The sequence below is a fragment of the Carcharhinus amblyrhynchos genome, chromosome X (assembly GCF_965287045.1).
Source record: "Carcharhinus amblyrhynchos chromosome X, sCarAmb.v2.hapA, whole genome shotgun sequence".
Lineage (NCBI taxonomy): Eukaryota > Metazoa > Chordata > Chondrichthyes > Carcharhiniformes > Carcharhinidae > Carcharhinus > Carcharhinus amblyrhynchos.
Genome location: NC_137359.1, coordinates 8,493,724 through 8,782,081, shown reverse-complemented (window position 1 = coordinate 8,782,081; position 288,358 = coordinate 8,493,724). Strand labels below are relative to the sequence as shown.

The 288,358-nt window shown below is 47.2% G+C and overlaps 3 protein-coding genes across 9 annotated transcripts; 2 read left to right on the top strand and 1 right to left on the bottom strand.

Annotated features, from left to right (window-relative positions):
- Positions 1-54,803: 54,803 nt before the first annotated feature.
- On the top strand, positions 54,804-199,865 carry smarcc2 (SWI/SNF related BAF chromatin remodeling complex subunit C2). Of its 5 annotated transcripts, none has more exons than XM_080218061.1 (28): positions 54,804-54,915; positions 76,244-76,363; positions 81,089-81,174; positions 83,678-83,759; positions 83,868-83,960; positions 85,704-85,773; positions 98,446-98,515; positions 108,202-108,277; positions 113,496-113,627; positions 114,715-114,830; positions 132,833-132,957; positions 141,589-141,648; positions 145,352-145,389; positions 146,824-146,954; positions 148,352-148,423; positions 154,614-154,727; positions 159,812-159,965; positions 160,241-160,357; positions 161,135-161,197; positions 171,606-171,864; positions 174,925-175,086; positions 175,651-175,712; positions 176,200-176,326; positions 179,929-180,095; positions 189,831-189,965; positions 190,088-190,427; positions 192,321-192,740; positions 197,483-199,865. In XM_080218061.1, the coding sequence occupies exons 1-28, from the start codon at positions 54,805-54,807 to the stop codon at positions 197,548-197,550; spliced, it is 3,570 nt and encodes a 1,189-aa protein (XP_080074187.1). In that variant the 5' UTR covers position 54,804; the 3' UTR covers positions 197,551-199,865. The 5 variants fall into 5 exon arrangements, with proteins under 5 accessions (XP_080074187.1, XP_080074186.1, XP_080074185.1 ...); XM_080218060.1 differs by having other exon boundaries at positions 132,827-132,957; positions 176,203-176,326; XM_080218059.1 differs by having other exon boundaries at positions 132,827-132,957; positions 179,932-180,095.
- Positions 199,866-215,768: 15,903 nt separating this feature from the next.
- On the bottom strand, positions 215,769-228,355 carry LOC145361960 (myosin light polypeptide 6-like). 2 transcript variants are annotated; one of them, XM_080217960.1, is made up of 6 exons: positions 228,275-228,354; positions 227,459-227,486; positions 222,545-222,688; positions 221,832-222,005; positions 219,926-220,003; positions 215,769-216,230 (listed from the first exon to the last, which is right to left on the bottom strand). In XM_080217960.1, the coding sequence occupies exons 1-6, from the start codon at positions 228,275-228,277 to the stop codon at positions 216,202-216,204; spliced, it is 456 nt and encodes a 151-aa protein (XP_080074086.1). In that variant the 5' UTR covers positions 228,278-228,354; the 3' UTR covers positions 215,769-216,201. The 2 variants fall into 2 exon arrangements, with proteins under 2 accessions (XP_080074086.1, XP_080074087.1); XM_080217961.1 differs by lacking the exon at positions 215,769-216,230 and adding an exon at positions 217,139-217,258 and having other exon boundaries at positions 228,275-228,355.
- A 187-nt stretch (positions 228,356-228,542) lies between these two features.
- Positions 228,543-264,090, top strand: hat1 (histone acetyltransferase 1). 2 transcript variants are annotated; one of them, XM_080217958.1, is made up of 11 exons: positions 228,543-228,826; positions 235,732-235,803; positions 235,977-236,052; positions 240,132-240,252; positions 241,259-241,438; positions 248,143-248,264; positions 249,043-249,147; positions 249,541-249,647; positions 251,561-251,712; positions 261,149-261,265; positions 263,289-264,090. In XM_080217958.1, exons 1-11 carry the CDS (start codon positions 228,772-228,774, stop codon positions 263,451-263,453), a joined length of 1,272 nt encoding a protein of 423 aa, XP_080074084.1. In that variant the 5' UTR covers positions 228,543-228,771; the 3' UTR covers positions 263,454-264,090. The 2 variants fall into 2 exon arrangements, with proteins under 2 accessions (XP_080074084.1, XP_080074085.1); XM_080217959.1 differs by lacking the exon at positions 228,543-228,826 and adding an exon at positions 231,579-231,605.
- Positions 264,091-288,358: the final 24,268 nt, after the last annotated feature.

Here is a 288,358-nt window from a genome sequence, read left to right as displayed (position 1 = left end):
GACAACAAGTGCTGTCCTTGCCAGCAACACATACAGAAAGGGAAATGGAACGAGCAGCATCATGGCCGCCTTAATATCAATGTTTGAGCCTCCGGGCTAAAGCTTTACACACCAGCAGTACCTGCTTCCCCAGCTCAGTACATCCACTCCCATAGAGAGTGTGAGAGAGAGTGTGTGTGTGTGTGTGAGTGAGTGAGTGAGCGAGTGATTGTGAGAGTGAGTGCGTGAGTGAGCGAGTATTTGAGTGTGAGTGAGTGTGTGAGCAAATGAGTGAGTGAGTGAGTGTGTGAGTGAATGAGCAAGTGTGTGAGAGTGAGTGAGTGTGTGAGCGAGCAAGTGTGTGTGTGAGTCAGCGAGTGTGTGAGCGAGTGAGTGAACGAGTGAGTGTGTGAGCAAGTGTGTGAGTGAGTGAGTGAGCGAATGAGTGAGTGACGAGTGAGTGACGAGTGAGTGACGAGTGAGTGACGAGTGAGTGACGAGTGAGTGTGTGAGCGAGTGACGAGTGAGTGTGTGAGCGAGTGACGAGTGAGTGTGTGAGCGAGTGACGAGTGAGTGTGTGAGCGAGTGACGAGTGAGTGTGTGAGTGACGAGTGAGTGTGTGAGCGAGTGACGAGTGAGTGTGTGAGCGAGTGTGTGTGAATGATGAGTGAGTGACGAGTGAGTGTGTGAGCGAGTGAGTGTGTGAGTGAGTGTGTGAGTGAGTGTGTGAGTGAATGATGAGTGACGAGTGAGTGTGTGAGCGAGTGAGTGTGTGAGTGAATGATGAGTGAGTGACGGGTGAGTGTGTGAGCGAGTGAGTGTGTGTGTGTGAGTGAATGATGAGTGAATGACGAGTGAGTGTGTGAGCGAGTGAGTGTGTGAGTGATGAGTGAGTGATGAGTGAGTGTGTGAGCAAGTGAGTATGTGAGTGATGAGTGACGAGTGTGTGAGTGAATGATGAGTGAGTGACGAGTGAGTGTGTGAGTGAGTGAGTGTGTGTGATGAGTGAGTGTGCGAGTGATGAGTGAGTGATGAGTGAGTGAGGGGGTGTCAGTTCAGTGGGTGACTCACGGGGAATGATTAGGAGCAGGAGGAATGTTTGGTGTTACTGTGTGAGGAGCTCCGGGCTCTCACTGCCTGTCCCTCCCTGCCAGGCCCTGGCTGCCAAGCTGCCACGCTGAGAACAATAGAGCTTCCTGTCCTCGCTGAAAGCAGCCAGTGACTATCAGTCTAAGCTGCACCCTCCAGCCGTCACTATCTCCATTTCCCACTGACTGTGCTGGCATCAAAGTGTTTAATTCCCCAAAGTGCAGCCATCTCAGCTCCAACATAACGTCAGGAGAAACTCTCAAATCTGTCTGTGTCACACCCATCGTCAATATCTGCGACTGAAGAAGAAACACTCAAAGTCAAGATTTAGCATCATTTAATCTGCCATGCTCTCAACTCCCTAACAGCCGAGACAAGAACTTCAACCTCCCCTCATTCTCCTGAACTCCAGTGAATACATCCTAACCTAATCAAACTCACCTCATACATCAGTCCCGCCATCCCCAGAATCAGCCTGGTAAACCTTCGCTCCCTCGAGAGCAAGAATATCCTTCCTCAGAAAAGGAGACCAAAACTGCAGACAATACTCTAGGTGTGGCCTCACCAACACCCTGTATAATTACAACAACACATCCCTGCTCCTGTACTCGAAACCTCTCACAATGAAGGCCAATATTAAGAGAGAAATCAGGGGGGTCAAAAAGGGGATATGAGATTGGTTTGGCAGATAAGGCAAAGGAGAATCCAAAGAGCTTCTACAAATACATAAACAGCAAAAGAGTAACAAGGGAGAGAGTAGGGTCTCTTAAGGATCAACAAGGTCATCTATGTGCAGATCCACAAGAGATGGGTGAGATCCTAAATGAATATTTCTCATCAGTATTTACTGTTGAGAAAAGCATGGATGTTAGGGAACTTGGGGAAATAAATAGTGATGTCTTGAGGAGGGTACATATTACAGAGAAGGAGGTGCTGGAAGTCTTGAAGTGCATCAAGGTAGATAAATCCCTGGGACCTGATGAAGTGTATCCCAGAACATTGTGGGAGGTGAGGGAGGAAATTCCGGGTCCCTAGCCGAGATATTTGAATCATTGATAGTCACAGATGAGGTGCCTGAAGATTGGAGAGCGGCAAATGTTATGCCTTGTTTAAGAAGGGCTGCAGGGAAAAGCCTGGGAACTACAGGCCAGTGAGCCTCATCTGCGGTGGGTAAATTGTTGGAAGGTATTTCGAGAGACAGGATCTACAGGACCGATTAGGGACAGTCAGCATGGCTTTGTGAGTGGAAAATCATGTCTCTCAAATTTGATTGAGTTTTTTGAAGGGGTAACCAAGAAGGTAGATGAGGACAGTGCAGTTGATGTTGTCTACATGAACTTTAGCAAGGCCTTTGACAAGGTACCACATGGTAAGTTGTTGCATAAGGTTAAATCTCACAGGATCCAGGATGAGGTATCTAAATAGATACAAAATTGGCTGCTTGACAGAAGGTGGTTAGTCGTAGAGAGTTGTTTTTCAAACTGGAGGCCTGTGACCAGCGGTGTGCTTCAGGGATCAGTGCTCAGCCCACTGTTATTTGTCATTTATATTAATGATTTGGATGAGAATATAGGGGGCATGGTTAGTTTGCAGATGACACCAAGATTGGTGACACAGTGGACAGTGAAGAAAGTTATCTCCAATTGCAATGGGATCTTGATCAATTGGGCCAGTGGGCTGACGAATGGCAGATGGAGTTTAATTTAGATAAATGTGCGGTGATGCATTTTGGTAGATTGAACCAGGGCAGGACTTACTCAGTTAATGGTAGGGTGTTGGGGAGAATTACAGAACAAAGAGATCTAGGGATACACGTTCATAGCTCCTTGAAAGTGGAGTCACAGGTGGACAGTGTGGAGAAGAAGGCATTCAGCATGCTTGGTTTCATTAGTCAGAACACTGAATACAGGAGTTAAGATGTCTTGTTAAAGTTGTACAAGACATTGGTAAGGACACACTTGGAATACTGTGTATGGTTCTGGTCACCCTATTTTCGAAAGAATATTGTTAAACTAGAAATAGTGCAGAAAACATTTACTTGGACACTACCCGGACTTAATGGATTGAGTTATAAGGAGAGGCTGGATAGACTGGGACTTTTTTCTCTGGAGCGTAGGAGGCTGAGGGGTGACCTTATAGAGGTCTATAAAATAATGAGGGGCACAGATCAGATAGATAGTCAATATCTTCTCCCAAACGTGGGGGCTCTGGAGGGCATAGGTTTAAGGTGAGAGGGAAGAGATACAAAAGTGTCCACAGGGGTGTTTGTTTTTACACAGAGGGTGGTGAATGTCTGGAACAAGCTGCCAGAGGTAGTAGTAGAGGCAGGTACAATTTTGTCTTTTAAAAAGCATTTAGACAGTTACATGGGTAAGATGGGTATAGAGGGATATGGGCCAAATGTGGGCAATTGGGATTAACTTAAAAAAGGGGGTGGCATGGACAAGTTGGGCCGAAGGGCCTGTTTTCATGCTGTAAACCTCTATGACTCTATGACATATCATTTGCCCTCTTTACCGCTTGCTGCACCAGCACACTTACCTTCAGCGACTGATACACGAGGACACCCAGGTCTCATTCCACATTCCTCTCTCCATTCAGACAATAATAGAACCCTACAGTGCAGAAAGAGGCCCTTCGACCCATCGAGTCTGCACCAAACACAATCCCACCAAGGCCCTACCCCTACATATTATATCCACTAATCCCTCTAACCCACACATCCCTGGATACTAAGGGGCATTTTTTTTAGCATGGCCAATGAACCTAACCCGCACATCTTTGGGGTGTGCGAGGAAATCGGAGCACCCGGAGGAAACCCACGCAGACACGAAGAGAATGTGCAAACTCCACACAGACAGTGACCCGAGCCGGGAATCGAACCCAGGTCCCTGGAGCTGTGAAGCAGCAGTGCTAACCCACTGTGCTACCGTGCAGCCCAAATCTGCCTTCCTATTATTGCTACTATGTAAGAAGCCTCACAACACCAGATTAAAGTCCAACAGGTTTATTTGGTAGCACAAGCTTTCGGAGCGCTGACCCTTCAGGTCAGAGACTGGTATCACTCAGCTGAGCAGTGCTCTGAAAGCTCGTGGTCCAAATAAACCTGTGGGACTGTAACCTGGTGTTGTGAGATGTCTCACTGTGCCCACCCCAGTCCAATACTGGCATCTCTACATCATGCTGTAGATATGGATAACGTCACATTGATCCACCTGATACTGTATCTGCCACACACAGCCTGAAGCATTACTGCTTCCTCCTGACAGCTCACCCTCCCACCCAGCTTTCTGACTGAATCTCACGCCTGATGATTTTGATCAGCTCGTGATTGAAGAGCAAAGGGAGAACGCCTTCCATTCCCAACTCTCATCAAAGTCACTGAAGGAAAGCAGCTGTTTGCGCAGACAACCAGCCTGAGAGGAAACATCATGTTCAGTCCCTTGAGAAAACCTCTCTGTGTTTCCACACAATCCCTTCAAAAAATAACTCAGCTCCCACAGGAATGGAGCTCAGGATCAGACAATGAATCCTCCTGAGATTTCTGCCCTTGAACAAGCCGCCCGATAAAAATAGCTTCTATTCAATTCTAATTTAAGAATCCCATTTCAAATGTAAAAGCTGAAGCCTATCTCCGGCACAGGGCCAGCTTAGCTTCTTACTGGGGTTTCTCTCCATGCCACTATTAACACCTCCTACAGTCCTTAACACTGCCATCAGCACTTGCATTGCCTGGGATTTACCACCCCACCACCAGTAACTGAGTGAGTGAGTGACTGAGTTAGCGAGTTAATAAGTGAGTGAGTGAGTTAGTGAGTGAGTGAACGAGCGAGCAAGTGAGTGAGTGACTGACTGACTGAGTTAGTGAGTGAGGGAGTGTGAGTGAGTGAGTAAACAAGTGAGTGAGTTAGTGAACGAATGAGTGAGCGAGTGACTGAATTAGTGAGTGGGTGACTGAGTTAGTGAGTGAGTGAACGAGTGAGTGACTGAGTTAGTGAGTGACTGTTACTGAGTGGGTGAGTGAGTGAGTGAGTGACTGAGTTAGTGAGTGAGTGAATGAGTGAGTGCCTGAGTTAGTGAGTGAGTGAGTGAATCAGTGAGTGAGTGACTGACTGAGTTAGTGAGTGAATGAGTGACTGAGTTAGTGAGTGAGTGAGTGAATCAGTGAGTGAGTGACTGACTGAGTTAGTGAGTGAGTTTGTGAGTGAGTGTGTTAGTTAGTGAGTGAGTTAGTTAGTGAGTGAATTTGTGAGTTCATGAGTGAGTGAACGATTGAGTGAGTGAGTGAATTTGTGAGTTAATGAACGATTGAGTGAGTGAGTGATGTGAGTGAGTGATGAGTGAGTGAGTGATGAGTGAGTTACTGAGTGAGTGAGTGAGTGAACGAGTGAGTGAGTGAGTGGCAGTGGGTTTTTCAGTATTGGAGGTGGGTTTCCATTGGCTGCTGTGTTCCCCAAGGTGCGGCCATGGAACGACTCAAATGGCCATTGATTTGGGCGGGACTGGAAGATTCTGCTGGTAGCCGATGGCGATCACAGAAGATCCCGGCCTTTCCCTTGACCCAGAAACATCTCTCCCTCCCAGCACACACCCTCCTACTTTGCTCCGGCCATTCACGCCACAGCACCACTGCCGGCGAGAACGGAGAATTTGACGCTCAGTCAGATCTTCATTTGCTGCAGCGGGGCTGGAGAATCCCAGTCCCGGGCAAGGTCGGAGAATCCCAGTCCCGGGGCGAGGTCGGAGAATCCCAGTCCCGGGCGATGTCGGAGAATCCCAGTCCCGGGGCGATGTCGGAGAATCCCAGTCCCGGGGCAAGGTCGGAGAATCCCAGTCCCGGGGCGAGGTCGGAGAATCCCAGTCCCGGGCGATGTCGGAGAATCCCAGTCCCGGGGCGATGTCGGAGAATCCCAGTCCCGGGGCAAGGTCGGAGAATCCCAGTCCCGGGGCAAGGTCGGAGAATCCCAGTCCCGGGGCAAGGTCGGAGAATCCCAGTCCCGGGGCAAGGTCGGAGAATCCCAGTCCCGGGGCAAGGTCGGAGAATCCCAGTCCCGGGCGATGTCGGAGAATCCCAGTCCCGGGGCAAGGTCGGAGAATCCCAGTCCCGGGGCGAGGTCGGAGAATCCCAGTCCCGGGCGATGTCGGAGAATCCCAGTCCCGGGGCAAGGTCGGAGAATCCCAGTCCCGGGCGAGGTCGGAGAATCCCAGTCCCGGGCGATGTCGGAGAATCCCAGTCCCGGGGCAAGGTCGGAGAATCCCAGTCCCGGGGCGAGGTCGGAGAATCCCAGTCCCGGGCAAGGTCGGAGAAACGATGGCTGCCAGAGGCTGACCACCCAAAACCTCTTGGAAATACAGAATGGGTGAAGGATTTCAAGGCTTGGTCTCTCTGCTATAAGCGACATTGTCGGTGACACAGACAATGTCAAGAACATGTTCAACAGAGGAAACAAATTCTCTCCATCTCTCACTGTTGGAGGAAGTGTATCACCAGGTTTGGAACACTGACTCTGCTGGAACCCTCCCAGTGAGCTGAGGATCTCACATCAATCACGTCTTCAACACCAGACCACATCCAAAAAACTAACAAACCCAAATCAGCTTTTGATGGTTAAATAACTCAGTGTTCAGACAAAAACACACACAGATCCCTCGCTTTCTCACAGATCCCTCACATTCTCTCTCACTCTCTCTCTCGCACACACACACACTCTCTCTCTCGCACACACACACACTCTCTCTCTCGCACACACACACACTCTCTCTCTCGCACACACACACACTCTCTCTCTCTCGCACACACACACACTCTCTCTCTCTCGCACACACACACACTCTCTCTCTCTCGCACACACACACACTCTCTCTCTCTCGCACACACACACACTCTCTCTCTCTCGCACACACACACACTCTCTCTCTCTCGCACACACACACACTCTCTCTCTCGCACACACACACTCTCTCTCTCGCACACACACACTCTCTCTCTCGCACACACACACTCTCTCTCGCACACACACACTCTCTCTCTCGCACACACACACTCTCTCTCTCGCACACACACACTCTCTCTCTCTCGCACACACACACTCTCTCTCTCGCACACACACACTCTCTCTCTCGCACACACACACTCTCTCTCTCGCACACACACACTCTCTCTCTCGCACACACACACTCTCTCTCTCGCACACACACACTCTCTCTCTCGCACACACACACTCTCTCGCACACACACACTCTCTCGCACACACACACTCTCTCGCACACACACACTCTCTCGCACACACACACTCTCTCTCTCGCACACACACACACACTCTCTCTCTCGCACACACACACACACTCTCTCTCGCACACACACACACACTCTCTCTCGCACACACACACACTCTCTCTCGCACACACACACTCTCTCTCTCGCACACACACACTCTCTCTCTCGCACACACACACTCTCTCTCTCGCACACACACACTCTCTCTCTCGCACACACACACTCTCTCTCTCGCACACACACACTCTCTCTCTCGCACACACACACTCTCTCGCACACTCTCTCTCGCACACACTCTCTCTCTCTCGCACACACTCTCTCTCTCGCACACACTCTCTCTCTCACACACACTCTTTCTCACACTCTCTCTCACACGCTCTCTCTCTCACACACTCTCTGTCTCTCACTTTCCCTCTCTGTGTCTCTCACACTCTCTCTCTGTGTCTCTCACACTCTCTCTCTCTCTGTGTCTCTCACACTCTCTCTCTCTCTGTGTCTCTCACACTCTCTCTCTCTGTGTCTCTCACACTCTCTCTCTCTGTGTCTCTCACACTCTCTCTCTCTGTGTCTCTCACACTCTCTCTCTCTGTGTCTCTCACACTCTCTCTCTCTGTGTCTCTCACACTCTCTCTCTGTGTCTCTCACACTCTCTCTGTGTCTCTCACACTCTCTCTGTCTCTCACACACACTCTCTTTCTCTCTCTCTCAGAGACTCTCACACACACACTTCCTGCAGTTATAACAGTGTCTATATGAAATTGCCAGTGCTGTGCCTTTGCTCACTGGAAGGTAATGAGCAGTGCTGTATCAGCGCCAGTCTGTTTTCACTGCTTTTGGAATTGCTTTCCATGTCAATAAATGTCATCATGTTTGAAATACATTGTTAATAATCAACAGCTCCCAGCAATATCCTCCCGAAACACTGTGAGAAGTCAAAATGGAACTGTCTGTTCATGTCACAATATTTACTCAATGTTTGTTCCTGTTTATTTGCTGCTCCATATATCAAAATATCAGTGGCAGGGAGGTGGATTGAGGCACACAGCAGGGTTTTAGTGAATGTTTAAACGGTTTTCTCCCAGGGAGCGGTGAGGAGACGTTACTGTCAGGTAGATTTCAACCAGCTGGATTTTGCAAAGGAATAATATTCTGAGAATGGAGCTGGATTTGGTCACCAGATACACGTTCTGCTTCCTCACGAGCAGACTTCCTGAATAATCTGGCATATTCAGAACAGACAGGGTGATTTGACACCGAACCCAGTTCCATTCTCAGCTTTGACAAAGGGTCATCTGGACTCAAATCATCAGCTCTTCCCCCTCCTTACAAATGAGAGCTTCCAGCATTTTCTCTTTTGGTTTCAAATTCCAATATCTGCAGTAATTTGCTTTTATCCATTCTCAGGCCTGCTTTCCAGATTGCCCCTTGTCAAACATGAGTGCCATTGATAAAAGACAAAGGCTGTTAAAGTTTTTCATCTCAGACTCATCAGGCCAAACACAAGAATACCAAATTTCAAAGAATCACAACAATTTATATGACAAGAGAAAACGTTGCTTTTGGTTAGTATGTTGACTCTAATTGGTGTTGCCATGGAGATAACAACAAAAGGAATATATTTGAGCTTTGCATCTTTGTATTTTGAATTAGCGGGAGCTTAGGGGCCTACTGTGCCCTGGCACCTCAGATTTTGCTTGCCAACCAATCCATACCATAATTTGTTGGGATAGTTTGAAATTAGGCATTTAGCCTAATAAGTGGCCAATGAAAAGCTTCAGTAACTTGTCCCTCTTTCCACTGATAAATTTTCAAGGTGTCACATGGTACACAAAAAGTGCTTCCTGGGTGCAAAAGAAAGGCCCTCAACAACACCCACTGATCGAGAAACATCCCGACATTTCCCCGGGGAGATCTCATCACAAAACATAGGGGGGGGCAAGGTGAGGGGGAGAAAGGGGAGGGGAAGGATAATGAGTGGGAGGAGAGCGAGTGGAGGAGGGTGAGGGGGAGGCAGGTGAGGAGGGTGAGCAGACTCCACACTCCTGCTGACCCTGCACCCAACCCTGGAACACCAAGATAACAAGGACACCTATGTCAGGCTACTATTTACAGCTCAGCCTTCAACACAAAACTCATCTCCAAACTCCGTGGCCTGGGTCTTGGCTCCTCCCTCTGTGACTGGATCCTGAACTTCGTAACTCACAGACCACAGTCAGTAAGGATAGGCAACAACACCTCCTCCACAATCATCCTCAACACCGGTGCCCCACAAGGCTGTGTTCCCAGCCCCCTACTATACTCCTTATACACCTCTGACTGTGCGGCCAAATTCCCCTCTAACTCGATTTTCAAGTTTGCTCACGACATCACCGTAATGGGTCGGATCTCAAACACTGACGAGACAGAATACAGGAATGAGATAGAGAATCTGAACTGGTGCAGCAACAATAATCTCTCCCTCAATGTCAACAAAACAAAAGAGATTGTCATCGATTTCAGGAAACGTAAAGGAGAATGTGTCCCTGTCTACATTAATGGGGACACTCAAGTTTCTAGATGCCCAGATCGCCAACAACCTGTCCTGGTCCCTCCCATGCCCACACTATGGTTAAGAAAGCCCCACCAATGCCTCTACTTCAAAAATAAAAGCAAATTACTGTGGATGCTGGAATCTGAAACCAAGAGAGAAAATGCTGGAAAATCTCAGCAGGTCTGGCAGCATCTGTAAGGAGAGAAAAGAGCTGATGTTTCGAGTCCAGAAGACTCTTTGCCTCTACTTTCAATATGTCAGCTACGACTCTCACCAACTTTTACAGATGCACCACAGAAAGCATTCTTCCTGGTTGTATCACAGCTTGGTATGGGCTCCTGCTCTGCCCGAGACCGCAAGGAGCAACAAAAGGTCGTGAATGTAGCCCAATCCATCACGCAAACCAGCCTCCCATCCACTGACACTGTCAACACTCCCGCTGCCTCGGGAAAAGCAGCCGGCATAATCAAGGACCCTCCACACCCCGGACGTTCTCTCTTCCACCTTCTTCCATCGGGAAAAAGATGTAAAAGTCTGAGATCACGTACCAACTGACTCAATAACAGCTTCTTCCCTGCTGCTGTCAGACTGTTGAATGGACTTACCTTGCATTAAGTTGATCTTTCTCTGCACCCTAGCTATGACTGTAACAGTACATTCTGCGCTCTCTCCTTTCCTTCTCTATGAATGGTATGCTTTGTCTGTACAGCACGCAAGAAACAATACTTTTTACTGTATCCCAATACATGTGACAATAATCAAATCAAATGCGGAGTGAGGTGAGGGGGAGGAGGTGAGAACATGAGGGGGTGAGGGAGGTGAGGGGGTGAGGTGAAGAGGGTGAGGGGAAGGGAAGGGGGTAAGGGTGAGGGAATGAGAGGGGACGGGTGAGGGGGAGGGGGTGCAGGGGAGGAGGGTAAGGGGGAAGAGGTGGAGGAAGATGAGGGGAAGTTGAGGGGGAGGAAGGGGAGTAGGGGTGAGGGGGAGGTGGTGAGGGGAAGGGGATGAGGGGAGGAGGATGGGGGAGGGGATGAGGAGAAAGAAGGTGATGGTGAAGAGAGGGAAGGAGAGGAAGGGAGGGTTGACGTGAGGGGGAGAGGGTGAGGAGGTGGAGGGGAGGAGTATGAGGAAGGTGAGGGGGTGGAGGAGAGGGGGGATGGATGGGTGATCAGTAACGGAATCAAGGGTTCTGGGGAAAGGGCTGGAAAATGGATGTGAGGAATGTCAGATCAGCCATTAGATAATCCTATTGAATGGTGGAGCAGACTCGAGGGGCTGAATGACCTACTCCTGTTCTTATTTCTTATTGTCCAATGGTTTAAGTCCCCTTGAAACCTTCTGCACCTCACTTTAAGATTCTGTCCCTCACTTTTGACATTTCAGCCAAAGGGACCAGTTGGTTCCTATCCACCCTCTCCATACCCATTATCATCTTATAAAATGGGGAAGAAGGCATGTGTAATAGTATACAGTGTAAAGAAGGCATGTGTAATAGTATACAGTGAAAAGAAGGCATGTGTAATAGTATACAGTGAAAAGAAGGCATGTGTAATAGTATACAGTGAAAAGAAGGCATGTGTAATAGTATACAGTGTAAAGAAGGCATGTGTAATAGTATACAGTGTAAAGAAGGCATGTGTAATAGTATACAGTGAAAAGAAGGCATGTGTAATAGTATACAGTGAAAAGAAGGCATGTGTAATAGTATACAGTGAAAAGAAGGCATGTGTAATAGTATACAGTGAAAAGAAGGCATGTGTAATAGTATACAGTGTAAAGAAGGCATGTATAATAGTATACAGTGAAAAGAAGGCATGTGTAATAGTATACAGTGTAAAGAAGGCATGTGTAATAGTATACAGTGAAAAGAAGGCATGTGTAATAGTATACAGTGAAAAGAAGGCATGTGTAATAGTATACAGTGTAAAGAAGGCATGTGTAATAGTATACAGTGAAAAGAAGGCATGTGTAATAATATACAGTGAAAAGAAGGCATGTGTAATAGTATACAGTGTAAAGAAGGTATGTGTAATAGTATACAGTGAAAAGAAGGCATGTGTAATAATATACAGTGTAAAGAAGGCATGTGTAATAGTATACAGTGAAAAGAAGGCATGTGTAATAGTATACAGTGAAAAGAAGGCATGTGTAATAGTATACAGTGAAAAGAAAGCATGTATAATAGTATACAGTGTAAAGAAGCCATGTATAATAGTATACAATGTAAAGAAGGCATGTGTAATAGTATACAGTGTAAAGAAGCCATGTATAATAGTATACAGTGTAAAGAAGCCATGTATAATAGTATACAGTGAAAAGAAGGCATGTGTAATAGTATACAGTGTAAAGAAGCCATGTATAATAGTATACAGTGTAAAGAAGCCATGTGTAATAGTATACAGTGTAAAGAAGCCATGTATAATAGTATACAGTGTAAAGAAGCCATGTGTAATAAAATACAGTGTAAAGAAGCCATGTATAATAGTATACAGTGAAAAGAAGGCATGTGTAATAGTATACAGTGTAAAGAAGGCATGTGTAATAGTATACAGTGTAAAGAAGGCATGTATAATAGTATACAGTGTAAAGAAGCCATGTATAATAGTATACAGTGAAAAGAAGGCATGTGTAATAGTATACAGTGTAAAGAAGCCATGTATAATAGTATACAGTGAAAAGAAGCCATGTGTAATAGTATACAGTGTAAAGAAGCCATGTATAATAGTATACAGTGTAAAGAAGCCATGTGTAATAATATACAGTGTAAAGAAGCCATGTATAATAGTATACAGTGAAAAGAAGGCATGTGTAATAGTATACAGTGTAAAGAAGGCATGTGTAATAGTATACAGTGTAAAGAAGGCATGTATAATAGTATACAGTGAAAAGAAGGCATGTGTAATAGTATACAGTGTAAAGAAGGCATGTGTAATAGTATACAGTGTAAAGAAGGCATGTGTAATAGTATGCATGTGTAATAGTATACAGTGTAAAGAAGGCATGTGTAATAGTATACAGTGTAAAGAAGGCATGTGTCTACTTTATATCGGAGAGACTGGACGATTGCTTTGCTGAGCACCTTTGGTCTGTGCACAATCAGGACCCTGACCTTCTGGTTCCTTGCCATTTTAACACACGATCCTGCTCCCATGCCCACATGTCTGTCCTTGGCCTGCTGCAATGTTCCAGTGAAATGCAACGCAAACTGGAGGAACAGCATCTCATCTTCCAACTGGGCACTTTACAGCCTTCCGCTCTCAACACTGAATTCAACAACTTCAGATGATTAACTCCACCCCACCTCCACATCTTTGTTTTCATTTTATTTCATTGTTTACTGTTCTCTATCTTTTATTTCCTTCTTGTCTTTATTCATTTTTCTTTCCCCCCACTCTTTTCCCCTACTTTATCCCCCCTTTCCTTCCCTTTGCTTCCCCTTTTACTCAATTTTACCTCTCTCCCATCCATCTCCCCCCTCCCCCCACACACCTTCATCTCTCACAGTTTACCCTCCGATTCCAGCTTCTCTGCCCTTTGGCCATTCACACTTTCTATTCTCTCTCTGGACTGCCATTAGCAGCCTTTCTCCCTTGTTTCTGTAGGTATGACTCATCTTTCATTCCCTCCCCCTGCACTGTAAATATCTCCCACTTTCAGCTATGACATCTGGACTCGAAACGTCAGCTCTTTTCTCTCCTTCCAGATGCTGCCAGACCTGCTGAGATTTTTGCTTTTGGTAGCATATTGTATACTTGTCTTTATTAGCTGAAGCATAGGGTTTAAAAGCAGCAAGGTTATGCTGTAACTATCTAATACATTGGTTTGGCCACAGCTAGAGTACGGTGTGCAGTTCTGGAATCCACATTATAGGAGGGAGATGACAGCACTGGAAAGGGTGCTGAGGACATTTACCAGGGTGTTTCCTGGGCTGGAGAGTTCTAGTTATGAAGAAATATTAGATACTCTGCGGTTGTTTTCCTTGGAGCAGAGGGAACTGAGGGGGGATATAATTAAGATGGAGAAAATGATAAGAAAGATTGGATAGACTGGGGTTGTGTTCCTTGGAGCAGAGGCGACTGAGGGGGGGATATGATTAAGATGGAGTAAATGATGAGGGGGATAGACAGACAGAAAGAAACTTATCCCCTTGGTGGAGGGATCAGTGACCAGGAGGCAGAGATTTAAGGTCAGGAGCAGGAGGTTCAGAGGGATTGTGAGGAAACCTTACAGCTTGTTACCATTGGTCACATCACAGCAGACCCAATGTTATCACCTTCTAAGAATGCCCAGGCACACAAGGCTACGGGCCAAGTGCTAGGAAATGGGATTCAAAGAGTTAGGTGGTTTGTCTTTGACTGGTGCAGACATGATGGGCTGGAGGGCCTTTCTCTGTGCTGCAATCAGGTTCCCCCCTTAGCCTTCTCTACTCAAAAGAAAACAGCCCCAGCCTAAGCAGCCTCTCTTCAGAGCACAGTTGTGGGTGGGATGGACACAAAGTGAAGTTAAAATTTCTGTTATGGTGGAAATTGAATTCTTGTGTCTGCAGCAACAAGGTATTAAATTATCTCTCCTGTTGAGCCTGTCTCCCAAGCTCAGTGAGGAGTAACGAAATCTGCATCACAGCGACAAGCACAGTGTGAATCCCACCCACAGGAACATATCGAATCGGTGGGGGGGGGGCTCTGCAATGTTCGAGAAGAAGTTATTTACAGGACAGGAAGTGAATGTGTCTGTGAACTGAGTTCAGCCTAGTCTCCTGCAGTGCAACACTTGCCAGACAAATAAACACAGTGGTGTCAGCAGCATTACCCAGTCGACTCTGCACAGAGGTGACTGTTCCCATCAGCTAACCACAGCATCGGGAAGTACAACCACCAGAATGGGGAACTCACCCACACTGAGGAAGTTCTCCGGGGTAGAGTCGTCCTGGCATTATCTCCCAAAGGTTAGAGGTGGCTCTAAATGAGACAAAATAAAGAGCGCCGTACCCTCCTGACTCCAGGCTGCATTTGCTGCCCAGACAATATACAGCAGCCCGGGGCCAGATGTGGATCGTCTGGGTTCTGAGTGTGGCCCCACCAGACATTGTGTGTTGACTGTTGCCCCATGTGCAGGGTTACCCCATTCCGCTGATTCCCGTCCGTGTAGTTTTTTCCCCTACCGGTGTGACTGAAGTGATTCGCACGTAAAGCAAGGACAAGTGTTGACGTGTGTGCTGATTACACACAACATTGAGTGTGAGGGCCGCGCACTCCCTCCGTGTCCAAAGTATCAATATTTCTGTTGTTAGAAACAGGCTATTTGGCCCAATGAGCCTGCACTGCCTCTCCAAAAGAGTATGCCACTCAGATCCTCCCCTCTGCCCTATCCCCATAAACCCACATCTTTGGACACTAAGGGACAATTTAGTATGGCCAATCCACCTAACCTACACATCTTTGACCCCTAAGGGGCACTTTAGCATGGCCAATCCACCCATCCTGCTCATCTTTGGATGCTAATCCACTTAACCTGGACAGCTTTGGACACACAGGGACAATTTAACATGGCCAATCTGCCTAACCATTGTACTATTTGAAGTTGATGACAGTTCCAACAGTACATCATAAAATCACAGAAGGAGACCATTTGACCCATCGAGTCTGCACCGAAACCAATCCCACCCTATCCCTGTAACCTCACATATTTACCCTGCTAATCCCCCTGACACTAAGGGGAAATTTATCATGGCCAATCCCCCTGACCTGCACATCTTTGGACTGTGGGAGGAAACCGGAGCGCCCGGAGGAAACCCACGCAGATACGGGGAGAATGTACAAACTCCACACAGACAGTGACCCGAGCTGGGTATCGAACCCGGGTCTCTGGCGCTGTGAGGCAGCAGTGCTAACCAGTGTACCACTGTGCCACCCATTAAAGATTAAGCATTTTCTATAACTAGTCATAAAATATTTGGCATGTATTAAATAAATATCTTATTTATGGGACGATGGTTGATGGAGAAGCCTGATTTTAATCCTCAGGTCCATGGAAACCATTCAACGGCTGGGGGCATCTGTCACTGAGGAAAAGGCAGACGGGGAGAGGCAGCTTCGTTGTGGGGCATTGACCGCAATTTCCGACGGCCCTCACAAAGCCTGGAGCCATCTCTTTTCTCATCCTTAACCAACCAAAAGGCCACATGTGGTTGGAAGGAATTATCCCAGCAGCGGGAATTATGAAACCTCTGTGTGGGGCGGAGAAAACTGATCGCACAGGCACTGAGAGGAAGCTCCACTGTCCTTTACCACTCGGATTGTTTGAGGTCTAGGCTGAATCTCCAGTGGCGAACTTCAGCTTTTTAAATACTCTGGTTCAGCAGGGTGTCACAAGGCATTCCCCGATAGCCAACTTCAGGTACTGGCTCCACCTGGCACTGGGCCCGTGCACCCCCATATGGGCGGGAATTGGGGGGGGGGGGGGGGGGGGGGACAGCGATCAGATCGCAGAAAGGTTACACCCCACAAGGAGGCTGCTCAGCCCATCTAACCCAGGCCCTCAGTAAGAGCCACTCACCTGCTACCCCTCGCAACCAAGCCCATCCTTCATTTGAAAGGTGGTCTTGTTTGCACCTCGGCCTGGATGTTGCCAGGAGAGGAGCAGAGATGCCACTGGGGTAAACAGTCCAACGCCGAGAGGAGCAACCAGAGCCAGATTGGATACGGAACTTTCCGGAAGACCAGTGCTTCCTGGAAAGGCTGGTGGCCTTGTTGGAACGCGATGGAAGTTTGTTTGGAATGTATAATACAATTTCAAGTTTAAAATGTATTTATTAGTGTCACAAGTATGCTGACATTGACACTGCAATGAAGTTACTGTGAAACTCCCCTAGTCGCCACACTCCTGTTCAGGTACACCGAGGGAGAATTTAGTACGGCCAACCCACCTAACCTGCACATCTTTGAACTGTGGGAGGAAACCGGAGCACCCGGAGGAAACCCACGCAGACATGGGGAGAACGTACAGTCTCCACACAGACAGTGACCCGAGCTGGGAACCGAACCCGGGTCCCTGACGCTGTGAGGTGGCAATGCTAACCACAGTGCCAATTTCTTTTACAGAATGTATTGAGGGGATGTGTGTGTCACTGGCTGGACCCTGCATGTGCTGCTCATCCCGACTTGTCTCTTGAGGGGATGGTGTTGAGCTGTGGCTTTGATTGGCTGCAGTTCACAAAGCCATGACTGATTCTCAGCGAAGCCACTTTCGATTTAATCGAATGATGCAGGCACAGACGATGCTCGGACGGAGAGAGTTGGAATGGATTTGAGTGAGAGAATTCCTGGGTTAAGCCAACATCCGGGCCTAGTACAGGACACGTGTCGGACTGGTCACCAGCACACTCGGAAAGACAGGAAGACAGTGGGGAGTTCCTCTCTCCATCTTTCGTTGCACATTCAGTTCACTAAAGGAGATTCTTCGTGTGGGGCTAACAGCCGGGAAGTGGGGGTGTGGGGGGAGAGGGGGGGCAGCTGCTGGAGATCATCAATCAGACAGCAACGCTCTTCCTGTTTACTTAACTTACTCCAGTCCCTGGGGCTATCCCGACTCCAGATGGAGCAGATCGTGCTGGGAATGTGGAGAGCAGTCAGACAGAATTCGAATCGCTTACATTTTAAAACGTTCAAGATGGCAGAATATGATGAACTGGAGCGGGGGCGGAGGGGCAATAAAATCAGACGATGCCGGAATGACAAAGCAAAGTGAGACAGAGTGGGAACGGCGGTTCCCAGGAACTCTGCTAGTCCAACAACCCCCGGCGTGTGAAAGAGTGGAATATTTTCACTCACACGGCAACAAACCGTCAGTCCAGCCCTCCAGCAGTGAGAGACGCGGACTTGGACATTTAACAGAGTATAATTGGTTGGAGCAAGTAATTAAAAAGCAACATCATCACCAACATCTTGTCGTCTTTTCTCTGGGCAGATATTCTATTAACTGGTGAGCTCTCTCTGCTGCTCATTTTACACCAATTCCAATCTGAATTCCGCATGAGAGTGGAGCAGTGTGCTGACTCCGAAAAGGTATCAGCAACCTTTAACAACAGGGCAAGAGACTGTGGCAGGGGAGTGGGGGGCGGATTTTCCCTGGGAATTGCCACAGGATCGGGGCAGACCGTACAGAGATCCGTTGAGCTCAGGCGGGATTTTCTAGTTTTGGGCCTAGCGTTCTAGTTTTGGTTGGTTTGATATTGGTTGTGATATTTTGGAATTCCTGGAATTCTGGCAAGCTCCCAGTGGATTGGAAACACACTAATGTGACGATCCTATTCAAAAAGGGATTGAGCCAAAAATAGGAAACTATAGATCTTGGGGAAGTTGCTGGAATGAATCATGAAGGAGGAGATGGCTGAGCCTTTGGAAAGGCAAAACTAATCCACCCATTGTCAGCACGGTTTTATGAAGGGTAAGTCATGCTTGACAAACTTGCTTCAGCTTTTTCAGGACATAACTAGCAAGGTGGATAGTGGGGAACCTATGGATGTGGTATATCTAGACATCTAGTAGGCGTTTGACAAGGTGCAACATAGAACATCGAACAGTACGGCACAGTACAGGCCCTTCGACCCTCGATGTTGTGCTGAGCTATATCCAAACCCAATATCAAGCTATCCCACTCCCTATCATTCTGGTGTGCTCCATGTGCCTATCCAATAACCGCTTGAAAGTTCCTAAAGTGTCCGACTCCACTATCACAGCAGGCAGTGCATTCCACACCCCAACCACTCTGAGTAAAGAACCTACCTCGGACATCCTTCCTATATCTCCCACCATGAACCTTAAAGTTATGCCCCCTAATAACAGCTACATCCACCCAAGGAAATAGTTTCTGCACGTCCACTCTATCAATCCCCCTCATCATCTTATAAACCTCTATTAAGTTGCCTCTCATCCTCCTCCACTCTAAAGAGAAAAGCCCCAGCTCCCTCAACCCTTCCTTATAAGACCTACCCTCCAAACCAGGCAGCATCATGGTAAATCTCCTCTGCACTCTTTTCAATACTTCCACATCCTTCTTATAGTGAGGTGACCAGAACTGAACATAATATTCCAAATGTGATCTCACCAACGTCCTATACAGTTGCAGCATAACCCCACAGGTCTTAAACTCAAAGCCCCTGTTAAAAAGGTGCTGCATAAAAGACTGATCCAGAATGTGAGATTGCGTGGGATTCGGGGTGGAGTACTAGATTGGATTGAGGATTGGCTGACTGACAGAAAGCAGAGGGTCAGGATAAATAGGTCCTGCTCTGTCTGGCGAACTGCAACTAGCGGGATGCCGCAGGGGTCAGTCCTCCGACCTCATTTACAATCTGTATAAATGATCTGCCAACAGGAACAGAGTGTAACATCGCAACATTTGTGGATGAAACTAAATAGGTGGGAAAGCAGGTAGTGAGGAGGATATGAAGATTTTGCAGACGGATAATAGATAGGCTCGGAGAAAGGGCCAAAATCTGGCAGATGGAGTTTAATGTGGATTGGTGTGAGGTTATCCATTTAGGCCCAGAAGGCAAATTATTACCTAAATGGAAAGCAGGTTCAAAATGCATCGGGGCAGAGGGATCTGGGTGTCTGTGTTCATGATTCGCAGGAAGTTGGTATGCAGGTGCAGCATGTAATAGAAAAGATCAATGGGATGTTGGCACTTAGGGACCAGAGTATAAAAGTAGAGGAGTGTTGCTGTAATTGTATAGGGTGTCAGTGAGACCACATCTGGACTATTGTGCCCAGTTTTGGTCTCTTTATTTGAGGAAGGATGTGGTGGCATCGGAGGTAGTTCCGAGGAAATTCATCAGATTGATTCCCGGGAACAAAGGGTTGAAGAATGAGGGCAGATTAAGCAGTTTGGGCTCGTACTGGCTGGAGTTTCGAAGGATGAGAGGGGATCTGATTGAGGGATATAAAATTATTGATAAATTACATGTGGACCGAGCGTGGGATTTTCCAGCTGAGCTTGTCCCAAAACTGGAAAACCCCGCCCAAAGTCAATGGGCTTTTGTATGGTCCACGTCTCCCCATCCGCTACAATTCCTGTGGCGGGCAGGATGGGGAAAATCCCCCCCCAAATATTTCCTCTTATGGGGCAATCTAGAACAAGAGGTCACAGATATAGGCTGAGAGGCAGTAGATTTAAGACTGAGATCAGGAAGAACTACTTCTCACACAGGGTGGTGAACTTGTGGATCTCGCTGCCCCATCGCGCGGTGGAATCTGCATCAATGAATGGTTTCAAGAAGGAGATAGATAAATTTCTAACGAGATCGGGATAGGGGGATATGGGGAGCAAGTGGGGAGGTGGATTTGAAACCAGGAAGAGATCAGCCATGATCTAATTGAATGACGGAGCAGGCTCGAAGGGCTGAATGGCCTACTTCTACTCCCAATTCCTATGTTCCTCTTCAATTCCATTTGGTTCAGAATGTTTGCTTACCTGCCTGTTGTGCTGACCACGAAGATCATCAATAGATTTCCGTGTGGCCTTTGTGGAGTCTGTGCTGCCTCATTGAGCGACTGGAGGCTCACCCAATGGTGAGCCATTAAACCTCTTACTCAACCTGGACTGGTGTTGTAGGTCCCAAGGTGACAACTACCTGACTGTAATATGTGGGAGCAACCCTTTCCTTTGGTGCAGAATAAAGGGTGTTGGTGATGAGAAACAGTTGGCTGAATTACAACAACTATCTTGGGCTTTATTAATGGGGCACAGAGTACAAGAGCAAGGAGGGTATGTCGAACTTGTATAAGTCACTCAGCTTTAACTGTTCGATTTGATTTGATTTATTATTGTCACGTACAGGGATACAGTGAAAAATATTGTTTCTTGCGCACTATACAGACAAAGCATACCGTCCATAGAGTACCTAGGGAGAAGGAAATGAGAGAGTGCAGAATGTATTATTACAGTTATAGCTATGGTGTAGAGAAAAAAAGCTAAATATATGTTTTGATTTATTATTGTCACATGTATTGGGATACAGTGAAAAGTATTGTTTCTTGCTTGCTATACAGACAAAGCATACTGTTCATAGCACACATAGGGGAGAAGGAAAGGAGAGAGTGCAGAATGTAGTGTTACAGTTATAGCGAGGGTGTAGAGAAAGATCAACTTAATGTGAGGTAGGTCCATTCAAAAGTCTGACAGCAGCAGGGAAGAAGCTGTTCTTGAGTCGGTTGGTACGTGATCTCAGACTTTTGTATCTTTTCTCTGATGAAGAAGGTGGAAGACAGAATGTCCGGGGTGAGTGTGTCCTTAATTATGGAGAAGATGGAAGAGTGTAGAGCTTTGTTTCCAGTTCCGGGCACCACACCTTAGGAAGGAAATGAAGGAATTGGAGATGGTGCAGAAAAGATTTACAAGAATGTTTCCAAGGATAAGAACTTCTGTTATGAAGATAGATTGTCGGCATTATGACAATGTTCCTTGGAGAAAAGGAGGTTAAGAGGAGAATTGATCGAGATATTGAAAATCATGAAGTCTGGACAGAGCAGATTGGGAAAATGTTCCTATTGGTGAAATGGTTAAGAACAAGAGGGCACAGATCTAAATTAATTAATAAAAGGAGTAACAGTGATATGAGGAGAAATATTTTGATGCAGCAACTGGGTTAGGGTCTGGAATGCACAACCTGAGTGTAGTGGAGACAGTTTCAATTGAAGCTTTTAAAAGGGAATTAGGCTGTTTTCTGAACAGGAGAATGTGCAGGGCTATGGGGAGGTGGTGGGGGAATTGGCACTCAGTGCCCATTTGGAGAACCAGTGCAGACACATGAAACAAATGGCTGTCTCCTGCGCTGTAACAATTCTGTGAACTGCTGCCCCCTGGCTACATATGTCTATATAATTCTGCAGACACTCTTCTGGAAATCTCTCTTTTTGAAAAATCAGTTTTGATAAACTTCCAATGGACTGGAAATGTACAAAATGAGACAGCAGCCTGTTATTAAGACTCCTGGCCAGCTTCCAAGCTGAAGGTTGAGAAAAGCAAAGGCGAATCCTCTCTGAAAGGCAGTATGAAAATGGAGAGATAGGGAGTGGCACAGTGGTTAGCACTGCTGCTGCACAGCACCAGGGACCTGGGTTCAATTCCTGGCTCGGGTCACTCTGTGTGTGCATGGGTTTCCTCTGGGTGTTCCAGTTTCCACCCACAGATCAAAGATGTGAGGGTTATGTTCATTGGCTGTGCTAAATTAACTCAAATGGCAGAGGGATTAGTGAGGTAAGTATGAGGGGTTAGGGAAATAGGGCTGGGTGGGGTTGTGTTCAGGAAGGCTGAATGGCCTCTTCTGCACTATGGGGACTCTGTGAGATTTCAACAGATGTATACAAACATCGAAACTCTTTCAAAAAAGCAAGAGATTAAAAATCAACGTGCTTAACTTTAATTAATGGTAAAGACTGCTAACCAGTCAACAGACTCTCAACTGGGGAACCTGCGAGAATCTATTATTAAGGATTCACAATTCGGCATTTGGAAGGCAGTGGTGTAATCACATGAAGTCAGCATGGATTTACAAAAGGGAAATCATGCCTGGCAAATCTATTGGAATCTTTTGAGGATGTGACTCGGCAGGGTTGACTGAGGAGAACCTGTGGATGTGGTTTATTTAGACTTTCAGAAGGCTTTCGATAAGGTCTCACATACAGCACACTATGTAAAGGTAAAGCACATGCAATTGCAGGTAATGTCTTGAGAAGGATAGAAAGTTGGTTAGCAGATAGGAAGCAAAGAGTTGGCATAAATGGGTCTTTTACTGACTGACAGCCAGTGACTAGTGGGGTTCCACAGGGATCTGTGTTAGGATCCCAATTGTTCGCATTATATATTAATGATTTGGAAGAGGGAACTGAATGTATTATCTCCAAATTTGCAGATGATACAAAGTTGGGTGGGAGGGTGAGCTGTGAGGAGGATACAGAGATGCTTCAGTGATTTGGACAGGCTGAGTGAGTGGGTATCTGTATGACAGATGCAGTATCATGTGGATAAATACAAGGTTATCCACTTTGGTAGCAACAATAAGAAGATAGATTATTATTTGAATGGGTGTAAGTTGAGAGAGGTGGATAGTCAGCGAGACCTTGGAGTCCTTGTGCATCAGTTGCTGAAAGTAAGCGCGCAGGTACAGCAGGCAGTAAAGACGGCAATGGTATGTTGGCCTTCATAGCGAGAGGATTGAGTATAGGGATAGGAATGTTTTACTGCAATTGTATAGGGCGTTGCTGTGGCCACTCCTGGAATGTACAGTTTAGGTCATATGAGGAGAGACTAAGTCGGTTAGGATTATATTCACTGGAGTTTAGAAAAGTGAGAGGGGATCTGATAGAAACTTATAAAATTCTATCAGGGTTAGACAGGGTAGATTCAGAAAGAATGTTCCCGATGGTGGGGGGAGTCCAGAACTAGGGGTCATAGTTTAGGGATAAGGGGTAAACCTTTTAGGACTGAGGTGAGGGGAAATTTCTTCACCCAGAGGGTGGGGAATGTGTGGAATTCACTCCCACAGAAAGTAGTTGAGGCCAAAACGTTGTGTGATTTCAAGAAGAAATTAGATATCGCTCTTGGGGTTTTCTGAATGGCGAAGCAGACTTAAATGGCTGAATGGCCTATTCCTGCTTCTAGTTACTATGTTTCATGGTTATTTTTTTCTGGTGTCAACCACAAAACATCAGATTTAATGAATTCAATTTGCCACAGAAGGATCTGAACTCACCACCTCTGGGTTGTTTGTTCAATGACATAACCAATCCTGGAACCCTCTCCCTAACAGCACTGTGGGTGTACCTACACCACATGGACTGACTGATGTCCAATAACAATCCTGGAACTCACTCCCTAACAGCACTGTGGGTGTACCTACACCACACTGACTGACTGACTGATGTCCAATAACAATCCAGGAACTCCCTCCCTAACAGCACTGTGGGTGTACCTACACCACATGGACTGACTGATGTCCAATAACAATCCAGGAATTCCCTCCCTAACAGCACTGTGGGTGTACCTACACCACATGGACTGACTGATGTCCAATAACAATCCAGGAACTCCCTCCCTAACAGCACTGTGGGTGTACCTACACCACATGGACTGACTGATGTCCGATAACAATCCACGAATTCCCTCCCTAACAGCACTGTGGGTGTACCTACACCACATGGACTGACTGATGTCCAATAACAATCCAGGAACTCTCTCCCTAACAGCACTGTGGGTGTACCTACACCACATGGACTGTCTGATGTCCAATAACAATCCAGGAACTCCCTCCCTAACAGCACTGTGGGTGTACCTACACCACACGGACTGACTGATGTCCAATAACAATCCAGGAATTCCCTCCCTAACAGCACTGTGGGTGTACCTACACCACATGGACTGACTGATGTCCAATAACAATCCTGGAACTCCCTCCCTAACAGCACTGTGGGTGTACCTACACCACATGGACTGCAGCAGTTCACCACCACCTGTTCAAGAGGTAATTCGGGATGGGAAGTCGATAGTGAGCTACACCCACGTCCGGTAAATGAATAAAAGAAGCGTAATTGTTGACGTTGCACTCCGATGATCTGTACACCAGCATTCTTGCCATCCCAATGCATGGGAACCCACTTTCCTTCCTTACTAACATTGTCTTGGATGTGAGCACCTTCTAGAGTATAAATTTGAGGAATTTTGTAGCATCCAACATATTAATGTTGACCTGCAGAGGAACCTTAAGTAAAACTGGTCAGATATCTCTTGTATGTATGGTCATGCCATGCACATGAAGTATCCTGAGTCTCCCACATAACCCAATTCCACTGCATTCTCTCAGCCTCTCAGGCTGTCCCATATTGCTCTGGAGATGTCTGACTGATCGTTGGAGCAGTATTGAGTACAGGAGCTGGGGCGTTACCTTATAACAGTACAAGACATTGGTAAGGCCACATTTGGAGTACTGTGTACCATTCTGGTCACCCTCTGACAGGATGTTATTAAACTGGGAAGGGTGCAGAAAAGATTTACAAGGATGTTACCCAGACTGGAAGGTTTGAAGTATAGGGAAAGGCTGGATCGGATGGGAAATTTTTCCCTGGAGTGTAGGAGGATGAGGGGTGACCTTATAGAGGTTTATAAAACCATGAGGGGCACAGATAAGGTGAATAGCCAAGATCTTTTTCCCAGGGGAGATGAGTCCAAAACTAGAGGCTGTGGGTTTAAGATGAGAGGCGAAAGGTTTAAAAGGGATCTGAGGGGCAATGTTTTCACACAGAGGGTGGTGTGTGTATGTAATGAGCTGCCAGAGGAGGTGGGAGAGGTGGGTACAGTGACAACATTTAAAAGATATTTGGACAGGTACATGGATGGGAAAGGGATATGAACTAAACGTAGGCAAATGGGACTAGTTTAGCTTAGGAACTATAGTCAGCATGGACGGGCTGAATCGAAGGGCCTGTTTCTGTGCTGTATGATTCTATGTCTAACTGGTCACCGAAGATATCTGATTGGTAACTGGAGATGTGAAGCATTTGACTTGTCCTCGGTAACAGTACCTGTTAGAAAGCACTTAAATAATTCAGATATAGAAAGAAAGAAAGATGCCAACAGCGCTATCAAGCAGCACCTGCTCAGCAATAACCTGCTCAGTGACGCTCAGTTTGGGTTTCACCAGGGTCACTCAGCTCCTGACCTCATTACAGCCTTGGTACAAACATGGACAAAAGAGCTGAATTCCAGAGGTGAGGTGAGAGTTGACAGCCCTTAACATCAAGACAGAGTGTGGCATCAAGGAGCCTGAGCCAAACTGGAATCAATGGGTATCGGGGGCAAACTCTCTGCTGGTTGGAGTCATACCTGGTACATAGGGAGATGGTTATGGTGGGTGGAGGTCACTCATCACAACTCCAGGACATCTCTACAGGAGTTCCTCAGGGTTAGTGTCCGAGACCCAACCATCTTCAGCTGCTTCATCAATGACCAGCCCTCCATCATGAGGTCAGAAGTGAGGATGTTCACCAATGATTCGCGATTCCTCAGATACTGAAACAGTCCATGTTCAAATTCAGCAAGACCTGGACAATTTCCAGGCTTGGGCTGACTAGTGGCAAGTAACATTTGCGCCACAAATGCCAGGCAATGACCATCACCAATAAGAGACACTCTAACCACCAGCCTTTGACATTCAAAGGTGTTACCATCACTGAATCCCTCACTGTTAACATTCTTGGGGTTACCATTGAGCAGAAACTCAACTGGACTCACCACATTAACACAGTGGCTACAAGAGTCGGTCAGAGGCTAGGAATCCTGCAATGAGTAACTCACTTCCTGATTCCCCAAAGCCTGTCCACCATCTACAAGGCGTAAGTCAGCAGTGAGCTGGAATACTCTCCACTTGCCTGGACGGGTGTAGCTCCAACAACACTCAAGAAGTGTAGAGAATCAGAAGGACCTTGGGGTCCGAGTCCATAGGGCACTTAAATCGGCCTCGCAGGTGGAGGATGTGGTCAAGAAGGCGTATGGTGTGCTAGCCTTCATTAATCGAGGGATTGAGTTTAGGAGTCGGGAGGTAGTGCTGCAACTTTATAAGACCCTTGTCAGACCCCACTTGGAGTACTGTGCGCAGTTCTGGTCGCCTCACTACAGAAAGGATGTGGAAGCTATTGAAAGGGTGCAGAGAAGATTTATAAGGATGTTACCTGGATTGGGAGGCATGCCTTATGAGGATAGGTTGAGGGAGCTTGGTCTCTTCTCCCTGGAGAGATGAAGATTGAGAGGTGACCTGATAGAGGTTTATAAGATGTTGAGAGGTATAGATAGGGTGGATTCTCAGAGGCTATTTCCCAGGGCTGAAACGGTCACTACGAGAGGACACAGGTTTAAGGTGCTGGGGAACAGGTACAGAGGAGATGTCAGGGGTAAGTTTTTCACTCAGAGGGTGGTGAGTGAGTGGAATCGGCTGCCGTCGGTGGTGATGGAGGCAAACTCGTTGGGGTTTTTTAAGAGACTTCTGGATGAGTACATGGGATTTAATGGGATTGAGGGTTATAGATAGGCCTAGTAAGTAGGGATATGATCGGTGCAACTTGTGGGCCAAAGGGCCTGTTTGTGCTGTAGTGTTCTATGTTAAGAAGCTTGACACCATCCAGGACAAAGCAGCCCCACTTGATTGGCACCCCATCCACAAACATTCACTCCCTCCACCACCGACGCTCAGTAGCAGCAGTGTGTACTATCTACAAGATGCACTGCAGGAACGCACCAAACATCCTTAGACAGTACCTTCCAAACCATTTCCATCTAGAAGGACAAGGGCAGCAGATACCTGGGAACACCCCCACCTGCAGGTTCCTCTCTGAGCCACTCACCATCCTGACTTGGAAATATATTGTTTCTTCACAGTCACTGGGTCAAAATCCTGAAATTCCCTCCCTAACGACATTGTGGGTCAACACACAGCATGTGGACTGCAGCGATTCAAGAAGGCAGCTCACCACCGCCTTCTCAAGGGGCAACTAGGGATGGGCAATAAATGCTGGCCTTAGCCAGCGACGCCCATGTCCCACAAATGAATTGAAATAGACAGAAAATGCTGGATAAACTCAGCAGCACAACCAAGATAATGGGCGGAATTTTACTGGCATATCTGCCCAAGGTTCATACGATTGTACCCGAGGCTAGAGGGGAATGCCATTCTCCGAGCCTCACCCGTCCCCAGAATCGAGGCAAGCGTGCTGGTAAAATTCAGGCCAATGCTTCAGGTTTAAATGATCCTTCTACACAACTGTAAAAGTACATAAATGATTTGTCTACACATAAGAACATAAGAAATAGGAGCAGGAGTCGGCCATCTAGCCCTTCGAGCCTGCCCCGCCATTCAATAAGATCATGGCTGATCTGTCGTGGCTCAGTTCCATTTTCCTGCTTTCTCCCCATAACCCTTAATTCCCCTGTCTATCAGAAACCTATCTACCCGTGACTTAAATATATTTAGTGACTTCAACAGGCAGAGAATTTCAGAGATTCACCACCCTTTGAGTGAAGAAGTTCTTCCTCAACTCTGATCTAAATTGCCCTCCCACCCCTGTTCTTGTTTCCTTTCTGAGCGGGAAGAATCTCTCTACCTCTACCCTATCCATCCCCTTCTTTATCTTATACGTCTCTATAAGATCCCCCCTCATCCTTCTAAACTCAACTGTAGAAGGGTCATTTCGACTCGAAACATTAACTGTGTTTCCCTCTCCACAGACGCTGCCAGACCTGCTGCTGTGTTTATCCAACATGTTCCGTTTTTATTTTGGATTTCCAGCATCTGCAATATTTTGCTTTTATTTACCAATAGATAAAATGTGGGTTAATAAACACAACACTGGGGCACAGAGAGAGCAAAATCTCCCTGCAGTGAAACGTGGCCAGACACATGTTGACAAAGACAGCACACTGTTCCTTCAATGGAACGGTAGAAGAAAAGTTTCCAGCCAGGATTCTCAGGGTGATGAGCTGACCCAAAGCAAGGCCCGTTATTGGAAGAAGGAAAGAGCAATCAGTTGAGGTCACCCAGGAGAACTAACAGCTTTAGCCATCCCTTAGACTTTTCAATACTAGTGTATGACTCTGATAACATTACTGTCACCTTGAGTCTTCCCAATCTCCACCAGATTCCTTCAATAAAACAAATATCTCACCGATATCTCTGTTCCTGAACCGCTGCTGGCTCAACATTCTGGCATTTCCTGGTGGAAGCTCGAAGAAGGCCCACCATCATCACCACTGCTAACTCGGGACAACTGTGGGCAGGTAGTCAATACTGGCGTTGCCAAATGAGGTGAGGGCAAATGGAAAAAACCTCCAGTTTTATAAACCTTCTGATACTTTTCTCTGACTATAGGGTGTGATTTTGAGTCCGCGTTTGCCGTCTGCGGGGATGGTGGCGGACACTCAACACGCGGAAAGCGCCATTCGTGCTGCCGATGTTCTGGTCTCCGACCTTCCCTCACTGGCGGAGTGGCGGGAAGCGCACTGCCGGACCGCACCACACCCGTTTTAGCGGGCACTCTCTCCGGTTCCCCCTCCCCCCTCCTCTCCCCCCCTCCCCTCTCTCCCCCCCCTCCCCCCCCCCTCCCCTCTCTCCCCCCCAGACATGATCTTACTACCTCACTGCACCAGTCAATCGGTGTGGCGAGTGAAGAAACTAGCGTCAGGGGCTAAACATTGCTATCCTCCAAAGCCTGTTTTCCCAGCGAGAATTGCACGCTGGCAAGAAATGACTTTAATTCTTTACACAGATCAGGTACTATGGCCACATCAGGAGGGATCCATTGAAGACCCTGGGGCATGGACGGGCAATGCCTATTGGGCAGTGCCAGCCTGGTACTCTGACAATGTCCATCTGGTGTTCTGGCACTGCCCACATGGCACCTTGGCAGTGCCAAGGGTTTACAATTGCTCCCTATTAAGGGATACAGGCATCCTCAGCCTGCTGGTGGGGATATAGGCCATTGAGGGTCCCCCTGCAAGCTTGGGGGAAAGTTGGGGGGGGGGGTGCCCCTTGAGCATTGCCAGCTTGGCACCCTGCAGTGTCTGCCTGGAGTTCTGGCACTGCCCACATGGCACCTTGGTAGTGCCCAGTTAGGGAACCATAAGTGTGCCAGTGGCAGTGCCACAGGGATGGAGCCTAAGTGGGAGTGGGGCTATGACAGGCAATGACAGAAGGTATGCAGGGGTAGTCTACACAAGGGGTGAGCTCTGCGGGGGGTGGGTGTGGATGGAGCAGTGGGAGGGTCATGCTGGGGGGGGTGGGGCGTGCAGGGGTGGGTTGTGGACTGAATTTTGGTGAGGGAGATGGGGGTGTTGGCAAGGAACTTGTCGGATGTCCCAATGCCGGTGGCCCATGTTGGTGTAGGGGGCTAGCAATGCCATTGATGATGGTGGGGGTGGTCTGATGTCCATGATTGTGAGGGTGGGCGATGGTCTCCTGGCTCACTGTTATATTGGAGCACCCAGCACAATGATACCCAAGTGTTTGGAAGCTGGCTTCACCGGTGTATGAGGCTCAGCCCCAATGCCAGTACAAAGCTCCCAGCTGTCAAAAAGAGTGCGGGAAGATTGCAATGCCCAGCTCACCCAAAAGACTAGGATGGAGGAATCCCGCTTCCACACTGTTCTGACACTTGGAAATCTTTTGGGAAAATCACACCCCTAACTTTGTCCTGCGATTTTAGATGCAGAGTTTTGATAAAATTGATTGGCAGGCACAGAATCATGTGGTTGCTGGGAGGAGCTAGGCTTACAGGAAAAATCAGTTTCATTTGCACTTTTAAAAAAAGTGTAGTTTCTGTCTGGAGCAGGCAGAATAAAGAAGTGCCTCTATGTCTGTCTGCCACACTCTCTCTCTTGCGCTCCCTCTCCAGGGGCTTTACAAAAGATCCAAGGCTGTTAACTTAAGTCAAAGCACGTGTGTATGAGTTTGCTGACTAATTTTAAAGACGGGTTTAATTCTATAAGAGAAGTCTATAAGAGCTTGATTGGAACTCATAGCACTACGTTAGCAGCTAAGAATTGTATCTTGTCATGTTTAAGCATTATTCAAATGTTAAAAATTATGCTAATTCATTTGTTATAGTTCAATTGTATCGTTAAATAACGTTTGCTTTGATAAACGCTCCCTAAATTGTGAGTAAACTCACACCTGGAATGAAACACGTTAATGCCACAATAGAGAATTGTTCGGGTTTAGTCTGGCGTCATAATATACCTCAGCGTTTCTGATCTGGGATCCTGACAAAATGGACGTTCAGCTCTGAATCATTGTGGACACAACAAAGTTCAATTTAAAGGTGCTTGCCTGAAGTGAGAGACAACTTTGCCCCACCCCCAAACGCGCCCCACCCCCAAACGTGCCCCACCCCCATCCGCTGCCCCTCCCCTGGCAACCAGGTTGCTAAGTAGATGGGGTTGTGATGTCACAAGGGGGTAGTTGCTGTGGTGACCCTGCACTGCTCTCTTCACCCTCAGTCAGTGCGTGAGTGTGGGAAGAGCAGCAGCAAAGTCCTCAGTACACATCTCCCCCCAGAGATATGAGAGCCAAGGTAAGACTGAGTGCAGGAAGGCCAGTCCCCAATCACTGCGGCGAAAATAACATCACAACTTTGTTCCATTAGCTCCCACTGCATTTCATTCACTGAGCACCGCGATTAAAGAGAGATCAATGTGATTAGCCATGCTGAGTTGCCCCTTAGTGTCCAAAGATGTGTAGGTTAGGTGGATTGGCCATGCTGAGTTGCCCCTTAGTGTCCAAAGATGTGCAGGTTAGGTGGATTGGCCATGCTAAATTGCCCCTTAGTGTCCAAAGATGTGTAGGTTAGGGTGGATTGGCCATGTTAAATTGCCCCTTAGTGTCCAAAGATGTGCAGGTTAGGGTGGATTGGCCATGCTAAATTGCCCCTTAGTGTCCAAAGATGTGCAGGTTAGGGTGGATTGGCCATGCTAAATTGCCCCTTAGTGTCCAAAGATGTGCAGGTTAGGGTGGATTGGCCATGCTAAATTGCCCCTTAGTGTCCAAAGATGTGCAGGTTAGGGTGGATTGGCCATGCTAAATTGTCCCTTAGTGTCCAAAGATGTGTAGGTTAGGGTGGATTGGCCATGCTAAATTGTCCCTTAGTGTCCAAAGATGTGCAGGTTAGGGTGGATTGGCCGTGCTAAATTGCCCCTTAGTGTCCAAAGATGTGCAGGTTAGGGTGGATTGGCCATGCTAAATTGTCCCTTAGTGTCCAAAGATGTGTAGGTTAGGTGGATTGGCCATGCTAAATTGCCCCTTAGTGTCCAAAGATGTGCAGGTTAGGTGGATTGGCCATGTTAAATTGCCCCTTAGTGTCCAAAGATGTGTAGGTTAGATGGATTGGCTGTGGTAAATTACCCCTTAGTGTCAGGGGGATTATCAGGGCAAATACATGGGGTTGTGGGGATAGGGCCTTGGTGGGATTGTGGTCAGTGCAGACTTGATGGGCCAAATGGCCTCCTTCTGCACTGTAGGGATTCTATGGTTCTATGAATAGCAAGTAGCTAACGTAGCCCTGGGTACTGAGCCCTGGGTACGCAGCTCTGGGTACTGAGCCCTGGGTACTGAGCCCGGGGTACTCAGCTCGGGGTACTGAGCCCAGGGTACTCAGCTCTGGGTACTGAGCCCAGGGTACTGAGCCCTGGGTACTGAGCCCAGGGTACTCAGCTCTGGGTACTGAGCTCAGGGTACTGAGCCCTGGGTACTGAGCCCAGGGTACTCAGCTCTGGGTACTCAGCCCTGGGTACTGAGCCCAGGGTACTGAGCCCAGGGTACTCAGCTCTGGTTACTCAGCCCTGGGTATTCAGCTCTGGGTACTCAGCCCTGGGTACTGAGCCTGGGGTACTCAGCTCTGGGTACTCAGCCCTGGGTACTCAGCTCTGGGTACTGAGCCTGGGGTACTCAGCTCTGGGTACTAAGCTCTGGGTACTCAGCCCTGGGTACTGAGCCTGGGGTACTCAGCTCTGGGTACTGAGCCTGGGGTACTCAGCTCTGGGTACTAAGCTCTGGGTACTCAGCGCTGGGTACTCAGCCCTGGGTACTGAGCCTGGGGTACTCAGCCCTGGGTACTGAGCCCTGGGTATTCAGCTCTGGGTACTCAGCCCTGGGTACTCAGCCCTGGGTACTCAGCTCTGGGTACTGAGCGCTGGGTACTCAGCCCTGGGTACTCAGCCCTGGGTACTAAGCTCTGGGTACTCAGCGCTGGGTACTGAGCCCTGGGTACTCAGCCCTGGGTACTGAGCGCTGGGTACTCAGCCCTGGGTACTCAGCCCTGGGTACTGAGTGCTGGGTACTGAGCCCAGGGTACTCAGCTCTGGGTACTGAGTGCTGGGTACTGAGCCCAGGGTACTCAGCTCTGGGTACTCAGCTCTGGGTACTGATCGCTGGGTACTGAGCCCAGGGTACTCAGCCCGAGGTACTCAGCCCTGGGTACTGAGCGCTGGGTACTCAGCCCTGGGTACTGAGCGCTGGGTACTCAGCCCTGGGTACTGAGCGCTGGGTACTCAGCCCTGGGTACTGCGCGCTGGGTACTCAGCTCTGGGTACTCAGCCCTGGGTACTGAGCCCTGGGTACTCAGCCCTGGGTACTGAGCCCTGGGTACTCAGCTCTGGGTACTCAGCCCTGGGTACTGAGCCCAGGGTACTCAGCTCTGGATATTGAGCCCTTGGTACTGAGCCCTGGGTACTCAGCCCTAGGTACTCAGCCCTGGGCACTCAGCCCTGGGTACCGAGCCCTGGGTACTCAGCCCAGGGTACTCAGTACTGGGTCCTCAGCTCTGGGTACTGAGCGCTGGGTACTCAGCTCTGGGTACTGAGCGCTGGGTACTCAGCTCTGGGTACTCAGCCCTGGGTACTCAGCTCTGGGTACTGAGCGCTGGGTACTCAGCTCTGGGTACTGAGCGCTGGGTACTCAGCTCTGGGTACTCAGCTCTGGGTACTCAGCCCTGGGTACTCAGCTCTGGGTACTGAGCGCTGGGTACTCAGCCCTGGGTACTCAGCCCTGGGTACTCAGCTCTGGGTACTCAGCCCTGGGTACTCAGCTCTGGGTACTCAGCCCTAGGTACTCAGCCCTGGGTACTCAACTCTGGGTACTCAGCCCTGGGTACTCAGCCCTGGGTACTCAGCTCTGGGTACTCAGCCCTGGGTACTCAGCCCTGGGTACTCAGCCCTAGGTACTCAGCCCTGGGTACTCAACTCTGGGTACTCAGCCCTGGGTACTCAGCCCTGGGTACTCAGCCCTGGATACTCAGCCCTAGGTACTCAGCTCTGGGTACTCAGCCCTGGGTACTCAGCTCTGGGTACTCAGCCCTGGGTCCTCAGCCCTGGGTACTGAGCGCTGGGTACTCAGCTCTGGGTACTCAGCCCTGGGTACTCAGCCCTGGGTACTCAGCTCTGGGTACTCAGCCCTGGGTACTCAGCTCTGGGTACTCAGCGCTGGGTACTGAGCCCTGGGTACTGAGCCCTGGGTACTCAGGCCTGGGTACTGAGCCCTGGGTCCTCAGCTCTGGGTACTGAGCGCTGGGTACTCAGCCCTGGGTACTCAGCCAGTGCCAGTAGCTTTGGAAGGGGGTGTATTTATTCTTCTTGATGAACACTGGGATATGAATGATACCCTGGGTGTTATGGTCCTGATAACACTTCTTTCACAAAAGCATGGCCATGCAAAGCTTTTGAGTTACAGAACAGCTGCTTAGCAGAGCTGGGATGGTGATGATAGGGAAGGGATGCTTTCAATGCACAGTTAGCTAACCTCTTCTTTTCCTTACAGTGGCGGAAGAAGCGAATGCGCAGGTACGTCTCGACCAAACTGACTATGCAGAGCACATCCCCTGAATCAGCATCAGGTTAAAGCCAGAAAGCAAAACATCATTGAACCTTCCTGTTGTAGCCTTTGGCATTGGAATCTTTTTCCAAAATTCCCGGGAATCTGGAACAATTCCGGCAGACGGGTGGTACACTGGTTAGCACTGCTGCCTCACAGTGCCAGGGACCTGGGTTCGATTCCCGGCACGGGTCATTGTGTGGAGGCTGCACATTCTCCTCGTGTCTGCGTGGGTTTCCTCCGGGTGCTCCAGTTTCCTCCCACAATCCAAAGATGTGCGGGTTAGGTGGATTGGCCATGCTAAATTGCCTCTTAGTGTCGGGGAACTATCTCGGGTAAATGCATGGGGTTACGGGGATAGGGGCTGGGTGGGATTGTGGTTGGTGCAGACTCGATGGGCCGAACAGCCTATTTCTGCACTGTAGGGATTCTACCATTCTATGACTGGAAGTTTGCAAATTTAACACTGCTATAGAGGGAGAGAGAAAATAGGGAACAATGGGCCAGTTAGTCTGACATCAGGAAAAATGCTGAAATCTATGATTATGGAAGTCTTAACAATGCATTTGGAAAAGCAAAGTACAGTTAGAACAAGTTAGCATGGTGTTCCTAAAGGGAAATCCTGTTTGACAAATCTATTGACTCACTTGATGAAGGAGCAGTGCTCTGAAAGCTCGTGCTAGCAATTAAACCTGTTGGACTTTAACCTGATATTGTGAGATTTCTTACTGTGCTTACCCCAGTCCAAAGCCAGCATCTCCACATCATGACAAGTTTAAGCGAGTGTTTTAAGGATGTAATTTGTTTGAGTAAATAAAGGAGAAGGAGTAGATGTAGTGTACCTGGATTTCGAACAGGCAGTCAATAAGGTGCCACAAAAAAGGTTCACACACAAGATAAAGCTTGGTGGGGGCTAATTAATATGAATAGCGGATTGGTTAATGGACAGGAAACAAAAAGTTGGGATAAATGGGGCTTTTTCAACCTGGTAAGCTGTAATTCGTAGAGTCCTGCAAAGATCAATGTTTGGGTCTCACCTATTTACAGTCTATATTCCTGGCTTAGGTGAAGAGACAGAGGGTGATGTGGCAAAATTTAACCAACAATCCATAGAATCCTACAGTGCAGAAGGAGGAGGCCATTCGGCCCATCAAGTCTGTAGCGACCACAATCCCACCCAGGCCCTATTCCCCCAACCCCACACATTTACCCTCTAATCCCCCTGCAACAAAGGGGCAATTTAGCATGGCCAATCAACCTAACCTGCACATCTTTGGACTGTGGGAGGAAACCCCCGGAGGAAACCCACGCAGAGAGCATGCAGGCTCCACACAGACAGTCACCCGAGGCCAGAATCGAACCCGGGTCCCTGGCACTGCGAGGCAGCAGTGCTATAACCACTGTGCCAGCCACTGTGCCATGATGCTGCCCAAAGGTGAGAATGTAAGCATGAGCTGAACACAAGGAGATTGCAGACAGATTTTGACAGGTTCAGTGAGTACGCAGGAAGGTGGCAGATGGAGTATAATGTGGGAAAGTGTGAGGTTATTCACTTTGGTTGGAAAAAGAATATTTTTCAAAAGATGGGAAGTGTTTAAGTATTGATGTTCAGAGAGATTTGGGTGTATTTGCACCAGGAATACAGAAAGTTAGCACACAGATACAGCAGGCAGTGAGACAAGTAGCATGCTGAACTTTATTACAAGGGGATTGGAATAGAAAGAGTAAAGAAATCTTGTTACAATTATACAGGGTTTACATCTGGAATAGTGTGTGCAGTTTTGGTCTCCATATTTAAGGAAGGATATAGATGTGACCCCCAACCACCATCACTGGCCCCATGCCGATCATTGGCCCCCATCAGATCACCGAACCCCCCTCCCCATCACTGACCCTCCTCCCGAACACTGAACCCCCTCCTGATCACTGACCCCCAAATCACTGACCCCACCTTGATCACTGACCCCCCCTCCTCCCGATCACTGATCCCCCCATCCCCATGACTTAACCCCCCTCCCAATCACTGACCCTCCACCCGAACACTAAACCCCCTCCTGATCACTGACCCCCAAATCACTGACCCTCCCGATCAGAGCCCCCCCTCGATCACTGACCACCCCCTCGATCACTGACCTCCCCCTCGATCACTGACCCCCCCCTCGATCACTGACCCATCACTGACCCCCCCCCGATCACTGACCCCCCCCCTCGATCACTGACCACCCCTTGGTCACTGACCCATCACTGACCCCCCCCGGATCACTGACCCCCCCCTCGATCACTGACCCATCACTGACCCCCCCTCGATCACTGACCCATCACTGACCCCCCCCTCGATCACTGACCCCCCCTCGATCACTGACCCATCACTGACCCCCCCTCGATCACTGACCACCCCCGATCACTGACCCATCACTGACCCCCCCCTCGATCACTGACCCATCACTGACCCCCCCCTCGATCACTGACCACCCCCGATCACTGACCCCCCCCTCGATCACTGACCCATCACTGACCCCCCCCCTCGATCACTGACCACCCCCGATCACTGACCCATCACTGACACCCCCCCTCGATCACTGACCCCCCCCTCGATCACTGACCACCCCTTGGTCACTGACCCATCACTGACCCCCCCCTCGATCACTGACCCCCCCCCGATCACTGACCCCCCCCCTCGATCACTGACCCATCACTGACCCTCCCCTCGATCACTGACCCATCACTGACCCCCCCCTCGATCACTGACCCATCACTGACCCCCCCCTCGATCACTGACCCTCCCCTCGATCACTGACCCATCACTGACCCCCGCTCGATCACTGACCACCCCCTCGATCACTGACCCATCACTGACCCCCCCCTCGATCACTGACCCCCCCCTCGATCACTGACCCCCCCCGATCACTGACCCTCCCCTCGATCACTGACCCATCACTGACCCCCCCCTCGATCACTGACCCCCCCTCGATCACTGACCCATCACTGACCCCCGCTCGATCACTGACCACCCCCTCGATCACTGACCCATCACTGACCCCCCCCTCGATCACTGACCACCCCCGATCACTGACCCATCACTGACCCCCCCCTCGATCACTGACCCCCCCCTCGATCACTGACCCCCCCCGATCACTGACCCTCCCCTCGATCACTGACCCATCACTGACCCTCCCCTCGATCACTGACCCATCACTGACCCCCCCCTCGATCACTGACCCCCCCCTCGATCACTGACCCCCCCTCGATCACTGACCCATCACTGACCACCCCCTCGATCACTGACCCATCACTGACCCCCCCCTCGATCACTGACCCATCACTGACCCTCCCCTCGATCACTGACCCATCACTGACCCTCCCCTCGATCACTGACCCATCACTGACCCCCCCCTCGATCACTGACCCCCCCTCGATCACTGACCCATCACTGACCACCCCCTCGATCACTGACCCATCACTGACCCCCCCCTCGATCACTGACCACCCCCGATCACTGACCCATCACTGACCCTCCCCTCGATCACTGACCCATCACTGACCCTCCCCTCGATCACTGACCCATCACTGACCCCCCCCTCGATCACTGACCCCCCCCTCGATCACTGACCCATCACTGACCCCCCCCTCGATCACTGACCCCCCCTCGATCACTGACCACCCCCGATCACTGACCCCACATTAGTCACTGACCCCCCCCTCGATCACTGACCCCCCCCTCGATCACTGACCCATCACTGACCCCCCCCTCGATCACTGACCCCCCCCTCGATCACTGACCCATCACTGACCCCCCCCTCGATCACTGACCCCCCCCTCGATCACTGACCACCCCCGATCACTGACCCCACCTTGGTCACTGACCCCCCCCTCGATCACTGACCCCCCCCTCGATCACTGACCCCCCCCCCGATCACTGACCCATCACTGACCCCCCCCTTCATCACTGACCCCCCCCTCGATCACTGACCCATCACTGACCCCCCCCCCGATCACTGACCCCCCCCCCGATCACTGACCCATCACTGACCCCCCCCTCGATCACTGACCCATCACTGACCCCCCCTCGATCACTGACCCATCACTGACCCCCCCCTCGATCACTGACCACCCCCTCGATCACTGACCCATCACTGACCCCCCCCATCGATCACTGACCCATCACTGACCCCCCCTCGATCACTGACCCATCACTGACCCCCCCTCGATCACTGACCCATCACTGACCCCCCCTCGATCACTGACCCCCCCCTCGATCACTGACCCCCCCCCGATCACTGACCCATCACTGACCCTCCCCTCGATCACTGACCCATCACTGACCCCCCCTCGATCACTGACCACCCCCGATCACTGACCCATCACTGACCCCCCCCTCGATCACTGACCCATCACTGACCCCCCCTCGATCACTGACCCATCACTGACCCTCCCCTCGATCACTGACCCATCACTGACCCCCCCTCGATCACTGACCCATCACTGACCCTCCCCTCGATCACTGACCCATCACTGACCCCCCCCTCGATCACTGACCACCCCCTCGATCACTGACCCATCACTGACCCTCCCCTCGATCACTGACCCATCACTGACCCCCCCCTCGATCACTGACCCCCCCCATCGATCACTGACCCATCACTGACCCCCCCTCGATCACTGACCCATCACTGACCCCCCCTCGATCACTGACCCATCACTGACCCCCCCTCGATCACTGACCCCCCCCTCGATCACTGACCCCCCCCCGATCACTGACCCATCACTGACCCTCCCCTCGATCACTGACCCATCACTGACCCCCCCTCGATCACTGACCACCCCCGATCACTGACCCATCACTGACCCCCCCCTCGATCACTGACCCATCACTGACCCCCCCTCGATCACTGACCCATCACTGACCCTCCCCTCGATCACTGACCCATCACTGACCCCCCCTCGATCACTGACCCATCACTGACCCTCCCCTCGATCACTGACCCATCACTGACCCCCCCCTCGATCACTGACCCATCACTGACCCCCCCCTCGATCACTGACCACCCCCGATCACTGACCCCACCTTAGTCACTGACCCCCCCCTCGATCACTGACCCCCCCCCTCGATCACTGACCCATCACTGACCCCCCCCGATCACTGACCCCCCCCGATCACTGACCCATCACTAACCCCCCCCTCGATCACTGACCCCCCCCTCGATCACTGACCCATCACTAACCCCCCCCTCGATCACTGACCCCCCCTCGATCACTGACCCATCACTGACCCTCCCCTCGATCACTGACCCATCACTGACCCCCCCCCTCGATCACTGACCACCCCCGATCACTGACCCCACCTTGGTCACTGACCCCCCCCTCGATCACTGACCCCCCCCTCGATCACTGACCCATCACTGACCTCCCCCGATCACTGACCCCCCCCCGATCACTGACCCATCACTGACCCCCCCCTCGATCACTGACCCCCCCTCGATCACTGACCGATCACTGACCCCCCCCGATCACTGACCCCCCCGATCACTGACCCATCACTGACCCCCCCTCGATCACTGACCCATCACTGACCCCCCCCTCGATCACTGACCACCCCCTCGATCACTGACCCATCACTGACCCCCCCCTCGATCACTGACCCATCACTGACCCCCCCCTCGATCAGTGACCCATTACTGACCCCCCCTCGATCACTGACCCATCACTGATCCCCCCTCGATCACTGACCCATCACTGACCCCCCCTCGATCACTGACCCCCCCCTCGATCACTGACCCATCACTGACCCCCCCCGATCACTGCCCCCCCCCCCGATCACTGACCCATCACTGATCCCCCCTCGATCACTGACCCATCACTGACCCCCCCCTCGATCACTGACCACCCCCTCGATCACTGACCCATCACTGACCCCCCCTCGATCACTAACCCCCCCCCCTCGATCACTGACCCATCACTGACCCCCCCCTCGATCACTGACCCCCCCCCCCGATCACTGACCCATCACTGACCCCCCCTCGATCACTGGCCCATCACTGACCCCCCCTCGATCACTGACCCATCACTGACCCCCCCCTCGATCACTGACCACCCCCGATCACTGACCCCCCCCCCCGATCACTGACCCATCACTGACCCCCCCTCGATCACTGGCCCATCACTGACCCCCCCCTCGATCACTGACCCATCACTGACCCCCCCCTCGATCACTGACCCCCCCCTCGATCACTGACCCATCACTGACCCCCCCCTCGATCACTGACCACCCCCGATCACTGACCCCACCTTGGTCACTGACCCCCCCCTCGATCACTGACCCCCCCCCCGATCACTGACCCATCACTGACCCCCCCTCGATCACTGACCCATCACTGACCCCCCCCTCGATCACTGACCACCCCCTCGATCACTGACCCATCACTGACCCCCCCCTCGATCACTGACCACCCCCCCTCGATCACTGACCCATCACTGACCCCCCCCTCGATCACTGACCCCCCCCTCGATCACTGACCCATCACTGACCCCCCCCTCGATCACTGACCACCCCCGATCACTGACCCCACCTTGGTCACTGACCCCCCCCTCGATCACTGACCCCCCCCCGATCACTGACCCATCACTGACCCCCCCTCGATCACTGACCCATCACTGACCCCCCCCTCGATCACTGACCACCCCCTCGATCACTGACCCATCACTGACCCCCCCCTCGATCACTGACCACCCCCCCTCGATCACTGACCCATCACTGACCCTCCCCTCGATCACTGACCACCCCCGATCACTGACCCTACCTTGGTCACTGACCCCCCCCTCGATCACTGACCCCCCCCTCGATCACTGACCCCCCCTCGATCACTGACCCATCACTGACCCTCCCCTCGATCACTGACCCCACCCCCCCCCGATCACTGACCCATCACTGACCCCCCCCCAATCACTGACCCCCCCCCCCCTCGATCACTGACCACCCCTTGGTCACTGACCCATTACTGACCCCCCCCTCGATCACTGACCCCCCCCTCGATCACTGACCCATCACTGACCCTCCCCTCGATCACTGACCCATCACTGACCACCCCCTCGATCACTGACCCATCACTGACCCCCCCTCGATCACTGACCCATCACTGACCCTCCCCTCGATCACTGACCCATCACTGACCCCCCCTCGATCACTGACCCCCCCCTCGATCACTGAACCCCCCTCGATCACTGACCCATCACTGACCCCCCCTCAATCACTGACCCCCCCCTCGATCACTGACCCATCACTGACCCCCCCTCGATCACTGACCCATCACTGACCCCCCCCTCGATCACTGACCCATCACTGACCCCCCCCCGATCACTGACCCTCCCGATCACTGACCCCCCCCCGATCACTGACCCCCCCCCGATCACTGACCCCCCCGATCACTGACCCCCCCCCCGATCACTGACCCTCCCGATCACTGACCCCCCCCGATCACTGACCCCCCCCCCCCCCGATCACTGACCCTCCCGATCACTGACCCCCCCTGATCACTGACCCCCCCCCGATCACTGACCCCCCCCCCGATCACTGACCCTCCCCATATCACTGACCCTCCCGATCACTGACCCCCCCGATCACTGACCCCCCCCGATCACTGACCCCCCCGATCACTGACCCCCCCGATCACTGACCATCCCCGATCACTGACCCCCCCCCCGATCACTGACCCTCCCCATATCACTGACCCCCCGATCACTGACCCCCCCGATCACTGACCCCCCCCCCCCGATCACTGACCCCCCCCCGATCACTGACCCCCCCCGATCACTGACCCTCCCGATCACTGACCCCCCCCGATCACTGACCCCCCCCGATCACTGACCCCTCCCCGATCACTGACTCCCCCCTGATCACTGACCACCCCCCGATCACTGACCCCCCCCCGATCACTGACCCTCCCCATATCACTGACCCTCCCGATCACTGACCCCCCCGATCACTGACCCCCCCCGATCACTGACCCCCCCGATCACTGACCCCCCCCCGATCACTGACCCCCCCGATCACTGACCATCCCCGATCACTGACCCCCCCGATCACTGACCCCACCCCCGATCACTGACCCCACCCCCGATCACTGACCCCACCCCCGATCACTGACCCCACCCCCGATCACTGACCCCCCCGATCACTGACCCCACCCCCGATCACTGACCCCCCCGATCACTGTCCCCCCCGATCACTGTCCCCCCCGATCACTGACCCCCCCCCGATCACTGACCCCCCCGATCACTGACCATCCCCGATCACTGACCCCCCCGATCACTGACCCCACCCCCGATCACTGACCATCCCCGATTACTGACCCCCTCCCGATCACTGACCCCACCCCCGATCACTGACCCCCCCGATCACTGTCCCCCCCGATCACTGTCCCCCCCGATCACTGACCCCCCCGATCACTGACCCCCCCGATCACTGACCATCCCCGATCACTGACCCCCTCCCGATCACTGACCCCACCCCCGATCACTGACCCCCCCGATCACTGACCCCCCCCGATCACTGACCCCCCCCGATCACTGTCTCCTGCCCGATCACTGACCGTCCCCGATCACTGACCCCACCCCCGATCACTGACCCCCTCCTGATCACTGACCCCCTCCGAATCGCTGACCACCCCCCGATCACTGATCCCCCTGATCACTGACCCCCCCCCCCCCCGATTACTGACCCTCCCGATCACTGAGCCCCCCCCTCCAACTCCCAGTCACTGACTTCCCCCTTCTGAATGGTGGCCCAATAGCGTCCCGGCCACCTCCCACTCCAATCAACACCTTGCTCCCTCCCCCACTTGTCCCACTTGAAGAGTGGCGTCAGGTCCCCTCAATCACCAATCGCCTCTCCAATAGATCCTGCCCCCACTATGCCCCACCCCCTCTTATTGCACGCACTTGAGAATGCCCAGTGCCTGGTGGGCAGTGCCAGGGTGCTAATTGGGACTTGTATGTAGAGTGGAATTTTATCCAGATGTTACCCAACTGTCCAGCTAGACGGAGAATTGGGAGCGTTGTAGATCCATTCTTTGGGTGAGTTTTCACAGCCGATCGTACGCACTCTGTCTCTGAAAGGATGATCTTGATAGTTTCTAACCAGGGAGGCTGTGGATGAGGCTTTACTCAGAGACAGCCTGGAAGAGACAGACTGTGAGTGTGGTGGAGACAGATTCACACAACAAGTGGTTAGGGTCTGGAATGTACTGTCTGAGAGTGTGGTGGAGACAGATTCACACAGTGAATGGTTAGGGTCTGGAATGTACTGTCTGAGAGTGTGGTGGAGACAGATTCACACAGTGAATGGTTAGGATCTGGAATGTACTGTCTGAGAGTGTGGTGGAGACAGATTCACACAGTGAATGGTTAGGGTCTGGAATGTACTGTCTGAGAGTGTGGTGGAGACAGATTCACACAGCGAGTGGGTAGGATCTGGATGTACTGTCTGAGAGTGTGGTGGAGACAGATTCACACAGCGAGTGGGTAGGATCTGGGATGTACTGTCTGAGAGTGTGGTGGAGACAGATTCACACAGCGAGTGGGTAGGATCTGGGATGTACTGTCTGAGAGTGTGGTGGAGACAGATTCACACAGCGAGTGGGTAGGATCTGGGATGTACTGTCTGAGAGTGTGGTGGAGACAGATTCACACAGCGAGTGGGTAGGATCTGGGATGTACTGTCTGAGAGTGTGGTGGAGACAGATTCACACAGCGAGTGGGTAGGATCTGGGATGTACTGTTTGAGAGTGTGGTGGAGACAGATTCACACAGCGAGTGGGTAGGATCTGGAATGTACTGTCTGAGAGTGTGGTGGAGACAGATTCACACAGCGAGTGGGTAGGATCTGGGATGTACTGTCTGAGAGCGTGGTGGAGACAGATTCACACAGCGAGTGGGTAGGATCTGGAATGTACTGTTTGAGAGTGTGGTGGAGACAGATTCACACAGCGAGTGGGTAGGATCTGGAATGTACTGTCTGAGAGTGTGGTGGAGACAGATTCACACAGCGAGTGGGTAGGATCTGGGATGTACTGTCTGAGAGCGTGGTGGAGACAGATTCACACAGCGAGTGGGTAGGATCTGGAATGTACTGTCTGAGAGTGTGGTGGAGACAGATTCACACAGCGAGTGGGTAGGATCTGGGATGTACTGTCTGAGAGTGTGGTGGAGACAGATTGTTAGTGGTGATTTGGTGTATTCTTCATATGTATGTCATATAGGCTTTTTTATGTTTGAGGAAAGTTATTGTAATGATGTAATCATGTTTGTGTTACAGATTGAAACGCAAGAGGAGAAAAATGAGGCAGAGGTCCCAATAAATGATTGAAATTTGACCTGTACAATGTTACAGTGGAACCGCTCCAGCCTTTGAACACAGTCTTATTGATTACTGTATTCCTGGCCTAATTTCTTATCCCAGACATTGCTTGAAGATGTTTTCATAACATTTGATTTATGTTCTGCAACTCCACAATGAAGCTGCATTGGATTGAAAATTGTGTGCTCAGACATTAGTTCTTGAGTAATAAAATGTTTCTATCTGTTGTTTAATCTCTGATCACTGATATAATGACCATGGTGAACAGCTAAGGGCCCAAACCACATTTCTGTGAAAGAGGCAAGACACTGGAAGCAGTTCAGAGAAGGCTGTCTGGTGTAAATGTTCTTTTTCTCCACACAGCCTGGTCTTGGAGGCCCCTGATAACTGTGGGTGTCTCTCTCCTGTCAATGGCCAAACCACAACTCGGAAGTGTCACGCTTCCTAAAAGAGAGGGAGAAAGACTCACTGTTTATCCCTGGCCAGTGAGCTCGCCCTCGTGCCACACGAGTTACCCTGGCTGCCATCGACAACCGTGTATCTCTCTTGCCTGTAGGTAGTAAAATACAACCCAGAAGACAGCCACAATGGGAAAGGAGAGAGGGACCACTGTTTATTGCTGACCAGTAGATCCCCTCAAGTGAGCGGTTTCGGTCTGTACCTCGGAATAATTACGCTCTGGCTTTTTTCGTGACTCACCAAGATGGGTGGTGAGAGAGTGAGACTAGTCAAGGTTAATTTAAAAATAATTTCATAGAATCATAGAAACCCTACAGTGCAGAAAGAGGCCCTTCGGCCCATCGAGTCTGCACCGAACACAATCCCACCCAGGCCCTACCCCCGTATCCCTACATATTATATCCACTAATCCCCCTAACCTATACATCCCTGGTTCACTAAGGGGCAATTTAGCACGGCCAATCAACCTAACCCACACATCTTTGGACTGTGGGAGGAAACCGGAGCGCCCGGAGGAAACCCACACAGACACGGGGAGAATGTGCAAACTCCACACAGACAGTGACCCGAGGCCGGGAATCGAACCCGGGTCTCTGGCGCTGTGAAGCAGCAGTGATCAACACTGTGCTACCGTGCCACCCGTGCAATTTATTCAGGAAGAACTCCAACCAAGCTCAGTCAATAAAACACAGACACAACAATACTGTGCCATGGAAAGAAAACTCTTACGGCACACCGTGAATTCTTAACATTACACGATTTACACAAAACCAAGAAGAATCTTAGATCCCTCCTCAACCTTACCTAATTGGGGGATTTCTGAAGACTGATAGAATATACTCACCACTCCTTGGATCGTTTGAAAACCAAGAGATCCTTGCTGCTGCTGAGAAAAGATTTGACGTCTTGCCTTGCTGCTGGATCTTAATCACCTTGGCTACCTGTGTTGTCACTTTTCGGAAATTGTGGACCTGCACAGATCCCTCTGTATGTTAAAGGGATCTCAACATGCAGGGTCCACAGAGGGAGGCCAACAAATTTGACTTTTTATTTAGGTGACCAGGCATGTAGGGGATGGTAATGCAGTTGATGGAGTTTATATGGATTTCAGCGAAGGCTTTTGCAGTAACTTCAGTGAGATGCATGAGCTTGGCCCCTTGGAGTATGAGATCCCTGATTGAGGCAATAATTGCCTGCTCAGTCAGGGAGCCTCAGCTGTGTATAAAATGGAAGTGTCAGGACTTTGGGCACTCTGGGTTCTGACAGTGTAACAGAAGCACTCTATGAGTAAAATGAAGTTTGTAAATACAGGGACTCTGGTGAAGGAATATGGACTCTGAGGAGTTATTTCAGTGTTGATAAGGAAGAAGAATAACGCTCAGGAACTTGCTTGCTACCAGCTGGCTTTGCTTGGTTGGGGTTGACCATTTTCATGCCTCTGTCTGGGCAACTGGACCCAGCTGTGGAGGACTGGGCCCAATATATGGAACACACGTGTTACTTTTTGAGAGCTAATGACCTTGTGGCAGATGAAAAGCAATGGGTCATTTTTCTAACCACTTGTAGACCAGCGGCATTTGCTGTTATTCAGAGTTTAACCTTCCTGGAGGCCCAGATCCCAAAACCTTCCAGGAATTGGCGGACCGAGCGAGGGGATATTGTGACCCGAGCCACCTTTGATCCTGAGAAGGTGTTGGTTTTACTTAGCAATCCTGGAGGTGGGGGAGTCTGTTATGGGTTGGACTTAAACCTGGTGTTGTCAGACTTCTCACTGTGTTTACCCCAGTCCAACGCCAGCATCTCCACATCATGGGTTTGCTCACCAGGTTGAGATGACTATTTGGAAACATAGGAATTCGGGGTGATGCTGAATGAGATTTGAAGAGACAGATTGGTGTGTGGGATAAATAATGGAACTCTCCAAAAACAGCTGAAACCCAGATGGACCACAAACACGTGCTACAGCTGGCCTTATCGCTGGAAGAGCAGGCTGGTGGGGGGTGTAGGAGTTGCATGTTATCGCAATTGATGTGGACACCCATGCCAGCTTAAGGACTTGAGTGCGCGCAGCCAGTCTTGGGAAGAATCCGATTACAAGTAAACCCAGGTCCAGCAACATTACAGCCCAAAGCAACGCCAAACATTAACATAAGAACATAAGAAATAGGAGCAGGAGTAGGCCATCCAGCCCTTCGAGCCTGCCCCGCCATTCAATAAGATCATGGCTGATCTGTCGTGTCTCAGTTCCACTTTCCCGCCCTCTCCCCATAACCCTTAATCCCCTCTCTTATCAAAAACCCATCAACCCGCTTCTTAAAAATATTTAGCGAGGCAGCCTCCACCACTTCAACGGGCAGAGAATTCCAGAGATTCACCACCCTTTGAGTGAAGAAGTTCCTCCTCAACTCCGTTCTAAACCGCCTCCCCTTTATCTTGAGGCTGTGCCCCCTAGTCCTACTGTCTTTTTTGAGCGGGAAGAGTCTCTCCACCTCTATCCTATCCATCCCATTCATCATCTTATACGTCTCAATGAGATCTCCCCTCATTCTTCTAAACTGTAACGAGTACAAGCCTAGTTTATTCAGCCTCTCCTCATAGCTCAACCCCCTCAACTCCGGCATCAGCCTAGTAAACCTCCTCTGCACTCCCTCCAAGGCCAAAATATCTTTGTGCAGGTGCGGCGCCCAAAACTGCACACAGTACTCCAGCTGCGGCCTCACCAACGCCCTATACAGCTGCAGCAAGACCTCCCTACTTTTATATTCAATCCCCCTCGCTATGAAGGCCAGCATCCCATTCGCCTTCCTGACCACCTGCTGCACCTGCAAGCTGGGTTTTTGCGACTCATGCACAAGGACCCCCAGGTCCCTCTGCACCGTCGCCTGCTGCAGTTTTTCGCCACGTAAGTAATAGTCCTTCCTACCATTATTCCTACCAGTTAACAGTCCCTTCAGAATCTCAAGGTAGTGGAAGTGCTGTCACTTTGCGGAACAGGAACAGACCGAGTTTCTCGCATGGGGGTGCAGACTTGAGGCTGAACGGCTGGTACTACAAGATGGATCTATCATTCGCAAAGACAGCCCAGGGTTAGAATGCAAAGGCAGGAAAGTGGACCTGAGGAATATAGAAGCAGCCATTCTGCTGCTGAAAGGCACAGGAGGTTCAAGGAGCCGAGTGGCCAACGGCACTTCCAAGTTCGACTCATCAAATTGGCCGAGAACTGGAGGGAGAAAACATGGGGGGGGGGGGTGTTCACACTGAGCATGGGGGGGGGGTGTTTATACTGAGCACGGGGGGGGGGTGTTTATACTGAGCACGGGGGGGGGGGGTGTTCACACTGAGCATGGGGGGGGGGTGTTTATACTGAGCACGGGGGGGGGGGTGTTCACACTGAGCATGGGGGGGGGGTGTTTATACTGAGCACGGGGGGGGGGTTTATACTGAGCACGGGGGGAGGTTTATACTGAGCACGGGGGGGGGGTTTATACTGAGCACGGGGGGGGGGTTTATACTGAGCACGGGGGGGGGGGTTTATACTGAGCACGGGGGGGTGTTCACACTGAGCACGGGGGGGGGGGTTTATACTGAGCACGGGGGGGTGTTCACACTGAGCACGGGGGGGGGGGTTTATACTGAGCACGGGGGGGTGTTCACACTGAGCACGGGGGGGGGGTTTATACTGAGCACGGGGGGGTGTTTATACTGAGCACGGGGGGGGGTGTTCACACTGAGCACGGGGGGGGGGTGTTTATACTGAGCACGGGGGGGGGTTTATACTGAGCACGGGGGGGGGGGTTTATACTGAGCACGGGGGGGGGTTTATACTGAGCACGGGGGGGGGGGTTTATACTGAGCACGGGGGGGGGGGGGTTTATACTGAGCACGGGGGGGGGGGTGTTCACACTGAGCACGGGGGGGGGGGTTTATACTGAGCACGGGGGGGGGGGGTTTATACTGAGCACGGGGGGGGGTTTATACTGAGCACGGGGGGGGGGGGGGTTTATACTGAGCACGGGGGGGGGGGTTTATACTGAGCACGGGGGGGGGGTGTTCACACTGAGCACGGGGGGGGGTTTATACTGAGCACGGGGGGGGGGGTTTATACTGAGCACGGGGGGGGGTTTATACTGAGCACGGGGGGGGGGGTTTATACTGAGCACGGGGGGGGGGTTTATACTGAGCACGGGGGGGGGGGGTTTATACTGAGCACGGGGGGGGGTTTATACTGAGCACGGGGGGGGGGTTTATACTGAGCACGGGGGGGGGGGTTTATACTGAGCACGGGGGGGGGGGGGGTTTATACTGAGCATGGGGGGGGGGGTTTATACTGAGCACGGGGGGGGGGGTTTATACTGAGCACGGGGGGGGGGTTTATACTGAGCACGGGGGGGGGGGGTTTATACTGAGCACGGGGGGGGGTTTATACTGAGCACGGGGGGGGGTTTATACTGAGCACGGGGGGGGGGGGTTTATACTGAGCACGGGGGGGGGGTTTATACTGAGCACGGGGGGGGGTTTATACTGAGCACGGGGGGGGGTTTATACTGAGCACGGGGGGGGGGTTTATACTGAGCACGGGGGGGGGGGGGGGGTTTATACTGAGCACGGGGGGGGGGGTTTATACTGAGCACGGGGGGGGGGGGGTTTATACTGAGCACGGGGGGGGGTTTATACTGAGCACGGGGGGGGGTTTATACTGAGCACGGGGGGGGGGGTTTATACTGAGCACGGGGGGGGGGTTTATACTGAGCACGGGGGGGGGGTTTATACTGAGCACGGGGGGGGGGTTTATACTGAGCACGGGGGGGGGTTTATACTGAGCACGGGGGGGGGGTTTATACTGAGCACGGGGGGGGGTTTATACTGAGCACGGGGGGGGGGGTTTATACTGAGCACGGGGGGGGGGGTTTATACTGAGCACGGGGTGGGGGGGTTTATACTGAGCACGGGGGGGGGGGTTTATACTGAGCACGGGGGGGGGGTTTATACTGAGCACGGGGGGGGGGGTTTATACTGAGCACGGGGGGGGGGTTTATACTGAGCACGGGGGGGGGGTTTATACTGAGCACGGGGGGGGGGTTTATACTGAGCACGGGGGGGGGTTTATACTGAGCACGGGGGGGGGTTTATACTGAGCACGGGGGGGGGGGTTTATACTGAGCACGGGGGGGGGTTTATACTGAGCACGGGGGGGGGGTTTATACTGAGCACGGGGGGGGGGGTTTATACTGAGCACGGGGGGGGGTTTATACTGAGCACGGGGGGGGGTTTATACTGAGCACGGGGGGGGGGGTTTATACTGAGCACGGGGGGGGGGTTTATACTGAGCACGGGGGGGGGGGTTTATACTGAGCACGGGGGGGGGGGGTTTATACTGAGCACGGGGGGGGGGTTTATACTGAGCACGGGGGGGGGGGTTTATACTGAGCACGGGGGGGGGTTTATACTGAGCACGGGGGGGGGTTTATACTGAGCACGGGGGGGGGGTTTATACTGAGCACGGGGGGGGGTTTATACTGAGCACGGGGGGGGGGGTTTATACTGAGCACGGGGGGGGGGTTTATACTGAGCACGGGGGGGGGTTTATACTGAGCACGGGGGGGGGTTTATACTGAGCACGGGGGGGGGGGTTTATACTGAGCACGGGGGGGGGTTTATACTGAGCACGGGGGGGGGGTTTATACTGAGCACGGGGGGGGGGGTTTATACTGAGCACGGGGGGGGGGGGGGTTTATACTGAGCACGGGGGGGGGGGTTTATACTGAGCACGGGGGGGGGTTTATACTGAGCACGGGGGGGGGGTTTATACTGAGCACGGGGGGGGGGGGTTTATACTGAGCACGGGGGGGGGGGGGGGTTTATACTGAGCACGGGGGGGGGGGGTTTATACTGAGCACGGGGGGGTGTTCACACTGAGCACGGGGGGGGGGTTTATACTGAGCACGGGGGGGGGGGTTTATACTGAGCACGGGGGGGGGGTGTTCACACTGAGCACGGGGGGGGGGTGTTCACACTGAGCACGGGGGGGGGGTTTATACTGAGCACGGGGGGGGGTTTATACTGAGCACGGGGGGGGGGGTTTATACTGAGCACGGGGGGGGGTTTATACTGAGCACGGGGGGGGGGTTTATACTGAGCACGGGGGGGGGGGGGGTTTATACTGAGCACGGGGGGGGGGTGTTCACACTGAGCACGGGGGGGGGGTTTATACTGAGCACGGGGGGGGGGGGTTTATACTGAGCACGGGGGGGGGGTGTTCACACTGAGCACGGGGGGGGGGTTTATACTGAGCACGGGGGGGGGGGTTTATACTGAGCACGGGGGGGGGTTTATACTGAGCACGGGGGGGGGGGTTTATACTGAGCACGGGGGGGGGGTTTATACTGAGCACGGGGGGGGGGGGGTTTATACTGAGCACGGGGGGGGGGGTTTATACTGAGCACGGGGGGGGGGGGTTTATACTGAGCATGGGGGGGGGGGTTTATACTGAGCACGGGGGGGGGGGTTTATACTGAGCACGGGGGGGGGGTTTATACTGAGCACGGGGGGGGGGGGTTTATACTGAGCACGGGGGGGGGTTTATACTGAGCACGGGGGGGGGGTTTATACTGAGCACGGGGGGGGGGGGTTTATACTGAGCACGGGGGGGGGTTTATACTGAGCACGGGGGGGGGTTTATACTGAGCACGGGGGGGGGTTTATACTGAGCACGGGGGGGGGGGGTTTATACTGAGCACGGGGGGGGGGGGGGTTTATACTGAGCACGGGGGGGGGGGTTTATACTGAGCACGGGGGGGGGTTTATACTGAGCACGGGGGGGGGGTTTATACTGAGCACGGGGGGGGGGGGGGTTTATACTGAGCACGGGGGGGGGGTGTTCACACTGAGCACGGGGGGGGGTTTATACTGAGCACGGGGGGGGGGGTTTATACTGAGCACGGGGGGGGGGGGGGTTTATACTGAGCACGGGGGGGGTGTTTATACTGAGCACGGGGGGGGGGGGTTTATACTGAGCACGGGGGGGGGGTTTATACTGAGCACGGGGGGGGGGTTTATACTGAGCACGGGGGGGTGTTTATACTGAGCACGGGGGGGGGGGGGGGTTTATACTGAGCACGGGGGGGGGTGTTTATACTGAGCACGGGGGGGGGGGTTTATACTGAGCACGGGGGGGGGTGTTTATACTGAGCACGGGGGACGGGGGGGGGTTTATACTGAGCACGGGGGGGGTGTTTATACTGAGCACGGGGGGGGGGGGTTTATACTGAGCACGGGGGGGGGGTTTATACTGAGCACGGGGGGGGGGGGTTTATACTGAGCACGGGGGGGGGTGTTTATACTGAGCACGGGGGGGGGGGTTTATACTGAGCACGGGGGGGGTGTTTATACTGAGCACGGGGGGGGGGGGGGGGGGGGTTTATACTGAGCACGGGGGGGGGGGGGGGGGGGGGGGGGTTTATACTGAGCACGGGGGGGGGGGGGGGGGGGGGTTTATACTGAGCACGGGGGGGGGGGGGGGTTTATACTGAGCACGGGGGGGGTGGTTTACAATTACTGCAAAGAAACGTACCGACAACTGAACAACGAGGAACACTACAGGCAGTTACCCACACATCCGACCAAACACTCTGATCAAGACTTTTGATCCGGACCTTCAGAGCACCCTCCGTGCTCTCATCCCATGTACTCCCCGCATTGGAGATCTCTACTGCCTCTCAAAGATACACAGGGCAAACACACCCGGCCGTCCCATCGTATCGGGCAATGGGACCGCGTGCGAGAACCTCTCCGGCTACGTCAAGGGCATCCTGAAACCCATTGTATAAAAACCCCAGCTTTTGTCGCGACACTACGGACTTCCTACAGAAACGCATGAGGCAGTTGGACCAGGAGCACTCCTCGTCACAATGGATGTCTCGGCGCTCTGCACCAGCATCCCCCACGACGATGGCATTGCTGAAACTGCCTCACTACTCAACGCCGACAACTGCCAGTTTCCAGATGCAATTTTACAACTCATCCGCTTCATCCTGGACCACAATGTCTTCACCTTCAACAACTAGTTCTTCATCCAGACACACGGAACAGTCATGGGGACCAAATTCACACCTCAATATGCCAACATCTTCATGCACAGGCTCGAACAAGACTTCTTCATCGCACAGGACCTTCAACCGATGCTATACACTAGATACATCGATGACATTTTCTTCCTTTGGATCCATGGTGAACAATCACTGAAACAACTATATGATAACATCAACAAGTTCCATCCCACCATCAGACTCACCATGAACTATTCTCCGAAATCGGTTACATTCTTGGACACACATCTCCATCAAGGACGGTCACCTCAGCACCTCACTGTACAGCAAGCCCACGGATAACCTCACGATGCTTCACTTCTCCAGCTTCCACCCTAAACACATTAAAGAAGCCATCCCATACGGACAAGCTCTCCGTATACACAGGATCTGCTCAGATGAGGAGGATCGCAACAGACACCTCCAGACACTGAAAGATGCCCTCATAAGAACAGGATATGGCACTCACATTGGCTGTACCTTTAAGACTTGATTAGCTGAAAAGACTCGCATTCTAATCAGTATTCTGTGAACTGTGTGTGCCTTTATCGGCCCTGTTTGTGATCTGAACTCCCCACTCACCTGACGAAGGAGCAGTGGTGTGTGGAGGTGCCGCAGGGCGGCGCTGTCGGTGTGGGTTTGGGGTGCAGTGTGGGGAGGTGCCGCGGGGCGGCGCTGTCGGTGTGGGTTTGGGGTGCAGTGTGGGGAGGTGCCGCGGGGCGGCTCTGTCGATGTGGGTTTGGGGTGCAGTGTGGGGAGGTGCCGCGGGGCGGCGCTGTCGGTGTGGGTTTGGGGTGCAGTGTGGGGAGGTGCCGCGGGGCGGCTCTGTCGGTGTGGGTTGGGGTGCAGTGTGGGGAGGTGCCGCGGGGCGGCTCTGTCGGTGTGGGTTTGGGGTGCAGTGTGGGGGAGGTGCCGCGGGGCGGCTCTGTCGGTGTGGGTTTGGGGGTGCAGTGTGGGGAGGTGCCGCGGGGCGGCGCTGTCGGTGTGGGTTTGGGGGTGCAGTGTGGGGAGGTGCCGCGGGGCGGCGCTGTCGGTGTGGGTTTGGGGGTGCAGTGTGGGGAGGTGCCGCGGGGCGGCGCTGTCGGTGTGGGTTTGGGGGTGCAGTGTGGGGAGGTGCCGCGGGGCGGCGCTGTCGGTGTGGGTTTGGGGTGCAGTGTGGGGAGGTGCCGCGGGGCGGCGCTGTCGGTGTGGGTTTGGGGTGCAGTGTGGGGAGGTGCCGCGGGGCGGCTCTGTCGGTGTGGGTTTGGGGTGCAGTGTGGGGAGGTGCCGCGGGGCGGCTCTGTCGGTGTGGGTTTGGGGTGCAGTGTGGAGAGGTGCCGCGGGGCGGCGCTGTCGGTGTGGGTTTGGGGTGCAGTGTGGGGAGGTGCCGCGGGGCGGCGCTGTCGGTGTGGGTTTGGGGGTGCAGTGTGGGGAGGTGCCGCGGGGCGGCGCTGTCGGTGTGGGTTTGGGGGTGCAGTGTGGGGAGGTGCCGCGGGGCGGCGCTGTCGGTGTGGGTTTGGGGTGCAGTGTGGGGAGGTGCCGCGGGGCGGCGCTGTCGGTGTGGGTTTGGGGTGCAGTGTGGGGAGGTGCCGCGGGGCGGCGCTGTCGGTGTGGGTCTCGCGGGCGGGCCGTTGTGCGGGATTTTCGGGGAAGATGGCGGTGCGGAAGAAGGACGGTGGGCCGAATGTGAAATATTTCGAGGCCTCGGATACGGTTTCGCAGTTTGATAATGTGCGCTTGTGGCTGGGGAAGAATTATAAAAAGGTGAGAGGCCGGAGCGTGGGGCAGGGAGCGGGGCTGAGAGTGAGAGCGGATTGTCCCGGGCCTAAACCGCCCCACACAGAGAGAGGGATTCAGCCCTCTCCCCTTCCCCCGCCTCATCCTCCCAATTCTAGCACCCCATCAGCTCCTTCCTCAACCCCTGCTCCAATCCCCCCCCCCGTCATTTTCCATCCCTTCTCCTATTCCAATTCCCACCCACTCCATCATCCTCCTCCCATCTTCAGCCTCACTTTCTCCCTCTCTATTCCCCCTCCACTTCTCCCAGCCCCATCATCATCATCCTCCCCAATCAGACCCACCCCCCCGTCCCGATCTCCCACCCCCCCGTCCCGATCTCCCTCCCCCCCCGTCCCGATCTCCCACCCCCCCGTCCCGATCTCCCACCCCCCCCGTCCCGATCTCCCACCCCCCCCGTCCCGATCTCCCTCCCCCCCGTCCCGATCTCCCACCCCCCCCGTCCCGATCTCCCACCCCCCCCGTCCCGATCTCCACCCCCCCCCGTCCCGATCTCCCACCCCCCCGTCCCGATCTCCCTCCCCCCCCGTCCCGATCTCCCACCCCCCCGTCCCGATCTCCCACCCCCCCCGTCCCGATCTCCCACCCCCCCGTCCCGATCTCCCACCCCCCCCGTCCCGATCTCCCACCCCCCCCGTCCCGATCTCCCACCCCCCCGTCCCGATCTCCCACCCCCCCGTCCCGATCTCCCACCCCCCCGTCCCGATCTCCCACCCCCCCGTCCCGATCTCCCACCCCCCGTCCCGATCTCCCACCCCCCCCGTCCCGATCTCCCACCCCCCCCGTCCCGATTTCCTCCCCGTCCCGATCTCCCACCCCCCTGTCCCGATTCTCCCACCCCCCGTCCCGATCTCCCACCCCCCCGTCCCGATTTCCCCCCCGTCCCGATTCTCCCCCCCCGCCGTCCCGATTCTCCCCCCCCGCCGTCCCGATTCTCCCCCCCGCCGTCCCGATTCTCCCCCCCGCCGTCCCGATTCTCCCCCCCCGCCGTCCCGATTCACCCCCCCGCCATCCCGATTCTCCCCCCCCCCGCCGTCCCAATTCCCCCGTCCCAATTCCACCCCCCAGTCCCCATTCCCTGATCATCTTCCCCAACACCCTCTTAACCCCATCAGCATCCCCCCTGCCCTATTCCCACTGCACCCATTCCTCCATCAGCTTTTGTATCTACCCTGGCCATCAAACACCCTGTCCCAATTCTGCTATCGCCCTTTGGGAGCTTGACTTACATTAGAGTGTCTAATACTCAGCTGGACATTCAAACCATGTCACAAGTCTGAGGTCAGTATGTCAGGCCTTCAGAAACCTGAATGCTGGTCCCAGCAGCCACATTCGCTCTCACTCATGCATGTTCTGAAGAGTCGTATCGGACTGAAATTGTTCACTGTGTTTCTCTCTCACAGATACTGCCAGCATTTATCCAACGTGTTTCTATCTCTGATTTCACTCATTCTCTCTTTTCATGACAACCCACACAATTCTGCATCATTTAATAACATAAAATGTTCAAATACAACTCTATATGTGGATATTTTAATTTTATTAGCCTTCAATATCTGAGCTGGCTCCCGGTAATTATTTCCCTCTTACAGTCATAGAGTTTTACAGCACATTAAGAGGCCCTTCAGGTCATCGTGTCTGTGCTGGCCATCAAACACCCATCTATTCAAATCCCATTTGTTCTGCAATGACGTTTCGAGTCCTCATCTAAATACTACTTAAATGGTGTGAGGGTTCCTGCCTCTACCAGCCTTTCAGGCAGTGAGTTCCAGATTCCTACCACTCTCTGGGTGAAAATGTTGTTCCTCAAATCCTCTCCTGCCCCTTAAATCTATGCCCTTGGTTATTGACCCCACTACTTTTGGGAGAAGTTCCTTCCTATCTACCCTGTTTTATGTCCCTCATAACTTTGTACACCTCAAATCAGGTCCCCCCCTCATCCTTCTCTGCTTGAAGGTAAATAACCCCAGCCTAACCAGCCTCTATTGCTAGCTGAAACACTCCAGCCCAGGCAGCATCCTGGTGAATCTCCTCTGCATCCTTTCAAGTGCAATCATGTCCTTCCTATTATATTACCATACAGTTGCTATTCTACTAAGTGAAACCTTTAATTATAAATCCATCTTTGTTTCTGTGCTGTTGGCATCCATTTAAAAAGAATGATCTCGGTCGAGGTGTTAACGTTGGCAGAACAAACTGTTTTTCCATTCTCAAATGATTATATAGTTGTGAACAACCATCCATTGAACCTCAGTACTGCATTCTGAAAATGACCATTCCTGCAGGATCACTCCCAGCCTAATCAAGCAGTGGTATTTTAAATAGACTTTCATTTCCCTGCTTGGACCAGCTAAGGCTAATATTCCTATGATGTGAGATGGGATGAGTTTAAAGTTTGTTTATTATTGTCACAAGTGGGCTTACATTTTAACACTTCAATGAAGCTACTGTGAAAATTCCTTAGTCGTTATACTCTGGCGCCTTTTCGGGTACACAGAAGAAAAATTTAGCATGGATTGGACTGTGGGAGGAAACCCACACAGACACAGGAAGAATGTGCAGACTCAGTTACCTGAGATGGGAATTGAACCCGGGCCCCTGGCGCTGTGAAGCGGCCACCGTGCACATTGTGTAACATTAGTAGATTATGGGCTCTTTCCTTACAGCTCTTTCACTGGCCACGTGTAGCTGATAGTTCATGCTTTTGGTAGCTCGGCTAACTTGGGTAATTATGTTAAGAACTAAGTTTGGTGTGTGTCGATCATAAATCCACCCATATGCTGAAACTCTCTGGAAGTTTGGTGGTTGACTAACTGTATTTAATGTGTTGTTGAAGTAACTGTCAGGCAATATATTAACTGGCTGAATTCTTGAATATTGTTTAAAAAAAAAGAGACACACTGAGGCTTTTTCGTGACACCCATCAGGATAGCTATGCAAGACAAACCAACAAAGTGTGGGCATGCTCTTGTCTGCAAAGGATAGGGCCCTGGGTGTGTAAATATATGGAGCTTCCAGTAGGTATGAGAGTCAGACTGTGAGCCTAACTGATCTTAAATTGTGTGTGTAATTCTGAACACAAGTGCTGTCCAATCGCGGGATTACATCCAATGTCGGACGCTGTTTTGAGCTTTGCAAGAATGGATTGATTGGGTACAGTCTGTACCTTGCCTGCCATGAACAGCGGAAGGGATATGCGGATTGATACAATCTGCCAGTTTTTAGGACATATAGCCCACATAACTGGTATCACACCAGCACTGCAACTGATCTCCCATATTATTCATCTGTGTGATAGGCAGATCACCTTTTTCAACGACACCATATTGGCTCCCCTCTCGGTCCAGCTGTCGCTGACATCTTTGTTGGTTTCCATGGGAAACGTGTCTTTGATGGGCTGACACCTGTCGTGTCCCTTTCATATTTCTGACACGAAGATGATATATTTGCTATATTAGAATCCACAGCTGGATGTAAGAACTTCTTTACACGCATTAATGGACTCCATCCAGCGTTCAAATTCACTTTTGTAATGGGGTATGTCAGATGAGCTTGCATTCCTTGATGTATTAATTGAGAAATTTGTCAATGGATTCTCTCTCCTGCTGCGTACCCGAATCCTATCTCATCAGTATACATGTTGGAATTTCTATAGTTCCGTGTGTTATGAGATTGGCCTGATCAGTAACCTCATAAATGGGGCTCAAACCGTTTGCTTGAACCCTTACAGTGCAGAAGGAGATCACTCTTATTGGGCCCACTGTTATTTGTCATTTATATTAATGATTTGGTTGAGAATATAGGGGGCATGGTTACTAAGTTTGCAGATGACACCAAGATTGGTGGCACAGTGGACAGTGAAGAAAGTTATCTCCAATTGCAACGGGATCTTGATCAATTGGGCCAGTGGGCTGACGAATGGCAGATGGAGTTTAATTTAGACAAATGTGAGGTGATGCATTTTGGTAGATTGAACCAGGGCAGGACTTACTCAGTTAATAGTAAGGCATTGGAGAGAGTTACAGAACAAAGAGATCTAGGGATACATGTTCATAGCTCCTTGAAAGTGGAGTCACAGGTGGACAGAGTGATGAAGAAGGCATTTGGCATGCTTGGTTTCATCAGTCAGAACATTGAATACAGGAGTTGGAATGTCTTGTTGAAGTTGTACAAGACATTGGTAAGGCCACACTTGGAATACTGTGTACAGTTCTGGTCACCGTATTATAGGAAGGATATTATTAAACTAGAAAGAGTGCAGAAAAGATTTACTAGGATGCTACTGGGACTTGATGGATTGCGTTATAAGGAGAGGCTGGACAGACTGGAACTTTTTTCTCTGGAGCATAGGAGGCTGAGGGGTGACCTTACAGAGGTCTATAAAATAATGAGGGGCACAGATCAGCCAGATAGTCAATATCTTTTCCCAAAGGTAGGGAAGTCTAGAACTAGAGGACATAGGTTTAAGGTGAGAAGGGAGAAATACAAAAGTGTCCAGAGGGGCAATTTTTTCACACAGAGGGCGGAGGGTGGTGTGTGTCTGGAACGAGCGGCCAGAGGTAGTAGTAGAGGCAGGTACAATTTTGTCTTTTTTAAAGCATTTAGATAGTTACATGGGTACGATGGGTATAGAGGGATATGGGCCAAATGCAGGCAATTGGGATTAGCTTAGGGATTTTAATTTAAAAAAGGGCAGCATAGACAAGTTGGGCTGAAGGGCCTGTTTCCATGCTGTAAACCTCTATGACACTCAGCCCATCGAGCCTGCACCAAAATTGCGAAAGAGCATCTTACCCAGGTCCACAACCCCTGTCCTATCCCCAACACCCCATGCATTTAGCATGGCCAATCCACCTACCCTACACGTCTTTGGACACTAAGCGGTAATTTAGCATGGCCAATCCACCTAACCTGCAATTCTTTGGACACTAAGGGACAATTTAGAATGACCAATCCACCTAACCTGCAATTCTTTGGACACTAAGGGACAATTTAGAATGACCAATCCACCTAACCTGCAATTCTTTGGACACTAAGGGACAATTTAGAATGACCAATCCACCTAACCTACAATTCTTTGGACACTAAGGGACAATTTAGCATGGCCAATCCCCCTAACCTACACATCTTTGGACACTAAGGGGCAATTTAGCATGGCCAATTCACCTAACCTGCACATCTTTGGACTGTGGGAGGAAACAGGAACAAGTCCCTGCTGCTGTTTGTAGTGGGCAAGGTACTGATTGTACCCAACCAGCCTGTGCATGCAAAGCTGACAACATCGTGTTTAAATTAGAAGTGATTCTGTGATTGAACGGCACTTGCTAAACAATGCTAATTGTAGAAACGTAGAACAGTACAGCACAGTATAGGTCCTTCAGCCCTCAATGTTGTGCCGAGCAATGTCCAAACCCAAGATCAAGCTATCCCACTCCCTATCATTCTGGTGTGCTCCATGTGCCTATCCAATAACAGCTTGAAAGTTCCTAAAGTGTCCGACTCCACTATCACAGCAGGCAGTGTATTCCACACTCCAACCACTCTCTGAGTAAAGAATCTACCTCGGACATCCCTCCTACATCTCCCACCTACATCTCCCACCATGAACCTTACAGTTATGCCCCCTAGTAACAGCTACATCCACCCAAGGAAATAGTCTCTGCACGTCCACTCTATCAATCCCCCTCATCATCTTATAAACCTCTATTAAGTAGCCTCTCATCCTCCCCCGCTCTAAAGAGAAAAGCCCCAGCTCCCTCAACCTTTCCTCATAAGACCTACCCTCCAAACCAGGCAGCATCCTGGTAAATCTCCTCTGCACTCTCTCCAATGCTTCCACATCCTTCTTAGTGAGGTGACCAGAACTGAACACAATATTCCAAATGTGGTCTCACCAAGGTCCTGTATAGTTGCAACCTAACCCCACGGCTCTTAACTCAAACCCCCTGTTAATAAACGCTAAACTCTGAATTAGTTTGTAGCGTGCTTCCATTGTTAATTGGCAGTAAACATCTTTCTACCATACGCGACTGTTAATTTATCCCAACCGCTCACCCTCAGAATTTAATTCTCAGAATTACACTGAAAATGAATTTAAGATTATCAGACGGGCTTGCAGCATGGCTCGTTTTTCTGTGCTGGAAGCTACGTATATTCACACACACACACACACACACACAGAGGACCCTGTTCTTTACAGCCAGAAGGAACATACCCACACGTTATCCCTGAACAACAGCTTGGGGGACAGCCATTTCCAAGTTCATTCCCTATGCCAATGTCTTGACCAATCAGCAACCTGCCTGGTTTGAATTTAAAATAAAAGTTTGGCAGTTAAGTTAAATGTTCTCTGCTGTATTCTCCATGGCAAGGCCTGTTCACTTGGCAGCCAACCAGCACTCTCTTCTCATATGATATTAATTATTGCTGCCTTTATTGTTGGTTTATCTTGCGTAGTTTCCCTGATAAGCGCGAGACAAAAAGCTTCAACATGTCTCTCAAGTTCTGCACCATCAAATGACTGTTTCTCTGAATTCTATATGCATTTCCTGTCTATGAATGTGTTCTTTGTGACATCTTTATAGCAGTCATTTCCACTATAAATTTCTCACGTGTGCCATTACAAGTGTAGAGTTTTGTCGTGGATTCTTCCAGGTGGTGCTGGTCCCTGCTGAGTATCTTGGGTTCAGGGTGTGCCTGGACTGGATAATAGCTAATTGTACAATCGTTAACTTTGGGATGTAACAATAGGGCAGCCTCATGATCCAAATTGGATATCTGTGTTGTTGAAGACAAACCAAGATTGTTAAGATTGGGCTGATAAATCATGAAGCTGCTATATTTCATAGCGGCTGTGTTAATTGTCTATGCATTGTGTTTAATTGAATGCAAGCCAAAAGAAGATTCATTTGTGCCAGTATAAATAGACACAGACTAAAACTGGTTGTTGGATTTGGAGGTGCGTGCTTGTAAGCTGATAACTCTTGTGCAGATTTGTCTCAGTTATGTCCATCACCAACAGACTTTCTGGAACATGATAGCAGAGGATAGTTGCCTAAAAGGTGAATGTTGGGAGGGTTAACCACAGGCAGAATGAGGGTGAGAGCACCTACAGCAGGACAGGCTAGAGTAGCACAAGTGACAGTACTAGAATGAATCCTAGGAGTGCACAAGGAACAGTTTGTAGGTGCTCCAGGTATGACTTGACCTATCATAATATGATGAAGTTGATAATGATGCAGAGAATTTTGAAGAAGTGAAAGAAAATATCAGTGAGTCCAGATAAATTAGACTTCTCAACCCGAACTTCTGTTTAAAATGGGCAAAGTTTGACATCTCAGTTACCCACTTGGAGAAAAAGCCACAAGGCTCCACAGTTTTGAAGAGTGTCAGAAAAGTAGAACAATTTACACTATCTGTTATGTTGATTCTGGATTTTAGAGCATGAGACAAATAAAAATTCCCAAGCCAACAGCTGAAGCACACAATACTGTGCGTTAAATGGCGATGTGACCATGACACAACCCACAGATTTCTTAGTAACCCATCCAGCTATAAGTGATCACTGTGAAAATCTGGCCAAAAACAAGAAGTGCCCACCCCCTCCTACCCGAGGTGACAGTGCTGAGTAGAATGTAGGCTGGATAGTGATAGGCTGACTGATCAGGCTGCACCCAATGGGTCAATCACATCCAAAGGCCAATTGCCTGAAGTGGGTCAACCAAAAACTGAAAATGCTGGAAAATCTCAGCTGGTCAGGCAGTGTCTGTGGAGAGAGAGAACAGAGTGAATGTTTTGTGTCCCTATAACTCTTCAATTTTGCCAGTATTTCATGTTTTTGTTTGAGATTCCAGCATCCGCAATATTTTTTACTGCCTGAAGTGGGCACTCAACTGACATATGGTCCGGGGGAGTCCAGTGAGTGGAGCAATGTGACTGTTGTGGGGTGTGCAGGAAGAGCTACTGACAAGTTTAAATATTGGCCATCATCTTGAACATTTAACCAATGGAATGTGATGAATGAATGGAAAGAAATGAACTGCAATGAGGGTTCTAATTGTGGTTCTGATAGTGAATCTTGCATTCAAAAAAGATCATGTGCTAGAGAAAGGGTATTTGAGCCAGAGACATCTTCCAGTAATGACCCTGAAAGACATTGATTTGATTGGATTTATTATTGTCACATGTATTAGTATACAGTGAAAAGTATTGTTTCTTGCGCACTATACAGACAAAACGTATCATTCAGAGAGAAGGAAAGGAGAGAGCGCAGAATGTAGTGTTACAGTCATAGCTAGGGTGTAGAGAAAGATCAACTTAATGCAAGGTAGGTCCATTCAAAAGTCTGATAGCAGCAGGGAGGAAGCTGTTCTTGAGTCAGACTTTTTGGATCTTTTTCCTGAAGGAAGAAGGTGGAAGAGAGAATGTCTGAGGGTTGTGGGGTCCTTGATTATGCTGGCTGTTTTGCCGAGGCAGTGGGAAGTGTAGACAGAGTCACAGAGGCTGGTTTGCATGATGGACTGAGCTACATTCACAACCTTTTGTAGTTTCTTGTGGTCTTGGACAGAGCAGCAAGTAGATGAAAAGAGGACAGTCTCACTATGAGGACTAGAAGCAGAGGTCCTCATGACTGTGACATTTTGAAGTTGCCAATAAGCTAGAGAGCAAACTAATGAGAGACAGAACAAAAGGAATAAGATGATCGGAAGGAATCTGGAGTTTATTCTGAAGTTTCAGATGGGATAGCCGGCTTTGTTACATAGATCTGTGTGGAAAAGATCCTTACAGGTGGGACTCAAATTTACAGTGACACTAGGTCCTCGGGATTTTAAAGAGCGATTAGGCAATATAATTGGAATGGACTGGCCCACAGCGGGAAAAGTAATTGTGAAATTCTTCTTCACTCTTGTTTTGGCTGGGTATTTGTGGGAGTGTAGATGAATTGATGTCAAAGCTGTGTTTCTGCAGGCTGTAAAACGTCTGAGGTGTTTCTGAAACCATCTAAAGAGGCAAGCAAGACAGGAGGGAAACTAAAACTAAACTGTATGGTCTGAATGATCAGACCAAATAGGAGGCAGAGAGTGGGGGTCAACGGGTGCTATTCGGATTGGCGGATGGTGACTAGTGGAATGCCCCAGGGGTCGGTGCTGGGGCCTCAGCTTTTTACCATTTATATAGATGATCTGGAGGAGGGAACCGAGTGTAGGGTGTCGAAATTTGCTGATGACACCAAGGTTGGGGGAACGGCAAATTGTGCGGAGGGTGTGGAGAGTCTGCAGAAGGATCTAGATAGGCTGGGCGAATGGGCCAGGAAATGGCAAATGGAATTTAATGTTGGCAAGTGTGAGGTGGTCCACTTTGGTAGGAAGAATGGTAGGAAGGACTATTACTTACGGGGCGAAAAACTGCAGTAGGTGACGGTGCAGAGGGACCTCGGGGTCCTTGTGCATGAGTCGCAAAAACCCAGCTTGCAGGTGCAGCAGGTGGTCAGGAAGGCAAATGGGATGCTGGCCTTCATAGCGAGGGGGATTGAATATAAAAGTAGGGAGGTCTTGCTGCGGCTGTATAGGGCATTGGTGAGGCCGCAGCTGGAGTACTGTGTGCAGTTTTGGGCGCCGCACCTGCGCAAAGATATTTTGGCCTTGGAGGGAGTGCAGAGGAGGTTTACTAGGCTGATGCCGGAGTTGAGGGGGTTGAGCTATGAGGAGAGGCTGAATAAACTAGGCTTGTACTCGTTAGAGTTTAGAAGAATGAGGGGAGATCTCATTGAGACGTATAAGATGATGAATGGGATGGATAGGATAGAGGTGGAGAGACTCTTCCCGCTCAAAAAGGATAGTAGGACTAAGGGGCACAGCCTCAAGATAAAGGGGGGGCGTTTTAGAACGGAGTTGAGGAGGAACTTCTTCACTCAAAGGGTGGTGAATCTCTGGAATTCTCTGCCCGTTGAAGTGGTGGAGGCTGCCTCGCTAAATATTTTTAAGACGCGGGTTGATGGGTTTTTGATAAGCGAGGGGATTAAGGGTTATGGGGAGAGGGCGGGAAAGTGGAACTGAGCAGCGACAGATCAGCCATGATCTTATTGAATGGCGGGGCAGGCTCGAAGGGCTAGATGGCCTACTCCTGCTCCTATTTCTTATGTTCTTATGTTCTTATGATGCCTCAGGGGTCTGGTAATTATCAATGAGATGTGTTTCACTGAAAGCAGGCTGTGTGCAACTGAAAAACACTCTGCAATATTTTATCGGAAAGGGACGATTTCAGGCATCTGAAATAAACCACTGGAGAATGGGACGAGCTGGATAGCTCTTTCAGGAGCCAGTGCTGACACAGTGGACTGAATGGCCTCCTTCTGTGCAGTAAAATTCTAAGACCTTCATGGTGCCTGTTGATGATTTCTTCTGGGATGGTGCAGTAGAATTTAAGAAATTCAACTGAATCAATATGATTCGAGTGGACTTTAAGATGGGAAGTCAGGCTCCAGTAACGTTTAAATTTATTAGTTTAAATATATTACTAAATATGTTAGTAACTAGAATCAGCCTGGAGTAACTTTGAGCAATTCTATTTGAAGAACATTACTCCTATCCCAGGTAAACATGTTAGTTTATCACAAAAAGGTGATGTCTCATCTAAAGAAGAAACTGAGCAGTTGTGAAGCTTGATTGGTCAGTTGAATTGGTTCTGTATTTAGACAAGACCAGATGTTAGTTTTGATGGACTAAGTCCTACAGTGAAGCATTTTTAAAAACAAATGAAAAACTTTAAAACAATTAAGTATGGAGAAATGTGCATTCAAGCTTCCATCCTTGGGTGGCCCAAATTACCTGAAATTAGTCATGTTTAGTGACGTTTCTTATGCTAAATTTCCTGGCGGGTATTTGACTGCGGTGGGTTTCAGAATATGAAGTTACCCTTTAGCCTGAGAAACCAAAAAATAAAAAGGATTGTTCAAAGCACTTTAGCTGAAGGAACACTGACTCCTGTGAAAGCAGTGGGTGTGGGATTCTATATGTCTAATATTAGGGGAAATTCTGTACAAGGGGCATAAAGTTTGCTCATTGAATGTTAGGTAGGTAATTGATATGGGTGGGAGGGTGAGCTATGAGGAGGACGCAGAGATGCTTCAGTGTGATTTGGACAGGATGAGTGTGTGGGTATGTGCATGGCTGATGCAGTATAATGTGGACAAATGTGAGGTTATCCACTTGGGCAGCAATAGTAGGGAAGGCAGATTATTATTTGAATGGGTGTAAATATATGGGGTTACGGGGATAGGGCCTGGGTAGGATTGTTGTCAGTGCAGGCTCGATGGGCTAAATGGCCTCCTCCTGTACTGTTAGGGATTCTATGCTTCACCAACTGGTTGTCAGGAGTTTAACCATTTCATCCTTACATTCAGGTGTGAGCTTTGCTGGTAAGGCCAGCACTTGTTGTGTAACTCTCATTGCCCCTGTCAAGATAGTGGTGAGCTGCCTGACACACAGGACAGAGCTGTCAAACCATCAGTTGCCCAGAGTGGGCACTTGGGTGGTATATTCCTGAGGAGGCCAAGTGAATTATGGGATGTGCAAGACAAGCCACTTACACGTTTAAATATTGGTTAAATGTTCAAGGTGACGGCCAAGAAACCAAGTCCATAGACAGGCAGAACGGATGTAACAGCACAGAACATGAAAGCACAGTGCAAGGTAGGTGTGTGCGTGTAGGTGTCTTGTTCCTTGCTAGTTCTATGGTAATGTCCCTTGCAGATTGCCTGGACTCATCGGACAGAACAGCAGAATGATTTGTGAATACATAGAACCCTACAGTGCAGAAATAGGCCCTTCAGCCCATCAAGTCTGCACTGACCACAATTCCACCCAGGCCTTATGCCCATATCCCTACACATTTACCCGCTAATCCCTCTAATCTACATATCCCAGGACACTAAGGGGCAATTTTAGCATGGCCAATCAACCTAACCCGCACATCTTTGGACTGTGGGAGGAAACCGGAGTACCCAGAGAAAACCCACGCAGACACAAGGAGAATGTGCAAACTCCACACAGACAGTGACCTGAGCCGGGAATCAAAGTAAAAAGTCTGACAACACCAGGTTTTAGTCCAACCGATTTATTTGATATATACTCTGTCCGAGGCTAGAACTCTCCATTCACCTGATGAAGAGGGAGTCCCCTCGAAAGCTTGTGAGTTTACTATCAAATAAATCGGTTGGACTAAAACCTGGTGTTGTCAGACTTTTTACTGTGTTTACCCCAGTCCAACACTGGCACATCCACACCGGGAATCGAACCCAGGTCCCTGGAACTGTGAAGCAGCAGTGCTAACCACTGTGCTACCATGCCACCCTAAACCAAACGAAATGCCCTTCAGCAAATCAAACATCAGCATCAATGAAGACAACCGAAGTCGGATCGCTGGATTCAAAGTCCAGAGTGCTCACCGTTTCACCACAGAACCTTCCTCTTTGCCATCCCTTTTGCAAGAGCCTGCTTCCAAGGATGCCTCGCCGAGTTGTTCATGGGTTCTGCGTACAAACAGTTCAAAACTAAATGGTTGCTATCCCAAAATGTGGAATCATGCTTTGATATCCACTATTGGGTTAGCCCAGGTCTAGACATAATCCCATCCATTATCCTTCCACCAAAGTAGTTAGCCTTTTAAATATCCTAGCCACTAATCTGAATGGTCCAGTTCTTCCAGGTTTGATGAGATAGGAAAGAGCTATTTAAACTGCCAGGGAAACCATTATTGATGAGTTTCTCTCGACACTTGTGAGAATATGCGTTAATTTTCAAATGTCTTCACGTGTCTGGGTATGTCTATTTGCAATCCACTTGGAGCCTTCTAGAAGCTTGATAGTACTTTTTCCTTTATTCTTTCATGGGCTGGGGGGATTTGCTGGCAAGGCCAACATTTGTTGCCCATCCCTAATTACCCTTCAACTAGTTTTTTGCTCGGCCATTTCAGAGGGGCATTTGAGAGTCAACCGCATTGCTGTGGGTCTGGAGTCATACGTAGGCCAGACCAGGTAAGGATGGCAGATTTCCTTCCCGTAAGGATATTAGTGAACTAGATGGGTTTTTCCAACAATCGATGATAGCTTCTTGGTCATTGTTACTGTGATAAACATCCGATTCCTGATTTTACTAATTGAATTTAAACTCCACAAGCTGTCATGGTGGGATTTTGTGATATTTAAATTAAATTACTAAAATTGAGAATGAGCAACATTGCAGTTGTAAAAGGACCTTTGGCAGTCACTTTTAAGGCTCTTTGTGTCCATTTTAAAGAAAGAATAGGGCCAAAATTCTCCCATCTCACCCACCGCGGGAATCATAGTGCACAAGACAGAAAATTTGGTGGACCACTTAAAGGTCTGTTGAGCTCAGTCTTGGGATGCACGCGGCCAGAGAATCCCACCCTAGGTCTTTTACAAAATCTATAATATCACAATGACACATTTGTGACACATAAAATGATCACGTACCAGAGAAAGAACCTCCAGTAGTGCAAGAGGGATATCTTACAGTCACGGACCCAAAATGCAATAGACGCCCTGACTGAATAGATAACACAACCAAATAAAGGCTGCAGAACAGTCAGAGCAGAAAGCAAAGCAGAAATCCTCATGATCGTGAAGTTTTATTAATGCCATTAAACTCAAAGATACTCTGATGAGAAGCAAAATGAAATGTTATTGGATAGTTTGTGAGAGTTTGGAGTTTATTTTGAGTTATAAGGAGTACCAGATCAAGGTGAACCAGCTTTTCAACACAGATGGATCTGTGTTGAAAAGGTTCTTACCAATGGGACTTGAAAGGCTTTATAAAACAAGGCTAGTTGCTTAGGGTTTTGAAAGGAATTGAATGTTAGACTGGACTGTCCCACAGATGGCAAAATAATAACAAAAATCCTTTTTGCTCTTTTGCCCACTTTTTCACGAGAGTGTAGATGAATCAACACAAGTCACACTTCTGCAGGGTGATAACTTTCAGAGAGAAGTGTTTCTGAAACTGCCCAAGAAGCAGCAGATGCAGAAGGAAAACTGTGGGAACTAAACAAATGTGTCCATAACCTGAATGATGCTTCCAGGGTGTGTGTATTTTTCTGTGAGATCTGTTTTGCTGAAAATTAGTTGTATTTACTGAAGACAATGTTATATTAGAATCAGAAAGGAATATTTTTGAGCATCTTCATGATGCATGTTGATGATTTCTACGAGAGGTCTTGCTTTAAAACTGGAGAAATGTTATTAATAAGATTAAAGAATTTAAAATTGGTAGTAAAGTTTTTGAGCTTTTAAATATATTAGTTTAGTTATTAAGCAGCTTAGATATGGAATAATTCAATTAATAGTCTTATTGAGAGCGTGTTACTCCCATCCTGGTTAATGATATGAGGCCATTGCAGGATAGTGATACTTTATTGAAAGAAAAGGCAGTTATTGTGGAGTTGAACTGTTTGGGTATTCAGACCAGATCAGATATTAATTTTAATGTGTTGGAGGAGTTAGATACGTTGATGAAATGCTCTGAAGTCAAGAATGCTTTTAAGATTTATTGATTTGATTTATTATTGTCATAGTCATAGCTAGGATACAGAGATAGATCAGCTTAATATTTGATTTGATTTATTATTGTCACGTATTGGAATACAGTGAAAAGTATTGTTTCTTGCATGCTATACAGACAAAGCATACTGTTCATAGAGTACAGAAGGGAGAAGGAAAGGAGAGGATGCAGAATATAATGTTACAGCCATAGCTATGGTGTAGAGAGAAATCAGCTTAATATTTGATTTATTATTGTCACATGTTTTGCGATACAGTGGAAAGAATTGTTTCTTGCATGCTATACAGACAAGGCATACCATTCATTGAGTACATGGGGAGAAGGAAAGGAGAGAGTGCAGAATATAGTGTTACAGTCATAACCAAAGTGCAGAGAAAGATCAGCTTAATATTTGATTTGCTCTATTCTTGTCACATGTATTGGGATACAGTGAAAATTATTCATTCTTGTGTGCTTTACAGACAAAAATATACTGTTCATAGAGTACATGGAGAAGGAAAGGAGAGGATGCAGAATATAGTGTTACAGTCATAACCAAGGTGTAGAGAAAGATCAACTTAATGTGAGGTAGGTCCATTCAAAAGTCTGACAGCAGCAGGGAAGAAGCTGTTCTTGAAACTTGGAATATAGTGTTCAGTTCTGGTTGCCATACTACTAGAGGGATGTAAAGGCTTTGGAGAGGGTACAGAAAAGATTTACCAGGATGTTGCCTGGTGCAGAGGGTGCTGGCTGTGAGGAGGGGTTGGAGTAACTTGGTTTGTTCTCACTGGAGCGATGGGGTTGAGGGGAGACCTGATGGAGGTCTGCAGGCATGGACAGAGTGGATAGTGAGAGGCTTTTTCCCCAGGGTGGAAGAGTCAGTTATTAGGGGGCATAGGTTTAGGGTGCAAGGGGCAAGGTTTAAGGGAGATGTACAAGGCAGATGTTTTACACAGAGGATGATGGGTGCCTGGAACTCATTGCTGGGGGAGTTTGTGGAAGTGAATACAGTAATGACTTTAAAGGGAAAATCCACTGAGGCTAGAGGAGAAAAAAAACAGAAGGCATAGGTTAAGGATGAAAGGAAAAACGTTTAAAGGGAATATTAGGGAGGGATTCTTCACACAGAGTGGTGGGAGTGTGGAATGAGCTGCCGGATAAAGTGGTAAATGCGGGGTCACTTTTAACATTTAGGAAAAACTTGGATGGGTTCGTGGATGAGAGGGATGTGGAGGGATATGGTTCAAGTGTAGGTCAATGGACTAGGCAAAAAATGGTTCGGTACAGACAAGAAGGGCCAAAAGGCCTGTTTCTGAGCTGTAATTTTCTATGGTTCTATGGATGTCTTGACAAGTACATGAATGGGATGGGAGTGGAGGGATCTGGTCCCCCGATGCGTAGGGGTTTTTGGTTCAGTCGGGCAGCATGGTCGGTGCAGGCTTGGAGGGCTGAAGGGCCTGTTCCTGTGCTGTAATCTTCTTTGTTCTTTGAGTCAGTTGGTACGTGTCCTCAGACTTGTATCTTTTTTCCGACGGAATGTCTGGGTTGCGTGGGGTCCTTGATTATGCTGCTTGCTTTCCCGAGGCAACCAGAAGTGTAGACGGAGTCAATGGACAAAAGGGCAAATAAAAGATTAAAAAATTGAATCTGGAAATGTGCAGATCCATCCTTAGGTGATGAAGAACCTGAAACTAGTCATTTCTCGTGATGCTTCATGTGCTAATTTTCCTGACGGATAAAAAAGTTTTCTTTCAAGTTTATTTATTAGTCACAAGTAGGCTTACAGTAACACTGCAATGGAATTACACCTAGTCACCACACTCCAGCGCCTGTTCGGGTACACTGAGGGAGAATTTATCATGGCCAATCCACCTAACTTGCACATCTTTGGAGTGTGGGAGGAAACAGAGCACCTGGAAGAAACCCATGCAGACACGGGGAAAATGTGCAAACTCCACACAGACAGTGACTCGAGCCGGGAATCGAACCTGGGTCCCAGGCACTGCATAGCAGCAGTGCTAACCACTGTGCCACCGTGCCGCTTAGATATTTGCATGCAGCGGTCTTTATAATATTTCTGATGGGTCAAAATTAGACAAGTCCTTTCATATTGGAAAGCTGAGAAAATAAGAAAGCTTGTTAGAAGCATTTTGTTGAAACCCTGGCACTTATGGAGGCAGTGGATATGTGATTCTATTTGTCAAACATTGGTAATGAAATTCCCTACATTGGACATCAAAGGTGGTATATCCATTGTGGAAAAATGTACACACTTTCAAAAGTGAGAAAAGGTTATAGATTGACCTTGCTGACTTGGAGAGGTGGTGTAGCAGGAGCCTCACAATATAATGCTTTGTACAATAAATGGAGAATTGTGATTTCCTTTGTTCTGAAATTTTGGTTACACATTCTAATTTGTAACTTGAGGGATAGAAGAGGTCTGTTAATTGTACATGCATTGTGTTTAATTGTATGCAGGTGCTGGACAGTAACTGGAGGTTCATTTGTGTCTATTAAGTGAAACTGGTTGCTGGATTAGTTTGGAATATGTAGCTCTAAATAAATGCTTCTAACATTATGTAAGGATTAGCTCCAGTTTTATCCTTCACGAACTGGCTTTCTGGACTCAGACAACATGAACAAAGAACAGTTATTCTGTCATAAATCAATTGGTACAACCTACCTTCACATAATACAGAATAATGATGACCCCATGTCCTGCAGAGAGGCAATCTGTCAGATTGTCCTTCTCGGCAGACTTACCCCCACTCTAGTTGCACAGCTTGTGTCTTTCCCAACCTCTCTCACTCAGGCTGTGCAGCATGCCCCCGACTGAATCAGTGCAGAATAACTGGGGTTAGGGTGCAGAGAGCTGAGGAACACCACCTTTATACAGCAGTAGCTGCTATAAAGAGGATGTTTGAGGGGACAAGGGAGCAGGTAAATTTCACTGGTGAGTGGTTTACTGGGGGAGGAGAGGCGGCCGGAAAAGGGGGCCCCTGCGAGGCTGGGTCTGGGTGTTCAGGCAGCCAGTGTCAGCAGTTGGGTTTAAAATAGTTGCTGCATACATGTCTCCTGTGGTTCTTTTGCCATTCACCTTTTAATCTCTGTTCGCTGGTTATTGCCTCCTTTACACGAAACAGTTTCTCCATACTCTATCAGAACCATTCATAATTTTGAATATTTTATCAAATATCCTCTTAACCTTCTGCGAACTGAAGAGTTTAATTGTCTCTGCTCATTCTATATAACTGAAGCCCATCATTGCTGAAACCATTCTCAAAATCCTTTCTACAGCCTCTCTAAAGTTAAGATACGCTTCCTAAAGTGTGGTGCCCATTGTATCTGTGCTGACTCTCTACTCAGTTCTACTCCCCTGCTCTTTCCCTGAAAGTCCTGCTTTTTGTTTCTTTCTAGGTGCTTATCCAAATCACAATTCAGCCACAATTAAATCTGTCTCCACCACACCCTCAGACAGTATATTCCAGATCCTAACCACTTGCTGTGTGAATCTGTCTCCATCACACTCTGTGTCCTCTGGTTTGTGATACTTCTGCCAATGGTAACAGTTTCTCAGTGTCTACTTTGTTTAGGTTCTTCATGAACCTTTTATAATTGTCTTAAACCTCGTTTTACCGTCTTATTATAATCTATATCTTCAGTCATCCACGGAGCTCCTATTTGGGCACCCTTGTTTTCCCTCAAATGGGAGTGTGTCTGCACCTGAACTGTCTCCTCTTTAAAGGCCTCCCATTTTTAGTTAGATTCCAATCTGCCTGGGCCAGATCTCTTCTCAACTCACGGTCGTTAAACCGCCTCCAGTTAAATGGTTTTCGCTCAAGTGTTCTGTGCTTTTGTAACCAACACCCAATGATGTTATAATCACTGTTTCCCATGTGCTCTCTCACTAAAACAAACTTAATTTTGTGTTCAGAATGAGGTCCAGCAATGTTTCCTTCCTCACTGGGCTAGAAATAGTGAACAGGGAAGTTCTCTTGTACACATTTCAGGAATTGTTCTCTCGCTGTCATTTATACTTTTACCATCCTAGTCTGTTTTAAGATAAGTGGAGTCTCCTATTATCACTACTCCATAGTTCTTGACTCTTTCAGTAATTTGCCTGCAAATTTGTTCTTCCAACTCTGTCCCACTATTTGATGACCTACAGCATAATAAGGGCGATTCTCCTAAAGTGCCCAATGAGCTGGAATATGGCAGTTTTTTCGCTCATTTCTTTGGGGAACTGAGTGGATAATTCTTTGGGACTCTGTGCATCAGAGTCTGTAACACGATTCTTGCCGGTCAGGGGACAGTAGGGTCTAATTCCACCTGAGAGGCTGGCATCAGCGTGCTAAGTGGGCCACTGTGCATGTGCCAATCTGTCAGTGGGGTGATCATATGTGCACTGTAGGTCCTTCTTTCTGCACAACCTCCCCCCCCCCATCATCAGCCTTCCGATTACTTACCAGTGACCCCTCCCCATGGCCATCACCTGTCTGTCCCAACCCCAGAGATCCCTAATGCATACTGTGCAGCGGGTCCCCACCATCACTGATTTTCCCTGCCGTTTGCTACTGCCAGTGGTGCCCCCCTCAGCCACCACCCTTGACTGCCTTAATTAGGACCAAATAGATTCTGTCTTTGAGCCCTCAACGACATCATCCTTGTCCAGTGTTATTCTCGTTTACTTGATTGATACTGCTACTGCTCCTGGCTTTTTTTTGCTACCCTAAAATCCCTGAGTACCTTGCACTCAGGGTTAAATTCCCAATCCTTCCTTTCTCTATTCTTGTCACTATCTGACTTGTGCCTCCAGTTCATTACCTTATTCATCTTTTTCCTATGCATTCATATACATGCACTCCAACCCTATCTGGACTGCTTCACACCTCGTCTGATCCCACCTATTTCTGAACTGTTTGTTACTCTCGCACTATTTGTCTCTCCTAGTTTTCTGTGGCCCCTATTTCTCCATTCTGTCCTTTCATACTGGTGCCCGTGCACCCCACTCCCCTGCAAAGTTTAAACCTTCCCATACTCATTAACCTCCCTGCCACACTATTGGTCCTAGGCCTTGTTGAGATGCAAACTCCCTTCTGAGGAACACAATTTTTATGCTCTTTTGTCACCACTGTTACAAACATCTAGTTCACAATCTGTATGTTTCAGGATAAATCTTTAATTTTTGGAATTGAAGTTTTAAGTGTAGATAAATGAGGGTATCTGATTAGCAACCTGAAGTAAATGCAACTGAAGCAGTTAAAAGCAAGTCTCAAGGTCATGAGTAGAATTGTGAAAGCAATAAACAGCAGGGCCTCTGGTTATCCTGGTATAGTAGGGCCAGCAGCTTTGCCTTTAATAAAAGATTTAAATTATGTACAGATGTTCCCAGATCAAATGGAAGTAAAAATATGTTATAATTAAGAGTTCCTTAACAGGGCCAACAATTCTGCGAGAGAGGGTCGTAAAACTCCATTAGCAAAATTATTCACATGGGTTGCAGAATCAAAGTAGTATGAAAGTTAAAATAATTCATTTTGATTTCTGTTTGAGAGGATCTAAGAATGTGCCGCATTATCATGGACATGGGATGTTGCGGGGGGTTGGTGTGGTGAAAGATTTTTTAATTTGATGTGTCTGTGTTTGCTGACAGAAACAAGCAGTACAGTTCAGTTTGGGCTTCATTAGGGAAGAATATTTGCTCTAATGGAAGTGGTTCTCACAGGGCCTGGTAACAGAAAGCATTCAGCTTGAATGGTTAACTTAGAGAGAGCTCCGCAGAAGCTGAGAGAGCAGACTGCGGAAAGAAAACACAGTCTATGTACATTCAAAGACAGGACATGGAGCTGAAGAGTCCACAATCATGTGAGATCTTTAAAGAGACTTGATGGATCACTTGGCCAAAAGCTATTGGAAGGATCCCATGTAATTGGTACCTTGAGGAATAGCTGGGAAACTAAGGGGAATTAACTTAAATGCCAGAGGGCTGTTGCATACCGTCTCGATTGGTCCCAGGAAAAGTGAATGCAGCTTCAAGATAAGGAAACTATTGGTGGCAGTGTGGGGGGAGCTTTGGGGTGGGGGCAGTGGGGGGTAATGGTGTGGTTGAGGGGAAAGAAGTAAGAAGTCAAACTGAGTTGGTAACATTCGTTTTTATAACCTATAGTGTGAGGTTAGTGTTGCCTGTTTCATTTCATTTCTCTTTATATAAATAATAAAGTGTTTCTTAAATAAGTGAAATTGGTCAGTTAATTGCTAGTGTTCAGATTTCTTCTTTAAATGTTAATAGTCCTTAACAGAATTGTAACACCATGATAAGAATGTCAAATTAGATCTTTTTTGTGAAATTCTTTCAAGTTTTCTACAAGCTACAAGCATTTTGGCCAAATCCAAATGCATGTGTTTAAGTCAGGAAAAACTTGAGTGTTTTTTTTGCCGGTAATGTGACAGTTTATTTCCGGAGAATGGCATTTAATGTAAAATCGGAGAATTGTAAAGGTCTGGATCCAGAGGGGTGATTTTTTTTTTCTCTCTCAAATGCAGTTTCCCTGCATAGAGCCTCGTTCTCCAGAAATGCAAGTGGCAGTTGCTCCATCTTTAATTTCCTTGCATTACCACCTGAAGGCTGAGGCTGTACACTGGGTCAGCGATTCAGAAAATCATGGTACTGACATTTTTTTCCGTGAGACCACATTAAATGTTTCTGAAATGTTGTCTGACGGTGGATTTCTTTCTTACAGTACATTCAAGCTGAGCCACCAACCAACAAGTCTCTTTCCAGTCTGGTTGTCCAGTTGCTGCAGTTCCAAGAGGAGGTGTTTGGAAAGCACGTAAGCAATGCACCTCTTACCAAATTGCCAGTAAGTAGCACCACTCATTTCTGTCACAAACATGTGCAGCCTTTAGCGCTGGTTTGACATAGGAACAGAGGAGGCCATTTATCTCGGGCCTGTTCTGCCAGTCAGTTGGATCATGATATTAATTCCGTCTGCCCACCTTGGTTAACACTCAGAACCAACAAAAATCTATCAATCTCACTTTTGTAATCTTCAGTTGAGCCCCAGTCTCTCCAGCATTTAAGAGGAGGGAGTTCCAGATTTCCATTTCCCTTTGTGTGAAAAAGTGTTTCCTGACATCACCCCTGACTGGCCTAGCTCTAAATTTAAGATTATGCCCCTGTTCTGAAACCCCCTCCCCCAACCAGAGGAAATAGTTTTTATTAATCTACTTTGTTAAATTCTGTAATCATCTTAACGCTCCCAATTAGATCACCTCTTAATCTTCTATATTCAAGAGAATACAAGCCTATCTGGTTGCAAGCCGAGATATGGGGGACCTGTCAGAGAATTAGAAAGTTGCAAATGTGACACTCTTATTCAGAGGACGTAAGATAGTCCAAGTAGCTTTTTTAAAGTTTATTTATTAGTGTCACAAGTAGTCTTACATTAACACAGCAATGAAGTTACTGTGAAAATCCCCAAGCCACCATGCTCCAGCGCCTGTTCGGGTACACTGAGGGAGAATTTAGCATGGGCAATACACCTAACCAGTGCGTCTTTCGGACCGTGGGAGGAAACCTATGCTAACATAAGGAGAATGTGCAAACTCCACACTGACAGTGACCGAAGCCAGGAATTGAACCTGGGTCCCTGGCGCTGTGAGGTGGCCACTCTAGTTACAGGCTGATTAGTCTGACACAAGTAGCAGGTGAGATTTTCGAATCCTTAGTTCAGGAAAAATATCAACAGGCACTCTGAGATAATTAAGGAGAGTCAGTATGGATCTGTGATTTTGCTTAACTAATCCAGTTGAATTTTTTGATGGAGTAACAGTGAAGGTCGATGAAGGGAGTGCAGTGGATGTTGTCTCTGTGAAGGAGGTATTTGACAAATGATCACGTAAAAGACTGGATAACAACATTAAAGCTGATGGAATCAGGGATAGTGTCAACTTGGATATAAAATTAGCTAAAGGACAGAAAACAGTGAGTTGTGCTAAAAGGTTATTCCTCAGACTGGAGGATGGTAGACAGTGGTGTTCACCAGGGATCAGTGCTATGATCACTGCTTCTGATATATAGTATATATATATATGAGACTTGGATATTGGAAGGCAAGGTAAAGTTTCATAATTTGCTGATGATACCAAACTCGGAAGAATGGCAAACAGTGAGGATGACCCTATTCAAATACAAGACGTGGGCAGACGAGTGGCAGATAGAGTTTAATACAGAAGTGTGAGGTGATACATTTTGGCAGAAGGGTTAGGGAGAGGCAATACAGACTTAATGACACTGTTCTAAAGAGTGTGCAGGGACAGAGGGCCCTGTGGGTACGTGTGAATAGATTTTTGAAGGTGACAAGACACAGTAACTAGCAAACCATCTGGGATCTTGGGCTTCAGAAATCGAGACATTGACTACAAAAATAGGGAGATTATGCTGAACCTTTATAAACCTCTGGAGTATTGTGTCCAGTTTTGGCTCACACACTTTTTAGGAAGGATGGTTCCAGGGATGAGGGGATTCTAGCTCCAAGGTTAGGGTTGGAGAAGCTGGCATTGTTCCCCTTGGAGCGAAAGAAGATTGAAGGGGAGATTTGATTGAGAAATACAAGATTGTGATAGGTTTAGATAAGATAGACAAGAAAATCTATTCTCATTGGCCGAAGGTACTAGGACTAGGGGGGACACAGTTCAAGATTTTGGGAAAGAGATACAGATTGGAATGTGAGGAGGAACTTTAGCCAGTGGTAATGATCTGGAATTTGCTGCCCTTGAGGGTGGTGGAAGTGGAAACACTCAATGATTTCAAAAGGAAATTGGATGGGCTCGTGGAGGAAATAAACTAACAGGCGCTCCGGGAACAGAGCAGGGGAATGGGACTGACTGGATAGCTCCACATGGAGACATCATAGACTAAATGGGCCAAATGACTCATAAAGGACTCTGTTGTTTATGCAAGCTGTCTGCAGAATTTGAACCTGCCAGCTCAATGGAAACCATGCCATGATTCCAAATCAAGCTAAGCTCCTTTACACGGAATGCTTTTGTAATAACGAGCATCCCTAGATGTTTAGGACAGAAGTGAGGTTTTGGCAGAAGGGTTAGGGAATCACTTGTTGCAGAATCATGGAATCTGAATTGAAATCTAACAATATATCTTGGATGACATTGCCCAGCGGCACCTAGAGCACAAATTCTGGTATTTACCAGAGGTTTCTTCCAACAATGTTTTTACAATAAATGACAGTTGCCGTGGTCACCATGACTGAGACCAGCTTTATATTTCAGATTTTATTCATTGAATTTAAATTCCACAAGTCATCCTGGTGGGAATTGATCCCCTGTCTCCAGAACATTAGCCTGGGCCTCTGGATTGCTAGTCCAGTGACATTACTGCTAAGCCACTGTCTCCCGATTGTTCTAATGGAGTAACTTGAACTGAAATAGTAGATGAATTATTTGACAATGGAATATTAATTGATAGAATTTTACAGCACAGGTGTAAGGCTTCCAGCCTGTTGTGCCTGCCACCTCCCAAAGCACAATCAGCTTAACCCAGAATGCCATCACCCTTTTGAACTTTGTTTTTGAAATATTTACCCAGGGCAGTTTAAAAAGTGAGTTTGCATCCCGCTCGCAGCTCTTTTGCTGCCATAAGAAGCAAGGAGAGGTGTGAAATCTGATTAACGACATATTGCATCGTGTGGAGGAGACTGGAATTATGCTGGGTGGGATATTAAAGGGTGTGGGGAGTGAGGGGGAGAGTGGGATTAGACTGGGTGGGATATTAAAGGGTGTGGGGAGTGAGGGGGAGAGTGGGATTAGACTGGGTGGGATATTAAAGGGTGTGGGGAGTGAGGGGGAGAGTGGGATTAGACTGGGTGGGATTAAAAGGGTGCGGGGAGTGAGGGGGAGAGTGGGATTAGACTGGGTGGGATTAAAAGGGTGCGGGGAGTGAGGGGGAGAGTGGGATTAGACTGGGTGGGATATTAAAGGGTGCGGGGAGTGAGGGGGAGAGTGGGATTAGACTGGGTGGGATATTAAAGGGTGCGGGGAGTGAGGAGGGGAGAGTGGGATTAGACTGGGTGGGATATTAAAGGGTGCGGGGAGTGAGGGGGAGAGTGGGATTAGACTGGGTGGGATATTAAAGGGTGCGGGGAGTGAGGGGGAGAGTGGGATTAGACTGGGTGGGATATTAAAGGGTGTGGGGAGTGAGGGGGAGAGTGGGATTAGACTGGGTGGGATATTAAAGGGTGCGGGGAGTGAGGGGGAGAGTGGGATTAGACTGGGTGGGATATTAAAGGGTGCGGGGAGTGAGGGGGAGAGTGGGATTAGACTGGGTGGGATATTAAAGGGTGCGGGGAGTGAGGGGGAGAGTGGGATTAGACTGGGTGGGATATTAAAGGGTGTGGGGAGTGAGGGGGAGAGTGGGATTAGACTGGGTGGGATATTAAAGGGTGCGGGGAGTGAGGGGGAGAGTGGGATTAGACTGGGTGGGATATTAAAGGGTGCGGGGAGTGAGGGGGATTAGACTGGGTGGGATATTAAAGGGTGCGGGGAGTGAGGGGGAGAGTGGGATTAGACTGGGTGGGATATTAAAGGGTGCGGGGAGTGAGGGGGAGAGTGGGATTAGACTGGGTGGGATATTAAAGGGTGTGGGGAGTGAGGGGGAGAGTGGGATTAGACTGGGTGGGATATTAAAGGGTGCGGGGAGTGAGGGGGAGAGTGGGATTAGACTGGGTAGGATATTAAAGGGTGTGGGTAGTGAGGGGGGGAGGGTCTGAGATTGACTCTGTAAAATTCCACAATTTGATGGAGGGGAAAAGAGTAGACAAGTGCATAGTGATGACCAGCACTAACTCGTCTTGTTTTCTGCTCCTTTGCTGTAACCTGATTACAGGAGGAGTCACTGTTTGCAGATTCTGCTGAAGAAAGGACTGGTTTCTTTTGAAACAGTGCAATGTTAACACATACATTTGCAGCATTTGTAGATGGGAGATTTGGGGACTCTCCCTCATCTTCACAAATCCATTACCGACCAGATAAACCAGTACACAGTGGAGGGATAAAACAGCAAGGAATAGAAGTTCTCCCGAAGAAAATCCAAAGGGGTGTAGATTCGCTGTAGCCAAGAGAAGTTGTCTGTTCACTCCCATCCACCTCCAACTGAAATCTTGTCTTTGATACTTTGTAATAATCCTTTCATACAAACTGGGTAGACTGTCCTTGCAGTCTGTAATAAACATCCTCAGGGTCCTGTGTCCCAACTACACTCACACCACCTTGCAGGAGGGCAAACAAAAGATCTTTCAATTTGAAGTTGCACAACGGCAGAGGTAAAGTCGACAGTTAAACTGGCCAGAACCATATTGCCACAACACTATGCCAAGACCAGCTGAAAGCCCCCTCTGATCCCACATTGCTCCAACATTTGCTCCTGTACTATTATATGCTTCCTGCAAACTCGAGCCCCTCAGTGCCTGTATCTTTGTTGAAGCTGTTGCAGGCAGAAGCACCATTACTTTCTGCTGAAATCAACTGCTATTCACTGCTAATATTAAGATGTTGCCTGTCTTTTCCAGATGAAATGCTTTTTGGACTTCAAAGCTGGTGGAGCTCTGTGCCATATTCTAGCTGCGGCTTACAAATTCAAGAGTGACCAAGGATGGTAAGTTGATTTCCCTGGGCAGTGTCATTCTTCAAACAGGCCTTACTGCAAGGCTTTCTTCAGATCTCACTGGCAGGCTGAGCCACACCTGTGATTCTGTGCCAGCAGCATTCTATATGCACACAACGAAAGTGTAACAAAGTTCAATAACACATTTCCCAAATTAAGAACAAAATTGCTGAGCAATCTGTTAATATGAAGCAGCTCTCAGTGCTTGCAACATGGGCGGAACTTTACCAAGGGATGGGAATGTTCTGAGTGGTGGAATTGTTGTACCCATGGTGTGACCTCCTCTCACAGTTTTTAATGGGATAGTGTATAGGCACTTCTGCTCTTTATTTAACCAATGTTTTACCCTATGTGGAAGTGTTTGGTAGAAAATTAAAGGAGATTTGTTCCCTTTCTAACCCCATACTACATCTCCCAATATTTGTTGATGGGTCAATGCAGGTGGACCTCTGCATTGAACAGGAACTGTATTTCCCCTTAAATGTTTGATGGGGCACAGTGTAGAGGGAGCTTTACTCTGTATCTAACCCCGTGCTGTACCTGTCCTGGGAGTGTTTGATGGGGCACAGTGTAGAGGGAGCTTTACTCTGTATCTAACCCCGTGCTGTACCTGTCCTGGGAGTGTTTAATGGGGGACAGCGTAGAGGGAGCTTTACTCTGTACCTAACCCCGTGCTGTACCTGTCCTGGGAGTGTTTGATGGGGGGACAGTGTAGAGGGAGCTTTACTCTGTACCTAACCCCGTGCTGTACCTGTCCTGGGAGTGTTTGATGGGGCCAGTGCAGAGGGAGCTTTACTCTGTATCTAACCCCGTGCTGTACCTGTCCTGGGAGTGTTTGATGGGGGGACAGTGTAGAGGGAGTATTACTCTGTGTCTAACCCCCAAATGGAGTAGCAATGAGAGCAGCACGTGCTAAGTGTGCACTTAGATGATTTATCAGATTACTGCAGTTTTGATTTGCTTTTTTGTTTTGCAAGTTGTGTATGTTATTATTTCAAAACTTAGAGCAGCAGGAGGCCATTTGGCCCATCAAGTCTGCACTGACCTTCTAGTTATAAGAACATAAGAAATAGGAGCAGGAGTAGGCCATCTGGCCCTTCGAGCCTGCCCCGCCATTCAATAAGATCATGGCTGATCTGTCGTGGCTCAGTTCCACATTCCTGCCCTCTCCCCATAACCCTTAATCCCCTCTCTTATCAAAAACCCATCAACCTGCGTCTTAAAAATATTTAGCGAGGTAGCCTCCACCACTTCAACGGGCAGAGATTCCAGAGATTCACCACCCTTTGAGTGAAGAAGTTCCTCCTCAACTCCGTTCTAAACCGCCCCCCCCTTTATCTTGAGGCTGTGCCCCCTAGTCCTACTGTCCTTTCTGAGCGGGAAGAGTCTCTGCACCTCTATCCTATCCATCCCATTCATCGTCTTATACGTCTCAATGAGATCTCCCCTCATTCTTCTGAACTCTAACGAGTACAAGCCTAGTTTATTCAGCCTCTCCTCATAGGTCAACCCCCTCAACTCTGGCATCAGCCTAGTAAACCTCCTCTGCACTCCCTCCAAGGCCAAAATATCCTTGCGTAAGTACGGCGCCCAAAACTGCACACAGTACTCCAGCTGCGGCCTCACCAATGCCCTATACAGCCGCAGCAAGACCTCCCTACTTTTATATTCAATCCCCCTCGCTATGAAGGCCATATTTTACACTTGTGTTTTAATCTTTTTTCGGTAAAGTCAAGTTAACTGGTTTGTCTAATAACTAAAGGGACTGAGTCTAGCTGAGGTCTGGTACATGTGATTTGGTACTCTTCCAGCGTGGGTTTCCTTGGGTGCTCCAGTTTCCCCCCACAGTTCAAAGATGTGTAGGTTAGGGTGGATTGGCCATGCTAAATTGCCCCTTAGTGTCAGAGGGACCTGGGTGGGATTGTTGTCGGTGCAGGCTCGATGGGCCAAATGCCCTCCTTCTGCGTTGTGGGGATTCTATAATTTTATAGCAGGCCACATAGTTGTGTTTTTCTGCAATTTTTCCCATTTATTTTGCCACATTTTCATTACATTCCTTTCTGCACCTAGCAATGTAACAATTGCCTCATAGGAATCTTCTCTAACCACTAGCCTGCAGTTTTGTGTAGCTGTTCACCTCAAGCTTGTACCAGAATGTACTGTATTGGCAATGATGCCAGAGTGTTCAATCATTAAATAGATTTATGGTCAAGGAAGAAGCTGGTCTCAGCCTGTCTTTAACACAGGTTTATTCACAAAACTCAGTATAAGTGCAGACTACTTTTCCCTTCCATTCAACCCCCACCCATTACAGATGGAAACTGAGTCTTATAGATGTGCCCTAATCTTTCCTCAGCTCGTATCAGCTGCTCTTAATTGCAACTAGAGCATGCGCTCAATTGTTGCAACGTTACCAGATAGATTTGTTCTCCAAACATGCTCATCGCATCCATTGTTGATTTGACTTAATTAAACTTGATCATTTTGTTTTTAGGCGACGCTTTGATTTCCAAAACCCTTCCCGCATGGACCGCAATGTGGAAATGTTTATGACTATCGAAAAGACACTCGTTCAGGTGAAGTGAATATTGCGAGAAGTAGAATCGATCATCTGCAAGAAGTGAATTGTACATGTATGGCTTATCTCTTCAAATAATCTTGAAACAATGTTCTGTCTTTTGCAGAACAACTGTTTGTCTCGACCGAACATCTATCTCAACTCCGATATTGAGCCCAAGTTGCTGAGTAAACTAAAAGACATCATTAAAAGGCACCAGGTAAGATTGTGTTTGTTTAGTAACGGCTGTGTCGGGATTAGCCTGGTTGGAATGTTGCAGCACAAGCCTTCAAGCTCAGTATTTACAGGATAACACTAACTTTCCTAGCTTCATCCATATTATAAAATGGTAACACCCATTACTAATTGTAAGTGGGCATGTGCCTCCTTTGTATTTCAACAGTAAATATTTTAGAAATCATAAAATCCCTACAGTGCAGGATGAGGCCATTCGACCCATCAAACCTGCACCAACAACAATCCCACCCAGGCCCTTTCTCCATTATCCCACGTATTTACCCTGCTAATTCCCTGACACTTAGGGGCAATTTACCATGGCCAGTCCACCTAACCTACACATCTTTGGAAGGAAATCGGAGCACCCGGATGAAAACCCACACAGACAAGGGGAGAATGTGTAAACACCACACGGACAGTGACCCGAGGCCGGAATCTGGCGCTGTGAGGCAGCAAACTGACCACTGTGCCACCGTGCTGCCCTTAGAGCACCAGGTTCTAACGTGGCCCATTAGCTTTTTCTGCTTTTAGCTAACTTGTCCTATGTTACTTAATCACATCTTGCATTGCATCCTGTCTTGTTGGAAATGCTACGTATTGATTAGCCAAGCAGAATAGATGCTTTTAAGGCCCCTTTCCCATTCGAGCACAAACATTTGCCTTATCCCAGCTTATTTCAGTATAATTAAAGTCCCTCGTTATTGCAAGTCTAATTCTATCGCACCGTTGATCTCTTCCCCACTATTAAGTGATGTTCAGTGCACCCCCAATGTGGTAATGGACCCTTCCTTTCTTAGTCCAATCCAGACAGGCTTCCCATGAGCCTCGCTATTAAGAATTCATGTTTAAATTTATAGTATGTGAAAAAGAGAAAAGTATCAGAAGGTTTATAAAACTGGAGGTTTTTTCCATTTGCCCTCACCTCATTTGGCAACGCCAGTATTGACTACCTGCCCACAGTTGTCCCGAGTTAGCAGTGGTGATGATGGTGGGCCTTCTTCGAGCTTCCACCAGGAAATGCCAGAATGTTGAGCCAGCAGCGGTTCAGGAACAGAGATATCGGTGAGATATTTGTTTTATTGAAGGAATCTGGTGGAGATTGGGAAGACTCAAGGTGACAGTAATGTTATCAGAGTCATACACTAGTATTGAAAAGTCTAAGGGATGGCTAAAGCTGTTAGTTCTCCTGGGTGACCTCAACTGATTGCTCTTTCCTTCTTCCAATAACGGGCCTTGCTTTGGGTCAGCTCATCACCCTGAGAATCCTGGCTGGAAACTTTTCTTCTACCGTTCCATTGAAGGAACAGTGTGCTGTCTTTGTCAACATGTGTCTGGCCACGTTTCACTGCAGGGAGATTTTGCTCTCTCTGTGCCCCAGTGTTGTGTTTATTAACCCACATTTTATCTATTGGTAAATAAAAGCAAAATATTGCAGATGCTGGAAATCCAAAATAAAAACGGAACATGTTGGATAAACACAGCAGCAGGTCTGGCAGCGTCTGTGGAGAGGGAAACACAGTTAATGTTTCGAGTCGAAATGACCCTTCTACAGTTGTGTAGACAGATCATTTATGTACTTTTACAGTTGTGCAGAAGGATCATTTAGACCCAAAATATTATCTCTGTTGTGCTGCCAGACCTGCTGAGTTAATCCAGCATTTTCTGGTTGAATTACCTGTTGGTGTCTGTCTTTCTGTATGTTAATTATGTAAGTGCTTTCTAACAGGGTACTGTTACGGAGGACAAGTCAAATGCTTCACATGTTGTTTACCCTATTCCTGGCAGTACTGAAGACGGTGAGTTTCATGGTTGTCCATTTTTTTAATCCTATGTGTTGTCCCAGCTGAGCAATTTGATTTTGTGGTTCTAAGACGAATGACTGTTCATACTTTAACTTTTGGTTTTTACGTCAGTGAGTTTGTTCTTGGTGTCAGTTTGGAGCTGTGTTTTGTCTTGATTCGCCTGAATGTAGGATTTCCAGTGAACTTGAAATGAATCTGTTTCCATTTTCCCACTCAAAGGCATGATGTATCCAAGGGAAATTGTTTCACGTTAGCAATTGTCTGAATGAGTAAGATTGCGGAGCATTGTTGGTGAAAGGTACAGGCCTCATGCTGACTACTTGTTCCTCTGTTTATAATGCAACCTTTAGTTCCCTTATATTTCAGGCAGACATCATTGAAATGTTATAGTTCTGTTGCGGTCTGGTGTGTGATATGTGGAATCTGGTAACCAGAGATTTTTTCAATAGACCTGGAGTTAGTTTTGAATCCTCCAGTGACCAGTTGGTCATGAATCACAAAAATAGAAACTTAGAACAGTACAGTACAGTACAGCACAGTACAGGCCCTTCGGCCCTCAATGTTGTGCTGAGCAATGTCCAAACCCAAGATCAAGCTATCCCACTCCCTGTCATTCTGGTGTGCTCCATGTGCCTATCCAGTAACTGCTTGAAAGTTCCTAAAGTGTCTGACTCTACTATCACAGCAGGCAGCGTATTCCACACCCCAACTACTCTCTGAGTAAAGAACCTACCTTGGACATCCCTCCTATATCTCCCACCATGAACCTTATAGTTATGCCCCCTAGTAACAGCTACATCCACCCGAGGAAATAGCCTCTGAACGTCCACTCTATCTATTCCCCCTCTCATCATCTTATAAACTTCTATTAAGTTGCCTCTCATCCTCCTCCGCTCTAAAGAGAAAAGCCCCAGCTCCCTCAACCTGTCCTCATAAGACCTACCCTCCAAACCAGGCAGCATCCTGGTAAATCTCCTCTGCACTCTCTCCAATGCTTCCACGTCCTTCTTATAATGAGGTGACCAGAACTGCACACAATATTCCAAATGTGGTCTCACCAAGGTCCTGTATAGTTGCAGCGTAACCCCACGGCTCTTAAACTCAAACCCCCTGTGAATAAAAAATGTGTATATGTGAGGAGCAAATACTGGGTCGACAATTGAGCAAACATAAAATGTGAGATTTAAAGTTTTTTGTGGCCAGCCGAGAGTTATGGTGAAGCTTGCATTGGGACTGCATGGCTCTGATAATTCTATTGAATGAGACCAGAAGTCAGGATGGAATTGAGAAAACCTTCATAATGTAGAGCAAAAGGTTTGCCAAAGAGGGGATGAAGTGGAGTGCAAAAAGCGAGTATCAGGAGATTCCATAGTGGGTTAGAGAGGTGCGTCTGTAGTTATTGGTGAGTGTATGGTCGTATGGTGGTTATGTCATTGAACAAACAACCCCGAGGTGGTGAGTTCATATCCTTCTGTGGCAAGTTGAATTCATTAAATCTGATGTTTTGTGGTTGACACCAGAAAAAAAAACCATGAAACATAGTAACTAGAAGCAGGAATAGGCCATTCAGCCATTCAAGTCTGCTTCGCCATTCAGTAAATCCCAAGAGCGATATCTAATTTCTTCTTGAAATCAGACAACGTTTTGGCCTCAACTACTTTCTGTGGTAATGAATTCTACAGATTCACCACCCTCTGGGTGAAGAAATTGTTCCTTGCCTCAATTCAAAAAGGTATATCCTCAATTTATGGCCCCTTGTTCTGGATTCCCCACCATCAGGACCCTGCTGAATTATTGTAAAAACCCAAATGGTTGATTAACATTCCCGGAAGACAGTCAGCCACACTGACCTGACCTGGTCTGTCTGTGATTCTTATTGGTACAGTGTCAGGCACAGCTCAGTTAGTAGCGCTGTTGCATCAGCTATGAGGAGAGGCTGAATAAACTAGGCTTGTACTCGTTAGAGTTTAGAAGAATGAGGGGAGATCTCATTGAGACGTATAAGATGATGAATGGGATGGATAGGATAGAGGTGGAAAGACTCTTCCCGCTCAAAAAAGACAGTAGGACTAGGGGGCACAGCCTCAAGATAAAGGGGGGGAGGTTCAGAACGGAGTTGAGGAGGAACTTCTTCACTCAAAGGGTGGTGAATCTCTGGAATTCTCTGCCCGTTGAAGTGGTGGAGGCTGCCTCGCTAAATATTTTTAAGAAGCGGGTTGATGGGTTTTTGATAAGAGAGGGGATTAAGGGTTATGGGGAGAGGGCGGGAAAGTGGAACTGAGCCACGACAGATCAGCCATGATCTTATTGAATGGCGGGGCAGGCTCGAAGGGCCAGATGGCCTACTCCTGCTCCTATTTCTTATGTTCTTATGTTCTTATTAGTCCGAAGATTGTGGGTTTAAGTCCCACTCCAGGATTAAAATGAAAGCTGACACTCAGTGCAGGACTGGGGGATGTGCTGCTCTGTCTCTGAGACACTAAATTGAAGCCCTGTCTGCCCTCCCAGGTGGAGGTTAAAGACCCCATGGCACTGTTTCAAGCAGGGGAACTCTCCTACGAGCTTGGCCAATACTTACCTTTCAATCAAAATCACAACAGATTATCTTGTCGTCATTTCATTGCTGTTTGTGGGTGCTTGCTGTGCATAGATTGGCAGCTGAGTTCCATCAGTGATGACATTTAAAAAAAACACTTAGTTGGCTGTAAAATGCTTTGGGAGGTTCTCTGGTTGTGTCAATTAATATGTTTTAGTTTAGAATAGAACTTTTAGTTTTAGGGATTAAAATATTAACTAGATAAGTGGGGCATCTGTTAAGAAATTGGTGGGCATCTCAAATGAATGCGCTTTAAACAATCTTGAAGTTCATTACAATTAAAAGCCAACCTCTGTATATCCTGCAAGTTCAGACATTGAAGTGTGAAACTTGAAAAGTGAATGACCTATCTCTGGGCATTGTAATGGAGCCAGAAAGTCTACACTTATTTCAATAAAAAACTAAAATACGTACGGAGTTCCCAAATCAAAAGAAGATTTGGTGGTAACAAAGAATTCCTTCATTCAGCAATTCTGTAGGAAGAGGTCAGAAAGCACCATTCGCAATATAAATTATTTGTGTGGGTTAGAATCAAAGAGTTGTGTTGAAGGTAAACTCATTTATTTACATTTTTATATAAGACTATCCCAAAGCATCCCACATTTTCATAAGTGATGGGCTGTGGGGGGTAGAAGGTTCTTTTGTGTAGCAAATTGAGAGAGTGTCTTTATTGGTGCTGGTCGTGGAATGAACTGAGCTGATGTCAGGCTGTCAGATAAAAGGTGGGTCATGTCACTCAGCAGAGAAGACTTCAGAGATGATCCTTGCAGCAGTCACCGAGACCTGCTCTCAATGGTGGTGATTGTGATGATCTGTTTGTCTGCCATGTCAAAGCCCACTCTATCAGAAGTATAACGTTGTGAAAGGTACAGCAGACTCTAATGATTCTGAACAGATATCTGGAGGGTGCTGCAATATCCAGCCTGACCTGTCCATGCACTGGAAGTCTGCTTTGAACACTCCAGTGGCTTCTTCAATGATCAACGTCACTGTAACATGCAAACACATGAACTAGGAGCAGGAGTAGGCCACTTGGCCCTTCCAGCCTGTTTTCCCATTCAATAAGATCATGGTTGATCTGATTGTAACCTCAACCCCACATTCCCACCTTCCCCTGATGACCTTTCACCCCCTTGTTAATCAAAAATCTATCTACCTCCGCCTTAAAAATAGTCAAAGACTCTGCCTTCACCACTTTTGAGAGAGTTCCAGAGACTCACCACCCTTGGAGAAAAATATTTCTTCTCATCTCTGTTTTAAATGGGTGCCCCCTTGTATTTAAACAATGATCCCCTGTTCTAGATTCTCCAGCAAGAGGAAACATCTTCTCCACATCCACCCTCAGTACCCCTCAGGATCTTGTGTTTCGGTCGAGTTGCCTCTTACCCTTCTAAACTCCAGTAGATACAAACCTAGCCTGTCCAACCTTTTCTCATAAGACAACCCACCCGTTAGTCTGGCAAGTCTTCTCTGAACTGCTTCTATAGCACACTTGGATCTTTCCTTAAGTAATGAGACCAATACTGTACACAATACTCCAGATATAGAGTCGGCCCTGTATAACTGAAACATAACCTCTCTACTTTTGTCATCAATTCCCCCTCAATAAATCAACATTCTGTATGCTGGATTTTCTGTTCATGCACACGAGCCTGCCCATGGGAGGAGGGAATAGGCTTTGTCAGCCAGAGGTCATCTGTTGACATTCTTTTCTGTGGAGCTCGGAGAGCTAAAATATGAAGCATGAGCTGCAGGAAGCTTGGGTTGTTCAGAAGTGGAAGGCTTTCCTTTTGGCAGAGCTGTGTGGGTGTTCTGTGGGCACCTTTGATGCATTGTGGATTCAATCGTTTGGATCCTGGACCTTGAGAAAGCGGGAAACACCATCAGTTGTTTGGCCAACTCACTGCTGCCTTGCTCTCATTCCGAGTGTTGTGAATTGTGCGGTTGCTCAGTGTGTTAATGAACTGCAACCTGATACGACAATCCCTGTGGCTGCCTAATGTGACCTTGTGTCACAGAAACCAAGGATAGAGATCACCCTCGTAATCAGAGAGGATACAGTGCAGCCAGATAGCTGAGCCTGAGGATATTTTGTCGCTGGTTTAGATAATTACCCTGCGTGCACAATGTCAGAAAGGTCCACGTTACACAGTCTGTGGAGAGGTGTTATACCTGATATAACTGCATTCGGTGTCACATGTGGGAGTTTCTGGGGACAACTCGTTTCCCCAAAGTCCACATCTGCGCTAAGTGTTGGGAGCTTCAGCATCTGAGAGACCGGGTCAGGGAGTTAGAGCTGAGGCTTGAGGATGTATTTCTAGTAAGGGAGAACGAGGCAATGATGGATATGAACCATAGTCAAGTGGAGATACCAGAGCCTGAGGAGGAGGAGGAGGGCAGGGTAACAGTTAGGAAGGGGAAAAAGAAGAAAAGCCATGGTCCAAAGGCTACCCCAGTGGCAGTCCCCCAAGACATCAAGGGAAGGGTATCAAATGGGGGAGGTGATCTTCCAGAGGGAAGACAGGAGGACTGGAACGCCTTACAGGGAAGGAAGGGGATTAGAAGTGAGATAGTGGTAGGGGATGGAAGGGTTAAAGGAATAGATAGGCGGTTCTGTGGGCAAAAGCGAGACTCCAGGATGGTAGTCTGCCTCCCTGGAGCAGGGGTACAGGATGTTTCTGAAAGGGTAGAAGGGATATTGAAGGGTGAAGGGAATCAAGCTGACGTAATTGTGCATATAGGCGAGAAGGACGTAGGAAGGAAGAGCAGGGGGGAAATACGTAGACAGTTTAGGGAATTGGGTGCCAGGCTGAAGAGCAGGGCCTCCAGGGTGGCAATGTCTGGGCTGCTACCAGTGCCTGGTGATGGTGGGGCTAGGAATACTGAGATCCTTCAACTAAATGCGTGGCTGTAGGATTGGTGTAAGACGGAGGGTTTTACGTTTGTTAGTCATTGGGAAGTGTTCTTGAGAGAAGGGCACCTGTATAGGAGGGATGGGGAACACTTAAATGGGAAGGGCACGAATATCTTAGCTGGGAGGTTAGCTGGAGTGTTTCGGCAGGGTTTAAACTAATGTGGAGGGGGGGTGGGGATGAAACCGACAGCTCAGTAGGCACTGGGATTGGGAGCGAGTTGGGTGACAGGGTAAGATTAGGAGAGGGAGGATCCGAGTGGCCCTGGAGGTCTGGAGTGCATCTGTTTTAACACGAGGAGCGTAACGGGTAAAGCGGATGAACTTAAGGCCTTAACGTTTGCAAGGAATTTAGATGTGGTTGCAGTGACAGAGATGTGGTGAAAAGAAGGGCAGGACTGGCAGCTAAATATTCCTGGGTATAAGTGTTTCAGGCGTGACAGAGGAGGGGGAGTGGCGTTGTTAGTTAGGGAGCACATTACAGCGGTGCAGAGGGAGGATAATTTAGAGAAGTCGGGAAATGAGTCGCCGTGGGTGGAGTTCAGGAATAGGAAGGGAGCAATCGCTTTGCTAGGGGTATACAATCGGCCACCCAATAGCCCACAGGAAGTGGAAGAAAGGATGTATAAAGAAATTCTGGATAGGTGTAGAAAAAATAGGGTTGTTGTAGTGGGAGACTTTAATTTCCCTGGGGTGGATTGGAAGGTGCCTAGGGCTGGGGGTCCGGACAGGGAGGAATTTGTAAAATGTGTACTGGAAGGGTCTTTGGAGCAGTATGTAGCTAGCCCGACTAGAGGGGGGCCTATACTGGATTTAGTTCTGGGAAATGAGCCTGGTCAGGTGATCGAGGTTGCAGTAGGGGAACATGTGGCTAATAGTGACCACAATTCTGTCTACTTCAGGATACTAATGGAAAAAGATGAGAGCTGTCCGAAGGAGAGGGTGCTAAATTGGGGGAAGGCTAGCTACAGCCGGATTAGGCAGGAACTTATAGATACTGATTGGGAAAGGTTGCTTGAGGGTAAGTTCACATTCGGCACGTGGGAGTCGTTTAAGGGACAGTTGAAAAGGTTGCAAGAAAGACGTGTGCCTGTTAAGAGGAAGGATGTGAAAGGTAGGATCAGGGAGCCGTGGATAACTAGGGAGATTGAGGACTTGGTCAGGAAGAAAAGAGAGGCGTATGTTAGGTCTAAGCAACTGGGAACAGAGAGAGCGTTGGAGGAATATAAAGAGAGTAGGAAGGAGCTCAAACGGGGAGTTAGATGGGCAAAAAGGGGGCATGAAATGGTCTTGGCAGACAGGATTAAGGAAAATCCAAAGGCATTTTACCCCTATGTTAGGAATAAAAGGGTGGTTAGAGGAAAAATTGGTCCTCTTAGGGACAGAGGAGGGAAACTATGCGTAGAGTCTGAGGGAATGGGGGAGATCCTGAATGAATACTTTGCGTCAGTATTCACGAAGGAGAAGGGACCTGATGTCCGGTACTGTCTTGGAGGGAGTTGTAGACCCGTTAGAGGAAATATCTATTACGAGGGAGGAAGTGTTACGGTTTTTAGGTCATATTAAAACTGATAAATCTCCGGGGCCTGATAGCATTTATCCTAGGCTGCTTAGGGAGACGAGGGATGAAATTGCTGGACCTCTGACGCAAATCTTTGTCTCTTCTTTGGACACAGGTGAGGCCCCAGAGGACTGGAGAATAGTGAACGTGGTACCGTTGTTTAAAAAGGGTAGGAGGGATAACCCGGGTAATTATAGGCCGGTGAGTTTGATGTCAGTGGTAGGGAAGTTGTTGGAAAGGATTCTTAGGGATAGGATGTATAAGCATTTAGAGTGTGGCAATTTGATTAGTGATAGGCAGCATGGATTTGTTAAGGGGAGGTCGTGCCTTACGAATCTGGTAGAATGTTTTGAGGAGGTGACAAAAACGGTCGACAAAGGACGAGCCATGGATGTCGTCTACATGGATTTCAGTAAGGCGTTTGACAAAGTCCCTCATGGTAGGTTGGTGGAAAAGGTTAAGGCTCATGGGATACAAGGACAGGTATCTAGATGGATTGAGAACTGGCTTGGTAATAGGAGACAGAGTAGTAGTGGAAGGGTCCTTTTCTAGCTGGAGGTCTGTGACTAGTGGTGTGCTGCAGGGCTCAGTACTGGGGCCTTTGCTATTTGCAATATACATAAAAGAGGGAGTAAGTGGTCTGATCGGCAAGTTTGCAGATGATACGAAGATGCCTGGACTTGCTGATAGTGAGGAGCAGTGTCAGGCAATACAGCGGGATATAGATAGGCTATATATATTGGGCAGAGAAATGGCATCTGGATTTTAATCCAGATAAATGCAAGGTGATGCATTTTGGAAGAAATAATGTAGGGGGGAGTTACACGATAAATGGTAGGCCTATTAAGAGTATAGAAATGCAGAGGGACCTGGGGGTGCAAGTACACAAGTCCTTGAAGGTGGCAGTACAGGTGGAGAAGGTGACGAAGAAGGCCTATGGTATGCTTGCCTTTATAGGGAGAGTTATAGAGTATAAAAGCTGGTGTTTAATGTTGCAGTCGTATAGAACGTTGGTTCGCCCGCGTTTAGAGTACTGCGTCCAGTTCTGGTCGCCTTACTACCGGAAGGACGTGGAGACCCTGGAGAGAGTGCAGAGGAGGTTTACCAGGATGTTGCCTGGTATGGAAGGACTGAGCTACGAGGAAAGATTGGGCAAATTGGGGCTGTTCTCCTTAGAAAGGCGGAGGATGAGGGGAGATCTAATAGAGGTGTATAAGATTATGAAGGGTATAGATAAAGTGAACAGTGGTAAGCTTTTTCCTAGGTTGGATACAATAATTACGAGGGGCTTAGGGTGAGGGGGGCGAGGTATAACTCGGATGTTAAAGGGAGGTTTTTCACACAGAGGGTGGTGGGGGCCTGGAATGCCCTGCCAAGTAGGGCGGTGGAGGCAGGCACGCTAGGGTTGTTTAAGGCTTACTTAGGCACATGAGCGGACTAGAGATAGAAGGATACAGGAGACTTTTCTAAATAAAGATCAAGAGCTTTGGGATGTCCCTGGGAATCAGTTGATTCCTATGGACCTTCCAAACTATTTCATGGCTCACTTGCTTTATTTCTGCGCTTCTGGGGATTCCGTAAATGTCTGTCGAAGTTTTACATGTTTATTGGTGTCTTTTCTTTTACTTCACAGGTGATTCGGTCCGCCTTGTTGACCAACAAGGGGCATACATGTGGTGGGTCGTGCGAGGGCTGCTCTTGGATGTTGCTTCGAGAGTTGCCTAGTGCTTCACGTCGTTAGTGTACGCTTAAACTGGACCATCTGATGGGCAATACGACAGCTCAGTGACTATCACTGTTTGCTGTGCAGATACATGGATTTGGGCCGGTGTCTGTGGGAGTTTGCACATTCTCCCCGTGATTGCGTGGGTTTTCTCCGGGTGCTCCGGTTTCCTCCCACATCCCAAAAACGTGCTCTTAGGCTGATTGGTGTAACAAATTGTCCCTAAATTAGTCTCCCCTCAATCTTCGCCAATAGGTGTAGACGTAGGTCATGGGTAGAGGAGGGCACTCATAATGTTAAAATGGCAGCATGGGGCTCGTTGGGCCAAAGGGCCTGTTTTCCATGCTGTGTTGTTCTTTATCACCTGTATCATGTTTAAATGGTCGCTGACTCTACTGCACCTCATGAGGCTCCATCCCCTCCCCTCCAAGGTAATTGTCATAACTTCTAAGGCGACTTGTTGTGGCCCCAAGTTATAATTGGTTTATTACCAAAAATATTACCCTGTTTACAGCAATGGGGATGAAGTGGAAATGGCAGAGAGCTTCAAGTTTCTAGGTGTTCAGATCACCAACAACCTGCCCTGGTCCTCCAAGCCATGCTATAGTTAAGAAAACCCACCAACGCCTCTACTTTCTCAGGAGGTGAAGGAAGTTCGGCATGTCCACTACTACTCTTACCAATTTTTACAGATGCACCATAGACAGTATCCTTCCTGGATGTATCACAGCTTGGTATGGGCTCCTGCTCTGACCAACACTGCAAGAAACTACAAAGGGTTGTGAACAAAGGCCAGTCCATCATGCAAACCAACCTTCCATCCGTTGACTCTGTCTACACTTCCCTCTGCCTCGAAAAAGCAGCCGTCATAATAAAGGGCTCCACACACTCAAGACATTCTCTCTTCCACTTTCTTCCATTGAGAAAAAGATACAAAAGTCTGAGATCACATACCAACCGGCTCAAGGACAGCTTCTTCCTTGCTGCTGTCAGACTTCTGAATGGTCCTTCCTTGCATGAAGTTGATCTTTCTCTACACCCAAGCTATGACTGTAACACTATATATTCTGCAGCCCGTCCTTTCCTTCTCCCCTGTGTACTCTATGAACGGTATGCTTTGTCTGCATAATACGCAAGAAACAATACTTTTCACTGTGTACTGATATATGTGACAATAATAACTCAAATCAAAATCTTTCAGGATGTTCATGGAAGATATCTGTTATTTGAAGACCCTTTCAAAATCAAATCAAAATATTGATGTGTATATATAGGCAAACAAGGATCTGACAGAACTTCATATCTACTCTCTTTTCCTCATTGGCTCCAACTGAGGTTCCAACCTGACCCAGGACGTGCACCGACGTGCACCCTCGCGCACGATTGACTTGGCTTCCAATGCTGCCTCTTCATAGGGTCCAGCCTGATCACATGGCCCTCAGGAATCACCCCTTAAATGGGGCCACGCTACCCATAGTAATGGTGCAAAATAATTTCTTAAGGGAAGCTTCCAAAATCCATGGTGACTGCTTGTGTTCAATAATCTTCCAGTGAGTTGGTGCCATCACTAGCAGATACAGGTATTTTCAGTCCAAATAAAAGCTCTTTGAGAAATGTTTTGGAGCTGTACGTAGAAAGCATTATGTATACTGTTCAGACTGACAGCTCATCACTGCCATCTTGAGGGCATGTATCTCAGTCTAGCTTATCCAGATTGCATGAACAGTGCAGACCCTGGTAACTTGTAGCTGCATCACAGGTTGACAGACACAAATGAAGTTAATGGGAAGTAGGTGGAAGGCTCAAAAAGCGAAGGGAACTTGGGAAAGATGTTTAAGTGGTGCACCACTGGTGAATATTATGTCTACCCAATCCTGTTCTCAAGAAGAATTTTTCTGTCATTCACGTATGAGCTAAAAATATTGAAAAAAGTCCACCCTTTGCATTTACCTGAAGAGCTTTGAATATTAATTTTGTTTTTAATGAGGTCTTAATAACCTCAAATTGGATGAAGAAAGACAGTAGCTCTTCTCTTTATTTCCCTGTTACGGACTTGTGATCTTGGAGCTAAATATTTCAACAGCTCACATTGTGAAACGTTTTGTGAAAAAACAATAATTCTACAGCTTGTTTTCAGATGATTTGGAAAAATTCTAAAGGAAATTCAAAACTCCTTTTCCGCCGTAGGGGTTGCTCTGCTCTTGCAGTTTTAAATTTGCCTGCCACTGGCACTCCTGACAAGATCTGATTGATGTGTGATGAGGAATTCTACACACACACGCACACAAAATCTACACCACCTTACTGACATTGAGCAAAGGCACAGGGTCAAAATATCAACCTGAAGAATTTTGGGCAAGATAGCGGTACTTTTTAAAAATAATTCTACAAAGACTACAGAAACACACGTTGATAAGTTTAACGATGTTATTGTAAATATGTGTTTCTTTATGTTAAGCTTATTTCTGGGCATGATAAATTTCAGAATGTGGAGCTGAGTTGGTTGAAAAGCCAGCAGCCAGTGTTAAGGCCAGAGGCAGAGAAATTGAGATTTAATGGGTTTAATGAGGTTACAGAGATGGGGTGGGACAACAACATGAATGCTAGGATTTGATTTGATTTATTATTGTCATATGTATTAGTGTACAGTGAAACGTATTGTTTCTTGCTTGCTATACAGACAAAGCATACTATTTATAAGGTACGTACGGAAGAAGGTAAGGAGAGAGAGCAGAATGTAGTGTTACAGATTGGCTTAATATATGGTAAGTCTATTCAAAAGTCTGACGGCAGCAGGGAAGAAGCTGTCAATTGGTACATGACCTCAGACTTTTGTATCTTTTTCTGGCGGAAGAAGGTGGAAGAGAATATATCCGGGGTCTGTGGGGTCCTTAATTAAGCTGGCTGCTTTGCTAGTGTAGACAGAGTCAATGGATGGAAGGCTGGTTTGTGTGATGGACTGGGCTACATTCGCAATCCTTTGTAGTTTCTTGCGGTCTTGGTCAGAGCAGGAACCATACCAAGCTGTGATGCATCTGGAAAGGATGCTTTCCATGCTGCATCTGTAAAAATTGATGAGAATTGTAGCGGACATGGCAAATTTCCTTAGCCTCCTGAGAAAGAGATGTTGGTGGGCTTTCTTAACTGTAGCATTGGCGTGGGGGGGCCAGGACAGGTTGGTGATCTGGGCACCTAGAAACTTGAAGCTCTCAACCATTTCCACTTCATTCCTGTTAATGTAGACAGGCAAGCGAATCAAAAGTTATCATTAGTAGATGATAATGTAGAACTCAACATAAACAGATCAGCCATGATCTTATTGAATGGTGGAGCAAGCTCAAGGGGCTTAACCGCCTACTCCTGTTCCTATTTCATACGCTCACATTTGATTAGAACCTGAACAATCCATTCATTTGTGATCCTGATGAAGGAATTTGCTTTACATTCCTGTGATAAATTCAAAATGCAAAAGTTTTATTCTTGACAGTCCTGTATTACATATCTGAGATAATGTTAGCTTCTTGGTGTCTGATAATTGTGGATATAGCTTGCATTGTGTTACAAGTCAATCATTATATTTTGGACAGGAAAGTGTAACACCCTCTATTATAGGATTATACAGTCATTGGGAGTTTGTTGTGCAGTTTATGCAATTAACCTTGCTGATCAGAGCTAACTGATGGCCAGAGCCATGTGCCCTTCTACCACAATACTAGCTCAGGTAGACCACCTATCTCTTCAGTTGTACACACATAATACAGAAAAGCACAAAATTAGTTTTTTTTTTCAGTAATACATCCCCACTAATTTTTGGACAGGTTAAAATAAATGTCAATCATAGTCTGTGTCTCTAACACATACCAATTCTCTTCCAGAAGAGTGGGTGCGGCCAATAATGAAGCGGGAGAAGCAGGTTCTCTTACACTGGGGTTATTGTCCTGACAGGTAAGTATCTGACTTTCAGTCGTGTGATAGATTAAAATGGCCATATAGATCTGCAGTGGCAATGGGGAAGGCGCTGGGTGAGTGTCACCAAGTCATAATAGCACAGGAGGAGGCCATTCAACACATCAAATCCATGCTGGTTCTCTGTAGAGCAATCCCACTCTCTTGCTCTATCCTCGTAGCCCTGCAAGTTTATTTTTCTTGAGTGTCCGTCCTTTTGAGATCATTTGCTGCCTCCAATCCCAGCATTTGACAGCGAGTTCCAGGTCTACCATTCAGTGCATTTAAAAATAGAGCTTTCTCGTGTTAGGGTCCTGGACCAGAATTCCAAGTTAGAAGGCAGACGAGACAACAATTTTTTCTATTTTGGCATTAATGTGAGGATAGGATCCACTGACAATTTAGGGATCTTTTATAGTAAAGCAAACTTTATTTAATAAAACAGTTTAAATATAACTCTAACAAATGAAGCAGCTTAACCATATATAATGTATATTCATATTAATTGCATATTATCAGCACACTCCCTTCCTCCTGTACCTCCTGTCCATCTGTCCCTTGGTCCTCGTGCCATCAACTAATGGGAAAGTGTGATCCTGCGCAGGTCTGCGATGGCCCAGTGGTGTTATCACTAGACTATTAATCGAGAAACTAGGTAAATGTTCTGGGGATGCTGGTTCGAATCCTGCCATGGCAAATGGTGGAATTTGAATTCAATAAAAAATATCTGGAATTAAGGATCTACTAATGACCATGAAACCATTGTCGATTGTCGGAAAAACCCATCCTGTTCACTAATGTCCGTTTAGGGAAGGAGATCTGCTGTCCTTACCTGGTCCAGACCCACAGCAATGTGGTTGACTCAAATGCTCTCAGAGATGGGCAATAAGTGCTGGCTGGCCACCTAACCATTCTACTCCCATTTTCCAGCACTTGGCCCATAACCTTGACTGCCTTGGCATTACAAGTGCACATCTAAATACTTCTTGAATGTTCTGGTTTCTGCCTCTGCCACCCTTTCAGGCAGCGAGTTCCAGACTCCCACCACTCTCTGGGTGAACAAAATTTCATAGAATCCTACAGTGCAGAGAGAAGCCATTTGGCCCATCGAATCAGCACTAACCACAATCCCACCCAGAGCCCTATCCCTGCAACCCCATGCATTTACTCTAGCTAGTCCCCCTGACGCTAAGGGGAAACTTAGCATGGCCAATTCACCTAATCCGCGCATCTTTGGACTGTGGGAGGAAACTGGAGCACTCAGAGGAAACCCATGCAGACATGGGGAGAATGTGCAAACTCCACACAGACTGTGTCCCAAGCCAGAAATTGAACCCGGGTCCATGGCACCGTGAGGCAGTTGTGCTAACCGCTGTGTCACCCTGCAGAAGGAGGCCATTTGGCCCATTGAGTCTGTACTGACCACAATCCCACCCAGGCCCTATTCCAGCAACCCTCATTTACTCTGCTGATCCCCCTGACACTAAGGGGCAATTTAGCATGGCCAATCCACCTAACCTGCGTATCTTTGGAGTGTGGGAGGAAACCGGAGGAAACCCATGCAGACACAGGGAGAACGTACAAACTCCACACAGACAGTGATCCGAAGCCTGAATTGAACTTGAGACTCTGGTGCTATGAGGCAGCAGTACTAACCACTGTGCCTCCCAGAGTGAGTTAGTTTTTCCTCACATCCCCTCTAAGCCTCCTATCCCTTACTTTAAATCTCTGCTGCCTGGTCACTGATCCCCCCACCAATGAGAAGGCACCATTTGAGGCAGTGTAGTGTTCTGAGTGTGACAGATAGAGAGCGAACACTGTCACAAAGTGCAGTAAGAAACATGGGAGAATAGTGTGACACAAAAACACATCCCTCAACTTTGGAGAGATAGGGAGTTGGAGTTTGCCTGGCACCATGACGATTCCATCAAACCTGCACATCTTTGGATACTGAAGGACAATTTAGCTTGGTCAATCCACCTAACACACACATCTTTGGACACTAAGGGACAATTTAGCATGGCCAATCCACCTAACCTGTACATCTTTGGATACTAAGGGGCAATTTAGCTTGGCTAATCCACCTAACCTACACATCTTTGGATACTAAAGGACAATTTAGCATGGCCAATCCACCTAACCTGCACATCTTTGGACACAAAAGGACAATTTAGCTTGGTCAATCCACTTAACCTGCACATACTAAGGGGTAATTTAGCTTGGCTAATCCACCTAACCTGCACATCTTTGGAACTAAGGGGCAATTTAGCTTGGCTAATCCACCTAATCTGCATATCTTTGGAACTAAGGGGCAATTTAGCATGGCCAATCTACCTAACCTTGGCCTGTGGGAGGAAACAAGAGCACCTGTAGGGAGAATGTGCAAACTCCACATGGACAGTCACCCAAGGCCAGAATTGAACCTGGGTCCCTGATGTTGTGAGACAACAGTGCTAACCACTTCTGAGGAGGAGATGCTGTGAGTTGGAGATTAATTGGGTGGGGGGTGGGGGGGGGGTGTTAATTGATGCAGATGCAGCCATATGGATGGCTATACTTTTGGACTTGAATTTAAGTAACTCTGCAAAATTGATGTGCAAATTGAATGGGTGAAAATCTGAGGCAATGGTTGACAGTGAATAAGAGGAACTTGGGAGTTATTTCTGCAGTGACTGAGTGTGGTGGAGATAAGTTCAATGGAGACACTCAAGAGGGAGTTGGATTATTATCTGAAGACCATGCAGGGCCAGGGGGAAAGGCAGGGGAGCGACTTTAGGTGAATTGCTCCTTCAAAGCGCCACTACAAACACAAGCTGAAAAGCCACCTTTTGTGCTGTAACCATTCTGATTCTGTCCTTCTACATTAGTTGTAACAACCACAGAATCAAATCTTTGACACACAAAGCAGACTTCAGATAAATTAAGCCCAAGGAGATACATTTGTTCATCAATCTCTCCAAATGATTCAATTACCATGGTTATATTGTCCACTTAAGCTCTTTCATAATTTTATTACTGTCAGCAGTGACTAATCAACATGCCCCACACTCTTAAGATATGGATGACCCATTCCTTCTGCTTCTTATCCTTGCCAAACTTTCCCTGTTCAGCAGAAGTGAAAGCTCTTTTAATCCTTCATGTGCCGATCCAATGAACAGCCCAAAACATTACAATGCATGGGTAACATTAACCCATGTTCCTGTAGCAGCAGAGTCAATCTGTGACAACTTTATTCATTCATAGGATGTGGGTGCCGCTGCTAGGCCCGCATTTATTGTCCATCCCTAATTGCCCCTTGAGAGAGTGATAGTGAGCCTTGAACACAATTGTGTACCTTGTGAGACATTTCAGAGGATAGTTGAGAGTCAACCACATTGTGTCTGGATTCACATGTAGGTCAGACCTGGTAAAGACAGCAAATTCATTTCCTCAAAGGACATTAGTGAACAAATGGGTTTCCACGACAATCTGACAGTTTCATAGTGACCATTACTGTTTCAGCTTTCTGTTCGAGATTTCTTTCATTTATTGAATTGGAATTCCCCAGCATTTTCACACAGAGGGTGGTGAGTGGCTGGAACAAGCTGCCAGAGGTAGTAGTAGAGGCGGGTACAATTTTATCTTTTAAAAAGCATTTAGATAGTTACAGGGGTACGATGGGTATAGAGGGATATGGGCCAAATGCAGGCAATTGGGATTAGCTTAGGGGTTTTAAAAAAAAATAAGGGCGGCATGGATAAGTTGGGCCGAAGGGCCTGTTTCCATGCTGTAAACCTCTATGACTCTGAGTCAAGAGATTTGAACTCATGTTTCCGAATCATTGGTCCAGGATCTGGATTGCTAATCCAGTAAAATAACAGCTATTCCTCTGTACCTGCCAAACAAAACTACTTACTAACTGCAAAACTTAGTGCTTAAACTTGAGCATAGAAATAGTTAGCGGGTATAAATAGTTGTAAACAGGGCCCCCGAGCAATTTTACTTAAAACTAATAACAGAGGTTCCAAGACCAGCACAGTGCAGCCCTGTTATTTAACACTAACTAACTTACTGACTTTTAGATCAGTGTCTGAAATTTATACAATTAATTCATTTACATAAGAACATAAGAACATAAGAAATAGGAGCAGGAGTAGGCCATCTAGCCCTTCGAGCCTGCCCCGCCATTCAATAAGATCATGGCTGATCTGTCGTGGCTCAGTTCCACTTTCCCACCCTCTCCCCATAACCCTCAATCCCTTCTCTTATCAAAAACCCATCAACCCGCTTCTTAAAAATATTTAGCGAGGCAGCCTCCACCACTTCAACGGGCAGAGAATTCCAGAGATTCACCACCCTTTGAGTGAAGAAGTTCCTCCTCAACTCCGTTCTAAACCGCCTCCCCTTTATCTTGAGGCTGTGCCCCCTAGTCCTACTGTCTTTTTTGAGCGGGAAGAATTTTTAACTCCTCATGTTAATATCATTAGATAGCTTGTCTATTGGATGGAATAAAGTCCATGTGCTGCTGGTTAGCAGTGTTAGAATCACATTGGCCTATCAAATTTGCACTGACATGTGAGAAACACCTGACCTCCCATCAAACCCCACTTACCAGCACTTGGCCCATAGCCTTAAATGTGATGATGTGCCAAGTGCTCATCCAGGTATTTGTTAAAGGATGTGTAGCAACCTGCCTCCACCACCCTCCCTGGCAGCTCATTCCAGACCATCACCACCCTCTGGGTAAAAAAGTTTTTTGTCATATCCCCCCTGAACCTCCTGCCCCTCACTTTGAACCTATTTCCCCTCGTCATTGACCCTTCAACTCAAGGGAAACAGCTGCTCCTTATTCACTCTTTCCATTCCTCTCTTAATCTTGTACACCTCAATCAGGTCGCCCTCAGTCATATCTGCTCCAGAGAAAACAGCCCAAGTCTACCAGACCTCTCTTCGTAACTGAAATGCTCCATCCCAGGCAGTAACCTGGTGAATCTCCCCTGCACCCCCTCCAGTGCAATCACATCCTTCTCATAATGGGCCAACCAGAACTGCACACAGTGCTCCAGCTGTGACCTCACCAAAGCTCTATACAACTCCAACATGACTTCCCTGCTTTTGTAATCTATTGATAAAGACAAGTCTCCCTCTGCCATTTTCACCACCCTACTGACATGCCCTTCTGTCTTCAGAGATCTATGGACAAACACACCTAGGTCTCTTTGTTCCTCAAAGCTTCCTAGTGTCATGCCATTCAAAGACACTACTGTCAAATTACTCCTTCTAAAGTGTATCACCTCAGTTTTCATGGTTAAATTCCATCTGCCACTTATCTGCCCATTTGATCATCCTGTCTATATCTTCTTGTAGCTCAAGACACTCAACCTCATTGTTAATACCTGGCCAATCTTGGTGTCATCCACAAATTTACTATTCCTAACCCCAAATCGTCATCCATGTTGTTTATATAAATGACAAATAATTGGGGACCTGTGGTATGCCCCTGGACAGTGGCGTAAAGTCAGTAAAGCAACGTTCTGTCATCACCCTCTGTCTCCAGTAATTGAGCCAATTTTGAATCCGCTTTATCAAATTACCCTGCATCCCATGTGCATTTGCCTTCTTCACAAGTCTCCCATGTGGGACCTTGTCAAAGGCTTTGCTGAAATCTATATTAACTACTTCGACAGCACTACCCTCGTCTACACACCTAGTCACCTCCTCAAAAAATTCAATCAAACTTGTGAAGCATAAGAACATAAGAAATAGGAGCAGGAGTAGGCCATCTAGCCCTTCGAGCCTGCCCCGCCATTCAATAAGATCATGGCTGATCTGTCGTGGCTCAGTTCCACTTTCCCGCCCTCTCCCCATAACCCTTAATCCCCTCTCTTATCAAAAACCCATCAACCCGCGTCTTAAAAATAGTTAGCGAGGTAGCCTCCACCACTTCAACGGGCAGAGAATTCCAGAGATTCACCACCCTTTGAGTGAAGAAGTTCCTCCTCAACTCCGTTCTAAACCGCCCCCCCTTTATCTTGAGGCTGTGTCCCCTAGTCCTATTATCCTTTCTGAGCGGGAAGAGTCTCTCCACCTCTATCCTATCCATCCCATTCATCATCTTATACGTCTCAATGAGATCTCCCCTCATTCTTCTAAACTCTAACGAGTACAAGCCTAGTTTATTCAGCCTCTCCTCATAGCTCAACCCCCTCAACTCCGGTATCAGCCTAGTAAACCTCCTCTGCACTCCCTCCAAGGCCAAAATATCCTTGCGTAAGTACGGCGCCCAAAACTGCACACAGTACTCCAGCTGCGGCCTCACCAATGCTCTATACAGCCGCAGCAAGACCTCCCTACTTTTATATTCAATCCCCCTCGCTATGAAGGCCAGCATCCCATTCGCCTTCCTGATCACCTGCTGTACCTGCAAGCTGGGTTTTTGCGACTCATGCACAAGGACCCCAAGGTCCCTCTGCACCGTCGCCTGCTGCAGTTTTTCGCCACGTAAGTGATAATCCTTCCTACCATTATTCCTACCAAAGTGGACCACCTCGCACTTGCCAACATTAAATTCCATTTGCCATTTCCTGGCCCATTCACCCAGCCTGTCTAGATCCTTCTGTAGACTCTCCACACCCTCCACACAATTTGCCTTTCCTCCAATCTTGGTGTCATCAGCATGACCACCCTCTGACAAAGCCATGCTGACATCAAGGCTTGCCTCACCAACTGGAGACAGATGCTCCCCTTCAGAAATTTCTCCAATAGTTTCCAGACCACTGACTGGTCTATAGTTCCCTAGTTTATCTCTACAACCCTTCTTAAATAGCAGAGCCAATTAGCTGTTCTTCAGTCGCCTGGGATCTCATCTGTGGCCAGAGACAAATTAAAAATTTGTGTCACAGTCCCTGCAATTTCCTCCCTTGCCTCCCACAGCAGCCTCAGGCACAGTTCATTCGGACCTGGAGATTTAACACCTCCAAAATCTTGTCCTCCCGATGTCAATTTGCTCAAGAACCTCGCAGTCTCTCTCCCTGAGTTCCATACCTTCATCCTCAATCCCTTGGGCAAAGAGATTTCCAGAGCTTGTCTTACTGTTGAGTTGATCTTCCTCCCCTGGGACAGCAATGCTAGTTTCTGGAACATTAAACTGATGACCCACTTCAGTGATGGAGCTCTGGGTGAATCTGCCTTTCACACAAATGATGATATCTGAGCTAGCTAACTTCACTCTTGGTTTCCTTAACCTCAACCTTGTACATTTAAGGGATACACTTATCTCTGCCAGTAACTGGTTACTGTAACCATACAGTTTAACTTGCATAATTTTTTATTCTGGGTCCTGAATTTACTTTGTACTTGTGAAGGTTCCCTTTTTACATAACCGTGGTGAAGGTTGTTTGAGAGGAAGCTGGAGAAAATGTGCAAAGTAAACAGAGTATCTAAAGATGTGTAGGTTAGGTGGATTGGCCATGCTAAATTACCCCTTAGTATCCAAAGATGTGCAGGTTAGGTGGATTAGCCATGCTAAATTGGCCTTTGGTATCCAAGGGGGATAGGATGCTCTTTTGGAGAAATCGGTCCAGATTCAGTGGGCCAAATGGCCTGCCCCTGCACTGTAGGGATTCTGCAGATTCTAAGAAAATCTGTTGCGAGGTGTTCCAAGCACCATGTTATGTCCCTTAAATTCCAAGGGACCTCTTTCCATTCAGTTGACCACTCTGAGTGACACGTGTCAAGAATGTTCACCTCTTTTGGTGTCCAATATGTCTAACAGTATGTAAAAGAAGTTCCCTGAATGAATGAGAGATGTTTGCTTAGGCATGTCGCATTTGACTTTTGCTCCCTGATATTCTCAGCCTTTTAATAAAGGGTCCTATATAGGTCTGATTAGGATGTCCTGTTAGTGAGGCTATTCTGAGTACAGTCTTCAGCTAATGTTTTGGCATTGGTAAGGAATGTTTTACTTGTGATCTTAATTTACTTCAGTTTCACAACATTAAGTTTAACTACCAATTCCATTTTTGTAGGCACCCTTTAAGCTAAAACCTCATTTTGAGAACATATTTCAGGAAATGTACAGGATATTTCTCCGACAACCAACTGAAAGCCTGGATGATATTTCCTTGCTTGTGAAAAGTATTCTTTCTTGCGCGCTTTACAGACAAAGCGTACCATACATAGAGAAGGAAAGGAGAGGGTGCAGAATATAGTGTTACAGTCATAACTAGGGTGTAGAGAAAGATCAATTTAGTGCAAGGTAGGTCCATTCAAAAGTCTGACAGCAGCAGGGAAGAGGCTGCTCTTGAGTCGGTTGGTGCGTGACCTCAGACTTTTGTATCTTTTTCCAGACGGAAGAAGGTGAAAGAGAATATCATCGTACAGCAGCACTTTCATACAAGCTGACACTTGCTGTTGAAGTATAACTTATTTATTCACAAAGCTGCAAAACACTGCTTCAAATACCCACTTTGTCCAAGCATTTTGGAGAACAAAAGGGCAAAATCTCAATTGATTAGATGATACTTTTTGTCTGCACAATCTTGTATTTGAAATATGTTTCAGTTATGAAATGAATCATTAAATAATTTGTGCTATAAAAATATGTAAAATTGGCCAAAACTTTGTGGCTGGTTTTTGTTCCATACTGAAACTGAGAGAATAAACGGTTTGGGCTTATACTCATAGAATCCCTACAATGCAGAAGGAGGCCATTCGACCCATCGAGTCTGCACCAACAACAGTCCCACCCAGGCCCTATTCCCCTAACACCTCATATTTACCCTGTTAATCCCCCTGACACAGTAAGAAGTCTCACAACACCAGGTTAAAGTCCAACAGGTTTATTTGATAGTAAACGCCACTAGCTTTCGGGGATTGCCCCTTCGTCAGACCATCAATCCCACTGACACCAGGGTCAATTTAGCATGGCCAATCAACTATCCTGCACATCTTTGGACTGTGGGAGGAAACCCATGCAGACATGGGGAGAACGTGCAGACTCCACACAGACAGTGACCCAAGCTGGGAATTGAACCCTGGTCCCTGGCGCGGTGAGAAAGTAGTGCTAATCACTGTGCCACCATGCTGCCAGACTTGCTGGAGTTTAGAAGGATGAGAGAGGATCTGATCGAGGTATATAAAATTCTAAAAAGGATTGATAAAGTAAACGTAGACCAAATGTTTCCTCTTGTGGGGTAATCTGGAACAAGAGATCACAGGTATAGGTTGAGAGGAGGTAGATTTAACACTGAGATGAGGAGGAGCTACTTCTCAGAGGGTGGTGAATTTGTGGAACTTGGTGCCCCATAGCACGGTGGAATCTGAATCATTGAAGGGTTTCAAGAAGGAGGTACATATATTTTGATTTAAAAGAAAATGTGTATAGGAAACAGGTGGGGAGGTAGATTTGAGACCAGGGAGCAATCAGCCATGATCTGATTGAATGCTGAATTTGCCTTCTTCCTAGTTCCCATGTATATATCTGTGCTCAACGTAACTTACACCATGAGCAGAAAATCTTTACGTTTATCAGGATTCTGATGGAACATTTTTAGGAGCAGCAATCTAGAGGCTGGAGCTGGGAAGTTTTCATGCTTTGCTAATACTTCGTTAAGCAGCAATATAATTGCCAAGAATTTGTATGTGACAATATTAGCAAGTATGCTGGATCATGATGTTGGAATTTCTCCTGTGTTGTGTCACTCTAGTTATGATACATGGATCCCAGCCAGTGAAATTGAGGCAGCGGTCGAGGACCCTCCACCTACTGAGCGACCCCGGAAGGTTTGCAGATTTATAATTCCTGATATGTTAAAATGTATATATTTATAACATTTCTTGCGTGGGAATTCAAAAGATGTGGCAGAGATGTTTCCCATTTATTGCTGTGTCTGAATGAAATTCTGAACCATTTTGGATATTTAATAACAAATGACCATGAAACTTGAGTATGGGTCAAAGCAGTTTATTTTGCTATTTTGAGCCATGTTCAAAATATAGAAAGGCCTGTTTTATTTAATCAATGTAAATTGCTGTTATAATAACACTGGGCTTTCTGAGTTCCTCTACCATAGCCCTGAGTCACCAAGAATCATTACAGCCCCTTCCCCATCCCTCCCAGGGCCCAAAAACCCCATCAGCCTCTGTAACCCCCTCTCCTGGTCCAAAGGTGATGGTATTCCAATTAACATGGCTGGTGTTGCCTTTGTTGGAGGTAGATATCACAGAGCTGGTAGGTACCCTTGAGATCAGTTTGGTTTATTACTACTGTGCATCCTGCATTGGTTAGGATCTTCCAAAATTCCCTAGATTCAGATTGGAAAACCCCAAATGTTACACCTCTATTCAAGAGACAGAAGTTCGGAAACTACAAGCCAGTAAGCCTAACATCTGTCATTGGGTAAAGGCTAGAATCCATTATTCAGGAGGTTAGGATGGGGCATTCAGAAAATCAGAATGCAATCAATCAGAGTCAACATTGTTTCATTAAAGAGAAATCATGTTTCCAAATATATTAAAGGGTGGATAAAGGGAAACCAGTAGGAGTAGCATATTTGGATTTCCAAAAGTCATTTGGTAAGGTGCCACATGAGCGCTCATTGCACAAGATACGAGCTCCTGGTGTTGGGGATACTATGGATAGAGGATTGGCCAACTAACAGGAAGTAGAGTTAGGATCAATTTCAAGGTTCACAAACTGTAACTAGTGGAGTGCCACAGGGATTAGTGCTGGGGCCTCAACTATTTTCGATGAAAGGGCTGGCTTTATTGTAGCCAAATTTGCTGATGATACAAAGATTAGTAGGAAAAAAAAGTTGTGGGGAGAATACAGAGAGTCTGTAAAGGAATGTAGATAGGATATGTGAGTGGGCAAATATTTGGCAGTGGAGTATAATATGGGAAAGTGTGAGGTTGTCCCCCTTTGTTGGAAGAATAGAAGAGCAGAATATTATTTATACAGAGAGAGATTGCAGAATGCTGAGGTACAGGGGGACTTGGGTATCCTGGTACATGAATCACAAAGTTAGCATGCAGGTACAACAAGTGATTAGGATCTCATTGTTGGCCTTTGTTGCAAGGGGAATAGAATATAAAAGTAGGGAACTCTTATTACAACTGTACAGGATATTGGTGAGACCACATCTAGAGTACTGTGGACAGTTTTGGTCTCTTTACTTAAAGAAGGATAGATTTGCATTGTAAGTAATTCAGAGATTCCTAGGGGTGAAGGGGTTGTCTTGCATGGAAATTCTTCCACAGACAGGACCGATGTTCATTGGGGTTTGGAAGAATGGGAGGTGATCTGTTGAAACATGTAAGATTGCGGAGACTTGACAGGGTGGATGCTGAGAGGATGTTCTCATTTTGGGTGCTTCTGGAACCCAGGAGCTAAGTTTCAGAATAAGGGGTCTCATTTAAAATATAGGAGGAATTTCTTCCCCCAGAGGATTGTCAGTCTTTGGAATTCTCTTCCTCAGAGAGCAGTGAAGGCCGAGTCATTGAATATGTTCAAGGCTGAGTTTGACAGATTGTTGATGTACAGGGGAGTTAAGAGTTATGGGAGTAGGCAGGAAAAAAGTGGAGTTCAGACCTTAACTAGATTAACCATGATTGAATTGAATGACAGAGCAGGCTGGAAGGCGTACTCCTGCTCCAATTTCTTTTGACCTTACAAATGCCAGTGTGCACGGTGTGGATATTGAATCGAGTAACGGGGGTATTGGTAAATGAATGGTGTGGAGTTTCTCGAGTGTTCCACCCCTGCAACCCTCAGACATCTGTACTCTTGAGGATTCTGGACTCCTCCACATTTTAATCAGTCCACCACTGCTGGCTATGCCTTCAGCTGCCTCAGCCCTAAGCTTTTGACATCCTTCCCTTAACCTTTTCTGCCTCTCTTTCCCTCCTCAAAGATGCTTCTTAAAACCTACCCTTTTCAGTTAAAATTTAGTTATTAGTGTCACAAGTAGATTTACATTAACAATGCAGTGAAGTTTCTGTGAAAATCCCTTCGTCACCTGTTCGGGTACACTGAAGGAGAATTTAGCATGGCCAATGCACCTAACCAGCATGTCTTTCAGATTGTGGGAGGAAACTGGAGCACCCGGAGGAAACCCACACAGACACGGGGAGAACGTGCAGACAGTGACCCAGGTCCGGGAGTTGACCCAGGACCCTGGCGCTGTGAGGCAGCAGTGCTAACCACTGTGCCACCCATTTTGATCAAAGGTATCGGAGTGTCTTGAAGTTTTATTGTTAAAGGTGCAATAGAAACTATTGTTGTTGCACCTCAGCACTTTGGGATTATTCCATCATTGTCCTGATTTAAGCTTTGCACATGGTGGCATGACTTAAAGTTGAGATGAATTGCTTGTAGCTGATCTAGTTCAGCTTCAGGTCAGTGGTGACCCCTTATGTATTGATGGTGGGGGATGACTTGTTTGAGTTCCCAGTAGTCCACCTGGGCTGTCACTCCTTCAAAGAGGTTGAGGCAAACTCTTCCCCTGCCCTTGGAATCTATTCTGATCATTGTTATTCAGGTTATTTTGCATATAATTCTCAAGTTTGCCCCTGTGTAATATTTATAGAATAATTGCTTATTTGAAAGATAAAAATGAGACAGTATATGGATTGAATTTTTTGAGAAAATGAATTATTAAATGAATCAATAACATTATAAAATGGTGCCATTTAGCTGCATTAGCAAGGTGCTTGACAAGGTTCAGCTCCATTGTGAGATGATCGATAATGCAGTTTGGAGAGGGGGATTTCCTGATGTTTCACATCAGGTAGATGCTGCTTTAAACTGAAACAGAGATGGGCTCGCTGGATTTTAGTAGTGCAGCACTTTTCAGTACCACACTGGTATTTTTGTACTCAAGGCCATGAGAGGATGGGGGACGGTGTGGCAAGGAACTGATGGGCTTGGGCATACAGATATACAAATCAATAAAAGTAGTGACACAGCTTAATATGGTCATAAAGGAAACAAAGCACTTGATTTCCAGAATAGAATTGAAAAGCAGAAAAGTTATGTTAAACTGGTATAGAACCAGAACCCCTCTATAGTATGAAAAAGGACAAAGAGACACTGGAGTGCAAAAGGAGAATTAAGAAAATGATACCAGAACTGAGAGGTTATAGAATCATAGAAACCCTACAGTGCAGAAGTCCATTCAGCCCATCGAGTCTGCACCGACAACAATCCCACCCAGGCCCTAATCCTGGAACCCCACATATTTCACCCTGTTAATCTCCCTGACACTAAGGGCAATTTACTCTAACCCGCACATCTTTGGACTGTGGGAGGAGACCCGGAGGAAACGCCATGGGGAGAATTTGCAGACTCCACATAGACAGTGACCCAAGGTTGGAATTGAACCCGGGTCCCTGGCGCTGTGAGGCAGCAGTGCTAACCACTGTGCCACCATACTACCCAGTATTGGGAAAGATTGAAAAGACTGTGCAGCCACCTGATATTAGTCTTTAAGATGAGGAAAAGGTTTGATAAGATTGACATCAAGAAGATACTTACACTTGTGGGCGAGTCCAGAACCGGGATCCATCAATATATAATTCAGATGTTAGAGGGAGATTTTTCACACAGAGGGTTGTGGGGGCCTGGAATGCACTGCCAAGTAGGGTGGTGGAGGCAGGCACGCTACAGTTGTCTAAGGCTTACTTAGATAGGCACATGAGCAGACTAGAGATGGAGGGATATAAAAGATTGTTCTAAATAAGGATCAAGAGCCTCGGGACGTTTCTGGGAATCAATAGATTCCTATGGACCGTCCAACATATTTTATGGCTCACCTATCTTATGTTTGAGCTTCTGGGGATTCCATGAATGTCTGTATAAGTTGTGTATGTTGACTGATGTCGTTTTTTTACATTCCACAGGTGATTCGGTCCGCCTTGTTGTCCGACAAGGGGCATACACGCGGTGGGTCGTGCGAGGGCTGCTCTTGGATGTTGCTTCGAGAGTTGCCTAGTGCTTCACGTCGTTGGTGTACGCTTAAACTGGGCCATCTGACGGGCAACACGACAGCTCAGTGACTATCGCTGTTTGCTGTGCAGATACAGGGACCCGGGTCAGATCTCCAACTTGGGTCGGTGTCTGTGGGAGTTTGCACATTCTCCCCGTGCTTGCGTGGGTTTTCTCCGGGTGCTCCGGTTTCCTCCCACACCCCCAAAAATGTGCTGTTAGGCTGATTGGTGTTAACAAATTGTCCCTGAATTAGGCGTCCCTCAATCTGGTTACAATTGTCTAAACTTGCACACCTTTATTGTGGAGTCCAATAGGCGTAGACAAAGGTCATAGGTAGAAGAGGGCACTCACAATGTTAAAATGGGCTGAAGGGCCTGTTTCCTGTGCTGTGTTGTTCTTTGTTCTAATATGGCATAACCATGAATACAATGAATGAGAAGCTCAGGAGAAACATTTTCACCTGGAGAATGATGAGTGTGGAACTCTCTGTCATAGGGATAAGTTATTAAATAACATAGATGCATTTAAGGGAAAGCTCAATAAACCACGAAGGAAAGGGAGAGAAGGATATGGTGATCAGATTAAATAAAGAATGGTGGGAGGAGGTTCAGCTGGAGTACGAACTGCAGCATGCCCGTTTTGGGCCACATAGTCTGTGCTGGGACTAGTAATATTCCATCACCTCCCTTTCTCATGGTAACACCTTATTGACTACTGTTTTTTGCTGGTGGGTTGAAGAGATGAAATAATGCAGCAAAGAAATGTTTGCATTTAACTAAAAAAGATAATGGAAGCATTCCAGTGTTCATCTGCTGTTAAACCCTGTGGACTGATTTTCAAGACTAACTAAATTTCCTGGAGTTCTGAAGAAGAATCATATTAGACTCGAAATGTGAACTGTATTTCTCTTTCCACAGATGCTGCTGAGTTTATCCAGCACTTTGTTTCTGTTACAGGTCTCCGGCATCTGCAGTCATTTGCTTTTTATTTAACTGAACTTCTGTTTGTTGAAAGGTCCATGCGAAGTGGATAATGGACACCGATACTTTTAATGAATGGATGAACGAGGAAGACTATGAGGTGAATGATGACCGGGCACCTGTCGTTCGACGAAAAAGAATTTCTGCCAAAACATTAACAGAAGAGGTAATTTCTACTGTTTTCCAATTTACCTCTTTTGTGACTTGAAGTGAGTTTCATCAGTGTTGGGTTTGACTCAGTCTTGATTTTTCCCAAAGATTGTTGGTGATTATGTTTAAATGTGAACTTGCAATGTACTTTAATAAAAATAGATGGAAGCTTTCAAGACAGGGATTCACTATAGCTTATTATTTCAGAATTTAAAACAAGATCATCTGACTTTGGGTAAATGTGTACCAAATCAAAACTTGAAGAATCAAATACAGGGGTGGCACAGCAGTTAGCACTGCTGCCTCATAGTGCCAGGAACCCGAGTTCAATTCCCGGCTCCGGACATTATCTGTGTGGAGTTTGCACGTTCTCCCTGTGCCTGCGTGGGTTTCCTCCCACACTCCAAAGATGTGCTGGTTAGGTGCATTGACCATGCTAAATTCTCCCTCAGTGTACCCGAACAGGTGCCAGAGTGTGGCGACTAGGGGATTTTCACAGTAACTTCATTGCACTGTTAATGTAAGCCTACCTGTGACACGAATCAAAATAAAACAAAAAAAAGGATCCTTTCCTGTTCATTTTCCAAACAGAATTCAGTCGTTCAAACTTTTCTTCAGTTGCTTCCAATGTTCAGCATCCAGCAGCTCTAAAATGTTTACTTTTGTAACTATTTCTGGACTTGGTTCTACCGTACTGATTAGTTGGTATCCTTCCCCTGACTAACAGCTATTATTTGAGGATTGTTTCTTGTCTGGAAACACACAAGTTAAAGTCTATTTCTTAGTGTCACAAGTAGGCTTCAGTGAAGTTACTGTGAAAATCCCTTAGTCGCCATACTCTAGCACCTGTTCGGGTACACTGGGGGAGAATTTAGCACGTCTTTCAAACTGTAGGTGGAAACCCACAGAGACATGGGGAGAACATGCAGACTCCGCACAGACAGCAACCCAAACCGGGAATCAAACCCGCGTCCCCGGTGCTGTGAGGCAGCACTGGGCACTGCTAACCACTGTGCCACCAGAATTATTTGTGATTTGGTGCTTTCAGTGGGAATGAGATATCGCTGGTTGAAGATGAATGACCCTCAAACTTTTATTCAAAGGTACACAGCCCTGACTCAGATCGGAGAGATAAGAAGGGAAGCAGTCACAAAAAAAGGAAACGTTCCCCTTCTCCTTCTCCAACACCCGACTCCAAGAAAAAGAACACCAAGAAAGGGTGAGGCACTTCCCTTATCTGGGGAAATTACTGCTTGGTTTAAAATTGGAAAGGTTGACAAGGCTTGTTTACTTCCTGTGTGAATTTCTTCTGCAACAAGGTATGCCAACATTCATTCCCAAGCTGCTGGCCTGGACTTGACCCTCTGAACAAAAGTGAACCGATCTATTTTTCATCAAATCTATCAGACACGTTAACTCTAGTGTCTTATACCACTCAAATTTCATCAGGATGTGAAACACTTTAAAAAAAAAATTGTATGTGGCCATTGTACATATACGTTGGCACTGTGACCAACTCTTTAAAGCTTGCAAGTGGAAGGCTGAGTTAAATCAACAACTTTGGGATTGGGAAGATTGAGGAAGGTGAAAGGAGCATTGTTGATCTGGTGTGAAATTTGAGCGCTGAAAAGAGATGAGCCCTTCCAACTTTATAATGAGAGCGCATTACTGTCCTTGTATACCCTGCCCTGTTCTTAAAGCTGGCAACAAGCAAAAAGTGGTATCCATAGAATTAGTATTTGGGATGATGGCATTGTGTGAATCACCAGTTTTTGAGATATGCAGCCTGAACAGGCTTCTGGCCCCAGAAAGCCCTCTTCAAAACAAGAATTCTGATGTTTCTGGGCAGAATGTAAAGAGCAAATAGTGTGTTGCTGGAATAGTCCTATGTTCATGTTATTAATGCACTGAAATAACCAAAAGCCTCAAGACACACCTGGCACACTCCCAAGTATCATATATGCAAAGTGTACATCGCATTCTCCATCACACATCCTTGATTGGCTCAAATCTATTTGTGACAAGCAACAAATGATTATGAATTGAATAATGTTGGCTGCCTAAAATATCAGTGAAGAAATCATAAAAATAGCAATGGCGAGTTAGTAAATAGTTACTGATAAACAAGCAGCAAGGAGGGAAAGGGGAGCTCATTAAATTGCTCAAGGTACTTGGGGGGGGGGGGGGGGGGGGGGGTGGAATCCTTTTGGCCGCCATCTTGCTTTGCCAGTAAAATAAGGTTTCTAACACGCACAAAAACTTGAACAGTTCCCCAGCAAAACCGTAAACTTAGGATTCTCCATGTTCTTGGAAATTTGTCCAATAAATTTATTCTCAGAGGCACACCAATGCATGGGGGCCTGGGGCTTGGTTCACCTGCATTCTTGGAGGTTGTTTCGTATAATTGGACTATTATTTTTTTGGTATCATCACATGTACAGCCTTCATGCGCTGTAAAGAAAATGGAGAATTCTCGGCCTGTTTTTATTGTATTTACTAAGTCACTGCAAACCTCAAAATGCAAGTTTAATTATCTTTTATAATCTTGTGGCAGATTTCCAGTGGTGTTACCATGTCAGTGAATGCACAAATGTTATGCCGATTGAATTATCAGGCCCACTAATTTATCATATCCCGCTATCTCTTTCTGCTTCTCACACATGCATGCAAGCTCGCTTTATAGTTTCTCTCTCTCGTGCTTTCTCTCTCCCCCCCGCCCCCACCAACCATACTTATTCTGCATCTGTGCCTCTGCTGCATCTTTCTTGCTGTCTCTTTGTGTTTTTTGTTTCTCTCTATTTCTGCCTCATAGTCAGTCTCTTTTCTTTGGATTTCTCTATGCCACTTGCTCCTTCTGCTCCCTGCTTTCTGTTTTTCTCTGGTGTTGTCAGTATCTGTTCCTTCTCTTTAAAGTGTTTTTCATTCATCCTCTGCCCCATTTCCTCAATCCAAGAATTGATGTATTGACCAGAAAAGTGAAGCAGGGGAGGACCTGCAATGGAGAGAAATAAAATTTATTCTCTTGGCTTTGTAAGTTCAACTGATCTAGTTATGTTTTTCGGAGGGAAACCCTGAACAGTTGAATTTGGCTATGGAGAACAAATCAAGTATAAAATGATATTAAGAAAAAATAAACTATGTTGTCCAGTGATTTTTACGAAAAAGTCAAATTTTTCAGTTGAGACAAGCAACAGGGATAACTTGTTGGTAATATATGGTGCAAAAGTATGTACACCACATTGCCATTGGACCAGTAATCTAGAGATCCAGCTTCAAATCCTGCCATGGCAAATTCAATTATTGTAAAAACCCATCTGATTCACTACAAAGAACAACACAGCACAGGAAACAGGCCCTTTGGCCCAACGAGCCCACGCCGCCATTTTAACGTTGAGTGCCCTCCTCTACCCATGACCTTTGTCTACTAATGTCCTTTCGGGAAGGGAATCTGCCGTCCTTTCCCGGTCTGGCCTACATGTGACTCCAGAGCCACAGGAATGTGGTTGACTCTCAACTGCCCTGTGAAATGGAGGGCAGTTGGGGATGGGTGATAAATGCTGCCCCAGTCAGTGATGCTCGCATCCCATAAATAAATTTTTAAAAACGATGAACAGTGACAGCTGCCAGTCAAAGTATAAACTTCAAGCTCAGACTTTGAAAGGGGCTGAGTTCTTAATGTAAAAATATTAACAAAAGCATTTTCACAGAATAAACCAAGCATCATGATAATTTGGAAAAATGTACTGTTTATGTTTTCATTGTGTTCCAAACCTTATTTTAGAAATTTCAATTGCTGTGTAAAAACTGGCGGACAAAAGACCTTGCAATTTTGATTTGAACAGTTTGATCAGTAGCCTTCCCCTCTGAGAATTGAATCTGAGTGAAGAAACGTGAATGTCACACAAATACCTGGAGGAAGTTTGCATGAGGCAGAATACATTTGTTTTGTTGCTCAGTCAACTGGAAGAAGCTTGGATCATGAGTTATGAATTGTTTGGTATAAGCTTATAATGAATTGGGTAGTAGAAATGAACGCATCAGAAAAGCAATAGGTGTGAAACTGGAGTGTGTGATGGTGAAGGGTATTACAGGAGGTGTGCAAAAGTCTTAGTATACTGGTGCACCTACTGTTACATTACTCTGCTTGAATCAGTGGTTTTATATGACCAAAAGTGTTAGGCCAAATGGTATTACTGGGGACGTTGATTTGGAAGCACTGGGGAAGCCCTGAAAGGCAGCCTGACATTTAAGTTTATCTATTAGTGTCATAAATAGGCTTACATTAACATTGCATTGAAGTTACTGTGAAAATCTCCCTAGTTGCCACACTCCGGTGCCTGTTCGGATACACCGAGGGAGAATTTAGCATGGCCAGTCCACCTAATCAACATGTCTTGGACTGTGGGAGGAAACCGGAGTCATAGAGGCTTACAGCATGGAAACAGGCCCTTCGGTCCAACTTGTCCATGCCACCCAGTTTTTACCATTAAGCTAGTCCCAGTTGCCTGCATTTGGCCCATATCCCGCTATACCCATCCTACTGTCTAAATGCTTTTTAAAAGACAAAATTGTACCCGTCTGTACTACTACCTCTGGCAGCGTATTCCAGACACTCACCACCCCGTGTGAAAAAATTGCTCCTCTGGACTCTTTTTATCTCTCCCCTCTCACCTTAATCCAATGCCCTCCAGTTTTAAACTGCCCTATCTTTGGGAAACAATGTGGACTATCTAGCTGATCTATGCCCCTCATTATTTTGTAGACCTCTAAGAGTTAAAGAGGTTTACAGCATGGAAACAGGCCCTTCGGCTCAACTTGTCCATGCCGCTTTTTTTAAAACCCCTAAGATAATCCCAATTGCCCACATTTGGCCCATAATCCCTCTATACCCATCGTACCCATGTAACTATCTAAATGCTTTTTAAAAGACAAAAAATTGTACCTGCCTCTACTACTATCTCTGGCAGCTTGTTCCAGACACTCACCACCCTCTGTGTGAAAAAATTGCTCCTCTGGACTCTTTTGTATCTCTCCCCTCTCACCTTAAACCTCTGTCCTCTAGTTTTAGATTCCCTTACCTTTGGGAAAAGATATTGACTATCTACCTTGCCTATGCCCCTCATTATCTTACAGACCTCTATAAGGTCACCCCTCAGCCTCCTACACTCCAGAGGAAAAAGTCCCAATCTGTTCAGCCTCTCCTTATAACTCAATCCATCAAGCCCCAGTAGCATCCTAGTAAATTGTTTCTGCACTCTTTCTACATTAATAATATCCTTTCTATAATACGGTGACCAGAATTGCACACAGTATTCCAAGTGTGGCCTTACCAATGTCTTGTACAACTTTAACAAGACGTCCCAACTCCTGTATTCAATTCTATAAGATCACCCCTAAACCACCTACGCTCCAAGGAAAAGAGTCCCAGTCTATCCAGTTTTCCTTATAATTCAAACTATCAAGGCACACCGCTGATCATAGGCCTCCAGTTTGAAAAACAACCCTCTACAACCACCCTCTCATCAAACCAATTTTGAATCCAATTGGCTACCTCACCCTAGATTTAACCTAATGCTGCCATGTGGTATCTTGTCAAAGGCCTTGCTAAAGTCCATGTAGACATCATCAACTGTGCTACCCTCATCTACCTCCTTGGTTACCCCTTCAAAAAAACTCAAATCAAATTTGTGAGACATGATTTTCCACTGAAAAAGCCATATTCACTGTCCCTCATCAGTCCTTGCCTCTCTAAATGCCTGTAGATCCTGTCTCCCAGAATACCTTCTAACAACTTACCCACACAAATGTTAGGCTCACCGGCCTGTAGTTCCCAGGCTTTTCCCTGCAGCCCTTCTTGAACAAAGGCATAACATTTGCCACCCTCCAATCTTCAGGCACCTCAAATGTGACTATCACTGATTCAAATATTTCAGCTAGGGGACCTGCAAATTCTTCCCTAGCCTCCCACAATGTCCTGGGATACACTTCATCAGGTCCTTGGGATTTATCTACCTTGATGCTCTTTAAGACTTCCACAACCACCGCCTCTGTAATATTACACTCCTCATGACATCACTATTTGTTTCCCCAATTTCCTTAACACGCATGCCTTTCTCAACATATACTGATGAGAAATATTCATTTAGGAACTCGCCCATCTCTTGTGGATCGGCACATAGATGAACTTGTTGATCCTTAAGAGGCCGTACTCTCTCCCTAGTTACTTTCTTGCCCGATTTGTAAAAGCTCTTTGGATTCTCCTTTGTCTTATCTGCCAAAACACCTGGAGGAAACTCACGCAGACATGGGAAGAATGTGCAGACTCCACACAGACAGCCAAGTTGGGAATCGAATCCGGGTCCCCGGCACTGTGAGGCAGCAGTGCTAGCCACTGTGCCGCTGCTGAGATTGGCTCCCAGGACAGACCAGGAGGAGGTAATTGCCTGCGTTTCACAGAACTGGAGATGGAGGCTGAGCCTCTAGGCAGGTAAAAGGAGAGAAAATGTAATGACCGCAACAAGCAGCAGGATGACCAGAGGAGGAGTGGATATGTTGTAAATAGCTAGCAGAGCTATGAGTATGAGTAAAGGGAAAATATTTGTTTCAACAGCTGTGTAAGATGTCTTTATTTGGGAGCTGGGTGACCAGAAAGTATTTCTTCAGTGACAGGCCAAGCTTTTAGGCAGGCAGAGTCGGAAACACCTTTTCTTTATAATTTTAGAACCAAAGTGACAGCAGTAACACGAATATAACTTGAAGAAATCAGCTACTTTCCAGCCTGCATACAAGAACCAAAGTGAAAGTACAATTGATTAGTATGAAATTGAAGCAGTAGAGATAATGTGAGGTGCAGCAGTGTCACCCAGTGGTAGGAGGCCAGCAGTTAAGACATCACCATTGTTAGCCTAAGCTCTTCCCATTGTGGCTCACAGCAATGATGCAGAAGGTCTGGTGAAATGTTGTCAACTGTGAGCTCTGTGAAAGTTGCAATAAATATAAACTTTGGACCTCGCAGCTGTTGTATTTCAAAAAACACGTATTTGGAAAGCTAGTTATTTCCTCCATTTTCAAACCTTCATAACCCCTTCAAGAGCAGAAATGGAGGACTTCAGTTGCCTTTAATAATATGCAGGATTAGATCACTTCACTAAAGGAAGAACAGTGGCCTTCAGACTACAGGCCAAGGTCTAGCCCTGTTCTAAGCTATTTCCAACTATCTCGTCCTGTGGTAGCCCAGCTGCTTCTCGGTGCTATTACACACCTGAATAACTAAACAGTGTAACTGTGCTGCAGACGCAGAGTTATACCACAGTAGATCAAGTAGTAGTTTAAAAAAACACTTTTTGCGTTTAGGTGATTTCATGTAGCAGTCCAAAAAATGTAAACATCAGGACAAATTTAGCTGGCAGGGAAACCCCAAATGGGAATCTCACCCTCTATCTTTATCTTTCTCTCCTTCATCACACACTCTTTCCCCTTGATCCCTTTATCTCCTTCTTCTCTCCTTACGCTCTCTCTCCTTCCATTCCTCTTCCTTCATCCTTCCTTTATATCTTACCCTCCAATTTCCCATCTATTTATCCCTACTGCCCCGTCACCTCTTTTCTTCTCTCCCCTTTGCCTTCTCTTCCTCTCTCTCCATTCTCCATCCTCTTAAATTTTGACCTCCCACTCTCTTCTCCATGCTCTCCCTTCTAGCACAATTAAACTAGCCACAGTCATCTCCTCTATTTTCCTCTTAGCCCCAGTGTAGGGCAGGGCAAGGGATCTCTCTGAGAACATGATCTCATCTTCCCTCTGTTCCATTTGCTGTCTTATTTCATGTATGGATTGAGGGCCTTAAAATGCATTCAGCAGACCCCATTTTGTCTGCCCTGTCAAAAGTGTGAAAATCGAAAATGGCACCCTTTTCCATTACCGCCTCCCTTCTCTTAGGCCAGTGCATACACGTCCAATTCAATTTTTTAACAATTCTGATTTTAAAAAAAACACCCAATGTGTTCAAAGATTTGAGGACTTTCAGCTGAGTAAATAAAAAGAAACTGTTTCCAGTGCAGAGGTGTCAGTATGCAGAGGACACATTTGCGGCACAACCACAAAAAGCCGCAGATACTGGAAATCTAAAACAAAAGTAGGAAGTACTGGAAAAACTCAGCAGGTCGGGCAGTGTCTGTGGAGAAGGAAACTGAGTTAACGTTTCAGATCACCTAAAACATGAACACTCTCCACAGATGCTGGCTGGCACATTTTAGGACCAGAGGAAAGATATTTTTCATTTTAGAACATAAGAACATAAGAAATAGGAGCAGGAGTAGGCCATCTAGCCCTTTGAGCCTGCCCCGCCATTCATTAAGATCATGGCTGATCTGAAGTGGATCAGTTCCACTTTCCCGCTTTCTCCCCATAACCCTTAATTCCCTTGCCTACCAAAAACCTATCTACCCGTGACTTAACTGTATTTAACGAGGTAGCCTCCACCACTTCAACGGGCAGAGAATTCCAGAGATTCACCACCCTTTGAGTGAAGAAGTTCCTCCTCGACTCCGTTCTAAACTGCCCCCCCTTATCTTGAGGCTGTGCCCTCTAGTCCTGCTGTCCTTTCTGAGCGGGAAGAATCTCTCTACCTTTACCCTATCCATCCCTTTCATTATCTTATACATCTCTAAGATCCCCCCTCATCCTTCTAAACTCCAACAAGTACAGACCCAGTCTATTTAATCTCTCTTCATAGTCTAACCCCCTCATCTCTGGTATCAGCCTAGTGAACCTCCCCTGCACTCCCTCCAAGGCCAAAATATCCTTGCACAAGTGCGGCGACCAAAACTGCACACAGTACTCCAGCTGCGGCCTCACCAGTGCCCTGTACAGTTGCAGCAAGACCTCCCTACTTTTATATTCTATCCCCCCCCTCGCTATAAAAGCCAGCATCCCATTCGCCTTCTTGATTTTGGAATGCACTGCCTGAAAGGGTGGTGAATCTCTGGAATTCTCTGCCCATTGAAGCGGTGGAGGCTACCTCGCTAAATATACTTAAGTCATGGGTAGATAGGTTTCTGATAGACAAAGGAATTAAGGGTTATGGGGAGAAAGCGGGAAAGTGGAACTGATCCACTTCAGATCAGCCATGATCTTATTGAATGGTGGGGCAGGCTCGAGGGGCTAGATGGCCTACTCCTGCTCCTAGTTCTTATGTTCTTATGGTGGAAACAGATTCAGTAGTCATTCTCAAAGGGGAAATTGGATCATCGCTTGAAGGGGAGGGGTTATATGGAAAGCATGGGGGAGTGGGATTAATTGGATAGCTATACCAAAACTGCACAGGCACAGTGGGACAAATGGCCTCTTCTTGTGCTTCATGATTCTCCCGTAAAACTAGATTTGTTTGTAGGAATGTTGCAAGAACTGCTCCCCAAATAGCCTGCCTTCTTTCTACAGATAGAGTTTGAGTTGTAATTTCTGCTTAGCCCGAGTGTCAGGAATTTTCAGCTAGTGTATATTGTGGGAGTTCCAGGATGTTGAAGTCAGGAGGACACCTACAAAGAGCAATTAGGGTGGTGGCGGTTTCACATTTTGTTTGCGCTCTGCACAGTTTGTATCGCTATACAATATTGTATTTGCACATAGTTGCCGTCAGCTTCTTTCCATTAGAAATTCCTGAATGACAGTGGAAACCGTTTGTGGAAACTTGTCACCCTGTCATTATGTCTTCCATCCGCCCACCACCAGTGGTAACATTACTGACATAAGGCACTTTCTATCATCTGTATTGACATAGAAACTTAGAATGGAAATATAAAAATAATGGTTAAATGAACTACCTTGAAATCAAGTAAGTTTGCACATTCCGGTCCAAGTATCTGCTGCCCCCACCATCCTTGCTTCAGCTGACTACACTTGGTCTAGACTGCCCATGTACAACACCGCGGGAAATCAGTGAGTTAAGAAATCAGCGTGTGTGGAGTTAATCTGTGTGGAATTTGCACTTTCTCCTCACGTCTGTGTGGGTTTCCTCCCACAGTCCAAAGATGTGTGGGTTAGGTTGATTGGCCATGCTGAAATTGCCCCTTAGTATCCTGAGATGCGTAGGTGTAGGGATATGGAGGTAGGGCCTGGATGGGCCAGATGGCCTCTTTCTATACTGTAGGGTTTTTAAAATTCTCTGTACATTCTGAGCTAGCGTTGTTAAGTGAATTTTTATTTTGGGATCAATGAGGGCAACTAGTGTCAGCAGATCAGATGGACAGAACCACATTGTTTCTGGATGCTGACCTTGACCACTATAGCCACAGCTAGGCAGGTTTGCAAATGACCGTCTGTTCAGGTGCTGGTCCCAAAAGACTCAACGTTGGCAAAACCATCCTGGGCGATATTACACCAAACAGTCAGGATCTGCAGATCTACTTCTGGAAAAAAAGAGGAGAAAAATAATCTTCAGTACTGGGGAGAAGATTAGGAATAATTTGCAACATAACTAACTGGGAATAAGTAAAAGAGATGTTGGGAAGGGACAAACAAAAGGTGGCTGGAAAGTGGTATGGAAGTAGTGTTACAGATATGTCTGAGGGATCTCACTTTTGGCAGCAATGAGATGTGTAACATTTTGACCTTGACCAATATTGCTCCAATAAATTTGGTCTATTACAAAGATGAAGGGATATGCAGCCAAGCCATTTTAACTATCAGATCCCATAGTCCAGGTTCCAGGCTATGACAAGAGAGTCTCCAGCACATCATCTTAAATTGAATAGTTTTTGCGTTTGGTAAAAGCCAAAGGCACAAGTTAGTTGCTTGATTGTGGCAAGTGGTCTACGGGAGCTTTAGCACAGAAGCGGCTCAGTGATCTCTGAATCTCAACCTATTCAAACTGGAGGAATAGGAATATTAGGAAAGGCTGCAGTATGCGCTGCACTCCATTCTTCAATGCAGCCTCCACACAAGAAAAAACTGGAGTTTGATTAGGCTGTTGCCTGGCACACAGGCACAATACCTGATGTTGGCAATCAATGGTAACTTGAGCTCTGGCATCCTTTCACACCCCTTGATCATTCTGACAGTTTGTTTTTCCCAGCTTGCATTGCTGTTCGATTAAAGGTTTCAGTCTCTCCTTGCCAGTAGGTTAGTTTCATTTTCTCAGTTTAGGTGCTTCATTCTATTTCAAAAAGAGCTATTCTCCATTTTCCTTCTTTTTCAGGTTTATTAGGGTGTCAGCACTGGCCTACGAACCTCTAGAGCAAGTAGAAGCTGCCCTAATTACACTGGGGGATGAATCAAATCTAAGCTGCTCATTTGTTCACAGGATCCACTCTCAGCAGTGATGTTTGTAGGTCGTGTGGCAGCAATCTTTAATGAATCACAGGCGGTAATAAGGCTGTTGTAAAGCAGAAAGGACAAAATTTCACTGAGGAATACCATTGGAATTTTTAACATTCAGGGCAGATCAGAATCCCACCCACACCCTCACTACCTGAGCTGCTGGTTGCTAGATCCAGCTGCTGACAGTGACACATGCGATATTGACTGCATTAAAACAAACAACCTGCCTTGGCAGTTGGAGCAAGAGATCAACATTAACCTCGCCAAAGGCTTTAATTACTACAAAAATTGTAGTCATTCGTTTAAGATCTCGCCAAGTGTGGAAGATGTGCGCAAAATTGCCTGAACAGGGTTGGTTTCTCAATTGCATCTTGCAATATAAACAGTCGCTAAAGTGGACCGTTGTCTCTTCCTCAGTTTTATCACTGCCCTGTATCAGATACAGGCCATCGTGCTGCAGCAGTAAGCATCAGTTCAGGTCTTGAACTCAGGCGCAATCTGTGGCTTTTAGTCTGTCACTTTGGGAAATGGGTGGCTTCATTCCAGAGGCACACCCTCAAGGTTTTGCTCGCTAATCCAGTCAGAGCATTGTTGGTGCTGTCTGCTGGGATTGGCAAGTGGTAACTATTCCGCTCCAAGCAGGAGACAATAGACTTCTGATTCAGATATTGGATAGCTCCTGGAAGCGTAGTTCCCACATGGTACAGTAGACTGAAATATTCCACATTTAGCATAGGAAAGCTGAGCATTTGGTCACATCCACATTCCGGATGGTAGCTTTTTCTTAGCAAGTACATTTTTTTCTTCTCTTGCACATGAACAATTGCTTCTTTCCATTCCTCTTTTACTCTTCTTCTCTCTACACCCTCTATTTCCCTTCTCCCCTCTATTTAAAACAATTTTCTTCGTTCAAGGAAGCCAGGCCAACACTGGTAGCTACAGTATCAAATGAACAACCTGCCACTTTCAGAAACAGTCACTTTTTTGGGAGGTCAGGTGTCACAAATTGCCAAAGTAATTGCTTAAATTCAGGGCTACTATCCTTGCTACAAACCTGGCTAACGGTACATTCATTGCAGACTTTAACGGCTCTTATATTACCGCTTAAGAGTTGTTTTGCTTCAGATGCGCACAAATAAAATAAATGCTCCTGCAACTGCTTTGACAATTTCTCATGCTTTACAAAATATCCCAACACTTAACGATGGAAACATATCATTATTGCACAAACATGGAACGCCAAAAGTCATGGGGAGGGGAAGGCAAGCTGAAAAAAAAAGCAAATGCCAAGACAGGTACCAAGCTCCAGGCTCCTGAGAGCGGGTAGGCTTGTGGACTATTTCCAAGAGCAGCTGGGAAATTTTCTGGGTAAGTTTAAAGATATTTTTTGGTGTCAATTTCTTTATTTTTTATTTGTTGTTTCCCAAGCCGTAGATGTGTACTGTGACCCTTGGGTTATTGGTAAGCAAGATGGCAACCAAACACGTGTTCAAAAATCTCTTGATTGCATTTGATCTCCTTGCTCATTGTGCTTCTGGTAGCTGTTGACTGCTGGTTCCGATCTTGTTGCTTTTGTAACTGCTGACCGCTTGCTCATTTGCAGGTTAGTCTCCACTGCCATTGATTCAATTTTAATGAATGTGATATTTCAACTTGTCCAATGCTAATGTGACTTACACTTTGCATGTGTGATGCTTCAATTCATAAGGATGCACACTGGAGGCAGCACTTGGGGTCATGAGAACGTGAGACCAAAAAATGACTCATATCCTCAATAATTTATTTCCCACCATGAATTTCAGGGAGAACCACAGGCAACCTTCTTAACAGAAGTGTTTTCTAGGAAAATGAGGATGGGGAGTGCTACAAATAAGGACGAATAAGCTGAACACAAAGGACACATGCCCAACCTAGCTATGTTGCACCCAAGCGTACTTATGAAAATAGTTAAGAGTGCCCAAGCATTGCGGAAGGGCAGCGGTAACACCGATGTATAAATATAATAGACAGAGCTGGAAAATACAAATCCAGTGGACCTGATGTGTTTAGTATTTAACGTTAAAAAGATGAACAGTGAAACGGGAAGTCTGCATGGCTGTCTGGGAGAGCCTGTCAAACCTAATAGTTGCCATTTTAGGAGATAAAATGGATAAAGAGAACACCCTGGGTGTTAGATATTCACGTTTTAACAATGCTTTTCGGCAGTCAGAGGGAGACGTTCTGGCATGGATCAGAATTATTTCAAAGAAGCACAATAAAGGAAAGATTTATGTGGAGCATCATGAATGTGGAGGAAATGTCAGCAAAACTGAGTGGAGATTGGTGCTTAATGCTTATTTACAACATGCACTCACTTGCCCGTACCTTTAGTGTATACCCTAAACTCTCCTGTACTGTTAATATCACTATACTGTAACCCATACTGTTAATATTTCCCAAATCTAGTGTTGACCTTTTCCTTATTCCCTGTTATTGGAATATTTTCATTGTTTTTATTGACTCAGCGGCTGAAGGCACTGGATACTGCAAAGATTATGGGACCTAACAGTATTCTGGTGATAGTACTGAAGACTTGTGCTCCAGAACTTGCTGCATCCCTAGTTACAACACTGGCATCTACCCAAATATGTCAAACATTGTGCAGATATGTCTTGTATACACACAACAGGACAGATCCAATCCAGCCAATTACTACCCCATCAGTCCACTCTCAATCATCAGTAAAGTGATGGAAGGGGTTGTCAACAGCACTATCAAGTGGCACTTACTCAGCAATAACCTGCTCAGTGATGCCCAGTTTGGGTTCTGCCAGGGTCACTTGTTTCTTCAGAAGGAACTCTTCAAAATGCAGCTAATGAAAATACAATAAAACTTACTCCAACTTATAAAGCAAAGAAAGAGTTTAATAAAGAAACACCATTACTCCAAACTTGGGGCCTCATCCTAGGCCAGTCCAAGCTCCCACCAATTCCACACATTTCCTTATTTATAGTGAATCAGCTGGTCAGCTGACTATTACATCACTAATTGGTTCCATGGTTTACTGGGTCAGCTGACCCTCATCTTGTTCCCATTGGTCACATTTCATCCACTACAAAGTTGTCACTGGTTACATCCTAACACACTCAGCTCCTGACCTCATTACAGCCTTGGTTCAAACATGGACAAAAGAACTGAACTCCAGAGGTGAGGTGAGAGTGACAGCCCTTGACCTCAAGGCCATGTTTTACTAATATGGCATTAAAGACCCCTAGCAAAGCTGGGGTCAATGTGAATCAGAGGGAAAGGTCTCCGCTGGTTGGAGTCGTACCTGACACACAGGAAGATGGGTGTGGTGGTTGGAGGTCAATCGTCTTGACTCCAGGACATTCCTCAGGGTTTAGTGTCCGAGGTCCAACCGTGTCAGCTGCTTCATCAGTGACCTTGCCTCCATCATAAGGTCAGAAGTGGGGATGTTCGCCGATGGTTGCACAATGTTCAGCACCATTCGCGACTTCTCAGACACTGAAACAGTCCATGTTCAAATTCAGCAAGACCTGGACAATATCCAGGCTTGTGCTGACTAGTGGCAAATAACATTTGTGCCACACCAGTGCCAGGCAATAACCATGTCCAACAAGAGAGAATCTAACAACCATCCCTCAAGATTCAATGGCATCGCCATTACTGAATTCCCCACTATTAATATCCTGAGGGTTATCATTGACCAGAAACTGAACCAAACTAGTCATATAAACATGGTGGCTACCAATCTTGCAGAGAGTAACTTACTTCCTTACTCCCCAGAGCCTATCCACCATCTACAAGGCACAAGTCAGGACTGTGTTGGAATACTCTCCACTTATCTGGATGAGTGCAGTCCAACAACACTCGAAGCTTGACACCATCCAAGACAAAGCAGTCCACTTGATTGGTACCCCTTCCACAAACATTGACTCCCTCGACCACTGATGTACAGTGGCAACCATGTGTACCATCTACAAGATGCACTGCAGGAACTCACTGAGGTCCCTTAGGCAGCACCTTCCAAACCCATGACCACTATCTAGAAGGACAAGGATAAGAGCAGCAGAACACCACCTGGAGGTTCTCTTCAACCACCTCCACACACACACACACACACCACACACGCACACACACACAGACAATTCTCCCCACCACCACCACCATCCTGACTTGGAAATATTTCCCTGTTCCTTCACTGTCACTGGGTCAAAATCCCAGAACTCCCTCCCGAACAGCACTGTGGGTGTACTTACACTCAGGGACTGCAGTGATTCAAAAAGACAGCTCACCACCATCTTCTCAAGGGGCAACTAGGTATGGGCAATAAACATTGGCCTAACCAGCAACACTCACATTCCATAAATGAAGTTTTAAAAAAAGCTCTGAATTAATCTGGAAAATTTATCATATCCTTAATAAATCCTGAATATATTTATTACTGTGCACCAGAAGCTTAAATTTCCGATATTCTGTTGTGAGTGGATGACCCTTGTTCACTATTAGTTATTTTGAGAATTGGAGCAGGTTTCTGGTGAGCACTGTAGAATTACGGTCCCCCTGCATATAAAACAAGATAATGTCAGACTTTTCTGGCTAAAATTCATGTCAAATTTATTTGTGGGGAATCCAGTTATATAAAGTGATACAACAAGTGTCTGACAATATATTTGATTTGACCAATAAGTAAACTTTTTAAAACAAATAATGGAATCTAATATTATTGGTTTCTTTCAAAATCTTTGAACTGAATATCTCATTAACGTTATGTTGGTATTTAGCTGCAGCCGGTCCATCTCAGTTTCAGAGCACAGAAACAGACAGGCAAATATACTGGCGTTATCTTGTTTTGCATGCAGGGAGACCATAGGTGGAATTTTTGCGTCCTGTCCGCCACAGGAATTGTATTGGGCAGGACAGGACTATGCTAAGGTCCGTTGACCTCAGCCGGGATTTTCTGGTCTTGGGGTGAGCGCAGAAAATCCCACCCCATAAGTCTGCAGTGCTCATTAGAAACTTGCTCCAATTCTTTGATATTAAATGTGTTAGTACAGTCTCACCAGCTCAGAGGTGCTCATCTTTAAGTTATTAATCAGCACTGGAAGGCTTTTAAACATTGATCCCCATGCAGTATACTCTTGAGTAGCCAGCCTCACGTGTGTGGAGTCCATCTCTGACTGAATTTGGCCAAATTCTCATTCCTGTCTTTAGTTCCTCTCTGATTTGTTGTTGGAATCACTCATTAATACGTTGCAAAGTCCCCGTAATCCTCCTTATCACTTCAAGCAGTCCTTCTCCAATCTGTTCACTTGTTCTGGTGGTCCATAGTACGTTGGGATTAATAATTATCTGACCTAACCAATTTTTGTTCTGACCATATTTCCAATATATCGCAATTGAATTATAACAGCAATATAATCCCTTATCCCATCTAACACTATCATTTCTCTTTCGGTCACTGAAGTATCATCCCTTACTACTACTTCTGCTCGTCCCTCCCTTTCTGTGCTTGCAGTAATATTCTTCATCAGTAGAGCAACTTTCTGCCAAATTTCCATTCTAAGTGTAACATTGGAATGCATTTCATACCCTCTCAATTCCAACTCTTAGACCATTCACTGCTGTTAACCATGTTTCTGAAATGATACTACATGTATTCTCACTAGTTACCTCCATTACTTTATTCCTGATGCCTTTTGTTTGTATGATTTAAATTTGTCTCTCTAACACTCCTTTCCTTATTTAACCTCACTGCCCTGTTGTACATTATCTTTTCATTTTCTCTTTTTATCTCTCCCACTGCCTTATTTGTTCCAATTTTCTTCCATTGTTTATTTACCCAGTGCTAGGATATGGCAAGCAAGCCAGTTTGAGTACAGTACATTTTACATTTTTGCTGCCCCAGAACTGTTCCATTGACTAAAATGTGGAACTCTTCCTTAACACCAATTTGTCCAACTCAGGCTGCCAGTAATAATTTTGAAATTACTACCCCAGAACCTACCTACCTCAAGCACTCTCTGAAAGACTACCATCTCATTTAATAATGTCATTGGCTTTTTGTGGCTGTATAGTCACATTTTTAAGATGTTTACCTTTATGTCCTTTTTGAGATACATCTCATTCAGGCCTTCCAGTTACAACTGCAAGTCTAGCTTTCTGACCCCATATTTTGGAATGTTCCACGTCATTAATAAGTACCTGTTTTCCTTGTTTGTGTGGCTCTTTTCCCTATGGGTAACCTCCCACCTGAACGTTTCCTTGATTGCCCACCCTTGTGTCTTATCTTATCGAGGACTGTGTTAAGGTCTATACCTGCAGCATTTTGTTCCAGCTCTCACTACCCCTCCTCTTGGCACCGTAGATTTAAGCTCTACCCCATCGAAGGCCACTCTGTGGAACGAGATGTGTGGTGGAGCGTAGCCAGCTGGCAGGACATTCACTCCCGACAATTTCATCCAAACATTTGCCCATTTAGTGTGCTTTCCGCAGCCCTAACCCGCATGTCTGCATGGGCTTCCTCCAGGTAATCCAGTTTTCTCTCACGATCCAAAGATGTGCATGTTAGGTGGATTGGCTATGCTAAATTGCCCCTTAGTGTCCAAGGATGTGTAGGTTAAATGAATTGGCCATGCTAAATTGCCCCTTAGTGTCAACGGTGTGCAGGTTAGGTGAATTGGCCATGCTAAATTGCCCCTTAGTGTTCAAGGATTAAATGAATTGGCCATGCTAAATTGCCCCTTAGTGTCCAAGGATTAAATGAATTGGCCATGCTAAATTGCCCCTTAGTGTCCAAGGATTAAATGAATTGGCCATGCTAAATTGCCCCTTAGTGTCCAACGGTGTGCAGGTTAGGTGAATTGGCCATGCTAAATTGCCCCTGAGTGTTCAAAGATGTATAGCTTAGGTGGATTGGCCATGCTGAGTTGTCCATCTGTGTCCAAAGATGTGTAGGTTAGGTGGATTGGCCATGCTAAATTGTCCCTTAATTTCCCAAGATGTGTAGCTTAGGTGGATTGGCCATGCTGAATTGTCCATCTGTGTCCAAAGATGTGTAGGTTAGGTGGATTGGCCATGGTAAATGCGTGGGGTTATGAGGATAGGGCAGGCCTCGGTGGGATGTTCGTTTGGAGAGTCAGTGCAGAGTCAATGGACCGAATGGCCTCCTTCTGCATTGTATGGTTCTATCGTAATTCTTCAAATTAGCCCTAAATGTGATCTGCAAGACAAGTTCACTGCATTTATGGAGATGCTTTAACCTCCGGAAGAAACTGAATTTATTGTTAAAGAATGAATGTAGGCTTTGAACTTTGGATCCTTTCCATCTCCTTATTTCTGTCATGGTATAGCCGGAATTCTGATCTTTTCAGCATTGTTATCTAGAGTTATTCACATCCCACGGGAACTAATATTGGCGTAAATTTGTGGCACTGAAAATTGTGCAGGATCTGTTGGAGCGTTCAGAGTCGTTGAACTCTCCTTGTTCTAGCTGCATTGTATTTATGGCCTATATTAAACTGAAGTGAAATTTGCGCATAGCTTCGCAGCAGCCCAACTACAGCCTAATGGTAAGATAGCAAAGTGGGGAGGCAGGTTGTTTCAGCTACTTGGAATTTGGGTACAACTTGAAATGCTTGCTCACCTGTTTCCAGCATTACATATTTTGATTGGGGTCTCAGATAACAGAAATCCTCTTCTGCATCATTACAGCACAAGATTGGTTGAATGTAAAATAAAAAAAAGCTCTTGATGGAGTGACAGCACTGGTATCTGGAGCATTTTCCACATGATTTTCCACTCAGTGAATGTAGCTGTGAGCGATAGAATTTCTGACTACATAAAGAAAGAGTTAGAATGTTGTACTCTTGAGCGGATGACCGCATTGCACCTTGTTTTAAGACGCAGTCCTGCCACACCATATGCCAAGTCAAAGCGAGGACATCGAGAGGAGGACCAAGAGGACCTGACCAAGGACATGGATGAACCTTCCCCTGTCCCCAACGTAGAAGAGGTCACACTACCGAAAAGTGGTAATAAGTTTTTCTCGTTTAATGCTTTTAGCCAGTTTGAATTGATGTTGACCTATTGTACATGATACAATGGACATTTGTTGAATTGCAAGTAGATTGGAACTGTTTAAAGTTTATCTTATTCGAATTATCCCAGGGACTAGCCACTTCCATCTCTCCAGTGGAAATGGGATTTAGTTTCTGACACCAAAACTGAATGGCTAGTCTTCAACCTCTTGCACTGCCCAACGGCCATCCAATATGTCTTAAGATTGTATTTCTGCTCTGCTGTGCTGCAGTGACCGGGTGAAGGACAGAGTCAGTTATTACTTTCAAATGTAAATCATAGAACCTTAACACCCTGCTCATTGTATACTGCCCTGTTAGTATTGACTGCACAGTGTGCTGTGGTGTAACAGTTTTAGATTTTGTAAAAAATTTAACAAGTGAACTGTCAAACAATGCTGACTTTGGGAGAGCATTTTTGATTTCTGAAGGGTTTCATTATCATGCGAGTATTTCAGGCGTCGATTCTGTCTCTTGTAGAGGTTTCTCAATAGCAGCTGTGTATTACACTCATGACGAAACACATTCACGTCACTAGATTTTGTGCTCAGGGTCAGGTAATCTCTGGACTAGAGAAATAAATTGGGTTAAGATCAGAAATAAAACCAAGTCTAGTGAAATCCTGTTTGATTCAATGTAGTGAGAAGTTGCTGAAAGCCGAATGGGCATCCCACTGGCTAGTACAGGCATCACTGAATGTGAAAGGAGATTGTGTTTTGAAGGCTATACCTAACTTCTGAAGGGAAGGTGGAGGTGGGACGATGGTCCACACCTTCAAACACCAGCATGGAGCAGTCATGCCAAATGGCCTGTTTATGTGCTGTACATTCTATATATGTCGTGGGAAGGAGCTTGCCACCATAAACCTAAAAGGTAGGTTAGTAGGTTCAACCTTAAAGGAGAGAGCAATCAGTACAAAGTACTACCAGTTATAAAGCTCTTACTCAGAGAGTGGTTGGGGTGTGGAATACACTGCCTGCTTTGCTAGTGGAGTTGGACACTTTAGGAACTTTCAAGCGGTTATTGGATAGGCACATGGAGCACACCAGAATGGAGTGGGATAGCTTGGCACAACATCGAGGGCTGAAGGGCCTGTACTGTTCTATGTCCTATACATAGCCGCAGTTCACCTTGGGATGTAATATGACCTTGATTATTCATAGCTGGTCAGTTGTAATGGAGGTAGCAGCTCCACCTGTAAGGTGAGTGTGTCCCTGGATGCCAACCCAGTATTCAGCAGCAGGCATTCTGCTTTCCATTCACTGGGGTTGTCTGGAGTCAGGTCCGAATCTATAACAACTTATCTTTATAACAATCTGTATTCTAGCCTTTAGATGCCAAAGCATTCAATTTGACCTTCTGACAAGAGGCAGCAATGCTGTTACTGCTACAACAAACTGATGTTTCTAAATTAATGTTTCTAAATAAATTTTTCAAATTTATTTCAACATCATAGCAAAATACTGCAGGTTCTGGAAATCTGAAATAAAAACATAGAAACAGTAACACAAAGAGGAGGCAATGGTCTAGAGGTATTATCGCTGGATTATTAATCCAGAAACCCAGACAATGGCCTGGGGACCTGGGTTTGAATCCTGCCATGGCAGATGGTGGAATTTAAGTTCAAGAAAAAGATATCAGGAATTAAGAATCTGCTGATGACCATGAAACCTTTGTTGGAAAAACTCATGGTTCGCTAATGTCCTTTAGGGACGGAAATCTGCCATCCTTATTTGGCTTGGCCCACATGTGACTCCAGAGCCACAGCAACGTGGTTGACTTGCAACTGCCCTCGGGGAACTAGGGATAAGCAATAAGTGCTGGCCAGCCAGTGACGTTCATGTCCCACAACTGAGCTTTCAAAAAAGCAGCACTTAGGGAGAGTGAAGCACATTTCAGAATGATTGCCTTTCACCAGAACATGAAGAAGTTAGAGATGTACCAATATCACAAGTTTGTTCATTGCATGTTCACTGTTTTGACTCCATAAGTGGACTGGTAGTTCTCTCGCTCAGCAATATTGATTGTCCATTCTGACTGGCAGGTCCTGGGAACACTCCAGTATTATCAAGGCCTAGATATTGCTGTTTCAATACTTTCTGTACAGTGGTGTGTCTTGCAGCATGTAGATGACTGTTGAACCCTCAGTCACTATTTGGATAAAATTACCATGAACGTGCAGAATTAATTAAACGCCAGTTCATCTTTTCCCCTATTGTTAGAACATTCTCACAGACATAAACACAGGAACTTTGTGTTTTCAACTAAATTTGAATTAATTTGCTGCTGAAAAGCCAGTCAGAGTGCCCCTTCAATAATGGTGCTAAGGCTGGTCTAAATAAGGGATAGTAGCCAGTTCTGAAATGGATTGCGTTATTTCATGTGAATATAGGAGGAGACCACAAGACCTGCAAAACCCCCTTCATAGGAGAACTCAGGCTGCTTGCAGCGGACTGAGTGGGGATCTGATGAAATCAGGGCAAAGGGCCAACCTTTACCCAAGTTGTGGGTAGATCAGGATTGAGAGGCAATCGGGCAGGAGAAAGTGGTGCAACCTATCACCAGTCCAGGAGTGTGTCTGGAACAAGGTGTCCTCAGGAAAAAAACAGTTTAATAGCGAGGTTGACCGTGATATCCTGAGACTATCAAAATAACTGAATAAATGGCTACTTGAATAGTTTCACAAGCTCTGTTGTTAACCTGAGTTAATCCAGTTACAGTAACTGAAGTAATGACAATTGATGGATAAATAGAGTAAGACAATAAAAGAAAAATAGAAGGACGAAGCTGAGGAAGATTGACACTTGCCTTTCTTTATGTATTTGTAAAATGTATTCAGTTGAATTCACCTACCAAGATCCTTTATATTTGTATTAGACCACGCATATGCAGAACATGCTGCAGTCTAAACCCCTCACTATGTGTTAGCCAGTGATTCAGTATACCTTGTTGCTTCCCCTGAAGAAGTTAATACTCTGTGGCACTAACACTCTTAACCTTCTTCAAGAAGTAATGATGCCAACCATATTGCTGAAAAGAGAGACATGTTACCAGAGATTTTCATCTTCTACTCATCTGGACAAACACAAGAATGCCAAATTTCAAATGATCACATCAATTTATACTACAGGAGAAAAGAGGTTGTTGCAAGTCAACTCTGATTGACTGAGGCATTGCCGTGGAGAAAATAACATGGAGCTATCAGCTGCCCAAGCTCCCTGGTAAAAGGCACAAGGTCGGGCATGTTCCTTTTTACAGAAAGTAAATCCTTATTTATGAATACACGTTACTTTTAGCACATGTAAATGGACCACGTTGCAAATTTGATTATCTTAAATTGGTTATTAGTATAGCTATTAACACACTTGGGGTTGTTCAGTAAGTGCTGCCTAATCGTGGAATCACCTCTAATGGGAGACATTTTGTTTAGATGTTGCAAGCTCAGGCAGATTGGATTACGATCTGTACTCTGCTATCATGACCAACCAAAGGAACTTGCTGCTTGTTTTAATCAGCCAGTCATTGTGATTTATAATCTAACTACCTGACGTTACACTGGCAGTGAGATTCATACACCACGTTGCTTAGTTGTGTGGTAGGCAGATTACCTTTTTAGACTGATGGCTGCATCCTGTTAGTAGAAAATACCAATTATGTAGTCACTGCATAGTAACAGTGTGAAATAGCTTGCTTGACCTGTTGTTGAAAGTTTTGAGATTCTTTGCCTTTCCAGTGTAATTTGAGGTAAACAAGGCACTTTTCTGGTCTGATGATGGCAGCCTCTGACCCAATTGTGAATTTGCACAATGCAGAGCGAACAATGATCTGATCAGGATAGCCATTGTCCCACAGGATAGATTTGATGAGCTCTATTTCTGTACCAAGCTTGCAAAGTGAGTAAGTGCTAGGCCCCTATTTAAAGACTGCTGATAAAACCAGTCTTGTAGCACGCGGAGCTATACAAATCCCAAAAAAGCTTCTTGTAGATAGTAGTGGAAAACCCATTAGTGATTTTCTCAACTATCAAGTGAGGAAAGGGAGTGCCTGAAAAGTGAATTTGAGCGCAGATTGCAGTCTATTAAGGTGTGTAAGAAAATCCTTACATGCAGCTGCAGATTTAGAGATTATACATCGGAAATATTGTGCACGGGGGGGTAGAAGGTTATGGCTCATTCCATCAAAAATGTGTTTCTTTTGGAAACCAACAAGAATGTTAGTGTGTGCTAGACTGCGATACCTAGAGGAAATCCGATGGCCACGCCATCTATTAGGACATACGTGGTGTCAAGTGGGCTGTTAGACATTGCTACTATGTAGTGGCATTTTCCACAGACAGGATTTTGCCATCAGCCCAAAGCAGATGTTCTACATACAACACAATTGAACAGTGCCGTGGATGAATTTCAGTGCCAGTTATGTAGGCTAAAAGTCCCAGCAATTGGCTGATCAAATGAGACAGCGTGCTCTCTTGGCTGCTCTTGCAAAACCCAAACCAAAGCGTCAACTGTTAGATGTAATTCCAAAATTGGGCAACACCTGTTGAACAATTCCAAGTGTGCTAATAGCTATGCCAACAACCAGTTTAAGATAATCAGTCAAGTTCGTAATGTTTGCTAGAAGCAGTATACATTTATTGCAGGAATTTATTCCCTTCAAACAGAAGGAACTTGTTCAAGTCTTAAGCATTTTTTGAATTACCCAAGAGTTTGAGGAGCCTATAATTCCTCATTGCTTTCTCCATGGCAACAACTCGGTCAGAGTTGACTTGCAGCCAATCAGCACCTTTTCTCCTGTAGCATATATTATTATTGTTTGAAATTTGGCATTCTTTTGTTTGTCCTGATGAAAAAGCCTCTAACTGCAACTTTCACCAATATTCAAATTCTGGACTCCAAGCAGCACGATGTGAGTTCTTAAAGGGGCTAGGGTGATGAGCAATTTGGCTGAAATAAGCACAAGTTTATCAGTACAACTAACTGTGCTAATGGATGATTAAACTGCATCATAAACAAAGCAGCATCACTGTTCTAAATTTCCCTCGCCGTAGAAATGCCCTAATCCTGGAAATATCAATTTGTTACTCAAGAAAAAGGTAAAGGTGGTGGTTGAAGAGAGATTTCTGCTGAGTAGAGATCTTGTGGTCACAGCTGCTAGCAGATTCTTTACAACTGGCAGCTAGAAAAGGAAATGTGTTCTGACATGAACAGGTGAACCAGGGAGTTGATGTCTTCCAGAATAACGTTCACAGTGATTTGGAGTAGAATTCCAAAATCCATTGCCCAGTTTTACGTTGAACAGCAGGCATCATCAATAGCATCTGCAAGGGGACCTCAAGTATGTAGGAGGCAGTCACAATGCGAGCATCTCTTGTGATGATGCCAAAGCTTTGGGAAATCCACAGTCCATGATGTGACGGCATGCTTGGAGGTACAATCCAGGCAGCTGAGTGAGGGATTTGGAGAGCTTCTTGCAGTGCAATGCTCTGCTGGAAAGAAGCTGTCGTTGATGTGAAGATTTGACTGCCAGTTTGGCCGTTTGACCAGGTCAGGTAATTGCTACCAGTCCCTTTCTAGGAGAAACTGATCCAAGCACAGACACCCCATGACTGAACCAGGCTATTCCTGGCACATCAGCAAGACCATCTGAGCCTACTGTACAGGATTAGATGATCGCAAGGAGATTATCCTTCGTGTTTAACCATTTCAATGAAGTATCATTTCGAAGTAGTAATGGCGAAAGAGCCTGGGGCAGTCGTACGTTTAGCACAAGAGAACAGCACAGATACCTCTAAGGCCTTTTACATGCGGTACCACACAAAGGCCTGTTACTGATTGGGCATTAAAGATCTTCTGATGTGACTGGAAGAGTAGGTGACCTCTGTTGTATCCTGGTCGATGTTCATCCTAAAACCAAAACTAAAAAGACAATAGTCTGGCCATTTATCTTGCTGCTGCTTGTTAGACCCTGCTGTGCGCAAATCTGCTATCACTTTTGCGTACAAAGTAATGGGGACTGCACTTCAAAAGTATAGAATTGACTGTGAAGTAATTTAAATCGAGCTAAAAGCATGAAAGGCGCTATATAAAAGCATGCTCTTTACTGAAATGCAGACACGACATCCACTGAAACCTTGCGTTTATCTTTGTGACATAAAGAAAAGTAAAATAATAAAAATAACCTGAAAAAAACAAGAAGTAACATTTTGTGAGTTGATAGTATTTCCCGCTGATTGTTTCCACAAGTTATAAGAGAAGATTGTCTCATTGTTCAGCTATTGAGCCCATTCTGCACTGGACCCTCATCCTCTGCTGATTTGCCATCATCAACATTCTCTTCCTGATGCTGCTGCTCATCCATAATTAGACAGAAATATACAGAATGCCACTTTTCAATCTCATTGTACAGACACCCTGATGCAGTCCAAACGTTGAAACTGTTTGAACACATCTGCTCAGCAATACTCCTGGTCTTCATGTCTGCTTCCAAAAAGACTTTGCTGTGTGGTGCAGGTCTTACCTACCCGACAGATTTTGAATGGATTGCCCGTGGGAATAATTTTCACCTTCATTGCTTACACAGTAAGTTTCTGGAGCTGATCACCCACCCAGTCTTCCTTCCCATTTAAATCAAGCGAATTCTATTAACAGGCGGCTGATCTGCTGTCCCAGTCTACTGTTCAAGCAGTGATGGTAAAAATTACCCTAGTGACTCTGAGGAGCCTTTCGACCAGTTGTCATTCCAGAATACTTGGGGAACACACACAGCTTCATTAAGGAAAGGACCCCGTTGTCCATCCCTGGAAGCTGTGCAATGAGCTGAAGAATTTTGTCAGCACTTGCAGAGCATTCATCAATAATTGCGCAAACGATGGCTGCCCTGAATGCTGACATTGCAATAGCAGCAGCACTTAGAAAAGTATTTCATTGCATGTTAAGCACTATGGGATGTCCTGAAGATGTGAAAGGTGCTGTATAAATGCACAGCTTCATTTCAACGTGGGGTGATTTAGTTATGGTACTAAGATATTGTACAGGTGCATGCGTGGTTGGTATCTCAATTAAAGGTACCCTGACTCCCACTATCTTGGTGTTGAATGTAACATAATAACCTGCATGTCAAAACAAGAGTATCTGTGACCTTCCTTATGGAACAGTAGACGAGCTGATCATTGTCATTCCTCCTGCTAGTGCCCAGAAGGACCCTGTGGCATAAGCATATAGTCTTTGCTTTAAAGCTACTGGCAACGTGTTGTCGCTTCAGGAAGAACGCACACATCTTTCTGTGGGATTCATCACTGCCCCCCGCGGTTGATGCACAGATCTGGAGAGCACAAAGTTTTAGTGGTCCTTCCTGTACCTCCTTTCTTGTGTTTGCATCAGCTTGTCTATCAGATTGAGAACTGCTCCCTGTGGCCTTTTGAAGCCACTGAGTATCTCAATTCAGCTCCTGCAACTGAGCTCAGTATCGGACCACATTCTGATACTTGAAAACCATCTTTTGTTTGCGTATCGTGAGAGTTGATTGCAATTAAAATCGAGGATAAATTCATTGCTGATTAATTTTAAGAGCTCAGGAAAAATTGAGATCGCTCCATGAATACCTTACTGCGCCTTAACTTGGGTAAATTGGTTTTGGAAGCTTTGTCACCAAAAGGCAAGGCAATGAGCAACAAGCAGATAGCTCAGTATCTAATTTTGTACTGTGCATTATCATTTTGTGGCCAAGAAGCCTGAGGTAAGGTCATTCCACCTTTTTCATTGCTGTTTCCTAGCCACTTGTCAACTATAGCACTTAGAGTTGCCATCTCAAGTAATCCTTACATTGCTGCCCAAATTTAATTGCTTCACACCATAGCGACCCTGGCAAATTTCCTGTTGTTATAGGTCCTTAGCAAAAGACTAACTGTCTTGGATTTGCACTGCTTTGATACACTGATTTTCCTCGGAGTATGCTTCAGTGAAGACTGCCTATCTTCTAGAATCTTCATTCTTTGTACGATATGCATTGTTCACATATTTTATTTGTATGCTCATCAAATGGCTTCCCCAGAACTTGTCAGTCTAGCTTTTAATGCTATAATGTGTGGAGGATATGTAATACTTGAAGAATGAGAAAGACCCTACAAGGTAAGGTAGGCAACCTACCTTTCTCTGCAATATTGTTTTGCATCAACTGATGTGTATAATCCTTTCCCAAACTTTTTAAAATATTCAATGGGGAACGCAGTCTCTCATCCACCCTGCACGGATTATGCATGTGTCACGTTGCCAGCCAGTGACATACTAAGCACACCAAACAGTGCCATCATCTTGGTTGGTAAGCTTCAGACTGCAGTAGAATGTTGAACTCAGACTTTGATGGTTGTTCTGAATCTGAGCTGGAAGCAATTTTCATTCTGTCTTTAAGATGTGGGATTGATTATAGAAGGAAGTTCAAGTAACTTGAGTGAGCATGAGGACAGTTTCCCACAAACCTGCAGTGTTCATTTTTGTTACCTGCTGTGGGCTTATTGCAAACTCTTGGTGAATGTTTGCAGTTGTTGTAGAATAGTTTGCAATGTTTATATCTTCAGATTTTCTCTTTTAGTGAACACGAAGAAGGATTCTGAATCTGCTCCAGTGAAGGGCGGCACTATGACTGATCTAGGTAAAGAATAGTCTATTAATCAATGTATCTATTCATCTCTATCTCTCTACCGATCAATCTGTCTACCTATCTCTCTCCATCTATATATTTAGCTCAAATCCTCAATCTACCCCTGTGTCTCAATTTTAACAAAAGCAATCAGAGCACTCTTGCTCTAGATTTAAGCCCCATTCTATTTTATAATCCAGACTAAATTTCCAGCAGGGTGCTTCTTTGTTACTGTGTTGTGAGTGAGATGTAAAACCGAGATCCCCATCTACTTGGTCAAGTGAAATGTTAAAGATTTCATAGCTCTCTTCAAAGAAACATGGGTGGTTTCTTGGTGTCGTAGCCAACATTTATCCCTCAGCTAACTCCATCAAAGACAGATATTCATCTCATTTCACATTCATCTCATCTCACAGTCATGCATCTCATTGCCGTTTGGGCACCTTTGCTGTGTACACACTTTGCTGTATTTCCCCTTACAACATTTCAAAAGTACTTCATTGGCTATGAAGTGTTCTGGGACATTTTGCTTTCATGAAAGGAGCAATATAAATGCAACTCTTTGATTATCCAGAAGGGAGAATCATTTGCAGCAGTATGATTGTAATGGTCCAAATTGATTTTGGACTGCTTCATGTTTCCCATACAAACATCAGTCACATCGTTAGCTGCATTCATTTCGGTCTAAGAATTGCTTTCCGTAAGAAACGTAAAAGGTCTTCACACACCAAAAAAGGGAAATAAATTGAAGTAACCATTTTGAAAAGATAGCTGAGTTAAATCTTATTTGCAGTAAGCTTACCAGATCTGGTCAATCGTGTTCAAATTGTGAGCAAGGTCAGTCAGAAGTGAGACCAACTCCATTTCTATTTGAGAAGAACGTTGGGGGAAAAGAGTTATTTGTGTAGTATTGATTCCTATGGGGGTAGCTAAAGCTGTGAAAAGCTAGCTGTTGTCCCACAATGGTTTCTTCAGTTGTATCAGTAGGAAACAGAGGTAATGACCCACGGTGTTGTCTGCCCCCTGGAACCTGACGTGTGTATGTACAGCACTCCTTCAAGTCGCACTACATGAACAAGATTTTCTTCCGTACCTTTTTTTTGTGAGCTACAAGATATAAATTGCATTAAACGAAAAAAAACTGCACAAGGGGGATGCTCTCTTCAATCTGTTCAGAGAAAACGCAGCAAGACATGAATGTAGTGGTGGCAATAGCTGGAGCCCCCTCAGTACGAAGTATAGAAACAGACTATTCTGCCCAACTGGTCCATGCAGTGTTTGAGCCTTCTCTCGCATCCTTCATCTAACCCTATTACTTTATCCTTCTATTGCTTTCACCCTCACAAGTTTTACCAACTTCCCCTTGACAGCATCTCCATGATCACCTATTTCCCTATTGATTTATTCATGGCTACCTTGTATACTCTCTTCCACCTTACAAACCAACTCAAGAACAGCTTCTTCCCTGCTGCCATCAGACTATTGAATGGACCTACCTTGTATTAAGCTGATCTTTCTCTACACCCTAGCTATGACTGTAACACTACATTCTGCACTCTCTCCTTTCCTTCTCTATGAACGGTATGTTTTATCTGTATAGCATGTGAGAAACAATACTTTTCACTGAAAACCAATACATGGGCCAATTACAAATTAAATATTTATGGCTCCTAGTTCTAGTCTTGCCCAGATGTGGAAACATATAGACATCTACTCTATCAAACCCTTTCATAATCATGAACATCTATGTTGGGTTTTCAGGTTATCCCACAGAAGGAGCCTTCCTGATAGGTATAACCTGTCAGTTCTGATATCATCCTAGGAATTTTTTTATTCCTTCTACAATACCTCTATATCCTTTTTAGAATATGGAGACCAAGTGTTGTCTAACTAATGAACCAACAGGCTGTGCCAAAGTATGCTGAAATGTTTATAAAGTCGTAGAGTTTGACAACATAGCAAGGAGCCCTACAGCCCATAATGTCTGTGACAGCCGTCAAGCCCTTATCTATTCTGTTGTTTTATTAGCAGAGTGCCTGCGCGCTGCGCCTTGAGGCTCATTATAGGCTGTTCCCTGACTGCTCAAGCTTCATGCTAATAATGTGTTGGACATTGGTCGCTCATCCAGGGCTCAGTTAGAAGTGCACATTGCAGATATTTACTGCCATATTGACAGTAACAATACGAAAACAAGGATCTAGATATGTAAACGCACCCCTTGGAAATTCTTTAGGTTGATAAATTGGACTGCCTTTTGGAACATATTCAGTTGGCAGCATCAACTGAATTAGATCAAACATTTCTCTGGTGCAACTCGAGGGAAAAACACTGAGTCCTAGCTACTTGTCCTATAGGTCTGCCTACATAGGTGGCTGTCTGTGGTTGCAAGTGCATCTCAGGGTATAGCTTTACCATGTTTACCTGTACCTGGATCACTGGTGCAACCATGCCAGTCGATAATCTGAAATACCCAAGAAATTCATATTTTTATGCGTCTGGCAGTCTCGCAGGAAAACATCTGTCCTTCGAAAGGTTTGTTACAGTACTGAGGGTTTTGACTTCTCCATTGTACAATGGATGGATCTTCGTAGAGGTTTTAAGAATTTGAAATTTCAGGACAGCAATCTTACTTGCCAATATGACGACTTCAGCTAAACTTTCTCAGGCTTTACAAGTGGCCCTGTAACCCGCCCAGTAAGAGCTGACAATGCCTTATCCCTGGAACTGTCATGATGGTCAGAGTTGCCTGTGCTGTATTGTGCCCTTAAGGGATGGAGCCTCACTTAGAAGGCAACTGAGTTCCAGGCAAGTGGTTTCTGTAGCAGTCTACATGGCATGTCCATCAGTTGTCACTAGTTTTTCATTAGTTTATTAGTGTCACAAGTAGGCTTACAGTGAAGTTACTGTGAAAATTCCCTAGTTGCCACACTCCAGCGCCTGTTCGGGTACGCTGGGGGAGAATTTAGCATGGCCAATCCACCAAACCAACATGTCTTTCAGACTAAGAGAGGAAAGCGGAGCTCCAGGAGGAAACGCACGCAGACACGGGGAGAATGTGTAAACTCCACACAGACATGTTGTGGAGATGTCAGCATTGGACTGGGATGGGCACAGTAAGAAGTCTCACAAAACCAGGTTAAAGTCCAACAGGTTTATTTGGTGTCATGAGCGTTTGGAGCACTGCTCCTTCGTCAGGTGAGTCCACTCAGCACTCCAAAAGCTCGTGATACTAAATAAACCTGTTGTGCTTTAACTTGGTTTTGTGAGACTTCTTATTGTGTCCACACAGATAGTGACCCAAGCTGGGAATCGAACACGGGCCTCTGGTGCTGTGAGGCAGCAGTGCTAACCACTGTGCCACACTAAGATCAGTAACACTGGCTTTGAAATATTTTCATGATTGAACAAGGAGTTTCTGTGATCAGACATCTCTGTGGTAGTCCACTACTTAGGGTGTCCAACCTGCCCACCCTGAACACTGATAATCCATCTCGGCTGTACTCTCTGGGTGTGTAGAGGATATAGTTCATGTATAATGGATACCCCCCTCAGGTAAGTTAAGCCTCACTGTAAAATGACTTCACATTCTTCTTTTCAGCTGTTATTTGATAAAAACAGAAAGAAGCTTTCTATTACTCTGGAGTTGCAGGGCACATTTGAAACCATTTACACTGTAGGCTAGATGAGCAGTAATGATCTCTCTTTTCTCTTCTAGATGAACAAGAGGATGATAATCTGGAGACTACAGGCAAGGTAAGAATGCTGCTCATACATTTTTCCCTGTAGTTTTAGTGTTAGTTTTGTGAGGAGCAGTACCCTTCAGTTTTTATTTTGCTCTTAAACATCCTTTCTATTTGTGAGAGTTGCTATTTTTGAAGATCATTCCAACAATGCCACTTGTCATGGCTTTGCTGAAATAACGAGCTAGATTGCAGTGGGCGATTAACTGCACAAGTACTGCGCCACAAGTCAAAGCCTAAAATGGCAAAGAGGCAGAGGGGTATTTCCACTTTGTTGTGCAGTTTCATTCCAGTGCTATTGCCTATAGCTGGTCTTGTGCCAGTGCAGACTCCACAGCTACTCAGGTAAAAATTATGAATGCCTCGGTGAACAAGTTCCTTGGACAAGTCACAGTTGTGGACAGCTGAATGTTTAAAACCATGCAGACATTTGTCTGCCTGCATTAGTGTGCATTCCGCTGACTGATCGTCTGCTGCATGTGAGGCCTGGAATTCAGCTACATAATGTCTAATCTTCTGGCATGAAACAATCAAGGTCCTAGTAGTGCAGGAAGCACACGCTCATTACAGGATGGAAATGTGCCACAAAAAAACACCCCTGTCCAGGGTCTCAGCCTCAACCAGGGATTAGTCTCTTTTATATTTAAAGAAGAGGCCTCAACCAGGCATGAGGTTTCCCATTTAAATATTGGTTTGCTGTGAGACAGGTTGTGTATCTGTCAACCATATCTATTCACAGCCTAACAGATGGTCCTTAGAAAGACCAACAGGCTCAGTGATTAAAATATGCTGACTTCAGTATGGAACTGGGATGTGTTCCTCCTGACTCCACGTTCAAACCACCTAGTACATCGAGTGAGGCACTTGAAGAGTGAATTGAACTTATATGATGGAGTGGTGGAATCGGGGAGAGAGGGTGTGACACACTCAGTGGGGATGCTGCTTGCCACTTGAAGTATGATCGAGGTGGGCTGTGTGAAGGTTCCAATAAGTCACGGGGATGAATGTTCCTGATGCTAATGAAGAGTCAGGCTCTGACAGGGAGCGACCTTGTATTGCAACAATGGCACTTGTAAAATAACCTTGTTCACAATTTGCCTGCTTCTTTCAAACAATGATGCTGGTCAGCAATCAATAACGTTGGATTCCACTCTTCTATCTATTGTGCTGCCTTCACTATAATTCAAGTTGTGTTAAGTACCTCTGTGAAATTCAGCTGATAGCTTGATGGTCCATGGTTGCACATTGTTTCCCCAGAGCATTCAGTTTAAGGGGTAGTGCCATTTTGAAAGATAACTGCCTGGACATGCCAGGAATGAGTTCTGTCATTTGTGAATGGTCCAGTTTGAGAAAGCTAAGTTCAGAGGGGTGGGAGGGGGATCTTGTTGAATGACAGAATAAGTCCTTTGCACACAGCAGCAGCAGGTGAATTATGTTTTTCTACTAGGATGAGGAAGACACTTCTGCTGGAAACAAAGGGGAACAGACGAAGAATCCGGACTTACATGAGGACAATGTGACAGAGCAGACTCATCATATTATTATACCCAGCTATGCAGCGTGGTTTGACTACAACAGGTATCCCTGTGGTGCTTGTATTTACTAGGCTGAAGCTGACATACATTTTGTGGTAAATAATGATCAGTTATTATGAATTAAAATCTTCTATGTTGGATATTCATTTTCACTTCATTTGTGCCCCATTGCAAAGGGTTTGCTAGTTCTCAGGATAGCACTGTATTTCATTTGGGCTGCAAGGTATGACAGATATTTTTCTCCCTTTGAATTTTATTTCTTGGATCTGACGTGCCATATGAGCTTTTCCTGTGCTGCAGCCTGTGATTGTACATGGGGATTATTAAAATCCACAGCATCAGTAAAAGAACATACATGTGTTGTACGACTGTATACATCCCAAAGACAATGGGGCGATTCTCCCATCCTGCTGTGCTAATTGTGTAGCGCGGCGAGTCAAGAGAATCATGTAGGGGCGATTCGTGGGATTCCTGCAAGCGTTCACGCCCTGCTGGCGTCTCCCAGCACCAGATTTCTGGCACGGTCTTCTCCATGCTGGAAATTGGCGGGGAGGCAGGACTTGCATTCAAATGATGTTTTACATATCATTTATGTGCTATTAGCGAACCTGGGACTGAATTTTCCGGGCCCGCTAGCCTCTCCCACTCTGCCAGTGGGGGTGGCCCTAGCTCCCCACTTTCAGGGAGCTAGCAGCCCTACTCCGTTGGAGTGAAAGAGGGGGGGACAATCGGTGGCCCCCAAGGGGGTTGGGTGGTGAGTGAGGGTAGTGCCCTTGGGCATGGGCACCCTGGCAATGCCAGCCTATGCCCCCGACACTGCCCAAAAGGCAAAGTACCCATGACCAGGGCACACCTTGGCACTGCTCATTGTGGCCAGGGCATATGGGGGCAGGGCCTAAGGGGTAATTGGTGGGGCTCCCTCTGCCACACTGCATTGGGTTCGATGGGGGCAGAAGGGAGGCCAGCAATCAGAGCCCCACCCACTGAAATCTAATGATATTTGAACTGATGGCCTCTGCATTGCACAGAGTGTGGGAGATTCTCCCACTGAAAAAAACAGTGTGAATTACTCCAGTTTTCTCTCAAATTCAACACTTAGAATTTTTTGGAGAATTCCGCCCAATACCTGCCATATCCAGAAGTCCAGATAGCCTAACATCAGCATCAGAGAAGGAATTTGGCCATAACCCACTCAGTAGGAAATTGTTGGGATGAGAATTGATGCCTATTCCTCTCTCCCCTTCCTTCTCCTGTCCCCCCGAGGTTTCACTGTGTATTGAAGTCGATGGAAGGTGAATAGGTGGTCGGTCTGATTCTGCTGGTCTCCCCCGGGGCTGAAATTAAGAGCGGGTTAGCATGAAGCTTATTTTAGGGAGACCTGGTTATACAAAGTGGCAGTTAACAGTTCAACCAGGCCTGAATTATCCTTCTTCTCGACAGTGTCCATGCCATTGAGCGACGAGCTCTCCCGGAATTCTTCAATGGAAAAAACAAATCCAAAACCCCAGAAATGTGAGTATTTATTTACAGATAAGACTTTGTTTTCTAGAGAATAGTAAGTGACAGATTGGTTCCCAGGCCTGCAATACATTGGAAGACTTTTGTCTGAGTTACAGTACTTGAAAGGGGTGGGGGGGGGTGGGGGGGGGGGGGGGGTTGCATGCCAACATAAGTAGTTTAACATTTTAAAGTTTGTAAGTTTGTTTATTAGTGTCATAAGTAGGCCTACATTAACACAGCAGTGAAGTTACTGTGAAAATCCTCCAGTCGCCACACTCCGGCACCTGTTCGGATACACTCGGAGAATTTAGCTTGACCAATGCACCCAACCAGCACGTCTTTGGACTGTGGGAGAAAACCGGAGCACCTGGAGGAAACCCGTGCAAACTGCACACAGACAGTGACCCAAGCCGGGAATCGAATTCTAGTCTCTGGAGCTGTGAGGCAGCAGTGCTAACCACTGTGCCACCATGCCACCCTGTACTCCCAATTTAGGAGGTTTACTCAGGACATTCATTAATGACTAGCAGAGGTCTGTCACTTTTGAATTGGCAGGTGAGGAGATCATCTTCAAATGACCTTGATGACAAGTCTCAAGATGTAGCCAATTGTTCATCCTACACACTTATATTCAAAACAAATACCCTGCAGTCAAGGCATGTCAGGGAAGACATACGAAAAGTTGCTATCTCTCAGGATATACCACATCCACTAAACACACCTGACTCCTTTAAAGGATTCATAAAGAATCAGATATGTTACAATCCCCTTTGAGGCCAATAACATTTAACAAGCAATGAATTTCCCAAACCAGCATTGGAAATAATCGTTCATGTTTTTAGACTTTTACTGTAACAAACAAACCGTAATCATCAACATAGAAAACAGAAGCATTCGGCCCGTCGAGCCTGCTCTGCCATTCATTTTGATCATGGCTGATCATTGAATTCAATATCCTGGTCCACCTTCCCTCCCCAGTCCCCTGATCCCTTTAGCTCCAAGAGCGATATCTAATTTCTTCTTGAAATCAGACAACATTTTGGCCTCAACTACTTTCTGTGGGAGTGAATTTCACACATTCACCATTTGCTGGGCGAAGAAATTTCTCCAGAGTTTAATTATTATTGTCACAAGTAAGTTTACATTAACAAGCAACGAAGTTACTGTGAAAGTCCTCTATCGCCACACTCTGGCGCCTGTTTGGGTACACTGAGGGAGAATTTAGCATGGCTAATGCACCTAAAGCACATCTTACAGACTGTGGGAAGAAACCGGAGCACCTGGAGGAAACCCACATATACACAGGGAGAATGTGCAGCCTCCACACAGGAATCGAACCATGGTTCCTGGCGCTGTGAGGCAGCAGTGCCAACCACTGTCCCACTATGTTGCACCTCAGTCCTAAAAGGTTTACCCCTTATCCTCAAACTATGACCCTAGTTCTGGACTCCCCCACCATTGGGAACATTCTTTCTGAATCTACCCTGTCTAACCCTGTTAGAATTTTATAAATTTCTATGAGATCCCCTCTCACTCTTCTAAACTTCAGTGAATATAATCCGAACTGATTTAGTCTCTCCTCATATGACAGACCTGCCATTCCCAGGAATCAGCCTGGTAAATCTTCGCTGTACTCCCCCTATAGCAAGGACATCCTTCCTCAGATAAGGACACCAAAACTGCACACAATCAACACAGAATATAAGAAAGGGTACTTGTATTTTAACTTAGTAGTCCAATTGAGATGTATCTCACAACCCTTTCGCTATGCACCTTGTAGCGCTGCAAGAACAAGTCCAAAGTTCCTCCTGGCTGTCCAGCAGACTCATTTCACCCTGCTGCACTAGGTTGAAACTCTGTGTCCTTTGAAAGTCACTCCACTCAACCTGAATCTTCCAGATTCGAATTTCACCAGCAAGGCCCACCTCCAACTCCTTGTTCCTTAAGTCTCCAAACGTCATGTTGGTTCGGCCCCCTTCCTTTGGAACAGAAAAAATACTCTCACAAGCATCCTGCTTAACAGTCCAGCTCTGTTGCACCCAGCAGTATCTGCTTTGCCTCTCTCCGTGTTTCACAAAGCAGCTGTCCCTTTACTGTGAGTTACTATGTGCAGGTGTGAAAAATCTCACTTGCTTTCAAAAGGTTTCTGTGTGAGATACATTTCCATGTCAACTCAACCACATAGGCATGTGTCTGTGATAGGGTGTTTTTGAATTCCCAATTTAGTTAACCTTAAGTTAAAGGACTGTTTTGTAAAGTCCAGCGTTGATAACTGAGGCAGCCATAAGCAACTAGCCAATGTGGGTTTCAAAGTCCTGATTGCTGGGCTATTTCGGTATCCAGCACAAAAAGGTGGCCTAATCATTAGCATTTTGGCTCCCATCTTAGTCACATAAATCTGAAATAATAGAGCAGTGGTCATGGTTTTTAATGAACAGCACCGTGGCAGATTTTAAAATCGAGCTCAACAAATTTGGCATTTATGCACTGGAACCAGAAGAATGACAATAAAAACAACCTGAATGGCATCAATGAGTTCATTCAAGTCTTAGATGGAAGACAATCTGTCACCCCTATCCATTCTGTCCAACACATGACACTAGGCCCGCACTGAGATTGACTCTCAGAAGTAGTCTAGCAAACTATTCCAGTGTAAAATAATACTTACCACCACAAAGATTACAGCAGTCATTGAATCCCTACAGTGCAGAAGGAGGCCATTTGGCCCATCAAGAATGCACCACAACAATTCCATCCGGGCCCTACCCTTGTAACCCCACATATTTACCCTGCTAATCTCCCTGACACTAAAGGGCAATTTAGCATGGCCAATCCACCTATCTTTGTACTGTGGGAGGAAACCGGAGCACCTGGAGGAAACCCACGCAGATACAGGGAGAACATGCAAACTCTGCACACACAGTGACCCAAGGCTGGAATTGAACCTAGATCCATGACACTGAGAGACAACAGTGCTAACCACTGTGCCACCATGCCAATGCCACTGTGCTGCCAATGTTCATGGAGAAAGCTCACCATCAGGGGAACTAGGGTCATGGAGGTCTGCAGCACAGAATAGGCCCTTCAGCCCACCACATCTGTGCCAGTCAAAGACAAACTGCCTAATTATTCTAATCCCATTTCCCAGCATTTAGCCCATAGCTTTGTATGCCTTTGTATCTCAAGTGTACATCTAAAAACTTCTTAAATGTTATGAGGTTTTTTTCCCCTCTCCCAATCTATATCCATTCAGTTAATAATCTACCTCGGGTTGAGCAATAAATGTGGTCAGTGACAGCCACATCCCAAAACCACATTTTTAAGACTCCCATGCAGACCTCAATGAGGTGGGGCAGACAGCCATTTTGCTTATTCTTCTCGCTGAGGTGGCACTTTGAAGGAGTCCCAGATGAGGTAGTTACCAAGCACACAGTGTGCTGTCACTCATGGGAAGTACCAGAGAGAGAAGCAGTAATAACCAATAAAGCATATCCAGCAATAGTGAGAAAATAAAATCCTTCCAAATTTTGTTCTGTCAAAGAGACTCAGATTCACTCACTCCTGTAAGTAAATCCCATGTTCATTATCTGCCAGAATTGACTTGTGCTGCCTAATATCTAACAATGCAGTAACCTAACCACCTAGTGGTGTAACAGTAGTATCCCATTGTGATCTTAACTTGATTTTTTTTTGCATTTATGCCTCTGACCTTTTCAAAGGTGGCTTGAGAAAACACTTAGTAAGTTGGGACCACGCATGAATCATTAGGGTGCTTTATCTCACAAGGTGAACAGACAGAGTAACAGGCATGGTCACACTCACTTAATTCAATCAGTACAATGTGTCTTTGTGTAATACATAATAGTGAACATGCCGTACTTTCACAAATCACAAAGTTCTTCCACTTGACATAAACAAAATAAATTCCCCTATTCTTCTGTGCCTGGCCAAAGTGTTCCCTCGTAGCTTCCTGTTTAAAGCTTGACTGACTTTGCTGGACCTGAGGGGTGGCCATTTGTTGAATGTCTGGAGCAAGAAGCCTTCTCACTTGACGAGTGTGAGGTGTTTACTGATTCCCAAGACAGGCTTAATGATTCGCTTGTTATCATACTGTCTTTGGGGGAACAATGTCAGGCAGGCAATATCAAGGTGGCACAGTAGCATAGTGGTTAGCACAAGGCAGGGACCCGGCTTAAATTCCAGCCTTGGGTGACTGCCTGTGTCTCCTTGGGTTTCCTCTGGCTGTTCCAGTTTCCTTCTACAGTCCAAAGATATGGAGGTTAGGTGGATTGACCATGCTAAATTGCCTACTGGTCTGCAAGGATGTGTAGGTTAGATGGATTGGCCATACTAAATTGTCCCTTGGTGTTCAAAGCTGTGTAGGTTAGATGGATTGGCCATACTAAATTGTCCCTTGGTGTTCAAAGCTGTGTAGGTTAGATGGATTGGCCATACTAAATTGTCCCTTGGTGTTCAAAGCTGTGTAGGTTAGATGGATTGGCCATACTAAATTGTCCCTTGGTGTTCAAAGCTGTGTAGGTTAGATGGATTGGCCATACTAAATTGTCCCTTGGTGTTCAAAGCTGTGTAGGTTAGGTGGATTGGTCATGGGATGGCTCTTTCGGAGAGTCGATGAACCGAATGGCTCCGTTCTGCCCTGTAGGAACTCTATGGTTCTAATATCAGTGTCTAGTCTATTAGCATATTAACCAACTTTCATCTTTGTGCTTGGTTTTGAACTTGTGTAAAAACACAATCCTTAAATGCAGCTCTTTGGTAGAATCCTAGAATCCCTACAGTACAGAAGGAGGCCATTTAGCCCATCGAGTCTGCACCGACCACAATCAGGTCCTATCCGCATAACCCCACGTATTTACTCTGCTAATTCACCAAACACTAAGGTCAATTTTAGCATGGCCAATCAACCGAACCTACACATCTTTGGACTGTGAGAGGAAACCAGAGCACCCGGAGGAAACCCATGCAGAACCAGGTGACACAGACAGTGACCCAAACCAGAAATCGAACCCGGGTCCCTGGCACTGTGAGGCAGATGTGCGAACTCACTGTGCCAGTTGTTTCGCTATTCAATCCACCACGGCCGCAGGACCCGCTGCTCCTCCCAGGACTCCGGCGGCGGAGGAGAAGCTGTGAGGAGGCGGTGAGAGGAGTAGGAGAGGCCAGCACGGGGTTTCTGTGGCCACGCAGCAGCTGCTGGAGCTGTCAGCTTTTTTTCCACATCCTTTCCGCAGATAACTGATCAAGAAGTCCCCAAGCTTGGCAGATGGAAGAAACATTCCACTCCAGTAAATCTCTGCAGCACAGATTTTATGTGCACACCTATCATGAAAGAAGAAACACCTCTTTCATGTGTGGGACCAATTTGTATGGGGCCGACTGAATTTAGGACCTCTACTGAGGACCATGTGTATTCATTATGAGGCCTTCAGAAATGTGAAAACTAGATTCTGGAATATTTTAGAAGGATTGGCTTTCCTTGAATTAAATTCAAAATCTGTAAATCTGTAAGAAAGAAACTTGAGTTTGTAAATCACCGTTCACATTCCAGGGGGACCTCCCTCCTTTGCAGGGGCAGCCAGTTTTGTACAGCCAGTTCCCACAGACAGTAATTAGATCAGTGAATATTGTTCAGGTAGCCTGATCTTGGAATCGTGTCATAGGATCTTTTGCTTCCTCTTAGCCAGGCACCTGGGGCTTTGTTTAACACCCCATTTAAAAGGCAGTGCCCCTGAATTGGGCCATCAGATCATGCACTGTGAATCCAGCATCTCTCTGTCTCAGAGGCGAGAGTACTACCAGCTGACAAGCAGACACTTTCCGTTATCTGGGCTAACTGGCAGCAAATGGAGTTTCATATTGAAAGTAAAAATAGGAGGCGCATACATACCCTGTTCGTGGGTTAGAACTCTCCAAGAAGGAAGGTGAGAAAGATCTAAAGAAGTTAGTTGACTCACTTCTCACATTAGCGGAACACAGTGAGAGGTCAGTGCACGTGGTGACGAGGACATTGGGCTATCTCACAAAATCCATTCATTTCATCCTGTGCAGTGGTGTAGCAAAGCTGAACATACAGTACAGCGAACAGCCTGATCAATTCGGCTCTTGTTTTGTGGTGTCTCTTAACAGTGACTTTTTGGAAAACTGATATTTCAACCATCTTTTTAATCCCGTTTTTCCCCAGTTACCTTGCCTATCGTAATTTCATGATTGACACGTACCGTCTGAATCCACAGGAGTACCTCACCTCAACAGCATGTCGTCGGAACCTAGCAGGGGATGTCTGTGCAATAATGAGGTACTTCAAAGAGAAAAATTGTTCAAATTCACTTCAACAAGCTTTATAACTCCTTCCAGGATTCTCTGGGAGGCTAGAGAGGTGATTGCAGAGCCTCTGGCTCAGATCTTCAGGTCGTCATTGGTCTCTGGTGTAGTCCCGGAGGATTGGAGGATAGCGAATGTTGTCCCATTGTTTAAGAAGGGGAACAGAGACTTTGCCGGGAATTATAGACCGGTGAGTCTTACTTCTGTTGTGGGCAAGGTTTTAGAAAAAATTATTAGGGATAGGATTTATAGTTATTTGGAGTGTAATGAATTGATTAGAAATAGTCAGCATGGTTTTGTAGCGGGTAGGTCGTGCCTTACTAACCTTATTGAGTTTTTTGAGAAGGTGACCAAAGAGGTGGATGGGGGCAAGGCAGTTGACGTGGTATACATGGATTTTAGTAAGGCGTTCGATAAGGTTCACCATGGTAGGCTTCTGCAGAAAATGCAGATGTATGGGATTGTGGGTAATCTAGGAAGTTGGATCAGGAATTGGCTATCAGATAGGAGACAGAGGGTGGTGGTGGATGGTAAATATTCATCATGGAGTACAGTTACGAGTGGTGTGCCTCAGGGATCTGTTTTGGGGCCACTGTTGTTTGTAATTTTTATTAATGATCTGGATGAGGGTATAGTTGGGTGGATTAGTAAATTTGCTGATGACACCAAAGTTGGAGGTGTGGTAGATTGTGAGGAAGGGTGTCATAGTCTGCAGGGAGACTTAGATAGGTTGCAGAGCTGGGCCGAGAGGTGGCGGATGGAATTTAATGCGGAGAAGTGTGAGGTAATTCACTTTGGTAGGAGCAACAGATGTGTCGAGTATAGGGCTAATGGGAGGACTTTGAATAGTGTGGATGAACAGAGGGATCTAGGTGTGTGTGTACATAGATCCCTGAAAGTTGGGAATCAAGTAGATAAGGTTGTTAAGAAGGCGTACGGTGTCTTGGCGTTTATTGGTAGGGGGATTGAATTTAGGAGTCGCAGTGTAATGTTGCAACTGTACACTACTCTAGTGCGGCCGCACTTGGAGTACTGTGTGCAGTTCTGGTCCCCGCATTACAAGAAGGATGTGGAGGCGTTGGAGAGGGTGCAGAGGAGGTTTACTAGGATGTTGCCTGGTATGGTGGGGAGGTCCTATGAGGAGAGACTGAGGGATTTAGGGTTGTTTTCGTTGGAAAGAAGGCGGCTAAGAGGGGATCTTATTGAAACATATAAGATGATTAGAGGTTTAGATAGGGTGGATAGTGATAGCCTTTTTCCTCGGATGGAGAAAGCTAGCACGAGGGGGCATGGCTTTAAATTAAGGGGGGGTAGCTACAGGACGGATGTCAGGGGTAGGTTCTTTACCCAGCGGGTGGTGAGGGATTGGAATGCCCTGCCTGCTGCAGTTGTAAATGTGTCTAGTTTGGGGGCGTTTAAGAGATCTCTGGATAGGTTTATGGACGAAAAGGGATTGGTATAGGCTAGTGGGTCATTGTTTTTGTAACTGGTCGGCGCAACATCGTGGGCCGAAGGGCCTGTTCTGCGCTGTAATGTTCTATGTTCTATGTTCATTTAACTTTTTTCTGAAAATGGTTTTGAAGAACTTTATTGTTGCTGTAGTGTTGCCTTTATCACTGTGGTCTCTTTCTATGAGCACCTAGATCCACTCCCCGTGCATCTTTTCTTAAAACCCTCATCATCTATTCCCATCAAGCCTCCGCAAGTTTCTTTTTGAGATATCTGCCCTCCTTTCCGACTTTGGTGATTTCAATTGTCCTTTCAACTCCCCTGTCCTTTTTTCTGAGCTCCTCTTCTCCCTTAGTTTCTCCTTCCATATAAACCCTCCTATCCATATTCACAGGCAGCTTCTTGACTTCGCCATCCCTCATGGTCTCCCAAATGCCATGATCTCTGACTTCCTTCTAACACTCATTATCCGCATCATCTGACCCCCTCCTCCTAACCCCACTTCCTTTTGTATCTAATCACGGGAAAAACTCCTTCACTATGTCCTCTGTCCTCCAGACTCACTTTGCATTCCTGAACCACAACTGTCTAGTCTTTCATTTTCCATTCATCACAATATTTCTACAGCTATTTAACTTTTCAATCATTGCCTCATCTCTGCCTTGATGCCCTTGTCTCCCGTAAAACCCTCACCCTCCTTCCTGCTGATATGATCACACCTTCACTCCCTTCAGTCCAAACATCACAATTGGTGTGTGAACTTTTCCCATGATAAATTCCCATGTCCACAGTTAGAATGGATTATGCCTACGTATGTTAATCATTATAATTGAGCAATTTGGTCATTCATTTCCCACAATATTGCTTTTGACGTTGTTCATCCAACAGTTTTGTTCCTCAGTAACTGACGCTTCGAATGTGCAAAATAAGTATATAATCAAAATTTAAATTACATCTTGTAGATCTCATGATGAGGATTAATTTAATCCATTGAATTGTCTTTTTTTAATGCTTTATTGAAGTTTTTTCCTGAAAGTATCAGTCTCTCCCAGGATCCTGGGTTTCACCTTTATATTTTTGCCCAGACCTCAAATTCCGTGTAAACTGGAACAGACCTCTGAAGACGGTGGGGCATGTTAGTAAAGTGGTGAAAAAAGGCATTTGGGACACTTTATCAATTGAGATATAGATTACACAAGCAGGGAAGTCATGTTGGAGTTGTATAGAACTTTGGTGAGGCCACAGCTAGAGGACTGTGTGCAGTTCTATCACCACATTATAGGAAGGATATGATTGCACTGGAGGGGGTGCAGGGGAGATTCACCAGGATACTGCCTGGGATGGAGCATTTCAGTTATGAAGAGAGATTGGGTAGGCTTGGGTTGTTGGAAAACCAGTCCAATGCCAGCATCTCCACATCATGACTACCATCGACACCGCATACTGCCGGCTCCAACTGGAGACGATCTCCAAGAAGATAGCACGTATTGACACAGACGTCTTGTTTTCATTGGAGCAGAGACGACTGACGGACGACCTGATCAAGGTGTACAAGGTAATGAGGGACATGGATAGAGTGGATAAGGAGCAGCTGTTTCCCTGAGTTGAAGGGTCAGTCACGAAGGGGCATAGGTTCAAGGTGAGGGGCAGGAGATTCAGGGGGATTTGAGGAAAATCTTTTTAACCCTGAGGCTGCCAATGGGCTGGAATGCACTACCTGGGAGGGTGGTGGAGGTGGGATGCCTCACATCCTTTAAAAAGTACTTGGATAAACACTTGGCACATCATAACATTCAGGGCTATGGGCCAAGTGCTGGCAGATGGAATTAGGTGGGAGTTCAGGTGTTTCTAATGTGTTGCTGTGGACTCAATGGGTCAAATGGCCTCTTCTGCACTGTATGATTCTAGGATTGTATATAATGTGTTCTGGTTACATTGCTGTCATAGCTTTTGATCTGTGTTGTACAAACTTTGGAACACCTGTAGTGTCCTAGGCCCAAACCATCTCCACAATGCAGTGCAGGAACACACCGAGGTTCCTTAGGCAGCACCTTCCAAAACCCCAACCACTACCATCTAGAAAGACAAGAGCCACAGATACCTGGGAATACCACCAACTGGTGGTTCCTTTCCAAGTCACTCACCAGCCTGACTTGGAAATAATTGGCCGTTCCTTCACTGTCACTGGGTCAAAATCCTCTCCCTAATAGCACTGTGGATGTACCTACACCACATGGATTGACTGAAGTCCAATAGCAATCCTGGAACTCGCTCCTTAACAGCACTATAGGTGTGCCGATACCACATGGACTGACCGATGTTCAATAACAATCCTGGAACTCCCTCCCTAACTGCACTGTGGGTGTACCTGTACCACATGGACCGACTGATGTCCAATAACAATCCTGGAACTCCCTCCCTAACAGCACTGTGGGTGTACCTACACCACATGGCCTGACTGATGTCCAATAACAATCCTGGAACTCCCTCCCTAACAGCACTGTGGGTGTACCTACACTACATGGACCGACTGATGTCCAATAACAATCCTGGAACTCCCTTCTTGTCAAAACCTGAAATTGATACCCTGTCAATTCAGCAGCTTCCCATTGAATCCCTACAATCAAGTCTGCAGTGACTCTGTAACAGAATATCCCACCCATGCCGTATCTCTGTAACGCCATGTATTTACCCTGCTAATCGCCCTCATCTTTGGACACCAAGGAACAATTTAACATGGCCAATCCACCTAACCTACACATCTTTGGACACTAAGGGATAATTTAGCATGGCCAATCCACCCTAACCTACACATCTTTGGACACTAAGGGGTAATTTAGCATGGCCAATCCACCCTAACCTACACATCTTTGGACACTAAGGGACAATTTAGCATGGCCAATCCACCCTAACCTACACATCTTTGGACACTAAGAGACAATTAGCATGGCCAATCCACCCTAACCTACACATCTTTGGACACTAAGGGATAATTTAGCATGGCCAATCCACCTAACCTACACATCTTTGGACACTAAGGGATAATTTAGCATGGCCAATCCACCCTAACCTGCACATCTTTGGACACTAAGGGATAATTTAGCATGGCCAATCCACCTAACCCGCACATCTTTGGACACTAAGGGATAATTTAGCATGGCCAATCCACCTAACCTACACATCTTTGGACACTAAGGGATAATTTAACATGGCCAATCCACCTAACCTACACACCTTTGGACACTAAGGGGCAATTTAGCATGGCCAATCCACCCTAACCTGCACATTTTTTTGGACTGTGGGAGGAAACCCATGCAGACACGTGGAGAACGTGCAAACTCCACATAGACAGTGACCCAAGCCGGGAATCGAACCCGGGTCCCTGGCGCTGTGAGGCAGCAGTGTTAACCACTGTGTCAGCCCATTTTTCCATGTTAACCTGCAGTGACACAGTGCGTGTTTTCTTTCCAGTAGTTCTCCTTTTGACTGAGTTGTACGTGAGCTTCATCATGCAAAATGTTTGTGCTTTAAATTATACCCACGTTTGAGGGTCACAATAAATGAGTATCCTGTTCCTATTTTCTCATGCCGTTTCTTGGTTGTCGGCAGGGTGCACGCTTTTCTCGAGCAATGGGGACTCATTAATTACCAAGTGGATGCAGAGAGCCGACCGACACCCATGGGTCCTCCTCCAACGTCACATTTCCATGTACTCGCTGACACACCTTCTGGCCTGGTGCCCCTTCAGCCCAAAGCTCCACAGGTTTGTTTCACAAGCTACTCTATATGAAGCAAAATCTCTCGGATGTATAAACTGAGATGAATTTTATGTATAGTGCACATTCTGTTAGCACTGTATTATATAAATGATGCAGAAAGAGCCACGTATTAAGGCCAAAGTGCCTCTAGCTCCCCCTGATGGCTGTTTTCTGAATGAGATTGGCAACAGGTCAAAGTGTAGTTATATTCTAGACAAACATTATTTTTACAAAACTGAGGGTAATGAACCTTTGCACTAATAAATGCAACTTTTGACAGACATCTGCATCCCAGCAAATGCTTAATTTCCCTGATAAGAATAAAGAGAAGGCAGCAGACATGCAGAACTTTGGACTGCGCACTGATATGTACGCTAAGAAAAATGTTCCCTCGAAGGTAAGACAGGGTTTCAGACTCCAGGCTTATGGCTTCTAACCACCTGTGATGTGATAGACCTGATGTGCAAGAGGGGAGGAAAGCTTCCTGGCTTAAGTGGGCCTTTATCTATTGAAAGTGCGGTCATGATTCTTCTCTTTAAATGAATTGAATTGGTTGTTCAGTTGGGTCTCATTTGATGAAAGCACCCTCTGGATCGGGTCTTAACAAAAGATAGCTTGCTGTGCTGTTTGTAAAGAATTAACACTTTGTCTGGTGTCTGTGCAGGGTAAGTTGACTGTTCTCTCCCATGGCATAACTCCCAGCACCATGCAAGTTCTAGCTCAGGTGGAAGCCATTTGGCCCATCATTGACTACCTGTACTTTTTGGAAGAGGAGCTGGGGTTTTTCCAGCGCCTATCCAACATTTCTGTCTCATGCAGCACTGCCAAAAATACATCACTGAGCCAGCACTGATCGTGGGATCTTTCCATGTTCAATTCACTTTCACGTCCTAGGATGTGTAGGTTCGGGGAATTAGCTGGATACATGTTTGCGGTTAAGGGAATGGGGTGGGGGGATGGTGTGGGTCAGATGCTCCGTTGAGGAGTTGGTGCAGAGTCAGTGGGCTGAATGGCCTCCTTCTGCACTGGAGAGATTCTATGATAGATCAGTGATTTCAAAGTAGCTCATTATTTTGAATTGCTGTGGGCTAAATTGGTGATGCTGTATAAATTAAACTATCATTCCCTAAGGAAGACTTTGCTTTGATTTTACGTCTACATTCTCCTCTCCCAGAGTAAAGCAGCTGCGAGTGCGACCCGAGAGTGGACGGAGCAGGAGACCCTTTTGCTGCTGGAGGTAAGAACATGAGATTCAAATTCCAGGCAGGCTGTACGAGTTACCGCAAAAACCGGTAAAATCAGGCCACAAAACGCTGGTGCTTGATTGGTATTCTCTGCTCCTTACTTTATGACCATAGACTTCCCCACCCTCCCATCCCACCAGTCAATGTCATAGTCACAGAAGTCTACAGCACAGAAAAAGACCCTTTGGCCCATCACATCTGTGCCAGTCAAAGGTAAATTACATAACTATTCTGATCCCATTTCCTAGCTCTTGGCCCATAGCCTTGTATGTGTTGGCACCACAATTGTATATCTAAATACTTCTTCAACGTTGTGAGGGTCTCTGCCTCCACCATCCTTTCAGGCAGTGCGTTCCAGACTTCCACCACCCTCTGGGTTAAAAAAAGCTTTTCCTCACATCCCGTGTAAACCTCCTGCTCCTGACCTTAAATCTCTGCCTCCTGGTCACTGATCCCTCCACCAAGAGGAAAAGTTTCTTCCTGCCTATTCTATCTCCATCATAATTTTCTCCATCTCAATCATGTCCCTCCTCAGTCCCCTCTAATCCAAGAAAAACAACCCCAGTGTATCCAATCTCTCTTCATAACTAAAACTTTCCTGCCCAGGAAACATCCTGGTAAATCTCCTCTGCACCCTTTCCAGTGCTATCACCTCCCTACTATAATGTGGATTCCAGAACTGCACACCATACTCTAGCTGTGGCCGAACCAATTTATTAGATAGTTACAGCATAACCTCGCTGCTCTTAAACTCTTTGCCTTAGCTAATACAGGTAAATATACCATGTTCCTTCTTAACCACTTTATCTACCTGCCCTGCTGCCCTAAGGAACTGGTGTACGTTCACACCAAGCTCTATCTGATCCTCGGTGTTCCCAGGGTCCTGCCGTTCTTCATGTCTTTGTCTTGTTTGTCCTGGCCAAGTGCATCACCTCACACTTATCCAGATTGAATCCTATTTGCCACTGATGGTGACATCAGTCCTCCCACTCTTGTCTGGTTCATATATAGGAAATTCTCAGCAAAGAGAGATTTAAGGTCCACCTAGTTTATCCTCTGCTACCCATCCTCTTTGTCACAGAAATAATAAGCAATAAGAATGAGGTCACTGACTCATGATAGCAAACGGTTGGGCGACAACAGACCCAGACATAAGGTGAGGAAAACTCTGAGTGTTGGAGCACTTTGAGAACCTGATCCTCCCAAGTAGGGTCCACTCATCACATCCTATCTCAAACTCCTCATGCACTGTACCTCAAAATACAGGTTGTTGGGATGCTCCTCTCTACTCCACCTCAAATCAGCAATGCATGTTGGAGTGAGCAGTTTTGCTGCTGTTCTTGTGAAAGTGCCTGGTTTTCCACTCAACTCCCTGCAAATAGCTGAACACAAATAATGCAGGGTCAACCTATTGGGTCACCTTCTGATGTTCTGAACCAAGAGTAACAGTAACATACTGGCAGGTACTCAAACTGTGTGGCAGGTATTTTGATTTATAGAACAAAGAACAACACAGCACAGGAAACAGACCCTTCAGCCTGACAAGCCCACACTGCCGTTTTAATATTGTGAGTGCCCTCTTCTACCTATGACCTTTGTCTACGCCTATTGGACTCCACAATAAAGGTGTGCAAATTTAGAGAATTATAACCAGATTGAGAGACGCCTAATTTAAGGACAATTTGTTAACACCAGTCAGCCTAAAAGCACATTTTTGGGGTGTGGGAGGAAACCGGAGCACCCGGAGAAAACCCACACAAGCACGGGGAGAATGTGCAAACTCCCACAGACACCGACCCAAATCCATGTATCTGCACAGCAAACAGTGATAGTCACTGAGCTGTCGTGTTGCCCGTCAGATGGCCCAGTTTAAGCGTACACTAACGACGTGAAGCACTAGGCAACTCTCGAAGCAACATCCAAGAGCGGCCCTCGCACGACCCACCGCGTGTATGCCCCTTGTTGGTCAACAAGGCGGACCGAGTCACCTGTGGAATGTAAAAAAAAGAGACATCAATAAACATACACAACTTATACAGACACATTCACGGAATCCCCAGAAGCTCAAACGTAAGACAGGTGAGCCATAAAATATGTTGGACGGTCCATAGGAATCTATTGATTTCCAGGAACGTCCTGAGGCCCTTGATCCTTATTTAGAACAATCTTTTATATTGCTCCATCTCTAGTCTGCTCATGTGCCTATCTAAGTAAGCCTTAAACAAGTCTAGCGTGCCTGCCTCCACCACCCTACTTGGCAGTGCATTCCAGGCCCCCACAACCCTCTGTGTGAAAAACCTCCCTCTAACATCTGAATTTTACCTTGCCCCTCTCACCCTAAGCCTGTGGCCCCTCGTAATTTTCATATCCAACATGGGAAAAAGCTTACCACTGTTCACTCTATCTATATCCTTCATAATCTTATACACCTCTATGAGATCTCCCCTCATTCTCCGTCTTTCTAAGGAGAACAGCTCCAATTTGCCCAATCTTTCCTCGTAGCTCAGTCCTTCCATACCAGGCAGCATCCTGGTAAACCTCCTCTGCACTCTCTCTAGGGTCTCCACGTCCTTCCGGTAGTAAGGCGACCAGAACTGGACACAGTACTCCAAATGTGGTCTAACCAACGTTCTAAACAACTGCAACATTAGACGCCAGCTTTTATACTCTATGCCCCTCCCTATAAAGGCAAGCATACCATAGGCCTTCTTTGCCACCTTCTCCACCTGTACTGCCACCTTCAAGGACTTGTGTACTTGCACACCTAGGTCCCTCTGTGTTTCTATACTCTTAATAGTCCTACCATTTATCGTATAACTCCCCCCTACATTGTTCCTTCCAAAATGCATCACCTCGCATTTATCAGGATTAAAATCCATCTGCCATTTCTCTGCCCAATACACCAGCCTATCTATATCCTGCTGTATTGCCTGACACTACTCCTTACTATCAGCAAGTCCAGCCATCTTCGTGTCATCTGCAAACTTGCTGATCACACCACTTACTCCCTCTTCCAAGACATTTATATATATTACAAATAGCAAGGGTGAACTTTGCAGTTTCGTCATTCTGTAAGATGGGCTTGTGGTGGTGCGGGAGGTGCATCTGGGCAACCTTTGACCCTCTAAATTCTCTGCCGCGTTAGAGTCTTCAGTTTTTTCACTGGTAATTTACAGACCAGCCTGCTGTTTTGCAATTGCACATTCCCATTATATTCATGAATGGTACTGGAGAGTCAGCAAGGACCAGAAAAATCTTACCAACTAAAAATTAGAAAGAGAAAGCGGGACTTAATGCCTGCAGCAAGTGCACAAGGAGTCGGTTTAGTGTCACGGACTTCACTTGTGCTCAATACTTTGATCACAGAATTGCAAAATACTTTTGACCACTCACACTGATCAAAGAAATGGTCTTTCTATTTTAACATAAGAAATAGCGTCAGGAGTAGGCCATTCAGCCACTCAAGCCTGCTGCAGCATTCAATATCATGCCATAGCTCCAATTTCCTGTCTGCCCCTCCGATAATTCTTGACTCCCTTGTCGATGAACAATCTGTCCATCTCAGCCTTGAATATAAGATAAAGATCAAGATAAAGGAGGGGTGGTTTAGAATGGAGTTGAGGAGGAACTTCTTCACTCAAAGGGTGGTGAATCTCTGGAATTCTCTGCCCGTTGAAGTGGTGGAGGCTGCCTCGCTAAATATTTTTAAGACGCGGGTTGGGTTGATGGGTTTTTGATAAGCGAGGGGATTAAGGGTCATGGGGAGAGGGCGGGAATGTGGAACTGAGCCACAACAGATCAGCCATGATCTTATTGAATGGCGGGGCAGGCTCGAATGGCTAGATGGCCTACTCCTGCTCCTATTTCTTATGTTCTTATAAGTTCCTCGTCCTCTCCGTCTTAGATAGGAGACCCCTTATTCTGAAACTATGCCCCCTCTGTGGGTTTGCCTGTGGATTTGTGAGCTTCTTAGTCTGCAAGAGATCTTAACAGAGGCTATGGTTTTTGTTCAAAAATCATTTATTTTCATACTAAATTATTTTCATACTATTTCATAGCATTGACAAAGTTTAAACAGAAGTGATATATAGCTGGTCATAATCTTTTCTGTGAGTAACAGCTCCTTTCACACAAGCTCAGTAGCTATTATTAGAGATAACCTTCACTCTGCATCTCCTAAGATCACTCTTCCCACAAACTATTTACAGTTTCCATTCAACTCCTGTTCAACCCTTCCCCAATCTATAAATCACTTTTGCCACAGGTGTCAATCCCCAACTGTGTTCTTGGCTCTCTTGGGGGATGTATGTGTTCCCTTGTCTTCTGCTTGGAAAGTAAACAAATTGGCAATGCGGGATAGCAGCGTCTCACGACAGCTGTCTATCGGGCTGTGATTATTATGATGACCTGAATGTACCTCCAATCCCATGTACTTTAATTATGCACACCCACCTCGTATGTGGGACTTTATCAAAAGCTTTCTGAAAATCGATGAGGAATGGTTGACAACTTCGATGCTTAGAGAATGTTGTAAAGAGAGGTTGAAGAATCTTCTCTACTTCCCAGCTACAGTAGAAATGAAAATGCAGTGCAGACTAATCAAGGAGAAATTCATTCAAGATAGAACCCTCCATGACGCAAACTATCACAACCCCTCAGAAGGAGGACAACAAACTGAAATTTTTCTCTCTCGTCTTGCTCGTTATACATTGAGGAAAGGTGAAAACACCGCTTAAGAAAATGAAGCACTATGGCCTCCTGTGAAGGACTTTGCAGCTGTATCATTCAGCGCTGCCGTGATGATGAGAGACACATTCAATACCTACACCAGGAAGGAATCTGATAGACAAAAAAAACGCAGAATGTCCTGAAGGCAACTGCGTACGAGGAGGAGAGGACTTCCCTACTTCTCTTAGGGTAGGGATTTCACTCTCGAGAGCCATTGGTACCATTTCCACACTTACTCAGCGTGAGGTTGCTCCACTGCTATGAGATCTTGGGATCAAATGGAAAAGGTAGGATTTCTCCATCAACAATGGAATAAGCTTCAGGAATGGGATCCATAGGAGGTTCCTGCAGAGTACTCTGGTCTGCAGACTTGCATGAAAATTCAACATCAGCATTAGGGGTTATCCCTTCAAGATTCTCAGTAGTAACAGGAAGGACAGCGAGTATCAGTACTACTTAGATGGTTGTTCTGAAGCAAACACTTCTGTCTGATGCTGTTGCAGTTTCTATAGATGCGTTACAGCATTTATGCACTCCTGTATTGCAATATGTCTTGCAATAGGCTACTTTTGTTGCACTATTTCTAATCCCTCTCTCTCTGGCTTGGCAGCGCTGTGTGTCTAACAGCTGGGAATTTAGTTCAGTGTTCTCCTTTAGGTAGTTCGACTTCCCAAACTCTTGCTTAATTTTATTATTGTAAAGCTCCATTTGTAAATTTTTCTAAAAGGTGCTCTTCTGCTGTAGGAGCTGTGGAGTTTTGGCCTCTGCTGAGAGAGAGCTTGTGTGTTTCCATGGCTTTCCCGTGAGATCCACGTGCAGGCTCCAGCTTACATTTGTACAGGTTTGTACTCTGAACGTTCATGATTGGCCTGATCCAGTTTAGAATTAAGCGTCTCATTCTCCCTGGATAGCGTTTTGCTGGCGGTTTGCAATTGTTGATGCACGTCATCAGTGGAATAAGTAGACAAATTCATCTCTTCATTACGTTCAACAAAAGAATGGTTCTCCTCAAAAGAAACACCAACAACACCATGATCATTGGTAGTGGAGTCAAAGAGTGTAGTCAGGTCCAGGACCTGTTCTTCTGATAGATCGTCTGCCTCTGCAATGACTTTGTTCTCTTGCACCCTTTCCTGAAAGGGCAAATTAAGGTCTAGAATCTCATCTCCTGGGTAGTCACAGTCATTGTTGGTGCATCCTGTGAAAGATCTACAATCTCCTCCTGTGGTCCAAAGTTTCTTCAATAAAGACTACCTCAAATTGACTACCTCAACATTTCTACTGTAGCTGGGAAGTAGAGAAGATTCTTCAACCTCTCCTTACAACATTCTCTAAGCATCAAAGTTGTCAACCATTCTTCATTCATTTTCAGAAAGCTTTTGATAAAGTCCCACATATGAGGTGGGTGTGCATAATTAAAGTGCATGGAATTGGAGGTATATACTGACATGGATTGAGAGTTGATTAGCAGACAAGAAACAGAGAGTATGAATAAGTGGGTTTCATTAAGTAGTAGGCAGAGACTACTCGGGTCTCGTAGGGATCAGGTCTTGGGCCCCAGCTATTCCCTATATACTTCAGTGATTTGGGTGAGGGAACCAAATGTAATATTTCCAAGTTTGCGAATGATGCAAAACTTGGTGAAATGTGAGGAGGATGTTGCGAAGCTCCAAGGTGATTTAGACAAGTTGAATGAGTGGGTAAATACATGGCAAATTCAGTATTACACAGATAAATGTGAAGTTATCCACTTTGGACGGAGAAGCAGAATGACAGAGTATTATTTAAATATCGATATATTGGACGTGTGGATGTACAAAGGGACCTGGGTGTCTTGTACACCAGTCATTGAAGGCAAACATGCAGGTACAGCAAGCAGTTAGGAAGGAAAATGGTATGTTGGCCTTCATTGCAAGAGGACTTGAGTACAGGAGCAAGGGTGTTTAACTGCAATTATACAGGGCCTTGGTGAGACCACACCTGGAGTAGTGTGTGCAGTTTTAGTCTGCTTACGTAAGAAGGGGTATACTTGCCACAGAGGAAGGGCGGTGAAGGTTTACCAAACTGATTCTTGGGATGGTAAAAATTCTCTGAACTGCCTCCAGTTGAAGCAAATCGTTCTTTAACTGTAAGGAGATCAAAACTGTCCACACGATTTAAGGTACAATCTCTCCAACACGTACAGTTGTAACAAGACTTTGAGGCCAACATTTAAATTACTTGATGTAATTACTCGAAGGGGATGTAGTGGTGTAGTGTTATTGTCATTGGGCTAATAATCCAGAGACTCAGGGTAATCCTCTGGGACCCAGGTTCAAATCCTGCCATGGCAAATGGTGCAATTTGATTTCAATAAAAATGTTGAATTAAAATTCTCATGATGACCATGAAGCCATTGTCGATTGTTGTAAAAACTCATCTGGTTCACAAATGTCCTTTAGGGAAGGAAATCTGCCATCCTCCGTGTGACTCCAGACCCATAGCAATGTGCCCTCTAAAATGACTGAGCAAGACACTCCGTTGTATTCAAGCACTACAAAGAAAACACAGGAATGAAACCAGACGGATCTAGGAACTGAAAATGACAATGGCAAACCTTGCCCTGTCGACCCTGCAAAGTCCACCTTGCTAACATCTTGTGCCAAAATTGGAGAGCTGTCATACAGACTAGTCAAACAACAGCCTGACATAGTCACACTTATGGAGTCATACCTTACAGATAATGGCCCAGACATCACCATCACCATTCCTGAGTACGTCCTGTCCCACCTGCAGGACAGAGACCCAGCAGAGATGGCGGCAGTGATACGTAGTCAGGAGTTGCCTTGGGAGTCCTCAACATTGACTTTGGGTCCCATGAATTCTCATGGCATCAGGTCAAAGATGGGCAAGGAAAACTTACATTGATTTTCATGTGCTGTACCCTATCAGTTTGCCGTTGTCATTTCCAGTGCCGAGGTCCATCCGGTTTTAAACAAAGAACAACCCAGCACGGGAAACAGGCCCTTTGGCCCAACGAGCCTGCGCCGCCACATCTTCCTACACCTACCCTGCCCTGTGTGTATGTGAGTGGAACCCCTAATGTAGCCAGATTCAGGGGCGAATAGTGTCAATTTGGTACACCAGTCAGCCTAAGAGTACATCTTTGGGGTGTGGGAGGAAACCGGAGCGCCCGGAGGAAACCCACGCAACCACAGGGAGAATGCGCAAACTCCCACAGACACTGGCCCAAACCCATGTATCTGCACAGCTAGCAGTGCTAGTCACTGAGCTGTTGTGGTGCCCGTCTGCTGGTCCAGGATTAAGCATACACAGCGACACGGAGTACTAGGCCACTCCCGGAACCTCCAAGAGCAGCCCACGCACGACCCACCGTGTGCATGCCCCTCGTTTGACAACAAGGTGGACCGACACCTGTGGAATAAAAAGACAAAACGTTAACATGTAATACTACATCTCCGGTGTCGTCCCGAGGCTCTCACCCTATTTAATTCCCTCTACTATAACCCTCCATCCTTGTTTCGCTCATGTGTCTATCTAAGTAAACCTTAAACAAGTCCAACGTGCCTGCCTCCACCACCCTACTCGGTAGTGCGTTCCATACCCCCACGACCCTCTGCGTGAGAAACCTTCCTCTCGTATCCAAATTATACTTCTCCCCCCTCACCCTTGGATCGTGACCTCTCGTAATTGTCCCCAATCTAGGGAAAAGCCTACCACTGTTGACTCTATCTATTCCCTTCGTTATTTTACACACCTCTATCATATCCCCCCTTAATCTCCGTCTTTCTAAGGAGAAGAGCCCCAGTTTCTCCAACCTTTCCTTGTAACTCAGTCCTGCATTTTCTTTGTCGTGGTTAATTACCGGATCATGAGGTGCTGTTCTCTGACTGCCAGTCCTTGTTCCATTCTCTGCATGTCCTCCCACTCCAACCAGGCCCTCAAAGGATTTACATAACAACAGACAGGGTGAGAGGAAGCTGCTTTGTCAGACCCTCCTCTAGCCTGGTCCCCGTGGGGATGTCAACTGCATAACTATTGATCTGCAAACTCAAGTCAGTGGTCTTGAGTTCTCAATAACAGCAGTCACAGTGATCGAGAGAAAGCTGGTCTCCCCTTGCCTCCTTTATGTATCGGGATTCGGGACTGTATCGGGACTATTACTTACGTGGCGAAAAGCTGCAGCATGCTACGGTGCAGAGGGACCTCGGGGTCCTTGTGCATGAGTCGCAAAAACCCAGCTTGCAGGTGCAGCAGGTGGTCAGGAAGGCTAATGGGATGCTGGCCTTCATAGCGAGGGGGATTGAATATAAAAGTAGGGAGGTCTTGCTGCAGCTGTATAGGGCATTGGTGAGGCCGCAGCTGGAGTACTGTGTGCAGTTTTGGGCGCCGCACCTGCGCAAGGATATTTTGGCCCTGGAGGGAGTGCAGAGGAGGTTTACTCGGCTGATACCGGAGTTGAGGGGGTTGAGCTATGAGGAGAGGCTGAATAAACTAGGCTTGTACTCGTTAGAGTTTAGAAGAATGAGGGGAGATCTCATTGAGACGTATAAGATGATGAATGGGATGGATAGGATAGAGGTGGAGAGACTCTTCCCGCTCAAAAAAGACAGTAGGACTAGGGGGCACAGCCTCAAGATAAAGGGGAGGCGGTTTAGAACGGAGTTGAGGAGGAACTTCTTCACTCAAAGGGTGGTGAATCTCTGGAATTCTCTGCCCGTTGAAGTGGTGGAGGCTGCCTCGCTAAATATTTTTAAGAAGCGGGTTGATGGGTTCTTGATAAGAGAGGGGATTAAGGGTTATGGGGAGAGGGCGGGAAAGTGGAACTGAGCCACGACAGATCAGCCATGATCTTATTGAATGGCGGGGCAGGCTCGAAGGGCTAGATGGCCGACTCCTGCTCCTATTTCTTATGTTCTTATGTTCTTATGATTCCCCTGCTGACAATGGTAAAAATGTAACTCCTTTGCAGATTCTGTGGATTAACGTCAATCACTAATGCAGCACTACATTCATCTCAAAGCTGTCACATTTCATAGTATGAAGTCTCACAACACCAAGTTAAAACCCCAGTCCAATGCTGGCATCTCCACATTTTATACTCAGTAGTCATGGTAGATTCAAAGGATGTTGCAGGTGTGTGCATTTACTCCAGTCCAACATTTATATTGTCCAGAAAGCAAATATACATCGTGATGCATCATCCTACTCTAATCTTTCTTCCTCTTGTCCTGCCACTTCTAGTGAATCACCTGATGCACCTTCTTCAAGCCCCTTTGTGTCTTCATTCTTTGCCAGCACAAGGGACAGTCCACGGCCTCCCAGGTTTGACCTAACTGTAGAACACAAACCCCTGAAAGAGGGTGTCTCAATTTTGGATTTTGACTTTCCTCTGCCCCTCGAAGCATTTAAATTTCGCCCAGAGGGCACCAAGCTCCAAATTTGTGGTTCCGGAACTGTCTACTGACAGGGCAATTCGGGTCCCAGCCAGAAGGAGCCAAGCAATGTAAACGTGGTTCTGCCTGGCTGAAAGCTGAGCTACAGCAACCATTCCAGCAATCCAGCAATCATTCTGCAATACAGACCAGATGTCTGAAAAATTAAGCACTGGTGGTTCTAATACTTGTCCTGTTGGACATCCTTTTGATTCATTTCCACTTTTGATCCCCACAGGCGCTGGAGATGTACAAGGATGATTGGAATAAAGTCTCAGAACATGTAGGCAGTCGCACACAGGATGAATGTATCTTGCATTTCTTGCGCTTGCCGATAGAAGATCCATACCTTGAAGATTCTGAAGCCTCACTCGGCCCGTTAGCTTATCAGCCAATTCCATTCAGCCAGTCCGGAAATCCAGTCATGAGCACTGTGGCATTCCTGGCATCAGTTGTTGACCCGCGGGTGGCATCAGCAGCTGCAAAATCTGCATTAGGTAAGACGATTTCAAATCCAACTTTAGCTTTGCATTTAAAGCCAGGATACATTGACCGTCAAACACAGGAGAGTCATATGTATTTTAGGTGAGACTGTCCTGATTAGAATATTATGATGATACTGTGCCTTTAAGAAATATATTTATGTCATGTAAGGGGTATGTTTAAAATTCAGCTCTGTTTTAGATATTGATTTGTCTAGGAAAACCTAGAAAAGAGAAATGCTCAGGCGGTAAAGGCAAAGGAAATCTCATTGAAGATAGTAAAGATAGTTTACCTCAGATTAAAAAGGAAACATATCAGAGTGGAAGAGAGATCAACCTTAGATGTTCTCATTGTAATAAAGTTGGACACACAAAGTTGCAGTGTTGGTGGCTTAAGAAAAGCACTGGGAAGACAGATGTGGTGAAACCGGATAAACCAGTGGGTTTGTTAAAGTAGTAAAGGAAACCATGGTTGAAGCGAAAGAGGTGCAAAAGAATGTACAGCTTTGTCAGTGGTTGGTTGATAAGCACGTATTAGAACTCTTTAGAGCATTTATTTATGTGGGTACGGTTTACTTGTGTACCAGGAGGAGTGGGTAAAGAAGTTAAGATCTTAAGCAATACAGGACCAAGTCAGTCTTTAATGGTGAGAGATGAGTTATGAAGTTCAGAAGGAGCATTGCCAGAAGAGATGGTAACATGTGAAATTCATAATGAAAAGAGCAGTGTTCCATTATGTAAGGTAAGATTGGAGAGTCTGGTAAAGTGGTGGCAGCAAATAGAAAAATTACCTTTTTTAGGGATACAGTTTATCCTGGGTAACGATCTAGCTGGAGAACAGGTGGGAGTGATACATACTGTGGTTGAAAAGTGAGTGGAAAATCTGGGATTCTTCCTGATTGGGATCAGAAACAAGGTCACAAAGCCACAGGTTGAGACAGGAGGAGGAAGAATCAAGGAGTAAAGGTAAGAGACTGAGAACATAAGAACATAAGAAATAGGAGCAGGAGTAGGCCATCTGGCCCTTCGAGCCTGCCCCGCCATTCAATAAGATCATGGCTGATCTGTCGTGGCTCAGTTCCACTTTCCCGCCCTCTCCCCATAACCCTTAATCCCCTCTCTTATCAAAAACCCATCAACCCGCTTCTTAAAAATATTTAGCGAGGCAGCCTCCACCACTTCAACGGGCAGAGAATTCCAGATATTCACCACCCTTTGAGTGAAGAAGTTCCTCCTCAACTCCGTTCTAAACCACCCCCCCTTTATCTTGAGGCTGTGCCCCCTAGTCCTACTGTCTTTTTTGAGCGGGAAGAGTCTCTCCACCTCTATCCTATCCATCCCATTCATCATCTTATACGTCTCAATGAGATCTCCCCTCATTCTTCTAAACTCTAACGAGTACAAGCCTAGTTTATTCAGCCTCTCCTCATAGCTCAATCCCCTCAACTCCGGTATCAGCCGAGTAAACCTCCTCTGCACTCCCTCCAGGGCCAAAATATCCTTGCGCAGGTGCGGCGCCCAAAACTGCACACAGTACTCCAGCTGCGGCCTCACCAATGCCCTATACAGCTGCAGCAAGACCTCCCTACTTTTATATTCAATCCCCCTCGCTATGAAGGCCAGCATCCCATTCGCCTTCCTGACCACCTGCTGCACCTGCAGGCTGGGTTTTTGCGACTCATGCACAAGGACCCCGAGGTCCCTCTGCACCGTCGCCTGCTGCAGTTTTTCGCCACGTAAGTAATAGTCCTTCCTACCATTCTTCCTACCAAAGTGGACCACCTCACACTTGCCAACATTAAATTCCATTTGCCATTTCCTGGCCCATTCGCCCAGCCTATCTAGATCCTTCTGCAGACTCTCCACACCCTCCGCACAATTTGCCTTTCCCCCAATCTTGGTGTCATCAGCAAATTTCGACACCCTACACTCGGTTCCCTCCTCCAGATCATCTATATAAATGGTAAATAGCTGAGGCCCCAGCACCGACCCCTGGGGCACCCCACTAGTCACCAACCGCCAATCCGAATAGCACCCATTGACCCCCACTCTCTGCCTCCTATTTGACAACCAATCCTCTATCCAGGTTCAGTTATCAGAAACAATCTTTGATCAGATGGTTAATAAAGGACAAGAAAAGGTGGAGGACGAAGTGAATATCTTTAATTCAGGAAAGTTGGCAGAATTACAAGAAAGATGTAGAGATAAAGCAGTTGTATCAGAAAGCATACACAGAAGGAGAATCTGAGAGTATACCAATTTGTTATTACATTTAAAAGGGATGTCTTAATGAGGAAGTGGAGACTTCTGTGTATTCAGGCAGATGAAAAACGTGCAGAAATTCATCAAGTTAAAACTGGACCAGCAGATGGGCACCACGACAGCTCAGTGACAATCACTGTTTGCTGTGCAGATACATGGATTTGGGCCAGTGTCTGTGGGAGTTTGCACATTCTCCCTGTGGTTGCGTGGGTTTCCTCCAGGTGCTCCGGTTTCCTCCCACACCCCAAAGATGTGCTCTTAGGCTGATTGGTGTAACAAATTGTCCCTAAATTATTCTCCCCTTAATCTGGTTTCCAATGGGGGTACCATAAGCATAGACATGGGTCAAGGGTGGAGGAGGAAAAGCACGTTGTTAAGATGGCGGCGCGGGCTTGTTGGGCCGAAGGGCCTGTTTCCCGTGCTGTGTTGTTCTTTGTTCTTTGTAAGTTGTATTACTGGTGGGTTACAAAACAGAGGTATTGTGGGTGGCACATAAGGTTCCAATGGAAGGTCATTTTGGGGTAAGGAAAACTCAAGCAAAAGGACAAAAACACATTTATTGCCCTGGGCGGCATAGAGATGTAGAATTTTGCCATACATTTCTTGAATTTTGGGGCAAGTGAAAAATTTGTTTATACATTTCCTTTTAATAGGATTATACGTTTCTAAAATTCTTTTTATTTGACAGGTGTATTCAGTATGTGTTTCATGGTTCTGTATAGGCCAATTACAGAAGAGGAAGTTCAGCTCTGGAGGTGTATGGGACGTTGTCCCTTAAATTTGTTTAGTTATTGGTTGGGGCTTACTTTGCAGAGGAGTTTTCGAAGATGAAGGAGGAGGTCCCCTCAGCTCTGGTAGAAGCTCATGTGAAGAAAGTAGAAGATGCTGCTAAAGTCACTGGGAAGGCAGATCCGACATATGGCCTGGAGAGTAGTGGAATTGCAGGAACTACCCCGGATGAGCCGGAACGGTTGGGTGAGTACGTGTGCTGTGTTGAGCCAGGGGATCTGAAAGGAGTGGATCTTTTGCAGTGTGCCTCTTAGCTTTGAAACCTGAGTAGACTTGGCATATCTTTCAGCCCCTTTCATTCACCAGAGAAAAAGTCCCATCGGGGTTGTTTTACAGATTTCAATTCAAATGTTCCTATGTGCCAAATACAGTGTTCAGAATTGCAAAGAAGCAGTTAAAAGTTGGTTATTTCGATAGATAGGTTTATCGAATTGAGAGTGGGCAATTCACATGCAGAATGCAAAGAGCTATTACTCTTTTGAGTTACTTCCTCATTTTCCACTCTATGGGATATGTGAGTCATCCACTGGCATTTACAATTGGTATGAAATATTTCTATTAACTAAGATTTGCCTCCCTGTCCCGCTGGAAGCTTGACAGAGTTCAGAACAATAAAGGTAAATATTTACGTTGCACTGATTTTTGCAATAAAAAGCTGAAGAGGTTTTGAGAAACCATAAGCAGGTAATATTGTGATGTTGACTGATTGTAGAGGTGTGAAGTGATGTTGGTTTCCTTCCTGTTTGGCAGAGGAGGGCAGTGAAGAAATGAAGTCAGATGCCCAACCAGCTGAGGAGAAAAAAGAAACCAAGGTAAAGTTGTTGTTGGATGCTGTTCTGCTCCTTCTCACTGCTCGGTTTTCATTCCCTCCCCCATCCCAGACCTTCTCCTCCTGCCCCCTGACCTTGCTTTCCTAGTTAGAGGTGTGGGAAATCGACCAGAGCTCTCACTCAAAGCCTTTCTCCAAGGGCAAGTGTGCATAGATATCAGGAGGCTTGTCTGTAATACCCCGCAGTCAAATACTCTGTCCCATGGAATAGGCAAGACAAGGAGCACCCTGGAAAAGAGTGGAGAAGATGGGCATGCAGTAACAAATGTGATCCAAAAAAATGAGACACTACCTTCAATTTTGTGCTTGCCTCCCAGAAAAACAAATGATTTTACTGTTGTTGGAATGAGATGTCAGTTGAATTGTGTTTCTTGCTTCATAATCCACGCTGAGTGAATGGGTGAACTTTTTCTCTATTTTGCTGCCACTTGTTCCAGTGTTTGGTTTTCATATTGCTGCACTGTTCCTAGGAGAACAAGGAAGTTACAGTGGAAGAGGAAAATAAAGAGAAACAGCCTGATTCTTCCAAAAAGGATGAAGAGAAAACAAAAGAATGCGAACCAGAGAAAGAAAGTGAAAAGGCTGAGGTAGAAGTCGGTAGGTTCAATAAGTCATCGAGTTTACCTGGCTCTTTAGAGAGGGCAGAGCTTGAATGTACACAACCTTTACATTCTGGGTTTCTTTGTACCATTTAACTGCCAGCTGAGCCATGCAGTATAAAATAACACTGTGAGTTGGCATTTCTCATTCACCTGATATCCACCTCGGCTCACAGTTAGAAACTTGGCTCTGAGTTAGACAGTTGTGACAAATCCCCAGTCCAAGATTTGAGCACATCTTAGGTGCAGTGCTGAAGTCTTTCAGGTAAAAGATTAAACTGAGACACTGTCTTCCCACTCAGGTGGAAGCAAAAACCTTGATTCAAAGGGCAGGAAATTCTCCCAGTGAGGTTGCCAACATTTATCCTTTAACCAAAATCACCTTGTTAAAAAAATCTTGTGATTCAGAATCCTTACAGTGCAGAAGGCGGCCATTCTGCCCATTGAGTCTACACTGACTCTCTGAAAGAGAATCTTGCCTCTTCCCTATCTCCGTAATCCAACACATTTAGCATGGCCAATCCACCTAACCTACACATCTTTGGACACGAAGGGTCAGTTTAACATGACCAATCCACCTAACCTACATGTCATTGGAGCGTGGGAGGAAACCGGAGCACCCGGAGGAAACCCACACAGACACTGGGAGAATGTGCGAACTCCACGCAGTCACCCAAGGCCGGAATTGAACCCGGGTCCCTGGTGCTGTGAGACAGCAGTGCTAACGACTGTGCCACTGTGCTGTCCTCATTGCTGTTCCTGGATTTTTGCGGTGTACATATAGATTGCTACATTGCAATAAATTACAACAGTGACTGCAATTTAAATGTGCTCCATTGGCTTTAAAGCAGTTTAAGTTGGTCCTGAGGTCATGAAAGATGCTATATAAATGAAGTCTGTTTTCCTGGGTGTCTCCCCTCAGCCCTACCATGGCATGGTAAATTGTAAATCAGTCTCTCACAACTCTAATGCGATGAGGTGAAACCTGCTGCTCCCAGGTCCAGCTATACATTTCTTCAATCTCCAAGGACTAACTAATTGTAAATGTTTCAGAGAGAAAAGTAGTGTTGGATCTTATGCAAGATAACCGTGGTCAGTGGGCATTTTCTTCTGGGACTGGAGTTAAGTGGTTGATTGAGAGAATATGCAAGAGGCTTTACTCTTTGTGACCCCATGCTGTACTTGTCCTGTTGAGAAAAGCATGCATGTGAGGGAACTTGGAGGAATAAACAGTGATGTCTTGAGGAGTGTACATATAACAGAGAAGGAGGTGCTGGAAGTCTTAAAGTACATCAAGGCAGATAAATCCCTGGGACCTGATGAAGTGTATCCCAGGACATTGTGGGAGGCTAGGGAGGAAATTGCGGGTCCCCTAGCCGAGATATTTGAATCACAGGCGGGGTGGCAAATGCTGTGCCTTTGTTTAAGAAGGGCTTCAGGGAATAGCCTGGGAACAACAGGCCGATGAGCCTCATATCTGTGATGGGTAATTTGTGAGAAAGTGTTGAGAGGCAGATTTACAAGCATTTAGAGAGGCGAGGACTGACTAGGGACAGTCAGCATGGCTTTATGAGTGGAAAATCATGTCTCACAAATTTGATTGAATTTTTTGAAGGGAATACCAAGAAGGTAGATGAGGGCAGTGCAATCAACATTGCCTACATGGATTTTAGCAAGGCCTTTTGGATATAAAATTGGCTTGGTGACAAAAGCCAGAGGGTTGTTTTTCAAACTGGAGGCCTGTGACCAATGGTGTGCTTCAAGATCAGTGCTGAGTCCACTGTTACTTGTCATTTATATTAATGATTTGGATGGGAATATAAGAGGCATGGTTAGTAAGTTTGCAGATGACACCAAGATTGGTGGCATAGTGGACAGTGAAGAAGGTTGTCTTGGATTGCAAAGGGATCTTGATCAATTGTGCCAATGGGCTGACGAATGGCAGATGGAGTTTAATTTAGATAACTGTGAGATGATACATTTTGGTAGATTGAACCAGGGCAGGGCTTACTCAGTTAATGGTAGGGCATTGGGGAGCGTTAGAGAACAAAGAGATCTACAGGTACATGTTCATAGCTCCTTGAAAGTGGAGTCACAGATGGACAGGGTGGTGAAAAAGGCATTCAGCATGTTTGGTTTCATTGGTCAGAGCATTGAATACAGGAGTTGGAATGTCTTGTTGAAGTTGTACAAGACATTGGTAAGGCCACACTTGGAATACTGTGTGCAATTCTGGTCAGAAAGGATATTATTAAACTAGAAAGAGTGCAGAGAAGATTTACTAGGATGATACTGGGATTTGATGGATTGAGTTATAGGGAGAAGCTGGATAGACTGGGACTTTTTTCCCTGGAGCTTAGGAGGCTGAGGGGTGACCTTATAGAGGTTTATAAAATAATGAGGGGCACAGATCAGCTAGATAGTCAATATCTTTTCCCAAAGGTAGGGAAGTCTAGAACTGGAGGGCATAGGTCTAAGGTGAGAGGGGAGAGATACAGAAGGGTCCACAGGGACAACTTTTTCACGCACAGGCTGTCTGAAACAAGCTGGCAGAGGTAGTAGTAGAGGCGGATACAATTTTGTTAAAAAGCATTTAGACAGTTTACATGGGTAAGGTGGGTATAGAGGGATATGGGCCAAACTTGGGCAATTGGGACTAGCTTAGTGGTAAAAACTGGGCAGTATGGACAAGTTGGGCCAAAGGGCCTGTTTCCACGCTGTAAACCTGTATGACTGTATTCTGATTTTATTGCCGATTTCCAGCATCTGCAGCATTTTGTTTTAATTCTGAGAGTTTGGAAAAAGAAAGGGGCTGTTGTGAGAGGGTTGCGTGTCATCTGTGGATCAATGGGAACTGACCCTGTGTCTATTGGTGATGTTACCAAGGGCAATAAGAAATAGAAGAGGTCAATGGCATATTTTCCGCAGGATGGAGAGGAATCCATCAGAAGTGGAAAGAGAAACCATTGCTGGAGATAAAGTTAAAGTTTGTTTATTGGTCACAAGTAAGCTGACATTGACACTGCAATGAAGTTACTGTGAAAATCCATACTCTGGCCACAGTGAGATAGATCAGAATGAAACCAGGTGAATACGGTCCCTGTCAGCAGAATGATGGAGCCAGGAGCATTGGCAGAAGACCCTTTGGTCAGCTATGTGAAAAGCTGCAGAGAGGTTGAGCAGGAAAGAGATGGGCATGTCACAGAGGTCAAGTGTTGTGACTTTACTAAGGGCTGTTTTAGGTGTGGGAGTTTTGGAAAAAATTAGCATGAATTTGGGAGATGACGATGCAGCGATGCATTCAGGAACATTGGAGTGGAATGGAAGATGGGGCAATAGTTTGCAAAGGTACAGGTGAGGGGAAAGTGGCTTTAATCAGGAGGGAAATGATGAGCAGTGGACTTGAAAGAGAATGGGACAGTAGCTGCAAAAACAGGGCCATTTACAGTGTCAGCTGGGCTGGGGTAAGAAGGTTGCATGCGAGCCAGTGATGGGTTTGCTGAACAAAACAAGCTCAGAGTGGGCGTGAGGAGGAGGAAGATTACAGAGATAGGATAAAAGAGTGCTCAGTTATCGTCCTCCTTTTGTGGTTCATTCCAGCAGAGGCAGAAAGAGAGAAAGAAAATAAGGAATTCCAGGAGGATGGAGCAAAGAAGGATGGAGAGTCAGAAACAGATAAGAAGACAAAACTGGAGAGGGATGTTGGTGAAGGCAATCTGTCAACAGCAGCAGCTGCTGCACTCGCTGCAGCTGCAGTCAAAGCAAAGGTAAGCATTGGATCAGAAAAATATTTGACCAGCTCCATTTGTACTTGATACCTCAGCTGAAGAAGTTCAGCAATTGCCATCTGCTTTCAAGTCGCTAGTTGCTTATTAGAATCCAGATGGAACAACATACAAATCACCAAAACTATGTACAGGCACCATTGCTATTTTTGATACATGGAGCGCATGGACTTGCAGGAACAGGGCAGCATTTGCAAATTTCCTGATTGCAGGGAACTTGGATGTGTACAAAACAGTGAGGCAAATGGTAATGGAGTACAGGAAAACATCAATAGCTTCATGAATTGGGTTGAAAAATGGGTGCTCAAAGTCGATGCAGAAAAGTGGGAGAGGAAACATGTTTAGGGACAAAATGAGAAGTGATGAACTATAAGTTGCTGTTCTTAATGGGATGCAGGGCTGAATATGAGTGTTCAATGGGACAGTGATCAATGTGATTGAGAGGTTACAGTGTGTGTTCAATGGGACAGTGATCAGTGTGATTGAGAGGTTACAGTGTGTTCAATGGGACAGTGATCAATGTGATTGAGAGGTTACAGTGTGTTCAATGGGACAGTGATCAGTGTGATTGTGAGGTTACAGTGTGTTCAATGGGACAGTGATCAATGTGATTGAGAGGTTACAGTGTGTGTTCAATGGGACAGTGATCAGTGTGATTGAGAGGTTACAGTGTGTTCAATGGGACAGTGATCAATGTGATTGAGAGGTTACAGTGTGTGTTCAATGGGACAGTGATCAATGTGATTGAGAGGTTACAGTGTGTTCAATGGGACAGTGATCAGTGTGATTGAGAGGTTACAGTGAGTGTTCAATGGGACAGTGATCAGTGTGATTGAGAGGTTACAGTGTGTGTTCAATGGGACAGTGATCAGTGTGATTGAGAGGTTACAGTGTGTTCAATGGGACAGTGATCAGTGTGATTGTGAGGTTACAGTGTGTGTTCAATGGGACAGTGATCAGTGTGATTGAGAGGTTACAGTGAGTGTTCAATGGGACAGTGATCAGTGTGATTGAGAGGTTACAGTGTGTTCAATGGGACAGTGATCAATGTGATTGAGAGGTTACAGTGTGTGTTCAATGGGACAGTGATCAGTGTGATTGTGAGGTTACAGTGTGTGTTCAATGGGACAGTGATCAGTGTGATTGAGAGGTTACAGTGTGTGTTCAATGGGACAGTGATCAGTGTGATTGTGAGGTTACAGTGTGTTCAATGGGACAGTGATCAGTGTGATTGAGAGGTTACAGTGTGTGTTCAATGGGACAGTGATCAGTGTGATTGAGAGGTTACAGTGTGTTCAATGGGACAGTGATCAGTGTGATTGAGAGGTTACAGTGTGTTCAATGGGACAGTGATCAGTGTGATTGAGAGGTTACAGTGAGTGTTCAGTGGGACAGTGATCAGTGTGATTGAGAGGTTACAGTGTGTTCAATGGGACAGTGATCAGTGTGATTGAGAGGTTACAGTGAGTGTTCAATGGGACAGTGATCAATGTGATTGAGAGGTTACAGTGTGTGTTCAATGGGACAGTGATCAATGTGATTGAGAGGTTACAGTGTGTTCAATGGGACAGTGATCAGTGTGATTGAGAGGTTACAGTGAGTGTTCAGTGGGACAGTGATCAGTGTGATTGAGAGGTTACAGTGTGTTCAATGGGACAGTGATCAGTGTGATTGAGAGGTTACAGTGAGTGTTCAATGGGACAGTGATCAATGTGATTGAGAGGTTACAGTGTGTGTTCAATGGGACAGTGATCAATGTGATTGAGAGGTTACAGTGTGTGTTCAATGGGACAGTGATCAGTGTGATTGAGAGATTACAGTGTGTTCAATGGGACAGTGATCAGTGTGATTGAGAGGTTACAGTGTGTTCAATGGGACAGTGATCAGTGTGATTGAGAGGTTACAGTGTGTGTTCAATGGGACAGTGATCAGTGTGATTGAGAGGTTACAGTGTGTGTTCAATGGGACAGTGATCAGTGTGATTGAGAGGTTACAGTGTGTGTTCAATGGGACAGTGATCAGTGTGATTGAGAGGTTACAGTGTGTGTTCAATGGGACAGTGATCAGTGTGATTGAGAGGTTACAGTGTGTGTTCAATGGGACAGTGATCAGTGTGATTGAGAGGTTACAGTGTGTGTTCAATGGGACAGTGATCAGTGTGATTGAGAGTTACAGTGTGTGTTCAATGGGACAGTGAAATCCTGGCTTATTTTTCCAGTCCTCTGGCTTTCTTTTCCACTGAGAAACCAGTCTCATATCTCAGCTGTGGATGGTTGAATGTGTTGTGACTATAAATGGAGTGTGGCCAATGATGAGGATTTTGATGCTATTAACTCATGGGTGGGCAGGTGCTTTCTTTTGCCTGATCTGTACATGCTGTTTACTTTCTCAGATTTCTGTGAGTGGTTTAAAAGTCTGGGTTTGAAAAATATTGCCTAAGTTGGTTTGTTTATATTGCCTGCAGACTGCTGCAGAACAAACTCTTGGCATGTTATTGGAGACGCATGCTTCCTTTTCGAGCCCTGGAATTGTGCTGTTCAAAGATTGTTTGTGCCCAGCTGAAAGGATGTCTGTCTTGTTTCTTGATCAACTCTTACAATCCCCCAGGTTTTCCTGTTGTAATGTTACAAAGCTGAAAATCAGGTACATTGATTTACTTCTAAATGGCCTCTAAGTAGAGAAACTAACTGCAGGCTTGGGACCATTCAGAAATAATCACGTATAGCTCATGACACTGAAGTTTGCCTGCTCTATCACCACTGCTGGAAATTTCAAACTGAAGTGGCAAATTATTCTCTATTTCACACCAAATTCCCCCATCAATCCACTAAGCAAACCACCTGCCCCCTGTTTTGGCTCACTCAAAGCAAAAGTATGGTTTGGACCAGAACATCTCCACTGGTGATGTTCTCCATAACGAAGAGCAAAGAAAAGTGCAGCACAGGAACAGGCCCTTCAGCCCCCCCAAGCCTGTACTGATCATGATTTTCTGCCTTTAGAACCTTCTGTCTTTACTCGGTCCGAGATGCTTCTTAAATATTGTTAATGTGCCCTGCTTCTGCCATCTCCCCTGCCAGTGCGTTCCAGGCACCCACCACTTTCTGCATGAAAAATTTCCCCTGCACATCTCCCTTAAACTTTCCTCCGCTCACTTTGAATGTGTGCCCCCTTATAATTGACACCTCCACTCTGGGGGAAAAAGCTTCTAACTATCCACCCTCTATGCCCCTCAAATTTGTAGACCTCTATCAGGTCTCCCCTCAGCCTCCGTCTTTCCAGTGAAAACAATCCTTGTTTATTCAACCTCTCCTCATAGCCAACACCCTCGAGACCAGGTGACATCCTGGTAAACCTTCTTTGCACTCGCTCCAAAGCTTCCACAGCCTTCTGGTAGTGTGGTGACCAGAACTGCACGCAGTATTCCGAGTACTGCTTAACCAACGTTTTATATAGCTGCAACATGATTTCCCAACTCCTGTTCTCAGTGTCCCGGCTGATGAAGGCGAGAATGCCATACGCCTTCTTAATCACCTTGGCCACTTGTGTTGCCACTTTTAGGGAATTGTGGACCTGTGCCCCCAGATCCCGCTGTACGTGTTAATGTTCCTAAGGGTTCTGCCATTTACAGCAGAATTCAGAGCTAAATTTGATCCTCCAAAATGCATCACCTCGCATTTGTCCGGATTAAACTCCACCTGCCATGTGTCCAGTTCTCCAATCTATCTATATCCTGTTGTATTCTCTGACAATACCCGGCACTATCAGCAACTCCACCAATCTTCGTATCATCCGCAAACCTACTAAGCAGGCCATCCACATTTTCCTCCAGATCATTTATACATACTACAAACAACAGAGATCCCAGCAGAACACCACTAACTACAGATCTCCATTCTGAAAAACACCGTTCCACCACTACACTGTGTTTTCTATGACAGAGTAAGAAATCTCAATGCCAGGTTAAGGTCCATCAAGTTTATTTGGTAGCACAAACCACTAGCTTTCAGAGCGCTGCTCCTTCATCAGATGAGTGGGATTTCAGTTCACAAACAGGGCACATAAAGACACAAACTCAATTTACAAAATAATGGTTGGAATGCGAGTCTTTACAGGTTATCAAGTCTTAAAGGTACAGACAACGTGAGTGGAGAGAGGGTGAAGCACAGGTTAAAGAAATGTGTATTGTCTCCAGCCAGGACAGTTAGTGAGAGTTTGCAAGTTCAGGCAAGTCGTGGGGGTTACAGATAGTGTGACATGAACCCAAGATCCCGGTTGAGGCCATTCTCATGTGTGTGGAACTTGGCTATCAGTCTCTGCTCAGCGACTCTGCGCTGTTGTGTGTCGTGAAGGCCACCTCGGAGAACGCTTACCCAAAGATCAGAGGTCGAATGCCAGTGACCGCTGAAGTGCTCCCCAACAGGAAAACAACACTCTTGCCTGGTGATTGTCGACCAATGTTCATTAACCCATTGTCCTAGCGTCTGCATGGTCTCCCCAATGTACCATGCCCCAGGACATCCTTTCCTGCAGCGTATCAGGTAGACAACGTTGGCCGAGTTGCAAGATTATGTATCGTGTACCTGGTGGATGGTGTTCTCATGTGAGATGATGGCATCTGTGTCAATGATCCGGCATGTCTTGCTGAGATTGCTGCGGCACAGTTGTGTGTGTCATGGTCACTGTTCTCCTGAAGGCTGGGTAGTTTGCTGCAGACAGTGGTCTGTTCAAGGTTGTGCGGATGTTTGAAGGCAAGAAGTGGGGGTGTGGGGATGGCCTTGGCACGATGTTCGTCTTTATCAATGATATGTTGAAGGCTCCGGAGAAGATGTTGTGGCTTCTCTGCTCCGGGGAGGTACTGGACAACGGAGGGTACTCTGTCCACCTTGTCCCGTGTTTGTCTTCTGAGGAGGTCGGTGCGGCTTTTCACTGTGGGCGTTGGAACTGTCGATCGACGAGTTTAGCGCCATATCCTGTTCTTATGAGGGCGCCTTGGACCGTCTGGAGGTGTCTGTTGCGATCCTCCTCATCTGAGCAGATCCTGTGTATACGGAGAGCTTGTCCGTATGGGATGGCTTCTTTAATGTGTTTAGGGTGGAAGCTGGAGAAGTGGAGCATCGTGAGGTTATCCGTGGGCTTGCAGTACAGTGAGGTGCTGAGGTGACCGTCCTTGATGGAGATGTGTGTATCCAAGAATGTAACCGATTTCGGAGAATAGTTCATGGTGAGTCTGATGGTGGGATGGAACCTGTTGATGTTATCATATAGTTGTTTCAGTGATTGTTCACCATGAATCCAAAGGAAGAAAATGTCATCGATGTATCTAGTGTATAGCATCGGTTGAAGGTCCTGTGCGATGAAGAAGTCTTGTTCGAGCCTGTGCATGAAGATGTTGGCATATTGAGGTGTGAATTTGGTCCCCATGGCTGTTCCGTGTGTCTGGATGAAGAACTAGTTGAAGGTGAAGACATTGTGGTCCAGGATGAAGCGGATAAGTTGTAAAATTGCATCTGGAAACTGGCAGTTGTCAGTGTTGAGTAGTGAGGCAGTTGTAGCAATGCCATCGTCGTGAGAGATGCTGGTGTATGGTGTCGAGACATCCATAGTGACGAGGAGTGTTCCTGGTTCAACTGCTCCATGTGTGCTGAGTTTCAGTAGGAAGTCCGTAGTGTCGCGACAAAAGCTGGGGGTTCTTTGCACAATGGGTTTCAGGATGCCCTCGACATAACCTTCAACAACCAATTATTCATCCAGACACACGGAGCAGCCATGGGGACCGAATTCTCCGGAGCCTTCAGGATGTCATTGATGAAGACGAACATCTTGCCAAGGCCATCCCCACACTTCCACTTCTTGCCTTCAAACAACCGCACAACCTCAAACAGACCACTGACCACAGCAAACTACCCAGCCTTCAGGAGAACAGTGACCACAACACCACACAACCCTGTCACAGCAACCTCTGTAGGGCATGCCGGATTATCGACACGGACAGCTTCACGTCACTATCCAACAGGTACATGGTACATATTCAGCCAATGTTGTCTACCTGATACGCTGCAGGAAAGGATGTCCTGAGGCATAGTACATTGGGGAGACCATGCAGACGCTATGACAATGGATGAATGAACACCACTCGACAATCACCAGGCAGGAGTGTTCCCTTCCTGTTGGGGAGCACTTCAGCAGTCATGGGCATTCAGCCTCTGATCTCTGGGTAAACGCTCTCCAAGGCGGCCTTCACGACACATGACAACGCAGAGTCGCTGAGCAGAGACTGTTAGCCAAGTTCCGCACACACGAGGACGGCCTCAACCGGGATCTTGGGTTCGCGTCACACTATCTGTAACCCCCACGACTTGCCTGGGCTTGCAAAATCTCACTAACTGTCCTGGCTGGAGACAATACACATCTCTTTAACCTGTGCGTAACCCTCTCTCCACTCATATTGACTGTACCTTTAAGACTTGCTAACCTGTAAAGTCTCACATTCCAACTATTGTAAGTTGAGTTTGTGTCTTTATATGCCCTGTTTGTGAACTGGAATCCCACTCATCTGATGAAGGAGCAGCGCTCCGAAAGCTAGTGGCTTGTGATACCAAATAAATCAGTTCGACTTTAACCTGGTGTTGTGAGATTTCTTACTGTGTTTACCCCAGTCCAACGCTGACATCGCCACATCATGGCTTCTATGACAGAGTCAGTTCTGTATCCGTCTAGCCAGCCCATCTTGAATCCCATGTAATTTTAGTTTTTGTACCAGTCTGCCATGTAGGACCTTGTCAAATACCTTACTAAAGTCCATATAAATACATCCATAGCCCTTCCCTCATCAATTTTCTTTGTCACCTCTTCAGCAACCTGAATCAAGTTGATGAAACACAACCTTCCCCATACAAAACCATTACTAACTAGTCCATTTTCTTCCAAATGTGCAGATATCCTGTCCCTCAGTATCTTCTCCAAAACCTTCCTATCACTGACGTCAGGCTCACTGGCCTATGATTTCCTGGATTATCCCTCCTTCCTTTCTTAAACAGAAGAACAATATTGGCTATTCTCCAATCCTCTAGAACCTTGCCTATGGTCAAAGAGGATATGAAGATATCTGTTAAGCCCCAGCTATTTCTTCCCTTGCCTCCTACAGTAACCTGGGATAGATCCCATCTGACGCCAGGAATTGTGTACCTTAGTGCAATTTAGGATACTCAACACTTCCTCCTTTGATACATTGACTCTCTCTGGAGTACTCACGCACCCATCCCTAACCTCAACATCCATCATGTCCTTTTCCTTGGTGAATACTGATACAAAGTACTCATTATGGATCTCACTCACTTCCTGCAGTTCCATGTCATTGAGTGTCCTACTCTTTCTCTTGCTACCCTGTTGCTCCTAACATATGCATAAAAAGCCTTGGAATTCTACTTGACCATGTTTGCTAAAGACATTTCATGGCCCCTTTTAGCCTCCAAATTCCCCGTTGAAGTTCCTTTCTACTTTCTCTTTACTTCTCAAGGGCTTTATCTGTTTTTAGATGTCTTGACCTATTGTATGCTTCCTTTTTCATTAGCTTACAATTTCCCTTGTAATCCATGGTTCCCAAATCCTACCATTTCTATCATTTATTTTTGCGGGGATGTGCCTGTCCTGCACTTCAATCAACTGGCCTTTAAAAGTCTCCCACATGCCTGATGTGGATTTGCCCTCAAATAGCCGCTCCCAATCCACATTCCCCAGTTCCTGTCTAATTTGGCTGTAATTGGCCCTCGCCCTATTAAGTACCCACACCCGAGGGCCACACTTGTCCTTATCCATGACTGCTCGATCTTATGGAATTATGGTCGCTAACCCAAAATGCTCCTCCACTGAAACATTGATCACCTGGCCTGGCTCATTCCCCAATACTAAGCCTAGTATGGTCCCCTCCCTGGTTGGATTTTGTTTTATTCATTCGTGGGACATGGGCGTTGCTGGCTGGCCAGCATTTATTGTCCATCCCTAGTTACCCTTGGAGGCAGTTGAGAGTCACATGTAGGCCAGACCAGGTAAGGACAGCAGATTTCCTTCCCTATAGGACATTAGTGAACCAGATGGGTTTTTCCAACAATGGTTTCATGATCATCAGTAGATTCTTAATTCCAGATTTTTTTCGTTGAATTCGAATTCCACCTTCTGCCGTGGCAGGATTCAAAACCAGAGTCCACAGAACATTAGCTGAATTTCCAGATTAATAGTCTAGTGATAATACCACTAGGCCATTGCCTCCCCAACATACAACATATTGTATCAAAAAGCCCTTCTGGACATATCTAACAAATTGCTCTCCATCCGAGCCCCTGGCTGTATGGGAGTCCCAGTCAATATGGGGGAAGTTAAAGTCCCCACCACTACCCTGCTTCTTGCACACCTTTCGTGTATCCGACTACACAACTGCTCCTCTGTCTCCTGCGGGTTTTTGGGAGGTCTATAATACGCTCCCAACATTGTGATTTCACCCTTCCTATTCCTGACCTCCATAACACAATGCTTTTGATGTCAGAAAATATCCTAAGCGTTTGAAAGGAGCATTATCAGATTACATTTCACACTGAGCCATTGAAGGAGATATTTGGGCAGATGATCAGAAGCTTGGTCACAGAGGTAGGTTTTAAGCATTTTAAAGGAAGGACAAGAGGTAGCGAGGTTTAGGGAGGAATTCCAGAGCCAATCCAACAATCTAACCACTGCCCCTTGACAGTCAATGGCATTACCATCACTGAATCCCCTACTGTCAACACCTTTGGGGTTACCATTGACCAGAAACTGAACTGGATTTGCCACACTCACAGTGGCTACAAGAGCAGGTCAGAGGCTGGGAATATTGCGGCGAGTAACTCACCTCCTGACTCCCCAAAGCCTGTCCACCATCTACAAGGCACAAGTCAGGAGTGTGCTGGAATCTCCACTTTCCTGGATGGGTGCAGCTCCAACAACATTCAAGAAGCTTGACACCATCCAGGACAAAGCAGCCCGGTTGATTGGCACCAGATTTACAAACATTCAATCCCTCCACCACCGATGCTCAGTAGCAGTGTGTACTATCTACAAGATGCACTGCAAGAACTCACCAAAGATTCTTAGGCAGCACCTTCCAAACCCATCACCACTGCCATCTAGAAGGACAAGGGCAACAGATAAATGGCAGTTTCCCCTCCAAGCCACTCGCCATCCTGACTTGGAAATATATGTCTGACCCACTTTCATTACCCATCCTTTGGGCAGCACAGTGGACAGCACTGCTGCCTCACAGTGCCAAGGACCCGGATTCGTTTCCCGACTTGAGTCATTATCTGTGTGGAGTCTGCCCATTCTCCCAGTGTCTGCATGGGTTTCCTCCGGGTGCTCCATTTTCCTCCCACAGTCCAAAGATGTGCAGAATAGGTGAATTGGCCATGTTAAACTGCCCCTTAGTGCCCAAAGACATGCTGGTTAGGTGCGTTGGCCATGCTAAATTCTACCTCAGTGTACCCGAACAGGTGCCGGAGTGTGGCAACTAGGGGATTTTCACAGTAACTTGATTGCAGTGTTAATGTAAGCCTACGTGTGACACTAATAAATAAACTTAAACTTAGTTGCCTTGGGCAGGCGGTGGCTGGCCTTCTTAAACTGCTGCAAATCCGATGGTGCTTTTACTGTGGGTGGGGAATTATATGTCACTGAATTTTGCATCTTTTCCAGCACCTTGCCGCGGTGGAAGAACGGAAAATCAAGTCACTGGTGGCACTGCTTGTCGAAACACAGATGAAAAAACTAGAAATCAAACTCCGTCATTTTGAAGAACTTGAGACCATTATGGACAGAGAGAGGGAGGCGGTAAGTCGCGATGGTGCAAGCTTCTACTCAGAGCAGCTATAACAGGTTCTCTACAACAGCAGTTGAATGTGAGTCCAGTATTTACTCTGATTATTTCCTTCATTTTGTTTTCAACATGACAGTTGGAATACCAGAGACAACAGCTACTGAGCGATAGGCAGGCCTTTCACATGGAGCAGCTGAAGTATGCTGAGATGAGAGCACGGCAACAGCACTTTCAACAAATGCATCAGCAGCAACAGCAGCAGCATCAGCTTCCATCTGGCCCCCAAGCCAGTCAGCAGCCGGCCATCATTCCGACCTCAGTGCAGCCAATACCACCAGCTGCAGTGCAACAAGGGCCTGTGAACCAGGCCTCCGGCGATTCCATAGCACAGTCCATTCCACAGCAACAGCAGACTCCATCAACACAGCCACCACATCAACAGCAGCAACCGGCTCAGCCTGCAGTTCTTCCTCACGGTAAGTGTCAGAGCAGCATGGAAAACACCGATCAGCTTCAAGATATTCTACCACATGGTGGGGAAGTTAAGGTCGATGGGATTGATGGGTTGGTTCTAAACACTGACTTAACTGATATCGAACAGGCCTCAGGTAAAGTGTCCCAGTCACTGATTACCATAAAATAGGATCTCTACAGTGCTGAAGGAAGCCATTCAGCCCATTGAGTCAGCTCTCTGGGAAAGCACCTTAACCCAGTCCCCCATCTCTCTAAACCCACACATTTCCACCTGAGCAACACATCTTTGGACTCTAAGGGGCAATCCACCTAATGTGCACATCTTTGGACTGAGAGAGGAAACCCTCACAGACACTGGGAGAACGTGCAGACACTCACCCGAGGCTGGAATTGAACCTGGGTCCCTAGTGCTGTGAGGCAGCAGTTCTAACCACTGTGCCAACCTGCCACCCATTCATCATTCTTGTATTACTGTACATCAAGAGCTGTCAGATGGTGGATCAAGATTTCTCCCAGAGGCCCCCCCCGCCCAATCAGTCATCTCAAATTTGGGTTCATAAGAACATAAGAACATAAGAAATAGGAGCAGGAGTAGGCCATCTGGCCCTTCGAGCCTGCCCCGCCATTCAATAAGATCATGGCTGATCTGTCGTGGCTCAGTTCCACTTTCCCGCCCTCTCCCCATAACCCTTAATCCCCTCTCTTATCAAAAACCCATCAACCCGCTTCTTAAAAATATTTAGCGAGGCAGCCTCCACCACTTCAACGGGCAGAGAATTCCAGAGATTCACCACCCTTTGAGTGAAGAAGTTCCTCCTCAACTCCGTTCTGAACCGCCCCCCCTTTATCTTGAGGCTGTGCCCCCTAGTCCTACTGTCTTTTTTGAGCGGGAAGAGTCTTTCCACCTCTATCCTATCCATCCCATTCATCATCTTATACGTCTCAATGAGATCTCCCCTCATTCTTCTAAACTCTAACGAGTACAAGCCTAGTTTATTCAGCCTCTCCTCATAGCTCAACCCCCTCAACTCCGGTATCAGCCTAGTAAACCTCCTCTGCACTCCCTCCAGGGCCAAAATATCCTTGCGCAGGTGCGGCGCCCAAAACTGCACACAGTACTCCAGCTGCGGCCTCACCAATGCCCTATACAGCTGCAGCAAGACCTCCCTACTTTTATATTCAATCCCCCTCGCTATGAAGGCCAGCATCCCATTCGCCTTCCTGACCACCTGCTGCACTTGCAGGCTGGGTTTTTGCGACTCATGCACAAGGACCCCGAGGTCCCTCTGCACCGTCGCCTGCTGCAGTTTTTCGCCACGTAAGTAATAGTCCTTCCTACCATTCTTCCTACCAAAGTGGACCACCTCACACTTGCCAACATTAAATTCCATTTGCCATTTCCTGGCCCATTCGCCCAGCCTATCTAGATCCTTCTGCAGACTCTCCACACCCTCCGCACAATTTGCCTTTCCCCCAATCTTGGTGTCATCAGCAAATTTCGACACCCTACACTCGGTTCCCTCCTCCAGATCATCTATATAAATGGTAAATAGCTGAGGCCCCAGCACCGACCCCTGGGGCACCCCAAGTTCCCTTCAGTTTACTGCCCATCCCCCATCCTACTCACCTACCCAGTCAAGCAACAGCTCTCTATCTGAAGTTGTGACCTGGCTTTTCCAGAGGCCCCAGGTCCTGCATTTAGTTCAAATTGCAGTGGGAATTCTTCAGTTCATTTCAGTTGGGTAAATGTTTGCTTTCTACTTTGACACATTTTTCATGTACTGGCAGAGGTGCCATACCTGCTTTCTGTGTTTGAATGTTATCTCCTAGGTGCTGAAAATCAGACTCCCTGAAAATTTGCAATGAATAGAAACCAGTTGTTTTTTCTCTTGCAGGTCAGGCACCTTTTCCAAGTCAACAAACTCCAAATCAACTGATGCCCAGTAACATGCCAGTTGGCATGCCTTCGAACATGTCTGGTAATATGGCTGCTGGTATGCCTTGTGCTGTGCCAGCCATTATTGCATGTAGCATGGGTAGCGTCATCACAGAAAACGTTCCAGCTCATCTGCCTGCTAGCATGCCAAACCCAGTGCATGGTCATGTACCCAGTAGCATGTCTCGGGGTGTTCCTGGCAACGTGTGTATGGGGTTGCCAGGAGGTTTGCCTGTAGATCTGCCTAGTTCTGTACATCCTAACATAGCTGGAAACATCATCCCACCCTCCATGCCTCTAACTTCCACCCCAGCGTCAGCAGCAGCTCAGAGCCCTGCTATTGTAGCTGCCGTGCAGGGCAACACAAGTCCAATAGCAGGTGAGATGCGATGCTTGGCATTTAATTGTGATGGCTGTATTAGATTGTAAGTTGAGCGCAGAGATGGAATGCAAAAGCATATGTGATTCAGGGATTGGGAAACAAATTCAAAACTAAATGATGAAATGACCTGGAGAGCCCCTTCACACACTGCACTACACATCCAATCTGGAGAGTGAGAATGAAACCTCAACTGAGCTGTTACTGCAGGGGCAGCTTCAGTATGAGAAACTACTTAAATAAAATCAGGTTTCGCACTGTCCTTTCACACTCTGGGACTGGGTACAGTGGGTTATCGCACTGTCCTTTCACACTCTGGGACCGGGTACAGTGGGTTACCCACTGTCCTATCACACTCTGGGACTGAGTACAGTGGGTTATCGCACTGCCCTTTCACACTCTGGGACCGGGTACAGTGGGTTATCACACTGTCCTTTCTCACTCTGCGTACAGTGGGTTATCACACTGTTCTTTCACACTCTGGGACCGGGTACAGTGGGTTATCACACTGTTCTTTCACACTCTGGGTACAGTGGGTTATCACACTGCCCTTTCACACTCTGGGACTGGGTACAGTGGGTTATCGCGCTGCCCTTTCACACTCTGGGACCGGGTACAGTGGGTTATCGCACTGTCCTTTCACACTCTGGGACTGGGTACAGTGGGTTATCACACTGTCCTTTCTCACTCTGGGTACAGTGGGTTATCACACTGTTCTTTCACACTCTGGGTACAGTGGGTTATCACACTGCCCTTTCACACTCTGGGACTGGGTACAGTGGGTTATCACACTGTCCTTTCACACTCTGGGACCGGGTACAGTGGGTTATTGCACTGTCCTTTCACACTCTGGGACCGGGTACAGTGGGTTATCGCACTGTCCTTTCACCCTCTGGGACCGGGTACAGTGGGTTATCACACTGTCCTTTCACACTCTGGGACTGGGTACAGTGGGTTATCGCACTGCCCTTTCACACTCTGGGACCGGGTACAGTGGGTTATCGCGCTGTCCTTTCACACTCTGGGACCGGGTACAGTGGGTTATCGCACTGTCCTTTCACACTCTGGGACTGGGTACAGTGGGTTATCAAACTGTCCTTTCACACTCTGGGACCGGGTACAGTGGGTTATCGCGCTATCCTTTCACACTCTGGGACTGGGTACAGTGGGTTATCACACTGTCCTTTCACACTCTGGGACCGGGTACAGTGGGTTATCGCACTGTCCTTTCACACTCTGGGACTGGGTACAGTGGGTTATCGCGCTGTCCTTTCACACTCTGGGACCGGGTACAGTGGGTTATCACACTGCCCTTTCACACTCTGGGACCGGGTACAGTGGGTTATCGCACTGTCCTTTCACACTCTGGGTACAGTGGGTCATCACACTGCCCTTTCACACTCTGGGACTGGGTACAGTGGGTTATTGCGCTGTCCTTTCACACTCTGGGACTGGGTACAGTGGGTTATCGCGCTGTCCTTTCACACTCTGGGACCGGGTACAGTGGGTTATCGCGCTGTCCTTTCACACTCTGGGACTGGGTACAGTGGGTTACCGCGCTGTCCTTTCACACTCTGGGACCGGGTACAGTGGGATATCGCGCTGTCCTTTCACACTCTGGGACCGGGTACAGTGGGTTATCACACTGCCCTTTCACACTCTGGGACCGGGTACAGTGGGTTATCGTGCTGTCCTTTCTCACTCTGGGACCGGGTACAGTGGGTTATCACACTGTTCTTTCTCACTCTGGGTACAGTGGGTTATCACACTGCCCTTTCACACTCTGGGACTGGGTACAGTGGGTTATCGCACTGTCCTTTCACACTCTGGGACCAGGTACAGTGGGTTATCGCGCTGTCCTTTCACACTCTGGGTACAGTGGGTTATCGCCCTGTCCTTTCACACTCTGGGACCGGGTACAGTGGGTTATCACACTGTCCTTTCACACTCTGGGACCGGGTACAGTGGGTTATCACGCTGTCCTTTCACACTCTGGGACCGGGTACAGTGGGTTATCACGCTGTCCTTTCACACTCTGGGACCGGGTACAGTGGGTTATCACGCTGTCCTTTCACACTCTGGGACCGGGTACAGTGGGTTATCACGCTGTCCTTTCACACTCTGGGATCGGGTACAGTGGGTTATCACGCTGTCCTTTCACACTCTGGGACCGGGTACAGTGGGTTATCACGCTGTCCTTTCACACTCTGGGATCAGGTACAGTGGGTTATCTCACTGTCCTCTCACACTCTGGGACCGGGTACAGTGGGTTACCCACTGTCCTTTCACACTCTGGGACCGGGTACAGTGGGATATTGCGCTGTCCTTTCACACTCTGGGACCGGGTACAGTGGGTTATCGCGCTGTCCTTTCACACTCTGGGACCGGGTACAGTGGGTTATCGCACTGTCCTTTCACACTCTGGGACCGGGTACAGTGGGTTATCGCGCTTTCCTTTCACACTCTGGGACCGGGTACAGTGGGTTATCACACTGTCCTTTCACACTCTGGGACCGGGTACAGTGGGTTATCGCGCTGTCCTTTCACACTCTGGGACCGGGTACAGTGGGTTATCGCGCTGTCCTTTCACACTCTGGGACCGGGTACAGTGGGTTATTGCGCTGTCCTTTCACACTCTGGGACTGGGTACAGTGGGTTATCGCGCTGTCCTTTCACACTCTGGGACTGGGTACAGTGGGTTATCGCGCTGTCCTTTCACACTCTGGGACTAGGTACAGTGGGTTTTTGCGCTGTCCTTTCACACTCTGGGACCGGGTACAGTGGGTTTTTGCGCTGTCCTTTCACACTCTGGGACTGGGTACAGTGGGTTATCGCGCTGTCCTTTCACACTCTGTGATAGTGTATGCCACAGGCTTACCAGAGAGTGGTCAGCCTATAAAATTCACTACCACAGAAAACAGTTAAGGTCAAAACATTGAATGTTTTCAAGAAGTAGTTAGATATTGCTATTGGTGCGAAGGAGATCAAAGGATATGGCGTGGGGGGAGGGGGGTAGGGTGGGAGACGGGATCAGGCTGTTGAGTTGGACGATCAGCCATGCTCATAATGTATGGCACAGCAGCCTCAAAGGGTTGAATGGCCTCCTCCTGCTTCTTATTTGTGTGTTTCTCTGTATGGAAAATGAGTGTGTGGAGATGCTGCTGAGCAAAGTGAGCTGTTTGTAGTGTCAGCTAACAGAGATGCCAGGGTGATAGTTCAGGGGTCAGCACTCTGACCAGGAGCAGGTAGCCTGCCCTCATTGTCCTTCGCCTGTCTGCATGGTCCTCCTCTAACCCTGTCCATCGTCAGAGCGGCTGTGTCGGATGGCTGTCACATGGTTGTAGCCAGAGAATTGTAGCTTTTTCTTTAGTGGGAGCAGATACGATAGTGAGTTTTAAGGGGCTTCTGGACAAATACACGAATAGGATGGGAATAGAGAGATATGGTCCCTGGAAGGGTAGGGGGTTTTAGTTCAGTCGGGCAGCATGGTCGGTGCAGGCTTGGAGGGCCAAAGGGCCTGTTCCTGTGCTGGAATTTTCGATGTTCTTTCGAATCTTTTTCCTGCAACGTTATCTCTGGGTCTCCCCCAAGGATCTGTCCTTGGCCCCTTCCTATTTCTCATCTACATGTTAGATAACATCATCCACAAACACAACATCACTTTGTACATGAACAGTGCCAACACCCAGCTCAACCTGAACTCCCACACTCTCACTGCACTATCTGATTGCTGTCTGACTAGCTGCCATACAACTTCCTCCAACTCTGTATTGGCAGGACAAAGCTATTACTTCAGCCCCTGCTCCAAACGCTATCCCTCCCCCCTGCAACAGTCCGAGACTGAACCACACCGTATTTCAACCCTAGGTGAAGTTCCGGCTCCCATTTGTGGTGTCACTAAGCCCACCTACTTCCAGCTCTAGAACATTGCTCAATTCCACCCCTGTCTCAGTTCATCTGCTGTTGAAAGCCTTATCTATGACTTTGCTACCTTTCGACTTGACTGTTCCAGCATACTGCTGGTGGCTCTCCCACAGTCTACCCTCCAGAAACCCGAGAACACGCTATGAGATGCTGTGGGATGTTTTATTACGGTAAAGGTGCTATCTAAAGGCAGGTTGCTGTTGACGTGGAGAGCAGCGTGGAGAGTCACGTGGAAGCAATGATTTTGTGGAGGGGATGGTCATGGTGCAGGAGAGTGGGGGATAGGTGAGAAACTGCACTTTATTTGAAGTTGCAAAGTCAGATAGGAGTGAGGAGAGAAATGCAGAAAACTGTGGGAATGATTCTCATTTAATCAGTCTGCTTGTTACGCAATCTTATTTTAAATTAAAAGCAGAAACTTGAGAAGGCTTTGTCCTGAACGGTAGCGTGAAGTAGGATAATGGGTTATTCTTCAGTGAAATGGCCATTCCTTGTTTAGCAAGGTGGTTATTAAGCTGGACTTGATTCTAATTGTTTTCCATTTTCACAAACTCATTCATGCCTCAGTCTTCACTTCAATAGCTTGTAATGGGCAGTTGATGTCACAGTATGAACTGCAACCCAGATGCTCTGAGCTATGTTGAACCCACTGGAGGTGTCCATTCATACCAGGCAGAGCATTTCTGCATCGCTACCTTTGGCCACGTCAGCTTTCCTGGTGTTCCTGACCTCCTCCCTTTGGTTCAAATTCTCCACTTGAGCGATCAAAGGCCTCAAATCCATCTCTTTCTTTAAAAAGATGCTGATTTGTTTTCCAGAACAAAGCACCACGATGCAGACAGAGGTGATGGCAACCCCATCAGCAGCAGTGCCCCCGTCGCAGTGAGGAGCAACATCTGGAAGAAGATGCAGCATTATATCTCGAATGAATGTGGTGTGCTGATGTGAAGAACAGCTTGGGTGGATATGCTGAGATATGTTCTCATTCGCAAGTTAAATGTGGTTAAAAGAAACAGCAATTCTGATCAGTAGTGGAGGTGATTCTGACGTCAGTGTTGTAAGAGATGACGTGTGCAATGGAAAGTGACAATGCTACACAGACCAATTGTATAATACTATGCTATTATTGCTAATGCATACACACCATCCACGCACTCAGTTTAAAAAGCCTCTGACATCTTTTGAAACCATCTCGGTTCCATTGCAAATATACCAAACCGTCATCATTAATTTGAGTGCGCTTGCCCCTATTCTGTATCCAATGCTGATTTTTGCTATTTTCCATTTTGTGTCAATTGTGAAATATCTCATTGTGCCATTTTGTTTTGGGGGGGTGAGAGGAGGGTGGTCATTTGATGTTGAAAAGACAATAGCTGGCTGTGGATTTTTTATTTTGTTTGATTTTGTTCTTGCTTTACAATCAGCAGTTTACGTACGAAGCATTTTTGCCTTTAGTCCTGGCCCGTTGTCTAGTGTGGTAACGTTGTCAGGTTGGGGTATGGCTCAGCCAAAAGCTGGAAATTCCAAGTCCAGCAGGTGTGGGGGCCATACGTCAAGCTGTTCTCTTCCATTTTCGTTCAGCAGACTGCAAACTCATTGTGAGGTTAGAACTGAGGCAGGACAGAGGGGTGATCGGGTGGTTAGACTTCACCCAGGACAACCCCCCCCTCCCTCCGTAAGCAAAAGGTTTCTGAGCTTTAAAGCTTTTCATTCCTGTCCTGTCTCCAAATCTCTTCTGGCTTTGATAAAGAGGTTAAGTTCTTTCGATATTGGTTGGATTAGTGTTCAATTTTAGATCAAATAACTTTGACAATAAGAGTTCCCCGTGCCAGTGAGATCCACTGATAGATGGCAGCATTGCTTCCGAGTGCTGTCTGTTGGTGGTTTAGTTTTTGTTTCTCATGCTGCTGGTGGAGACCGTACTGTCGGATTGTATCGTCAAAGGCTGTCGGTGGGGAGATTTTCCTGGGTCTTCACTTAGACATGAACTCTGGGCAGTCAAAGCTGGCCGAGAGGGCAGAACCAGGGAAATCTCCCCTCCATTTTTGGATTATTAAATACCTTTCTTTTCCATGCAGGCAGCTTTTGCAGACAACCACCCTGAACAACGGTGAAATTTCAAACAGTGGCGAATGCGGCCTGACGTTCCAGTGATTCTTTGTGTCCTGAGTGTTGTGTCAGTTATTAAGGCTTGGTTGTTTAGTGGCTGGTTTAATTAGTGATAGTAACTGTGGAGGGCTTTGTTGCTGACAAAGGACAGGCAATGCCACTGTGTTGATATTGAATGACGGGCCCATTGGGCTTTCTGCTCCAGGCACCATTTCACTTGATTGCTATGTGGACGGAGGGGTCCCAAAGCATCTTAGACCACGATCAAGAAAGCTGACTCACCAATGAATTGGTTCAGCAAAGAGCTCTGAGTAAAAGATCATCTGAAACCTAGCTTTTATATTGCAAGTTAAATGCAATGATTTACACAAAGGTTTGTGGTATTTTACTCCCCAGAAAGCACTCGTTTACAATAAGGGGTCCTAACGTTTTTTTCCAGAAGGTTTGAGACTGTGCGGCAGTCGGTTGTATTGCCCCATTCCCACCACACCGTCCCCAGAACCTTTGCACAGTCCAAATATACAATTGCTCAACTCTGTGAGATTGGGCAGATTGCAGCATTTTCCCCTCCTGCTTTTCCACCCAGAAAAGGTTGAAGTTTAAAGATTGTTTTCTTTCTTGCGATTTTGTTTCTGAAACAAAAATTGAAATCTTGTAATGGGATTGTTTTGTAAATCCCACTAAAGGGATTATTAGCAGAGTGACAGGATTGTTATTGTCTTCAGGTGTTAGAAACACATCAAGCTCCTCTCTCCCAAACCCCGGTCACAGACACGCAGATCTCCAGACACAAACACACACGCAAACAGTCAGACAGGTGCACACACGCAGTCAGACACAGGCGCAGGCACACAGACACCCCCACCAGACAGAGGCACACAGACACCCCCCACCAGACACAGGCGCGCACACACACACCCCCACCAGACACAGGCGTGCACACAGACACCCCCACCAGACACAGGCGCGCACACACACACCCCCACCAGACACAGGCGCGCACACACACACCCCCACCAGACACAGGCGCGCACACACACACCCCCACCAGACACAGGCGCGCACACACACACCCCCACCAGACACAGGCGCGCACACACACCCCCACCAGACACAGGCGCGCACACACACACCCCCACCAGACACAGGCGCGCACACACACACCCCCACCAGACACAGGCGCGCACACACACACCCCCACCAGACACAGGCGCGCACACACACACCCCCACCAGACACAGGCGCGCACACACACACCCCCACCAGACACAGGCGCGCACACACACACCCCCACCAGACACAGGCGCGCACACACACACCCCCACCAGACACAGGCGCGCACACACACACCCCCACCAGACACAGGCGCGCACACACACACCCCCACCAGACACAGGCGCGCACACACACACCCCCACCAGACACAGGCGCGCACACACACACCCCCACCAGACACAGGCGCGCACACACACACCCCCACCAGACACAGGCACGCACACACCCCCACCAGACACAGGCGTGTGCGCACTCCCACCAGACACAGGCGCGCGCACACCCCCAGCAGACACAGGCACACACACACACACGCCCCCACCAGACACAGGCGCACGCACACCCCCACCAGACACAGGCGCGCGCACACCCCCACCAGACACAGGCGCGCACACACCCCCACCAGACACAGGCACACACACACACCCCCACCAGACACAGGCACACACACACCAGACACAGGCACGCACACACACACCCCCACCAGACACAGGCACACACACCCCCCCACCAGACACAGGCGCACACACACCCCCCCACCAGACACAGGCACACACACACACCCCCACCAGACACAGGCACACACACACACCCCCACCAGACACAGGCACACACACACACCCCCACTAGACACAGGCACACACACACACGCCCCACCAGACACAGGTGCACACGCACACACCCACCAGACACAGGCACACACCGCCCCCCCCCCCCCCCCCCCCCCCCAGACACAGGCACACACACCCCCCCACCAGACACAGGCGCACACACACCCCCCCACCAGACACAGGCACACACACACACCCCCACCAGACACAGGCACACACACACACCCCCACCAGACACAGGCACACACACACACCCCCACTAGACACAGGCACACACACACACGCCCCACCAGACACAGGTGCACACGCACACACCCACCAGACACAGGCACACACCGCCCCCCCCCCCCCCCCCCCCCCAGACACAGGCACACTCACCTCCCCCCCACCACACACAGGCACACGCAAACCCCCACCAGACACAGGCACACACACACCCCCACCAGGCACAGGCACACATGCACACGCCACACACATCCCCACCCCCTGGCAGACACAGACATACATACATGTGCTATGCACACACCCCCGCCAGACACAAGCATACACACGTACATACGCACACACTCCAACATATGCACACACTCGCGCACACACCCACCTACACACACCAGATACAGGTGCACATGCATGTACACACACACGCACACATACACACCCCCACCAGATACAGGCGCATGTGAGCACACACCTATCTGTACACCCACAGGTAAAGGTACACACATGTGCACACACACACACACACACCCCTTTCTCTCCTCCCCACCCTCCCCAAAAGACATGGGCATGCACATGTCCCACCAGACACAGGCACACACACACCCCCAGACATAGGTGCACACACGTGCACACACACACACCCCTCCCCCCAGATATAGGTACACGTGCACACACAGACACAGGCACATACACACAACACAAATGCAGACTGTTAGAAAAGGCTTTCCCTTATAAATTAGCAAATGACTTGCTGACCGTTGTGACAGCTTTCCGTTTGTGTTCTCTGGATTACAGTCAATTGTCATGTGTAAATCGACCCTTGAGGCATCAAGAAATGTTTCCAAAAACAGGGATCACCTTGTAGGCTGAGTATAAAATGTGAATTGCTGGTGTAGCTGGTCACCATTTTGTTATGTGGAACATAATTTAACAGCAGTAATAAAATTCAATCAAAGTGACACATTTAATTGGATGAATGAATTCTGTGAGGGATACCCATAACCACATTCACAACAGTTAAAATACCATCACAATCATCATCTGCAGCATCAAACTCATTCTGAGTCACTTTGGCATCATCATACAGATTCAACTTGGAGCAGATTTAGCATTTCAGAATCATCTCTCCACAACAGATAGTCTTCCTCTATCCATTGAATTGGAATTGTGGCATTTTTGGAATGATTTGATGATATTTTGTACTAGTAGCTTCCCACAATTTGACGACAAAACCACAGTAACCAGCGAGCGGGGCAGCACATACAGTTCCAGCCTTTGTGAAGGGTTTTTCTCCATCCACCTATCCCATTCGGAGTGAGCATGATCCTTGAATGGTTTGTTGAACACACGTCCAAAAGTTAAACCAGGGATGTTGGAAGTTCGAGGATAACGGCAGTGTGGCTATTTCTGTTATCTGGGATTGGACCATATTCCATGTTATTAATCCATAAGCTCCACTCCATCCCTATCTATCCAGCCATTATTATGACCCCACTCACGCAGGGAATGTGATTGTCCGTGTGGTTTTATGTTTGAAATTGTCCCCTTGACCAGGCAGGCAAATAACACTGTGAATCGTATCTTCTCGTGTCCTGTGCTTCTCATTCGGACCGTTTTTGAACATAGTTTGGTTGCTGGGCATTTTGAAATTCATGGGTGTTTGACCCGTCTTGCTGCTCTGACCATTGGGTACTGGTGTTCTTGCTGCTGCCTGATGAAGTGGCCGTTTTGGCATCGCCATCTCTTGGTTGTCTCTGAGCAATCTTGATCATCGGCCACCTGCAGTTGTTCTTTTCTAGGCGTGGGCTTTGAGTTAGTGCTGTGTGTAAATGGTGACAGTGTAACCAGAGTGATGATTTGAGTGGGGTAGGGACAGGGTACTCTGATGCACGCTTCTCACAATCGCTAACTGGTCCCTGTCTTCATGAAGCGTTTAGTCTCAGACACCTTAAAGATGCATCCCTTTGCCTTCCATTCTCACAGCGACGTTTTCACAACACCAGATTAAGGCACGGTTATGCGACAAGCTCACAAATAACTTCTTATTTGAGAGCCGTCTCATTGCTGGACGACCCATTTCAGTGTGTCACTGCCTGCGAGTTGCTTTATATATGTGGCTGCGTCTTAAACACGCACACGTCACCTTGGCTATTCAATTCATATCGCCTGCTTGATCCCACGCCACGACATGCAGAGCGAGTAATACCCAACAATTGAGGCTGGCCCCTAATGCAAGTCTAGCGTTTTCATAACAGGAGTCTGTCTTTCCTCAGTGCTCAAACAGTGAAAGAGCAGTTACTAGAACCTGGGGTTTACGCCACACCCACAGTGGCCAGTAGTCACTCGGGTTGCGTGCGTACTCGATGAGAGATTGGATTAAGATGACCTGAGGAGTGAGCTCCTCATTCTGCTGTAAGATGTGTCTGATCTTTTGGGATCTTTCAGCTCCCCTCTCCTTCCCTGTAGCATTTTATTGGGGAGGTTTTAGCTGTAATGCTAATGCAGTCATTTTTAAAGTTGTGCCAGTAGTTTGTTTTGTCAGCACCCTCAGCTATCTCATTTCCCATCTGTTCTCAGTCTGAAAAGTTACATCTGGGAAAAGGAGTGTTGGATGACATTGCAGTGTTTTCTGTCCATTGATGTGTAGCCAGGAAATGGCGGCACTGTGAGGCAGTATCACAAAGAGACAGGCGTTGACTCAAACCATCTTCTGAAAGAATGAAGTGGCATAGAAAGAATTTCTTTCAATGTTACGAGCTGGCCATTTAGAAATCTTGTACACTCCCTGCCCACTAAAACCATGGTATAACACGGCATAGCGATTAGCGCTGCTGCCTCACAGTGCCAGGGACCTGGGTTCGATTCCTGGCTCAGGTCACTGTCCATATGGAGTGTGCATGCTCTCTCCGTGTCTGCGTGGGTTTCGTCCTGGTGCTCCAGTTTCCTCCTACAGTCAGAAAGACGTGCTGGTTAGGGCGCATTGGCCGTGCTAAATTCTCCCTCAGTGTACCCAAACAGGCATCGGAGTGTGGTGACTAGGGGATTTTCACAGTAACTTTATTGCAGTGTTAATGTAAGCCTACTTGTGACACTAATAAATAAACTTTAAACTTTAAATCAGTTCCTCCTCCTCCTTTTATCCCCTTCTCAATAGTTCCTGCAAGCATTGTACAATACTCTATAAAAAAAAGGTCCAGAAATTTCAAAAAGAGCCCTTGGCCTGTGCCAGTGTTGGGCTCTTTATTCTGTCACTGACAGGGTTGGCAATCTGTCAGATTCAGCATCTAGACTGAGATGAAGTGAACAGATGACAACACATTCCAGTCTCGCCTCTATCCTGCCAGGATAGTCATCTTCCTCTGTTGAAGCTGTTTGTCCAGTTCCAGTTTAGAATGTTAAACAAGTTTAGTTACACTTGACATGACCGGTGTGTTCATCGCGTAATGTGGGCTGTTCTCCCAGGCCCAGCGCTTTCCCCTGTCTCACTACGTGATGGTGATATATCCGTCACTGTCAAACCGGAAATAACTCAGAGGGTTTTCATTGTAACCTGTTCCTGCCACTGACTTAATGAGCAGGATTGCAACTGACTGAACCATGTATGTAGCTCCAGACAGCGTGCAGGCCTGTGAATAGTGAGAGTCCCCATTCTTATTCAGAAGGCCACTACCCCACAGTCCATGGAATTGCAGCAGTCCTTTCAGTATGAGAGAGATTCCAGCCCATCTAACTGGGGAAAAGAGCAGCACTCTGAAGTGTTTAATAGGCTTCCTTCAGCTGTGTGTAATTTTATCTACTACTACTAGGGTGCGCACAGTGCTTAGCATTGCTGCTTCACAGCGCCAGGGTCCCAGCTTCAATTCCAGCCTCAGGTCACTGTGTGGAGTCTGCACATTCTCCCTGTGTCTGCATGGGTTTCCTCTGGGTGCTCTGGTTTCCTCCTACAGTCCAAAGATGTGCAGGTTAGGTGCATTGGCCATGCTAAATTGCCCCTTAGTGTCCAAAGGTGCACAGGTTAGGGTGGATTGGCCATGCTAAATTGCCCCTTAGTGTCCAAAGGTGCACAGGTTAGGGTGGATTGGCCATGCTAAATTGCCCCTTAGTGTCCAAAGATGTGCAGGTTAGGTGGATTGGCCATGCTAAATTGTCCCTTAGTGTCCAAAGATGTGCAGGTTAGGTGGATTGGCCATGGTAAATGTTGGGGTTATGGGGATGGGGCGGAGGGGAGTGGGCCAAGGTAGAGTGCTCTTTTGGAGGGTCGGTATGAACTCAATGGCCTGAATGGCCTCCTGCACTGTAGAGATTCTGTGGTTTTATAGTTCTAACAGTTGCTTGTGAATTGACAGCCCCTTTGATACTCAGGCTGATTTCCATCAATGGAAATAAGGCAAGTGTATAACTGGGTGTGGAGTCACTTGCAGATCCCCTCCCCAAACCCTTAGAATGAAATCCTATTGTGCCTCGATTCACTGTTGACTAAATGAGTGGGGAAATGTTATTCTGTAAGGATGAGAAGGCCCATTGTCAGCACTCCACAGAAATCCCAATCCTGTTGGCAGGGGAATGGAGTCTCCAGACATGAGAACTCTGGCCCTTTCCTCACACGCTAGTGGGCAGAGCTGCCCACTTGGACATCACAATCCGTGTTTAAGAAATGGTGTAGGAGTTGACCAACACCATTGAATGAGGCTCTGACTGACGCAGCCCAGCGCCTCATCAAGGGCAAAATGGCAATTGGTGGGATAGAATGTGAATGGCCAGTCGGTGCCACCCTCTGATTTGAAAACCTTACTAGGTGTATTGAGTTCAAATTGGCCCTGATATTTCCCCCAAGTAGTGATAGGTGGCGATCGCATGGGTGGGGGCACAGCCCATGTACACTTCCTTTTTGTTGAAAACATGGCTTTTTATTGTATATTTGCTCATTTCTATATTAATATTTTCTTATTTGATGTTGGAATTGCCTATCTGTGAACTATGCTGGCTGTGTATATCTGTGCTGTTCCCTGTTATCAGCACGTTAAAAATGGGATTTTTTTTATCGAGTTTGAAGCTTTTGAAAGAAGCTGGTGTTTTGTGATTCGTCTGATGGATTGTAACTGCCTTGGAGTTAACCAGACTCACTCCCATTCTATCACCTTTAGAAGCTTCCTTCTGCGTTCAAAATACTTCTGTATTCCCAAAAAAACCCTGCAGTATTACCTGAGCATTTATGCAGCCTTTCCTGAAATTCATTTCAACAGGGTTTGAAGGAATCCAATTTTTTAAAAAATCCATGAAAATACACGTACTGAAGGTTGTAGCAGCCTACCATATGAAGTCTTCCTATCACTGATTTAATGGGTAGTGAGAATTTACCTTCCAGCCCATATTGCCCAAGAAAGTTATTTTAATGTTACAACAGTCAGATGTTAACACAGAATGTCTAAGTGTAAAACAAGTTCTCGGCAAGCCCTTAAAACGGACTGTTCTTTTTACAAATGGGTATTTCAATTGTAGTGTTTTGTCAAAATGTATTTAGTCTGTAACTCTGTAGTCTATATAGCTTTCGCTATCATGGGAAACTGCTAAAGAATAAACTGTACTTATTAAATATCAGAGCAGCACTGGATTCATTTTCTGGTCTATTACCAATATTCCAAGTAATGTCAGATTGGAAATTTTATTATTTCCCTGCTTATCACCCCTTCAGCTACTGGAGTTTCCAACTGGACCTTCCTCCTGCAGCTAGGAGACAGAGACAGAGCGAGGGCGAGGAGGAGACGGAGCGAGAGACAGAGACAGAGCGAGGGCGAGACGGAGAGAGAGACAGAGACAGAGCGAGGGCGAGGAGGAGACGGAGCCAGAGACAGAGACAGAGCGAGGGCGAGGAGGAGACGGAGAGAGAGAGAGAGACAGAGCGAGGGCGAGGAGGAGACGGAGCCAGAGACAGAGACAGAGCGAGGGCGAGGAGGAGACGGAGAGAGAGACAGAGACAGAGGCAGAGACAGGGCGAGGAGGAGACGGAGCGAGAGACAGAGACAGAGCGAGGGCGAGGAGGAGTCGGAGAGAGAGACAGAGACAGAGCGAGGGCGAGGAGGAGACGGAGCGAGAGACAGAGACAGAGCGAGGGCGAGGAGGAGACGGAGAGAGAGACAGAGACAGAGCGAGGGCGAGGAGGAGACGGAGCGAGAGACAGAGACAGAGCGAGGGCGAGGAGGAGACGGAGCGAGAGACAGAGACAGAGCGAGGGCGAGGAGGAGACGGAGCGAGAGACAGAGACAGAGCGAGGGCGAGGAGGAGACGGAGAGAGAGACAGAGACAGAGCGAGGGCGAGGAGGAGACAGAGACAGAGACAGGGCGAGGAGGAGACGGAGCGAGAGACAGAGACAGAGACAGGGCGAGGAGGAGACGGAGAGAGAGACAGAGCGAGGGCGAGACGGAGCGAGAGACAGAGACAGAGCGAGGGCGAGGAGGAGACGGAGAGAGACACAGAGACAGGGCGAGGAGGAGACGGAGCGAGAGACAGAGGCAGAGCGAGGGCGAGGAGGAGACGGAGAGAGAGACAGAGACAGAGCGAGGGCGAGGAGGAGACGGAGAGAGACAGAGACAGAGCGAGGGCGAGGAGGAGACGGAGCGAGAGAGAGAGACAGAGCGAGGGCGAGGAGGAGACGGAGAGAGAGACAGAGACAGAGCGAGGGCGAGGAGGAGACGGAGAGAGAGACAGAGACAGAGCGAGGGCGAGGAGGAGACGGAGAGAGAGACAGAGACAGAGCGAGGGCGAGGAGGAGACGGAGAGAGACAGAGACAGAGCGAGGGCGAGGAGGAGACGGAGCGAGAGAGAGAGACAGAGCGAGGGCGAGGAGGAGACGGAGAGAGAGACAGAGCGAGGGCGAGGAGGAGACGGAGAGAGAGACAGAGACAGAGCGAGGGCGAGGAGGAGACGGAGAGAGACAGAGACAGAGCGAGGGCGAGACGGAGCGAGAGACAGAGACAGAGACAGAGCGAGGACGAGGAGGAGACGGAGAGAGAGACAGAGCGAGGGCGAGACGGAGCGAGAGACAGAGACAGAGACAGAGCGAGGACGAGGAGGAGACGGAGAGAGAGAGAGAGACAGAGCGAGGGCGAGGAGGAGACGGAGAGAGAGACAGAGACAGAGCGAGGGCGAGACGGAGCGAGAGACAGAGACAGAGCGAGGACGAGGAGGAGACGGAGAGAGAGAGAGAGACAGAGCGAGGGCGAGGAGGAGACGGAGAGAGACAGAGCGAGGGCGAGGAGGAGACGGAGAGAGAGACAGAGACAGAGCGAGGGCGAGGAGGAGACGGAGCGAGAGACAGAGGCAGGGCGAGGAGGAGACGGAGCGAGAGACAGAGCGAGGGCGAGACGGAGCGAGAGACAGAGCGAGGGCGAGGAGGAGACGGAGAGAGAGACAGAGACAGAGGCAGAGCGAGGGCGAGGAGGAGACGGAGAGAGACAGAGACAGAGCGAGGGCGAGGAGGAGACGGAGAGAGACAGAGACAGAGCGAGGGCGAGGAGGAGACGGAGAGAGAGACAGAGACAGAGCGAGGGCGAGGAGGAGACGGAGAGAGACAGAGACAGAGCGAGGGCGAGGAGGAGACGGAGAGAGACAGAGACAGAGCGAGGGCGAGGAGGAGACGGAGAGAGAGACGGAGACAGAGCGAGGGCGAGACGGAGACGGAGAGAGAGACAGAGACAGAGCGAGGGCGAGGAGGAGACGGAGAGAGAGACAGAGACAGAGCGAGGGCGAGACGGAGCGAGAGACAGAGCGAGGGCGAGGAGGAGACGGAGAGAGAGACAGAGACAGAGCGAGGGTGAGACGGAGCGAGAGACAGAGACAGAGCGAGGGCGAGGAGGAGACGGAGAGAGAGACAGAGACAGAGCGAGGGCGAGGAGGAGACGGAGAGAGACAGAGACAGAGACAGAGCGAGGGCGAGGAGGAGACGGAGAGAGAGACAGAGACAGAGCGAGGGCGAGGAGGAGACGGAGAGAGAGACAGAGACAGAGCGAGGGCGAGGAGGAGACGGAGAGAGAGACAGAGACAGAGCGAGGGCGAGGAGGAGACGGAGAGAGAGAGAGAGACAGAGCGAGGAGGAGACGGAGAGAGAGAGAGAGACAGAGCGAGGGCGAGGAGGAGACGGAGAGAGAGACAGAGCGAGGGCGAGGAGGAGACGGAGAGAGAGAGAGAGACAGAGCGAGGGCGAGGAGGAGACGGAGAGAGAGACGGAGACAGAGCGAGGGCGAGGAGGAGACGGAGAGAGAGAGAGAGACAGAGCGAGGGCGAGGAGGAGACGGAGAGAGAGAGAGAGACAGAGCGAGGGCGAGGAGGAGACGGAGAGAGACAGAGACAGAGCGAGGGCGAGGAGGAGACGGAGAGAGAGACAGAGACAGAGCGAGGGCGAGGAGGAGACGGAGACAGAGACAGAGACAGAGCGAGGGCGAGGAGGAGACGGAGAGAGAGAGAGAGACAGAGCGAGGGCGAGGAGGAGACGGAGAGAGACAGAGCGAGGGCGAGGAGGAGACGGAGAGAGAGACAGAGACAGAGCGAGGGCGAGGAGGAGACGGAGAGAGAGACAGAGACAGAGCGAGGGCGAGGAGGAGACGGAGAGAGAGGCAGAGACAGAGCGAGGGCGAGGAGGAGACGGAGAGAGAGGCAGAGACAGAGCGAGGGCGAGGAGGAGACGGAGAGAGAGACAGAGACAGAGCGAGGGCGAGACGGAGCGAGAGACAGAGCGAGGGCGAGGAGGAGACGGAGAGAGAGACAGAGACAGAGCGAGGGCGAGACGGAGCGAGAGACAGAGACAGAGCGAGGGCGAGGAGGAGACGGAGAGAGAGACAGAGACAGAGCGAGGGCGAGGAGGAGACGGAGAGAGACAGAGACAGAGACAGAGCGAGGGCGAGGAGGAGACGGAGAGAGAGACAGAGACAGAGCGAGGGCGAGGAGGAGACGGAGAGAGAGACAGAGACAGAGCGAGGGCGAGGAGGAGACGGAGAGAGAGACAGAGACAGAGCGAGGGCGAGGAGGAGACGGAGAGAGAGACAGAGACAGAGCGAGGGCGAGGAGGAGACGGAGAGAGAGACAGAGACAGGGCGAGGAGGAGACGGAGAGAGAGACAGAGACAGAGCGAGGGCGAGGAGGAGACGGAGAGAGAGACAGAGACAGAGCGAGGGCGAGGAGGAGACGGAGAGAGAGACAGAGACAGAGCGAGGGCGAGGAGGAGACGGAGAGAGAGACAGAGACAGAGCGAGGGCGAGGAGGAGACGGAGAGAGAGACAGAGACAGAGCGAGGGCGAGGAGGAGACGGAGAGAGAGAGAGAGACAGAGCGAGGGCGAGGAGGAGACGGAGAGAGAGACAGAGACAGAGCGAGGAGGAGACGGAGAGAGAGACAGAGACAGAGCGAGGGCGAGGAGGAGACGGAGAGAGAGACAGAGACAGAGCGAGGGCGAGGAGGAGACGGAGAGAGAGACAGAGACAGAGCGAGGGCGAGGAGGAGACGGAGAGAGAGACAGAGACAGAGCGAGGGCGAGGAGGAGACGGAGAGAGAGAGAGAGACAGAGCGAGGGCGAGGAGGAGACGGAGAGAGAGAGAGAGACAGAGCGAGGGCGAGGAGGAGACGGAGAGAGAGAGAGAGACAGAGCGAGGGCGAGGAGGAGACGGAGAGAGAGAGAGAGACAGAGCGAGGGCGAGGAGGAGACGGAGAGAGAGACAGAGACAGAGCGAGGGCGAGGAGGAGACGGAGAGAGAGACAGAGACAGAGCGAGGGCGAGGAGGAGACGGAGAGAGAGAGGGAGACAGAGCGAGGGCGAGGAGGAGACGGAGAGAGAGACGGAGACAGAGCGAGGGCGAGGAGGAGACGGAGAGAGAGACAGAGACAGAGCGAGGGCGAGGAGGAGACGGAGAGAGAGACAGAGACAGAGCGAGGGCGAGGAGGAGACGGAGAGAGAGACAGAGACAGAGCGAGGGCGAGGAGGAGACGGAGAGAGAGACAGAGACAGAGCGAGGGCGAGGAGGAGACGGAGAGAGAGACAGAGACAGAGCGAGGGCGAGGAGGAGACGGAGAGAGACAGAGACAGAGCGAGGGCGAGGAGGAGACGGAGACAGAGCGAGGGCGAGGAGGAGACGGAGAGAGAGAGAGAGACAGAGCGAGGGCGAGGAGGAGACGGAGAGAGAGACAGAGACAGAGCGAGGGCGAGGAGGAGACGGAGAGAGAGACAGAGCGAGGGCGAGGAGGAGACGGAGCGAGAGACAGAGACAGAGACAGAGCGAGGGCGAGGAGGAGACGGAGCGAGAGACAGAGACAGAGCGAGGGCGAGGAGGAGACGGAGCGAGAGACAGAGACAGAGCGAGGGCGAGACGGAGACGGAGAGAGAGAGAGAGACAGAGCGAGGGCGAGGAGGAGACGGAGAGAGAGACAGAGACAGAGCGAGGGCGAGGAGGAGACGGAGCGAGAGACAGAGACAGAGCGAGGGCGAGGAGGAGACGGAGAGAGAGAGAGAGACAGAGCGAGGGCGAGGAGGAGACGGAGAGAGAGAGAGACAGAGCGAGGGCGAGGAGGAGACGGAGCGAGAGACAGAGACAGAGCGAGGACGAGGAGGAGACGGAGAGAGAGACAGAGACAGAGCGAGGGCGAGGAGGAGACGGAGAGAGACAGAGACAGAGCGAGGGCGAGGAGGAGACGGAGACAGAGCGAGGGCGAGGAGGAGACGGAGAGAGAGACAGAGACAGAGCGAGGGCGAGGAGGAGACGGAGAGAGAGACAGAGACAGAGCGAGGGCGAGGAGGAGACGGAGAGAGAGACAGAGACAGAGCGAGGGCGAGGAGGAGACGGAGAGAGAGACAGAGACAGAGCGAGGGCGAGGAGGAGACGGAGAGAGAGACAGAGACAGAGCGAGGGCGAGGAGGAGACGGAGAGAGAGACAGAGACAGAGCGAGGGCGAGGAGGAGACGGAGAGAGAGACAGAGGCAGAGCGAGGGCGAGGAGGAGACGGAGAGAGAGAGAGACAGAGCGAGGGCGAGGAGGAGACGGAGCGAGAGACAGAGCGAGGGCGAGGAGGAGACGGAGAGAGAGACAGAGACAGAGCGAGGGCGAGGAGGAGACGGAGAGAGACAGAGCGAGGGCGAGGAGGAGACGGAGAGAGAGACAGAGACAGAGCGAGGGCGAGGAGGAGACGGAGAGAGAGACAGAGACAGAGCGAGGGCGAGGAGGAGACGGAGAGAGAGACAGAGACAGAGCGAGGGCGAGGAGGAGACGGAGAGAGAGACAGAGACAGAGCGAGGTCGAGGAGGAGACGGAGAGAGAGACAGAGGCAGAGCGAGGGCGAGGAGGAGATGGGGAGGGGGAGAGGGAGAGCAACAGAGAGAGAGAGCTCTTTCGTTCACCCTCCCCTCCCTCGCCCCTTCCCTGACCCCCTCCCCTCCCTCACCCTCTCCATCCCCCCTCTGGCCCCCTCCCCCCCAACTCTCTCAGGGCCCCCTTCCTCCCAAACTCTCTCTGGCACCCCCCCCCCTCCTCTCTCTCTCTGGTCCCCCCCCCAGCTCTCTCTCTCTCTGTCTTTCCCTGTCACATTCCAAGCTTTCAGTGCGATGCAGTCCTTTTGAAGGCAGCTGTTGTGATGAGGGGAATGTATTTGCTGTTTGAAATAGTACAGAGCAGGCTCTGAGCCACAAAACTGACACAATCATCAGCGTCCTCTCTGTAAATGTTGCTTCCAAAGTAGGTTTTGTCAGCACAGCAGGGGAAGCGTCTGTGCCGTTTGCTGAATGGAGGCTGTGGGGACAGAGAACCACTGCTTATCACCAGCTTAACATCCAACAGGATCATGGTTAACACTCCAACCATTATCTTGGAAATGAGTCTGTTTGTGAACTGAACTCTTCACTCACCTGATAGAGCAACACTCCGAAAGCTCGTGCTACCAAATAAACCTGTTGGATTTTAACCTGGTCTTGTGAGACTTCTTACTGTTTACCCCAATCCAATGCTGGCATCTCCACATCACAACTGCTTATCAAAATGGCAAACTCTTAGTACTGTCCTAGCATAAAATCAGGAGGTCATTCAGCCCTTGGAGTCTGCTCCAATATTCACCATGATCTTGGCTGATCATCCAACACAAGAGCCTGATTCTGCCCCCAAGCACCACCCTCCCCCTTCGCCCCCAAGAGCAACATCTAACCGCTTCTTAGAAACATTCAAGTGTTTTGACCTCAACTGCTTCCTGTGATAGTGAATTCCACACTCTGGGTGAAGAACTTCCTCCTCATCTCAGGAATTACTGAGTGTTGCTGCACAGCTGTGGGATTGGGCAGTGGGATTAGTTTGGGGATTGATACAGGCCCATGGGGAGAGTACGGGATTAGTTTTGATGCAGGGCCGTGGGGAGAGAGCGGGAGGGGGTTAGATTGGGGGATCGATGCAGGGCCGTGGGGAGAGAGCGGGGGGGGGGTTAGATTGGGGGATCGATGCAGGGCCGTGGGGAGAGAGCGGGAGGGGGTTAGATTGGGGGATCGATGCAGGGCCGTGGGGAGAGAGCGGGGGGGGGTTAGATTGGGGGATCGATGCAGGGCCGTGGGGAGAGAGCGGGAGGGGGTTAGATTGGGGGATCGATGCAGGGCCGTGGGGAGAGAGCGGGGGGGGGGTTAGATTGGGGGATCGATGCAGGGCCGTGGGGAGAGAGCGGGAGGGGGTTAGATTGGGGGATCGATGCAGGGCCGTGGGGAGAGAGCGGGAGGGGGTTAGATTGGGGTATCGATGCAGGGCCGTGGGGAGAGAGCGGGAGGGGGTTAGATTGGGGGATCGATGCAGGGCCGTGGGGGTTAGATTGGGGGATCGATGCAGGGCCGTGGGGAGAGAGCGGGGGGGGGGGGGGTTAGATTGGGGGATCGATGCAGGGCCGTGGGGAGAGAGCGGGGGGTGGGGGGGGTTAGATTGGGGGATCGATGCAGGGCCGTGGGGAGAGCGCGCGGGGGGGTGGGGGGGGGGGGCGGTGGGGTTAGATTGGGGGATCAACACAGGGCCATGGGGAGAGAGCGGGGGGGGGCGGTGGTGGTGGGGTTAGATTGGGGAATCGATGCAGGCCGTGGGGAGAGAAGCAGGGGTTAGTGGGGTTAGTTTGGGGATTGATGTAGGGCTACAAGAACGGGACGACGTCTTTCACGTACTCTGCCAAATGAAAAACTACCTTGATTTTAGAATTGGGACAATGCAGAGCACATCTATTCAGTAGCCAGACTCTCATTTCAGCGAGCAAGCACACGATAGGCAAAGCTTGTGCTGTAAAGCTTTGAATAATTTATGGCAGTGTATTTGCTGTTCCACGAAACTACACATTTTGTAAAATGAGAGAATGGTTACATTATAGGAGGCTATTCAGTCTTGTTTCCATTTTGGCTCTCTGGAAAAGTAATTTAGCCACTGCAGCATCCAGTTTGCATGACAGCCTGTGGCTGCAGCAATTTGTCAAAAGCATTTTGGATGTCAGTGTATGCTACATTAACTTATTACATCATCAAAAACTCAATCAAATTGATTTAACATTTACTTTTAAACAAATCAGTGTTGGTTATCCTTGATTGATCTGCAGTTGTCAAAGTGAGTTATATTTGTTCTGGATTACCATTCCCAAAGGCTTTCCCATCACTGCAGTTAAGCTGACTGACCTCCATTGCACTGTAAATTTGACTCTACATCTCAGGAGTACAAGATTAAAACATCCAGTTGTTCTTCACTTTCCACCCTTACTTCTCTCGATGTCCTTAGCTGCATATTTCTAGACCTGCTGCCACTTTTAACCCACCTGTGGCTCTAGTGGTTTTCACACGAGATTGAACATTTTCCACTTCTACTCATCACTTCGCTCATCCAGGAGTTTTGGATTTTTTCTTGCCCCACCATTCACCTTAAAAACTTTTATCCCTCAAAATTTCCCCTGAATGAAACTTGACCCACTTTGTTCCCCAGATCCAGCAATGTCATTACACGCCGGTCCAGAAATATACTGATAAAATTCCTCGGAATGCTCTTCAGAAACCTTCCTCCTCCCCACCCCCGCCCCACTTTCCAAACCCAGACTTTACTGGGACAATTCACATGTCAAAGTCCTCCCCCAACATGCTGTTTCTCCAATTCATTACAGAAACTCAGTAAAAGAATGCATCCGTAAGGCACAAGTGAACATTCACTCCTCTCCTGAACTTGCATTAAACAAAACCATAAAAAGTCATCAACAGCTCAGAGAAAAATGATTGGGTAGTTATTAACGTCATAAAGACAACAGCCTTGAGGAATGTTGGCACTGTGCTCAACTTGCCTGAAGAACAGTGCGAGGTGCAGAAGATTGAATTTTACTGCAGTGAACATTAACCCTTCCTTTTCTTTAACCACCACCCTCCTGGTTGAACAGTTCACCCACTATGCAGCACTCATTTTCCCCACTACATGCTTGGGTTTCAACAGTGGGAGTTTGAACCCCTCAACTCCTAGGGGAGAGGGCATCCATGGGAGCAGCACTTCACAGCCTTATTGCTGTCTCTCCTTACCAATCACTACTCCGACAACACAGACAGGGTTGTTGAGTCCTTAGAGACCCTCCTCTCTGCCCTATCCCCATAAGCCAGCATATTTATCATGGCTAATCCATTTAATCCACACAATTTAGACAGTCATCTTTGGACTGCAGGAGGAAACTCAGAGACAGGGGAGAATGTGCAAACTACACACAGTGACAAGGCTGGCACTGACCTGGGTCCCTGGCACCATGAGGCAACAGTGCGAGTCTTCTCCACATCCCTTTAACGTGTTCAGTTTACACAGCCACATGTTAAAACCCAAGCAGCAGTTTAAAAGGTCATCGATTTGGAAGAAAGCACAGTCAAGCCAAGCCAGGGACACAATTTCAGTGAGATTTTATTATGTGAAAGCAATGAAGTACAGAAGATTGGTGTGCTGATACAATCTGAGCAGAAGCCAAACCTGGAGTCACATTCCCTTTCATCTTCAAATCAACTTTTCTACTAGATTATTTCAAGGAAAAAGGTTTGCTGGTGGTGAGGGGTGGGAGTGGGGCAGGAGACTCAATTAGAACCACATGGGGATACCCATTCTTACTGGAGAAGGAGGCAGGGGCCTGCAATGTACCCAGGGCTCATTTCCTCACTGGATACCTATTTAGCTCCTATCAGCCTCCAGACAAGCTCAGTGCATTTGAATCCCATTCTCCAGCCTGCGTGCGTGTTGATAAATACAAACAGAAACAATTCATTTAGAAAAAGGGGGTTCGTAAATAGGTGGAAAAAAAAGGCACTTAAAAATACAGGTACAAGAGGACTATCAGCCGCTCATCACCATCCGGACCAGCTCTGTGAAGGGAAAAGAGAGAGAAGTTCTTAACATTCTGTCAGAGACGAGATTTCAAGAAAGGTTCCGATTAAAAATTGAGAAATTTTATGATAAACCAACCCAAAAATCCAGGAAAAAGCTATATGCAAAACCTGCTTATTTTTGCATATAAACAGACAGCAAGTGAGTCACATGCAAAATAGCATCATCCCAATTTACCGTAACCAGCGGTAAGATCGAGAGTCACTGTTGTGCAAAGAGAACTATTATTTACAGGAATCATCTCGATTAGAATGAACAACCTGCTGAAGATAATCTGGCTGAAATCCATGGTAATCGGAACCTTTCAGAAGCCCTCCTTCAGCCCCCAACCCGATCCCCCCTCACTCGCAGGATCTACTGAGCACAGCAGATGTAGAAGTCGGTTTCTGGTTTGCACTAACTACAGAAAGTAGCAGGAAAACATTTGGCAGCTCTCCCGCCGGGCCAGAGAAGCCTAGTTGGATAAAGGAATGCAGGCATCATCAATTCACAGCAATACATTAGATACCAAAGGAAGACCATTTTAGCCAAATGATCCCACAAGCAGCAGTTGGGAGCATTTGAAGCCCAGCTTTGTGCCGTTATTCCATCGTCACCAGGAAGGGACCACAGTTATCAGCTGTCACTTACTGATCCCTGAGGGGCACTGGGGACTGCAATGGCGTCCCTTTTAAGCCATCTTTGACAGGAAACTGTCAGAGCAATCATTGTATCGAGATCGATATCAGAAGGCAGTTCTGACAGTAAATTTGAAAAGGCAAACAGCGAATGTTACACCTGCACAAAACGGTCAATGAGTCAAAATGGTTTTCCTTCAGTTGGCTTGGCAGAAGTATAGTTGAGACCAGAGATAATTCTGCCCCTGCCCCACCCTCCCCTTGAAGAAGCCACATGCAGAACATGCCAAAAAGGAAAGAAAACAGGTCAATTGGCAGGGGGAAAGGATGTGACGATGTGGCGTACCATTGGGCTGCCATTCACCCAGACATGATGTGCCTGACAAAAGCTGTCAAAAAGGAAGAAAAATGTTAAACTAAGTGTTTTTAAAAAAAAATACAGTTTGAATCAAGATTTCGACATGGAGTCAACTCAATGCAGTTTCAAACTGGCTCCAATTAAAGGATTGCTTCCAAGGTTCTTCATCGAGGAGGCAGACCTGGAGAGTGTGTGACCAACATCTTACTGTGATGGTCAGGGAAGTGGTACATTACCCCAGCAGCTTTTATTTTCAAAATCACAGGCAAGTGTCTCAGCCAGCAGAGCGAGCCAGTCACTGGGAGCAGAAACTCCTGGGCTCACTTCACACAATGTTAGCCAGGATGGTAGCAGCAACCCTACCTGTCAGAGGGGGGGAGGGAAGGTGAAGAAAATGAGACAGGGTTCCTGTTCCGAGCACGTGCAAGCCCCTCCTCAGGGATGAGCCTGGGATGATTGGGTGCAGACAGGACAAAGCCCAAAAATCAGGGAACCAGAGTTCATCTTTCAGGGAGGAATTGATTTAAAACGCAGCAGTTAGTCTTAGCCTGAGGTTTACAGCATGGAAACAGGCCTTTTGGCCCAAATTGTCCATACTGCCCCTTTAATCCCTTTAATCCTAATTGCCTGCACATGGCCCATATCCCTCTGTACCCATCATATCCATGTAACTGTCTAAACACTTTTTAAAAGACAAAATTGTACCTGCCTCTACTACCACCTCTGGCAGCTTGTTCCAGACACTCACCACCCTCTGTGTGAAAAAATTGTCCCTCTGAACACTTTTCTATCTGTGTCTCTTTTAATCCACAGGTGTGTCGGTCCGCCTTGTTGTCAAACGAGGGGCATGCACACAGTGGGTCGTGCGTGGGCTGCTCTTGGATGTTGAGAGTGGCCTAGTACTTTGTGTCGTTGTGTGCTCTTAAACGCGGACCAGCAGACGGGCAACCACAACAGCTCAGTGACTATCACTGTTTGCTGTGCAGATACATGGATTTGGGCCGGTGTCTGTGGGAGTTTGTGCATTATCCCTGTGGTTGCGTGGGGTTCCTCCGGTTTCCTCCCACACCCCAAAGATGTGCTCTCAGGCTGATTGGTGTACCAAATAGACCCTACACTATTCTCCCCTGAGTCTGACCACAATAGGGGTACCATTACACACGGGGCAAGGTAGGTGTAGGAAAATGCTTTGTTAAAGTGGCAGCGCGGGCTCATTGGGCCTGTTTCCCGTGCTGGGTTGTTCTTTAATTGTTCCCCTCACCTTAAACCTTTGCCCTCCAGTTTCAGACACCCCTACCTTTGGGAAAAGATATTAACTATCTACCTTGTCTATGCCCCTCATTGTCTTACAGACCTCTATAAAAGGTCACCCCTCAGCCTCCTATGCTTCAGAAAAAGTCCCAGTCTATCCAGCCCCTCTTTATAACTCAATCCATCAAGTCCCAGTAGCATCCTAATAAATCTTTTCTGCACTCTTTCCAGTTTAATAATATCCTTTCTATAATAGGGTGACCAGAACTGTACACAGTATTCCAAGTGTGGCCTTACCAACGTCTTGTACAACTTCAACAAGACGTCCCAACTCCTGTATTCAATGCTCTGACCAATGAAACCAAGCATGTCGAATGCCTTCTTCACCACTCTGTCCACCTGTGACTCCACTTCCAAGGAGCTATGAACCTGTACCCCTAGATCTTTGTTCTGTAACTCTCCCCAACGCCCTACCATTTGAGTAAGTCCTGCCCTGGTTCAATCTACCAAAATGCATCGTCTCGCATTTGTCTAAATTAAACTCCATCTGCCATTCATCAGCCCACTGGCCCAATTGATCGAGATCCCATTCTTCACTGTCCACTGATTCTGATGTTATCTGCAAACTTACGAACCATTCCTCATCCAAATCATTAATACAAATGACAAATAACAGTGGGCCCAGCACTGATCCGAGACACACCACTGGTTACAGACCTCCAGTTTGATAAACAACCTTGTACAACCACCCTCTGTCTCCTGTCATCAAGCCAATTTTGTATCCATTTCAATACCTCACCCTGGATCCCATGAGATTTAACTTTATGCAACAACCTGCCACGCAGTACCTTGTCAAAGGCCTTGCTAAAGTCCACATAGACAACATGGGGCAGGCAGGGGTAATCATTCACGATCTCACTGAATGGCAGAGCACTTGATGGGCTGAATGGCCTATTGCTGCTCCTACAACTTGTGGGGAATGAAGTGTCTCAGATTGGTGGTAAAAGGGTGATCAATCCATGGAATTGGGCTGTGAGCAGGAAGTCAATAAACAGTACATTTTGGACCAATGATCAGGATTCCTGGATGGGGAGCAGAGGACAGACCCAGGGATCATTAAAACAGATCGAGGGGCTTTCTGGATAGACAGATGGCCCAGTTGGGAAACAGTAACTATGCTGATGGTCTTCCCCCATTCTAAACAACAAGAAGTTGAGTCTGCTTGGAGTGAGCTGCTTACTGTTTGCTCTGTCCAACACTTTACCGTGTTCTGGCACCACCTCGACCATCGATACATCCCAGCATCTCGATTGGTGTATAACACAATGTGAGAGATACACAAGCAAAACAGCAACACTCAAATCTGGATCAGCTCTCAAGACTGCAGGTAAATGATTAGTACATGCTATAACCTAGCTCATTCTCTCAGACAGAGAATGGCACTTACCCTCATAGTTGATGCAGCCATTGGCATCCTCGTGACCAGCCAGCAAAGTCTCCACTTCCTCCTCAGTCATCTTCTCACCTAGAAAAAAAAACAGCCACTGATTACAGAAAAAAAAGCCAAAACAACTTTGATCATCCCAAAACCAACAGAAGCTGTAAACACTCCCACTCAGGAGGTTGACAGATTAGTGATCAGGCACAGAGACTGGATAAGTGGGTGAGCTAACACACTATCTGAACAGAAAAGCTGCCTGTTAGAGAGAAATGCAATGTGGGTCTGAAGGGGATGTGAGGAGGGTGGGTGGGTTTTTAACCAGAGCAGAGGGAATTCAGGGAGTGTGGGGGGGTGAAGGTGTGGCCAATATTTGCGTGGGAGAGGTGACAACAGTAAGGCTAAGGGTTTCAGTAGCAGAGCGATGTATCCAAACAAAGCATAGCAACACAAGCTGGAGGACACAACGGCTGTAAAGGGAGATCAGCAGCTCAAGTCAGTGAAGGAGCAATAAGATGGCAGATGTGGTATAATGTGGGGAAATACAAGGTTATTTTCATATTCTTTCATGGGACATGGGTGTCGCTGGCTGGACCAGCATTTATTGCCCATCCCTAATTGCCTCTTTAACCGAGTGTCTTGCTCAACCATTTCACAGGGCAGTTAGGGGTCAATCACATGTAAGCCAGACTAGGTAAGGACAGCAGATTTCCTTCCCTAAAGGACATTAGTGAACCAGATGGGTTTTTCCGACAATTGATAATGGTTTCATGGTCATCAGTAGATTCTTAATTCCAGATTTTTATTAAAATTCAAGTTTCACCATCTGGGGTGGTGGGATTTGAACCCAGGTCCCCAGATTACTAGTCCAGCAATAACACTACTGAGCTAATGCCTCCCTACTCCCCTCCTCCCCGATTCAACTTGGTCCTAGGCATTTTTTAACAAAAACAGGATTTCTCTTTAAAAGGTGTGCAATAGCATGACACGCAGAGAGATTTGGGTGTATTCGTACCAGGAATACAGAAAGTTAGCACACAGATACAGCAGGCAGTAGCATGCTGAACTTTATTACAAGGGGATTGGAATAGAAAGAATAAAGAAATCTTGCTACAATTATACAGGGTTTTGGTCAGACTACATCTGGAATAGTGTGTGCAGTTTTGGTCTCCATATTTAAGGAAGGATAGAGTTGCATTGGAGACAGTAGAGTGAAGATTCACTAGATTGGTTCCTGGGATGAGAAACTGAATAGATTGGGTGGATATTCTCTGGAGTATCGAAGAATGAGAGGTGATCATATGGAAACATTCTGATGGGGTTTGACAGGATAAACACAGATATTGTTTCCCCCCTGACTGGGGAATCTAGAACACGGGACGCAGTTTCAGGATAAGGGGCCGACCATTTAGGACTGAGATGAGAAGAAATGTCTTCATTCAAAGGGTGGTGAATCTTTGGAATTCTCTATCCCAAAGAGTTGTGGATGCTCCACCATTGAATAGATTTAAGACCGAGATAGACAGATCTGGGGACATAAGGGAACAGGAGGGAACCCATGATTAGTGACCATCATGGTATATGGAGGAGGAGGCTTGGTTCAATGGGCTGTGAAATTGACTCAATTCTTATACTTTCCAATGAGAACCTGAAAAACCAGCCACTCCAGCCATGAACCATTAACCTCACCACACCTCTAAACGGGTGCCAAGTTAAATTATGGGATGTGTTCTGTTGTAAGCCAGTTTAAAGGCACTGAATTCAGGAAAAGCATCACACGATTCTAGTCTGGTTAAAAGAATTAAGCAGAAAGCTCTCTGATCCTGCAATTTAACTCAGAATTAGATCAAATATAAAGCTTTGTATCAGTCTGCAAAACTCATGGCAATATTACATGGGTAAAATGAAACTTTACCAAGAGTGACCAGCACATGGCGTAGTTCAGCACCCATCACTGTGCCATTGCCTTCCTTATCAAAGACACGCAGACCCTCGACAAAGTCCTCAAAGGTTCCTGGTTCCTTGTTTCTCGCAATGTCCTGAAGCTTAGGAAGGAACTGCTCAAAATCCAGAGTTTTCACATTCATGTCTGAAAACAGAAAGACAAATTTACTTATCCTGTCATTGTCGCAGACACCCAAAATTGCCAAACCGTTGCACGGCAACCACTCAGACATACTGTAACACTGTCATAAACAATGAATTAAACACTATCCAATTACACCAGCAGAACAAGATCAAGTTCCTCAAACAAACTGGAGAGTAAAACCATCAAATATTGATGCACACGAAGCAACTCTCCCTCTTCAGGTATTTATCCACTTCTCATTTCAAAAATTCCTCTGGAATCCCCCCCCCGTCCCTCAATTTTTGTATTCCAAGCAACAAAACCAGAAAATGCTGAAAAATCTCAGGTGCATGTGAAGCATTGCTTCACCCGAAAGGGGTGTTTGGGCCCTGGAATGGTGAGCAGGGTGGCGGTAAAGGGGCAGGTGCTGCACCTTCTGCAATGGCATGGGAAAGGTGCTGAGGGCAGGGGGTGAAGTGTTGGGTGTGATGGAGGAGTGGATCAGGGTACCCCAGAGGGCCCCTCACCCCCCAAAAATCACAGCATACTCTTGTACCTACCTTCTGGCTTCGGGTTCCCAAGCACTTTCAAGACTTCAGCATTGCAGGGATTCTGACCAAGAGCACGCAGAAGATCCCCAAACTGGCTGTATCCGATACGGCCTTCACCAATGCGGTCATAGAGGTAGAATGCCTCTTTGAATTCTGCAAAGAAAACAGTTACTCAAGAGAAGGACAGGTTGCAAAGAGAGCAAAATTCTTAGATTTGAGGGGAACAAGGAGACGTTTAACACGATGAAAATGTGGGTGATTTAGGACAGAGAATACTGGTCAATTCAGAGACCGTATCAATCTACGCTTCAAGGGACAATAAAACAGGACAGCACAAAGTATTGAGGACAAAGACTAAGAGCTTTTGGAAAAATCAGCCCTGTAACACACACCAATTATAAACTAACTGGGGAAGTCATTCCACTAACTTTTGGGAAGTATTTCATCTCACAACTCTCCTGGATGTTGTCAGGCTCCCCACTGACATAGAAGCATTTGTTCACCAAGTCCCAGCTTACGTAACATTGCAAAGGGAAACTGATGAAAAAAAAACAGACTTTGCTCAGTTCTGACAGCTAAAGGCCCCCACCCCCATACACACTTTTCCATTCCCCAGCACTTTTATGGCACAGTGCTAGAAACCCAGGTTTGATTCCCAGCTCAGGTCACTGTCTGTGTGGAGTTTGCACATTTTCCTCATGTCTGCGTGGGTTTCCTCCGGGTGCTCCGGTTTCTTCCCAAAGATGTGCGGGTTAGGTGCACTGACCAAGGTAAATGCATGGGGTTACAGGGATAGGGCAGGAGGAATGGGCTTGGACAAGATGCTCTTTCAGATTCAGTACCTGCCCAATGGGCTGAATCGCCTCTTTCTGCTATGTCAGGATTCTATGGTTCGTTAGTTCAACACCCATTACACCTCAGAACATATTTTTATTTAATCTTTCGTGGGATGCAGGTACCCCTGGCAAAACCAGTATTTGTTACCCATCCTCAATCGCCCTGGAGCTGAATATTTCAGAGCACAGTAAAAAGTGAAACAGAATTTGGAGTCACACATCAGCCAGATCAGATAAGGATGACAATTTCCTTCCCTAAAGGACATTATCGTAAAGACCCATCTGGCTCACTAATCAGAGACTGGCTTTCAATTCCAAATTTCTTCATGGATTTTGAATTCCACCAGCTGCCGTGGTGGGATTTGAACCCGTGTCCACAGAGCATTAGCCTGGGTCTCCAGATTGATGCCCAGCGACATCAGATACACCACCATCCCCCCCCGAACTGGTGTTTAGGAATAATAGGGATGGAAAAAATAGTGACAGTTATGATTAACTACAATGTTGGAGAGATCAAGAACAGAATCTATTTGGTTCGAGCTAAGAAACAAGAGGTTCCATTACATTGCTGGGTGTGGGCTACAGGCCAGCAACAAGTGGGAAAGATCGAGGAACACGTTTAAGAAAATCACTGGGAGGTGCAAAAACTCAAAGTCATAATGCAGGATATCCTAAAGAGTAGATAAGGGGATATTTCTGAAAGATGATAGGAAGCTGGATGGGAGGGTGAGCTGTGAGGAGGATACAGAGATGCTTCAGAGTGATTTGGACAGGTTGAGTGTGTGGGCAAATGAATGGCAGGTGCAGTATGTGAATAAACGTGAGGTTATCCATTTTGGTGGCAATAACAGAAAGACAGGTTATCTGAATGGCTATAAATGGAGAGATAGGAATGTGCAGCAAGATATGGGGGTCCTTGTAAACCAGTCACTGAAGTTAAGCATGCAGGTGCAGCAGGCAGTAAAAAAAGCAAATGTTAGTCTTCATAGTAAAGAGGATATGAATACAGGATCAAAGATATCTTGCTGTAATTATACAGGGCCTTGATTAGGCCACATTTGGAAGTGTGCGCAGTTTTGGTCATCTTGTCTGAGGAAGAATGTTCTTGTGATAGAGGGAGTACAAGTGAAGGTTTACCAGACTAATTCCTGGGATGACAGGACTCATGTACGATGAGAGATTGAGTTGATTCAGATTATATTTGCTGGAGTTCAGAGACCTATAGAATTCTGACAGGACTAGACAGGGTAGATACAAGAAGGATGTTCACAATGGCTGGGAGCCCAGAATAGTTTGAAGATACAGGGTTGAGCGCTTAGAACAGAGATGAGAAATGTCTTCACCTGGAAAGTGGTCAGCCTATAAAATTCACTACCACAAAGCAGTTGAGGTCAAAACATTGAATGTTTTCAAGCAGTAGTTAGATATTGCTCTTGGTGCGAAGGAGATCAAAGGATATTGGGGGGAGCGGGGGGGGGGAAAGAGAGAGAGAGAGGAAATGGGATCAGGCTGTTGAGCTGGATGATCAGCCACGATCAGCAGGTTCAAAGCGCCGAATGTCCTCCTTGTGCTCCTATTTTCTATGTCTCTAGAGACTTTTCTTGATCAATCTGTTGAGTCCAACGAGGTGGGGAAAGCATTGTTACATCCAGTTGGGGCAGCACGGTGACTGGCACTTCTGCCTCAGGGACACGGGTTTGATTCCTGTCTATGCAGAGTCTGCATGTTCTCCCTGTGTCTGTGTGGCTTTCCTCCCACACTCCAGAGAGGTTTAGTTTAGGTGGATTGGCCATGGGGATAGGACAGGCCTGGTTAAGATGCTCTTTTAGAGAGTCAGGGCAGACTCGATAGACCGAATGGCCTCCTTCAGCACTGTAGGGACTCTGGTTCTGGGGAATTAAGTGGACCAAGTGAATTAAGCGTTAGTAGAGGAACAGAGATGGTGATTGTTGCATCTTGCAGTTTAGTCTGACTATGGAAAAGGAGCTATCGGGAGTAAAATATCAACTGGAGGAGGGCCAAATTCAATCGGGCAAGAAAAATCTGATCCAGATCAACAGGAAAGAAAGACAGACAGCAAGACTGTAACTGAACAAGGAGCTGTCTTTAAAAAGAGATCAATCGGGTACAGATGAGGTACAAAAAGTAAAACAAAAAATCCAAAATTCCCTGGATGGCTAAGGAAATTGGGAGCAAGATGGAGCAAAACAAAACCCAAACAGACATACAATCTCAGGTTAATAACACAAGAGAGAGTCAGGCTGAATATAACAAATTTAACAGAGAAGTCAAAACAAAAAGGCAAAGTGTATGAGAAGAGATTTAGGGCGAGTGCAGAGGTAATGTGACCTCAAGTCTGACAGCAAGCCTGGATGGTCTAATTGTTCGAGACCAAAGGAACATTCAACTTGTTTTACTGAGAAGCTACATGCTGGGAGACAATGGTAGCAATCAGAGTTTACCACAAGTAGACTCCCAAGTCTCTCAAAGTCCCAGAGAGGTAGCGTCAGCATCATGTTGTAAACAGTTTAAACTAGCCATTCATTTCAAGATGAAAATGAGTTGGGATTGAAGATAGCTAATTATCAGTGCTACCTGAATGCAAGGTTAATGTGTTTGATGTTGCCCTGGGGAAAGAGGACAGAAGAAGCCATTTTTGAGACCAGGTTGCAGCCTTCAGAGAGGGGAAAGGCTGCTGGATTTTAAGCTCGCTGAGTCGACCGCAGGAGGGAGATAGGCCTCTCATTAATTCCAAAAGATCAGGTTTGGCAGTCAGGGAGAATAATCATAGGAATACTATGCTGCTGGTTACGGATTTAAGGAAATTGATGGAAAAAACCTTGGCAACTTATAGAATCCTTACTGTGCAGAAAGAGGCAATTTAGCCCATCGAGTCTGCACCAACTCTCCATCAGAGTATCTTACCCAGGTCCTCTCCCCGACCTTATCCCATGTAATTAAAATTTGGCAAAACAGGAACTCATTAGAAACTGGGGGCAAATGTGGACTGTAAATTCCTTGGTGTGTCACAGGGGAACTGTAGTTTCTAATATCAGTTGCCTACAAAAAAAGTGTTCAGTTAATAGCATTTAAGTTATTGGTTATAAATATAGTTTAAAACATAAAACCTTGACGTATAGAATTCCTATAGTGCAGGAGGCCATTTGGCCTGTCAAGTCTGCACCAACTCTGACAGAGCATCCCACCCAGATCCCATCCCCATAACTCCACGTATTTAACCCACCTAACCTACACATCTTTGGAGATTGTAACATTGGGTATGGAAGACACAACTTCAAACTTTACAGATGACAAAACCTGGGACCAATCATTGACTTACAAGGGGTTTTGAAAGATTAAACAGGGAGACACTGGAAGAAGCAAGAATCAAAAGACACTAAATGAAGAAACAACAACAGCACGAGGAAAAACATTTTTAAAAATGCAGTGAGCGTTTGGAGCGGGAACACGCAGCCTGAGTGTGGAGCGGAGCAGATCAGGATAAACAGGAACTTGACAGTTAGGTGAAGGGGGTAAAAAAAATTGCAAAAACTATGTGGAAAAAGGGCAGGGGTGGCAATGGAGTAAACAAGGGTCAACAGGTTGAATGGACTGTTTTACAATGTGTTGAATTCCACACACACTGTATAAAGACTTCTTAGCTTCTCTTCAGGTCTCTGTCTTTCCATTATCCAGGCGACCAATAATAAAGCAGAAATGAGCGAGGAAAGGAGAACGGGCTGCTTCCTCTGACTGGGAGGATGGCTGAGGGCTGGGCCTGCTAGCGAAGGCAGAGACAGGATCTTTCACCTTATTTGGAGCGAGTGAGTGAGTTGTTATTCAGCCTGGGGAAGGGAAAGGCGCAGTTTCCGGTCTCTGCAGCCACTGACTCAGTCAAAGGGGGCAAAGGCCAGGAGGGAGGCAGCGAGAGGGGCTGAGGCATTGTCTGAGCCTTCAGCAGTAATTCAGGCTGAGAGTTCCTCCCCATAGGGACTGCCCTCCCTGAGGGGGGCAATCTGGATTGAGCCAACAGGCTTGAAAAATAAACCCACCTCATCAACAGCTGCAAACAAAGACACAGACTTACCAGCAATTTGATCTTCTGTAAAATCACACTGCAATAAAAAACACACACACAGCAATGTCAGGAGCAAGGAAGTTATCCCTTCACCCACCACCCCCCCCCCCCTCCTTCTCCTTCACCCACCACCCCCCCCCCTCCTTCTCCTTCACCCACCACCCCCCCCCTCCTTCTCCTTCACCCACCACCCCCCCCCCTCCTTCTCCTTCACCCACCACCCCCCCCCCTCCTTCTCCTTCACCCACCACCCCCCCCCCTCCTTCTCCTTCACCCACCACCCCCCCCCCCCTTCTCCTTCACCCACCACCCCCCCCCCTCCTTCTCCTTCACCCACCACCCCCCCCCCTCCTTCTCCTTCACCCACCACCCCCCCCCCCCTTCTCCTTCACCCACCACCCCCCCCCCCCTCCTTCTCCTTCACCCACCACCCCCCCCCTCCTTCTCCTTCACCCACCACCCCCCCCCCTCCTTCTCCTTCACCCACCACCCCCCCCCCTCCTTCTCCTTCACCCACCACCCCCCCCCCCTCCTTCTCCTTCACCCACCACCCCCCCCCCCTCCTTCTCCTTCACCCACCACCCCCCCCCCTCCTTCTCCTTCACCCACCACCCCCCCCCCACTTCACCCTCACCCCCTCCCCCTCACCCCCTCCTTCTCCTTCACCCTCACCCTTCCTTCCTTTTCTCCCCTCTAGGGGTGGTACAGTTGTTAGCACTGCTGTTTCACAGCGCCAGGGGCCCGGGTTCCCTTCCCGTCTTGGGTCATTGTTAATGTGAAGCTACTTGTGAGAGTAATGAATAGACTTTAGCTGGATGAACTCACCATGGTTCTTCTCTCACTATCTCTCCCTCTCTCTCACACACACTCAGCGCCGCTCCCTCCGTCTGCCTCTCTTTGTCGGCCTCTCCCAGTGGATTGACAGCTCTTCTGTCCAATCACAGACGCCGCATTCTCCTGGATCTCCGCGCCTTCCAATCAGCAGCAGGCTGCTCACTGGGACCGCCTCCCCGCGGACCAATGGACGAGGAGCGCCTCCGGAATGCCTGGCATCCCCCTGACCTCATCCCTGCTCCGCAGCGCCAGGCGCGCATAGTGGCCAGAGGTGGCGGCGCAGAGGCGGCTCTGTGTGGGCCGCCTGTGCTGAGGGCCGCGGAGCTCCATTTTGAATAGAGTGCAGAATCAAGGAAAAGGACTGGATAAAACGGAACAGCTCCAAGGGGGACTGCGGAAGGGTGAGAAAATCATGATGCCAAGCACATCATGCGATGCTTGCACACAAACATAGAGGAAAGGGTTGACATGCTGCCAGATAAAACAAAATGGCTGAAGGCAACAGTCACATCTGGCCACAGAAAAGAAAGATCACATCTCATGGTAAGACTGCGGACAACTGGACAGCAAATGTGCACACATCTTCACCACCCATGTGCAAACAGAGAGTCCCCACCCAACACACCAACTCACAGCAGCCCCAATAGCCATACAAACCCTACAGTGCAGAAGGAAGCCATTAGGCTCATGCAGACAGTACCAATCCTCAATCCCAGCCAGGCTCAATCCCCTTAACCCCATGCATTTACCCTGCCAGGCCCCCTGATACCAAGGGGCAAATTACCATGGCCAATCCCACATTATGAAAATCACCAACCAAAGCTATGCCAGGCATTTACCAATACGGAAACACGAACCCACACAACCCACATACGCCATGTATTAATAGGGACTCTCGAAACGACACCACCCGCACTGTCCCCACCGTGTACCAATAGGGGAATCACTAACCCTCACCACCCCCACTGACCCAGCCGTGTACCAATACAGGAATCACTAACCCACACCACCCCCACTGTCCCAGCCGTGTACCAATAGGGGAATCACTAACCCACACCACCCCCACTGACCCAGCCGTGTACCAATAGGGAATCACTAACCCACACCACCCCCACTGTCCCAGCCGTGTACCAATAGGGAATCACTAACCCACACCACCCCCACTGTCCCAGCCGTGTACCAATAGGGGAATCACTAACCCTCACCACCCCCACTGTCCCAGCCGTGTACCAATAGGGGAATCACTAACCCTCACCACCCCCACTGTCCCAGCCGTGTACCAATAGGGGAATCACTAACCCACACCACCCCCACTGTCCCAGCCGTGTACCAATAGGGGAATCACTAACCCACACCACCCCCACTGTCCCAGCCGTGTACCAATAGGGGAATCACTAACCCACACCACCCCCACTGTCCCAGCCGTGTACCAATAGGGAATCACTAACCCTCACCACCCCCACTGTCCCAGCCGTGTACCAATAGGGGAATCACTAACCCACACCACCCCCACTGTCCCAGCCGTGTACCAATAGGGAATCACTAACCCACACCACCCCCACTGTCCCAGCCGTGTACCAATAGGGGAATCACTAACCCACACCACCCCCACTGTCCCAGCCGTGTACCAATAGGGAATCACTAACCCACACCACCCCCACTGTCCCAGCCGTGTACCAATAGGGGAATCACTAACCCACACCACCCCCACTGTCCCAGCCGTGTACCAATACAGGAATCACTAACCCACACCACCCCCACTGACCCAACCGTGTACCAATAGGGGAATCACTAACCCACACCACCCCCACTGTCCCAGCCGTGTACCAATAGGGAATCACTAACCCACACCACCCCCACTGTCCCAGCCGTGTACCAATAGGGAATCACTAACCCACACCACCCCCACTGTCCCAGCCGTGTACCAATAGGGGAATCACTAACCCACACCACCCCCACTGTCCCAGCCGTGTACCAATAGGGAATCACTAACCCACACCACCCCCACTGTCCCAGCCGTGTACCAATAGGGGAATCACTAACCCACACCACCCCCACTGTCCCAGCCGTGTACCAATAGGGGAATCACTAACCCACACCACCCCCACTGTCCCAGCCGTGTACCAATAGGGGAATCACTAACCCACACCACCCCCACTGACCCAGCCGTGTACCAATAGGGGAATCACTAACCCTCACCACCCCCACTGTCCCAGCCGTGTACCAATAGGGAATCACTAACCCACACCACCCCCACTGTCCCAGCCGTGTACCAATAGGGAATCACTAACCCACACCACCCCCACTGACCCAGCCGTGTACCAATAGGGGAATCACTAACCCACACCACCCCCACTGTCCCAGCCGTGTACCAATAGGGAATCACTAACCCACACCACCCCCACTGACCCAGCCGTGTACCAATAGGGGAATCACTAACCCACACCACCCCCACTGACCCAGCCGTGTACCAATAGGGGAATCACTAACCCACACCACCCCCACTGTCCCAGCCGTGTACCAATAGGGAATCACTAACCCACACCACCCCCACTGTCCCAGCCGTGTACCAATAGGGGAATCACTAACCCTCACCACCCCCACTGTCCCAGCCGTGTACCAATAGGGAATCACTAACCCACACCACCCCCACTGTCCCAGCCGTGTACCAATAGGGAATCACTAACCCACACCACCCCCACTGACCCAGCCGTGTACCAATAGGGGAATCACTAACCCACACCACCCCCACTGACCCAGCCGTGTACCAATAGGGGAATCACTAACCCACACCACCCCCACTGTCCCAGCCGTGTACCAATAGGGGAATCACTAACCCACACCACCCCCACAAGAGAGGGAGGAGTGAGCGCAGGGGTGGGGGGGGGGGTAGGGAGGAGTGAGCGGAGGGGGGTTGAGGGCGCGGAGAGGAGGCGAGGGTGGGGGGGCAGGGTGAGGGCAGGGGTGTGAGTGGGGGCAGTTGGGGGGAGTGGGGGCAGTTGGGGGGAGGGGTAGCAGTGGGTTGGGGGGCTAGGAGTGTGGGAGTCGGTGAGGTAAGGAGGACTTTGTGTGGGTTGTGAGTGTAGGGGGGGGACAGTGTTGAGAGTGGGTGTGTCGGGGTGGGGAGCAGGGTGTTTGGGGAAGTAGATTGGGGGCGGGCCGGTCAGCTATTTCCGTCTGCTGCTTCCGGTTCGACTTTCCCGCGCTCGGCACTGAGGGTGCGCGGGGCAGGCGGCAGTAATCGATCGGGAGCGGGATCGGGAGCAGGCTGCGGCTCGGGCCTGAGAGCGGCGGGCGGGAGGCAGGCGCACTGACATGGCGGGTGAGTGAAGCGGGGGAACAGGGCGGCTGGAGGCAGTCGGAGCTGCTGTGTGTGTGCCGGAGGGGGCACTGAGTGAGTATGTCCGTGTCTGCCTCCCGTTCCCCGTCCTGGCCCCGCTCAGTGTGGAACATCCCGCCTTTCCAGCAGGTCCCTCACGCCCCGGCACATCCTGAAGTCATTTTAAAATGTAGCACAGCTGTACACAGTAAGATCCCATAAGCACAGCAAGAATCGCAGCTGGCAAGGCACGAAGGCAACTTGGTGCACAGAATAATATTATCCAGGACACTTGGGAACAACTTTCTTCAGGAAGACACGGCATCCAATGGAGCAAACGATTCCTGTGTGTGCTGATGTCTCTAGAAGCTGCCTTGGCATTTCTGATATCTCGATAAATAGCAGACGAAGGCCATTCGGCCCTTCGAGCCTGCTCTACCATTCCTTATGATCATAGCTGGTCATCCACCTCACCAATCTTCCCTGTCCCCTTTAACCTTAACTGCTCAATCTAACTCCTTGAGAACACACACTGGTAGAATCCCTACCATGCAGGAGGACGCCTTTTGGCCCATCAAGTCTGAACCAACAAGAATCCCTACCCAGGCCCTATCCCCATGCACTTACCCTAGCCAGACCCCCTGACACTAAGGGGCAATTTAACATGGCCAATCAACCTAACCCACACATCTTCAGAGTGTGGGAGGAAACCAGAGCACCCGGTGGAAACCCACACAGAGACAGGGAGAACATGCAAACTCCACACACACTGAGCCAAGGCTGGAATTGAACCCAGGTCACTGACACTGAGGCAACCACTGTTCTAACCACTGTGTCACAGTTTTGATAGTGAATTCCACAGACTGACCACTCTCTGGGTGAAGAAATCTCTCCTCATTTCAGTCCTAAATGGTCTACCATATAATCTCAAACTGTGATTCCCTGCTTCTGGACATCCTCACCATTGGGATCATCCTTCCTGCCTAGCCCTGTTAGGATTTTATAGGTTTCGATTATTCCCCCACGCCATCTTATAAATTCCAGCAAATATTATCTTAACCAACTCAATCTTTCCTCATTTGTCAGTCCCACCGACCCAGGAAACAACCTGGTACGTGATTGATGGACAAGGAAAGAAAGACCAGCTTGCCCAACAATTGTGATCCTCTCTTGTGACAACTACAGTTAAATAATTTTACCTATGTAAGATCTGTTTATGGTTAAAGAGCTCGAGCTCAGGATGAAAATGTCTGTCCAATCACTGAGCTTGTCCTGGAAAAAATTCTTGAGCTTGCCATTTGACTTCTCTGGTCTTAGCCATATAAATGTGTAGAATACATATATACTGTCTGTAAATATAATGTGGGTTCAGTGTATATCAATCTAGCCTTTATTTAATATTTCAGCACTGACCACAGCAGTGTGAGCACATAATTATGAGCCAATTTTGAACTTGCAGGATCCTTAAATTATCTTTATCCTGGGAGCGTAACCAGCTCTTCTAACTGAGTGGGAAAAACTCCCTCTTTGAATAGTTTTCCTCATCTCGCTCACGATCATAGCCATTTTTAGGAATTGTGGTTGGGAGATTGTATTGTACTTAACTAGCAAAGCTGTTACAAACTCACAGCTGTAAGGATCTCTTCTGCTGCTCTGATGAGCGCTTTTCATTTTAGTCCATTTTGATCCCCAACATCTAAGTGTTTCTATCTACTGAGAATAGGGAAACCAATGGACTTTCACGGGCATTCAGTAAGATGCAGTATTAAAGATAAGGCCTTATGGAGTTGAGGATTGGTTAATTGCCAGAAAATACATAATGGATGATTGGGTCATTTTCAGGTTGGCAGGCTGCAACTAGTGAAGTTCTGCAAGTATCGGGGCTCGGTTCGCAGCTACTTGCGGTTTATAGTAATAACTGAGATGAAGGAACTGAATATGTTTGCTCTTTTATGTTTGCTGATGATACAAAACTTGGTGGGAAGTGGGAATGTAAGCTGTGAGGTGGACACAGGCTGCACAGTGATATAGAACAGGTTAAGTGGGTGGGCAAGAATATGGCAGATCCTGGAACTCCCTCCCTAACAGCACTGTGGGTGTGCCTACATCACCAATTCAAGAATGTGGATCACCACCATCTTCAATTGAAGATGGGCAAGAAATACTGGCCTAGCCAGTGACACCCACAGTCCGTGAACAAACGTTTTAAAAATGCGGGGGGAGGTCACCTGATGTGAGCGCAGGGAAGGCTGTGTTTTTGCATGCTCTGTTGCTAATCATCTTTTCAGTTTTCCTTTATCCTGGTGCTCAACCTGGAACGAGTTGAACTGATAAATAATCTCTGCAATGTTGGTGGAAGGTCCTGGTTAACTATTCTGACTGCGGGGAGGCAAATTACATTGAAGAAATCCTTGTTTGTGTGGCACAGTCAGAGCTGGCTTGGGTGAGGCATGGTTTGCAGTGGTGGTGTCGCTGGTGAATAGACCTATGTTTGGGTGGTGTTATTAGTGCCAGTATGAAGACTGCTTTTGTGAGTGAAAATGTGGAAGAAGTATTCTGCTCCCCAGCATAGATTGAGTGCTCTGCCCAGGGGCCCTCTTTTGGATGCCCTCCAAGTGGGTTGCATGTCTTGGTTGTGTGATACATATGTTGTCCTTTTAATATCCATACAGGAGGAGTTGCTGACTGTAATAGTGGGGATTGTGGTGTCTGAGTCTTCGAATTATTTGGATTGATCTTTGCTAGTCTTCTCCCTGAACACTTGTGTGAAATGATGATCGTTCTGCACTTTGCTGAATCCTGAGGATTTGTTGCATATCGTATTGAATATGAAGTTGAAGATTCTTAGAAGTGTTATTTAAAAAATAATATGGGGGTTTGTGAGGCAATTTGCCCCTCAATTCTGCCCTATCATTCAATAAGACTCCTGACAGAGGAAAGGTGAGGGGGGAAGAGAAGGAGGAGGGGGTGGGTGAGAGAATTTGAGGAGTGGGGGAGTGGAGAGAGGAGGTGAGGGGAAGCAGTGGAGATTGGGCCAGACACATGGACTGGACAGAATCTTTGCAGAATCTGCCCTCGTCTGTCATAACATTCTAGGTTTTTGTCCCGACTCTCCATTTCTGTTGTATCTTAAGCCTTGTTATAGTGTGGCTGCTGTTCCCCAGGTACTCACCTGCATTTAATTCATCTATCTGCCCAGTTTCATCCCTCAGAACCAGATGTAGCAACACCTCTTTCCTTTTCAGCTGACTAACCCACCACCTGAGGAAGGAGTCCTTTATGCATTGCAGGGATTCAAATCCCCTTTCACCACTTACTCCCTCTCTGTCCAATCAGAAAGTGGGTGATTCCAAGTTTAATTATTGTTCTTCCATCTCTCTGCCTGCTGTAATCCTCCTCAAATTCTTTGCCATCCTTTTGACATTTGTAATACACCTTATTTTCTCCACTAACTGAACAAAGCAACTCCTCTGAAATGCTGGAAGAAATGTTTGAGCACAGTGCTGTCGAGCTAATAGTTCTAGCTTCCTGTAAGATCGGAATCCTTTGTAAGCTTGATTTGGGAGTTCATTTTAATTAGAGTGGAAGCAACATAGTCTTTGATCCACTCACGTCAAGAATAAAAATGAAACTATTTACAGGTTTCTGAACTGAGTACTATCGTAGAGCAATGTCTCTGATGTTAGCAGACTTCCTGGCCTTTCCTAGATCTTGTAAATCCCTCTGTGCACTCAAACACCGTACTCATTTCCCAGCTCTATAATCTGTCCCTGTGTCTCAACTACCACCAGCACTTTGAAACCTTGAACCTCCTTTCCTCAGTACCACTGGCTTCCACTTTCCTGTCTCCCTGTGGTTTCCCTGTTCTTGGATCCCTTGAAACTTCCTCCCAGTCTCTGAGAGCTGACATCAATGTAGTAGCAGGCAATTGAGTCCCATCCCAGTGCTCCTGGTAACGTTGCTGAGCTTAACATTTCTGTTCTGATCAAATCTTTACCAGGAGGTAGATAGGTAGGGTGTGTGTGTGTGTGTGTGTCCTTCACCAGGGGGCTGCTTAGACTTTATCAAATTAAATTGGCTATTTAGATATTTGTTCTGCTATTTTTTTTGTCTGATTTATTTTCTGTAGACATTTTGAACCTGGAAAAGAAGTTAACAGAATACAAGTGCGATACCAACAAGGCTATTCGGCTAAAGTTAGGTACGTGCTTCAAGCACTGAATCTTCTTGTGACTTGCACACTGCCTAACCTCAGCCCCACTTTCCTGCTACCCCTGGATTAATCCTGCCTAGCTCTGCCTTAATGAGATTGGTTCAGTCATTTCTTTCTCCGAATCAGAGTCAGTTTTATGTGTTTTTTTTCCATATTAATAGTTCGCTTTGCTGAAGACCTGGAGGATGAGACCACAAGCTTCAGTCCACTATACAGTCACCAAGTGTTTGGAGATGAGTATGTAATCTGTGTTAAATTGAATCCTGTCAACAGGGACCCTATATCGAATATACAATACGTTGCAAGCTTTTAGTCTGCTTTTCTGTTTTCATCCCGTGTTCTGGAATTGGCTGTTTCTGATTTGCCTTGTGCTCTTTTGTGATTCTAACTTGCTTGGTTTAGCACAGCGTCAGTGGTGGCTTAATGAGTAACACTCAGAAGGTTGTGAGTTGATGTCCTACTCCAGAGACTTGCGTGCATAATCTAGGCTGCTGTTCCCACTGCAGTACCGAGGGAACACTGGACTGCTGCGTCAGATGTTGTGCCAAGATTCTGTCCATGCCCTCAAGTGTACACAAAAGATCCCGTGGCACTGAAGTGTAGGCCTCCTCCTCTATATCCTGACAAATATTCATCCCTCAACCAACACATTTAAATGATGATATAATTTGCAATATCTTGTTTGTGGAACCTTGTACACAAACTTGCAATTACGTTTGACTTCAGAAATTTACCAAAGATCCTTAGACAGCACCTTCCAAACCCACGACCACTTCCATCTAGAAGGACAAGGGCAGCAGATACATGGGAACACCACCACCTGCAAATTCCCCTCAAAGTCAGTCACCATCCTGACTTGGAAATATATTGTCATTACTTCATTGTTGCTGGGTCAAAATCCTGGAATTCCCTCCCTAATGGTATTTTGGGTCAACCCGCAGCGCATGGACTGCAGCGATTCAAGAAGGCAGCTCACCATCACCTTCTCAAGGGCAACTAGGGATGGGCAATAAAAGCTGGCCAGCTAGTGATGCCCATGTCCCATAAATCAATTTAAAAAAATAATTAGCTGTAAAATGCACTGGAACATCCTGAGGATGTGAAAGATAGTGGGTGGGATTTTCCAGCCATGCTCACCCCAAGGCTAGAAAATCCTGCCCAAGGTCAATGGACTCTTGCATGGTTCATGTTCCACCTGCTGCAATTCCTGTGGCAAACAGGACAGGAAAATTCCACCCATTATAAAAATGTAAATCTTTCTTTTCTCTTTTTTCTTGTGGATCTAACCACATGTTGATTTCTGTGTGGTTTTAAGCAGTGCACTCAGCACTTGATCTGTAAACTTGCTTAACTTGAAGCCGAGAGCCAAGCTAACCTACATTTGTAGTTTTTTTTCTGTTGCCCAGAAAGGTGGTTTGTATGCTGAAATTCAACATGTCTGGACAGGTTGTGCAACAAGAGATATGCAGAACACAGCAAATGATGAGGAAAACTGTGCAGAGGTTGAAATGCCGAGAATTCCCTACAATCCTATGAACTTCTAGCTAAAACTACATCTGTTCTTCAAGCCTATTTCAGTCATTTGTGCTGGTACGCTATTATAGGCTGCTGTTCCAAGCAATCCCCATGCCTCATGTTTTACTTGGTTATTTCTGACCCAGCCTCAACTAGAGTATCGTGTCCGATTTTGCATTTAGGAAGGCCTTAGAGTGGATGTAAATAGATTTATGAGAATGATTTCCTAGGATGAAGAACTTCAGTTATGAGGACAGATTAAAGAGAAGGCTGAGAGAAATGAGAGATTTGATCGAGGTGTTCAAAATAAAGAAGGGTCTGGACAGAGTAGAGAGGGAGAAACATAAAAAAACAATAAATATACCTATAGCAATAGGGGAGGCGATGACCAAATGGTATTATTGCAAGACTATTAATCCAGAAACTCAGCTAATGTTCTGGAGACCCGGATTGGAATTCTGCAATGGCAGATGGTGGAATTTGAATTCAATAAAAAAAATCTGAAATTAAGAATCTACTGGTGACAGTGAAACCATTATCGGAAAATCTAATGTCCTCTAGGGAAGGAAATCTACCGTCCTTACCTGGTCTGACCTACATGTGCTTGACTCTCAACTACCCTCTGAACGAGGGCAACTAAGGATGTGCAATAAATGCTGGCCAGCCAGCAACGCCCGTGTCCCACGAGTGAATAATTTAAACAAAAACGCACTCCCTATCTTGGTATCTCCTCCAGCACCATAGCAATCAATATTTGTACTCATTTAATCTGTCCTCTTCTGTCCTTTTACATTCCCCATTTCAAATCCTTGTGTAAGATTTCTGTTTTAAGTCATATTTCAGTCTCTGTTTTGGTATCCTGTGGTAAAACAGTCTGTAAAAACATCGCTTTTCGTCTCTCCCTTTTGTTTCCCAATTCTCAGTCTTTCACTTTGTTTCGGCCACAGCTAGAGTACGGTGTGCAGTTCTGGAATCCACATCATAGGAGGGAGATGACAGCATTGGAAAGGGTGCAGAGGAGATTTAGCAGGGTGTTTCCTGGGCTGGAGAGTTCTAGTTATGGAGAAATATTAGATACTTTGTGGTTGTTTTCCTTGGAGCAGAGGGAACTGAGGGGGGATATAATTGAAATGGAGAAAATTGAGGGGCATAGATAGACAGGAAGAAACTTTGCCCTCATCACTGATCCCTCCACCCAGGGGAAAAGATTTAAGGTAAGGGATAAGAAATTTTGAGGGGTTATAAGGGGTTTAGGGGGGTTTCTGTGCTGTATAACTCTGACTTTCAACCCTCTCAAAATCAACCAGACCGTTTGAAAAACCTCCATTCCACTTGACGCCTCTGTTCCAGTACGCAAAGGCCCATCCTCAACCGTAGTCTTGTACACCTGATATTCTAGTGAATTGTTACTAACCCTTTGCCATGACTTGATGCTTCAATGCATTCTGCAGTGAAACATCCAGGATAACACGCACTAATTCCACTGTTTGTATTGAGTGGGGATGAAATGTTGGCCAGGATACCAGGTAACCTCACTGACGTTAGTCAAATTGTGCCCCAGGATCTTTATCATTCATCTGGGCAGGCAGTTTGATGTCAGTAAGAGGACACTCCTTCAATACTATATTCAGATGCAGATTATGGACTCCAATCCAGAACCCGATGAGTGCTACCACTTAAGTCAAGTTGACATATTCCTCCAGAGGTCCCACCTTATTGACCTTGTAGGATGAAAAGCCCGAGTCTCTCCAGTTCTTCCCCATAATTCTGTCCACCTGACCCTCATCCATCTTGTGAAACTTCACTCTGTTACTTGAACAATTTCTCAACAAACAGTATGTGAATTGTGGTCTGACCAGCATACTGTACTTAACCAAGTCTTCCATTGATTTGTATTCCGCTGGATAATGTGCACAGACCCCCAGCCCTCTAAAAAGAGCTGGTATTGTGCGATGCCAGAAACTCCTAACAGATGTTACAGCTAAAAGTGTTTGTTTTTACACTGGGACATCCCATTCAAAGAGATTGGCATAGGTATATCCAGTGGAGTGTTCCCTGCATGCACTGAATTCAAAATATAATAGATCAAAATGGTTTGGTCTTTTGATTTTTAAGTTTCATGACACTCCCATTGTTTGGCACCATACAAATGCTAACAGCTGTGTCCTGACACCTTTTTTTTACTTGATTAAGTTGCTAGGGCTGCTGAACTATAGGGTAAACCTTGTTGTTTTGTTGCATGATTTGAAGTGCTGATCAGTAGCCCTCAATATTAACCGTACAGCTCCCTCCTCATTTGCTCAACGGTATTTGCGCAAACATTTGCTACAAAGTCGCAACCGCATTGTTTCAATCTGCCGAGAAATGTCAGTGCACTTCAAAAAAAAATGCAGGTTTTCCAGTCATTCTCACATTGCTGTGTATGGGATCTTGCTGTGCGCAAATTGGCTGCTGCATTTCCTACGTGACTATATTTAAGAAGTACTTCATTGGCTGTAAAGTACTTTACGAGATGGCCTGTGATTACAAACAACGCTATGCAAATGCACGTTTTTTTTTCAACCAGATGAGGAATAGCAAAGTTACAGATGGACTCTTAGTTCAGATCCAATAGTAGTGTTTCTACTGAGGCAGCTCAAATATAAATCAGCACTAGACATGATCACTGTGTAACGAAACATCTTCAAGTAAACATGTTCATTTGAGATTGATAAATGGCCCTGGGTTAAAGTAGAGGGAAAATAAATCTTAACTTCTGCAGATTCTCAATCAACATGTGGTTATTTCTGCTTTGCCTGCAGAGAATCAGTATTTGGCTACAAGGACCTTGAAATCCAATTGTACTACAGCACCTGCAGCCTCACTACATTCTTCAATATCAAATACTCCAGCAAAGTTGTAGAAAAATATGACAACCTAGAGGTAGGCTATTGAAATGTATCGGTTGCTTGTCTTTGCAAGGTTTTAACTAACCTGAACAGTGCTGAGATTATGTACTGTGCCATCTGTTCATACAGCAAGGTTCTGTAATGCATTTTTCAGTGGTTGCATCTGGCAAGTGGTGTCAATACAGGCTAGAATTGACCTCCTGAGTTAGGGAGGGGCAAATTGGGCAGGGTTTCCCGCCCTGATCGCCACCAGAAAGTGCTCTTGTGGATGTCATGTGAAGATCAGACTTTGATTATGATATTCCTTCCCTTTGTCGTATGCCTCACTGCTTCTCTGTCTGGACTGGCAGTTAGGAACTGCTAAGATAGGGCTGGTGTTTCCTGTAAAACTGCACCACAGTCTTCCAAGGTGATAGAACAGTGATTTCTAAAGCATGTCTTCACAGAGCGAGCTGAAATAGGACCATGCGTGCTTGTGAATGTTAGGAGAAACTGCTTTCCTGCAGCTGTGAGTCAATGATAGGCATCTCATCCACGTTTCTTAAAAAAAACTGAGGAATGATGCGCAGGTAGAAACACTTTGGAAGAGCCACGTCGGTAATGAAATAACTTTTAACTGAATTAATTGTGTTTCTGGTGTTTGGAGGAATCTGTTATCCAAGCATTTAATAAATCCTGCAGGGCCTTTCCTGGCATGGAAGAGGGAACAGTTTGTCATCTAGAAAATTGCTGGAACAGGCTGAAAGATAGAAGTGTGCTACCCCCGCCCCCCCCCCATCCCAATCCCTCACCCTGGCCATCTGCTTATGACCCCGTTGATTCAGTGCGCTGAGAAATGTGGCAGCCAAGGAGAGTTTTCTGTATGGATAGACAGCTGATTGGGGGTGTGCTCCTCGGCTGTAACAGAAACGCTTTTGTGTTTGGATGTTGAGAATCAGTGTGACACCGCGCAATGCTGCGACAGGGAGAGGGAAAAGCGAAGCTGCTTTCTGTGTGCATTCAGCTCTGTAGTTTACTGTCAACAATTTGTTCCTATCTAGGTTGATGATGTTGAAAGTAAAATGTTAGAATTTATCCCAGCTGGTTACTGCATCAACCTTGATGAGTTTATTGTGCAGCTGGAAAAGGACGCTTCCTTCCGACCGTTTGGATTGCTCATTCACTCATACACCGTGTATGATGAGAAGGAGGGACTGGAGTTAAACTATGAGATTTACAAGGTGAGTGAAAAAAACACAAAGCTTTCCCGAAGCTGGAATATTCTCGGGCTGTTTGGACCCGTGATCCCCGTTTGGTACAGACTTTTGTCATCGCCAGCTCTGCACTGCTGACTGATGCTGACTTTCACTATCTGTTGGTTTTTATTGAGGCAGTGATTGTCCAGTTCGGCTCTGTATCTCTCAGCAATGATTCTTGGTGATTTTTTTTCTTCATGTTTAAATCTAGAGAGTGTAATTAATCTATGATGCCTGTACAGTTACAGTCTGTGGCCCTAGTTCTGCCACAGAATCGGGACAATTTATATCAGTGATTTTTGCCTCATTTTTACCTCCGTAGTTCTATTGCTGCCAGCATCTATCCAATAACAAAATATCCAGTGAATCCACAACCCCATCGTAGTTCCTCTTTGGAAGAGTAGCCACATCAAAGGGGCTCGTAGAATTCTACAGTGCAGAATGAGGCCATTCGGTCCATCGAGTCTGCATTGACCACAATCCCCATAACCCCATGCATTTATTGTAGCCAGTCCCCCTGACGTTAAGGGGCAATTTGACACAGCCAGTCCACCTAACCTGCACACCTTTGGCGTGTGGAAGGAATCTGGAACACCCGGAGGAAACCCACGCAGATATGGGGAGAATGGGCAGACTCCACAAAGACAGTGACCCAAGCTGGGAATCAAATCTGTGCCCCTGGTACTGTGAGGCAACAGTGCTAACTACTGTGTCGCTGTGCCACCCCTAGGACAGGGGCATTAGGTGTTTAAGCTGATGGCCTGTTTCTGATTTATTTGGAGAGATAGGACCTGAGTTAAATTCTCCAACCAATCAGAACGGATTGTATTAAAAGCTAAGCCAAACCTGCTACCTAGGAAGTTCCAAACAGCACTGAGTGAGATCACCTCTTCTCTGTCTTTGATGCTGAGTTGTGTGGAGTTCCAGGAACTAGTGCTGCTTCAGTAATACCTCTGATGTGATACATACCATTATGTAATCAAATACAAAGAATATAATAGACACAGTTCTTTGGGAGCATCGGGACAGGGATGTTTTGTTGCAGTTGTATGAGGCTATGCCTGGAGTATTGTGTGCCGTTTTGGTCTCCTTATCTTCCTGTTGCTACAGAGGGAGTACAGCAAAGGTTTACAGGCTGATTTCTGGGATGGCAGGTCTGTCAGATGAGGAGAGACTTAAGTCGGTTAGGATTATATTCACTGGAGTTCAGAAGAGTGAGACAGAATCTCATTGAAACTTTTAAAATTTCAACAGGGAAGATCCAGAAAGAATGTTCCCAACGGTGGAAGTGGCGCGGCAGTGGTGGTGCCCAGAACTAGGGGTCACAAGGAGGTCATAGGGTCATAAGGATAAGAGTTAGGGTTAGGTAAATCTCTTAGAACTGAGGTGAGGAGAAATTTCTTCACCCAGAGTGTGGTGAATGTGTGGAATTCACTCCCACAGAAAGTAGTTGAGACCAAAACATTGTGTGATTTCAAGAAGAAATTAGATATAGCCCTTGGGGTTAAACGGATCAGGGGATATGGGGGGAAGGCAGGATCAGGATATTAAATTTGATGATCAGACGTGATCATAATGAATGGTGAGCAGGCTCAAAGGGCCAAATGGCCTACTCCTCTGAGTTTCTATGATACAGTTTATTTCCACAACAATTTTAAGTGCAATTTAAATTATCCCTAAGTCAGCATCTGAACTTTGCTTTAATACCGTGTACTAACTGCACGGAGGTGAAAGTCCCATCACCAAGTTACTTTATTTACACCATACATCTGTACACAGCCAGCTGTCCAGTAGCTCCCTGTTGAATGCAAGCTGGGAGTCTGACACACCTGCTTTAAATAGGGAGCACGAGACTCCCAAATTTAACCATTATTTAAGACTCATCAGGTATTTCATACTCTAGTAAGCCAACCTCATTAGCCTGGCTGAAGTCATTACACATGGGATAAAACGCAAAGGCTGAAGTTAATAAATATCTGGAAGCCAGTTTGGATGGCTTGTACAGCAGACGGGTTAACAGCCTTGAGTTTTGAATATGTCAAAATGATTTCCTCTTCTGGTGCATTGCTTTGCAGCTGCAGATCACCATGGATGCTTTGTCCTCAGTGTAACCTTCACTTTCTCCTGCTCTACCATGTGTAGCCCCCACCTTCCTTTCCCTCAAGTTAGGAAATGGAGCTTCTCTCTGCACCTAGCAACATGCATAGGAATGGTGATGGAAGAGTCCGAGACAGTGATTGAAACATTGTCAGGCTGTTGCTTGACTCATCTATCACAGCATCCTCTCCTCTGAATGAGGGGGGTCAATAAGTTCAAGCTGACACTCCAGTGCAGAACTGAGGGAATGCTGCACTGCCTGTTGTACTTTAACCTGGTGTTGTGAGACTTCTTACTGTGAATGCTGCACTACCAGTGGTATTTTCCTTCGGATGAAATGTTGAACTGAGGCCTGATTTGCCCTTTCAGGTCCACGTGTAGGATCCATGGCGTTGAGATGAGCAGGGGAGTTATTCCTGGTTTCTTAACCAATATTTCTCCCCTTGGATCAAAATCCAAAAAACAGATTCCCTTGCATTGTTGCTTATGGTGTTCTGCTGTGCGCAAATTTGCTGCTGCGCTTTCCACATTTAAACAGTGACAACACTTGAGTAAGTACTGAATCACTAAGGGACGTCATGAGGCTGTGGACGGTGCCATAGAAATGCAAGCTCTTTACATAAGACTGCTGCTTGATGGTCAGTGAGCACGAGCTGTCCCAACAGATTCCAGATGTTGGGGACTGGAGTACAACTAAGGCAGCACAGTGGTTAGCACTGCTGCCTCACAGCGCCAGTGACCTGGGTTTGATTCCGGCTTCAGATCGCTCTGTGTGGAGCCTGCACGTTCTCCCTGTGTCTGTATAGGTTTCCTCCGGGTGCTCCGGTTTGCTCCTAATGTGTGGCCTTATGGGGATAGGGGCTGGGAGGGATTGTGGCTGGTACAGACTTGATGGGCAAAGTGGTCTCCTTCTGTATTGTAGGGATTCTATGATTGTTTAAAAAAAAATCTTTCTGGGGACTGTCTGAGAAAATGAACATTGTGATGTGAAAATGTTATTTTCAGCTGAAAGCTATCCAAACAAGTTCAGCATCAGACCTCTCTACATGACATCTCCCAGCTCTCTTTTTCAGTTTGTTCATGGAATGTGTCACAGATGCAATGCCAACATTTATTGCCTGCTTTGAGAGTGTGATTAGACTCACTGGTCGGGATGGCTGGCATCATTGCAGCTGTAAATCTCTCCGCTGTCAACCTACTCACCGCTCGAGAGCAGTGTCTTTCTGGGTTCTCCTCCCCGCTTGCTGTTTACTGACTGATGTCTGCTGGAATATTGTAGAAATATGCTCCGTGTACAGCATTTCTGCCATCAGAGTACCATCTGTGTAACTGGGGCTACAATTCGGATCCAGTCATCCACCTAGCAGTTGCACTCGGTGAAGAAAGCTTGGGTTGGTTGTCCTTCCAAAGTTCCATCCGTCCCCATTCTCTCTGGAGCTTCTCAACTTTTCCGTCTGGAGCTTTTGATAAGCTGGTTTTGTGCCTGTTTGCCTCAGCCTGGCTCATTTGCTGCCCAGCCTTGTCTAACTACAGTATATCCCTCTGAAGTGTCTAATGTTTCTTCCAAAATGTCATGTTCACTTTCCAGTGGAATAATGGGGTGGAGGTGGCTCCTCTGATTGCTTCTCTTCACCTAATGCAATCTGTAAATTGATCATCCTCCTTCCATTCTCTGCTTTGCTTGTGTGCATGTGTGTGCTATTACCAAAACAAGATGCTGCTGAAACTGTGAGAGATACTCAGCAGGTCAGACAGCGTCTGAAGAGAGTGAAACTTCAGCTGGATGATCTTTCTTCAGGTCTGCCTTTGTCTCTTTTTCTCCTGGCCTCCATGTGCTTTCTGTCTGCTGCTTCGTTTCTCGCTTGCTCTTGTGTGCCATTTGTTGCTGCTAGTCTGTCTCAGGGCCAGGCTCACAACACGTCATTCCAGTGGCCTTGTCTGTCTCTCACGTCTCCATTTTAGCTCCAGGTGAAAGTGGCATTTTCAGCTTATTACAAGGAGCCCGTTTAAACCTTTCTGTTTCTACTGATGCTTGTGGTTTTTCACAGTTCCCTCATGTGGAACTGTATGCTATTTTTAAGAGAGCAGCTTAATATGTTCAAAGGTCAAGTCAGCTGTTTGCATACTGAATGTATAATTCAGTGTGAAGTGTTCCAGGCCTTGCTGTGGCTTTGTAGGGTAAAAGCTATGCCTTGCGTAGTGAGTCATGCATGACATGACGTCCATAAGCTCCATTTTGGGCAGCACGGTGGCACAGTGGTTAGTGCTGCTGCCTCAGCACCAGGGACTTGGGTTCCATTCTTGGCTTGGGTCACTGTCTGTGCGGAGTTTACGTGTTCTCCCTGTGTCTGCGTGGGTTTCCTCTAGGTGCTCCAGTTTCCTCCCACAGTCCAAAAGACACGCCGGTCAGCTGCACTGGCCGTGCTAAATTCTCCCTCAGTGTACCCGAACAGGCACAGAGGTGAGGCAGCTAGGGGATTTTCACAGTGACTTCGTTGCAGTGTTTAAGCCTGCTTGTGACCCTCGTAAATAAACTTAAGCTTTAAACTTATGGTGTATGCTGAGGGAACTGAGCTGTGAACAGGATGTGCCCTTGAGTCTATGATGCATGCAGTGAAGCAAAGTATTGTCACTCCAGGGCACCCTCGTAAGGGAAGAGCCATTTGCAGTTTCTGATAACTGAACTGGTCAATACTCTGCAATGTCCAGAGAATTAACAATGGAAGGTGGTGATGGGCATTGATGCAGCAATTTCCTGACAAGCAGCAATTTCCATCAGCACAAAGTGGGTTCTCCAGACCGGCTTTTGCGTTGGTTGCTCTGCCAAGGCTTCTTTGTTTAAAACAAAAACCTTGCTGCCATTTGACTGTTAATCAATGAGCATGGCAAATATAGGCTGGAACCTGTCGTCACACAGCACACCTTAAACGGAGATCCACAGTAAATCCTTCCAACACATTCCATGTCCGGTTACTGACTCTCAAGATGGTCACATGTGCTGCCTAATATCTGGAGGAGGGCCAGAAGTGATTGGCCCCTGACTCTTTGAGGCGACCACCCTAGATGTCCAAATCTTTCGGAGAGGATGCAACCACAAATGATGCTTCTCAGAGTCTGCATTACAACGTGTCGCTGATCTAATATCCAGTAGCGCACTGGTGCTATCAGTGTAGTTTGGCTGGTGGGGACTGGAAGAGGGGAAAGGATTGACCAACTTTTCATTGTTGCCCAGTTGGGTGGGGATAGGATGATGTTCAAATTTCCCTTTCCCTGCCTTGTTGGTTGATTATTTGACCAATGCTCACTGTCTCAGGTCATGATGTGGAGATGCTGGCATTGGACTGGGATGGACACAGTATGAAGTCTCACAGTGCCAGGTTAAGGTACAACAAGTTTATTTGAAATCAAGAGCTCTTGGAGCGCTGCTCCTTCATCAGGTGAGTGGAGAGGTAGGTTCACAAACACAGCATATATAGACAGACACGATTGCAAGATAATTACAGATTGGAAAGTGAAGAATGGTTGGAATGAGAGTCTTTACAGGTAATCAAGTCTTGTTTGTGAACTAACCTCCACTCACCTGATGAAGGAGCAGTGGTCTGAAAGCTTGTGGTTGCAAATAAACCTGTTGGACTTTAACCTGGTGTTGTGATACTTCTTACTGTCTCAGGTCATACAAGAAATGACCATTGGCACAGGAGGGTCGCCAGTTCTTCAGAGATAAGACCCAGACAACCAGGTGTGATGGAGGAAAAAAAAAACAAGAATTTATCTAATGGATGCATGTCCAACTCTCTGTATCAGGAAGTATAAATCAGCCCCACTGCTTCACCAAACAGTCTGATCCATACCATCACCACCTTCTGTGTACAGGAGTTGAATCTAAACTCTCCTTAACCCTCCATATTGTAAGTTCCAGGCTGCGTCTCTTGTACAATTTGTGACTGTGTTGAATATATTGCTGTTTCTCTTGTGTCCTTTACTTAAATTCTGAGCCACTCTTCTCTCATGTGAGAGCCTCTCCTTGGTGCCTCTGCCCGTGAGCCCAGGGCCTCTCCTTGGTGCCTCTGCCCGTGAGCCCAGGGCCTCTCCTTGGTGCCTCTGCCCGTGAGCTCAGGGCCTCTCCTTGGTGCCTCTGCCCGTGAGCCCAGGGCTGCTCTTTGTAATCCAGATGAGTTCAATACAAAATCGTTACTCCCTGAAGTTGCTGCCTGATTATATTATATCCATTATATCGTGGATATAATGTCCAAATCCGATTTGCGTTCTCTACTGTTCCTGCACTCTGCTGATGGCTCCAGGTCTTTATCCACCAGTATCCCAGATCTCTCTCTCTCTCCTGTGTTGTGTCGTATCCTGTTGAGTAAAACTTTCCGCACCACTGTTTGTTACCCATCCCTACACTTAAAGCGTTGAGGAAACCCAGCTGCTTGATACAAATTGCCAAGCACAGTAACCATTTATAAACCAACCAGTTGAGATGTAAGGTTTCCATTGACACTAACAGTATTTTTTGGGCACAATGATTGTCCTAATGTTTACTGGTGAATTGTGGCACGGTTCAGTAGTGACGATCATCCTGTTTTGTGCAGACTGACATTAGCTGTCCAGGGTTCAAAGAATATCACGAGAGGCTACAGACCTTCCTGATCTGGTTTATTGAAACGGCGAGCTTCATCGATGTGGATGATGATAAATGGCAGTTCTTCCTGGTGTAAGTATATATCTGATGCATTGCCAGGAGGCTTCTAGCAGAGCTTGTATTACTTGCTACCCTTGCCTGATGTTAGGATGTGGTCAGTTATGGCTGAGGTTTCCTGTTGGTTTATGGCATCACAACCCATGGGTGGCACAGTGGTGGGGGGGGGGGGTGTGGCAGAGTGGTTAGCACTGCTGCCTCATAGTGCCAGGGACCCAGGTTCAATTCCAGCCTCAGTCACTGTCCGTGTGGAGTTTGTACGTTCTTCCCGTGTCTGCGTGGGTTTCCTCTGGGTGCTCCGGTTTCCTCCCACAGTCCAAAGATGTGTGGGTCACGTTGATTGGCCATACTAAATTGCCCCTTAGTATCAGAGTACTAGCTATGGTAAATATGTGTGGTTATGGGGATAGGGCCCGGGTGGCATTGTTGTCAGTGCCGGCCCAATGGCCTCTTTCTGCACTGTAGGGATTCTATGAAAAAAAAGTGACGCACAACATAGTCACCACATCGAACCCCACACATAGCAATCTGTAGTTTATTTCCAGATGCAGATATACCCTCTTGATACAGAGGGTCACTGTGCATTGAGAGTTGGTGGTTAGGAGCTCTACACATCGGGCTGGATTCTCTGACCTCGCGTCCGGCTGAGATTCTCGGTTCCGCTGCTGATGGCCAAATTCTCCATTCCCGCTGGCAGCAGGGTCGGGGTATGTCAGACTGGAGAATCCCTGCCACTATCTCCAGTAGAGAAATCAAGAAGCAACTGTGATCCTGTTAATTCTGTTTTCTGCAGATTTGAGAAGTACCTTGAAGATGGCTCGCCACGCTATGCAACTGTGGGTTATATGACTGTATATAATTTCTATGCATATCCTGACAAACTGCGACCACGAATAGGGTAGGTAACCAACAATATCTCGGACAAAGAATGATTTAGTCTAAGATAAATGGACTAGATTCTAACCACTCTGCAGTTTTCCAAAAAATAGTCCCAAAACAATAACCATAAAAGCCGCCTGATCAGATGGCAGTCAGCATGGGTTTCCTCTGGGTGCTCCAGTTTCCTCCCACGGTCCAAAGACGTGCTGGTTATGTTCATTGTCCATGCTAAATTCCCTCTGTGTACCTGAACAGGCGCCGGAGTGTGGCGACTAGGGGATATTCACAGTAACTTTGTTGCAGTGTTAATGTAAGCCTACTTATGACTAATAAACTTTAAAACCTGTTCAGCCTTCCTGTCACTTGGAACTGTGATTTCTATTTATTGGTCAATCCTTGTTTTATCTTCAAGCCAAATGCTGGTGCTGCCTCCATTCCAGGGTGAAGGACATGGTGCACAGCTGTTGGAGACAGTCCAGAAGTTTTACACAGCAAACCCTTCTGTACTGGATATTACTGGTTAGTGTCTCCATTGAAAACTGTTCAGCAGCCATTTTCAAACAAACAAAACGAATAGTGCAATGTGGTCGAGGCAACTTCAATTTTGAGCTGTTGAAATATCGCGTGTACCAACAGCATTGCTGCCTATAAGTTCAGTAAGAAGTCTGACAACACCAGGTTAAAGTCCAACAGGTTTATTTGGCAGCACGAGCTTTCAGAGTCTCAAGCTCCTTCATCAGGTGAGTAAGAATTTGTGTTCACAAATTGGGCATATAAAGACACAAAATCAATCAAGATTCTTGTAAATTGATTTTGTGTCTTTATATGCCCTATTTGTGAACACAAATTCTTACTCACCTGATGAAGGAGCTTGAGACTGTGAAAGCTCGTGCTGCCAAATAAACCTGTTGACTTTAACCTGGTGTTGTGAGACTTCTTACTGTGCCAACCCCAGTCCAATGGCAGCATCTCCACATCAGGCCTATAGGTTGCCAGTAGAATTTTGATACCCTTTCCCCTGCACTGGGAACATTGCTGTTAGAATTTCTAGCCTAACTTACAATGCCAAGGAGACACGGGATGGAAAAGTCTGATTTGAATCTGTTTACTGTCAACCACCCACTTGTTAGTGATAACCTTGTGGACAGAATACTTTGGGTCAAGATGAGTTGCTGCAGTCTGTGCCAAGTCTTGGCAATATGCTGCAGTATATGATAGACTTTGCTGTTGCTAAATGGGTGGCACAATGGTTAGCACTGCTGCCTCAAAGGCGGCAGGGGCCTAGGTTCAGTTCTCGACTTGGGTCACTGTGTGCACTCTGCACGTTCTCCCCGTGTCTGCGTGGGTTTCCTCTGGGTGCTCCGGTTTCCTGCCACAGTCCGAAAGACGTGCTGGTTAAGTGCATTGGCCTTGCTAAATTCTCCCTCAGTGTAACCCAAACAGGTGCTGGAGTGTGGCGACTAGTGGATTTTCACAGTAATGTTATTGCCATGTTAATGTAAGCCTACTTGTGACTAATATATAAATATATTGGTGCTGGAGAGAGCAAATGGTTAAAGTAGTAGGTGGAATGCTGATCAAGGGGGCTGCTTTGATGGTGTTGAGCTTCTTGAATGTTGGGGCTGCATTCATCCAGGCAAGTGGGGAGTATTCCATCACACTCCTGACTCGCGCCTTGTAGCTTGTAGTCAGGATTTCCAGCTCTGACCTGCTCTTGTAGCCACTCCGAGTGTGGCGAGTCCAGTTCAGTTTCTGGTCAGTGGGAACCCCCCAGGGTGCTGATAGTGGTGGATTCAGTGATGGTAATGTCATTGAATGTCAAAGGGCAATGAGTAGATTCTCTGTTGTTGGAGATGGTCGCTGCCTGGCACTTGTGTGACCCAAATGTTACTTGCCACATCTGAGTCCAAGTCTGAATGGTGTCTAGGTCTTGCTGCATTTGGGTATGAACTGTTTCAATAATTAGGAAAGGTGGTATGGTGGCACAGTGGTTAGCACTGCTGTTTCAAAGCGCTAGAAACCCTGGTTCAATTCTGGCCTGCAGTGTGAAGTTTGCATGTTCTGCATTGGTTTCCTCTAGGTTCCTCCCACAGTCCAAAGATGTGCAGGTTAACTGGATTGGCCATGCTAAATGCACTAGGTTATGGTGATGGGCCTGGGTGGGATACTATTTCAGAGGAAGCAGTGCAGACTTGATGGGCTGAATGGCCTTTTTGTGAATTGTAGGGATTCTACGGTTCTATGGAAGCTGTAGTAATAAGTGTAAACAGAGGGTCAACATTTTAAAAAAAAAAAGTGCTACATAATCCTGAGCGGTGAAGGAGTGGTCGGCTGTAATGATCTTTCCTTGTTCCTGTCGCCCCCATTGCACCTTCGTCTTTTCTGTGCCAAATCCTGCATCGTTTTTAAGGATGTCTGTTTTGGAATTTCAGCTGAAGAACCATCGGAGGATTTTGTGAAATTACGGGATTTTGTTCTCGCCAAGCTCTGTCAGGAGCTCCGTGCCTTTGCACCTGAAAAACTCAAGAAAGGATTCAGCGCAGAAATGATAGAAGAGGCACGAAGCACCTGGAAAATAAACAAGGTAAATAATGTAGTATAGAACATTTACCACCTGAATCATACGTCCTCGTTGTCTTTGTGTGCTCTGGCAATGGTCACTTCAGATTATACTGAGACCTGTCTGCCCTTGGGTGGGGTATAAAAGATCATGTGTTAGTCTATTGTGAGGAAAAGCATAGGCAGTCTTCCTGATGCCCTGGCCAGCATTCCAATCAGTATTGTCATTAATTATCTGACCTTTATCACATGGCTGTTAGTGGGAGCTTGTGCACAAATTGGCTGCCGACATTACAACAGCTGCACTTCGGAAAGTACCGAATTGGCTGTAAGATGTTTTTGCACGTCTGGTGGATGTGAAGTACACCTTTATAAATGCAATAATAAACTAAATAAATAAATAAACTTAATAAACTAGGCTTGTACTCGTTAGAGTTTAGAAGAATGAGGGGAGATCTCATTGAGACATATAAGATGATGAGACGTCGCTGGATTCCAGGGAAGTGCCGGAAGATTGGAAAACGGCTAATGTTACGCCGTTGTTTAAGAAGGGTGCCAGGCAAAAGGCGGGGAATTATAGGCCGGTTAGTTTAACGTCTGTGGTAGGTAAAATGTTAGAATCCGTCATTAAGGAGGAAATTGCGAGGCATCTTGAAGGGAATTGCTTGATAGACCAGACGCAGCATGGTTTCATTAACGGGAAGTCGTGTCTGACAAATTTACTGGAGTTCTATGAGGATGTGTCTAGGGCGGTGGATAGAGGAGAGCCGGTGGATGTGGTCTTTCTGGATTTTCAGAAGGCGTTTGACAAAGTACCTCACAAGAGGTTATTGCAGAAGGTCAAGGGACATGGAGTTGGGGGTAGGGTGTTAGCGTGGATAGAGGATTGGTTGTCAAATAGGAGGCAGAGAGTGGGGGTCAATGGGTGCTATTCGGATTGGCGGATGGTGACTAGTGGAGTGCCCCAGGGGTCGGTGCTGGGGCCTCAGCTTTTTACCATTTATATAGATGATCTGGAGGAGGGAACCGAGTGTAGGGTGTCGAAATTTGCTGATGACACCAAGATTGGGGGAACGGCAAATTGTGCAGAGGGTGTGGAGCGTCTGCAGAAGGATCTAGATAGGCTGGGCGAATGGGCCAGGAAATGGCAAATGGAATTTAATGTTGGCAAGTATGAGGTGGTCCACTTTGGTAGGAATAATGGTAGGAAGGACTATTACTTACGTGGCGAAAAACTGCAGCAGGCGACGGTGCAGAGGGACCTCGGGGTCCTTGTGCATGAGTCGCAAAAACCCAGCTTGCAGGTGCAGCAGGTGGTCAGGAAGGCGAATGGGATGCTGGCCTTCATAGCGAGGGGGATTGAATATAAAAGTAGGGAGGTCTTGCTGCAGCTGTATAGGGCATTGGTGAGGCCGCAGCTGGAGTACTGTGTGCAGTTTTGGGCGCCGCACCTGCGCAAAGATATTTTGGCCTTGGAGGGAGTGCAGAGGAGGTTTACTAGGCTGATACCGGAGTTGAGGGGGTTGAGCTATGAGGAGAGGCTGAATAAACTAGGCTTGTACTTGTTGGAGTTTAGAAGAATGAGGGGAGATCTCATTGAGACGTATAAGATGATGAATGGGATGGATAGGATAGAGGTGGAGAGACTCTTCCCGCTCAAAAAAGACAATAGGACTAGGGGGCACAGCCTCAAGATAAAGGGGGGGCGGTTTAGAACGGAGTTGAGGAGGAACTTCTTCACTCAAAGGGTGGTGAATCTCTGGAATTCTCTGCCCGTTGAAGTGGTGGAGGCTGCCTCGCTAAATATATTTAAGACGCGGGTTGATGGGTTTTTGATAAGAGAGGGGATTAAGGGTTATGGGGAGAGGGTAGGAAGGTGGAACTGAGCCACGACAGATCAGCCATGATCTTATTGAATGGCGGGGCAGGCTCGAAGGGCTAGATGGCCTACTCCTGCTCCTATTTCTTATATTCTTATGTTCTTATGTTCTTATGTTCTTATGAATGGGATGGATAGGATAGAGGTGGAGAGGCTCTTCCCGCTCAGAAAAGACAGTAGGACTAGGGGGCACAGCCTCAAGATAAAGGGGGGGGCAGTTTAGAACGGAGTTGAGGAGGAACTTCTTCACTCTAAGGGTGGTGAATCTCTGGAATTCTCTGCCCGTTGAAGTGGTGGAGGCTGCCTCGCTAAATATTTTTAAGACGCGGGTTGATGGGTTTTTGATAAGAGAGGGGATTAAGGGTTATGGGGAGAGGGCGGGAATATGGAACTGAGACACGACAGATCAGCCACGATCTTATTGAATGGCGGGGCAGGCTCGAAGGGCCAGATGGCCTACTCCTGCTCCTATTTCTTATGTTCTTATGTTCAAGGTCTGTGGACTCCAGTTCCAGAAACGCCCATTTTGACCCAAAAACTCTTCTTTCATGCCCATCATTTTTTTAAAAAAATTCATTCATGGGACCTAGGGCATCGCTGTTTGGCCAGTATTTATTGCCCATCACTAATTGCCCAAGGGCAGTTGAGACTCAGCCACATTGCTGTGACTCTGGAGTCACGTAGGCCAAGCCAGGGAAGGGTAGCAGATTTCCTTCCCTAAAGTACTTTAGTGAACCTTTTTGTACCACATATCGGATGTTTGGCAGTATATATTTATCTATATATTTGGCAAGATATTCTGAAAATCCAGGTAGATTGCATCTATTAATGTCTTGTCAATATGTTCGAGACATAATTTGCAATAGGGCAGACTTGAAAGACCACTTGGTCCTTTTTCTCATCAATTTTCTGTTCAATTACAACTGGAATACTGATACACAAGGAGTGCGGAGAGAAAATAGAAGCAGGAGTCAGCCCTTTGAGCCTGCTCCACCATTCATTATGATCATGGCTGATCATCAAATTCAATATCTCGATTTCCACCCCCCGCCCCCAATCTCTTGATCCCTTTAGCCCAAGAGCTATATCTAATTTCTTCTTGAAGTCATACTACTTCCTGTGGTAGTGATTTCCAGTTTCCCCAGACAGACTCTCTTCCACCACCACCTGTCGGGAAAATGATACAAAAGTGAGATCACATAGCAACCGACTCAAGAACAGCTTCTTCCCTGCTGCCATCAGACTTTTGAATGGACCTACCTCGCATTAAGTTGATCTTTGTCTACACCCTACCTGTAACTGTGATGTTATATTCTGTACCCTCTCCTTTCCTTCTCCCCTATGTACTCTATGAACGGTATGTTTTGTCTGTATAACATGCAAGAAATAATACTTTTCACTGTGTCCCAATACATGTGACAATAAATTAAATCAAGAAATTTCTCCTCATCACAGTTCTAAAAAGGTTTGCTGCTTATCCTCAAACTCTGACCCCTCGTTCTGCACTCTCCCACCATCAGGAACATTCTTTCTGAATCTACCCTGTCTAACCCTGTTAGAATTTTATATGCTTCTATGAGATCCCCTCTCACTTTTCTAAACTCCAGTGAATATAATCCTAACTGACTTAGTCTCTCCTCATATGACAGATCTGCCATCCCAGGAATCAGGCTGATAAACTTTTGCTGTATTCCGTCTATAGCAAGGGCATCCTTCCTCAGATCAGGACACCAAAACTGCGCACAATACTTACAGGTGTGGCTTCACCGACATCCTATACAGTTGTAGCAAAACATCCCTATCCCTATATGCAAATCCTTTCATTATAAGAGCAAAGAAAATTCCAGCACAGGAAGAGGCCCTTTGGTCCTCCAAACCCGCACTGATCATGTTGCCTGACTGAACTAAAACCCCCTATCCTTCCGCGAACCATGTCCCTCCATTCCCATCCTATTCATGTATTTGTCAAGACGCCCCTTTAAAAGTCGCTATCGTATCTGCTTCCACTACCTCCCATAGCAGTGAGTTCCAGACCCCACCACTGTGTTTAAAAAAACTTGCCTCGTACATCTCTTTTCAACCTTGCCCCTCACACCTTAAATCTATGCCCCCTAGTAATTGACTCTTCCACCTGGGAAAAAGCTTCTGACTATCCACTCTGTCTGTGTCCCTCATAATCTTGTAGACTTCTTGCAGGCTGCCCCTCAACCTCCATCGTTCCAGTGAGAACAAACCAAGTTTCTCCAACCTCTCCTCATAGCTAATGTCCTCCATACCAGGCAACGTCCTGGTAAATCTTTTCTGTATCCTCTCCAAAGCCTCCACATCCTTCTGGTAGTGTGGCGACCAGAATTGAACACTGTTCCATTTGTGGCCGAACTAAGGTTCTATAAAGCTGCTAATTTTTAAACTCAATACCCCGGCCGATGAAGGCAAGCATGCCGTATGCCTTCTTGACTACCTTCTCCACCTGCGTTGCCGCTTTCAGTGACCTGTGTACCTGTACACCCAGATCCCTTTGCTTATCAATACTCTTAAGGGTTCTGCCATTTGCTGTAGATTTCCTATTGTATTATTCCTTCCAAAATGCATTACCTCACATTTTGTCCAGATTAAACTCCATCTGCCATCTCTCCGCCCAAATCTCCAACTGGTCTATATCCTGTGTATCCTCTGATGGTCCTCATCACTGTCTGCAAATCCACAAACCTTTGTGTCACCCACAAACTTAATAATCAAACCAGTAACATTTTCCTCCAAATCATTTACATACATTACAAACAGCAAAGGTCCCAGAATGGAGTCCTAAGGAACGGCACTTGTCACAGCTCTCGTTTCAGAAACACAGTCTTCACCGTTACCCTCCATCTTCTATGACTGAGTAAGAAGTCTCTCAACACCTGGTTAAAGTCCAACAGGTTTAGTTTAGCAAATGCCAGTAGCTTTCGGAGCTGGCTGTTCCTTTGTCAGGTGGGTGGGAGTTCTGATCACAAACAGGGCATATAAAGACACAAACTCAATTTACATGAATAATGATTGGAATGTGAGTCTTTACAGCTAATCAAGTCTGAAAGGTACAGACAATGTGAGTGGGGAGAGCATTAAGCACAGGTTAAAAGGATGAGTATTTTTTCCAGACAGGAGAGTTAGTGAGATTTTGCAAGTCCAGGCAAGTTGTGGGGGTTACAGATAGTGTGACATGAGCCCAAGATCCCGGTTGAGGCCGTCCTCGTGTGCGGAACTTGGCTATCAGTCTCTGCTCAGCGAATCTGCGCTGTCGTGTGTCATGAAGGCCGCCTTGGAGAATGCTTACCTGAAGATCAGAGGCCAAATGCCCGTGACTGCTGAAGTGTTCGCCAACAGGAAGGGAACAGTCTTGCCTGGCGATTGTCGAGCGGTGTTCATTCATCCGTTGTTGGGGAGACCATGCAGATGCTACAATGTACCATACCTCGGGGCATCCGTTCCTGCAGCGTATCAGGTAGACAACGTTGGATGAGTTGCAGGAGTATGTACCGTGTACCTGGTGGATGGTGTTCTCATGTCAGATGATGGCATCAGTTTCGATGATCTGGCACATCTTGCAGAGGTTGCTGCGGCAGGGTTGTGTGGTGTTGTGGTCACTGTTCTCCTGAAGGCTGGGTAGTTTGCTGTGGTCAGTGGTCTGTTTGAGGTTGTGCGGTTGTTTGAAGGCAAGAAGTGGAAGTGTGGGGATGGCCTTGGCAAGATGTTCATCTTCATCAATGACATGTTGAAGGCTCCGGAGAAGATATTGTAGCCTCTCTGCTCCGGGGAGGTACTGGAAGACAAAGGGTACTCTGTCCGCTGTGTCCTGTGTTCGTCTTCTGAGGAGGTCAGTGCGGTTTTTGGCTATGGTGCATCATAACTGTCAATTGATGAATCAAGCGTCATATTCTGTTCTTATGAGGGCATCTTTCAGCATCTGAAGGTATCTATTGCAATCCTTCTCATCTGAGCAGATCCTGTGTATACGGAGAGCTTGTCCGTATGGGATGGCTTCTTTAATGTGTTTAGGGTGGAAGCTGGAGAAGTGGAGCATCGTGAGGTTATCCGTGGGCTTGCAGTACAGTGAGGTGCTGAGGTGACCGTCCTTGATGGAGATGAGTGTATCCAAGAATGTAACTGATTCCGGAGAATAGTTCATGGTGAGTCTGATGGTGGGATGGAACTTGTTGATGATGTCATATAGTTGTTTCACTGATTGTTCACCATGGATCCAAAGGAAGAAAATGTCATTGATGTATCTAGTGTATAGCATCGGTTGAAGGTCCTGTGCGATGAAGAAGTCTTGTTCGAGCCTGTGCATGAAGATGTTGGCATATTGAGGTGTGAATTTGGTCCCCATGGCTGTTCCATGTGTCTGGATGAAGAACTAGTTGTTGAAGGTGAAGACATTGCGGTCCAGGATGAAGCGGATGAGTTGTAAAATTGCATCTGGAAACTGGCAGTTGTCAGTGTTGAGTAGTGAGGCAGTTGCAGCAATGCTATCATTGTGGGGGATGCTGGTGTACGGTGCCAAGACATCCATTGTGATGAGGAGCGCTCCTGGTTCAATTGCTCGTGTGCTGAGTTTCAGTAGGAAGTCTGTAGTGTCGTGACAAAAGCTGGGGCTTTTGACTGAGCCAGTTTTCTGTATCCATTTATGAAGGCCAATATACCATTGCCGTCTTTACTGCCTGCTGTACCTGCACGCTTACTTTCAGCAACTGATGCACAAGTACACCAAGGTTTCACTGAGTATCTCTCTCAGTTTATACCCATTTAAATAATGATCTGCCTTCCTATTATTGTTTAAAAAGTGGATAATCTCACGTTTATCTACATTAAACTGCATCTGCCATACATATGCACACTCGCTCAGCCTGTCCAAATCACACTGAAGCATCTCTGCATCCTCCTCAGAGCTCACCCTCACACCCAGTGTAGTCTGAACCTTGTCAGTCCTCCAAAACTACTATTACTTCTGTTAAACGTGGCATGACTTTAAGATGATGTGATTTTAATAGGTCATGGATGACAGCCTTGGCAATCCCATGCACTGCGTTCTTGTAAATTAATGAAAGCTGCTATTTTTAATGTGCATCAGACTGGCAAGTCACACAGATTGTACACTATCAGAACGTCAAAGTGGCTTCAGGAAAGATGGAGGCACTTGCAACATGATCTTCACCCATGGACAAATACAAGAGAAATGTTGTGAATGACAGACAGCATTCTACTGTGCCATTGTTGACCTGACAAAGGCCTTTGACACAGCAAAAAGATGCTCTCATAGAGCTGTAAAACTAAACGGCCCTTTCAAAATGGAATAATGGCCAGAATCGCTGTGCAGGATGTTGTTTGTGGCCAGGTTCCATAGAATCCCTATAGTACAGAAGGAGGCCAATCAGCCCATCAAGTGTGCACCAACTCTCCAAAAGAGCATCCTACCCAGGCCCTAAGTAGAGACAAGGGAGAGATTGACAAAGATATCATGGAGAAAGAGACAAAGAGAACGTAAAGGCGGCATGGTAGCACAGTGTTTAGCACTGCTGCTTCACAGCTCCAGGGTCCTGGGTTCGATTCCTGGCTCGGGTCACTGTCTGTGTGGAGTTTGCACATTCTCTTCGTGTCTGCATGGGTTCCCTCCGGGTGCTCCGGTTTCCTCCCACAGTCCAAAGATGTGTGGGTTAGGTTAATTGGCCATGCTAAGAAATTGCCCCTTAGTGTCCTGAAGTGCTTAGGTTAGAGGGATTAGTGGGTAAAATATGTAAGGATATGGGGGTAGGGCCTGGGTGGGATTGTGGTCAGTGTGGACTCGATGGGCTGAAGGGCCTCTTTCTGCACTGTAGGGTTCTATAGTTCTATGGTAAATGGTGTTGATCATGGCTAAGGAGAGTGCTGAGTGGCACAATAAGAGATCAGACTGTCAATGATTTGTTTATATATACCTATCAGGTCTCTTTGCTATGCATCCTTTATAGAATTGCACCTTTTTATATTGCTTCTCCCACATCACTTCATCCCTATCAGCATGTCATTGAATTTGCCATCCCAGCAGCTTGTCCCGTTCTCTTGAATTCTCTCACTTCCTTCCTCGCAGATCCCATGCATGCAAATATTGTGTTGGCTGCAGACTTTATTGTGCCCTGTGCATCTGAGTTTAGATTGGTAATATGTATCGAGGAAATCAGTGATCCTAACACAGTCCCCTGCGGAACCCAACCGTATCCTTCCCTTCAGTCCGAGAAACAACCAGTCCCCACTATCTTTCATGTCAGTCAGATAGCTTTGTATCCATACTGCCCCTGACCGTTTTTATTCCAGGAGCTTTGATTTTGCCAGCAAGCCTTGCATGTTCTTATGGTACTTCACCAAACTCCTCTGGGAAGTCCGTATGCACCTCATTTACCCCCTCAAAACAACTTGAGCAAGTTAGTTAAGCATGATTTAACTTCAACAAACCTGTGCTGACTCCCCTAATGAATCCACATTTCTCCAAATAAGTTAAGTTGCATTTTTCCTTGTCACCTCTAAAGCTAAACTACGAGTCAAACTTCCCAGTGTAATGTGGAACAGTGAGGTTTCCTCATTATCGGTTTTAACAGTGGAGCAGCAAAGCAGATATTCAGTAAAAATTCCCATCTTCCACACATGAGTTATCATTACTCAAATTTAAAATTCCTTGAATATTAAACTGAGACTCGTGATCCATTTTAGTGCCTATAAAGGGGCAAAAAGCTGTCCATGTGAAGAGTGCAATTTTCCAGTAAAATCAAAAGAAAATTCCTGAGTGACGTTATCACATTTCACTTCAGTTTGAGCTCACTTTGCTGTAAGCATCACAAAAGGACAATACTGATTTTACAAGTGTGTGCCTATGTCTATTGCGGGACACTATCGCTACGCTTGTGCCACCTAGTAGGTTCTGAGCACTAAACAGCCTGGATGTTCGTGGGCTCCTACAAATGCACTTTGAGTTCAGCAGTAGCATTTTAAGAACAGAGAATTTGCATTTATATAGTATCTTTTGTGACCATAGAATCCCTACAGTGCAAAAGAGCGCCCATTGCACCTGCACCAACTCTCTCTAAAAGAACATCCTCCTACCACCCCCCACGCCATCTTTAACACTGTACATTTAGCATGGCCAATCCACCTAACCTGCACATCTTTGGACTGTGGGAGGAAACCAGACACTGGGAGAATGTGCAGACTCCACACAGTCATCCGATCCGGGAATCGAATCCGGGTCCCTGGCATTGTGAGGCCACAGTGCCAATCACTGTGCCACCCTTTTCCCAACAGCTCCTACCAGTCTTTGGCTTCACACTGAGCCAGTGTCCTATCTTTGCAGCGACGTCCTCTTTGTGACTAAAATTTTCAACCTCATCTTTTATTGAGCAGCCTTCATTGGTATCACTGAGGGCTGTTTAAAAGCACTTGTTTGGCCAGGAAGTATGCTGGACTGGCAGGTACGCAGCTCACCAAGTTACCCGTTGCACTACTGTTGTGTTAAAATGTGGCTTTTTTAATCCTTCTTTGAGATAGTCATTTTAATTTTTGTTTAAAACCTCTTCAGCATCACTCGAGACGAGTGTATGAGATCCTACGGCTGCGAGTGACGAACATGAGCGACCCAGCACAGAGTAGTGACTATCGACTGGATGTGAAACGCAGGCTTGCTATTCCTTTTAAGGTATTTGGAGCAATGAGAAACTGGACTGGAACGGTGTTGGAGGGGGCAGTGTGGGGGTGTGGGTGGTGGGGTGGGGGCAGTGGGGAGGAGCTGGCGGGGGGGGGGGGGGGGGGAGTTGGGGTGCGGGGGAGTTGGCTTGGGGGGGTTGAGGCAGTCCTAGTTTTTTTGGGGTGGGGGAGTTGGCTTGGAGGTGGTAGCCTAAAGATGAATTGGACCGTTTTCAAATTCCCAGCTGCTTAGTTATGTGTCCCTGACAGAGTTTGAACTGCTGGCCGTCCGTGACGGGCTGACATCCCTTGTGGCATTTCCTCCATCCCATCATCACTTTCCTCTGAATATTTTCCTCAACAGCCTTTGACACACTCAGTTGTTAATATGCAATTAATGCTGTTTATGCAAACACAGGAAGAACATGTAAACTCCACACTGACTGTCGTCCAATCAAGCCTGGGCCCCTGGCTTCTATCTCAGATGATGAAATTAGTATGTTCATTGATTTTAATTAGCAGCCATTGATTGTTGTGAAGATGTCTGGCTGCAACCACATCTGGTTGTTACTGCTACATCCAGTTGTCTGCCCTGGGGTTGTTGCTTCTGCTGTATTTGTCTGCAGTCTTCCCATGATATACTCCTGTTCAGCCCCCTCTCAAACACTGTGTACCATGAGCCTCATGATTCCTAAATATTGTTATTCTTGGGATGTGGGTGCTCCTGGCAAGGCCAGTATTTAGGCCTAAACTCCCTGGAGTTTTGAAGAATTGAGGTGTAGAAGGGGATTGACAGGGTAGACATGGAGAAGATGTTTCCTCTTGTGGGGCAATCTAGAATGACAGGTCATAGTTCGGGATAAGGGGTAGCAGATTTAAAACAGATGAGGAGCACTTGCTTCTCTCAAAAGATGGTGAATCTATGGAACTCACTACCTCAGGATGTGTGTGCTGGGACAGTGAGTAAATGTAAGGAAGAGACAGATTTTTAATGATTAATGAAGGGTTATGGTGAATGGGCAGGGAAGTGGATTTGAGGCTGAATGAGATCAGCCGTGATTGTATTGAATGGTGGAGCAGGCTGGAGGGGCTGAACTGCCCACTCCTAGTTCTTATGATCCTTAATGTCCATCCCTAATGACCCTTGAATATAAGAAATAGGAGCAGGAGTAGGCCATCTAGCCCTTCGAGCCTGCCCCGCCATTCAATAAGATCATGGCTGATCTGTTGTGTCTCAGTTCCACATTCCCGCCCTCTCCCCATAACCCTTAATCCCCTTGCCGATCAAAAACCCATCAACCCGCGTCTTAAATATATTCAGCGAGGCAGCCTCCACCACTTCAACAGGCAGAGAATTCCAGAGATTCACCACCCTTTGAGTGAAGAAGTTCCTCCTCAACTCCATTCTCAACCACCCCCCCCCTTATCTTGAGGCTGTGCCCCCTAGTCCTACTGTCCTTTCTGAGCGGGAAGAGTCTCTCCACCTCTATCCTATCCATCCCATTCATCATCTTATACGTCGCAATGAGATCTCCCCTCATTCTTCTAAACTCTAACGAGTACAAGCCTAGTTTATTCAGCCTCTCCTCATAGCTCAACCCCCTCAACTCCGGTATCAGCCTAGTAAACCTCCTCTGCACTCCCTCCAAGGCCAAAATATCTTTGCGTAAGTACGGCGACCAAAACTGCACACAGTACTCCAGCTGCAGCCTCACCAATGCCCTATACAGCCGCAGCAAGACCTCCCTACTTTTATATTCAAACTGAACTGAGTGTCTCGCTTGGCCATTTCAGAAGGCAGTCGAGAGTCAACCACGTTGCTGTGGCTGTGGAGTCACGTGTAGGCCAGACCAGGTGAAGACCCCTCCCCATTCCGAAATAATCTTTACCACTGTTTGTGGCAAAGCTCCCTCTTCTACAAGAGCTATTTTTTTAAAAAAACTATAAAGTGTAACTGGACCAAAACAATTACATTTCTGTGCCTGGAGAATGGAGATTCGGGGTTTCCTTACTTTTCTTTCTTTTAATTCTGCCAGAAAAATAAGAAAGAAGCGACGCGTCTGTCCCGTTTGATGCCGGAAGATTGGCTTGCCCAGCAGGCAGAGATGAGTGTGAGCCAAGAGCAGGAGTACTTGGAGGAGACCTACCAGAGCACAGTGGAACAGTACCGACACATCCTGGAGCGCTTAGCACGAGTCTGAATTCATTTGCAAAGCTTCCTCTTGACGCAGGAGTCTAGATTAGTTGACCGTGGATTGTAATATTGCTGCATTGTAGTCTGTGGTCAAGAAACTCTTCCCAATCACAATAAGTAAATGGATTTCCATTGAAATTGGAGCACTTCAATCAATGTGAAGCCTTTCTCTGCTATTGCTTAACATCAATCAGACACCAATGCAAACATCAACATCTTTTTAAAATGTGTATATAGAAGCACTGTACTATATTTTTTAAAGACATTACTCAATTTTACTTCTGGAAGCTCCAGCCATAATTAATGATCTTGGTGGGAGGCTCGGGTCAATCGACTCTCTGAAGATGATCACTTTAGCAGAGAAAGGCACTGCCCACTGGTTATGCTTCCTCCTGACGTTGGATCAAAGCAACCAGAAGCATCAGTTTTAGCTAATCGCTGAACTCTCCAGCTCCCAGAGTAAATAACTTGGGTCAAGTCTTTGTTTTGTATCACTACTTGACCCTCGGAAAGATACCTTTGCCACGCTCTTCCCGCAATCATCTGTAATCACCACAATATCCTCGCTGGGCATTGCTGATACAATCATCAACATTGGAATTCTATCACCAACAGTGTGCAAAATAAAATCTATATCATTTCAACCTAGACTGGTGGGGGAGATTTATTGTGTCTGTATTGTGCTGTAACAATGCTGGACGAAAAGAATTGGGCAGTACTGACCCAGTTCCTAGTGGGTGCAGTTTTTCTTGGCAGCAGTTAGCAACTTTCAGATATGCATCTGGTGGGAAATGTCAGATTGTGGGAAAAGACCATTTTCGAATGGTCTTTTGAGGATAACGTTGTAAAGAGCATTTGCTGTGCATCTATTCATGCCCTGAGAGTGTTTGGTAAGGGACAGTGTAGGGAGAGCTTTACTCTGCATCTAACCCCGTGCTGTACCTGTCCTGGGAGTGTTTGATGGAGGGACAGTGTAGAGGGAGCTTTACTCTGTATCTAACCCCGTGCTGTACCTGTCCTGGGAGTGTTTGATGGGTGGGACAGTGTAGAGGGAGCTTTACTCTGTATCTAACCCCGTGCTGTACCTGTCCTGGGAGTGTTTGATGGGGGGGACAGTGTAGAGGGAGCTTTACTCTGTATCTAACCCCGTGCTGTACCTGTCCTGGGAGTGTTTGATGGAGGGACAGTGTAGAGGGAGCTTTACTCTGTATCTAACCCCGTGCTGTACCTGTCCTGGGAGTGTTTGATGGAGGGACAGTGTAGAGGGAGCTTTACTCTGTATCTAACCCTGTGCTTTCCCTGTCCTGGGAATGTTTGATGGGGACAGTGTCGAGGGAGTTTTGCTCTATTGCATTACCCTGTGTTATATCTACGCTAGGGGTGCTTGACGTGGGTGGGGTGGGGGTTGTACTGTGTTTAGGTGCCCCAAAAATGCCAACAGTGGGCAGTGTGTGAATGTGACGTTGAGAGGGTGGTTCTGGATATTCAGGATGGGAAGGGTGGGCCTTCGAGGGGGGTTGCTGAATTTCTGGGCAGATCAGAAACTGGAGGGACTGGGTGCAGTCTGGCGAGCCTAGGGCATCACCCTGGCCACTGAAGAGGGCAAAGAGGTCCTGGCACTTAGTTAAGTAGTTGCCCTTGGTAGTAGGGGGCATGGCTGCCCAGAAGGAAAGCTGCTGTTGGCAATTGAGGCATAGCCAGGAAACTCTGCTGTTTATACCACCTGCCATCAGAGCCATTGGAAGGATGTACAGGCAGATCATCAAACTCTTGGGCCACACATGTTCCATGATGAGACTTGGAGCTTCTGGTCAAGAGGTATGGATGCTGTCTGCTGTACCACAAGCCCTCCCAGTGCTTCCACTAGCTGCTCTTAGAAATGTCATTGTGACCGATGATATTGGCATGACTCAAGTGAAGGTTTTTTTTCTTTGCACCATTTGTTAAATGAGCATTTGAAGGGTTTTGCTTTGGTTCCAAAATAAAGTTATAATTTTCCTTTTGTGTTTCCAAAGAGAGAATAAACTATTGTCTGTACGAAAGCTCAAATTGAAAAAAAAAAGCCCTTGGACTATTGAATTTCCTTTTCTTTTTGCAAATCAGAAACTGCACTTGCAAGATTAAAAATGTTTAATATTGACTATCCAGAAATAAAGTGAACTCAGATACAGATGCAGTCTGAATCCATCATTGCTTCAGAAATGACCTTCCCTACTGCCTCTCAGCACCAGGGACAAGGGTTCAGTTCCAGCCTCGGGTCACTGTCTGTGTGGAGTTTGCACATTCTCCCAGTGTCTGCATGGATTTCCTCCGGGTGCTCTGGTTTCCTCCCACAGTCCAAAGATGTGTGGGTTAGGTGGACTGGCCATGTTAAATTGCCCCTTAGTATTAGGGGAACTAGCTAGGATAAATGCATAGGGTTATGGGGATAGGACCTGGGTGGTACACACTCAATGGGCCAAATGGCCACCTCCTACGTTGCAGGAATTCTGTGATTCTATCAGGTCAGGTGTGGGGATCTTTGCTGATAACTGCACAAGGAAGACATTATTATTTGAATGGGTGTAAATTGAGAGGTGGATGCTCGACAAGACCTTGGAGTCCTTGTGCATCAGTTGCTGAAAGTGAGTGTCCAGGTACAGCAGGCAGTAAAGAAGGCAAATGGTATGTTGTCCTTCATAGCAAGAGGATTGAGTATAGGGATAGGGATGTTTTGCTGCAATTGTACAGGGTGTTGGTGAGGCCACACCTTGGGTATTGCGTGCAGTTTTGGTGACATTTTCTGAGGAAGGATATCTTTGCTATAGAGGGAGTACAGTGAAGGCTAATTCCTGGGATGGTAGGTCTGTCATATGAGGAGAGACTAAGTTGGTTAGGATTATATTCACTGGAATTTAGAAGAATGAGGGGATCTCAGAAACTTATAAAATTCTAACAGTGTTAGACAGGGTATAGAAACCCTACAGTGCAGAAAGGACATTCAGCCCATTGAGTCTGCACTGACCACAATCCGACCCTATCCCTATATCCCTGCATATTTACCCACTAATCCCTCTAACCTATGCATCTCAGGACAGTAAGGGCAACTTAGCATAGCCAATCAACCTAACCTGCACATCTTTGGACTGTGGGAGGAAACTGGGGAAGAAACCCATGCAGACATGAGGAGAATGTGCAAACTCCACACACACACACACACACACACACACACACACACACACACTGACCCAAGCTGGGAATCAAACCCAAGTCCCTGGAGCTGTAAAGCAACAGTGCTAACCATTGTGTTTGGATAGATTCAGAAAGAATATTCCCGATGATGGGAGGAGTCCAGAGCCATTGGTTGAGTACAAGGGCTAAACCTTTCAGAACTGAGGTGAGAAATTTCTTCACCTAGAGGGTGGTGAATGTGTGGAATTCATTACTGCAGGAAGTAGTTGAGGCCAAAACGTTGTGTGATTTCAGGAAGGAGTTAGATATCCCTTGATCCCAAGAGCTATATGAGGGGGAAGGGGGGAAATCAGGATATTGAATGTGATGATTGTCTATGATCAAAATGAATGGCAGAGCAGGCTCGAAAGGCCTACTCCTGCTTCTAGTTTCTATATATGTTCAATACCATTTGCAACTTCAGACACTGAAACAGTTCATGTCCAAATGCAGCAAAATCTGGACAATATCCAGCAATGTTACTTATCATGGACAAGTGATAAGTAACATTTGTACCATACAAATGCCAGGCAGTGACCATCTCCCCCATGACATTCAAGAGCATTACCATCGCTGAACCCCCTCACTACCAACATACTGGGGGTTACCGCTGACCAGAAACTGAACTGGACCCAGCCACATAACTTCTATGACTCCAGGTCACAATCTTGCAGAAGTAACTCACTTCCTGACTCCCCAGAGCCTGCCCACTATCCAAAAGGCACAAGTGAGCTGAAATACTCCCCACTTGCCTGGACGGGTGCAGCTCCAACAACACTCGAGAAGCTCACCACCATCCAGGACGAAGCAGCCCCGCTTGATTGGACCCCCATCCACAAACATCCACTCCCTCCACCACCGACACTCAGTAGCAGCCGTGTGTACAAGGTGCACTGCAGCAACTCACCGAGGCTCCTTCAACAGCACCTTCCAAACCCACCACCTCGACCATCTAGAAGGACAAGAGTAGCAGCTACCTGGGAACACCCCCTCCTCCACCCCGGAGGTTCCCTTCCAAGTCACTCACCATCCTGACTTGGGAATGTATCGGGAATGGCAGCAGACACAAGGGATAGAATTTTGAGGGTGCCGAATGATTAGTGTCCAAGAGCCAGACGTTAATACACAGCCACTTTGCAATTGCCAGTGCCGTTGAACACTGGAGCGTTGATGGGTGGGATTTCCATCCATCCCTGAAAGGAAGGCCAGCCTGTGCAAGCTGTCGGCCAAACACCTTTGACCCAGCCAGGCACAGTGCTCCAGGGGTCACAAGCAGTCCTGCAGCACCCTGCCTGGGATTAAATCCAAGGATGGGAGCAGGGTGGATAGGGGAAGGATTGGCATTGCAGGGGGGTAGGGTTCCAAGGTGGAGGGTGTCCCAGCTCTGAGGAGTGAGGAACCACAACCTCCGCTTCTCGCTTCCGATGGGGAAAGTGTAAATGTCACTTTCTCACCCCAGCCACCAGCCTGAAAACAGAGGCTGGGCGGGAGAAGATCCTTACTGGTCATTATCTAGCCTGATATCCAATAACAATCCAGGATCTCCCTCCCTAACAGCACTGTGGGTGTACCTACACCACACGGACTGACTGATGTCCGATAACAATCCTGGAACTCCCTCCCTAACAGCACTGTGGGTGTACCTACACCACACGGACTGTCTGATGTCCAATAACAATCCTGGAACTCCCTCCCTAACAGCACTGTGGGTGTACCTACACCACATGGACTGACTGATGTCCAATAACAATCCTGGAACTCCCTCCCTAACAGCACTGTGGGTGTACTGACACCACATGGACTGACTGATGTCCAATAACAATCCTGGAACTCCCTCCCTAACAGCACTGTGGGTGTACCTACACCACATGGACTGACTGATGTCCAATAACAATCCTGGAACTCCCTCCCTAACAGCACTGTGGGTGTACCTACACCACATGGACTGACTGATGTCCAATAACAATCCAGGATCTCCCTCCCTAACAGCACTGTGGGTGTACCTACACCACACGGACTGTCTGATGTCCAATAACAATCCTGGAACTCCCTCCCTAACAGCACTGTGGGTGTACCTACACCACACGGACTGTCTGATGTCCAATAACAATCCTGGAACCCCCTCCCTAACAGCACTGTGGGTGTACCTACACCACACGGACTGTCTGATGTCCAATAACAATCCTGGAACTCCCTCCCTAACAGCACTGTGGGTGTACCTACACCACACGGACTGTCTGATGTCCAATAACAATCCTGGAACTCCCTCCCTAACAGCACTGTGGGTGTACCTACACCACACGGACTGTCTGATGTCCAATAACAATCCTGGAACTCCCTCCCTAACAGCACTGTGGGTGTACCTACACCACATGGACTGACTGATGTCCAATAACAATCCTGGAACTCCCTCCCTAACAGCACTGTGGGTGTACCTACACCACATGGACTGACTGATATCCAATAACAATCCTGGAACTCCCTCCCTAACAGCACTGTGGGTGTACCTACCCCACATGGACTGCAGTGGTTCTTACCGCTGGCCTTACCAGAGGTGCCCCCATCTCAAGAACATTTTGTTTTAATTATTCTTTTCATTTCATGTTTTAATATGTTTTCTACCATGCACTCACCTTATATTTTATATAATATTTTATGAACATTCAAATACACTACATAGTTACTACCTTAAAAAACTGAAAAAGATTTGTCAAGCTTGATGTTTCTTTAATTAATCTATGCTCTCTCTGCTTAATTGTAGGAAGATTCTTGAATTGCACTGTTATCATGTACCTACTAATAGATTCTAATATTTTCCGTACTACTATCGAGTGACCCGGTGTCCAAAGATGTGCAGGTTAGGGTGGATTGGCCATGCTAAATTACCCCTTAGTGTCCAAAGATGTGTAGGTTAGGGTGGATTGGCCATGTTAAATTGTCCCTTAGTGTCCAAAGATGTGTAGGTTAGGGTGGATTGGCCATGCTAAATTACCCCTTAGTGTCCAAAGATGTGTAGGTTAGGGTGGATTGGCCGTGCTAAATTGTCCCTTAGTGTCCAAAGATGTGTAGGTTAGGGTGGATTGGCCGTGCTAAATTGTCCCTTAGTGTCCAAGGATGTGTAGGTTAGGTGGATTGGCCATGCTAAATTATCCCTTAGTGTCCAAAGATGTGTAGGTTAGGGTGGATTGGCCATGCTAAATTATCCCTTAGTATCCAAAGATGTGTAGGTTAGGGTGGATTGGCCATGCTAAATTATCCCTTAGTATCCAAAGATGTGTAGGTTAGGGTGGATTGGCCATGCTAAATTATCCCTTAGTATCCAAAGATGTGTAGGTTAGGGTGGATTGGCCATGCTAAATTGTCCCTTAGTGTCCAAAGATGTGTAGGTTAGGTGGATTGGCCATGCTAAATTGTCCCTTAGTGTCCAAAGATGTGTAGGTTAGGTGGATTGGCCATGCTAAATTGTCCCTTAGTGTCCAAAGATGTGTAGGTTAGGTGGATTGGCCATGCTAAATTGTCCCTTAGTGTCCAAAGATGTGTAGGTTAGGGTGGATTGGCCGTGCTAAATTGTCCCTTAGTGTCCAAAGATGTGCAGGTTAGGTGGATTGGCCATGTTAAATTGTCCCTTAGTGTCCAAAGATGTGTAGGTTAGGGTGGATTGGCCATGTTAAATTGCCCCTTAGTGTCCAAAGATGTGTAGGTTAGGGTGGATTGGCCATGCTAAATTGTCCCTTAGTGTCCAAAGATGTGTAGGTTAGGGTGGATTGGCCATGCTAAATTGTCCCTTAGTGTCCAAAGATGTGTAGGTTAGGTGGATTGGCCATGCTAAATTACCCCTTAGTGTCCAAAGATGTGTAGGTTAGGGTGGATTGGCCATGCTAAATTATCCCTTAGTGTCCAAAGATGTGTAGGTTAGGGTGGATTGGCCATGCTAAATTGTCCCTTAGTGTCCAAAGATGTGTAGGTTAGGTGGATTGGCCGTGCTAAAGGATCCTTATTGTGAAGAGTGGGTGCAATCTCGCTGGGCAGAAGTTTCTTTTTGCAGTCTGGGTATTCTATGGGAAGTGAGAGAGCCAGGTTGTGACTGGGGGGTGGGGGGTGTGTGTAGGAAGTGGCGGGCTCAGCTGGAGGAAGCTGAGATCGGGTTACAAATGATTGAGAAAAGGCGGGCTGCTTACAGGAGGTGGATCCCTTCTCCAGGAAGTAGCTGCATTGATAGAAATCTGAGTGGGGGACAAAAGCTGGCAGCTGCTGTGTTTTGGGAAACTGCCTGGGGGAAAGAGCGGGCTTTGGAATCGATTCAGTTCTTTTGCAGAACATGACAACGTCCCAGTTTCTGCTCCAAGTCCTGGATGAGCTGAGCGAAGACGAGTTTGAGCGTTTTAAATTCTACCTTGGGGACAGCAACGATTTCAAACCGATAGCCCGAGGTCTCCTGGAGAAAAAAACTCGTGTGGATGTGGCTTTCATTCTGCCTAAACATTACAGCCAGCAGGCTCGGAGCATCAGCAGAGATATCTTAGGCAAACTGCCCAGGCAGGACCTGCTGGAGAGGATGTTCAGAGAGGGAGACAGCAGCCAGTCTGCAGGTACCTGCCCAGTCTGTCAATTTCAGCCTGGAAATAACAAGAGGGGGGAGAGACAGACAGCTCCCCTCCCTGGGAAGTGATGGGGGAGAGACACAGACAGCTCCCCTCCCTGGGAAGTGTGGGGGAGAGACAGACAGCTCCCCTCCCTGGGAAGTGATGGGGGAGAGACAGAGACAGCTCCCCTCCCTGGGAAGTGATGGGGGGGGAGAGACAGACAGCTCCCCTCCCTGGGAAGTGATGGGGGAGAGACAGACAGCTCCCCTCCCTGGGAAGTGATGGGGGAGAGACAGACAGCTCCCCTCCCTGGGAAGTGATGGGGGAGAGACACAGACAGCTCCCCTCCCTGGGAAGTGATGGGGGAGAGACAGACAGCTCCCCTCCCTGGGAAGTGATGGGGGAGAGACAGACAGCTCCCCTCCCTGGGAAGTGATGGGGGAGAGACAGACAGCTCCCCTCCCTGGGAAGTGATGGGGGAGAGACAGACAGCTCCCCTCCCTGGGAAGTGATGGGGGAGAGACAGACAGCTCCCCTCCCTGGGAAGTGATGGGGGAGAGACAGACAGCTCCCCTCCCTGGGAAGTGATGGGGGGGGTGGGGGTCCCAGGAGATGGGCTGGATGATGACTCCACTTCCCCACTGCGTACCCTCTGTGTGTACCTCCCATTCCTGCTGTGTACCACCCTCGCTTTCCTGCTGTGTATCCTCTGTGTACCATCTTCCCCTCTCCCACTGTATACCCATGGTGTACCGCCCTCCCCTCCCCTGCTGTGTACCCTTGGAGTGTACCACCCTCCCCTGCTGTGTACCCTTGGAGTGTACCACCCTCCCCTACTGTGTACCCTTGGAGTGTACCACCCTCCCCTACTGTGTACCCTTGGAGTGTACCACCCTCCCCTACTGTGTACCCTTGGAGTGTACCACCCTCCCCTACTGTGTACCCTTGGAGTGTACCGCCCTCCCCTACCGTGTACCCTTGGAGTGTACCGCCCTCCCCTGCTGCGTACCCTTGGAGTGTACCGCCCTCCCCTGCTGCGTACCCTTGGAGTGTACCGCCCTCCCCTGCTGTGTACCCTTGGAGTGTACCGCCCTCCCCTGCTGCGTACCCTTGGAGTGTACCGCCCTCCCCTGCTGTGTACCCTTGGAGTGTACCGCCCTCCCCTGCTGTGTACCCTTGGAGTGTACCGCCCTCCCCTGCTGTGTACCCTTGGAGCGTACCGCCCTCCCCTGCTGTGTACCCTTGGAGCGTACCGCCCTCCCCTGCTGTGTACCCTTGGAGCGTACCGCCCTCCCCTGCTGTGTACCCTTGGAGCGTACCGCCCTCCCCTGCTGTGTACCCTTGGAGCGTACCGCCCTCCCCTACTGTGTACCCTTGGAGCGTACCGCCCTCCCCTACTGTGTACCCTTGGAGCGTACCGCCCTCCCCTACTGTGTACCCTTGGAGCGTACCGCCCTCCCCTACTGTGTACCCTTGGAGCGTACCGCCCTCCCCTACTGTGTACCCTTGGAGCGTACCGCCCTCCCCTACTGTGTACCCTTGGAGCGTACCGCCCTCCCCTGCTGTGTACCCTTGGAGTGTACCACCCTCCCCTGCTGTGTACCCTTGGAGTGTACCGCCCTCCCCTGCTGTGTACCCTTGGAGTGTACCGCCCTCCCCTGCTGTGTACCCTTGGAGTGTACCACCCTCCCCTGCTGTGTACCCTTGGAGTGTACTGCCCTCCCCTGCTGTGTACCCTTGGAGCGTACCGCCCTCCCCTGCTGTGTACCCTTGGAGTGTACCGCCCTCCCCTGCTGTGTACCTGTATTGCTGCCAATGAAATATTTGAAGCCAGTGCATGATTTACACTGTTCACATGGAGGTATCAGAGAATCGTATAGAGCCGAAGAGACCCTTTGGCCCATCACGTCTGCACTGACACATATCTGGCCACCCAGCTAACCCCATGTAGCAGCCCTTGTCCCATTACCCCGCGTCTAATGATGTGTCAAGTGCTCATCCAGGGATTTTTTGAAGGATGTGAGGCCTCCCCCACCCTCAGAGTAAAAAAAAAAGTTTCTCCTCACAACGCCCCCCTCCCCCACAAGCCTCTCAACGTAAACCCATGTCCCCTCGTGACTGACCCTTCAACTGAGGGGAACAGCCGGGAATCGAACCCGGCGCCGTGAGGCGTCAGTGCGAACGACCGCGTCACAGGTTCAGGGCTACGTACCGGCATGTGTGAGTCTTTGCTGGATAGTTGGTGGCTTTGGAGTTGACGAGGCCTAAATTCTGATGTCGTTGCATCTTTGTCTTAGCACGGAGGAAGAGACGGAGACCCGAGGGCCGAGACTCATCGGGAAGTGCGCCCGACCGATCTGAGAAGTCCCGATCAAAGAGAAGCAGTACGTACGATCGTGCTTAAACGTTCTTTGAAAATGAAAATGCTCGTGGAACTTGAAATCGTTGTCGGGAAAAACCCGTTTGGTTGGCTAATGTCCCTTTAAGGAAGGAAATCCGCCCGACTTAGTGGGCCTGGCCTACATGTGACTAAAGAGGCACAGCAATGTGGTCGGCTCTTAACTGCCCTCCAGGGGTAACTAGGGATGGGTAATAAACGCTGGCCCAGCCCGCAACACCCACGTCCAACAAATGGATAAAACGTTGTCTCCAGTTCAACTTCCACCCCGCTTAAGAACACTTCACCCGGTGATAAGTCGACAGATCTATGGGGTAAGATGGCTCTCTCGGTGTCTGGGAGCCTTTCCCAGCTGCCTCGCAGTGAATGGCGGGAGAGCAGGTAACGGCGGAGCTCGGTGGAATCGTCCTCCAACCCTCTCCCTCCGATACTGCAGGGGATGATCCCATTAAGAGCGGCCACTGGCGCTGGGGACCTACAGTCCGGGAAATGGGTCAAAGTTGAGAGGGTGTGGGAATTGTGGTCCTCTAAGATTTATAAGGATGTTACCCGGATTGGGAGGCGTGCCTTATGAGGATAGGTTGAGGGAGCTCGGTCTCTTCTCCCTGGAGAGATGAAGATTGAGAGGTGACCTGATAGAGGTTTATAAGATGTTGAGAGGTATAGATAGGGTGGATTCTCAGAGGCTATTTCCCAGGGCTGAAACGGTCACTACGAGAGGACACAGGTTTAAGGTGCTGGGGAGTAGGTACAGAGGAGATGTCAGGGGTAAATTTTTCATTCAGAGGGTGAGTGGAACATAAGAAATAGGAGCAGGAGTCGGCCATCTAGCCCTTCGAGCCTGCTCCGCCATTCAATAAGACCATGGCTGATCTGAAGTGGATCAGTTCCACTTTCCCGCTTTCTCCCCTTAATTCCCTTGTCTATCAGAAACCTATCTACCCGTGACTTAAATATATTTAGCGAGGCAGCCTCCACCACTTCAACGGGCAGAGAATTCCAGAGATTCACCACCCTTTGAATGAAGAAGTTCCTCCTCAACTCCGTTCTAAACTGCACCCCCCTTTATCTTGAGGCTGTGCCCTCTAGTCCTGCTGTCCTTTCTGAGCGGGAAGGATTTCTCTACCTCTACCCTATCCATCCCCTTCATTATCTTATACGTCTCTATAAGATCCCCCCTCATCCTTCTAAACTCCAACGAGTACAGACCCAGTCTATTTAGTCTCTCTTCATAGTCCAACCCCCTCATCTCCGGTATCAGCCTAGTGAACCTCCTCTGCACTCCCTCCAGGGCCAAAATATCCTTGCACAAGTGCGGCGACCAAAACTGCACACAGTACTCCAGCTGCGGCCTCACCAGTGCCCTATACAGTTGCAGCAAGACCTCCCTACTTTTATATTCTATCCCCCTCGCTATAAAGGCCAGCATCCCATTCGCCTTCTTGATCACCTGCTGCACCTGCAGACTGGGTTTTTGCAACTCATGCACAAGGACCCCCAGGTCCCTCTGCACCGTAGCATGCTGCAGCTTTTCACCCTTTAAATAGTAATCCCTCCTACTATTATTCCTGCCAAAGTGGATAACCTCACACTTGCTAACATTGTACTCCATCTGCCATTTCCTGGCCCATTCGCCCAGCCTATCCAGATCCCTCTGCAGACTCTCCACACCCTCCGCACAATTTGCCTTTCCCCCAATCTTGGTGTCATCAGCAAATTTCGACACCCTACACTCGGTTCCCTCCTCCAGATCATCTATATAAATGGTAAATAGCTGAGGCCCCAGCACCGACCCCTGGGGCACTCCACTAGTCACCAATGGGACTGAGTACATGGGATTTAATAGGATTGAGGGTTCTAGGTAAGCCTAGTAGATAGAGATACGATCGGCGCACCTTGTGGGCTGAAGGGCCTGTTTGTGCTGTAGTTTTTCCATGATTCTCCCCGCTGCCCTCGCCCACCCGTGACCTTTTGAAGAGAATATTTTGGCAGTGTATTTAGCTGGTGAGAATCTTCCCCTCGTACCCACCCTGCTGGCCTCTGGATAATAATCAGGGAATTTTATGCTTCTGTCTGTGTTTAGCTCAGTGACAATAGTTCTCCTTCTCTGAGCACTTCAAGCTGTTGAGTGATTTGCCCAAGAGACGAGGCCAGCCCAGGTAGCGCCGTCACTCACCGGGAGGCAGCAAGGACAGCCAGCGTTTCATGGCGACGTTTTGTCTTTCCAGAGGCAGCGCCAGAGATACTGACGGACCGAACACTGATGCTGCTGGCGCAGGCAATGGGGCACAACTGGAAGCAGATCGGGATCCAGTTCCTGGAGCTGCCAAGCTATGAAATTGAGCGGTGCCAATCGCAGGAGCTGACTGTCGTCATGCAACAGTTCGAGATGCTGAAAAGCTGGCGGAACCGAGAAAAGGAGAAGGCTACAGCCCACCATCTCTACTCCATCCTCAGCAACAGGGACTGCCCAGTCAGCTCAGAACAACTTGAGTGTCTTCTCAAAGATATTCATTGACCGAAAGACAAGGACACTTCCTCGTCTTTTAAGCTTAAACGTAATCGAACCGTCGATGACCGATGCAGGTATCTTTCTGCGTTTAAAAACTGTAGATTTGCAGCTGGAATGTCCAATCTACATTTTTACGGGATCTTTCTGTAACTGGGGGGAGTTATTTTATTCGCCCCCCCACATCAGTCACTAGCCATCTTTCCATTAACAATTACTTTTCAATTTCTATTCCTATTTTCTGGCTCACTTGGGGATTCCCTTGAATGTATCTATAAGGATGTTATCGATGTTTTTCTCTTTTAATCCACAGGTGATTGGGTCCACCTTGTTGTCCAACAAGGGGCACACACGGTGGGTCGTGCGAGGGCCGCTCTTGGATGTTTCGAGAGTTGCCTAGTGCTTCACGTCGTTAGTGTACGCTTAAACTGGACCAACTAACGGGCAACACGACAGCTCAGTGACTATCACTGTTTGCTGTGCAGATACATGGATTTGGGTCGGTGTCTGTGGGAGTTTGCACATTCTCCCCGTGATTGCGTGGGTTTTCTCCAGGTGCTCCGGTTTCCTCCCACACCCCAAAAACGTGCTCTTAGGCTGATTGGTGTAACAAATTGTCCCTAAATTAGTTTCCCTCAATGTGGAATGCCATAAGCATAGACGAGGGTCATGGGTGGAGGGGGACTGGTAATGTTAAAATGGCAACACGGGGCTCGTTGGGCCAAAGGGCCTGTTTCCCGGGCTGTGTTGTTCTTTGTTCAATCTCGGAGTGCTCTGTGCGAAATGAACATAGGAGGCCATTCAGCCCCTCGAGCTTGTTGCACCATTCAGTTGATCTCTCGCCTAACTACAACGATGCTGTGACCTTGAGAAATACGTTTGTGTGCTGTGTTTATTTTCGCATCCAGTTCCACTAACTGATACCCCTCTATTTGTAATCCTGTTCCTATGTTCCCTGTTGATACCGCAAAAGCATAATTGCTGGAATATTTGTCTTGAGCTTGGGTTTTTTATTATTCATTTGTGGGACATGGGCACCGCTGTCTGGGCCAGCATTCATTGCCTGCCCGAGGGCAGTCGAGACTCCAGCCGCATTGCTGTGGCTATGGATTCACATGTAGGCCAGACTGGGTAAGGATGGCAGATTTCCCTCCCTAAAGGCCATTCGGGAATCGGCTGGGTTTTTCCAACAATGGTTTTGTGGTCATCAGTAGATTCTTAATTCCAGATATTTTTTTATGGACTTCACATTCCACCAGCTGCCTTGGTGGGATTCGAACCCAGGTCCCTAAGTATGTTAGATTGGCAAAAAAAAGTACACTGTTTTCCCTTGCTCTACTTGGACTCTGTTGTTAAATAAAGTTTGCTTTAATGAAAGCTTCCCCGTGGAATGGATAGAAACACCTTAAGCTCACACTGACGCCAACATCAAAAGTAAAAGTTAGGATCAAACTAACTTCCTAATATACCTTGGAGATTCTAATCTGGTCCTTAACAATCCACCTTTGTCCCTTTAACACATTTATCATGAGCAGAAATCTACTTTTGAAATTTAAAATGAATCATTGAAACTTGCACCAGCTTTCTGTGTGTAGAAGAGTTTCCTGGTTCGAATCCTGAAAGATTTGACTCCCAAGTCTGGCCTCCACAGCCAAACGGGAATAGTTTCTCCCCATCTGTTCTCTTGATAAACTTCAATCAAAATCAACCCCAAACCTCCTCGATTCCCGGGAGTGCCCTAGTTTGGGGACTGCCTCCTGGGAGTTTCACCCTTGTTGTCCGTGTATCATTCCAGCCCCGCACCCCCTCCACAGGTCAGCCTCTCCTTCCTCAGCTGTGTTCACAGTGACTCCAGCTGTGAGCCACTGATTCCCTTCAGTGCAGAAGGATGCCATTCAGCCCATCGAGTCTGCGCCATATCTCTTACCCAGGTCCACTCCCACCCTATCCCTGTGACGCTGTACATTTACCATGGCCAATCCACCCACACATCTTTGGACACTAAGGGACAATTTAGCATGGCCAATCCACCCACACATCTTTGGACACTAAGGGACAATTTAGCATGGCCAATCCACCTAACCTACACATCTTTAGATACTAAGGGACAATTTAACCATGGCCAATCCACCTAACCTACACATCTTTAGATACTAAGGGACAATTTAGCATGGCCAATCCACCCTAACCTACACATCTTTGGACACGAAGAGACAATTTAGCACGGCCAATCCACCTAACCTGCAATTCTTTGGACACTAAGGGACAATTTAGCATGATCAATCCACCTAACCTGCACATCTTTGGACACTAAGGGACAATTTAGCATGACCAATCCACCTAACCTACACATCTTTGGATACTGAGGGACAATTTAGCATGGCCAATCCACCCTAACCTACACATCTTTGGATACTAAGGGACAATTTAGCATGGCCAATCCACCTAACCTGCACATCTTTGGATACTAAGGGACAATTTAGCATGGCCAATCCACCCTAACCTGCACATCTTTGGACACTAAGGGACAATTTAGCATGGCCAATCCCCCTAACCTACACATCTTTGGACACTAAGGGACAATTTAGCATGGCCAATCCACCTAACCTGCACATCTTTGGACACTAAGGGACAATTTAGCATGGCCAATCCCCCTAACCTACACATCTTTGGACACGAAGGGACAATTTAGCGCGGCCAATCCACCTAACCTGCAATTCTTTGGACACTAAGGGACAATTTAGCATGACCAATCCACCTAACCTGCACATCTTTGGACACTAAGGGGCAATTTAGCATGGCCAATCCACCCTAACCTACACATCTTTGGACACTAAGGGGCAATTTAGCATGGCCAATCCACCTAACCTGCAATTCTTTGGACACTAAGGGACAATTTAGCATGACCAATCCACCTAACCTGCACATCTTTGGACACTAAGGGGCAATTTAGCATGGCCAATCCACCCTAACCTACACATCTTTGGACACTAAGGGGCAATTTAGCATGGCCAATCCACCCTAACCTACACATCTTTGGACACTAAGGGACAATTTAGCATGGCCAATCCACCTAACCTACACATCTTTGGACACTAAGGGATAATTTAGCATGGCCAATCCACCTAACCTGCACATCTTTGGACACGAAGGGACAATTTAGCATGGCCAATCCACCTAACCTACACATCTTTGGACACTAAGGGATAATTTAGCATGGCCAATCCACCTAACCTGCACATCTTTGGACACGAAGGGACAATTTAGCATGGCCAATCCACCTAACCTACACATCTTTGGACACTAAGGGATAATTTAGCATGGCCAATCCACCTAACCTGCACATCTTTGGACACGAAGGGACAATTTAGCATGGCCAATCCACCTAACCTACACATCTTTGGACACTAAGGGATAATTTAGCATGGCCAATCCACCTAACCTGCACATCTTTGGACACGAAGGGACAATTTAGCATGGCCAATCCACCTAACCTGCACATCTTTGGACACTAAGGGATAATTTAGCATGGCCAATCCACCTAACCTGCACATCTTTGGACACTAAGGGACAATTTAGCATGGCCAATCCACCTAACCTGCACATCTTTGGACACGAAGGGACAATTTAGCATGGCCAATCCACCTAACCTACTCATCTTTGGACACTAAGGGGCAATTTAGCATGGCCAATCCCCCTAACCTACACATCTTTGGACACTAAGGGACAATTTAGCATGGCCAATCCACCTAACCTGCACATCTTTGGACACTAAGGGACAATTTAGCATGGCCAATCCCCCTAACCTACACATCTTTGGACACGAAGGGACAATTTAGCGCGGCCAATCCACCTAACCTGCAATTCTTTGGACACTAAGGGACAATTTAGCATGACCAATCCACCTAACCTGCACATCTTTGGACACTAAGGGGCAATTTAGCATGGCCAATCCACCCTAACCTACACATCTTTGGACACTAAGGGGCAATTTAGCATGGCCAATCCACCTAACCTGCAATTCTTTGGACACTAAGGGACAATTTAGCATGACCAATCCACCTAACCTGCACATCTTTGGACACTAAGGGGCAATTTAGCATGGCCAATCCACCCTAACCTACACATCTTTGGACACTAAGGGGCAATTTAGCATGGCCAATCCACCCTAACCTACACATCTTTGGACACTAAGGGACAATTTAGCATGGCCAATCCACCTAACCTACACATCTTTGGACACTAAGGGATAATTTAGCATGGCCAATCCACCTAACCTGCACATCTTTGGACACGAAGGGACAATTTAGCATGGCCAATCCACCTAACCTACACATCTTTGGACACTAAGGGATAATTTAGCATGGCCAATCCACCTAACCTGCACATCTTTGGACACGAAGGGACAATTTAGCATGGCCAATCCACCTAACCTACACATCTTTGGACACTAAGGGATAATTTAGCATGGCCAATCCACCTAACCTGCACATCTTTGGACACGAAGGGACAATTTAGCATGGTCAATCCACCCTAACCTACACATCTTTGGACACGAAGGGACAATTTAGCATGGCCAATCCACCCTAACCTGCACATCTTTGGACACTAAGGGATAATTTAGCATGGCCAATCCACCCTAACCTACACATCTTTGGACACTAAGGGACAATTTAGCATGGCCAATCCACCTAACCTACACATCTTTGGATACTAAGGGACAATTTAGCATGGCCAATCCACCCTAACCTGCACATCTTTGGATACTAAGGGACAATTTAGCATGGCCAATCCACCTAACCTGCACATCTTTGGACACGAAGGGGCAATTTAGCATGGCCAATACACCTAACCTGCACATCTTTGGATACTAAGGGACAATTTAGCATGGCCAATCCACCCTAACCTGCACATCTTTGGATACTAAGGGACAATTTAGCATGGCCAATCCACCTAACCTGCACATCTTTGGACACGAAGGGGCAATTTAGCATGGCCAATACACCTAACCTGCACATCTTTGGATACTAAGGGACAATTTAGCATGGCCAATCCACCCTAACCTGCACATCTTTGGATACTAAGGGACAATTTAGCATGGCCAATCCACCTAACCTGCACATCTTTGGACACTAAGGGACAATTTAGCATGGCCAATCCACCCTAACCTACACATCTTTAGACACTAAGGGATAATTTAGCATGGCCAATCCACCTAACCTGCACATCTTTGGACACTAAGGGACAATTTAGCATGGCCAATCCACCTAACCTGCACATCTTTGGACACTAAGGGACAATTTAGCATGGCCAATCCCCCTAACCTACACATCTTTGGACACTAAGGGACAATTTAGCATGGCCAATCCATCTAACCTACACATCTTTGGACACTAAGGGACAATTTAGCATGGCCAATCCACCCTAACCTACACATCTTTGGACACTAAGGGATAATTTAGCATGGCCAATCCACCTAACCTGCACATCTTTGAACACTAAGGGACAATTTAGCATGGCCAATCCATCTAACCTGCACATCTGTAGCAAAAAGCATAGCGACTTTGACTGAGAAGTGGGAAGCGGATGCACCCTCCACCGATAACCAGGAGGAAGACATCTCGTGGAGGCGACAGAGGGGCTTCACTGGAGCATTCTTGGAGAAGTCGGTGCAACAGCATTCACTAAGGAGTGGGAAGCTTCTGGTGTCAAGGTGCTGTCTTGGTACGCTGCTGTGGGAGAGGACACATGGAAAAGAGGTGAGTGGTAAGTAGGGAGGTTGGGTAAGTGCTTAATAATTATATTAGTAATCTCCAAGGTAATTTCTGTGGTTTATAAAGGTTATATTTGGTACTGATAAGGAGCAAGAAAGAGGAGCTCGAGAGAATTGTATATAATCTGAAGCAAAACACCTTTCAAAAGTTTAATTTAAAGGAGTAAGACATGACAGGAGAGCTCCAAGCTGTGGTTTGCTCCTCTTGCTCCATGTGGGAGGCTGGGGACAGTCGTCCTGGGTCTGCATGTGTGCAGGAAGTGTCTCCAGCTCCTGGAAGCTCGAGTTGGGGCGGCACCTGGAGACACTGCGGAGTCAGTGAGTACCGTGGATAGCAGGCGTAGCGAGGTGGTCACAGACCCCGCAGGCGGGAAGGGAATTGGTGAGAGATTGGCACCTGGTGCCGGAATCTCCTGTGGCCATTCCTCTGCAAAACACTTCCGAGGCTGTCGAGGGGAATGACCTCTCTGGGGAAATCAGCAGCAGCCGAGCTGGTGGCGCTATTCTGCTGCAGACGGGAGGGCTACGAACTGTGCCAGTACGGTGAAGAGACAAATGTTTCTGTGGCTGCAAATTAGGCTTCGGGACGGCATATTTCACCTCCCCTCCCCGGTGCTCGGGTCAAGGATGTCCTCGGCACGGGGACAGGGCGCTCTGGAAGGACAGGGTGAACTAACAGAGGTCATGGTCCATATGGGTACAAATGACGTCAGTAAAATAGGGGATGACGGCCAAAAACCAGAACACAGGGGGCTCGGGAGAAAGCGGAGATAATTGGACCTCAATGGCAGTGATCCTGAGATGAATCCCACATGCTCGTCCAACGGGACATATCCGATCGGATATATCGGATGAAGAGTTGGGGGCAAGGTTTCAGATTCCTGGGGCATTGGGACTGATCTGGGGGAGGTGGGCCTCGACAGGGGGGTTACGGCAGGAAGGGGATCGATGGTCGGTTTTCCAGAGCAGTTAAACTAAGGGGGAGAGAACTGATGTAAGGAGACGGAGAGGGAGGGAGTGAGGGGGAGGGAACTGATGTAAGGAGACGGAGGGGGAGGGAGCGAGGGGGAGGGAACTGATGTAAGGAGACGGAGAGGGAGGGAGTGAGGGGGAGGGAACTGATGTAAGGAGACGGAGAGGGAGGGAGCGAGGGGGAGGGAACTGATGTACGGAGAGGGAGGGAGCGAGGGGGAGGGAACTGATGTAAGGAGACGGAGAGGGAGGGAGTGAGGGGGAGGGAACCGATGTAAGGAGACGGAGAGGGAGGGAGCGAGGGGGAGGGAACTGATGTAAGGAGATGGAGGGAGCGAGGGGGAGGGAACTGATGTAAGGAGATGGAGGGAGCGAGGGGGAGGGAACTGATGTAAGGAGACGGAGAGGGAGGGAGTGAGGGGGAGGGAACTGATGTAAGGAGACGGAGAGGGAGGGAGCGAGGGGGAGGGAACTGATGTAAGGAGACGGAGAGGGAGGGAGCGAGGGGGAGGGAACCGATGTAAGGAGACGGAGAGGGAGGGAGTGAGGGGGAGGGAACTGATGTAAGGAGACGGAGAGGGAGGGAGTGAGGGGGAGGGAACCGATGTAAGGAGACGGAGAGGGAGGGAGCGAGGGGGAGGGAACTGATGTAAGGAGACGGAGATGGAGGGAGCGAGGGGGAGGGAACTGATGTAAGGAGATGGAGGGAGCGAGGGGGAGGGAACTGATGTAAGGAGACGGAGAGGGAGGGAGCGAGGGGGAGGGAACTGATGTAAGGAGACGGAGAGGGAGGGAGCGAGGACAAAAACAAAAGGTAGACGAAGGATTAAAAAGAAGTGAGAGGCAGAGAAACCAAGGACAAAGTTGAAACAGGGCTATAGGGAGCAAGGCAAACAATGTTAAAAAGACAAACTTCAAGGCTGTGTGTCTTAATGTGCGGAGGATTTGCAATGAGGATGTTAAACTAATTGTGCAGATCGATGTAAACGGATCCGATATAATTGGGACATGACTGCAGAGTGACCAGGGATGGGAACTGAATGTCCCAGGACAGGCGTAAAGGAAGAGGTGATGGAGTGGGCACCGCTGGGTAAAGCAGAACTTAACCCAGCAGTGAGAACGGATACTCTCTCTGCCAACCTGGAGTCTGTATGGGGAGAGTTGAGAAATACCAAGGGGCAAAAAACATCAGTGAGGGTCATATTGAGACCCCCAAACTGCAGTGGTGATGTTGGGAACAGGCATTAAACACAAAATTTAGCGATGCCCGTGCTCAGGGAACATCGATGATCATGGGTGCTTTTAACCTGCAAATAGATTGGGCAAATCAAATTAACCACCGTGCCATAGAGGAGGAATTCCTGGAGTGTTCCTGGGTGGCACAGTGGGTTAGCACTGCTGCTTCACAGCTCCAGGGACCTGGGTTCGATTCCCGGCTCGGGGTCACTGTCTGTGTGAAGTTTGCACATTCTCCTCGTGTCTGCGTGGGTTTGCTCCGGTTTCCTCCCACAATCCAAAGATGTACGGGTTAGGGTGGATTGGCTGTGCTAAAACATTGCCCCTTAGTGTCCAGGGATGTGTGGATTAGTGGGTATAATATATAGGGGGGGGTAGGGCCTGGGTGGGATAGTATTTGGTGCAGACTCGATGGGCTGAAGGGCCTCTTTCTACACTGTAGGGTTCTATGTTCGCGGAATGGGTTTTCTTGACCAATTTGTGAAGGAACTAACTAGAGAGCAGGTCATCTTTGGCTGGGTACTGTGTAATGAGAAGGGAACTATAGCCAGTCGAGCTGTACGAGACCACTTGGGGATGAGTGACCAGAACATCATAGCACCTTTGATCAAGATGAAGAGTGAAGCAGTTGGTTCGGAGACTAGGGTGCTAAATCTTAAGAAAGGAAACGAGAAGAATAGGGAGGCGTGATTTTGCCTTGATGGACGGGGGCGAGTTATTCAAAGGGGTGACAGCAGACAGGCAATGGCAAACATTCAACAAACGCGTGGGGGGAAACTGTAGCAACTGTTTATTGGTATCTGGCACAAAGGCAAAATGAGTCAGAGGGCCAATCCACAGCTTGCAGAGGAGATTCGAGATAAGCAAGGAAAGAACATAGAACATAGAACATTACAGCGCAGAACAGGCCCTTCGGCCCACGATGTTGCGCCGACCAGTTACAAAAACAATGACCCACTAGCCTATACCAATCCCTTTTCGTCCATAAACCTATCCAGAGATCTCTTAAACGCCCCCAAACTAGACGCATTTACAACTGCAGCAGACAGGGCATTCCAATCCCTCACCACCCGCTGGGTAAAGAACCTACCCCTGACATCCGTCCTGTAGCTACCCCCCCTTAATTTAAAGCCATGCCCCCTCGTGCTAGCTTTCTCCATCCGAGGAAAAAGGCTATCACTATCCACCCTATCTAAACCTCTAATCATCTTATATGTTTCAATAAGATCCCCTCTTAGCCGCCTTCTTTCCAACGAAAACAACCCTAAATCCCTCAGTCTCTCCTCATAGGACCTCCCCTCCATACCAGGCAACATCCTGGTAAACCTCCTCTGCACCCTCTCCAACGCCTCCACATCCTTCTTGTAATGCGGGGACCAGAACTGCACACAGTACTCCAAGTGCGGCCGCACTAGAGTAGTGTACAGTTGCAACATTACACTGCGACTCCTAAATTCAATCCCCCTACCAATAAACGCCAAGACACCGTACGCCTTCTTAACAACCTTATCTACTTGATTCCCAACTTTCAGGGATCTATGTACACACACACCTAGATCCCTCTGTTCATCCACACTATTCAAAGTCCTCCCGTTAGCCCTATACTCGACACATCTGTTGCTCCTACCAAAGTGAATTACCTCACACTTCTCCGCATTAAATTCCATCCGCCACCTCTCGGCCCAGCTCTGCAACCTGTCCAAGTCTTCCTGCAAACTATGACACCCTTCCTCACTATCTACCACACCTCCGACTTTGGAAGCGTACAGATTGGCCAAGAAAAATAATCGGGCTGCGGATTGGGAGCAGTTTAGAATTCATAAGAAATAGGAGCAGGAGTAGGCCATCTAGCCCCTCGAGCCTGCCCCGCCATTCAATAAGATCATGGCTGATCTGTCGTGGATCAGTTCCATTTTCCCGCTTTCTCCCTTAATTCCCCTGTCTATCAGAAACCTATCTACCCGCTTCTTAAAAATATTTAGCGAGGCAGCCTCCACCACTTCAACGGGCAGAGAATTCCAGAGATTCACCACCCTTTGAGTGAAGAAGTTCCTCCTCAACTCCGTTCTAAACCGCCTCCCCTTTATCTTGAGGCTGTGCCCTCGAGTCCTACTGTCCTTTCTGAGCGGGAAGAGCCTCTCTATCTCAGCAAAGAAGGACAAAGGGATTGAATGAGAAGGGGAAAAGATAGTATGAAAGTAAGCTTGCAGGGGTGACTGACACTGAGTGCTTATAAATACTTAAAGGGAAAGTGGTCGGTGAAGACTAATGTAGGTCCCCTACAGAGAGAAATGGGGGAATAGAGGACAGTGAAGAGTAACTGAATATGTACTTTGATTCTGCCCTCATAAAAGCGGACACAATGTTTATTAGTCACAAGTAAGGCTTACGTTAACACTGCAATGAAGTTACTGTGACATTCCCCTAGTCGCCACGTTCCGGCGCCTGTTGGGGTCAAAGCCCCCGAACCGGCACATCCTTCAGACGGTGGGAGGAAACCGCAGCGCCCGGAGGAAACCCACGCAGACACGGGGAGAATGTGCAAACTCCACACAGTCAGGGGCCCGAGCCGGGAATCGAACCCGGGCCCCCTGGCGCTGCGAGGCAGCAATGTGAACCGCTGTGCCACCGTGCTGCCCATTAGGTGCCAAAATGTTGGCGAATGCGGGATTTAGCGAGAGGGAAGAACTGAGGGAGATCAGTGTGAGTCGCGAAATGGTGCTGGGAAAATTGACGGGATTGAGAAATCCCCGGGGCCCTGATGACCTACAATTCAGAGCAGATTACTGAAGGAAGTGGCAGTGGGAATAGTAGAGGCATTGGTGATCTTTTTCCAGGATTCGATAGACTCTGGAACAGTCCCTGCGGATTGGAGGGTAGTAAATATCATTCCAACATTCAAAAAGGGAGGTGGAGAGAAAACAGGGAATTACATTGGCCGTGGGGAAAAAGATTGAATCCATTATCAAGGACTTTATAGTAGAACATTTAGAAAGCAGTGACAGGATCAGACAGAGTCATCATGGATTTATGAAGGGGAAACCATGTTTGATAAACCTGTTGGAATTCTTTGAGGATGTAACGAGTAGAGTTGACAAGGGGGAGCCAGTCAATGTGGTATATTTGGACTTTCAGAAAGTGTTTGGGAAAGTCCTGCATCAGAGATTATCGTGCATAATTAAAGTGCATGGGATTGGGGGAAGTGTATTGAGATGGGTAGAAACTGGTTGGCAGAGAGGAAACAGAGTAGGAATTAATGGGTGCTTTTCAAATTGGCAGGTAGTAACCAGTGGGGTGTCACAGGGATTGGTGCTGGGACCCCAGCTATTCACAATATATATTAATGATTTGGATGAGGGAACAAAATGGAACATCTCAAAGTTTACAGGTGATACCAAGTTGGGTGGGAGGGTGAACTGTGATGAGGATGCAGAGATCCTTCAGAATGACCTAGACAGATTGGGTGAGTGACCAAATCAATGGCAGATGCAGTATAATTTAGATAAGTGTGAGGGTATTCACTTTGGAAGCAAAAACAAGAAGGCAGATTACTACCTGAATGGCTGTAAATTGGGAGAGGGGAGTGTGCAGAGGGACCTGGGTGTCCTGGTGCACCACCAGTCACTGAAAGTAAGAATGCAGGTTCAGCAGATGATAAAGAAGGTAAATGGCATGTTGGCCTTCATTGTGAGAGGTTTCGAGTACAGGAGCAGGGATGTGTTGTTGTAATTATACAGGGGCCTTGGTGAGGCCACACCTAGAGTATTGTCTGCAGTTTTGGCCTCCTTTTCTGAGGAAAGATGTTCTTGCACTCGAGGGAGCGAAGGTTTACCAGGCTGATTCTGGGGATGGCGGGACTGATGTATGAGGAGAGATTGACTCGGTTAAGATTGTTGGGAGTTTAGACAAATTGGGAGGCGGGGGAGGGTGTGGGGTGTCTCATAGAATCTTATACAATTCTAACAGGACCACACTGGCTTGATGCAGGAAGGGTATTCCCGATAGTGGGATATTCCAGTACCAGGGATCAGAGCCTGAGGATTAGGGGTAGACCATTTGGAATGGACGTGAGGAGAGAGTTCTTCACCCTAAGAGTGATGAGCCTGTGAAATTAAATAGTTAATGCCAGATCATTGACTATATTCAAGAGGCAGCTAGCACTTGGAGCGAATGGGATCAAAGATTATGGGGAGAAAACAGGATTAGGCCATTGAGATGGACCAACAGCCAT

Bases quoted from the DNA above. Each gene is read 5' to 3' on its own strand.
- smarcc2 (XM_080218058.1), top strand. From the start codon at position 54,805: ATGGCGGTGCGGAAGAAGGACGGTGGGCCGAATGTGAAATATTTCGAG. The intron at 141,649-145,351 runs GTAAAGAATAGT...TTTCTCTTCTAG, and splicing joins CGGCACTATGACTGATCTAG to ATGAACAAGAGGATGATAAT. The intron at 148,424-154,613 runs GTGAGTATTTAT...GTTTTTCCCCAG, and splicing joins AAATCCAAAACCCCAGAAAT to TTACCTTGCCTATCGTAATT.
- hat1 (XM_080217958.1), top strand. From the start codon at position 228,772: ATGGCTGAAGGCAACAGTCACATCTGGCCACAGAAAAGAAAGATCACA. The intron at 240,253-241,258 runs GTAGGCTATTGA...GTTCCTATCTAG, and splicing joins AAAAATATGACAACCTAGAG to GTTGATGATGTTGAAAGTAA. The intron at 261,266-263,288 runs GTATTTGGAGCA...TAATTCTGCCAG, and splicing joins GGCTTGCTATTCCTTTTAAG to AAAAATAAGAAAGAAGCGAC.
- LOC145361960 (XM_080217961.1), bottom strand. The intron at 222,689-227,458 runs GTAAGTCTGTGT...TTTTCTTTGCAG, and splicing joins TACAGAAGATCAAATTGCTG to AATTCAAAGAGGCATTCTAC. The intron at 220,004-221,831 runs GTAAAGTTTCAT...TTTTTTTTCTAG, and splicing joins CCATGTGCTGGTCACTCTTG to GTGAGAAGATGACTGAGGAG.